A 287,043-nucleotide genomic window follows, 5' to 3' on the forward strand; every position below is an offset into this window, starting at 1 on the left:
ATATTATGAATTCTCTTTATTTTTGCCACCTGTCATATTTTGCCAGAAATAACAAGAGCTAAAGTGGGAAAAACACGTAATAAAGCAGACACCGAGCCAACATTTAATAATGCTACCTGAAAGCAGGACTAAAGCAATACCCACAACACTGCACCATTTGGCATCATCCATCAGTTCTTTGCAGGATGACAGACTGTGAAAGGATGCTGAGCACAGTTAGGGAGAAAATGAGAACAAGGCAGAGCTTTGACAGTTCACCTCTGACTAAGAGAGCATTTGAAATCTGAAATGGTTGAAATTTTTTTTCCTTAAAGGAACATTGTAAATGATACTAATTGACCTTTTTTGAACACTCCACATGAGGGGGGGGGAAGCACACAGAGGGCACAGGTTTTCTTCTGCACTCTGCTTGTGGGATACATCCTACTCATTTTAATGAAAACCCAACGTTCTAACCAGAACTTGGGGGAAGTCTGCAGATGTTCAGTAGCCTAAAGCAGTTGGGTAATAAATGATTTTTTTTCTTAGTAAAGAACTGACCTTGAATCGTGAAATGAGTCATTCTTCTCTTACAGCAACGGTCTTCTCCTGTCCAAAGTGAAAGAGAGCAACAAGCGCACACACGTGTGTGCTTCTGCGACTGAGCCAGCAAGAAAGGGAAGAGTGCTTAAGTTCATGCACATTTTTATTGAGTAGTAATATAAAATGCTTCTTTCATTGTTACAAGTGCATGCTTTGATTGCCAACATTTCGAAGTCAAATTACAAAGGCAAGGCTGTAGGCTGTAGTGAATTACTTGGGCACTTATACAATTGTTAAAAAATATCAATGGACTGTTTTGTTTTGTTTTGTTTCTTTTTCTTTTTTAGAATGAACCAGTTGAAACCCGTAACTGATATACAAAGGGAAAAAAGTGAAAAAATTACACATTTTGTGGCACATGACAGAACAGAACAAAATGACTAAACCATTATGACATTAACAGTTATCATGCAGTTAGAATTTCACATGTAACTACAAACTTATTTAAATTTCACAAGGTTTGCTAAACATGCTACCGATCTATATGTGCACTGACAAGCTTATGTTAAAAACTTTAAGAATACTCTCCCCTTAGATTTTTCAAAGCTTTTTTTTGATTACAAAATTTCAAAGGCATTAAGCATTTTTTTTTAGAGAATATAAAGTACGCCAGTATACATACATTTCCAGTATAAGTCAGACCACTAAGCGCATTACAGTCCCATACAGGCCTATACAGCCATTTTTTCTTAAAAAACATGCATAGGCAGATTTTTACAGAATATAGATGCTTTTCACTGCACTTAATATGGTGTCTTGTTCACTATACTTAAAAATGCACCACTCATAAATATTTAAATTCAGCAAGCCACAACCAAGACTTGATTTACCAAAAAAACCCAGAAAACCCCCCAAACCAAACCCCCCTAAATATAAACAGCAAAAAAAGATAAATGTTATCATTATTCCAGTTTTTTTTTTTAAACAAAGAAAAGGATAATTGCTGCCAAATTAGTAAGATAAGTGTTATATTTAAAGAAGGGCATTGAAGCACACTAAAGAAACCTGAGGTAAGCATAATCTGTACAAAATTAAACTGTCTCTCTCTCTCTCTCACTCTCTCTCTTTCTCTCTCTCTCTTTTTTTTTTTGGCATTTTAAACAAATTTCCAACATTCTTTTTTTTTCTTTTTTTTCTCTATATTTTTAAAGACTGCCTAATTTATTTCATAGCCATTGTCTGACAAGAGTAGCAAAACATTATCAATAAATAGTCCTTATTTAGTTTGTACATTTTGTTAAAAATGTTTTGATGTTGTCCATGTTTAGTGCTGCAACTGTAAACGTACAATAGTTAGTAAGAAATTAAACAAAGTTTTCATGTCCAGTAACATAATAAAAGGCCTTTCAGTAACATATCTAGACGTTCCCAATGCAGTAGGAAAACATGTTCATTCCCCTAACTTTGCAATATATACCAGCATGAGCTTTCATTTTTCTGCAAGCATTTTAAAGGCATATCCAAAGGAGGTGTCTCTCCCCCACCCCCCCTCCCACCAAATTAAAGTTGACGATCTCTTCGTAGATGATTTTTGTAAACTGAATCCAACACCTGGCCCCCAGAGCAAGTAAGCTATTATCAGAGGCAAGAACATCCCACTGCTGATGTGCAGCAACCCCATCGCGCCCTGCAGCTTAACCCCCCTCCCAGACAGTTGTCACTGAATATTGCTGCTATTACTGCCGTTGCTGTCCGTGCCATTAGTCTCTGTGGAGATTGCCTTGTTGATGGAGTTAAGGTTGGCATCGGATGGCACGTCTCTGCGTGGAGGCATTCGCTCATTAATTCGATCTAAGCCTTTGGCCTCTTCGAAGCTAGTGATCTTATGCTGGGGTGAAAATCCTTTGATAGCTAAATAAAGGATTATTAAAAAGTAAAATTAGCAAGGTAAAACTCTTGGCAGCATTTCCCCCAACTTAGCAATGAGTGCGAAAGTCCTTCTTTGTGAAGGCGGCAATGAGAAGATCTGACAACACGACCGACTCCTTACCGTACTCAGAAAGAGCTGGGGGTTAACCAACCACCACCGTCTCTTGCAACACAACTATTTTTTTCAACGAGATCAAATTCCGGTATTTTGCTGTCCACCGGGGTTCAGCTTCAAACGCTGAGAAGCTGACATGAAACTACAGTTTGCAATTAGGCACCATGCTTAGGGCAGAGCCGTGAGCCGGTGAGTTAGCATTTGTCGTCATCACTTACAGCCTTAAAGACATCGTGCCTCACCGGAACATCCTTAATCAGGCAAAACTCCCATTTGACTTTCAAAGACCGGGGTAAAAAGCGCTGCCCAGTTACAGGTGGCGATGACATGGTGAGGCCAGTTTGCGGTATATACATTAAAGCTATGGGAGATCTGGGGCGACCCTACAACAGGTTGTCTTATGTTCTCAACACAGGCAAGCTGCTTGTTGATCGCTCGGGGCAGTTAGCCTGCCCGACACATCCCTGGACTTCTAGAAAGCAGCTTGAGTCAAACAGCAGTAACGCCGTGCAACGCAGACCAGGGATATCGTAACCTTTGAACATTTGTACAATTTAACTTTGGAAACGCACTGACAAAGGACCAAAGTTCCAACTGAACCTGAGGACTTTTGATCTGGCCTTCAGTGGCAACATTGATGAGGCCACACCAACCTCAGAAGGCAGCCACAGGCTGGGGAATGTATTTGTAGAGTGTGATTTTTATTTTATTTGATTCTTTTTCTCTAATTGAAGAGTTGAAGATCGTTAGATTTAAAGCAAAAGAGAAAAAAGCACCGTAGGCAAACAGCAGGTCACAACTCTGTAGATAATTTGTCATAGCCTTCTGTGTGTTTTTCTCTTATCTGCACCAAATCAATGCACTGCACTTCCAGAACTGGTGCTTTTGCTATGTCTCTATCTTAACATGCCATAGAGCAGAAATGGTGTGTTAGTACCAGGAAGCTGCAAACTCCCTGAAGAGAAAATGGTAAGGGAGTTTCAAAGATCAAATTCGGTATTTCTTCCCTCCCTTTATGTTCTCTTTACCCTGAAGTACTCCTGCTTTCCTTCCAATATGCAGTCCCAATTCTGGACAAGCTGGTAACTTCTGTTAAAAAAAAAAACAGCGAACAAACCCCAACCCCAGAACATCCCTGGTACCAATCTACCAGTCCTTGCATTTTGGGGGGAGTGAGAAAAGCGTTTTCATGCTGATAGTTTTGCCAACCATTCCTGTGAAAATGGATAGATCCTGTTTGCCTCAGGATTTAGTTCCTTAGCCAGTTTCACAAACGTTATATTGGAACTTTGTGAAGTGCATGGGTTTTAACATGTATTATACTTCAAATCAGAAAAACAACAACAACATAATGGTGATTAGTCAAGTGAGCAGGGATGGAGCAGTGAAAACAGAACAGGCCCTACAGTGAGTTTTTTCATGGATTTTTTTTGTTTGTTTGTTTCTTTGTTTTTTTTACCTTTATCTTCTACCACAAAAATGAAGATGTCTAACAAGCACCCAGGCCAATCCCTTAAAGCAATAGTTTAATGGATGGCCGTGTTGAAGCTGAAACACTTGCTGTGTCCTGGAGCTTGCCAGTAGCACAGCCCAGTTGGTGTTATCGGGCCCTGAATCAAACTGCAGATGGACAATTGGTAAAGGGCAAAATATTTTCTCCATCGTTAGCTTCATCTACATAGACTAGTCATTACGACTACGGTTACAGTGTCTAACTAGCAAGAATGGCAAATCAAGAATTAACTTGAAGGGTGCATATTGCTGGAATGGGGGCATGTTCAATCGAATGTATTTCAAGCAGACAGGTTATTGTCTGTAATAATGAGGAAGGTGCTCTGCTGTAGTTGCTGGTCAGACAACGAGTATTAGCAGTTTACATTGAGAGTATACTAAAACACAACACATAGTCACAGAAAATCACAGAAAACAGCCAAACTGTCAACGAGAATGCACACTGCAGATTAGAGATTGCCGATAGGAATAGATAATTCCAACATAAATAGCAGCTTACTCACTGCTATTTAGAAAGCAGTTGTATTTTCTCTTACTCGTTTGTTCTGTAATTTTATTCACTGCTTTACAAAAATCAAAAACAAATTCAACTGGCCAAAAGGGCACATCTTACCAACGGACAGCAATCATCAGATTTTTTTTTTTTAATTAACTAAAAAAAAATACCCACAGAAAATTTGAGAGGGGCAAGAACAAAATACAACTGAATAATTTTGTTTTAAAGGGGAATTCTGACAATTCTTCTTCCAAAACTTTATAATGCTGAATATTGCGCATCTACATTGCAATATGTGATTACTTAGGTTTTAACTGTAGCGTTAAAAATTGCTTAAGGGTTAAATTAGAGGTCTGTCAATAAAGCACCATAGTTTTCAATACTAAACATTCAGAAATCTTCCGAGGCAGCCAGTCACTTTATATTTGTAGCTAAAATGGTGCTGGTGTTAATGGTTGCTCTAATGTAAATATCCAGTGTGTAAACTGCCACTACCAGAGGAAGCAGACATCTTGCAGACAAATGTCTCATGTTGTTTTACTTCTAAAGAGAAACAGAAACACGCTGAACTGTAACAAAAGACCAATAAATTTTTTTTACTAGTGACCTAAAAGAAAGGAAACAAACCGAAGCAAAAAAAAAGAAAAAGGGAAAAAAAAAACCAACCCAAAAGAAAAAGAGAGAATATTTCTAAAAAGCTGTGTGTTTTCCTCCACCAGAGATTGCTGAGGATGGTTTGAGGTGGAGACAAGACCCAGCCTCCAGCTCACAGCTTTTGAGCTATGTGTCACAGAGCATTTACGAGCTGCTGCCGACTTATGTCCCGTGAAATCCAAGTCCCCTGATCTCCTCCTGTGGCATTACTCAGTGCTTAGTTCGACATACAGCAATTCCAACGTGATTGTAACTTTCAGAACAAAAAACCCCACAAGAACAGCAACAGAAAAAAAACAAAAAACGTTTTCCCCTTTAAAGCAATTACATTTTGGTTAATACCGAGCCACAATTGTTAGCCCAACACCCACACAATCTGTACAAGCTACAGCAAAATGAATACACCCAGCAGAGCCCTTATCTGTTGTGGCACCAACAGAAAGGGGACTGGCCAATTTACCTTCATCAGCCTCAATAGCCTCAACAGTAGCTGAAGAGAAGAAAGGGGTAGCAAAACGAATGAGAAAAATGAGCAGAGGATTTTAACTCCAAGAACAAGTCAGTGAATAGCAAAGGAGCTACAACACTAATGTTACTGTAAGTGCTGGATTTTGGCAAAACAGACACACAGAGAAATGCTTACACAAAAACAATAATTTGCAGATTGAATTAAGCTACAGCTTGTTTTGAAGCAGAAGTTTCACAAACTAAAAGTTTTTAAAGACACATTTGAGTAGTTTTCTTTTGACTCAAAAGAACTACAAAATGAAAATGTCTTCCATATTGCACATCTGACCTGAAAAGGTCATTATATAATTCTCCCAGCTTTGAATAAGAGCAGTTTGATTTGCCCTGTCAAAAGAGACCGAAAAATGGCATAAAGCCATCACACAGAATTCGTACCACTTATGATGTCAGCTTGAAATGTATTAGCTGGCAGTACAAGGCAAAAGAGCCACATATACAACTTCTCAGAATGATTTTTTTCTCTCTTCTGACTAAAAGAAACTTCCCCACAGCATGGGACAGTTTGCTCAGAGAGCTTTGCTTTTGCTTGCAATCTTGCCCAGTCTGCTCCATCTGTAAGTGTCCTTCTTGTCAACCCCATCTCCGAAAATGGCATTCTTCTAGTATTTTATTTAAATCAATGGACATAGATACAAGACTGAAAGCTGTTGGACCTCCAAAATTGCAAAGCCTGGTCAGAGAGAGAAAAGTTTGTAACCGGGAGGTTGCTGCAGTGTTATAAATACCATGTTACCACTGTTTTGAAACCGTTGTTTCATTGTTCTTAAAGACAGAATTTTATTTGAATTCTACCCATCAGCTTTGGCATGAATTTGTTTCTACAGTCAGAGATTTAGAAGCTAGTGCAAATCAGCAAATGCAATTCAATATACCAATGGTACAGCTCAAATATTTTAAACAAATTTTGATTCTCAAGAACTTCTTTGGTTTAGAGAATAGCTCAAGAAGCCAAGTTTTTAGGAATTCCTCTCTTCTTTTTTGTCTTACTTTCCCCTACATAAAAGCTTTTTTCATCCTCCATAAAACTCAAACAATTTTTTTAAATTAGGATGTTAAATATGGATTGAGATCAATATTAAAATATGTATGCTATTATCTTGCTGCATGGGGAAATGAGAGGAGCTAACCTGCATGCACCAAGATAAGCCTATGCCTCTCAAGCTACAGAGCAAGAGAGATGGCAAAAATCAAGGAACGAAACCAATGCAAACTTAAAAGAAAAGGAAACACAATAAGTAGGATGAGAAATTAAAATGAATAACCAGATCCAAACCAGCACTGACACATTAGAAAAAAAATGAAGACTAAAATGTATACTTCCACAACAGAACATACCACTCATATTTTCTGTTAATACGTATGGTAATACGAATGTGTGCTTAACAGAAACTATGTAAACTTCAGATTATTTGGTGAATGGGGTACTACGTGTTAACTAATGCAGAAGCTTGTGTATAGTAATGTTTTACTAAGCCAGAATACTGCAGTATGAGGAGATTTTCCTTTCAGCCATTGTAACAAGAACTTTAGGCAATTTTCTCAAATTCATTTCAATTCCTAATATTTTGCCAGGGCAACAATAGCAGTTTTCTTGGACCAATTCTTCTGACAAATGTAAAGCAACTATATGGAGAAAAGCCTAGGTAAAGACCACAACCCCATTAAGAAAGGCATCCTGTGGAATCATATTGCAGCATTTTCAAAGCAGAACGTTACTATGTCTGTAACACACAAGTCATCAAAAAGAAAAAAGGGAAGGGAAAAAAGGGGAAAAGAAGGTTTACCACCATATACCTGAATCTTCTAGGTAAAAGAGACAGTAAAGGGAAAAATACAGAGAAAGAATGCTCCGGGAAGGAAACAGGAAAACAAGAGGCTGAGACTGTGTTAAGGTTATAAAGCATTTCTATTTCTTACATCTACTGCCAACAGAACCTCAATAAGCAAGAGACATTCTTGTGTGCCTGCAATATACTCTACAGCAATACACACAGAAAAAAAGGAGAGCTTACAGTAGTAAATTAAATACTTTGCAGCTCCTTATTCCAAAAGGAATATTTCATCAAAGGCAGCCCTACTATAGACTTACAGATTTCCTGTAACTAGAAGCACTTGGTATAAAAATGAACTGACAATCTGTATTATGTTTGTATACAAGGCAAATGCAGTGTTTGTAAGAGCCTCCCTTCACCTGGGCTTAAATCAGAGTGAAATTGTTATCATGCTGTCACCTAGAATTGCTAGGATAGAAAATCTAATTCTAGAGCTATTTTCCATTCGTGATTCTCTATGAAGAAGAACAAATCAGATAAAATAAGAATTTGAGTGTCATTATCCAAGCTGAACATTCAGTACTCTGTGTATCAAAGGCTGCTCTCAAAAAACCCCCCAAAGATGCTGTAAACTGTGGAAAGAGCGCACTTTACATGCAATGCTGAGCTACCATTCTGAACAGTTGATTTTCTGGGACTTTTTTTCCCCCTTCTTTCTTTGTAAATCAGTGGTACGCAATAAGTCTTGAGAAGTGGCCTTACATGAACTGCTCGCAAATGCTCCAGTACAACGAACCGCTTGTTTTATTCTGTCCTTTATTTTTTTCCGAGAAGACTGCGGTTATTTTTCTTGGGTTCTGCAGTTGAAAACCAATTGGTTTTTTTACACATAATGACACACACAGGCAAACATGCTTACCGCTTTGCAGTGTTTGTTTTCCTCCAGAGAGCACACCACTGGGCAGCATTCCTGTTGGAGTCAAACCTTTCAGCGTCAGCACACTTTCACTCTCTTCTCTGCAGAAGGAAAAAAACCCCAAAAGTAAATAATTGTCTTTTTTTTTTTAAACACAGAACACATTTTAGACACCTTAAGCTACACCTGCCCTGCAATGATTTGGTTATCTCCAATCTCCTTACCAAGATAGACTGAATCTGGTAATAACACCCACACCAGTACAGTTCCCCGCACTGCTATGTAAGTGGTTCACCTTTGCACCACACCATACACAGACTCCCGCTATAGTTAACACTATAACCTGCATCTATGAAACAAAGTATGACATACATTTGAATACATATACATAAAACCACAAACTTGATGGGAGGAGGACCAAAGGAGCAGTTATTGCCAACAACACATTTAAATGTCTTGCACCATGTGGTCCAAAATCAACTTAAATTGTTGTTTTGCTTTTGTCTACACTAGCAGTCAGGTGCATTATTTATTAATGATCACCATCCACTTAAAAAAAGGCAGCTCATTAAAATTAATAAGCACTTCCACCCTTACTAGGACTGTTCCTAATAGTTTTGTATACTAAAAATGGTACTGAATTAAAGAAAAATGTTTTCGGAAACCTAAATATGTTTTGTCAGTCTTTAAATACATACAGTTTTTAATATATGGCAACAGGAATACAACGGCTCTATCCAGACAAGCTGTTAAATACAGCTTTCTATGAGCACTGTAATGCTGTCTGTGATGACATACTTTCTCAGCAGCAAAATTGACCCCAATTCTTTAAGGGAAACCTATTTTGAAGTGCTTTACTTTGAAATATATAATGACAGTAAGCTGGAGGACGCAAACACAAAGACAGAATTTAGTTCCTTGTTCACTTGAGGATAATGTGGTTTTGTCTATCAAAACTGTCTCTCAACAATTCTACTACTTACAATTTTCTTTAGACCTACGTGCCCTGAATCACTCATGTATTTCAAACAACTCTTGTGTACCTACTACATATACTCTTCAAGCTCTATTTTTAGTTTCAAAATTATTCTCCTTGTACACGCTTTTCTTTGTGTAATAGTCAAAATCAAATTGTGACTGTTTTCCTTGCAAGTTTCCTAAGCAATCAGAACTAATGCAACAGCCAAATATTTCCAGAATTAATACAGTATTTTCAACATCGAGTTATACACCAAAGTTTTTGCTTTCTCTCGATTATTTGCCCCTGCAAGCAAATGCATAATCTGCATTTTCAATTCAGTGCGTTTAATCTCTCTTTTTTTTTAAATTAGACCGCTATGGCACTTTTAGCTTCACCTTCATAAGATAAGTTTATTCACTGTATTTTTATTATCTTCAAACTGCATATTCCCAAGAAACCTCTGTATCACAAATTGTGAGATTTTTTTAGCCTTCAGTGTTCCTTATTTTCTAGCTGATGTCCTTTAATTCCATTTAAAAAAAAAGGAAAATAAACTGACATTTTTATATATGTATAAATAAACTGGTAAATAATATTTTATTTACCTCTCTCTTGTCTAAATATATCCAAAGAAAAGTCAGACTTGAGAAAAAAAGTCACAGAGAGGCAATGACAGGGAATCGTGAGCTCTTCCACCGAGCTTAAGCCAATCTTTCTATGATGGCTATCCTCAGCAAAGCTCATTTATAACCTTTGAAACTCAGTACAACATTATTTTGATATCTAATTTTGAGACAAAAGTGGCTGAAATGATCTCAGTTTTACATTCAGGTTACATCCTCGAGGAAGCTGGCAACTCTGGCTCAGGGAAGAGATGTTCGACTGAGTCCTTTGAAGATGGTCACATCAGGTGCTGATTGTTTGGAAACGCTTTTCAAGAATTAGTGAAAAAAATGTCATAAACCAGCAATGACTCAAACAGGAACTTCAAAGGTTTCTGAAATAGGCTGGTTTAGATGATGGTGTCACTGCAGTCTTTACAGGGTTATACCAAGTTATCAGACACTTGTGTGTCAAATGGGGATTGTGCTGGCAAGACAGAAAAAATAACCCAGGCTGTTGTATAGGAACAGCATTTGCAAGACTAACCTCATGTAATCTTTGCTGTCTAGAAGCCTGGCACCTAGCTGAGGAGAATCAATCTTTCCCAGCTAAAGAGAAGGGGGGCAATCGTGGCTGGGATGAAATGTCACTCATCCCCCTGGAAGACTGGTCAGCAAAACTGCCCATTGGAGGTACCTGTTTATTTGCTGACTATGCCTCTGACGACAGTAAGGATGTATTTGCTGGTTAAAGCTAAAGGAGAACAAATAAACTCTTCATTTTCAGTCCTTCCTGCAATGTTTCAAGGCCCATCAGTAACCAAGAACTGTAAAAGGCTCAGCAGCTTCAGTGAGTGAACCGCTGGCTTCTCTTCTACCACATACAGTCAATTCTGGTCTTCTGGAGTTGTTGGGATGCATGGGGTAGGCATAAAAAAATGTCTCATGAACAACTCTGAGATGAATTTGACTTCTTTTCAGGGAAAGATCAAGTATGATTTCCATCAGTGCCTTAAAATGTTGATTTTCATGAAATAATTTAAGAGGGCTCAAAGTTTCAAATGGTGCTAAAACCCTAAGCTATGAGGCTTATGCATATCACTTTAGACAGGGCACGTGCAAGAATTATTCTTCCATCCCTGAAACCACAGAAAGCTTCTGCCCCATAGTTCCCTTTGAAAAAGTCTTTCACATATAGGCGATGTCAATTACCTGCAAGTTAACAAAACTCAAACATATCAGCTGAGCATCCAATTTCAGGCCCTTCTGCATATTAAAGTTCACATTTCTGTTGAATTAATCCTGTATTTCAAAAGGCGCTCCACAACAAAATACAGCAGATCCAGAAGCTGCAGTTCAAGGTTATAGGAGAAAGCCAGGTTTCCCAAACTTTGTTTGCTCAACTATCATCAGAGAAAAATAATCATGCTGTTTTATGAAGGTGGTGGCAATGTCGGCTCCCGGCTCTCTGCCAGACTTGGTACAGAGGAGCAGGTGGAAACATTTGATTGCTCCTCCATCTTGTTTAGGGAAAAGGCATGATGCCAACTTTTCTTTTTTTTTTTTTTGATAGGTACCACTTTGAAGTAGCTTGTGCATCACTAGTAATTCACATATAACATTTTGGGAACCCCAGGTACAAAGTCCTCCATCTCAGTATGCTATTTAAAGCTATGCTGCTGCAATATGCAACGTGTGGGCAAACTGCTGTGTCCATGTGAAGCCCCAGTGACAACCTGCCCACTGCTTGCATGCTGCAGAAGAGTCTCAAATCAAGCAAGTTTGAGAGTTTCATCTGAAATTAAGAGTATATTCTTCAAGGAACTATTTTTATTTTCTCTTTTTATATCAATCATACAATCATACCAATACATTTTTTAAAAATCCCTTGATTTTGCACTAACTGTTTTACAGCCATAAACTGACTACAGCAGAGCAACATACAATTTCCTGCAAAAAAAATCCCTCTGCTGAAAGGGGGGGAGAACTGTATTTTCTATATTTAGACCACAGCACAGTACAGCATGTTTTCTCTTCTGCTCAGAGACATCAAATGGAGAGTTCTAAACACTGGGTAGCAATTAGTTACTCATGTTCATGTGTTTGGAGGAGTGCAGCCCAAGGTAACGAGTTGCTGTCGTCTGCACAATGATTTCCTGGACTTTTAGTTAAATGACCCTAATGCTATCATCTTTAATCATCTTTACTCATGTCTGCAGCAACAACTACGGGTGATAAAGTGGGACACTTGGCTTCCTTTTTAATGAGACATGATGTGGAACGTGCCCTTTCTCCACATTTAACTCTTGCCTTGCAGTGGCTAAGACTTAATTAGTACACCTGGTGAGCAAAAGTCTTTTAAAAAAAGGGTAATTGCAATTTTCTTTGCTGATGTCTTTTGTTTGTTCGTCTGGTTTATGTTCAGCAAAAGCCCTGAGGAAGATTATTCAGAGCCATAATAAATAGCAGTATTGTATAAATAAAACAATTTTAAAAGGTTCCAGTAAAACTCAGTTGGGTGGTATACTAAAATATCAAATTTGCTGTTTGATTAACAGTAGAGTGCTCTAAGTAATCATTCAAAGATGTCCTTTAACATAAAAAAAGAATCTGAAACAGCACAAAACCTTACCTTAACACTGAGAAAACTCTAGCCATTTTTCCTATTGCTCTTATCTTGTTCCTTATAACCTCCTTTCGAGCAGCAGCTGTTGCTCCTATGGAAAACACATTAAAAACTGTTATAGGGATTTGTAAATGATACATCACTATTCTGAACTCTAAATACAAGAAACATCATATTAATGCCATAGTTTGCCAAACAAAGCCACATTTGTAGTCAAAACCAAAAATACTATTTTTTTTTGTTATTTACAGCCCAAGACTGATCACTTTTGAACAATCTAGTTATTAGTACCTTTAGACATGTGATCTTTTTCCTGCTACACATTAAAGCTGCATGTTTTTTCATCAATGTACCCTAATTTTCTATTTCAAAAACATTTTCAGAGACCATACTCTTTTGAAAATGAGTTTCTTAGAAAATAGTCAAAATGCCAAAAAGGTATTCAACATGAACAGTGCCCAAACCATAAAAAAAAAGAGTTCAAAGAAAAGTTAAACAACAATGGAGTTAAAATCTATTTCATAGTCTTACCATTTTAAGTGAAAACCAATCATGTTTCTCTTAATTTTCTAAAAAAAGCGAGTGGGTTAAGCCTAAGGCCAAGAGGGTCCAGTTAGGGTTTTCCCATCCCTAGTTAAAAAGTATTTAAATGGCTATAAAACCTAAAGGCAGAGTCCTGGAAACCAGCATGAAAAGGCAGGGATTGCATCAGCTGGCAGTGGTTAAGAGAGTTCCACAGAGCAACTTCCTTCTCATCACTGCTCAAAATTACAATTACTTTGAAATTTGTGAACTCACACAATAATCTGCCTTAAAAAAAACATATGCTGGAACGGAGACTACAGGTCAGCTAAGTTTGCACGTGTACTTGTTACTTGGCTATCATCAAAACCTAGAATAATGTCTGTGCATCCAAGAGAGAACCACCTGAATGGGAAAAGCAAATAGTCCTAAGTTACCAGAACGAGGAATTTCTTTTAATAAGGACCTCCCGTGTCCCCAAGAAACTGCCATGTTATACTAAGTAAACCAGTTTAATTGAATTATCACACTCATAACCACACACATCATGAAGATTTCTCCCAAAGGTTTCTGAATGATAGGTAACCTTGGCTCGTATGGATGCTGCCTGACAACTCCTGCCTCCAAGGTTCAAGAGGGCAACCTGAAAACCACTACGCATCATGATAACACTTCCTCCTTTGCTGCTCCAGAAGTCAAGGACAAAAATGAAAATTTCTATTTTCAATTCCTAGCAAATTGATCCATTTTATAAAGTGGAGTCTATCGCGGAAGCTAGAACAGCAGAAAGGGCTGAAGATGAGGGAGGCGGTTACGGCAGCAGAAGGGACAGCCCCAGGGAGCCGAGGCAGCGTCAGAGACAGCCGCCGGAGCGCAGCGGGCAGGGCAGCGAGGCACTGCCCGACGTGGGTGATGGCTGCAAGAGTGGGTGTACGTACTGGGATATGGTCGTACGTCTGCTGAGGAGTGTAAAGTAGACGTCTTACAATCATGCGTGCTGCTTTTGCACGCACCCATCTTTTGGGGCAGCTATTAAACGCATTACTTCCAGGCATTTCTAACTGTCCACTTAGGCTGTCTTGAAATTATGAGCCTGTATCTTGAAGTTCAAACTGAAAGAAACTATGTTCAGAATGATGGCTTTCAAATCTCCCACATACGAAGATAAGGTATAAAAAAATACAAAGATATAAATAGGCATAAGTGTCTAATTCTAGACAACAAAGAGTGGGAGCAACAGCTGTAATTCAGCTGTAACTGAATTATATATATTTGTAACAGCTTAATGGAAAATTTAAATTAAACAGCAATGATTCAGTTGGGTTCTTCAGGAAATAGAGGGGGTACATTCCTGCCTCAGGTACTACAATCTCACTGAATTGTACTCTCAAGATACACAAGGCATGGTTTTCATCCTTTTTTACTCTGAAAGCACTTAAACACAACTTGCCTCCCCCCCCCCCCCAAGTGTAACTATCCCTACTTGTTTATTACAAACGCACACTGTTCTAGTTGATCTTAGAAGTATATTCAACTTTTTTCAGTCACTGTTTAATTTCCAGAAAAGTTGAGCACTGAAAACTGGAATTATAATTTATGACCAAAGTGAAATACAATGCCCTACACTTAAATATAAAATGAGAATGGAAAAAAATACTTAATCATAAAACACAGCAGGCTCAAAGGCAGTATTTTGTTTCTCATCAATACACATAAAAGGTTACTAAATATACACTTAAAAGATTTCCTAATTTGTAACAGATCTGTGAAAATGACTTAAAATATTCTCTGCTTACTCAATATTACTAATGATTTTACTTATCCTATTTGGTTTTTTAAAACATTATTTGCTAAATAATGCACCTGATATTCACAATGTTTTGTTGCCCTGTTAGTTTTGACTGAATACTACTAACGTGATATAGTATTTGGATTCCCTAACTAGTTATATATAAAGCTTAGACTCACATTTCAAGTGTGACTACTCCAGTTTAGTATTCTGAAATTCACCACTACTGCAAATTCTTATGAATTACTTCAGATACACTTAAGCATGCACTTATGTGAAAGCAAATGGGTCATAACCTTAGAACTGGCTATGAGTAAAAGGGTTAATTTTAGCCTTTGCAAACGTTGCCTGATATCCTCCTAAGTTTTTACTTTTCTTTCAATATCTAAACAAACCTTATTTGCATGAAGGAACTTGAAAAAAAAAAATCATGAACACAGCCAAGTTTAAAATCAGAGTGGAAAAATTATTTGGCAGGTAGAATAAAAGCTTTGAATCTTAATTCAGTAATTTAACAAGTTCTATTGGATTTCGGATTTGTAGCATCCAAACACAGATCTTGCAAGTCAGATATGTAGGACTTAGGTGAAATGTAATTTAGGCCTTCAGATTAAGAAACAGATCAATGAAAAAAACCCCTATAAAGTCTGAAAATAATCTGAGATGTAGTATTGAACAGATAGAAAACAATATTGAGTAAAAAAGCCAACTCCAAATGTCTCACTGGTATCCTAATATATTATATATTATCTAATTAAGCACTAGGCAAATTAATTAAACTTAAGCCTTCCAACTTATTGAATACCTTTCTTCTGGGCATAAATGGGATCTTCTTATGAATTCCAAAGGGGGGGAAAGAAAAAGATCAGTGATGTTTGTAGAATGAAAATAAAAAATAATATAGAACATTTGACAACATCAATGGAAATGCAATGTTTAAGTAAAGTCTGAAAAACAGAAAAGAAACAAATTAGGCAGGAAACATCCAAAAGGAAAGAAACAGATTGAGAACGATGGGGAAAAAGATAAAAAACCTTTTCAGCTTAAAGCCTTGTTAGTAGGTTTTGCAGGAAACCAACATGCAGGCAGAAGATCAGCAGCAAAGATTAGCCTCGGTGGTACCACCCACCCCTTGAACGCATACTTTCTCCTACATTATTGCCGCTGCTTTGATAAGGCTTAATCACTTCTCAGAAACAGTCTCCCCAGTTTATGTGGGGGGTGCCTGCCTGATGACTCCTCTTTACTTAGTGGTATCAAGCCAAGTCTTCCAATTTACATCTGATATCTGAAAGAATAGCTTACTATCATAGACATGTCTGCTGCTTCTACCAAAATCTGTGCCATCTACCACGCACATGCATTTGTTCAAATGGTCCAGCAGATTACAGTTATCAAATCCAAATACCACCACGGTACAAGTGCAGCACTCGGTGCCCAGGCACAACTGCACCATGACACGTGTTTTGGGGGCACTGCTTATCTAGTGCACGCTGCTAGGTTGGCCCAGAGGCAGAGCACACCAATGTGCCGTACTATGGCTTACATGAAAAACGGTTTGGGCATGGAAATAACCATATGTGGCCAAATAAATAAATAAAAAGATCACATTAAAATGCCCCTCTGCCACCAACTCACAGAGAGTAGGTATACATTGCAGCCCAACCTTGCTAGTTTGGAGGACGAGCAAACATAAACCAGTGGGAAAACCCCTCCATTTCTCTCCTAGTTAAAAATTAACTCATTGAAAAGCTAAGACTTTCTCATCTGCCCAGGCAGTATCATGAACACCCTTACCAAGGCATTGGTAAGTAACTGAGACTATAATGATGAGGCCTTTGATTTTGCTCAGCCAGCCTCTGTGTTAGTTGGTGCAGAGCTTGCCCCAAGTGCAGTTTATTGCACTGAAGAGCTGTGGCAAATTTCGTATGCAGCTGTTCACAGCAGAACCAGGTTTTGATCGGCAGGAGGTGCTTGACTTGGTACTTCTCTTTAGGCTCGGACTACAGCACTGTACTGGGGAAGCTGTCTTCCAGCTGAGGAATACATGCTGCAGCTAGCACTGTGACAGTGGCTTTTCCATGAGAAGGCTGTGAGCTACAATGTTGAAGGCAATACAAAAATTAATGCAGGTAATTTAGGAGTGTCTTTATGCCAAATCATGATAGCGATGCATACAAAGCAAGCAGTGCATTTGTGTCAAGTTGTCTATTACATTATTGCACTGTTTTAATTAGCAGCTTAGTTTTTTCAATCAAATTCATGAGGCCAGAAATGTTGCTAATTCAGATAAAACAGGACTCTGACTATATGCTGGCTAGGTAGAAGTATTTGCAGCTCCTATTGCTAAGCGATATGTTTGATGCACAAACCATAGAGCACACGAGCTAATGTTCACCCACGACATTTTTTGCTGGATCAGATTATATTGCAACCACTATAGCAAACAGGAAAGAGAAAGTACTGCAAGAGGAAACTATCAGAGATAAGAAAATTTGACCTATCATATCCTCTCATTTTTAAAGCAAGTGAAACCAAAAGGCCAATACAGGCCAGCAGGGACATATGGGATAAAGGGCACTACGATTGCTATTTAGGTTTTCTCCCACTAAGCATACACAGAAACTGCCTACAACAAATTGATCAGATCCCCATGATGTGTTTCCTTAAGCAAAAAAAAAAAAAGAGAGAGAGAGAGAGAGAGAGAGAAAAAGGGACTGCATGCTGTTGAGCATCCTGCTCATGGCTAGATGCAACATGCATGACTCGGAACCAAAAAATAATAATTATAAAAAGGGGCTCACAAGAACACCGTGCAGTGAGGTCAGGCAATACCGATGGGGCTTTGTTTTGAAGAGAGAAGTGAGAGGGGAAGACAGAGGGCGAGAAAGTGTAAGAGAAGATAACAAATGAATGAAATGAATGATCAGTGCAAACCATAGTGATGGATCATTCTCATTACATGTGGGAACCCAGGTCAGGGCATGTTCAAACTGCAAGGAGAGAAAGGGAATCAGCAGCGAGCCCTGAAAACTACTGATGATATAAAAATAAGCAATGATTTTAAAGAATCATTCCATCAAACAAAATGCATCTGCTGTTGCAGATATCAGGCATTTCCTTCTATGAGAAATGCTGCTAAAGAAAAATGTCAGTGGGCAAATAGGACTGTACTGCTGCAGTCCTCCAAGGAAGCTGGACAGAAATTATTGAAGAAGAATAGCGGACATGTTGAACCACTACAAGAATGTCAATATACAGCCCTTAAAGAAACAGTTTTAAGCTGATAATCATTCCAGTCTCTTTCATCAAGAACACAAATGAAATACATCTTGTCTTTTCTCCCCCAAAAGGCAAGACTCTAAGGAAAAAAAAATAAGAGAGGGAACTCAACTATCTCTGAGAAAAAAAGGATTTTCCTTTGTTGTGCAGGTAATACATCAGAACCCACCATGAAATCATTAAAGACATCAGCCTCTATTTAAATTTAAATCAACCCTCAAATTTACTTTTATGCCTGAATCCTCCAGTCTCTTCCATGTGTACGATCCCCACGAGCCCACCACTTCCAGTGGGCTGAAGGTACAAGCGTGCACCCACAGCAAGCCGCAGCACCAGCGCCATGGATCCCATTTTACAACTCCAAGGGGATTATCCGGGAAAGCAGACATGAACATACACCAGCTCTGGTTTTAGCTACACATGCTAAAGAAGATGACTTTTCTAATATCTTCCTTAACATAATGTTTTACACAGAAAAATCATTCATACAGAAAAAACCTGAAAGCAGATTTAGACAACAGTATTAGCATTACAGTACCAGGAATGGTTTAATTATGCCTCATCTGGAAACTTTAATGCTGTTAGATATTGTTGTGCAGTACACACACATGCAAGCCCAGAGGATTTCAGCCTGTCTCCCTGCTTAGACACCTGCAATGCTGCAAACTCCACATCTGGAGGAGTGCTGTGGTAAAAACCCCAGGGAGACGCGGCGGGCTTCACCCTCCTCCCAGGAAAACCGCAGTAGATGCGGAGACCTCCTGCAGCCGGAGAGGGCTGCTGTCCCCAAAGACCCCTAATGCCTCGTTATTTCTGACTCTACTTTGGAAAACGTGCTCCTGAAACGTAGCTTAAGGCATGGGAACGCTGACGCACTAAAATTTTCAAAAAGGACTACAGGCATTGGCCTATCTGTGCTCAACGGAAGTTTATAGTACAACTTTAAAAGAAAGTATTAGGCCAGCGCTGAATTAATTTAAAAATCCTTCCCATAAAGCCTTTGCTTTGGCATTGCATTCAGTGGGATTTCAGCCTGCACTTAAGTGCTTTCTTGAGCCAAGGATTTTAAGCACCTGGTTTTGTTGCTACTGTATTTAATTTGACACAGTTTTTACTCATTGTGTGCCTCCGTACTGTTTCACATGCTGCTTTAATTACACAGTAGCTACTTATTTAAATTTCATGAGAAAAAAAATTGGGCACAATATGCAAACAGGTGTTTTCTTCTCTCCACTGATTACTGGTTTCAATAAATTCAGTCTTTGTCCCAAGTCCTGCAAGATAATTGTTCATGTCCACACTCCGTGGTGGATGCAGAACAGGGAATTCCATCTGGCTATTCACAGTAAAATCAAACTGCTATCATCCATACTCCTCTCCATCACGAAGGAAACATTTGTCAAAACCCATGATCTAGCTTCCCCTTCCAAAGATTAAAAATAAAGACCTTGAGAGAGAAGTTTAATTATTAATTACAACTTCATTAAATATTTGTCTAACTTGAAAGTTCTTCATTCTCCCTGTTCATTCATTCTACCTACAAACACCCGGAGAATATTTGGGTTTTTTCCAGGTTCTGTTTTTTTGAATTTTTTAATATTTCTGTTCTTTTCCTAAATATTTTGGTTTTTACACACTGTAAGCATTCCTAATAAGAATGTTAGGGATGCATGGGATTTTTTTTCAGTTTTGCTCAACTGAGAAGGGACATTTTGGAGAGCTGCAATTTACTCTTGCACAGCCTAACAGAAAATAATGTCTAATAATATAAATTGACTTCTAAGAATCCCCAAATTGCAAGACATAAAGTATCATTTACAGTCAAACCAACAGGTACAAGGCAACTTATCATCATATAAACTCCAACCCAAATAACAACAGAAGTGACCATTCCTCTCTTAGCAGAAATGTCAGGTCATAACATTTCTCTATCTGTTTGCACATTTATTCTTATTGATTCTACTGCTTCTTAAAGCCTTTTAGATACACAAGTGCATTAAAAGAGGTGACTAATGAAATATTTCAAGTCTTCCAAAGTTGTGGTACCGATATTTTGGAAGTAGCTCTGCAGGAAGCTTATTTCATTATAGGAAGATAATTTCACTGATACAATTAAACTTTCTATGGAAATCCCTGGGATCTTATGCATGAAATCAACATCTAACCTCTTCGTGACAACACAAACCAGATTTCATGGAGGGAAATACTTTTTTTTTTTAACCAAAAGAGTGAGACCAAGGAAAGGGTTAGAACAGGACAGAAGATCTCTTAATTCTTTCCAAAGCATGCAGTAAACAAATCCACTGGAGTCTAGCGCAACAGTTGCTTTCAGCGGCACAGAAATTAAATGGGACTCAGAAAATTATCCCACGGTTAGTAAATAAACTTTTAAAGTAGTTTCAAGGCAAACAATCTCAACCAAGGGCAGGAGGCTCTTACCATCAAACCCATCTTCCTCTGTCCCCAGTTCATCATCTGAGCAGATGTTCAGCACGTTCACCAGCATCTCTGTCACTAAAATGGAAAACAAAATGTTGATATTAAGCTTTTCTGGTCTGATAGAGAGTAAACTCTAGCTGTAGTAGTGTTAAGGAAAACTCAGTACAGAAATGGCACCCACTTTTTAAAAAACATGACCTTGTTTTATGCATGTAGTAATATAAGCTTGAAGTGTCTTATGTAGTTAATAAAAAGTACAGGTTTCCATAAAAATTGTTCCAAATATAACAAACACCACAACAAATAGACCTTAAAAAAAAATTAATGTGTTTATGATCTCTCTTTTTGCAATTGTCAATGAACTAGGTAACTTCTGTTTTCTCCTCCTGAATACATTTTTGCCTTTCACTCAACTTGGACAACAGACCTGACCACTCTCCTCCTGCTGCTACATTGCAGTAGGATTTGATTTCCCTGTTCAGCAAATGGAACGACATTGCAATTGAAAAAGTTACAGCAAGAGGGATCACAGAATATTTATTTATTTATCCAGGTATTGGCCACTATACTTTCAGTTCAACAAAACATTAACCCTTGTAAGAGGTCCACAAAGGGGCAGCGTCCCTTGAAATCCAGGACAAATAGACTGGATGATCATTGTAGGTCTCTTCCAGCCAGAACTATTCTATATTCAATAGAAATATCATTATTGGTGAATTAAGAATATATTCAGCTTGCTTATTTTGCAACCTGGGCACAGAAAGGTCAGCCTCAGGCTACCCCTAACCTGGTCCCAGCTCTTTCTGGAAAGGCAACAGTGAGACACTAACCAGAGAGCACACAGAATAAGAACAGCCAAAAAAACCCCAGGAAAAATCACAACCAAGGAAATGTAATTTAGAGATCAAAAAAGCCAAAGTTACAAGGTAAAATCATTAGCAGATTGAGAGAAACTCCACTACATCTACATGTAGTAAGCATCATTAAAAGGGTTACCAGGCATGTCTAGTCTTGCACTAGCTACACAGGTTGAAACTTTAATTTTTTTAATCAAGTGGTTATTAAAATCCTCTTCTGTGACAACTATGATGGCTTGGAACATTAGAAGTGTGGGACAAAGCTATATTTTTCCTACATTAGTGAAGGATTTAATATTTTCCTTTGACAGGATTAGTGGAAAGACTTTCCACATTAACAACAACAAGTGAAACTAACAGTTTCCTACCTTGGTTGGCTTTTGAGGGAAAAAAATATCTATAAAAGAAAGGAAATAAATAAAAAGCTGTGTAGAACATCAACTCTTACATCCTTGAGTTTTGTTTTGCAGAGAAAGGGAAAACACTAATTTCACTTCTAGGGCATCTAAAATTTCCAAGCAATTGGTAAAAGTGACCACTGGAAGACGTGAAGGAGAAAAAAAAAACCCAAGAAAAAAAGAAGGAGCAGCATCCATGGTCTCAGAATCTCAACAAATCTGTGCATCCTGCAGCCCCGCCTGAGGAGGCCACTGATAAGAAGCCTCTGAAAAAATGACGTCACAGAACATCTTACAGGACTGCAGTGTGGATGGAGAACAGGCCCATCCTAAAACCAGCCTAGCTGAGTTTACGGCCAAAGAAAATGAAAGCATTTTATCTGCTTCACAAGAGTCTGCAACACATGTCAGCGTGGATTATGTAATGTCTCCATTAGTGGAAACAGCTGTCTATTCTTTGTTAATCCCTATTTCATTGTCTATCGGCTTTGTTCACAGAGACCTCAGGCATCTCACCAGCAGCTCTCCTCATACAAAAGAGTAGCTGAAAACAAAGCCGATCATGACTGCAGGTAAGAGCCACAGCTGGCTGTATTTCCAGTTGCCTATTAAGAGAGAACTGTTATTCCAAGCAGCTTTTAGGAGTTTATTATAGTTTTCTGGCAGTAATTGCTGTTGCAGCAATATACTATAATGGATGGATCAAAGCAAGCTTCATCTCAGGCCCTGAATAAAATGACTTGGTGTTTAAGCAGTCTACATTATGTATTCATTTAGTATGTTAGACCAAAGTGTTTTCATGCCTTTTGTGTGCTTGCCATTCATAGCATGAAGTTGTCTTCAGGCAACATCAAGAGCATCGTGTTTCAATAAAACATCATTTATGTTCTTCAGAGCCTTCTCGCCAGCGCTGAGGCACTGTATGCCCTGGGTAGAGAAGGGGCTGAGGAGCAGGTTTTCCTTCTTCCTGCCATGTCTCTACTCTCTCCAGGAACAGTTAACCAGACTGGGACTAAGCAACACCAGCTCTGTGTTTCTTGGTGAAAAAGCAACCCATGGTCTTAATAGAAAGGTCAGCTGGGTAAGGATGTAACCATGATGTAGTGAAGTCTGTTGTGATGGCACTTGAGCAGTAAGCAATACCCAAGGGAACGCCCAAGAGCTTATAAAAGAAAAACTAATAGGAATTTTATTCAGTGAATGCACCTGCAATGCCATAAAATCTATTTCTACAGCAGAAACATAACAGTATCATAGCCTGGAAAGAGTGGAAATGATAAAAACATAAGAGAACTGTGATTAACAATTGGTAATTGCTTGCCTCTCTGAGGCCCATTTCTTCAAATTTGTCCTTGAAAGCAAGTCATCTGTCTTCAACTTATTCTTGCCATTTCAAATAAATGAGGCGACATGTACAGTGACTAAGAAACTGTTTTGCAGTTTCTACAAACAGAGCCAATTTACGTACCTTTCTCACCCACAAATGGCAAGGACCAGGTAAACACATCCATGAAGTTTGGAAGCCAGTACGGATGAGGAGAGCAGTTGAACTGTCTGATATTCATAACGTTGTTCTCATATTTCAATACTGCAGCTAGAAGGGAGAAAGGAAAGAAACAAGAGAGACATCAGCCACGTGCGTGTGCCTGGCTACCAGACCAGTAACACTCACAGCACACACAGCCTGCAGAGCTGCTCAGCAGCTTTCAACCACTTGACCCAGCAGCAGCAGCAGCACTTGACTGCTAGTTATGACAGAATACAGCCTCAAAGAAGCTGCAAGCCATTTCCAGTCTGAAAGCGGTGTCGCCAGCTTTCCCTGGCACTAAGGTGGGTTGGTAAGTGAATTAATAGCTCTGAATAGTCACAAACGTAGGCTCTGGGATCTGCCACCAGCAGGGAACGAGGCAGAGTATCCACAAGTACCCATTTCACACAGTTATCTGAGCTCCTCACAACCATACTTTGGAGATAACAGAGAAAAGCATTCATCACTCAGTTTGAATTCTGCTCTTCCAATGAGCATTTTCAACATATTTCATTCACAGTATTGTACAACAGATGATACTTTCTTCTCTTATTATTCAAACGCTAGGCACACGAGACTGTGCTCCCTATAGTATGAATGAATACTAATACGATTTGTCTTACGCCATTTAAAGTTCACATCATTCTTGTCAACACACACACACACACACAAAAGAAGACTATCTTTGCTAATGGGCAGAAATACAGATACTTATGCCATAGCCAATTTTTAAAGCACTACGCCAAGTATAGTGTTAACCTGTGTTAATGGACTTCAGGTTTGTACCTGAAACAGGATCTGATTAACCTGTTTTGCAATATTAATAGAATAAAGTAAATCAAAGTATTACAAAGCATATCAGTAAGAAACAGCTATTTATTTCTAGAAGAGACCATAGCTGTACATAGGCCCAGTGCAGTCAGAAGTCAGGTGAAAGAGGGAAAGGCTGAATGTGGCTTGGGTATAACTGAGATGGCAGAGAGTGCAGGCAGGAGAGAAAGGGACAATATCAGTTTGGCTAGGAAGGAGGAAAGTAATCATGTTGAAAATGTGGCACATAAAATACAGTGAACTCTACAATAAGCCTACATAACTGCCCTTATCAAAACTCATTTTCCAAAGCATGAAGTTTGCCCAACACTATGCTAACACTATGTTCCACACCAAATCTAGACTTTCATGCACTTTTAAATTTTTTGTATGGCAATAAGTGGTTATTAAGGTGCTGTAGATTACTCAAACCTCAGGCCATTCATTGAGACCACTTGGAATAACACAGAATGGGGGTGGGTTCAGCAGCTGTTTGTATTACAGGTCTATACGTTAAATTAATGTGTTGAGGGAGAGCTTTCAATAATATGGTCTTTCAATAAAAATCATCCAGTGCTGCTTTCTATTGTTCACTTTATGGGCCAACTGCCTCAGCTTGGGAAACACTAAAACTAAATCTCATTCCTTCCTTCTCCTTTTTTTCTTTTTTTTTTTCTTTTCTGTCTTCTTGCAAAGACACATGTAATGTAAAATCTTAATAATGCAGTTACTTAACCTGGTAACAGTATCTCTAACCTAATTAGGGTATATTTTAATTTTCAGAATCTGTTTCCTGAAATTCAGTAATTTCTAAATTGCACAGGCACAGAATACATCTGTTCTTGGATGTGAACAGAGCCATTTATGAAATAGAAGAGCAAGTATTTCTTTGCTCATGGAGAAAAAGGTAATTTTGACATGACCACGAAAACCAGAGGGACTCATAACTATGCTGAACACAAAGACATAGAAGTTTTTAAACAATACAGTTACAGGAGACTGCAGGCAGGATCTGTAATCAACATGGGACTAAACAGTCAGCACAAGCTGAAGCTTCCATCCATTCTAAAAGGTGCTGGCACTTTACATTTTTATTACCAGAAAAAGAAGGGTGGGGTTTCACTTCTAAAAAGACAGCTCAGTTAACTTTACATGAAATAAATCTCACCACTAGCATTTACATATAGTTCTGAATGCAATCGCCGCTCAGATGCTTACTCTCATGTAGACAGTGCTGACTTCACTGCGTGCGCTGGTCATCACCCAATCTTGTAACCATTCTAGTTCTGTAGCTGAAGATGAGCTGTCATCAAATACTTTTTATGCTAGAGACAATATACTGCACATACTGGAAGACATGTATGTAACTTTACATAAATCATCTTCAATTTGCCTTTTTAAGCTTGGAATTAAGCCATCCTGATGAGATCTAGTAACATGTGACCTTCAGAATGGTTCTCCTCAGCTTTAGTCAAAGAAAAATGAATCAAGAAAGCAACACGATAATGCCTTCATAAATGATGAAACACCATGAATCAAAAGTACGTCAGAAATAGACCACACCAAAGACATGTAGAGAAGGAGGTATATCATACTTTGTTTTCCCCTTTCCTCCAGCCTTCCCACCTGTGGCTCCCCCAGGAGGAACACAGTTCCAGGGGCTGGTTATCATTTAACAGCCAGCAATGAAGTTGCACGACTGCAATATGACACAGCACCATAGGAAATGCAGTGTATTGCAACATTGACTGAAGGGGGTGACAATTTCTTCTGATTATTCATCTCCTTCCATTGACTAAAGCGTGTGTCAATCAGAGAAGAAACTTTTTTTGATGCACTAGACTGTTGCTTCCCACAAAAACTGAATAGGTTGCTAAATGTCTTCCATTTTGTGCCCAATGACAGAGTCCAGAGTGACCTGGGATTTTCTTAAGCCTACTCACTGACAGACACAGAAAACGGCTCGCTAACATTTACGCAAACTTCTGCCAGGCAGACACCCTCCATTTAAATAAACCACATTTGACTCTTGCCCATCCTAGTCTGACAGTTGGCAGCCATTCTGCTGCTCAGTAAAATAAAAATGGCTTAATATTGCTATTAGCAAAAAATGAGAAAACTAGTGTCGATGCTTTTAATATTTCCATCACTTTTTGGCTTAAATTATATATGGCAGATCGAAATTCATTCTCCTATTACAGTGACACAATTGCATAATAAAAATAAATAGTTTGTGGCTTTACAGCAAAAATGAGTCAAAACCACAAAAAAGGACCACTTAATGGTTGTGAAGATTCATTTAGAAGGACTAAAACTTCAAATTCATCATCTCAGTGAGCTGAGGTAGTTTCCCTTCCCACTATTTCTTCTATTTATCCATTAAGTCTATTTCTAAATTCTGTGCAAGTTGAATAAATCATTTTTACAAGGAACTTTTAAAACTGGCCTCTAAAATAGCCTGAACCATAAGCAGAACAGTTGGAAAACATCAAATTAAATATAAATGGCTTTAGTTGGGTTTGGGTTTCTTTAAGGGAAGATAATTTATTTTGAGATTACTGTAAAAAAACCAAAACCAACAACTTCACACCACCTTAATTTATATACCTGAATATCTTACGAAAGCAAGTTCCAATAACAGTATTTAAAAACTATTCTCCTCTGTAAATGACCTGTACAGCTCCCCCACAAATGACTTCAAAAGCTACTTGAAGAAAAATAATACTATGCAATAGAGCAGGGTAATAACAGAGACAGAATTCCTCTAAAATAACACTATTCTTAAAAGAATAAAATAAAGTAGGGTAGTTACCAGTACCACAAATACTTTTCTGAATTTTTAATTTAAAATCTTCCATTTACAAGCACAAGGTAACTAATGAAGATGATATTTGACATTAAACAAACTGGCTCTTGTTATGATTGTGCAGTTCTGACTACTGCTTAGTAGTCAGAAGAAGAAAACATCACCCGGATCAAGAAGAAAATGCTTCTCAGATAACAGCAGGAGTGCCCCTGAACTATTCTGGCCCCTTGCTTTCTTTTGGTCATAGCTCTTTTTTTCCCTCTCTTTTGGCTCAGAAAAGGTTTGGGGGTTTCACCTCTGCTTCATTTCTTAGTCCATACTAACTTGATGCCTGAGTAGCTATAGGAGACCCCAGCTACCCTGAAAGAGGAGAAATCTTTTGAAGGCTATATGACTACAGGCCACACGGTTGCTGATGGAGGAGACAGAAGAAAGTGGGTTGGGTTCCTTTGGTTATGAAACCCGTAACTGAGGAAAACCTGACTCTCTTCAACGTTTACTTATTATTCTAGGCTGCAACCTCTGTACTTTTCTTTCCAAATGTATACTCAGACAGATGCTAGCAGAGCAAGCCACCAGCCACAGTTTTATCGTGTATAATCACCAACCAGAACAAGAATCTTATTTTATTATTCTTAACAGCCACACACATTTTAACCTAATTTTGGTACTCGCTGTTGTAAATGAGTTTTAGAAGCTAATGTTTTGTAAAGTGAAGATGTGCAGATATCCCAAATGACATTATACTTCTTCCCAGTGCTAGTAAACTGAGATATTGGATGCTGAAATCACATCAGAGTGAAATGAAACATTAAGGCAGCAGGCGAAGGGCATTCACACTGTTTAGCTTTAAGCACTTAACATAGGTACCTGAGGCTAGAAATACGGGTGGTGAAAAATGTGCAGGTAAGAAACCTCCTTCCTTCAGCTAGAAATGGGGACAGCTCTTCTAACCTTCTCAGGGTCAAATATAAGCACCTAGTGCCACCTGAGACTCCCTGGGATATCTCCTTGTTGAAGTTGAGCCTGGATTGCCCCTGTCTCCTGTGTCATACCTGTCAGATCTGAGTGGATGTCTCAGACCCCTCTGGCACCTCGAAGGGCGCTTTAAAAGCCTCTGTGTCGGGAGGTGGATTAAGGCCTTAAGCAACGTGAGCAACATCAAACTGTGAGACAGATAGTTCAGAATTACCCAAAGACATTACATATCCTGCTTCAAGATCTGCTGAATCATTTTTCAGTATAAATTAACTGATAACATTTCAATCGGAGGAAAAAAAAGAAAGAGCATGTAGAAGTACTAGCCCAGAATGAACTACATGTTTTTAGACAAACAATCTCAGAATAATTTTAGCAAACAAGTTAACTAATTTTCTTGTAGTTTTTTTTCAGAAAACTCACTCTGTATTTAGAAAATAAATGCAGTGAAAGTCTCTCAAATTCTTCATACCTAAGAAAGAATTTCAATTTCTGATTTAATGCTGAATTAACTTCAGCATTTACTGTGCAACTGGGAACAGTGCCTTCTCCTCCAGCAGAGTTGCTAAGTAACCACAGCGTTTTCTGCCCAAGACAGGTCAGGGATAAGGGTTAGTAAAATGCTTAAGGAGTTTAAACATTATCAAAGGAAAAAAATGATTTACTATACAAGGTAATGATGTAAATAATCTGGTACAGAAGTGGGGCTAATTGCAGTTGGGAAAATCTTCCCTTACAGAATTCTGAAGATTTTTATTTTGTATGTGCAATTGCATCTTCCAAAGAAAGAGCGCAATAGCGTTCCAGATTTTACCAATACACTGCAAAAATCACTTCTGGCAAACTTCTCCGCATCGGCAATGAGATGACCTAGATACCCTGACAGCTCCTCTTTAAAAGCTTTTGTTTCCATGACAAGGCATCATCACAACAGCAGAGATAAAGCATGAAAGAAAACTGATAGGGCAAACAGAAGGTTACACCACTTTTCTTTCTCCCAAAGTGCTATTATTTCTCAAAGATCATCCTTGTCTTCCAGGTATATTACTCTGCCTTTTTCCAATATGAAAATAATTTTCCTGTTAGATCCATTTGGATCAGGTACATTTCTTAACATGTATCTATGGTATGCCACATGCTGATACTTTATACATGCTTCATTGATATATTTCTTATCCGATACATTAACAAGCATACCGATGTACAGCTGGTTTTGATTTTTCTAGTATCCCAAACTCCCCTGCATACTTTCGTTGTTTCTTTCCTTCATCTGCTTTTCCTTTCAGCAACACCACATGTATGTTGAGGCATGCTAGGAGAGGCATCACGTTATTTTTTTCGATAGCTTCAGATTCTTGGGTGGTTAACTCACCACTACAAACCCTAATCATTTAAAAGTGTTCAAAAGACAATAGTCTGTCTTTAGACAGCTAGTTAAAATTGTTCACTCAGCCAAAAAGCATGCACTTACTGAAGTGACAGCCAGATACTAAAATACCAGACACTAAAATATGAAGTATTGCTAATGATTTACAAATAAATTGCCTGCCTCTGTTTAACTTCTGTAAAATCTTTCCCTTTTTCGGGGGGTGGGGTGGGGGCATGAACAGCATTACAGCAAACCCTAATTAAGGCATTAAGAAATATTAAATACAGGAATGAACGTTTAGACATGGTACAAGGCCAGCAGATCATACAATGCAGTAATTTTTGGCATCCTCTTATTCTGTTGCTATAAAGAATTTCTCCTGGTGGTGGGCACCCTTGAATCCAGGGGTAAACCTGTACTTACATAACTTTCTCAGAGTTTCTTATCAGTATAACCTTCCTCCAAGGCCCTGAAGTCACAGGTAACTATTACAATCCAATTAACATTTATCTTCTTGCATGAGGAGTTTTGATCCTCTCCAGAAGGCGTAGTCTTAGAAAATCATCAATGCACTGACATTTCTTGTAACAAGTTTTAATAATGATTTTAAAGTATCTTTTTCTTTATGCCTTTTAATAACATAAATGAAAGCAGAAATGTTTGAGAAAGCTATGAAGACGCTGAACAGAAGCTCAGAAGTTGCCAAAGAACTTATGTGTAAAGTCCTCCCCTTTGCCAATGCTCTTCATTAAAATGAATATGGAAGGCATTAATAACAATAATGAAGGATAGTCTTGGAAAGAGGAGGGAGACTAGGCTCCCCATATCTAGGCAGTTTCTGAGTCTCTGAATGACCCCCTGAAAGTGTACCTCTGTCTCCATTAACAACACAGGGAAGCCCTGACAGGAGCCTCCTAATTCAAAAACCTAACTTTGGCACCCGAAGTTGTGCATGTGTGTGGGCTGGGGTTGCGACAGGACCAGCAGGCCCATGATGGATGAATTACATACGCAGCCTTCATGAGGCAACGGCCAGTGACCAAAAGGATACAGAAAACTCCCTTCGGTGCCAGAATCCAGCTGAGCAAAACCAAAAGCGGTTCCTGTGGTGGGTCAGTACTGTGAGACAGCCCACGCAGAGGGTCTGCAGCAGCATTATTAACAGCAGATATGCTGAACGTGGTCTGGCCTGGGTAGCTTATCTTCAGCTACTCCTGCTGAACCTCGTTTTGCTCTGGGAATGTTGCTTCCCTACAGCTCTTTGAGGACATATCTGATCCCCGTGGCTGCTTTCCAGTGGTGTCTGAATAAGCCCTTGGATAATGTTGGCAACCAAGCCCACTCCTGAAGTGCTTTGAAGAACTACAAGAAACCATATCTGCTTTAATGGGTATGAGAACTATCAACCTGGGGTAGAAAATGAGCATTCCTAGCCCCTTGCAGCTTTAAAAAAAAATGTATTTATCTTAAACAACACTGCATCGAAAAATGACCCATTCATGTCAGTGGGAGATGGAACCTCTCAGGAATTTATCTAGGTTGACTTTATTAGCTACTAACCAGAAGCATACTAAGAATGCACACTAGAAAGGAAGGCACTTGCTAGTAGGAGAGTAACTCCTTTTCCAAGGCTTGACAGTAACCAAAAACCCAAATGATCTGTAAAAGTCAATCAGGTTCTGCACCAGTGCACAATGAGTCAGCCAGAGCAACTGTCCTGTAACACCTCTGGATGGAAAAGCCTTCCTTTGCCTCCTGAAATCAGTCAGTCAGAAGCTCTGTGTTCCTAGTTAATTCATCTGCTGCAAATCAAGGAAGCCAACAAGTAGCCATGTTTTGGACTGATTGAGGATGATGATGTTTTTCTTCCTTGAAGAGGGAAGCAAGCACCCAAACACTATCCAAATGAAGATGCATGAGCAATGCAGCAGGAAAAACTATGCATGATGTACTTTAAATGCCAAGAGCCAGTGCAATCAGTCACATGAAACAATGCGTCAAAACTTCTAATGAGAGAAAAGGAGGCAGTTAAATGCAACAGAAATTCATTACAAAGCTGCTAAAGGTCAGCCTCTAAATTTACAACAAGTCATAAATTAAAGAGTGGCACACCGGTGCCGATCTCACACGACTGCTGATTTGCCTGAGCTCACTCAGAGCAGATATCGCCAGCAGCGGACCCAAACTTCAGCTGTGACTGCAGATAACCAGTGCCTCTCAGCAGCTGGCCTACAGCCTTTCACCAGAAAAGGTTTTCCACCAGTTTTAAGACCTGCCTGCCGTAATGGAGCATCCTGGAACAAGGGAAATGACCCTCTCTTCTGAAACAGAGATAAGAGAGGCACTTCTCTTCGCCACCCAGCTCTGTGGGTTCAAATTGAAGATTTTGAATATTATAAATCATTGCTTCATATTCAACATTTGCCTTCATGACGAAAATCTCACATTGTTCACCCATTGCCTTCAATGTGCACAGAACTGCCTCCATGCGTTAAGAAACAAAAGGTGAACACTGTCTGTCACTGTACTTGTACAGACCTGTCACCAGTCTGTCTTCTACCCAAAGCAGCCAACTCAGAGTGTAAACACACTGTTTCACCAACAGCAACGATGCTGCCAAGAAAATTAACACATTTCCTGTTTCATCCTGTGCTTTTTGGGTTGGTAGCAGAGTCCCTATATTATTTAATTTTACAAAAGTCGCTACCGACAGGTCTGCTTGCATGTTTTTTGCAGAATGCTCTTATTAATTTTTCTACAAGTTAACACACATATTGAGAACACAGAAGTGTACAAACCCCATTATCTAACAATGAAGCGTTTCCTTGCTTTGCATACAGTTCATAGCATAATAGCTTTTAGATTATAAGTTTATAATATAAAATTATGCCTGAAGAAGCTTTCTTTTGCAAGTTTAAAAAAAAATAAATTAAAAATTGCCTACTTCTTTGCAGGCAAGCATCCAAATTAAAAACGTCTCTTCTCAAGAAAGACTGATCTCTTTGCAATGGAGCTACTTTCAAGAATATCGTTGAGAAAAAAATTATTTTGTTTTGTTCACAGAGGAACACAATTAACATTAACTTTACTGGGAATAGGAGAAAGTAAACAGTACTGCTCATTTCAAGATATAGGAGGATAGGCTTATTAGAATGCTTTATTTTTAGAAACATCATTTTTTTTCCCAGTTCATTAGAGGAGATTTCAGGGAATGCAATAAACTAATAAACTAAGAAAAGCTGCAAACACTTGTATTCAGCGGAGTCTTTACAGAGTGACCAGTGACTGCTTATTTGTGCAGTAACCTTTTTTTTTTCGCTAATGATATTTCATTTTGTACGTAATGGTTTTCAAGTGATTAAAAAACCCAAAACATAAAGGAACTTGGACAGTATCTATCCCATGCTTTATCCACTGATGATCTGTCAAAGTTTGTTAGCTGGCTAGAGTGTTTGCATATACAAACTCCATTAATTTTACTGGAAAGGAGCAAAGGGACAAATAATTAATTATAAGGAATGCTGGACTCTGAACATCTCACCCACGGCATTTCTTAATGTACTTCTCTTAGTTAATAGAGCTGTTTTCAGTTTTGCTTCCTGCATAACATTTACTTAATAACTTGCAGTCAAAATACAGAAATATCTTAAGGCATATTAAAATCTACACTTACATTGAGAGGCATACATCTGCCTGTAATAAATTTAATTAGATTTGTATTGTGTAATAAATGGAATGGGCATGAACTAATAAACAGAGGAAGAAATGGGCATGAACTGATAAATAGAGAAAGGAGTGAAAAAGAAAGCCAATGTAATATATTTGAGTAAAGAGGACTACAGTCTACTGTATAGTAACAGGAATTAAATTCTTACCTTTGTTATTGTATACATCTAGATAGTTTGGTGCTGAAAAAATTGTGATTAGTGAAGGGAAGCCTGTTGTTTGGCTTTTCCTGTACATACGATACCTAAAAGGAAAGAGAAGATACTAATTATTGCCCAGTGTTGTATGCATGTTTGTCACTGACCAAATATAGTGCAAAAAACTGTAGTACATTACTGCACTGGCTGTTAACAAATCCCAAGACAGAAAAACACGCATATGTGCTTTTTAAAGCCATGGAAAAAAAATATGTCCTGCAGACTTATTCATTCTATCCATTTGGGATGGCCAGGGATCCACACCGTGCTTGAAAGCTGTGTCTCCATCTGAAATTTCGTGAGCCAGAGGTGGTTTTATGTTACGAATTCGCTTGGCACCCGTCCCTGGAGCCAGGTGGCCTCTATGTGCGTGCACCCCAGGACGTTCCCAGACTTTCCCTGCGTGGGACTGCGGGTGAAGGCAAGCACCAGCACATGCCTTGGAGATGCATGGTACTGCCTTCAGAAGAGCATGTCCTCCATGACCCTCCAGCTGCCTGCCCTCTCTGGGCATGCAAGTGATGGCAAGGCCAGGGGAGATGGAAAGTATGAGAAGGGAAGGGGAAAGAGGAGGGTCCAATATTTTCAGTGCTGTGTCTAATCTCATCCAGTCTATTAGCCAGTTTATTGATGCCTGCATGTTTTCATTACCTAATCTTGCTGCCTTATGAAAAATAAAAGGCTTATTGGACCAACATATAATCTATCAAGCATTAAACCTGCAAGTAATTGGAAGCAAACCAACGAAACAGTACCTTTGTCTAAGACACAAGTAATGCCAAATACTGCTCTCTAGTCTTCAGCTACAAGAAACTGAAGAATTTGGCAAACATCCACAATAGTTGCACTGAAACCATTGTATAGTTTCAGTGCAATCCCTTCTACAAAATTTTATTTTTTACCCCTTATTGGAAAGCAATACAATAAAAATGAAATTTCATTACCCTTGGGTATTTCATGCCAGTTATTTTTGGCAGAGTAATAGCTTGCTTTTAATTGCATTGACTTTTTAAAGTATGTGATAATTCAAACATTCAGAATAGCTTTTTATATGCACAGTGAATATCGACCTCATTCCTACAATCTCGCTATTTTATCTTTTATCACTATTCAGGTTGAGTAAAATTTCTACCTCCAAATAAACACTTTAATAATTTATGCAAGTTATGCAAAGCTATTTATTCAGATACCAATCCTTCATTAAAGTGTCATAAGTATGGTACATTTCAATGAATAGATAATTTTTTACAATTTTTTAAAGTGGCATAAAAAATACTGTCTTTACACTGGCTATAGATTCATGAGGGAACCATCAACACCAGCCGGTGCTTGACCTGGATTGTGTTTGCACACAGTGTCTTAATAAACTCCTTAATTTCATTCATGATACTCCTGCATAAAATAATTTTTGGCTATTGAGTTCCACAAGTTTATTTTCTTGATAAAGTGTAAAACCAGTAGGCCCAGAAGTTTCAGGTAGGTGTGAAAGACTTAAGAGATGACAGTTCTGGCTTTCATGAGCCAAATCACTTCCCCAGGCATCGTGGCAATCGGTGTGTCAGAAGTCTCAGGCACATTTGCAAAACTTCTTTTTCTAAGCTGAATTTGTTTTCCTTCCCAAGTTTGGCATCCAAATAACTTTTGGTCATTTTATGCCACTTGAAATCATTAAGACAAAGTAAGTGGGATATATGAGGATTCATTAAATCCTGTAACTCAGTAATAATCGTGTAAAAGAGATTCTAATGCCAGTGTATGTTTTTATAGCATTAATAAAAAATGAGAGCTGTTGCAACTTAAAATTAAGTTTTCCAGTTCATCGTCAGTCTGTTGTTCTTTCTTTCCTTGCTCTGTTTGACAGCAGTAAGCCATTATTCATTTTTAGTGCCCCCTCTCCACACATACGTACCCAGCATCCTGGGCTTCATGAGCTCGGAGTATAGATAACAAGTTATTGTGCTGTAGGAATTCACATACAGCAGGGTAACTGTTGGAAGAAAATAATAGCACCTGTTATGGCATTATCAGAAGCACCACATTTAGCTCCAGCTTTTGAAAAACGTTTCATCCAACATGCGTCATTCATGAAATCAGCCCCTGCTCTGCAGGCAGATTTCAGTAGAGACAACGCTAGCAGCAGCAGCTTTTTTAATCCCACCCCATAACTGCGTGGAGAGGAACACTGGAAAGTTTCAGTTCATTACATAACAACAATCACCCTATTGCTTGTCAGAAAGAAAGTAATTTATTTTATTATACTTTAAGATTCAACGTACTCCAAAAAAGAAAAATGTGATACAATGGTTGTTTGCAACAGAACCTCCTCGCCCACTAACCACAGTATGCCCAGGCTGCTTACGGACACCAGATAGTAAGATGGTGTGCGGAAATAGAGGGAGAAAGACAGAAAGAAGGAGGGCAAATGAATCTCCAAACCAGAGATGCTTGGTCTTCTGAACTTTATCTCCTTGATAAACAAGAATTATCTTTCTGCTTGACAACTTAAAAAGTAAAATCTGTGACTTCTGAAACCCCCAAAATGTGCCCATTGAATACATCTTTCCCAGACATGTTCTACTGTCTGAGTGAACACAAAATCATTAGATGAAAATGGTGCTAGAGGAATACAGTAGAGGAAACTCTCATATTTTTCACTGCACATGGACAGTGTTGCTTTCAAGGAGAATGGAGGAGGCCTTTCTTACAACCTCCGCACCGTGAAAACCATTCTTGCTGTTTAAGACACTGAACACATATGGAAGTCACACACAAGGAAAACAAAACATAGTACAACGTGAATGCAGTTTTGACAGCACAAGTGTGAAATATTACATTTTCAGAGAAAAGCTATTTAAAATTATACCTAAATAAATGTTACAGAACTGAAAATGACTCCATTTTGTTGCTTTCAAAAATAAGTTTCGTTTTTTCTCTAATGACTGTTTTCTTCTTGCTTTTAAACCGCTGATGACTCTCCATGCCTGTATTGAAGGATAACAAGCACGATGGCCATCTATCACTTCAAGACAGAAAGCAAACCCTCTCTTCTCCTGTCATTAGTAATTTAATACAGAACCCAAGAAAGCCAAAACTTCCTGGCTTCCCCTCTCAAAAGCCAACTGTAGGAAGAGCAAAACAGAACAAAGAACATGCATGGAAGAGGGTTAAGGAGAAGTGGCATTGGAATAAAAAAGACTTCACAGGTTTCACAAAACCTTACCAGGCCCCTTAAAAACATCTAAGGGGTGGGAAAGAGTCTTTATTCGGATGACATCTAGAGCTCTTCCCTTTTCTCCCTCTGGGTCAGTCGTATACAACTTGTTTTGCCTCATGCAGATTTATTTCCCACCCTTGAAACCACGCAATCATTCAGCTGACTGCTTTGTGTTTCATGACCTTGCAGCAGGGTGGGAAGCGGGCAGCCCTGCGAGGTAGCAAGTGGCCTCACCCAGCTCCCTGCAGCCCGGTACCCTGTGTCTGAAAGGTACTTCTGAATTTAACATTGCTCACTGGCAAGGATGCAGCATGATATTGGCTCCGTTCTCACTAGCAGCTTAAAGAAGTTGCATTTAAAACTTTAAACCTGGGGAGAAACCAAGTGTTACCACCTCCTGCCACTATCTGGATTTACGTCCAGTACTGGAGGTTGCCTGCACATCAGCAGCAAGACAAGCTGGCCAGGCACAGGAGTTTGAGCTGTTACCCTCCTGTGCCCCTCTGACTGCAGCCTGACCAGCTCCGAGGGCCCCAGCTCTGAAGCCGACGTGGTGGAGAGGCAGGCTGGCGCGGGTGGAGGCTCGGGCTGCCTTCCGAGCGCAGCCTGCCCCAGAGCAGCCTCTGACCTGAGACCGGGACCAGGACACAGATTTTCCTGGATTTGAGGCCCAGGATGGGACATGTAGATGTTATAATTCCCTCTTCTAATTGCTGGGCAAGTTGGAGAGCAACAATCAAAACTGTTGCTCCAAAAAAAAAAAAAAAAAAATCAAAACTGATGGCAAAAGGTGTAAACCTCACATAGCAGCTCTGAAATGTCACCTGATGGCTGGAAAAAAAGCAAACTAGACCCTGCATTAACATCCATTCACCATGTTTATTTTCCACTATCGATTCAACTCTCCCACAGTTCAAATAATAAAACAGCCGGAAAGGTTTGAAGAAGGAAATACAAGGTGTTGGAGAAGACACTAAGGCATCTCCATGATCAATTCTGTGCTGGTTCTGCAGCACAATGGGCTTGCAGTGTGCCTGTGAATAACATAAACTTGCAGAGTCTCTGAATCTCCAAGCGTAACTCACATACAGGTATGTTACAGGGCTGTATGTATTATCAAAGACCATGGCAAGAGCAGCCTATTTTGCAGTACCTTAGGGGCAGGATGCAGTCACACAGTAACACTGTTAATGCAAAATACTTAAGTAAAAGCTGTTGCTAAACTTACTGAGCAAGTTAAAAAAAAAACAGAAAGAAAAAAACCCCCTCAACTAAACGTTATAGAAAAGACCTGCTGTCCGAGCCGTAATTTCATGAGCCACCTTCACAGCCCACTTGCAATCACTTAACAGCCCCATCAGTTTCCAACTTCATGCATGAAAAAGATGAAAACTCACACATACACAAAAATGCAAAATCTGATGCATCATCTTCCTTCAGTTTATCCAAGAGAAATGCTACTGCTTGCTTCCAACCTTCCTGAATATTTTGAAGCTGAAATGTCATTTGCAGCTAGAGGCTACAAACCCAGTAGAATGGTACATTGCTGGTTTTGGACTTGACCCATCTAGCATATAATCTCAGTCGCAGGTTTGGTATTTGGGATTGTCTAAAAAGATTGCCATTATAAAATAATTTCAATTCCCAAATTACGTGGGGTATCATTTTGGCAACTGCACTGATCTCAAATGCTGACAGGCTGCCATTCAAACCACTGGCAAATGAGAACTAATTTGCATACGTTTCTTTTTGTAATTAATTGTGACTAAATGTAGACTTATGGTGCATTTTGTTTAGAAATTTTTACACTAACTTCTGAAAACTGGGGTCTATAATGAAAAATCTGATAGACAGTTGATTATGTTCATTATCAGTGCAGCTGCTCAAAATGTCTAGCCTATTACTTTCTTTTTCCATAGTATTCTTTTCATCCAGTGTTAAGTACTGCTTTTAAAGAAGATATAATTAAGTGGTAAAAAATGCTCCTAAATAGACATGATAGGTTCTTCTTTCCATTTCAAAGTAAAAAAGTTTTCTTTTTTTATTTCTTAATTATCTTATTCTTCATAAATCTGTGGGAAATAGACTTCTACTAGCAGAATTTGGCTGATTCTACAGGGCTCACACCTAGAAAGGCAGAGATGCCACATAGTGCTCCATGAAAATACACAAAAAAATCTGGCTGCCATCTTTTCTTCTAAGTGAACAGCATGGTATCTGTAATGAGCAAGCACTCATATTACCCAGACCACTACAACCCATGAGCAGTCTATCTGGATATTTTATTTTTAAAAAGGCAAAGTAACTCTCAGGCATTTTTCTTCAGCTACTTGTTGAGGCAGGGGCTGGGGAGAAGCAAAGTTTTCACCATATGCAGCTATAACATACGCTATACCAGTTGTGACAATAAATACAGGGTATAAATTTCCAGCACTTTCTTAAACATCACTTTGCTCCTGCCCAAATGCAGTTTCCTATTAAACAATATTCCTCAACACAAAAATACATACCTTCCAGGTAAACAGCAGGAAGTCCTGCAAAATGCCAACAAAACAGAGATTATGGCAGAAGTTATCAGAAACAAGCTTTTACAGAAAAGACTTCTGCTTGGAAATTTTTTTTCTACTCTTTCTAATGAAAATTATTGTCTTGTAATCAAATTCCCTACCAATTTTTATGATCGCTACCCTTCCAGAAACACTCTCTTCCTTGCCCTGCTTTGCAGAGCCCAGACTGTAATTCAGATGAGCCAGAAATAAAGCAGTTGGCCAAGAGGGAAAACAAACAAACAGAACCCCCCCACGCAACAGGCTTTTCCAGAAAGACCCAGCCTTCTGCCTGCGCTTCATGTGTCATGCTGAATCACGGAAGAGCAGTGACTCACGGAGAAAACAAAATACCCCACTGCTAAGCTGGAGAGATGTTATTCTCCATGGAGTATGTGACTGTGATATTCCTTACTTCGGCACCGTTTTTCATTAAAATGCCTCATGCATAGTTTACTGGTTCTGAGGTCTCTTTTGCATGATCACTGATTACTTCTACACAGTTTTGGAAGAGAAGCAACACTTTGCTAAAATGAACCAAAATGGCAGATGTTTTCAGATTACTCTTCCACCAATAACTGGAAAAACTGGATGGATTTAATCTAATTTTTTTCATATCCTTCATCATACCATTAAAGTTAAAGCGTAAATATTTCTTTAAAAAGAGAACATTCAAATTTAGCCCAACAACTTCTCTAAGACTACATGCAGATATAAAAACAAGTTTTCAGCAAAGCCCATTGACCTCACACTTCAGTCTCCGAAGGCCAAAGGCAAATGCTTTTGCTGCTCTGCTGTCCTAGGCAGCTCCCCGCACATCTCTTTCCACCTGCTTTTTCTTGTCCTTAGCTGTGCTGTCTGCAGAGCTGCACTGAGAAGCGGAGCGGGGAACTACATGGGATTAGAAAAAATAAACACATATCTTTTTTGCAGAGTCATTCTTTTAAAATTGTTTTTTTCCCAGCTCTGATGGAGCACACAAGCGATTCTACCAAGACAGCTGGGCAGATAATGTGAGGGCAGAAAAAGCTTCTGGCCTGAGAGAAGGAGGAGTGGAAAAGTGGGCAAAAGAATCTGTTTAAAATGCTGCTACTGCAAAAAAAACCCCAAAACATTCATACAACTGTGCCTCACGCCCTGAGGTGAAACATGCTACAGTCTTCAAAAGCTTTTAGCAGACATTTCCCTAGTCCTCGCATACTCACAAACTTAACACGCATGTAAAGTAAACCACTGAAATGATGTGCTGGCAGGGCCGAAATCATTATTCTACCCCAGAGCATGTGTAAGGCCAAACCATTTCACTGCTATCCAAGGCTGGCAAATGAAGTTCTTAGAGGAGTCTGCAATGCTAGCCACTCTTGCCATTGCTAACCATTTCTGCCTTTGGTTTTTTGTTGCTTTTGAAAAATATAACAATGTAGTCAACAGCCAAGCAGCTTTACAAAGCTCAACATTCCTTAAGAACTGATATTAAACTCACTAAACTGATATTAAACTCATTAAACCCAAGAGGCTGGAGCACCATGCCTGCAGAAGACTTCTGAGTATCTGCTCTACTTCTGAGGCCATCCATTGACTTTGGGCAGGCTCATGCCACTCTGTCGTGGTTTAACCCCAGCCAGCAACTAAGTACCACGCAGCCACTCACTCACTCCCCCCCCGTCCAGTGGGATGGGGGAGAAAATCAGGAAAAGAAGTAAAACTCCTGGGTTGAGATAAGAACGGTTTAATAGAACAGAAAAGAAGAAACTAATAATGATAATGATAACACTAATAAAATGACAACAGTAGTAATAAAAGGATTGGAATGTACAAATGATGCGCAGGGCAATCGCTCACCACCCGCCGACCGACACCCAGCCAGTCCCCGAGCAGCAATTCCCTGCCCCCCCCTTCCCAGTTCCTAAACTAGATGGGACGTCCCATGGTATGGAATACACCGTTGGCCAGTTTGGGTCAGGTGCCCTGGCTGGGCATGAGAAGCTGAAAAATCCTTGACTATAGTCTAAACACTACTGAGCAACAACTGAAAACATCAGTGTGTTATCAACATTCTTCACATACTGAACTCAAAACATAGCACTGCACCAGCTACTAGGAAGACAGTTAACTCTATCCCAGCTGAAACCAGGACACACTCTCATGCCCTTGTTAACAGTCAGTAATTAACCAAGTCTTATACACATAAATGATCCCAGAAAGTGAGTGTTACACTTGCACATGTGCTTACCTCTGATAGGAAGCCCTTGATATTCTTTAAATAGGATAAGACACTGCTAATTAACTCAGTGGTGCAACCAAACTCCTGATGTTCTTTACCAGAGCTTTGACACAAAGGGAATGAAACAAGCTGGGCGTGGAGGCAATCACAATTTTTTGCAGTTAAGACCATGCATGCTCATAGTAAATTTGTCCGAATGCGATGAAAGATTTTAATTCTTCATCCACCCAGTAAATCTTATGGGAATGATGACATTCCCCATCCTAGTGTGGCTTAGAAAGGAGAGAGTTTTCCCCACGCCTCAACAGTTGCCTAGACCCACTTAGTGGCTGTCTCTCTGTAAGTTAATATTATTTTCAGAGAGAAAAATAGTCCAGCTGACTTCTTCAAGCTTTCCGATCACTGAAAGAAGCCATTCTCAAGATGATAAGTAGAAGCGTATCTTGCCAAGTCAGATACGTTTCTTACAGAAATGCCTGAGAGTTACTATACCACTAGTCCATGAAACAAGTGCAATGGGTCATTGGCAAGGTCAGTACAACCAGCTAAGTGCAAATAAATATTCACTAAATAAATTCAAGGCAAAACTAGATAACCTGATAAACAAAGAGGAAAACTTCTTTACCAGGTGGATCAGCTGAAAAATCAGGGGGGAAGGGAGGGGGAAATGTCACTCAGGGACAACTTAATTCCCTCTTGTTCATAACATTCCCTTAATACGACATTATTTTGGGTAAGAATGAAAGAAAAGCTTCACTTAACTCATAATTGAAAAATAATTTGCACAACTAGCACTCCATTAATTATTTCTACTTTTTAATGAAATTGCATCAAACATTACCATGACTGCGAAGGACATACAACCTTAAATTTGAGAAAGGGGAAATGAAATCTCATCACTATTGCTCTTTGTTCACTTTAAGGTACAGAGAACTATAATAAATTTCCAAGAATGACTTAAATTTCACAGTTACTTTTCACTGTGGCATTGTGCTATTGCTATTTCCAAGGGTCCATAAATTTTGACAATCCACACTGTGAAATGCTGCTGGATGCAAAACGTGTGCATTAAGCGTTGACTCTTAGCACTCTTGAAAATTAAGATGACTATTCTTTACATCTCTAAATGATAGGTTAGGCCTGTGGTTTCAAGATTGGACATTTTACAGTGCTAGCCAGAACAGTTTCAAGAACCCTTACACAACAGGAAATTTCTTGAAGAAACACTTGAACAGTTTGAAATTTAATAGGCTGTGAGTGATCACCTAAGAAATGCAGTGAGAAGCTTGTTAGACTACCAAAAGCTACAGTCTTTATATTTTCTCATGTGTTCTACATTTATACTTTCTCATGTCTCAGCATTTCACAAATGAGTTTTGGCTGAATGGAGAAGATTTCGTGTACTACTGAGCTGTGTATGTTGCATGTACACAGTTAGAAAGCCACATTACTCTTATTTTCCTCATAGCATTTTGTTACAGAAAATAACTTTAAATCAGAGAAAAGTCACTTGAAACTTGCCATTATAATGAATATGTCTGATAAAATTAAAGTTATTTATTACAGTTTGTCATGGTTTAACCCCAGCCAGCAACTAAGCACCACGCAGCCGCTCACTCACTCCCCCGCCGTCCAGTGGGATGGGGGAGAAAATCGGGAAAAAGAAGTAAAACTCCTGGGTTGAGATAAGAACGGTTTAATAGAACAGAAAAGAAGAAACTAATAATGATAATGATAACACTAATAAAATGACAACAGCAGTAATAAAAGGATTGGAATGTACAAATGATGCGCAGGGCAGTTGCTCACCACCCACCGACCGACACCCAGCCAGTCCCTGAGCGGTGATTCCCTGCCCCCACTTCCCAATTCCTATACTAGATGGGACGTCCCATGGTATGGAATATCCCTTTGGCCAGTTTGGGTCAGGTGCCCTGGCTGTGTCCTGTGCCAACTTCTTGTGCCCTGGCTGGGCATGAGAAGCTGAAAAATCCTTGACTATAGTCTAAACACTACTGAGCAACAACTGAAAACATCAGTGTTATCAACATTCTTCTCATACTGAACTCAAAACATAGCACTGTACCAGCTACTAGGAAGACAGTTAACTCTATCCCAGCTGAAACCAGGACACAGTTATTTCCTGCAATTGATTAAGAGATCTTAATCACCTAGAAATCATTTCCCTGGCTCACGTGAGTGCCTGAAATCTTCCTGACCTTCCTTTAAAATGCCCACTGCTATCTTTTAACTTTCCTTTCTGGAAATGACTGAAGAAACTAAGAAGTTTATTCACCGAAGAATAAACAAAATCCATCCTATCAACAGACATTCTTGAAGGAGGACTGCATAATTCAGTGCTTCCTTTATAAGCTGAGCTGGCTGTTTAGAGAAATTCGCTCCTTTTCTCAGGAAGTAACTAAAAATGGCAAGCAAAATTAGACATTACACACCGATGGATACTTTTTTTTGCCAGGGATTATCATTAGGTAAGCAATTAGTGATATTCCAGAACAACTAGGCACTTCTTTCAAGAGTAATGCTTGCCTTTATATAATCTCAGATAATGTGACTCCAAGCTTGTCCTCTGCTCATGTCATTAAGCAGTTATATGTCCCTCACGCATGACCTGAAAATTAGGTATCTTCCAAATATTTCCTCTTTTCCTGAAATATGTATTTTTCTGAATATGAGTCAGGACACAGACTAGATCTGATATATTTTCAGAAGGAAACATATATATTTTAGGGAAATTTTATGGTAATTGTAAGAAACACAGCTCTGAAAAAAAAGGCCTAAAATCTAAAAGTTGTTCCAGTATATAATAAGCCCTGTATCTAAGCACAAGGCATGTCTGCAAGGCTTTTCGCTTTTGTAAGAGAGGTGCATGAGGGGAAACTGCTATTACTCACTGTTTGCAGTGCCTGGGCATCCCAGGCATGCTCCAGCATTTGGTGCTGCTGAGAGGAAGAGGAATGATTTTAGACCTCAGTCTCATAAGCCCATTTCTGCACAGATCAATTATTTGCAACAGTTTGACGCCTTCTTTCATAATGAGACCAAACACATTTATCGAGCACCTTCCAGATGTTATTGATCTGAAGGCGGCGGTAGAACTTGCCCACAAAAGGTGCGTGCTGGCAGCCCAGGCTGCAGTGCAAACCGCTTTGTTCTCAGCCCATCCCCACGCTGCAGCAATTACGGGTCGAAGAAAGGACTAGGAAAAGTCATTTCTAAAAGTCAAACCATCTGTTACCTTCCTGCTAACGTTACCAACAAGGAGGTTGATTCTAGCAGCTCTGTCTCCTGGCTACTGGTAGAAGCCATTGATTTACTTTCAACATGTTACTAAAGAGCTACGGGTCAGCTACATTCACGGTGAGATTTTCTAAGATAACTAAAAGAGCTGGATACCTCACTTCTGCTGAGCTTGTTGGGAAAACTTAGACTTGCGTGTCACTAGCATGGACTGAAGCAGAACCGCTCCCTTCAAAAGGTTCAACAACCTCTTAACATTTCAATAGCATCTTCACATTTCTCCTGAACAAAACCTGATTTTTTAATTAAGATTTCACTGGATACATTGCTCATTTTGTCATTTAACCTCCTGCCTTGCCAGTTTTGTTACTCTGGTGTCCTTGTAAGTTGTTCTTAACCACTGCAACAAAAAAAAAAAAAAAAAAAGAAGAAAGCCAAAATCCCTCAAAATCCCCACACTCTCAGAGGTGGGTACAATGTAACCACCACCACTGTTCATGAGGTAGCACAGGCCCATCCTTTGATGAAGAGAGAATAGAAATAGTGCTTGAGAGGTTCTTCATCACCAGCTCAAGGACACCTAACAGGGTGTCTTCTGCCTGGTGTCCTCAGGACTTGGTCTACAAACCAAGCCACCTACCACTGGAAACCGAGAAAGGCAGAAGTCAGCACCTGGGCAGAACTGGGAAAAGGGAAACGTTCATTGCTTGCTTTGGTCTCCCTGTGCATTGCCAAAGAGGGGACAGTGGGACATTCCCCGGCACCCAAGGAAATCCACTCCTTTAATGTCCAGGAGAGAGAGTCTTCTGACTCTTTACACAGAGAGAGACACAACCCCCACCCTACTTAAAGGACAATTACGACTAAGCAGGAAAGAAACAGAGAAGAAAGTTCGTTTAGTCACAAACTAACACACAGAATTACTTTAGATGTCCTTCTATCCCCATTACTATTACTTTTTTCTGGAATATTCTCACAGTTACATTTTACTAATAAACATCAATAGAAAGAAATAATTTCAAAGATGAATTACAACTTGATGTCTTTGCATTTAAGTCCATACATGTTTCTGCAAGAATGTTACAGGCACTTGTCCACATTTCAGCTCTCAGCAAGTCCCATTTCACCAATGCTGTTCAAATCCTGAATTTCTTGGGAAGAACCATTCCCAAACATAAACAAAAGTTTGATAAAACTGAGAGAAAAAAAGTAACTGTGTGTGGGAAATCACAATTTTTACTTACCCTGCAGAGCAATAGGTAGTGAGCTTTCCAATGCTGGCATCTTTCATTCAAAATTAAGTTCTAATTTTCAAACTAGAAATGTAGTTACCTACCCCTTTTAAGAAGTGACATATTCATTCCCTAACTTACAAGAACAGAAATAAGCAAAATACACAGGCTTTGGTGAATAAAATTAAGTCATTTTAGGGTTTCCCAGCTGTGGGTGAAAGCAAGATCCAAATAAACCAAACATGAATTTACCTGAGAACAAGGCAAGCTGGCAGAAAAAAAGACCCAATTATCTAAGTAGTGTCACAAACTTCAAGCACATATTTTTACTGCAAAACCAGAACAAGTTTACGTAGAGAAACCCATTCGAGGTAGTAATATTCACCTGTAGAAGTACGAGCACCCCCTGACTGTGTTGTGAGTAAAGTGTTCCTGAGTCTTCTCATTTCCAAAGTCCTCCAATGGGTCTGACCACAGGATGTCACACATAGGTCCATATGCAGGTGGTTCCTTGAATCGATCTAACTAAGAAAAATAGGAGACAAAGAAATACTAACTTCTTTCAACTATGTATCACAGAAACACTGAAGCAAAGTTACTATTTTTCATTCCATGGGTTGGCAAACGAAGACCCAAAGCAATCTATTTTTCAGTTTGGGGCTGCTCTCAGCTTTAAAGCAATGGATTTTGAATAACGGTAAAACACTCCTTGCTAACACTGACAAAGAGGAGAAGAAACAGATATAACTGAAAATTAAGAGATACAGTGGATTCCCATTCTATGTGAATTTTTGTGTGTATTTTTCTTTTCCTTTTCTATTGTTTTTTTGCAAGCATTTCAGTGGACAAGAGAGAAGATAGTATTTCTGTATTTCATGATTTTTCAAACATCATGGCACTCGATTTATGTGAGTGAGGCACCTCAAGAAAAAAATATAACAGTTATTTCAAAGCAAGTTCCCATTTTGATTTAAATACATTTTCACAAAAAATTGTATTTAAATACCAAGACAATGTCTCTGCATTACAGCATCTGTCATGACATTCTTGCTGCTCTCATAACCTTAACCTTGATTAAGCAGCTAAAACCTCTTCTTTCTGCCTATGGGAATGAAAAAAATTCAAATTATATAGAATTATACTGCAAATAAGACAAAGTGCAGCAAAATAGAGAAATATTAAAAATCAGTATTCCTCTGCAAGAACTCTTTAATATAAAAACACTCCTTGTTAAGATGGGTGTATGAATCAGGCTTGCAGTCCAAAGCATTCTCCACTCTGACCATAAAGATCAAGTAATGATTTAGTAGCATACCTAACATACCATTTCCCCCCACCCCAAAGTGTTTCAAAGAGAAAGAATTGGTTTTATGTGTTTTCAACACTCAGTTAAAAAGTTTTAATAAGAGACCTCTGCAATTTTACCTTTGTATCCTTGTCATGAAATATTCATAGCATACCTACACTTCTAACTTATTTCAGCCCTCTACCAATTGATGTTTTTGTAAGTATAATTCATTTAAATTAAATAACAATTCATGAATATGCAAAACCAATTCCTGCTGATTGCCAAAGATTAATAAACCTGCTGAGGGGGGTTGGGGGGTGGAGAATTGAAGATGTAAATGATCCTAATCTAGAATCTGAAAGCTAAACAGCTTTACTCTGCCATTACATCGTTGCAAAGCCAGCCAGTTTTTAGGCAGAGAATATTTTTGCTTAATGAGACAGTGAACCTTTACCTCAGAAACAAAACTACATTCAGTAATTTTTAAAACTGCAGTTAATATCTTAATCTAATTGCTCTTAAACCAAAACATGTAATTACTGGCTCAAGTTTTTTTGTTTTCTTTTTTTAAAAACCATATTAAGCTCTTAGTAAGCTACAAATTAACCTCAGAATAGAATTTATCTTTTAATAACTTTAAAGCTCAGAAGTATATATCCATGTTTGCAAGTATCAAACTGCAAGCAAGAAATAAGGAAATTTTTTCTGCTGGAAACACTGAGAATGAATGGTTTAAGTACCTCCTTTTAGAAATATCATCCGAGATCTCTTTTACAAAACACTTGAAAAAAAATTAATCCTTGATAACATGCAATGACACTGGATTACATGAGGAAACTGTTTGACATTGTTCTCCCAACTTTCATGAGATATATAAGAAACTTCTCGGAGTACAAGAATACCACACAAGCATCAACTTACTAAGTCTTGCTTAAGCATCATCTTACTAAGACTTGCTTGGACAATTTGCTAGGCACTCAAGGGCAGTACTATTAAAAATGTGGCCAGACCTATAGAGAATGAAGCTCTTGACTCTTCTTAAAATAATAATGTTGTTTTGACTTTATTCATTGCAATCATACCATACTTTTTTATTATATGTTTTAAGAATTGTGAGTTTTTTCTAGAGCTATTTTTATCTCTTCTCCAAGAAAGCACAGAATGCCTAAGGCAGCACAAGGAATCATCAGATGGTGTGTTTACATTGTGCTAGTAAGTAATACTTAAAAGAAATTAATGCTCTGTATTCATTAGCTCCTAAATACTTATATAACTAATACCTTTTTTGTTTAACACAAAGATGCTAAATCCTTTGTTTTACTGGATGCTGGTGATTTCCTCACCTCAGTAAAATATGACTAATTGCAGCAATTCCTTTTATGTTCTATTTAAAAAGACCTTTAAAAGGTGATAATGTCAACATGAATGTCAAAATGACACACAAGCATCTTACAGAAATGAACGACAGTGAGAAAGGATTCAAGTTTTAGCTGCTGGCAATTAACTGTTCACTTATTAGACCTGAGCACTATTCAGACTTACTTTTCTGATGTCATCTAAAGTGTTGATCTCTGGAGACAAGCCACCGTGTACACACAGGAATTGTTGGTTCATCAGAGCAGCCAAGGGAAGGCAGTCAAAGGCATCCATGCAGGCATCATATACACGTTCTGAATATTTGATTTTACCTTTTAAAGATTAAGATGGTATCAGAAAGTGCCATCGACATTTAAGAGGAAAAAAGAAATATCTCAATCTTGCTCTCACTGCTCTCTTTTGCATTGACGACTGTACCAAAGCTTGCCTCAAGCAAAAAATTCTTTAGGATTATTGTTATTCACTGCTGGAAAAATTCTTCAGATTCTGAGGTGAAACTAATAAAAGTTCTGCTAAGTTTATTATATTTTTCTAAAAAACTGTAAATAAACAATTTAATAAACCATTATAGTCTGCCATGAAATCTATGCAACAAGCCTTAAAAAGTCTGCTGAATGGTTATCATCTACTGCATTATCACTCAATATACTCTCTATGAAGTAATCAGAAGTTTAGCCTGGTCCCTTATAATGAATTATCTACAGAAATGTCATTATGAAATGAACGAGGTGGTACAACAAAGCTGAAATGTTAATTTACCAATACGCATATTAAACTCAGTAAACCATGAAGCCTTTGAGCCAATTAACATTTCCTGTGTCCCCAACGCTAAAAAGGGAACACAGACTTATGACAATAGCTTCAGCTTACAGTGCAACAGAAAAAAAAGCTTCATTGTGCAGGTGAAGGTCTACATCTAATGAGCTTTTATGTGTCACAGTATCCTTTCTGGCAACACAGAAAGGAATTCCTATAAGAAGAGCAAACCAAAAGTTTAAGCCTACTTACAGGGTAAATGTGAAAATGCTATAGTTAAAGGAGGAAAAAAAAAACCCACATAAAAATTCCTTGCATTTTTCTCCTGCTGCAGATGAGACCCGGTGAGATGCCACCTACTCCACCAGCGATCGGGGACCTGTCGCAGAGGTGCTGGCGTGCCAGCAGGTTTCGACTGCCGGGCTGCTGCGTGGGCAGCAAACCGACAGCCGCTGCAAAAAGCAGTGGTAGCACGGGCTGGCCGAGAGCATCCAGGCCCAGATGGCCCTGCAGTAGCCCCGGGCTGCTTCCCAGGCCAGGCTGGCAAGCTGAAGTGCCTCAATACCTGCAGCACCAAGTGAGGACACCCCCGTGTTTGTACGGGTGGTCAGTCACTACCCGCTGCGGGGGGTCTAACCCCTTCCTTTCTCTACCACTGAGACACCCTCTCCAGCCCCTGCAAGATGACTGCCCTCTCGGGGAACAGCGATTACAAATTTAAAATGAATGATAGTTAACATGAAAAGTACATTTAAAATTACTGATGGTAAACCAGTATCAAATACTCACAAAATAACAAATTAAGTTGTTGAAAAAGAAGTTAAGAGGAGAAAGGTTAAGGCAGACTTACATTCTTGCTTAAATGTGAAATACTCTGTTAAATGTCTACATTCATGATTCCCACGAAGTAAAAACAGTGTTTTGGGGTAAAGGATTTTCAAGGCCCACAAGTACAGCACACACTGCGAATCAGAAACAAGAAAGAAAAACATAATTCATAATTAATGACGTAATTCAACCACTTATGTTCCCCTCCACCAAAAAAACTAGCAGAAGAAGAAGTATTCTGTGTGAAACACTTATTTTCAACAGGTGAACTTCACTCTTCAGACATTACATGCAAACATTTCTCTGCACTTCAACCTGGACTGGCTGAAACTAGTATCAGTGTGTTCTGATAAAGTTTTACACTTCTGCTAAGTGGATCTCCCTGTTCAGCCGTGCATTGCCTTCAGTGGCCCCCGCTACCAGAAGTAATTGCTGTGCATCTCTACAATGAAGTGTGCACTCTCCACCTGGCAGGTTAGGCAGAAACCTGCCATGGAAACAATTTCACCGGAAGATCTGCATTTCCTGGCTTAAGGAAAAGTTGCCCTAGAACAATTTAACCCACACTTCAGGAAATACCTCAGCTTCCAGTATTACACAGTTTTTACATGAATGCTTGTTCTTTTTTCACTTAACATTGTTCTGTACAAACAACCGAGAAAAAAAATCCACAAAGCTCTTGGATTAAATAAAGTTACTACAAAGCTTCTATATAGCCTTTTATGTTTCCAGAAGATTTCTATTTGAGATGACATTTCTTCTAGACATGTTTTTAAAGGTAAAAAACAGAAGACTCAGAGAAGTTAATCTCTGCTCAGACCTCTTGAAACCATCTGGTTAAAATAATTGTTTTGAAAACAAAATTGACACAGCAAGGATGCCAAAGCATTATGAGACTCTTGACAAATGAGTAAACTTCCAAACTTCATGGGAGACTTATCCTTTGTGCAGGGTGACCCTGCTCAGGTACCCGGCTGACAAACTCACAGCTCCAAGGAAGCCAATGGAAATAAGACCCATTTATCCCATGAGACGAGCTCACTGTCTGCAAGAATACTGTACAGACCACAACAGGGTCTCAAAACCCATGAGCTAGAAAACTGCCTGCACAGTTTCCCCTCCAACCCTTCCTTAAATATCCATGAAATGCAGAACTGTTGCACAAGAAATGAAAGGTTTTATTATTTACCTTAATAATCAATAGATTGGAAATTTGGAATGTACTCCTAACCAGTTTCTGCTTAGAGCAAAATCAGCATTTTTGTCAATGTAATGCCAGTATGATTCCCTTCTACAATTCAGAACGTCTTGATAAACAGAATAATTACGTTAATCATGTCTCAACATTTTGATTTCTCCTCCCTCATTTGCTATACAATCCTCATCTTAGAAAAAAGAAAAACAAAACGAAAAACAAAAAAGGATGCGATGTTTTTATGTTTGTGCTAAACCTCACTCTATCCACAGATAATTACATAGCAGCAGGGGTTTTATACTACTACTCTTTGTCTTGAATTTATTAACATGTAAACATCTGGATGCTCTGCCTGCACTCCTTAATTTCTGTTCTTCTACTCAGAGGGTCTAGAGCCAGGTAGAAAGAGCAGCAGGTACAGGCAGCATCCTCCAGGACTTGCAAAATTAATTCTCCTTGGAAACACATGGAAGGCCTCCCAGCTCTCACCACCTCTTCCACCTCCCAGGCGCTATTGCCACTGCAGGAAGCGAGAAGAGGCGTCAGAATGCTGGGTAGATCGTGCTGACGTAATCAATCATGAAATTATAGTATTAGGTCACAGGAACTATCTGTTGTGGCCCAAAACAACCACAAATGGTATGCCCAGGGAAGGTTTGCTGGAGTTTGCACAGAGAGAGAAGCTTTGGGTTTGAGGTTTTCACTTCAATGGGGAAGGAAGCCTGCACTTCTCCACATCACCAGCGCAATTCTCTGTCTCTTTGATGATGACTTACTTCTTCATTCCTCCAAAAATTCCTGGAACTTTCCACTTCTTTGAACTTACTGGTTAATGCAAAAATTTGATGAAAATGTTGTGAGACAAGAAGTTTAAAGTGACACCTCCATCCATGCAAGAAAAGTTCCAGCTTTTAAAGTTGTATCGAAGTTACCTTAGAGCATCTAATCCTGCCAAAGCACCTTATAATTTAGAAAATCACAATGATTAGTGCTTAGATGAAGTGTTTTATTAAAAAAAAAAAAAAAAAAGAAAAAGAGGAGTGGTTTACATTTCCCTTATAACTAAGTTTTTCATTTTCATAAAGCCTTGGCAGGATTGAAATGAGCACCAAGTACTTAAAATATCATCCAGATTTGGGAAGCAGGGAAAATGAGGAAAGCTGGAAGTTTTATCTTTTTGGCATTTGGAACTTGCTTATGGGTAGAACTCTTTAGAATTACTTATTATAGATTTATTTTTTTCTTTTTTTCTATGCTTCCTTTGAAGCACTCATGAGAACCAGACCAAGAAGATACAGAGAATCAATGCAGTCCAGGAAGTTCTGTGTTTCCCTGCCACTATTCAAGTACTGGAAGCCCACCATTCACATTTTGTGTTGTTTTCAGTGGTACCATATTAAAGGCTTATTTTGTTCAAATAATTTCTTTAATTTTCTCCCTTTTCTGTTCAATAGTCCAGTGATGCAATATCATAATAGTAAACAAGAACTAATTAGCAGATTTTTTTTCCCCATGCAAGTTAGACAGCAAATATGAGGGTGACAATTTTTCATAGCTTTTCAACTTACACAGTTATTTACATATAAAAAACTTATGTCCAAACAACATATCATGAGCAAACATTCTGGTTTTATTTTGTTTTTTAACTCCACTTTGCATATTGTAATTCTTACTGAAGTCACAATATTTATAATAATTTGCCCTTGCTGAAAATCTGAGCTTACAATCTTCAATAGTTTGGTAATACTGCTTCCCAATAGCAAAATTTTAAATTCTCTTTTTTTCCCCTCCAAATTTTTCATCAAGAACATACTATACATCAGCTCTGCTGCAACTCTATGTAAAATGTGCAGCAGTGACCTTGCGATCTGGACATCTCTAAGGTATTTTTGGCCTGTCTCATTTCATACTATGAAAAAAAAAAGGGGGGGTGGGGGGGGCTACATCTCTTAAATGCCAGCCCTCAAACTGCACCCCTGCTCACTTGCTTAGTGTCATTCAGCTGTTGAAATAGAAGATATGTTAAATTTATAACAAAGAGGTAATCTGCCCAGCTCCCAGCTCCTGTAGTCAAGCTGTTTTCCTGCTGAGGCTCTGGCAGCCTCAGCATCAGGAAAGAAAAAGGTCTGTGCAATTAAGTGCTGTGTAAGCCAAAGGCACATATTTTCAAAATGGACTTGGGATTTAACTCTATTGTTACATGCTGAATTTGAGTCTTTGCACAATTCGACATCTCAGCACCTCCTGAAAAGGAAAACCAAAAGCCCCAGACCTCTTGCAGGCATCCCAAGTTCTGTGCTCAAAACAAGGAACCTTGAAAAACCGCTACAGCTGCCACCAGATTGCAACCACAGCAACACCTGTAACACAGCGCACTCACTTCTGGGTGCTCTTGCACTGATCATGCCAGGAAGAATGAGATGCAGCTCACTCTTAGCTGTCTGGCTTTGTATGGGTAACAAAAGATGAACTCACCCTCCCTCCAAATGACTGATGGCATTGGGCACTCCCCCAGCAGGTGAAATTAAGTGTGAATAAACGCAAGGTAATTCATACTCAAAAGGATCATTTGAGCCATGCGTTGCTAAGGTCTCTACTGATGCTCTGTGAACTGTGGAACAGTATATTGGCATAGCTCCTTCACTCTGTAAATAACACACACCTTACCTAAATATAAAAATTGCATTACTTTAACTTCATTGAAATAATTATACCATCATAGTACCTAGTACAGGTACAGCTTTCTAAAACGGAATAACTATCCCAATGGAAACCACGTACCTTTTTACACACATAACTTCATTCACACTACTGGTATCACTATTTATTAGGGCTTTATTTCAGAGGCAAAGATACATTTCATCTGTAACCACAATACTCACAAGAAATGCAAGTTATTGCCATTTCTGAACTACCATCCCTTGAGCACCGGGGAAGAAAACTCTGAACACTACTAAAAATAAAGAAAAAATTGTATTGTCTTCACTACAACCATGATTCCATTCTTTTTTTTCCCAACTTTCAGGGATCATAAAAGATGATCTCTTCTCTTAAGGCTCTGCTGCAGAACAGGGACAACAAGGTAGCGTTACTTGCATCAACCAGATCGTCACTGACAACTTACAGTCTTTGCCACAACATTTTTGTGAATATGCTCTTATTTTACCTGGGTTTTGTGTTTCTAAAACCAGTGCTCATGTACATACAGGTTACACATTTAAAAACTAAAAAGGCTACTGCTGTGGAAATAGACTTCTCGTGGAGTAACAGTGAATCCATTCCTCGTGGTCAGGGTCTCAGCTGTTTCTAAAATGTTTAAGAATCTCATTCTGATCATTCAGCTTCTGGGTTTTGTTTTTTAGTCTGTGGAATATTCCCAAGCAGCTTTGGGATCTTGTTTTGACACCTGCACAGTACTTTAGCACCTCTAGACTTCAATTATTGCAAGACTCTCTTCTAGCTAGTCTCCCAGATGATTTTATTAGAAGTGATCACCTGCAAAATGTTGCTACTTGCCATATACTCTTTTCTAGTGTTTAGACCACATTACTCCCATTTCAGCCCTTGGAAGGACCTCAAAACGTCTCTAAAAGGAAGGACCTCTTTCTCAACCAAAAAGTGACTAGAAATTTCTTTTTCTTAAATGTTCCTCTAATTCTTATAGCTAATATTTTCTAAAGAGGTATCCAAGTGCTGGTTTCTAGCTCTCCTCTTCGGACCTCGTTTCTTGGTCCCAGCTTTTTTCTCTGGAGATGGGTCCCTCAGAGAGATGGAAGCAGTGCAGGGGAAATGGTGCAAGCGACCTCCAGGGCACCGTCCCATGTTCTCTCCCTGCAGCCAAAAAGGGTTCTTGGCATGTTGGGGACTCACTCCGGGAAGAGCTGGGACAGGACTAGGCAAGCTGCAAGGACGGCCCTGACACAAACAGATGTTCCAGTCTGGAAATCTAATATATACAAAAATAATCTGAATTTGCTGAACTGCTGAATATTCACAGCTCTGAGGAGCACTGCCCAGCAAAAATGAGATCTTACAAGACGCAAGTTTTTGCTCAGAGAACCATATTTGCTACTGTTACATAGTAACAAAAGAAAAGGGCAAGGAAATTTAGGATAATTAAGGTACGAGGATTTTCTTTGCTCTGAGAGAAGTGAAAAAAACAATTGACTTCACCAGTAAACTATTCCTGACGAGCCAAAACTATTTTAAATCAAGCTGTTTATTGGGAAACATTAACACACTAGACCAATGGAGGAAACTGAAAGGTATTTATTCTTCCAATAAAGTCCTAGAAGGTGCACGGAGACTTGAGAGATAACAAACACATGGCTTCACCAGCATTCACTTCACCCACAGTTTACAAACACAGATTTATTTATGTGTAATTCTTTTCTTGGGAGAGACCAGTTAATAATTTCAAACAGTTCACTGAGTTCAGAAGCATCTCAAGTGCCAGATGCTTTTTTAATTGATGCAAGGTCTGATGGTCAAATTCCAGACTCACTCTAAACACCTCACTTTGTTTTTGCTAGAAATACCACGAAACCAGTTTCTCCTTCTGGAATTCCAGTCTTTGCATTCAGGAAATGAAGATGTACAAATGTTTTGAACCTTAAAACACAAATCCAGTTTTGTTCATTTTGAATGTTGGTTTAATTCTCCATATCTAAACTATCTGTTCTGTCAAAAATGATCAGTATGTACCTTATGATATTCAATTGACATTTAAGCTTGTATGTTTTTATGTGGGATTGAGCAGGAGAACAATTCCAACAGTTCATTTACATAATATTATTAATTCATTATAGTCAGTATTTACACTGATTGTAATTTTTCCAAGACTGTGATGAGAAGCAGTCTATATGTATACTCCCCCCTACACCACATGGCATTTATGTCTGCCTTTCAAAAGAGAGTTTTCAGTCTCAGGTAGAGATTAGTCATTCTTCCTTACAGCCTGTTCCTGCAGAAGCACTTATGCTCTAACTATTCTTTGGATTTAAAAATAGCCCTCTGTTTTTACCATTTGGGTTTCTTTTCTCCATGACCATAAAACTTGTTTGAAAGCAAGAACTGAGGGGTTTCTACTCTGGAGTCAAAACCCTGGAACAGTACACAAGCACAACAGGGAAATGTTATCAGTTATGGAGCCGAGGAAACAAGTGCACCGTATCAGATATTGCAACTTGCAGAAATTTGTTATTCTAAGTGAAGAAATGCTCAGGGTCTGCCAAAAGATCAAATGGAAAAGAGAGTGCAACTACAGGATAAAGATTTGATCTGTGCCGAAAAATCTCGTCTCATCCTATCTACAATTTTGACATTTTTTGTTTTACCCGTTGTAATTCCTTTATTAGTCTCTTATCCTGTGACACCTTGCTTAGAACTAATTTTAAAGACACGCATCCACCCCACCACCCTTCAAACAGTGGAGCTAACTCTGGTAAAAATGGAGCACACACGTGAAGAATTGAGCCCCAAGATCAAAAGCTCCAAGGGGCAAGGACTGTCATTTCTGCTGAGTGCTTTATACGAATGCTTTTCTCTTTCCCTCTGCATTATCAAATGCCTTCCACCTACCTTATGCAATTTCTTCCTCTGTTCTTAATGATAATAGCTTACATTATATAGTACCTTTCATCCAGAAGAATCCCAAATGCTTTGCAGCCCACAGACAAGGATTATCTCGCCCACTACCAGAACTCATCTAAGTCTAGGCTCAATGGTGTCACTTTTACGCTAGATATCACACAGCAATCGAATGGATTTTTTTTTTAAAGCTTATATTACTCGTGATTAGTACCTTGGACCAGCTAGTTAATTCTTTTGGAAAGACCCCAGAACTGCAATAGTCTCATGTCTACATAGCAGAAAGAGGAGCCAAAAGATCGATGGAGTAAAGATCACAGTGTGACTGACGTGGTAGAAATATGCATTGAGATCAGGCTAGGACTGTTGACCATCACGACTTCTCCAGCACAAAGTACTGGCAAGAGCTGGTGCCTGCTAGACGTGCTCAGGGCCCCTTCTCCACCAAAAGCATCCGCCTCTTAACATGCCAAGTTGCATTCTTCCCCATTTTCCTTTCCTTGTCACTACTTATTGTGCTGAGGTCATGCTTGAATGCATAGCTCTTCACCCAAATACACTTATGAAACAGAAACCTGCCTTTCCTTTCAAAGATATTCTTTAATCAAGGTGACAGGTGGGGAGAATCAGTTATGTGACCAAAAAAGTAGTAATTTGAGAACCTTGCATACAGAAAAGAATAATATAAGCGACAGCTCAGATATTTCCTTGGCGCTAGCAGAAGCCAGTGCTGCTTCCAGTGAAAAAGTAGTGTTCCAGAATGGAAGAACTAAATTCAGAATATAATTTGCTAAATATGTATGTGCAGGTTGCTAAATGAGTAATTTTAAGGGGCTTATTCCCCACCCATAAGCTATTTTGCTTTGTGTTATATGGCCTGCTATTGTCTTTAATCAGTAATAGCCCTGGAGAAGAGTTTGGCAAACTATCAGACAAGCATTTGAAAGCTGAAGCAAATCCACTTGTTCTATTTCTTATATTAAAAACACATAGAAATGAAGACAAAACTCTCCTCTTCCAGATACAACTTGGCTTGGTCAAAGTCTACAGGAGATACAAACTAGGTTATCACAACTGAAAAATGGTGGTTCAAGATTGAGCTGCACAACAGTTTAAGCCTGTGAAGCCACCCCCCCACCCCCAACCTTCCCCAAGCGATCCAGCATGGTAATCCACACAGTGATGATTTAGGTCACAGCTCACCGTGGATCAGAGAAGGGAGGAAGCAGGCATACGTGGCTCAAAAAAATAATGATCAAAGTGCTGACTTCAGTATGAGACTAAATCCTAACTATATTGATTTTTGGAAGGTGGGCGAAAGAACCTTGCAATTCTTAAGTTCTTAGAGCATTTGCACTTGGAACAGCATATTTCTATTTGTAAAATGTGCCACCTCCCAAGGATTCCGTTAACATTTTAAATTAAGTTTTGAAGTGAACTAATAAAGCAAAAGTAGTTTTACAGAATTTTATTTTAAAGAAACTTCTCTTCATACTATAAATATAAAACTGGCAAGATGATCAATTTTACAAAAACATTATAAATAACTCAGCTGTTTGGGATTACATATTTTTATATCAACATGGCTACAGTGTACTAGAGTTGTGGTATGAAGAATGAAACGGCAGTATATGCATTCTCACATGCTGCCATCTTATCTAGTCACAGACACACAAGGTATTCTCCCTTGACTCAGAGGGTGTTAAAGTCTAAACGTTTCAGAGAAAGGAGTCAAGCTGTTGCTCAAAAGCTGCTGCAAGGGTTTCTGACTGACCATTCAGTGACTAGATCAACTATGACCTGGATGATCAAATCCAGATTAGGTTTTATTTGATAATTGGGCACCTCATCTGTCAGTTTGCATAACCACGCAGCAACAGAGAAAAGAAGGAAAAAGCCAGTTTGTTTTATGAGCACTGGACAAAGGATTTGTGCTTGGTATTTGACTCGCTTCTAGTCAAAGGTGGGCAGGCTGGACAGGACACCATTTCCTTCACTAGCCAGCTAAAGATGCTGTCATTTGACCTCCACATTCTACAACTTGATACTGGAGTCTGCACCAGGTCTCAGCACCTTCAACACAGCACATGTGCATCACTTCTCTGTGGATTCAAGTGCTGCATCAAAAGCCAGGAATCACACACTCCTGCATGCCATATCTAAACAGAACTCATTCATTCTCTCCAGCACAGCATGTTATCTGCTGGCTTTTTGTCCCATTTACTCCCTATCTAGTCTTTGCATTTTCAAAAATTTTGCATCCAAGAGACTCAGATCAGACAAGGCTAAAAGTCAAACTAAACTATGAGGTGTTCCTGTAGTTTTTCTGCTATGTCTCTTTTCTAATAGCTCATTTCTATTCATCCTATTTAGCTTGCGAAAGCTTCAGAGCAGACTGCCTTCTGTGCTATATTTGGATGGCCACTAGTTAGCACCAATGTCCATTCTCCATCAGCTTTCCAGCACAGATATGGTGGGATTTTCCTGGATACCAAGCAACCTCTATGAAAACACCAACAGTGACATTAATGTGGACTTCTTTTGCTCACAAGTGGTATCTTCAAAGAGCTTCAGTATTCCCAAACTGGTTAAATTACAATGCTAAATACACACAATGGGCTGCAAGCAGTTTTTCAGCCAAAAATAGAAATAAGAAACTTACTTCAATGCTGAAGTACCCTCTGTCCACGTAGTCCCCCAGGAAGAGATACCGCGTGTTGGCAGGAGAACCTCCCACTTCAAACAGTTTCATCAAGTCAAAGAACTGACCATGAATGTCTCCACAAACTGAAAGAGAAAAAGAGTAATATTCAGATTCACCATGCGAAGATCATCTTAGGCACATGCATTCTGAAGTCACTGTTATGACAATTTTGTGCATCATCCTCTAGTTAAACAACTAGTGAGAGCTGGCAGCTGCTCAGCAGAACCTGGTTTTTTATGATGTGCATCCCTATATGCGTGTGCAAAAGGCTACCAATTAATTAAAGGAGAGCCATGAGGCAAATTTGACCTATAATTATTTTCATAGGTATCTGTCCATTCCTCCTACTGCCCAGCAGAGCACATAATACTGGCAATAGTAGTAAGACAAACCAAAGTAATCCTGAAAAAGAGAACATGTTCAGGCAAGGGTATTCTTTCTTTCGACATCACTCTTCTATTTCTCCTAGTCTTAAACCCAGACAAATACCAGCAGGCTTTCCATAACATGCAAAGCATGCCTGTCCTGTGTATGCCACTGGTTAAACTGACAAATTTCTGACTTCTGGTTTCTGTATAGAAAAATGGCCTGCTTGCTTTCCCAAAGCATGTCTTACATGATAGGACACTGATTTTTCATGCTTTAACCTCTACTACTCTATTTAACCTCATACAATTATGATTCGTTTCACTTCATTGCAATGAAGTCAATCTAACAAGTGGCTTCTAAAAAGACCATCTCCCAATAAACACGACAGAGAGAGCACAAGTGATGTGCAGCCGGGGCTAAGTAGGGATGCCTCTTTTTGTGCCCTAGAGTTAGGAGATCAGCTCAGCTATCTTGTGAAATTGCAAACTCCGTGGTGCGTGATTTTAAGCATCTGCAGGAAGGCAGGCAACGCTTTTGGAGGCCCCCATGGAAGCTTAACTAACAGTGCTGTGCCAAAACTTGCTTCCTTTTGCCTTGCTTTGTTTGCTCTACCTAAGGGAGGGGGAGAAGCCCGCAGTTTGGGGCCAAGCCCAGACCTGTACTGGCAGTGATCCTTAAAGAAAATGTTAACGGCCTTGACTGTTACTGAGGTCAGTTTAGACTGGTTCTCCCTTCAATGACCAAAAAGAAAAAAAATAAAAATCCGATTTGCAAACTGGAAGGATGATTATGGAGAAACTGAATAAACCAAGGGCCCAAGATAGACCTTATCTTGCAACAGCAGCACAGCTTCTTATTTACTGCTAACACTAAATTCAGAAGACTTCAGATGCTCTCTCTGATGTCATGGTTCAAGCTTTTGTATTCAAGCAGTGCTCTCATTTGAGCTTTCATCTGGAAGTTTATACAGAGGTCTTGTTCTATCCGAGATAAACAAACCTTACATTTATTGCATGCCATGGAGAAGCTGAAGTCACGTCTCCACATAGATATAAAAGGACTACATAGAACAGCTGTAATGCCAAATCCAAAGTCGCAGTGCAAACGGTGTTCATATGTTATTGTCTTTCATCTCAGTCCAGTGTCACATTGTATTTTTTACTTGCATCACTTTGAACGTATACACTAACAATAGGATCAATATAATATTGTCATTCTATCAAAAAACTAAAAAAACCCCAACCCCCAAATCCCCACCCAAATCAAAACCAACCAAACAACCCCCGCTCGGGCAAAGAAAAAAACCACTGATGTCCCAGTTACTGCTGTCATGAATATTTATGTGAAATTGGTGACACAATTCATGAGCACTGGCTAGCTGAGCATCCTTCTGTGATAGTAACAGGGCATTTTCCACAAAAAATAGCATATAGTACTCTTATCACCACTGTGTTACACTGTATAATCTCTTTTTCCTAGTTGATTCCCTCTCCCCAAGAGTTTTAGAGGACAACATTCATGTTGAAAGACACCAACAGTTATAATTTCTATCTAAGAATAATATATCATTAATTATGCAAAATAAATATTATTTAAATCCTCAAGTGGTATAACACCACCCCTCTTTCTGTAAAAAAAAAAAAAAAAAAAAAAAGTACCCCAAATGAAATTTTTTGATAGCATTTTTATTTGAACACGCTGATCTACCAAACCAATATACACTGCTTGACTGTACTCCTCTGCATGGACACTGTGGGAAGATTAAGAACACGTGTCGCATATTGATGGCCAAGCAATCTGCTCTCCTAACTTCCAGCAGAAAAGCTTTTAGTTATATAACTGTACAGCTCTACCAATTATCACCCACCCCCATTTGCTTCAACTGCAAAAACTGAAGTTGAACAAGGCTGAAAGATTTTTAAATGGATTTAACTTTTGCTCTTTCACTAAAGCACAAAGAAACAAGATTTTTTTTTTAATTTCCTTTTTTGTTTTTTTGTTTGTTTGTTATGCAGACATGTGTGAACAGGAAAATACATTGAGGCCATTACAGAGAAACCAAGAAGGTTAGAGAGCTTTCTCCAAGTAGGTGTATGCCCATGAATTTGTCACAAGTCCGAAAAGCAGAGAGCAAACCAATGAAGAGGACAGAAATAAGAAGTGCAGAGCCCTACAATCCCATGACTTGCAAAATTCTGGACTTGAGAATCGATACTCAATGGATATTCCAGTCACTCTGCACACAGGAGCCTACTCTTTTCATACCGGACAACAGATGCAGAAACATATCCAGACCAAAAAAAAAAACCACAACCATAAAAAAAGGAAAGCTAAAAAGCCCTCAGACCCAACCCTACCAAGCAATTAAAGTGGTTCCAAAAGAGAAGCTTAAAATCAGCAGGTAAAAGCAGTGGGAGGAAGAGAAGACACTCAAAATTAAGCGTTAACATTGAGATTTAATTTATTATGGTCAGATCCCGAAATTCCTACTGAAAAACCACAATGTTGCATATGGTTAATCCAATTAGTATTTTCCTGGAATAGCTTGGAATAGCTTAAGGATCTTATACTTTCCAGGTTTGTGTGTATAAACCTGAAATGTCCTTACAACATAAAGCCTGTGTACTCACATTCTGATGGGTAGCCTTGTTTACAAATAAATTAAAGGACAATTTTGCATGTATACAGTACTATACTACATTTGTAGTTTGAAAGCAACTGCTTCTAAACCTATAGTTCTGCCACCCTTCTTTTCCAACCATTATGAATCTCTAAACTGGAAGATTTCCCAGGCAGCCAGATCAATGCTTTATCTTTCATTAGGTGGCAGCAGAAGAGATCCAGCATTATATTTCCATTCATAAAAGCAGAAACATCCATAAGCAAATAACTCTGCCATAACCTTCATGTCTTGTCTTGCAGCTTCCCATCACTAACAAAGAGCCTTGCAGCACTGTCCCACCAAAAGCCCACAGGAGAGGTTCCACGTCCACTCCATGCTGCCTCTATAAAACTCTTTTAAATTCACTACCTTCCCCCTTCATGTTTACAGAAAAAAATTTTGAAAGCACACTAATTATTATACATTCATGTTTACTCTTGTACAAGCATCACCATTGGATCTGTCATTTGTTTTAATTTTGCCAAAAATGTCCTTTTTTATACTTGAGCAGGCCCTCTTTTGGTACTGGAGCACTTGCTATTGACCAATGCATTCAATGACATATGAACATTTTTCCATCAAACAGCAGCAAAATACAACCCAGCACAGTGAAGCAGGAAATTCAATTCTTAATAAAGATCTTCAGGATCAACGTCCTTACGGATTTAAAGTATGAACACAGGAAACATAAAACACAGCTTGTATACATGTGGGATTAACATTAAAAGCAGCTGTGTTCACACTAAACAAATTTATCAAAAGAAGGAATGGTGGGTGGTACATCTTCTATTAGAAATTCACATATTTTCCTATATTACTGGTTTCCCAAAAGTGCCATCAAGTCATGGCCTTTTTAGACTCATCAATTTATGATAACTAAATAATCTGACAGCATATTTGTTTTACCTAAAAAGACTGCTTAATTTATCTAGTGCTTTTCAACTTCCTTTATATCCTTAAATTTCTACGTAAAGAATTTTTTTAAGCTGTTTTAAACTCATCTCCTACTGAATTCATTGCTGCAGTCAGAAGGTTTAAGAAACACTGGTTGTTTGTGGACTCCTTAGAAATTTATCTCTGTTGAGGAAGTTTTCAGGGAAGACATGGGCCCCTCCAAAAGATTCACGGGACTGCCCATGCAATTACTGAGAAATCATGTTTCTGAGCAGCTTTTCCTACTTGTTATGAAGGTGTGCTGGTTTAAGCTGGGACAGAGTTAATTTTCTTCGTAGTAGCTAATATGGGGCTATGCTTTGAATATGTCCTGGAAACAGTGTTGATATCACAGGGATGTTTTCATTACTGCTGAGCAGTACTCACGCAGAGCCAAGGCCTTTTCTGCCTCTCACCCCACCCCGCCAGGGAGGAGGCTGGGGGGGCACAAGAAGTTGGGAGGGGACACAGCTGGGACAGCTGACCCCAACTGACCACAGGGATATCCCAGACCATATGACATTGTGCTCAGCAGAAAAAGCTGGGGGAAGACGGAGGAAGGGGGGGATGTTCAGAGCGATGGCGTTTGTCTTCCCAAGTAACCGTTCCGCATGATGGAGCCCTGCTTTCCTGGAGATGGCTGAACACCTGCCTGCCCATGGGAAGTGGTGAATGAATTCCTTGTTTTGCTTTGCTTGCATGCACGGCTTTTGCTTTACCTATTAAACTGTCTTTATCTCAGCCCACGAGTTTTCTCACTTTTACTCTTCTAATTTTCTCCCCCATACTACACTAGAGGGGAGTGAGTGAGCGGCTGTATAGGTCTTAGTTGCCGGCTGGGGTTAAACTATCACAGATGGGTACTTTGATCCACTACACCATCTTACTCTATAGTACTAGAACTTTCCCCATGTGACTGTCTATAAAATACCATTTTATTATAAAAATAGAAATTGGACATGGGGGAGACAAGGCAGAATTTTTTTTCATTTTTTTTTATTTTTAGAAATTGTCATCCTAATACAAAATCAGTTATGTTTCTGATGGCTTCACTGCAAGGTTATCCCTCTGATTTATGTCAAAGGAACAAGCAATATTGAAACAGGAACCATTAAGTTCCAAGTTGTACTAGTAGTGAAGGAAACCCAAAGCTCAGCAGTGGTATTGCCAGCCTATTTACAGAAGACAAAGCAGTAGAACAATGATTTAGATTGCAATGATTATTGGCACAAACAAAAAGTCTGACAACGCTCTTCAGATACCTTCCTTCAGATAACTATATGCTCTTCACTACATACAAGCTCAGTCCAGAGATTATTCTGTATGGTTTCCCACTCCAGATGGATATTAAGAACAAAATTTATATTCCCAATACATTAAACACTGTCAATTCAAATTTTTTCTATCTGCAACAGTTTGGCTATGCTGCACTTATTTTCTCATTTAACATGTCTATAGTTAAATGGTGTAATATTACAGTCTGATAGTAAAACACCATCAATGTTTCAAGTGAATTTACATTCCATGTATTACAAGATTATATTCCCATCTTCAGATGTCATCAGGGATTAGGAGCAGATATGCAACACTCCAGCATCAGCTTCAGAAGCAACATCTGCAAACTCATACATGTATGACAATTAATAAGAATGAAGCAAAGACACCTTTTAAAGAAGAAACTAACACTGTGTAGGTAATATTATCCATCGCTTGACAACTTGTTCTTTACATTCACTGAGCTAGGGATGTCTTTGCTCTAAGCTCCAAGATATCGTGCTTCAGCAAAGCAGCATGCAATATTTCAAAACTTAAGGGAGAAAAACACCCTATTGAGTTACACTGCAGAATGCAGACTGCAAATAGCAAAGGGGTTTGCTTTGTACAATGTTTGGTAAGCGTTTAGCTGCTTACCATTCCACTAGTTATCCCATGCTTCCAAGAGCTTACTGTTTTCCAGGGACACCTGATACTTACAAAGCTTTACTGACAAAGGGACGAGTGCACCGTGTAAACCTGCATGTCTCTGAGCTGTGGATGCTCATTTGTCTAGGTCTACAGGATAAGATGCTAAAGAGGCTGCATATCCCAATGAGAATTATGTCCCAAACATTTCTCCAGGGAAGTAGTATGAAGCAATGAAAAGTTACCAAAGGCTGAATGAAGAAGCCAAGTGAGGAAGGAGTACTTACAAGCAACAGTGGACACACAAATGCGAAGCAGAAACTATACAAACTTCTCTAGCTGAGGAGTAAAAGACTGAGCTTCCTTAGCCAGCTGATAAATATGAGGGAAAACACCTGCAAGAGCTATATGCATGAAATTCTCAGGTGCTTTAAGAAAAACTACTGCATTGCTCCTGAAGGGCTCAACTATTAACCAGATGGCCCTCATTTTCCCCAAGATTTAAGAACCAAGTCCCATATAAGAGTCACAAGTCTTTGATTACACAATCTTTGAGCTTGAATGAGCTTTGTTTCCAAGTGTACGTGTTTCTGAGGAACATTATATATTGCCACAGCAATATGAAAAGTTAAAAATGCCACAGGTTTCTTCCATGTTTGGTGTTTTTTTTTGTTTGGGGTTTTTTGTTTTGTTTGTTGTTCTTTTTTTTTTAAATCACTAAAGATTGAGCAATTTTCTTCCTTACTTTTTGGAGAACAAGGAGGAAGGAGAAGTACCAAATAAAAGAAGAAACTCCAAATTTTTTTATTTGTAGCTGCTCACTAAAGCACTACTTGAGACAATGAACTCAGTGGTTAAGTTACATATATTGTTTTAGAGTCATACAGTTCTGTTTCTTTTTACAAGATGTTTAAAAAACTTGCAGACTTCATTACTTAGTCAGAATCATTTAGACAGCTCACTAGGTAACTTATCATCCTAAGAAAACATTTACTAGACTCAATGGGCTTTCATATGAATGTTTGTTATATTAAGTGTATTGAACAACACAACTCTATTTCCAAAAGAAGCATGATCTCATTCATATTCATATCTGGTTATCTAACATGATTACAATAGGCTTTCTTCTATCTTTTCCTTTCAATCACTGCATGCAAATTGATGAGTTTATACTACCAGAGTGAACTGGCATTAACAAAAAACTGTAATTACATATTTTCATAAAGAGGCCTGCTTCACTAAAGATAAAGCCAGAAACCATTAGCCATACAGGTACAGCAAAGGAAACTGCAAATGGACCATCAACACCACATTTGACAATGTTGTTCGGTTGCCACTTTCCCTCTTTGTACTGAGGGGGAAAAAAAAAAAAAAGAAGCAGCATTTTGGGAAAAGTTGTTTTCCGTGTAACACAGGAGGACACTATAATGTGTTCTGCTCTGCCAACACTTGAAACACTAGTGTCTGTAAAGATCAACCCACGCTCATTCCTTGTAATAGGAGTTAGTTTTCTCCCACCATCCCCTGAAGGCTAGAACAAATTAATGACACTTGATTTGAAGAGGTAGAGTGAAAACGAGTGGGGAATGGAATACATCACATCAGAAAAGACCTTCAGGACATCAGTCATTAATATTCTCTGGTGAAGGAGGAAGCAAAAAAACCCGTAAACCATGTGGCAGCAAATCCTTCAAGACGTTAAGGCTACAAAAATATCTTCAGCACAAAGTTTTTAAAAATAGCTCCACAAAATTACTTTTTTGTATCACAAAATTATTTGCAGTGTCTCAAAACAAAGTAAAACCCATGTACATAAGCCTGGCCAGCAGAGGAGCACCTTTGTATATGTAAGTGAGAGCAGAAACAACAGAGTCTCAGGAAACAGCCTCTACCAAGTACTGTAGAACCTACACAAGCAGGGAAAAATCCCTTACCTCCACGCTCCTACCCTAGCTGAATTTTTCAGGAGAGTAAGTAGGTATCACAGCAGTGGGGTGCCATATGAAAACTTTCAATTCCAGGTCAAAGTAACATAGCAGAGTTGTAGCAGAAAGGGCATGGTGATCTAGTGCACATTTTACAGAATTTTTCCAGGATCAACAGGGAAAGGTGCACTCATCACATATACCAGAAGATGCTGAATCAGGTCACGGGGAGAGAAAAAACCGGGATGGGATTAGAACAGCATTCACTCCCATGCACATCAAAGAAACAACTGGCTCTTCCCCTACCAGTTCAGCACTGCCCTTGAGCATCCTACACAGCAAATGGAAAAGCAGATGCACCATTATTATCTCCTGTTAATGCACCCTCAGTATCAGGAGCAATGCTTATTCTGCAAATAACCCCCATCAGAAGGTTTACTTGTGAGGAAAGTGCTTCACTGGTGTATGGGTCAGGATTTCCAGCTCATATCCTTAGATAAAGGCTATTTATAGCAATAGGGAAATCTTATCCTCAGTTTTACAGATGTAAAAAACAAAGGCCTGAGGAAGTTTAATAATTTATAAGGTCAAGAGTTTGGTCAGTGGGAAGGCAGGGATAGCCAGAGAAGGAACAACACATCCTGACATTGCTCCATCCAATTCAACACACCAGAAGAAGAGAGCCCTTTCAATGAGGAAGGAAGGTCCTGCACAAGAAGCAGGCACACCCTGGCTATACACACAGTGCTCCAAACGAAATGTAGGGAAGGTGAAACTAGGCAAAATGGGAAAAGGGCTTTTGAAGAGGAGAAGCTCAAATATGCTCAGCTCTGTAGAAAAAAGAAGCATAAAATTCAAAGCTGTGTTTTATTCTGGGAATAGCTTTTATTTGCATAGATTAGACCGTAATATTGTCCATCTATAACATACAGGTCCATTATTAAAATTACTCACATCTTTCTCACTAATCTGGTTGAAGAGAGTTCTCTTAGTTTTTTTGTATACAATATTTTTCCAGAGTCAGCAAGTTGCCATTAGAAGTAGTTTGTAGCTGGTCCTTCACAATTTAATGTGATAATTTTCATTGATGATTTAATTCAACTCTTAGGATCAGGTTTCTTTACAAATAGTATTTCTCTCAGCAGCGCAAATCCCAGCCCCAGTAAAGTTAAAACAAAGGCAGTGGTATTACACGGATATAGTGATAGTTATATAAAGCCCAAAGAAGCCCTCAGTATTTACAAGGGCTTGATGGATAGTATCCTTGTTTGCACTTCTTACTTTAGAATTTTAGAGCAGTATTACCCTAGCAGACTGCAATCCAATTACTTTCCATGCACCCAACAATGTACAAGATTTTATGGGTAGCAGCAGTAGCATGTCAAGCTTCAGTATATGAATGCCTAGCATCTAAAACCCCAACCACAAAAACCAGACGTTCATGTTGGCTTGTATTATGTTTTGTCCATTTTCACCTGAGGATAACATTTGTTGTCACAGTTTCCTCATTCTGTGCCATCGCAGACCTGCTTTATGTTCCATACCAACCCCACTCAGTGTTTTATTAAGACTCAGAAGCATTACTCTCTGACAAAAAGCATCCTCCTTCCTTCAGCACAAAAATTTGTCTTATCAGTGGAAAAGAAACATTTGCTTGACATAAACAAATGCATTTGTACATTGCCTTTGGATCTATAGCACTCTGCCTGTATTTCCCAGAACCAGATGTTAAGGGAAAATAAAAATACTATTTCTCAAATTCCTGGACTCTTAATTAAACAACTGGCAGTATCAACATGGATACTTGCATGCACACTAAGTGGAAGGAGCCAGCACAATTAGCTTCAAAGAAATTCTGTGAAGTTCAGCATTTGGGTTTAATGGCCTATATTCAGAGCTGTGAGCAAAAAGAACCAGGAGAGAAGACCTACTGAGCTTTAACCTCAGCTTTTGCACCCATGTCTTTAATGGGCTTGAGCTATTATTTCAATCTAACCTTTCTGTACTACAGATGTTCATGTGCTAGTATATGGGTATAGGGTTAAGGAAAGCAAATAACATGGAAGTTTCCCAATTCTAGCTCAAAGAATAGAAAATGACTTTTTAAAATTATGGAATCTAAATTCCATAACCAAAGTCTTATACAAATCTCATTCTGGTGAAAAATGATTAACCTCTGAAGAAAGTGCTTTTAAGAGAAAGCTCTCCATAGTAATGTATGTCCTGGTAAAAGCTCGTATGACAATTAGGGGAGCCAGTGCAAGGAGGAGTCAACCACATTAATTTCCTCTTGCTGAAAACATATACCTAAACATGATCTTGAGTAGGTAGTTAAATTCATATGCTGATCCTAAATCAACATTAAGCATAGAATCATAGAATGGTTTGGGTTGGAAGAGACCTTAAAGATCATCTAGTTCCAGAAAAAAACTACTATTACTTAATAACAATTATGAAAATGAACACAAAAGTCACACTGATCAACAGAATAGCCTTAATTATGTTTCTTTGTATAACCTTGTATTAGGCATGTAAGGAGTGCATGCAATTTAGGCAGTACTCTGGGTAGCATTAGGGGTGGCACCCAGGCAGATTTGGACTAGCTCCTGCACCATGCTCCTCAAGCAAACTAACCAGTCTCTCCCACCATATCGAGAATTGTTTTCCCAATGGCAGGCTAAGGAGGAAAAAACCCCAAAAACAAAACCAGAGAAGGGGAGGGACAGGGAAGAAATATTCTTTTGCAGACAGCCACCAACCACATCACATGCAGTAAGATGTTCTGGGAGGTAACAAGAGTACTGCTATTTGGAAACAGAGGTAGGAAGAAAAGGTGACCATCAAAAAATAGTTTGCAAAGAGAATATCAGGCTAAAAAAATGGGGGGGAATCTTATACTGAATTGGCATTTATGGCACTGTTCTGGTATGTAGTCTATCAGTAATCTCAAATATGACATCCTTTCAGGTTTCTAATATAGAATTATCAGATACATTTTTAATAATTACAGACCAAACATTCCAAGGGGAGATAAATAAATGTTTAATATCTTACCAATCAGCCAAACAGGATTTCATTACCATTTTATTAGGTTAAATTCAGTATGTGAATTAAGTGTATGTGAATTCAGTATCTCTGTCCATTTATCTCCACCACCTTACTTTTTGCACTTGCAGGATAAAGGCTTCCACTGCTTGAAACAGCCTCAGCCGAACAGATCATACAAATGCAAACCATACAATCAGAATGTACACAGCCTGCAAACACCCCCAGCTACAGTTCCAGATGAGAAAAATAATCTTACAAACTTGGGATTTTAATAAAATTTTTATGTACAGATATCAAATAAACTCCTGAGTCAGCTTTTTATATTGTAAGGACAAGATTTTCAGGAAGTTCAGAGGATCTAGCTACAGAGTTCATTAATCCTGGCGGGAGCTATGTGATTACTTCTTCCACAGCACTTCCCAGACTTTCTGGTTTCAAAGAATATAGAACACTATAATCCTGGACAAATACATAATCTAAATATGAAACAGTGTTTATGTGACCTTATAAAATTTTGTTTTAAAGTATAATGTACATCAACTTAAATGCAGCATGTATAATAAAGGAAGTATCTGAAAATACAATGCATTTCCTCTTAAAGCAACATCATTAATAAGGATGTGCTTTTAACAGAAAATACAAGAGGTGAGACCAGCAACTGATTCCCTCAAAGACCACATCTTTTCCGAGAGAACATTTCCAACCCTAAACATAAATGGAGCAAATCCCTTCAGCAGGACATAATGGTGCCACACACCAGAAGAAACAATTACCATCCTTTAATGCAAAACCACGCAAAGTTTCTGACAAAAAAATTTGCCTAAAACTCCTCAAATATAGGTTTTTCCAAAATACAATACTGCAGCTGTAGGTGTGCATTACTGATGGTGGAGTAGCCATACCTGTACGGCTATACCAAAAGAGTGCCATACCAGTATGAAATAAAGCTTTGTGTCTGACATGACTTTAAAGATAAGCACCTGGCTTTGCACACTACTGCTCTGCTGACTGCTGTAATACTCAAACCAGAATGTGTTTGGGCCAACTTATGGCTTCGTAATGTCCATTTTCTTCCTGCTTACTTAGCCCTTGACGTCAAAGAGCTGAAGATACACAGCTTCACTGGGTAACTACTGGTATTGACTTCAATCAGTTGCTCAGGCCAAATTTGGTTCTGCTCAACTCAGTTAACACAACCTTGTCTTCCATTGTTAGAGACCACCTGTTACAGGGATTTCCAAACTGCTATGAACTAGATAAACAAGCTACTTCCTAAATTTGCAATTTTTGAAGTCATACTGACCAACAAAAAGCTGTTTGATAAGTTGGTATTTCATCTGGGTTGCAAGTAAAGTTTCTTGGCTATTCTCAAAAGACTGGGAAATACCTATTGAACTCTCTTTCTCCAGATTTACCTGTCTGTATTAACATCAAAGCTCATACTCTTCTCTCAGCATTGGGACAGTATAAACAGTCTAAACTTCAAGTCCTCTTAGTTCAGGGACAAAGTCCAATCTCTTACATCTGTTAGTTTTAATAATGAGGTGACAGAAAACTCAAAAACGTGACAGACAAGAAAAAAATTCTTTGTTTGTTTGGTTTTTTAATTTTCTTTTATTTGAATAGCTTAAGTCACTTCTGAAACAATGTCCCCTTGTGCTTGGTCTTCTTGGTAGGTTGGTGTGTGAACTACTACTAGATATAAGCATAATACTCCAGCTCTGTAAGACATTACACATTTAAGGAGCAGAGTACTGCTAAATGACTATTACTCCAGTGCAAAAAGGCAAATCTGTATTTTAGCAGGAGATGCTTATTGTTCAGAACCTTACTGGGCTAGTATCAGTTGTACTTCCACAACACACTGGGATAACCAGAGCTGTGATCATTATTTCAGACCACAATGCACATAATCCTTTGAATATTATATGTGACACTATCCTGTCAGAGCATACAGCAAAATAATGCTTTAATGGGGCACTAAGAGATGACCATTTCCCTCTTTCTATTCCATGCAAGTTGGGTACTGGTGACACTTTTTTAACACAGCACTGTGTTCATGTAGTGACTGCAGAAGTTAAGAACTTTCCTCTTTAACTCTCGTGCTCTGCAGAATGACTCATTTTTTAGAAAGAACATTGTCTACTTTTGGCTAACATCAAACACATTAGCAGTTTAATTCATTCCAGAAAATGTTCTTTCCAACTACAACTACTACAATACTAACCCCAAATCAAAGTAAGTTTACTTTACTTTTGTCCTGCTCACGCACAAAAAAATCCTTTTCATGATATTAAAACAATTGCATTTATTTTTCTCATCTCTCCATTTCTTTAGTATGCACTTACTGCAGCTTTGAATTCAGCTCACAGCTGTAGAAAACAAGGACCACGATAATGTTTATGGTGAAAAATTATTTGGCAAAAGGAAATGTTTGGAAATGTTCATGGCCACAGAGTTTAACTTGAAACTACATATCTGGAGTGTTATTAATCTGTGGGGTGTTTGTGACTCCTCATTAACACTAAATTTCAGAGAGAAATACCAGTTTCTACCACCTTTTACAGGACCTATGAGGTCCTTCCCATGAGGGCTGGTGACAAGTTGACCTCCGCAGCACATGCTTCTGCTCAACGAAGCTGTGCAATCTCTGGTCAAAGTCAAGCAAAAAACCCAAGGAAGTGCTGAAAACCACAGGCCTTTATCAAGGCAACTACAGGAGTCACTCTGACCATAATCCTTCACTCTCACAATGAAATCATCGACTAAAACAGTGAATCATCATGGGAAGCTGAATATTCATTAAAACAAAATGAAACAAAACAGAGTACTAAAAAAAAAAAATCCAAATGCCAAATGAAAAGAGTCAACTTTCTCAGACATTCAGGGGAAAATGCACTAAACCCAGCATTTTTACAAATTTTCTTGGAATAAAATTGCTATCATTGGTGAGAGAATACAACCAACACACAAGACTGCATTGTCTTTTTTGAGCAACGATGGTTTTGTCTGCATCTACCCTGGGTTTATAAGCCTTTATAGGTCAATTGATACTTCCATATGTTTAAATTTTACATTGTTGCTAATAAAAAAAAAAAAATATTAAGAGAAGTTTTCAAGAGTCAAAATTCGTAGTTATTGTCTGAGAGAGCTTATACTACCTCCATTCACATGGTGTCAGCCAGAAAGTTTGGACCCTAGCACCTGGCAAGAAATCATAACTCCAACCTGAGTTCATAGACCTTCACTACAAAAAGTGGGTCCACTCAGCTTTCCTTTATTTGCTATTTCATTCATTCCTTTATTAATGTCTAATTACCTTTATTTTCTGTAATGTATAGGTAGTTTTACAGGAGAAGAATAGCTGATGTGCTATCTTCTACACTGAAGATATGTTTTCATGATGGAATTTATATTATTTCTTTCATGCATATTTCTGGCTATTCTATTTTTTGCTTGCTTGTTTATTTCCAACAACATGCCGCCTTGATTTTATGAAACAAAGTCTTTTGCCCTTGTTATAGATTCCTTTATGAAGCACAGATTGCTGCTGCTGCTTCTCCCCTGTACTGGTTAGTACAACTGATCAGTCAAATTTGTCTCTCAGCAGTCTGGCAATTCAAGGGAAACAGTTTTCTCATGGATTTGTTACCGTCAAGTGAAAAATGCGTGCTATGAAAAAAATGCACTATTTGCACTTCAGTGACTTTTCAGGCTTCTTGCTACTCCCTCTGGATTGCAGTAGCGTGGTTATTTGAAGTGATTGCAAGGCAGAAACCTTTCAGGCACATAAAAATAATAAAATTCTAATGTATTCATATGTTTGTTAAAGTTTGCTTGTGCTTAACTGAAACTGTAGAAATTGCTTGGCAGTTTCTTTTTTGGCCTCTTGTATCTGGCCAAGTAAATAAAAAAAAATACCTCTTGGATCATAAACCTATATTTATTACACCCAAAAATTTTCATGTACTCTAAAAATTTTATAATCTATATTTTTATTGAAACTATTGTATGATTTTCTTGTGTGTATATATTTCAAATTGAAATATTTATGTTGCTGAGGTTTGTACAGAAAATTCGTTAGACCTTCAACTGACAACGGTCTATCTACCGTAAATAGCCTACTAGAAAGCTGAAAAGCATGTGACCAAAAGAAAAAAAAAGCCAAATCAACAGAAGCTTCTTATAAAAAAGGAAGACACATCATCATCATGACTAAAAATATGAGTCAGTGCAGATAGGATCTTATCTTCAGAAAACATACGAGTAAGGTAATCAGGTTTCAGAAGATCATCACCCACAAAAGAAAGTAATTGTGGGTCTGTCTTTCTGGTGTCCAAGAGAAGCAGGGATATCTATGCATCACAGGAAGCAGAGCTGATGAATCTGATGAAAAAATGCAAGTCAACAAGAACAAGGTTTCAACCCATTTTTCTCCTTTTTCATGCAGTCTCAGAGAACACACAGTTCCAAAATATAATCCCCAAAATATTAATTCTCTCAACTCAAAAGAATGCATGTAGAGCTAGGAAATATTTGAGGGTTTCCACCAAAGAAAGTAAAAAGCTATATAACAAAAAGCTAGTTAGGTCAGAAAATACTGATATGGAGGATAAGTATACATTCTCTGGAACAGCATCTTATTGAGACTACAAAAGATGAAATTAATCTCTACAACTGTTGCTAAGAAGAACAGAGTGTCACCTTTCATAAATGTTATTACTTTGTTTAGGAATTATTGAAGTCTAAAAGACTATTTTAAGAACTAAATTCATAAAAAAAAGTCTTGGTTCATTTCAAACACCTGTTCAGCTTTGAATGAAGTCTTTTTTAAAAGACTCACTGAAATGGGACCGCATAAAAAAAGATCTAAAAAGCTGGAGCTGTTTTGACAGTTTCTCTTAGAGGACCAAGGATTAGAAGCTCTCCATGGACAACATTACTGTCATCTCTTCCATCAAGGATTGACAAACCATGTACACAGCTACAGGGGATCCCAGGATCTGGGTAGGGACTCAAAGATCCTGCTCCAATGTAGGGAGAGCCTGAGTTATCCCTCCCAAGCTGAGCAAGGAGCAGCTTCCAGTTCTGAGCTTCAACAAGGAAGGACTCAGGACTTTCTTTGAGCCCCTCTCGTTGATCTACCCTTGCAAACAAACAGCAGCAATAAGGCAATCGAACGAACAAAACTGCAACAGACTTCTGCAGTCTAGCAAGGCTTCTAGACCAGGCACAAAATCTTGCAGAAGTCAAGAAAGCTGTTTTCACTTTTTTTCCTGTAAAAATTTTTGCAATAAAGTTCTACTACAGGTACTCATATCTCTGGTAAAAACAAACTGTTTAAATTGTACATTCTTAGTGAGCCATCAGTAGCATAGGTTAATGATAAGAATCAGGTCTGACTTGCATTGGCTCAACAATTCTTAATATTCGCTGTACTCCTTGTCTCAGGATTGTTCCTTGGCTGGCTTGTTGTATATAAGTGAATACAAATAGCTATCTTATATAAAATTGTATCAACTAAAGAACATAAATTTTGCCATTTAAAGAAATTGGTGGGCAGTTTTTACCCAAGAAACTTACTAGCATTCAGCAGTCCCTTCACAATAAAATCTTTATCCACTTACAGACTAACTCACATAGATCTCATTTACAGACTATTGTCTCTCTTCAGAAAAAACACCTCCAGAAATACTGGTCCAGAAACACTTACTGCTTGTTTTCTGGGTGGGTTTGGTACTCAAAGCTAGTAAATATGATTGTTACTTGCCTTTCTTTAATTATGGTGTCCTCTCAGGCATAGAAGATGATGTTGTGAAACATCAAGAGAGTCTCACACCCCTGAAGAGGCATTACAAGATACAGTCATTAAGAACTGGACTAACCCTCTCTTCTTTGTGTAGATCATTCATATTAATGATTTATGGGATTATTTCACACCTGACTAGCCAAAATACTTTTTCAGATTGAGGTTCTGGCTCAGAGGTTTTTACTTGCCACCTCTAAGAACAGTATTTCTGGGAAGTTCCTTTTTAAGGGTAAAGAAATATCATTTAAGATAACTTTTCAGTGGACTGCAGGACTGCTGTGCTTTTCAAGGCAGCCCTTGAACATGGAAGCCTTAATGATCCAGGCTCATTAACTAGAAAGATATAAATCATTATTACAGCAGGAAACAGACTGCAACATTTAAAACTCAATTAGTGACAATGCAAGCAAGTGGTAGGCTGCAAACTTGGCTTTTCTGTTGAATCAAAATTTAGTAGAAGAATCAGCACCAGCCTCTTTTGCTACTTTAGTTTTCTGGGAAATCAGGAAATATTTCCCCATTGTAAACTGCAACAGTAAAAGAGTTTATTGGGTATCTTAAAAGGCCGTTTCTATTCCTTGTAGCCTCACTTTAGTTTTTCATCATTCTTATGTACAGTATTCTAATATTCATTATTGGTTGATGCAGTTTTTGAGTTGCTAACCAGCATGAAGTAATTTTGTTAGCATTTGAAAAAAACAGAAAGATATTTCATACAAGAGTGCATCTTGTTTTTTAAAACACATTTTAATTCAGTAAACCTCTAGAAACTGAAAATTCACATTTTGGAATTGCTGACAGATACATTCCTCAAACCAGAGAAATGGTGTAAGTGGTGGGAGAAGAGAAGAGAGTGCAAGGTGCAAGAGGAGCACCTTATGAGCTGGAGGAGGTCACTTTTACCTGTCCCCCAAACTTCTGTCACAAACAGAATGATCACTCTGCACACAGAACAGTAATCTTCTGCAATGAGGAGGGAAAAAAAAAAAAAAAAAAGACGACTATTTTTCTTCCAAGGCCATGTGTATCCTGAGTAAAATACATATAAAATAACACAAGCAAAAAGTTTTCTTTCTGCTACTTAGGTAATCATTACAGGAGGAAAAGGGCTGCCTAATACAAATGAAGGGAAAATATATTGATTTAATCACACAGTTGAGTTGTCTGTTGTTGACCTGACTGTTCAGGAATGGAGACAGTGAGGGGTTCAGTGTGGCAGATGCAGACTTTGCAAGAAATTACAAAAAGAGCAACACTAAGGAAAAAAAATATGATTATGCAAAAGTATCAATACACTTCTGAAATAAAGTACAGGCACACTGTTAAAATTGCTCTAAATATGTGATTTACAACTGTCTTAATTTCTACGTTTATTTTGCTCTTTCCCTTGTGCTTCATTTCACCCTATTTTTCAATACATCAGGACAAAGATGGCAGAACTACAGCAGGAAGGAAAGAAGGGAGCACAGGATTTCAAGGCTCCTGCTTGTCCTGAAACTTGGACTGCATCAAAACCTGGGACACCCAGAATCGATTCTGTCTCAAGGCAGGAACAGGTCCATACTTAAGTGACAGGCCAAGAATAAATGAAGATGCAAAAAAAATTAATACTTGAAGAGAATTCTGAGACAACAGCCATCATTTAATAATCCACTACCGTACTGTATTTTTTAAATTATGTAAGCCAGAAAACATCTGCCATTCTGAAAGGAATGAGTAAACAAAACCAGTGTATATTCAAAGTTAGAATCAAGTTTCATGCTTAATTCGATGCATTTTTTAAAGAAAATACATCCTCTGTAATCATCAGGCTAAAGCTACTCATAAGCATGAGTCACATACAGATTTTGCATCCCAGATAAAAAAAATTCTCCCTCATCGCTTTCTTCATATTATTAGAGAGAAGTTTATTTCAAGAGAAAACAAAACAAAAGAGAAGCATGCCATTGTTCCCATTGAAAACTATCAGGAAAACAAAGTGGAAAGTAGTAGCTTCACTAAAAAAATGCATATGAGGCTGCAAAACATCATTAAAGTTTAGTCATCTCTCCAAGCCTTTAAACTCTGCTGGGGTCCTCCACTTTTTTTACTTTACCTATCAAGAAGAGCTGCATCAGCTCGGACTCTGATTTGGTATGAACCAGGCATCCTGTGTCAGCGCGAAGGCCTCATCGTCATGAAGGCATCGTCCCCACTTTCCCTGGACTTATGCTGCAGCCTGCTTCTGCAAAGTTAGCATCACAGGTGATACATTAACGATGGCACTGCACCAACTGGTGTGGAGCCAGGTCCTCCTGCCTCACGCTGCCAGGCTGAGCAAGGACCAGAATGGACAGCCATTATATTCAGGTACTGGTGAAAAACGGCTGATGGCTTACAGTAGGTTGTATTCCTTGCCAATAACTAGCTGCACTGCCTTTATTTTTTGTTTAAAAAAAATAGAAGTACTTCTTTAATAAGATTTTGTGCCTTTCATTTCTCAATGCATAGTACTCACAATGCAGAACAGCTGTCAAACGTGAGGTGGATATTCTACAATAAAGTAAGGCAATATCTGCTGGCGGCGCTTCAAATTCATTTTTAAGGACTGTAAAGGACAGTGTCAATAGAGGGCAGGGGTAGGCACCATGCTATGCTGAGTAGCCACGGTTACATTAGTCACCAAATTAAGCAGTTTTACAGCCTACAATACAATACGCTCAACCCTCACCTCAGAAACTCATGCCAGGTCTTTCTCTCTCCTTCTCAATTCAGCTTTATTTGATTTTTCCATTCAAACCTAATTCTGTTTCTCTGCACCTTTGGGGCAAACAGTTCCTGCTATATTAGGTGTAGACAGGGTGTGCCTGATGTTAATACTACAGGCATGGGAACACATCTGATAGTCAGACACGCTATCTGGAAAAGATTTATACCATTCCCAGCTGAAAAGAAACAACGTAAACCAGAAATCACAAAATCTAAACAAAACCTGTTTTCAAGCTGCCTGGGCATGAACAAGAATTAAGGAAGACATCCAGAGTACAACCTATTTTTACAACTAATTTCCAACAAGTGTCATTAGATCTTTATCCTTCACTTCACCTGTTCATCTCAAGGGTTTACCTTTGGCAGGCTGACAGCAAGAGAGAACAAAATGAAGAGATAAAAATCCACCAAATCGAAGCCTATGGTCACTTAAGTCAACTTTTGTCTTGAAAGCAGAAGTCCACAGCTCAAAATAAAATCTACTACGTAGCATAATAAAGTAACTTGAGAACACCAATATTATTTTACTTGGAATAGTAATGATTACACTGGGGATGACTAAAATTCCCAGAAGGACCTGAGATACTATAAGAAACAACTTCTATAGATTTGAAATAAAATGAAAGACCCATAAAGTAAGACTTTATTTTCATAAAGTAAGGCCTTAACATCACCAGTGGCATAATCCACATAGGATTAAGGATGTGGATTAAGTACTGTCGTGGTTTAACCCCAGCCAGCAACTAAGAACCCTGTAGCTGCTCTCTCACTCACTCCCCCTCAACCAGTGGGATAGGGGAGAAAAGTGGGGAAAAATGTAAAACTTGTGGGTTGAGATAAACACAGTTTAATAGGATAGAAAGGAAGGAAAAAAAAAAAGAATTGGAACATACAAAACAAGTCATGCACAATGCAATTGCTCACCACTTGCCGACCAATGCCCAGTTAGGTCCCCAGAAGCGATCCGCCCCCAGGCCAAATCCCCCCCCCCTTTATATACTAAGCATGACGTCCCATGGTATGGAATACCCCTTTGGCCAGTTTGGGTCAGCTGCCCTGGCTGTGTCCCCTCCCAACTTCTTGCGCCCCTCCAGCCTTCTTGCTGGCTGGGCATAAGAAGCTGCAAAATCCTTGACACTACGTAGCAACAACTGAAAACATTAGTGTGCTATCAACATTATTCTCATACTAAATCCAAATCATAACACTCTACCAGCTACTAGAAAGAAAATTAACTCTATCCCAGCTGAACCAGGACAAGTACTAACCAAGATGAGCTGTTACAAAGCAAAGATGGACCAGAAGACTGTACAACTACATGGAGAACTCATAGGAAGTAACATCCTCCTCTTTAAATCTCCTTTGGCCATTTTTTGTGCCTCAGACACTCTAGTCCATGGATGGATATCCAAGCCATATTACAGATTAACAGCAGTTGACCTGCAGGAATAGGGAAACTCCCTGAAAAACAAGGTAAATTAGCCCATATGAAGCTCCAGGCTCTGCAATCAAGCTAATGCAGGTGTCCATGCTAATCTGTTTAGCAAATGACTTCTGGTTTCTCTACAGCAGATCACTGCAACTGCAGGTAGGAAGAAAAAGGTTTCCAGGTACGAGCTTTCACTCGGCAGGTGAGAGGGCCATGCTGAGGGAGGCATGTAGCTGGAGTGTTTGGTGAGGGGGGGGGATGTTTTGGTTTCATTCCTACCCCGTACTTTGGCTTTTAAAGAACAAACACAAGTTTAAGCACATGGTCCCGAGCAGGCTGCCAGCAAACTGACAAGCACTAAACAAGCATATAAGCAATGCCCGGAGAAGAATCCTTCCCCCAGTCTTATGAAATACTACCCCAGTAACATCAGCTTTATGGAAATCTGGATGGTATTACTGAATGGTATGTTGCCCTTTGCAGCTCATGTTGCTCTCACACAAAAATCTCTTATCGCACATTCTGCAAGATGGAGAAGAATCCCATTAGCATCTCTATTAAAAGGGTTTTGAAACCAAATTCTGGAGTTAACAAGCATGAAAGATCAACCACAAAACACATCTAAAAAGCTTTTGGTTTCCCAGGAGGGTTTTGGCTTTTTTTCCTTGCTATTTTTCTTAACAGCAAATGAAATAATAATAACAAATGGTTCTGATAATTAAATGCCTCCACATGTTTCTGGAGGCATTAACTTCCTTGCACCTACATACAAGTAAAATAACTGTATGGTATGCTGCAGCAGAGTTTATTCTTTAAGAGTACTCCTTATGTATTTCCTGAGGAAAGAAAATTATTAAGTCACCAGACGCAACAGATATTGACATTTCTCCATCATCAGGATCCTGCCAAAATATAAAGAATTCACACAATATGAATTATTATATACTAAACTAAACTCTCCTACATTAAAGGAAAAAAAGAACTGTAAATAAAAAGAGCTATTCCTCATCTGATGATATTCCCTAACTATAAATCCTCAGAAGCTTAAAGAAATTTCAGCAGTTCCTTGTTCACTTCTAAGACTTAACCCATGTCTTAATGCAACAACTCACTTCTGGATGGACTCGTAAAGAGGGCTGGGTAGGCTATGCTGGCTTTCCAAAACAAAAGCTAGAAGATTCTACAAAAGGTCACAAAAGACAGCATGTTGCCTTATGACTCCAAACAGATGACTAGGCAGGCCACCATAAGAGACAAGAAAAGTTAAAGTACCAAAGAAAACATTTCTTCTTCCCTAATATTAGTGCAAAAAAATAAGACTCTGTGGCCTTATGATGCTGAGAGTGACAAGAGGAGAAAGTAACTTAAACCTGTTTTCATTAACTTCCAGACAGAAACATGCATTGACTTTGGAAACCTTATAAAACTAATGAAAATGCTTCAGAAATATCAGTGTCCATCTTCCTACTACTCTTAATTAAAAGTAATTACTTTTAATTAAAAGTAAGCAATCTTATAATGGAATTTGTCCTCTATTTTCCATCTTACCGAACTCACTTATTAAATTAGCTACCGGAACTGTAATTGACTCTGTATATACTACTTCATGGATTGCAGAAAGCTGACTACCTTTCCAGCTATGACAACTGCATCTTTCTGGTTCATGACAGACATGCGCTAAAATAAAAAAAGAGCACAGCACACTTCTGCAGAAACGAATCTGTATCTCCTTCAAATCAGCTCCCTGCAATTCAGTCCTCCAATACATAATAGCAAAGTTTATATCCTCAGCAGGAGGTTATGTTAATAGCACTGCATTTCCACGTGAGAACAGTAGCTGTTCTCTGTGCATTAGCAGATCCGAAACATGCAACTATTGGTTTGAATAAGGTACCAAAGTGTTAAAAGATCTTAATGGCAAAAAAACAAAAATTGTTTCACACAGATGCTGAATGATCCACCAGAAAGACTTTTTTTTCTTTTTTTTTTAACTCCCAAATTGATAGCATCCTCTTCTGGCACAAGTTGTTGTTATTAGTCACAGAAGATTATTTATTTATTTACTCAAGTTTCTCCTGCCAAGAAATCACAGGCATGTAACCTCATCAGCAGGGAGAACAGATGGACATTCCCAACAGAGTCTCCTGTCCCCCCAGCCAGGCCTCCTCTTCCTAGCATACTCGATATTCTTAAGTGATGGGATAGAGGTTTGGCTGCCAGCACTACCACCCATGTGCTCAATTTGCAGAGTGCCCACTCCAGTTATCTGGCCCACTCAGCCATGTCACAGGTGCCAAATACTGGTGCCTTAATGATGTTCAGGCTGCTCTCCTTTTCTGCTGACAATGCACTACTATTCCTTCACTGCGTATGTATGGCCAAAAGATACAAGAGTAAATAAAAATAATGCAATTGACCTCATCTTTTAAAATTAGCTTTTCCCCTTCCCTTTGAAGTGAAGGTATAGAACTTCATGACTATTTTTTTTTCATCCCATTAAATTAAAAAAACCTGTGCTTATCTATGTGAACCCAAACAACAGTACTAAATTGTAGGGACGGTAAAAGAGTTAAAAGAACACCTGAAGGTTGCAAAGTCAAGTATTCCATACCAGAATTCAGCCTTCTTTCCATGTACGTTATCATCATCTTCAATTAGAAACCACAGGAATCTTGCCACACAGAGTGCAAAGGATGGACTGTAGAGATTTTCAAAGAGCAATGTTCTGGTTTTCTCCCACTTCAACATATGGTTCCATGCTGAAGCCTTGCACTCTTTCTGTCTCACGCCAGGATTCAAACACAAAGCTGCTTACTTTCCCTGGTGTTTCTTCAAAGGCATGCAACATTAGGCCCAGGGGGGCTTCAGGTGGGACATCATAACAATCTTTTCACAGGAGCTGGATTCCTGTTAAATACCTATCAACTCTGCATAACAATTTGAGATACACAAGGCTAATGCAAACTCTCAATGAAAAAAAAAAAAACAACAAACCATTCAGCATGTGATGAATTCAAGCACAGTCCCCAGCAACTTCATGTGCCGAACTACGTAATCAGCAATTCAGCAAAATCACAATGCAGGGTTTCAACTCAGAAGCTCCTATAATGAGACAAATCTAATGAAGAGCCAGCTGTAAAATGTCTGGGTTGCATTGACAAGCAGTCTATGCTGCTGGCTCTGCCAGGGGGAGAGGCCTGGACAGGCAGCAAGATTTCAGGAACAGCAGAGGAACTATAAATTCACACCTAGTTTGTGCGCTTGTGTGCTTTTTGGGGGCTATCTGACTTTAAATTGTAGTTCTTACAATTACAAGCTCAGGCATGGATGTGTACCTTGTCCACGCTATAATTACAACAGCATTAGTGGGGGCTCCCTAGTTTGTAGTACACAAGTGAAATTGGAATGAGATAATGAAGCCTAAAGATGACTCTACGGCTAAAGTTACCCCAGGTGCCATAAGTTAATGTCCCTGTCACTTGTACCAATGCTGTACTGCAGAGATTAAGTGTAGCGAGAGATGTCTGGTCTGATTGTTACAGCCTCCACGCTGCAAAATCTGACAAAATTAATTTCGGACTTCTGCTGTAATACCTCCAATGGCTTAAACTACAATTTACAATACCATAAAATTTCAAACCTCTAAGTATGCCAGCAGTATTTTGAAAAGGAAATACTATTTAATGAAATATATAGCTCTTTGACTCTTCTGTTTTTCTTCTTAATTCTGCTCCATGTCCAGTGAACCCCTCTAAATCAGGCAGAAGCACCAACTCCCACCAGCACCTACAACTGAAAGTGTTTACAAGAGCAGACTTGTGCTTCTAAATTTTCAAGATACTGAAGCAAATTTTCTTTGCTTTCAAGATTTGTTGTTGTTCTTCAATAGGTCCTTTCCTCACCCTACTCTAAAGCTATTTTAGAGCTATTTTAAAGATGGGCTTTTGAATTTATTTTTCATAATCTGTATACTACTCCATTTTTCTACTGCAATATGAAAGCTTAAAAGAAGCCACTAACTGAAATTCTGGTTCATGCGTTAATAAAAGAAACATGTGGCTACTTCTGCCCTAAGATTGCTTTCTGAAATGCTCAGAGGAAGAAAAACCTAAAGACCTTCCAGTGATACCATACTATGGGAACAATTCATCTGTGCACTGAGAAGAGTTCAGTTGATAATCTATGCCTTTCATCAGAATTCAGGTGCTTTTTCCTATAGCATTACCAGTTCAAGCCACAAGCACATATACAGATTAAACATTTTAAAATGAAAAAAATTCCCCACCTTTAATCAGTCAAGACATCATGTTAAACACACACATAAACACTCAATTACGATTTTTTAGAGGCACTGCAATATAGGATTGAAGGGGATCAAAGCCCACAGTCCTCACATCCTGATAATTCTATTTATGAATCCTTAAAAAAACCCAAACACACACACACACCCCAACATAAAAATCAGTTCAATTTGAAGCCAATTCATTCTTTGTCCTTACTAATTCTAGTGGAATCCTTCCAGAATATTTTTGCTCTGAAGATGAGGAACTTTTCTTCTAACACCTAGCTGACCTCTTATCTTTATTAATAGGTGATCATCCATTCTTGTATCAATGCTGACTTTTAAAGAAAATAGGTCATCGTCCCTCCAGCTTTTTCCCCTCAACCTTTTGTTTTCAGTCTGCCCCCTTTCCATCACTTCTGCATGCTTCATCTTTGGAGTATTTTCTCTATATCTGCTTCTGTTTAATTTCATCTTGAATACAAACAATCAGAAATACATGTGTTATTCCAAACAGTTTCACCAGGGCTTTGAAACACACACTGATGAAAATTAGCTCAACACTTCTTTGCGTTTATTAGAAATGCCTTTTCAGACAGGATGGAATTTTTCTTTTTCACACTTACAGCCATTCTGCAATTAACTATCAAAGCTAGGACTTTCTCCTCCACAGACAAGCTGATGAGCAACATGCTCACAACAGAAACTCTTGGCTTCACATAACAAAACTAAGGATTTAATCCCATTTCTATGACCACGACCTTTAATACATTCCAGTTCTTCCTTTATTTCCAATCCTTCTCTATTTGACAGTGCCTCTCACAGAGTGTCCTCAGCAAAATTTATTAGTACACACCCACTCTCTTTTGCCAAGATAATTAATGAAAATATTATATACAATTTGTCTCCTGATCAACCTCCAAGCCTTCTGGAAAGAGGCACTTCCTTCAGCAATGTTCAGGCCACCTCATCCTAGCATAACAGAGTTGACAGAGTTTTGGTGAGAATTGCAAGCCTGGTGACTTCAATGATGACCAGATTACCTAGATGCCCAGCCTACACCCAAGCTCTCATGTAGCCAGTCAGCCCTAGGACAAACTGACTGCAATATTACAAAGAGAATATATTTATCCTAAATTATGGTATACTGTGATATTCTCCTGGAATTGTTATCCTTCCTGCTAAGTTCCAGCTTGGAAGGATGTGACCTAGCAGCCTTTTCTATTGCTGTTGCCCTTCCTCAGAGCTATCTCCCATCTCCCCAACAACTGCACACACAAACCAACAGCTGCACTTGCAGCTGGAGAGAATGGCAGACAATTTTGCAAAATGTAATCTATCAGCCACTATGCCTGCTCACTTTTCTTGGATGGCTCCCCTATTCTTTCCGACCAATGTCCTTGCATCTCCCCTGCTACACGTTGAAAGGGCAATCATTTCATACCTAGCAGGAATGCTGTAGCCAGACTTGTAACGGACCAACCCGACAGCCAAACTCCCACTTACACACCTTTCCTCCCTAACTCTGCAATCTGTGACCAATGTTGCCTTCAGCATCCTGTCCTTGGCTGAGATGCCAACCGTGTCCAAACAACAAAAGAAAAATCAGATCACACAAATGTGTTCACTGAAAGCAGACAATACAATCAAGTAGTCAGTGCAAAATTGCTGGGTTATCCTCCCCTCAATACATGTCTTAATAAGGACTTATCACCAGGATAAAGCCTGTAAGGGGTAGCACTGCATCAATTCTGAAACTCTAGGTGAGAAACCTGTAATTCACACAGCTATTTACAAGGCACAAAAGCGGTTAACCTCCAGTACCTTATGTCACCATGAGAAAATATCTATGCACAGTAAGCTTTAATCATACTGCAGGGAACAGAAGACGGAATTGCAGATGCATAACTTACTTTTACAGGGCATTACAAGACAGGTTTGCTTTCTCCCTCACTCATTTTAGGTGCCAAGGCTGTCCTTGGCACAACACAACACAGCCGACTGTGTCCATGGCTATATGGCTGTGCATAACTTGGCTTTGTTTAGCTTTCTTCCATACATGCTGTTTGGTCCCCCAGGTCAGGACTGCAGGACTCAATGTCGCACTGCCTACAGAACTGCCAATACGTTTACTAATCAAACATTGGTCCTTAAGTTACAGCCTTAGATCTATAAATGTGAACAGAACCAGAAAGAACACCTACACATCATGACACAAATTAAACCTGCAAACAAACAATTTCTAAAATGGTAGAGGATTCAGTCACTCTCAGAGAGGTGGTCATAAGCCCTTGCTGCAACAAAAGCTAATGGTTCCCTGGTTGAGGGAGGTGATCCTACCCCTCTGCTCAGCACTGGTGAGGACACACCTGGAGTGCTGGGTCCAGTTCTGGGCTCTCCAGTACAAGAGAGACATGGACATACTGGAGACAGTCCAACAAAGGGCTGCAAAAGTCATTAAGGGGCTGAGCATTTCTCCTATGAGGAAAGGCTGAGAGAGCTGGGAGTCTTCAGCCTAGAGAAGAGAAGTCTCTTTTCAGTGGTGCCCAGCGACAGGACAAGAGGCAAGGGACACAAACTGAAACACAGGACATTCCCTCTGAACATCAGGGAACACATTTTCCCTGTGAGGGTGAACAAGCACTGGCACAGGCTGCCCAGGGAGGTTGTGGAGTCTCCAACCTTGCAGATATTCAAAAGCTGTCCAGACATGGTCCTGGGCAACTGGCTTTAGGTAGACCTGCTTGAGCAGAGGTGTTGGACCAGATAACCCTCAGAGGTCCCTTCCATCCTCAACCATTCTGTTGGTGAGTCAACACATCCTTGGTGAGTGTCATTTAAGAGAAAGCGTTTTTCACAGTATGCTCTAAACATCTTAGAAATACCTAAAATTCTGCCTCTCAAGCCCTTAGAAAAGCTCTCCTGCCATTTGCTCTAGAAAAGTCATGCAGCTGTAATCTCTTAGGTATATAACAACTGGCAGCCACAAGCCTTCTAATTACTGACCATCAGTTCCCTTTGTCTCTGAAAACAGCACGCTACTGTCATCACACCTTTGGCTCAATAAAAAGCTTTACTATCTATGGTACTACAGACTAAGTACCATACATTCAGGAAAAAAGAAAAATAAAAACCAAAGCAAACCTCAGGAAAATTTTAGCAGCATGTATTAATTCTAGTGAACCACAGCAGCTACACTGAAGCACAATAAAGAAGTTCCTCTTTTTTCTTGTATGCCTGCCATGAGTTATACATATACATGCTCCCAGAAAATACTAACAGCTTGCTTTACCTCAGTTTTACTGACAAAAAAACACATGCAAAATCATTGATTGTACCTTGAAGACTGGCAAGGTCTCAAATGTGCCCTGACAGCACCCTCTTAACAGCACGGCAAAGCTCCTACCCAAAGACTCAACATGCCTGCATCCAGTCGGCTGCTAATGGTTCATCAGCTAATGGTTCATTAGGATGGCCAAAGTTCAGCTGGCAAAAGTCCAGACGGACAGGAAAAACCACATACTTCTTCCAAACATCCTGCAAAGTGGTCTCCTGTTTGCACACTGCTGCAATGTCTTGGGGCGGGCTCTTTAAATATCTGCAGAGAAAAGTCCCTAGTCATCCCAAATGTTTGTAACCCACGTGCTCCAGATCATCCCAGGTTTGATGCATATTCTGATCCTGCCAGTCAGCACTTATCACGGGGAGACGCTTTGCCCACGAAAATGACTACAACTCTTGACAGCTGCTTGGCCCTTTTAACCTTATTTTCGTTTTGGTGCAACTTCAGACAAGAGACTTTGCTGCTGACGTTACTGCCAAAGCTGCAGGTCAAGTTCCCTAGCGGCACATCAGCTGTCTGGCATGACATGGCCACCACACAGAAACAGAGCAAATATCTGCACAACAGCCAAGTACTGCCCATGATTAGCCTGGTAAGGGAGAGTACCACTTTGCCAGCAACGATCCATTACCTATCTGACAAAAGCACCAGCTACACAACATGCATCAGACACTTCCACAGGCGACTCAAGAGAAGAATTATGGGTTGGTTTGCTTTTCTTGACTTCGACACCCAGGCAAGGAATTGCAGAGACTCTCTTTCACCTCCACTCCACAGGGAGAGCCACCCCGCAGCGCAGACAGTCTCTCAGCAGCAGTAAGCAGCATGGGCCAGCCACCCACACCGCTGAGCTCATGCCTTAAAAGAAGTTTAACCCTTCTAGAAACAAGCTCTCACTGAAATACAGAACTTGCAAGTGGCACCTGCTCCATACTTTTTAGTACAAAGACATTGCAATACTCTTGTTAAAAAAAAAGGATGCTTTCCATAGCTAACACAATGCTATTTTAAACCCCATTGTTTGATTAGGCTTGCTGGGGAACATCCAATTAGGCACACTGGCCCTTTGCCACAGGTAAAGTCATGGACAAGGGATTCTTCTCCTGGCATTTCAGTTACTGTTTTCAGTAAATATCATGCCTGTCTCTCAAAAACCCCTCACCTATAGCTGTACCAGCTAAAGGGGCATCCTGCCCTAGTGACAAGCTACTGATATTCTGGGGCATCACTGCAATCTCAACTAGACATCTAGGATCTAAATCGTACTCCTCAAAGCACGTATTAGCAATGGCCAATCAACCATTTGTATGCTGCTTAGACAGTTTTCCAAGAACAGCATGTTTTATTGTTTCCTTTTCAAGAGACTAGTCGTAAGTATTTGGTGTACATATCCTAATGCAATAAAACAGTGTATACTAGCAATTAGGATGAGAGAACTATGTAAACCAATACTCCAAGAAGAGCAAGCATGTTTTTTCCATCACGTTCAGAAATCCCTCAAGTCAATTTTAAATACATGCATTTTGTTGAGAGACATCATTGTTAGGTTCCCCACTCCTCCCTTTCTTAAAAAAAAAAAAAAAAAAAAAACAAAACAAAAAAATTAAAAGAACACTCTTACTTTATATTGGGAATCCCATTTCAGATAATGGAAACCTGAATGTAAAAAAACCACATCCTCATCCTTTTTTCTTCATATATACGTCATTTTATATGGCATTATATTTTATATAGAAATAAAGCTAAACTGGCTCTATTCTTTTGTTTCTCCTAACCTAGTTTTCAGATGCTCAATTTCCCTACAGAAATCTAACCTATTTGGATGCAAGTAAAAATCACCATTTTCAGTAATGGCCTCTTTAAAAAACCAAAAGTTTGTCTGAAGACACATATTAAAACTGGGAGGCTCAGTTATGCGCTGCCAGTCATTCCAGTAGCTTCCCACTGCAGTATGTGTCTGGGGATAAAAAGCTGGAACTAATTTCTCCTTTAATCCCATTTTTAAGATTTCTATAATCTCCATATATAGTTCTTTGACCTGGTCTCCCTTCACTTCCTTGGCTGTACCAGCCTACCTTGCAAAAATTGCCTCACATATCCTTAGAACCAAAATGGTCATAACATCCATGCTATAATCTTCACATCATCTTCAAGATACTGCCCATATTGCACCTCTAGGTCTAAAATCTGATTAAGACAGTGGAAACATTTGTAAATCGAAAAAAGTTGCAAAAATCATGGCAAAAGTGCTTAAAAAAGATTTTATAGAAAACATGAAATTAAATTGTCACATTGTATTGGTTTTATGTGGCAAGGTTTTGGTAGCGGGGTGGGGGGGGTTACAGGGGTGGCTTCTGTAAGAAGCTGCTGGAAGCTTCCCCTGTGTTCAAGAGAGCCCACACCAGCCGGCTCTGAGATGGACCTGCCGCCGGCCAAGGCCGAGCCAATCAGTGATAGTGGTAACGCCTCTGTGATAACATTTTTAAGAAGGAAAAAAAGTTGGGAGTGGGGAACAGCCGCCGGAGAGAGGAGTGAGAACATGTAAGAGAAACAACCCTGCAGACACCAAGGTCAGTGAAGAAGGAGGGGGAGGAGATGCTCCAGGCACCGGAGCGAAGATTCCCCTGCAGCCCGTGGTGAAGACCCTGGTGAGGCAGGCTGTCCCCCTGCAGTCCAGGGAGGTCCACGGTGGAGCAGATCTCCACCTGCAGCCCGTGGAGGACCCCACGCCGGAGCAGGTGGGTTCCCGAAGGAGGCTGTGACCCCGTGGGAACCCCGCGCTGGAGCAGGTTCCTGGCAGGACCTGCGGATCGAGAGGAGTCCGTGGAGCAGGTTTTCTGGCAGGACTTGTGACCCCGTGGGGGAACCGCGCTGGAGCAGCGTGCTCCTGAAGGACTGCACACCGTGGAGAGGACCCATGCTGGAGCAGTTCGTGAAGAGCTGCAGCCCGTGGGAATGGCCCACGTTGGAGAAGTTTGTGGAGGACTGACCCCGTGGGTGGGACCCCACGCTGGAGCGGGGGAAGAGTGTGATCAGCCCTCACCCTGAGGAGGTGAAGCGGCAGAAAATAACATGTGATGACCGTAAACCCCATCCCTGTCCCCCTTGTGCCGCTGGGGGGGCTTGGTGGAGAAATCCGGGAGTGAAGTTGTGCCCGGGAAGAAGGGAGGGGTGGTGGGAAGGTGTTCTGAGATTTCGTTTTATTTCTCTTTACCTTACTCTGGCTGATTTGTAATAAATTGAGCTAATTTTCCCTAAGCTGAGTCTGTTTTGCCCGTGACGGTAATTAGTGAATGATCTCTCCTGTCCTTATCTCGACCCTCAAGTTTTTGTTATATTTTTCTCTCCCCTGTCCAGCTGAGGATGGGGGAGTGATAGAATGGCTTCGGTGGGCACCTGGCATCTAGCCAGGGTCAACCCATCACACACATATATGCTAAATATTTGTCTTTTTGCTGGCTCCATGCTACTGCATGTTTATCCTTCTCTTTCATGTAATGATCTAAAAGCAGAGTTTCCTCTTCTGTGACATGGTCAGCACCACACATTATTACAGGCTCACAGCCGAACCCCCCAAAATTGCTTAACTATTACCCCTCTAGAAATATACTTAGCATGATACAAACCCAATACACCCAGCGGAAGCGAACAGCCCCTCACTGTTCTGTCTGAATGTCTGGGCATCAACATCTCAACTCAGGTAGAAACTCAAAGTTCATGGGGCTCCGCTGACACACAAGGGCCACTCTTTCAGAGGGGTGGGAGGCAAGGTCAAGGGTCTTCCTGAGACTGGACTCATTCAGTGACACATGGACTTTATTTTGTTATATGTGCAACCTCACCAGCAACTGTTATTTAATGCAAATGAAAGACACAGAAAACATGAAGGCTTGAACCCCCTTTTATTGTCCTTTGTGACTTTCAAAACACATTTTCTATTGCTTCTCAAGAAATGTTGACAGACTACCTCTTTCCGTCTTCCACTCTTCTCCTCTCTCCCTCTCTTTACACCCTGAGAAAAGATGTCAAGTCATATAAAATGACAAACACCCTTATTCTCCTTTGGAACGAGCAAAGCCAGACCTTACAACACTACTTCTCCAATGCTCACACAATCATAAGTTCAAGCAAAGGCCAAAGTCACTTTAAAAACACATTCAAGAGCAAGAGCAACACAAAGTAAAAGAGAAGACTTTATAATCCTCTCTTTAGGAGCATTAAGCATTGCTTGGATTAAAAAATGGGTATCTTCACTCTGGGCTGGTAATGAAAACTGCAATATATAAACACCGTCATTTCCTTTTATTCAATGTACATGCACCAAAATTTGATGGGTAGTACAAAAAGAATTTTGCCCCAAATGCTGTTTAGCTCAAATTCTTACATTGATTACTTAGCATCAGTTATTACACATAAGCAAAAAAACCCACCACCACCAAAAACCTACAACAACAGAGGGGACAAGAACCAGTGGGACAGTCTGAGTTGTGAAGCAGAAACTGTCTTTTACTAGATGACTGCAGAGAGCTTGGCATAATGGTACTGCAATCTGATTAGTATGGCTCACTACTACTTTTATTAAGTAATAATTTACAACAATGAATCCTCAGATAATAGAGATTAAAATAATTCAATATTACCGTAAATTCAGGTGGTACTAAATACATGACCAAATTTGATTCTTAGAAGAGATTCTAGCATATGTTAACTGATCATCAGGACTATCCTTTGAATTAACTGCTCCATGTCAGCTGTGTGTATACATCACATCAGGGACACTAACCCCTATCGCTTCATCTCCATTTCTGCTATCTCACTGACACAGTGACACATCCAAACACCTAACAACAACCTTCCTCTGAAGTGCCTATACAAATAAAATGAAGCCCACTCATCAGACCAAGCCTTCCTCTCCTTCACACACAGCCAGAGAGCCTGGGCAACACAGAGCCTCACGCAGTGCAGAAGTTAAAGGTCTTTTCAAAAGGAGAAACCAGTCATCTCAGTGCATGCACAAAAAGCCCCCAAGGAAGAGGATTGTGTTTCAGCATTGCGTTTAGCCCCACAAGCACCTGCCTTATGCCAAAGTCATCTACAGTCAGATAAACAGGATACCATCAGCAAAGCTTTGACAAGAGTCCCATGTAACACTGATGGATAGTGGAGAGAGTCCCAAGTTCAGCCCTGGAAGAAAAGACATTGGTACCTGCTCTCTCTCAGATGTTTCAGCATAGGAGCAAGGGAAAAGTCTTATTCTAAACAAGACAACAAAAACTTGGATTTCTTTTTGACGGTCTCAGACGTACATGAACAAAAGGAAGCATAAAAGCAAACCAGGAAAAAACATCCTAAGTAGAAAGAAGGCAACACATGCTTATAAATTAATTATATTCTTTCAACCATTGGCTGCTTTAAAAGGACAACTGCATAGATCAAAGCACTCTGTTACACACCAGAATTTTTATTGCTGGAAACAGAATTAATTCTAAAGAAAAAACACCTCACTCATCTTAAATTTTAGGATGGAATAACAGCCATTAATCATGTGAAGAACTGATGTAATACAGCCCTTCAAGAATCCTGTCCAGCCAGGGATGCTGTAAGACACATTCCTTCTAGCTTTCATTCCTAGTTGAGTTTCCATCTCCTGCCAGACTTTCATCAAACCTAGCTACTTGCTACAGAGATATTGAATTAACACTGGACTGCCTTTGTAGCCTATTCTCTGAGATGCAAGCCTATCCTTCCTCTCAGATAGGACATCGTAAGCCTTCCAAGGGTGAGCAAGATGCAGATGTGCTGAAGGACATGAGAGAAGCAGCTCACGGAAGCAAGCCCAAATATCCTATGTAGAGGCCTTTCAAGTTGTGCTTGTATGTCTGCTAAAGGGACAGGCAATTTCCTCAAAGGCCAAAGGAAAAGATGCTTCCACATTGAGAAGGGAACCACCACCATTTTGATACAAGGTACAGTAACATTATCTGCAAGAAATTCTGCAGTTTAAAGAGAACAAAGGAAGAGAGAGTAAAGAAATCCCTCAAATAAATGAATGTGTGACTGCAAAAATGACTTGAGGCTGCATTCAGAGAAGGAGAGAGAGCAGAGAACGCAAGATTTACAGGGTTTGTTGCAAGGCCAGGAACAGAAGTATTCCTTCTACATCTATTTGCATGCCAGGTGCTCAGCAAACCACGTATTTATGGGTTTATCACAGGAAAGAGGCCAAAGTGGTCATCTTTCCTCACTGTACTGTTTAGCAACTCAATAGGTAAAAGCAGAGAATTAACCTCAAGCACAATTATATATTTAAAATCCATTCCCACCTGCTGCTATTCAAGTATTTCTTTGTGTTCCCCAAGAAATAATCCAGTAAATTATGTTCTGCCTCACTTTGACCTGTGACTGTTTTTCATCTGTGAATTCTGGGTTGTTGTTCTGCTTTTAAGGCAAGCTCAGGCAGCAGATTGTCTTGCATGGCTTGGCACCATTACATTGCACTCTGCAATTCTGCATTTCACTCTCCTGGAGAGAACCATCTGCTCTACAGGTTTTAGATGCTGACCACCTGGGTGGAAGCAACTTCATTAAAAATAAAAAAAAAGTTTTTTTTAAAAAAGGTACTTTTACACAGTACTTCCACTTACTTAGGATGTACATGCATAACAAAAATATTCTCTATGGTTTTAAATATACATTACATACGCATTTTCTAGTTACTACAGTATCTAGTAATCAAGGAGTTCTTGGTTTTATTATTTTGTTTCAATTTAGTGTATTTTTCTGCAGTTCCTTAAACTTCTGCAGAAATTTGATTGATCCTTTCACATCAGCACCACTGATTTCTTGTTGGAGCAGATACGTAGAAAATATATATGAAGGCTCTAAATTAATTTAAAATTCATAAGGAATAGTCAATAGTGAAGTTTGAACAGGTAAACAGAATAGTTATAACAAAGAGGAGGAATTAAAAAGGCAACTACTATTTTTTTTAGTTGAAAAACATAAACACCATATAAAAATTATGCTCTGAGCTAGGAAGTGCCTCATTAATCCAGTCAGCATGTATGAACGAGTTGCTTTTCAAAACCTTTTAACATCTGCCTGATTCTGTCCCTTGGAAATCCTTTTCCATTTCAGTAGGATGAAACAAAGACCTAGGCAGCGTACTTTCTAAAAGCCTCTGGCTACAGACAGCCCACTGCATGTATCATTATACACAAATCTTTGGGGGGGCAAGTGGGGGGGTGGGTGGGAAGAGTACAAGGAAATTAACTCAGTCTTCAAATCCTACCATTTGCTTGGGTGTTGTTTCTTGGGAGTTCATAATCCATTCCAATTTACCTTTTTCACCCCTGAAATTTTCTGTTTTCTGGAACACTACCATTATTATTTGTATCACTTGTTTGACACTGTGCTCCTCTGAACAGTAAATAAGCAAACTACATGTTTCATCTGTGTCCTACTCCTGTTACACCTTTACAGAGTACTCCATGTGAGCCAGCTACTGCCAAAACCTTTCTGACAAACATCAAATTAATATACCTTTCCAAAGAATAAAGCATCAAACCTCCATACGCTCCAAGAGAATACAAAATGGCATACCACACAATTTTCAAGGTTTTTTAAAATATGGGGGGGGGGTTAAGTCTTTGGCACAAAGATTAGAGCAACATATCTAGTCACACTATAGAGCAAATACGTCCTGCTGTTCCCAGAAGTGTGCATTTCTTTCAAATTCGTTTACATCACAGCATCAGAATGAGGTTGTTCTTTAGCTCTTCCTCATCTCTGCTTATAAGAAACAGCAGCCCAAATGAACAGAACTAATAAAAGTATATATATATATGGAGAGAGATGCATATGTACTATAACAACCAATCAGAAATAGTGGTTAAATACCACTGAGGGTTCATCTGTTCTGAAGTGACTCTACCGAACATTGTAAAATAGAATTTGCAATCTCTGACTGTACTTGATCCCAATGTTAAGGAAGGATAATAGCAACACACTAAAGAGCAATACCACTAGGCATGTTTAGACTAAGGAATAAACACATTGACCTGTGTTCTTCCTGAGTCAACTGCACAAATAATATAATGTTTTGCTCTTTAGAAGTAGCTTTCCTTAGAGATCTTCCAATTAGTTTATTAACCAATAAATTAAGTTTCCCATCAATTACTACATACCCACCCTTTTGCCCTTCCCCAGGAACTGTTGTGATGCAGTGTCACCGGCACATTCACAACAGCGATCAGCCGTCGTATCCCCTACAACCTCTGGAGCTCATGGCTTACAGCTCAATCCAGCTACCACAGGCTTAACATAGCCTACCAGAAATAAATGTCTTCTTCTCCTTCTGGAGACAATCCAGTGACAAAAATATCATTACAAGCCAGATGTTCAGTACTACAGAACTACAGCCACCCTGAATTGTGTTGGGTACCAATACAAGTGGTCACTTCTAGAGTCAATATTGTTGCAAAGCAAAAAAAAAAAGTGGCTGCCTATGAGCTGCTTATGCTAAGAAGAGCAAACAGCTGCCAAGGGCTATCAGTCTGCCCAAGCAGTATATAATGAACTAACAAATAAAATAAAGAATGGAAAAGGCACATTAGATTCCAGGAAAAGTTGCTACTAACGTAAGAACCAAAACAGTGTTAATGCCTAGTTCTCTGTGATATTTATTGCTACATACTGTAGCTACCTTGTGGAATAAAAGACTAAACAGAACTCAGTATAACTTTATCTGACTTCTAGAAACACCAAAGCAGGAAAGCTGTACAGTACCTTGGGACAACAAGTAACCTAAAGAATACCTACTTCAACCTTACTTGCACATATGCTATTACAAAATTAGGAGACACCTAAAAGGTGCTTGCCAGACAAAATACTTGGAACAAAATGTTAATAAAAAAATAAAAGCACAGCTGAAAGCTCTGCAAGCATGAGCAGTGACACAGAGGAGAGAAGATTTGTGCTCTGCTCTGTCAGAGCGCACATGAGTACAGAGCCCTTAAGCTGTTCCTGAGATCAGAGCCCACTATATTAAAACTCCCTTCAGCAAACAGTCTGCCTAGTTAGGAAATATTAACTACAGCGAGAATCATCACTCAGGATTAACAGCAGTCATCCATTAAGCAGAGGGCCAAGCTTTACGTTTCCTTTGAGAATGGCAGCAAACAGCACTTGGTGCCATTTTTATTTCAAAAGCCACCCTCAGTAAATGAGTTAGAAGTTGAATCTTCCTAAGCTGGGAGCAGAGAACACACATGCCCAATTCCAGACCAAAAGAAGGTCTTTAAATATCCAGTTCTAGAGAAAAAAAGGCCATTTAATATCCCTTTAAATGAGGTGGTATACTAGGTACTTCAGTAGAGTCACATATGTTACTGCAGTCTACTCTGGATGTACTGTCTAAAAATCACTACATAGCAGTATTCCAGCATTTGCTGTAGTATTACTACTAGTGTTACCAAACAGAGAGAAGCTGTATTTCATACTATGGGATATAAGAAGCAAAAAAAGACCTAAAAGTTTCAAGTCCAACCAGGGGCTAATGTAGTTTATTGTTTAAATTCCAAAGCTGCACAACTCATAAGAAAATCTGAGATGAGAACTGTAATGAATTTAAGCTCCTTTGTGAACAGAAGTACTTTTTAATGAACTTAAAAAAAAAACAAAACCAACAAAAAAACAACCAAAAAACCCCCACAGTTAACCCCAACTCAGAGACATCTAAAGTAGACCCCGTTTTCCTTGAGGGAAGAGACAAACATTCTTCCTTACATTAAGATTTTGCCTTTTTTTTTAAGCAATGCTGCATCTTTCTTCAGATTTTATTAAAATCTTTTAACAAACATACTTGAGATTAACTAATGCATCTTCACATTTTCTCACACCCCAGGAGTCAATTTCAACAGCTTGTTTTCAAAGTGAAACTTTGCTTTTCCTTTACGCAGATGGATATTCAACAGGTGCTAAGGCAACTCTGTGAGATTCACTGTAAATGATCCTGTTGACGTAATCTGGATTAAAGCCAGAACTAAAAAGGGTTTTCTTCTTGCTTTTTAAAATGCAAGTCCTTTCAATTCTGTTTATAATGGGCCTTTAAAAAAAAAATAAATTGAATTTGCATTGCTGCAGGTATAACTAGCTGCCTTGCAAAAGAAGGGACAAGCCATTGGTGGTGGCAGGAACTTTTCTCCAGCAGTCGGAGGGGTGTCATATGCCTTGAGGCTTCACAAGGCGCCTGCCTACATCCAGAGAAAGGGTGTCTCAGCCATCTGGCCTCCATTCTGCCTCCAAGACATTCCCCAGACTTCAAAGGGAAACTAAAGGGCAAATGTGACTTGCCGGGGCTGGGCAGTGTTTACTGCCTTGCCCTCGACTTTGGACTTTTGAGCTTCCTTTGTAGGTGAAAGATCTCACCCTTCTGCATGGGGACCCTGGCATTTTAAATCTCACATATGAACCACGACACCCAATAAAGAACTGGCACACTGGTATCAAAAATCTGCAGCTCGGTTTCAACAATCTAAAAAATTTCAGAGGAAGTTCTGCATTATCCATGTATCAGTCCTTAGACACAGCATTTAAAGGACAGCCAAGATAAAGTGAAAACTTGCACTGATTCTATGTGTTTCTGAGGAAAAGAAGTGACCAAGAGAGGAAGGCAGCTCCAGATAGAGCAAAGAGAAACAATGGGAAGATCCAAGGCCAGATGCATTAAGAAAGCAGAGAGACGAGTGAACAGAAAGTCACGGATAGCTTTGAAAGCTGATGTGGGAGAGAGATACAGAGGAAAATGACTGGTTGAGAACTTGCACGGGGCTTTTGACAAGGCAAAGGTGCTGCTGTGCTGCCAATATGAGACAACTTAGCACAAAACAAATTGCTCCAAAAACATATTGCATGGTGCTTTAAGAAACATAAATTTCTGAGTGATTTAGATTTTCTTGCTTGAGAGTGACTGTTTTCTAATCTAAGAAGAGAATACCTGAGAGAAAGCGGTAAGTTCTCCCCAGAATGAGAAGTTTAACTTCCCCACCACCTGCCCCAGACTTTCAGCAAGAGGTTCTGGTGAAACAAAATGTGATCTAAAAGAAAAAAATTAAGCAGGCTTAAGTAGTTCTCAGCCCCAGTATTCAAGCAGTCTTCACCCAAACATGAAATAGAAACAGACGTAATGTTGGGTGCTTGTCCCAGGAAGGCTGGGAACACCATATCAACCACTTAAGATTCTGCAAAAAGAAAATACAGAGGGAAAAGGAGACATCAGAAAATCACCACTTCAGGTCTCCACACCGTAGACGAGGAATACAGCTAAAAGCTTCCCACCAGAACAAAATACAAAGTTAAATACACATTGGCTAGCTTCTTTAAGGATAGCACAAAGAAGATACAACAAAGAGCGAGCAGAAGATCATTTATCACCAGAGACAAAAAATCTTATAAACAGACTCAATAATTGAAAAGGAGAAAAAGTAGTAAATGAATGCTAAGGCAGCAGAAATTACCTTTTAACTGATACTCCCTGGCGTACAACAAAATGAAACTTACAAGGATAGAATTCAAGACCCTGGGAAGACTGTAGCAAAACAGTATGGGCATCCTTCATCAAGAGATACATCTAGTATATAATCAGCTAGTATTTAGTATACACAAGTAACAAACACGGTTGCAAAATAAGCCATCATTTTGAGCACTGGCACAAGCAATGTTGCTACTTTTGAAGAAGAATGTTAACTTATTTACTGTAAGCACCTCAAATATCTTCCAAATCTATGTCAAAGGTATACACTGTCTGATGCTTCACCAGGATAGAGTGAAGTATGTGTGCACATACACAAGTGCATGAAACTCAACTCAAAGTAAGCGTAAGCTTCGTACCTTGTGTGTTCATACACTCATATTGATTTCAGATTTTCTTTAAGTCTAGGAGCGAACAGTTGACCTGCCTTACACTGGTTCCACAGAGAATTATTTCAGTGAAAACAAATACAACCTTTTCAATCTTTTGAGCAAATTTCACAAGTATAATTTAGGCATACTTGCCAGATAGAAGTCATAGCGAAGAAGTGTCATGCTGTACTGAATTTCTTGATGACAAAAGCATCACAGCTCATTTGACACAGGATGACTCAAATATTGAGTCTAGGATTATTCTGCAATACTCAGGAAAATATCAGCAGATTTTCCACATAGTAGCAATATAAGGACTATAGCAAATTACTTTTCAAGAAATGTTGCATTTCTCCTATAATTGAAATATCATACCATAAGAAAATGAAAAAAGCATTACGTGCTTTGGCTATGCATATTAAACATGCCCAGATTATACATTTGACTTGACTTTACCAGGTACTGGTATTTATTCTTTCCCAAGCATTCAGGAAAATACTTTATTTCAAAGAAATGACAGAGTACCTTCAGCTTCCCTAACAAGCAAATGTAATTTCAGCCCGAAGGTTCATGGCAGTCTCAGCTAATCATGCTCCTGGCCACTGCAGTCCCCCTTGCTCTGGCTCCTGGTCTCGGACTTCCCTGAGCAAAATGAACTGCTTCAGCATACTAAACCAGCAAAAAGCCAAGCACTGTATTTAATTACGTAATTTTTGCCAGGTTAGATTTCAGTGAGCTTAGCATTCTGGAAGAGCTGAACACGGGTCCAGGGCAGCTCCCGAGCCCAGGAGGATGGGACAGCCAGCAGGCAGGGGCTGCTGCCACAGAAGAGCCCCCAGCCAGCCAAGCTGAGCACAAACCCCACTCGAGAGGTCAACAGCCACGCTGGAGGGAAAGGTCACTTGCACTGGCTCAGCATTTCAGGAGGTGAAAGGAAAATGGAAGACCTACATGCCCAGCTCTGCTCACCTGAGGAAACATCTTCTGCAGGACTTGTTTCACTCTCTTCAACCCACAATACACATAATGGTATTATTATAATAATTCAGTGATTGCGTCAGGCCAAAAGGATATTTGCAGTTATGTGGCTGGCAAACCAACAGCAGTGAGTACAAGAACATGGTCTAAATTCCTTATGTAATGAGCCAAATTCACTATTACAGCCAGTTTTACAAAACTGCCTTAGCATTTTAACTTTAAACCCCAAAGAAGCAACAGCACATATAAAAAAAAAAGAGCAGCAATCTCTTAATATATCTCAAAAAAGGAAGCAATTAAGACTCATACTTTTTCCAGTAACATCAAGGACACTGGAAAATTGCATAGAAAATAAGAAGATTGCCAGGAATTACACTATTTTTGTAGATGAAAGGATGGGCTAGAAGTGGGAGGAGAAGGAGCTATCTTCCATATTGTGTAGTTAATTTTCCAATTGAACTGTCATCGCAATGCTTTTACTTCAAAGTTTATCACACAACTGCAGAGACATGAACCACTATCATATCTTCCAAATGCAACCCAGATTTTCAGTCCAGAACTACATTATCATCTTTATACTAAACTTCACAAAATAAGCTGTTCTGAAAACTCACAGAAAGGTGAGGTTGCTCCAAACCCCAGTGTAACAAGAGTGGATTGGTCAGCTAGTTTCTCCAACTCTCTGCTTTTACTATCTAAAAATTGGGTTACACTACAATTTCTTGCTTTTCTGTATCTTAAATCAAGATACTCGCTATATCAGCCATAACCTTTGAAATATTGTACTTGTCAGGCTACAGATCATGTGTTATTGGGGGGGGGGGGGAAGTTCTCTCTCATGCAAGAAGTATCAAATGCTACTGAATTTGGACACAGAGATGCATTGCACAAATGGCTTCAAAAGTGTATTTATGCAATGGAGAAGAAGCAAGCAAGGAGAGAGAACCATGAAAGACCATCACGCATTGACATTGTCAAAAGCCTCCTCCACTAGGTATACTCACACAGCTTGACTGCATCTGCAGAATAAACTACTGAAAAATATACACCTGTGTGATATTTTAAAAATAAACCTGCTCCCTTCTGTTTGATCTGAGAATCTTCCCCAGACCACATCCCCCTCACAGTTTGGTTAGTGTATTGAAGTAATGTACACAGCAGGTACCATGGAGACCCAGATTAAGTAGTCACTGAAATGAAGATTTTCCACACATGGAATACAGTGATATTAATATACTAATTATATTAATTATAGGACAGGAGACAGCATTTTTTCTTTCAATGTAGCATAAGTTCTTCTGCATGATTAAGCTAAAAGGACCACCACCATTTGTCATAACGTCTATCAGAAGATTTAAAAGTCACTAGAAGTGTGTGATGATAATAGAGATTTAGGAATTTCTCATCTCTCAATCTTTCTCACACCACCTTACCCATTATTTTATCCTCAGGAAGAGGATAAAAGGCTCCTATCCTGGACAACATTTGATACGTAGACCGCTGGTTTCCCTTACATAATTTATTAATTAAGAATGTAAATATAATCTTAGTTTTAAACTTCATCATAGCCCAAAAGACTAGGCTTTTCCTTTTTCATGTGATTTTCACTATGTGGTTTTTTCTTCTCATTTCTTATTGATACTTTCAAAAGCAAACAACTGTTTTATTTGTGACATGAAATACATGGTGTTTCAGCAAAATAATAATAATAAAAAAATCCTATCCTTCCACCTAACTGCATCATAACAAAGGGTTTCCTTCTCTTCTGTTTGTTTTACAAGTCCTATTGCCACAGCAGTGCAGGAAAGGATGCACTCTTGGAACATGCAATGGATCAAAATAGGAGGGTGTTGGGCAGAAAGCGTCATATATTACTTCTTCAAGTAGTCTCATAAGATAAAGGGGTTTTTTTAAATTATATAAAACTATAAAACTTTACTCTCCAGTCAAAGTGTCAATGCACATCATATAGTTTAACTAAACTCTAGTACCCAAAATCTTGTGAGGATGCTTCCCCCTAATCCCCAGTTACTTAACCTCTAGCAGAAATTTCTCATTGGAGCGTAACTTAGCAATTCAAAGAATCAGGTTTTTAATTCCTATTCGTTAGGATTTCTAAATTATTCTCCTCCACTTTCTCCTTTCTAATATTTACCTTTATACTAGGCTTTCTGTACCTGTTTCTAAATGACATAGATATCATGTGAGTAATCTCTTCTGGCTGAAAATGTAATTTATTTTAATTGGAACTGAAAACTTGTTTGAGGGGTGGCAGGAGGAAACTGTTCCTATTTCCTGCTATAGTTCTCTCAGCATCTAATTACACCCATAAAGAGAAACAATGGGGAGGCTGTGTGTTATTCAGTTTAATGTGGTTAATTACATGATTCCTTGTATGCATGCAAATACACCAGAGCCTCACAACTGATACAGCACCCACACAGCACATTTATCAGCTTTAACAATTGTGCTTTGAGATCACATACAGTATACCCTCTAGATATAAAAACTGGAAAAGGTTTCTAGTACACAAGAAAAAAATTGAACATTTTTTCAGCAGCAAAACAGACACCCAATCAAAAAATTCTAACCATTAGCATCTGTATTTTCCACAAAATTCCTGTCAATATGAATTAATTTCTTGCAACTAGAAACATACCCTTCTTACTGAAATACCCTTCCCCATGCTTTCCCTGTAGACATTTACTTTGGGGAGGTCCTTTTTTATACTCCCATATGCCAAAATACTAACAGGAGTTGAACCAAACACTTCCAGAAGTTTGAAGATATTTGGGGCACCTCAGAACAGAATAAAGGTACCAGACAGATTTTTTTGCAAGTCAGATTCTGTGCCCAGGTACTCCTGAGGACACAAAAATCATATTTTAAATATTATCTATCACTGAGGCCAAGGTTTAGGTTTCAGGTGGGACAAGGACACATCAGGTAGATGGATCCTCTTCATTACTACTCTTTCTTCAAAGTCCTGCATAAGCAATACTTTGTGAGTCCAAAGGCAAACAGAGAGGGTAGGTGGTCAAGGAGGGTACAGAAGAGGCAGCTGCGGGCACTCAAAACACCATGCTCTCCTCCACACACTTCAGTAGCCTTAATGGGGAATAATTATCAGTCCAGCACTGCAGAGTAATAGCTCTTAATGATAGCTTAAATGTCAACACTGCCTGCCCCAGGAAGCACATGTGAAAGGACTTGGACTTGAGAAAAGACAAACAACTGAGTGCTCAGAGAACAACTCTTCCAAGGCCAGATTTTTCAAGAATAAAGTCACCAAGGTGGAAAAAAAAAAAGGGGTGGTGGTGGTGAAGGAACTGCATATGGGTCCTCTTTCGATGAAGAGTCAATGAAATGTTTCAGAGGCTTAGCATGACACAGCCTGAGCTCAGATGAGTCACTGGGGTTCTTGGAGCAAAACAGACGATGTGGATAATTGATAAAATAGGGGCAGACATTAAGAGGGATAGTCCTGATGCTTGAAGAATATGATGGCTTTTGTGAGGAGTTAACCTCCCTCTCCTCACTACACAGTTGGAACAGTAGGAGGTCTGTTCAGAAACATGGTGTTAAGAGGGAAGGAGGCATGTGTACAAGTTGGAAGGAAGAAGATGGATTGAGAAAAGAAGTGGCAGAATTTAGCCCTGATCTATCTTTGAAGCTGGCCCTGCTTTGAACAAGGGGCGGGACCATGTGACTTCCAAAGGTACCGGCCAACCTAAATTATTATGTAGTTTTGAGGAAAGGGCTTAATGTAGGAAGAACATAACAAACAAACAAACAAAACCCAACAAGCCCCCCCCCCCCAAACCCAACCAAAAAACCACATTATCTTCATTACTGAATGAAACCCTATGCTGAAAAAAGTGCTTTAGTTTGGAGAATAAGTCACTGATACCTAGGAAAAGCATGTGATGAAATACAAGAAAAAGAACCTGCAAAAGAGAAGATAGATGTCTTTTGGCAGACTAATGCTTTGCTTTTGTTTAAACTAGCTAAAGTGAGTAATTTAGCTTCAATAGCACAGTGAATAACTGCTATTGCTACAAAGTTTTAACCTTTACCCACTCAATTAATGTTAGACCTTAAAAGCTCTTCTCAAAGAAAAGCTTTACATAAAAACTAGGAAAGATGATATTCCCATTCCTGACATCCTTACAGATTAAAAAAAAAAAATAAATACAGCCCTTGAGGTTTTAGAACACACACAGAACAAGGTTTGATCAACTAATGGGAAAACTTAGAATTTTTGCTTACACAGTTGAAATGCATTTCCTTCTGCTGTAAAAATCCACTCCAAGCAAGGTGGCAGATCTTCATCATTTCATTGTCACCTCAATCCAACACAAATCCAGTTTATTTTTCCCTGCCTCCCCAAGTAACATAACCTAAAATTTTTCCTAAATGTTTATTTAGAAAAAGAAAATCAGACTTGGAAAACAAAAGGCTGACTTGCATTAATTGCTTATGCTCATCTGCTCTCCCACACTTGTGGTAGTCTTCTGGCTTGTGCCTATAGCAACAACTGGAAACCTTTCCATTCTGGTTTTACCATAATAGTTATTCTTTCTCTCTTGCACATTAAAGAATATATGGCCTTGATAGCAGGTACATCAGGAAGCAGCCAGACATACCAAACGCATACCACCAGATGGCATCTTCAACCAGTTACATTTTAAAGAGCTCATGCGTTCAGAAGGAGATCCTGCATTTGATATAGTCTTTGTATTCTGAAGACTCAAGCCTCTATACTACTAAAGCAGAAGCACCTTTGAACACTTAGATTGGTGCCAATGATCTGAAAGTCATTTTGTGTTGCTAAAATCATCAGTTTACTGAGGATACATTTGTTCCCTCAACAAGGATTCAGGGAGCCATAGAAATATTCTACACCATGCTTGGTGTCTTCTCCCCACACATCTCCTTAATGCTTCTCTAATTTTACAATAAAATCTAGGTGCAATGCCATTAAATTTCCATGGAGGAACTACTGGTTTACACAGGATTTAATTACAGTCAAAGCTGGCCCTCTGTATTAAGAGGTGGTTTTGGCTATAAATAACCTCTATATGTGTTTGGAAATTAAGTTTTTCCACTATAATGAGCAAGTCTATTTCCAGTACGAGATACCTTAATAAAGCAAAAGAAAACAAAAGAAAAATCCCCAAACCCCAAGTAATTCTAAGAGAATCAGTAGACTACAAACCTATTTTTAATCTGCTGCAATTAATCATGAAAATAACAAGTATAGCATACAAACCACCCTCAAATCCTTAGCAATGATTGCTTTATTGTATTTAGAGAGCAACCTAGCGTCATTTCAATACTGGCTTACCACACTAATCTCATTTCAAGTAAAATTTTGGTGAAATGGCCATCACCTGTCATAGGCTTTAATAATCAACTGCAGTTCAGAGACAACATATTTTCTTATTTGTTTAGAATCTAAAGATGATTTTCTCCTCAAAGGAGCTTTACCCTTTCAACTGGAGTTTTTGAGATTGTTTGGGGAAAAAATATAACCTGGTTTTAAGTATGTAGGCTGATCTCACAAACATCTCTTAGGTCTGCTTCTCTTTACTTTTAATTGTGTATCTGCACTGAGGCTAGCTTTTTCCCCTCTTAAAGTTTAGTAAGAGCCAAAGGAAATGAAGTGGAACAAAGAAGAAACATTAGCTTTCATAATTTATTACTCTAGACAACTCCGACTATTGCCCATGACAGAAAGCAAGTCAAGCAGAAAGAAAAATGGAAGTGTTCTTGCACTGCCACTTCGTCAAAGGCTGAAGTCACACAATTGATTTCTATGGCCACTGGCAATGCCCCCCACCCATGTTGCCACCCTACAGCTCTCAGGCTGTATGTACAGAGGGCACTGAACACAAATGAGAACATGCATAAAAGATGAGCTGAAATGTGGTGTGGGTTGTTTTCTTTGTTTTTTTAAGGTCACTGATTAAAAATTATGCTTTAAAGTATTCTTTATTAATACAGGTTAATAAAGAATAAATCTGACACAGTTCACTCAATTTGATCTCCTTGATTATTCAGAAAAAAAATTTTTTTGGTCTGGCTGGATAAACTCCTGCAGTGAACTTGACAAGCAGTTCATTTTGATTTCTGAATTCAACCTATTTTGATTGAAGCAATACTTTTGTGATGTTTTCCACTTGTAAAGGTAGAATATCTTGCAGGGGTAGATCTGGAGCAAGAAGGGGGAGTAAGAGTGACTGTCAAATATTCAACATGGCAACTTTCAAAAGTAACATCTGAAAGCAATGATGCTGATACACCTAATGAGCTCCAAGGATTCTCCGCAGCACCTTCCCTTTTGTGGAGCACCAAAAGGCTGGTTTTGATTCTTAGCCACAGGCTCTTAAGTTGGAGCTTAATCCATTGTCATTGTGTCCTTGGGTTGCCTGCTTTAAAGATGATGACATAGCTAGATTCAGAAAAACTCACAAAAAGGAACAACACTGACTTAAGCCAAGCGATCCACAAGGTTCAACACAACTGCTGAGCTCAAGGGATTATTTACGCAATAAAGAAAGGGAACGACAAAATGGTATACGACTGAGATTCCTCTTGAAAATTTAATTCTTGCTGAATCTTCATCAGAGGATGAGGAGCAAGATCATCCTCACTTATCAAGAATATTTTCTCAGGAAGTAATTAGCATCCTGAGTGGTATCAGTACATGAATTTCAACTAGATTTAGATGCCCAAACCTAAGAGAAGAGAGAAGCAGAAGCCAATACAGTAATTCTGGAGACAGCACCAAGGAACAAGTTTAAACTCACCATTTAACGATTTGATGCCCTAAAAAAGGCACATAATGACTCCTGGATTAGAAGAAAATGTTATGGCTTGACACACTACCAGTACAAATCACATACACTATTGCCACAATCCCCTGTGATGCCTCCCGAAATCAACTCCAGATTGAAAACATGCTCCTGTTCAGCACAATTAATCTTCACAATTGTTGCATTTATTTAGAGAGCATAGATTTTATAGAGTTTAAAGACAACTTTAAAATATGAAATTTTTTAAAACTAATTAAAATGTTTTGAACTGTAGCAGATTTTTTTTTTCATTTAAAAAGGCAATATCTTCACAGAGGATATTATATAAACCTGGAAATTATTCTATAAATGTTTTATCTAGATAAACTACAGAAAACCAAATAGAGAAAGTATCTGTCTCAGCTCCAGTAATATTTTTTAGAATAATTAAAATGCTAATGAAAAAGCATCTAAAGGCAGGAAGAAGTAGAAGAACCATCCATCCCAGAATAACATCCTTCTATAAGCATCATTTCCAACTTCTAATGCTGAGTTACGCTCTTCCTAAGTGATGACAGGTAATGTTTATAATATCTCCTAAGAAGGAACCTGCTAGTTATCTCCTTTGCACTTGCCAGTGCTTCACAGTCAGGTTTTGGTGGAAGGTTGGACACACAAACGTAAAGCACAGATAAAGGCAAGAGGTGAGTGGTGTTAGCTCCAAAAGCACAACCAGACTCTAAACAACAGGGGGACACATCAGTACAGCGATTCCCAAATTGGATGAATGTAGTGGTACCTCCAAAGTGGCAACAATCAGCTGACACAAAAAGCTGTTTGTCTCTGTCTTGCTATTAGTCTTCCCTCTCACTCACACTCCAGTTCCTTTTCTTCTCTCCCATAGCTGTTCCCGGCTTGATTTCTACACTACAGATGCTCTACAGCTGTTGCAGGTACAGTGTGATTAAGACAGAATCAATCCCCCTTCCAGCCTCATGCACATATAAATCATGATCCTCTATTATTTCACACACACACATAATGTGGGGTATGCTGGTTCATGCATGACTGGTAGATTGGGGGGAGGGGGGGAGGGGGGCAAACATATGCTGGAATTTCCATCTCCCCCCCTTCTAGGTCTTACTCATTTCAGTAGCTCCTCCATTCAAAATGGGGGAGGAAGGAACGTGGGTGGCTGCAATTTCAGCAATGATCCCACTGCATTCCCACACCCCTTGCCAATATAAACTACGACTGAAGATTGAGTTGAATTAACCTGAGGCCAGAATCAAAAGGAGGAATAACTAGGCAAAGCTAAGAGAACATGAAATGCAAGAACAAAGTATCTCTTTCTTTCTAATGAGGATTACACAGTGCAAACATCAAGGTGATTTTCAAAAAAGAATCCAAGTGTCAAAGACCGAGAACTACCCAGCTCTAACTCAAGTTGTGCCACGAACTACATAATTGCAGAGCAAATAAAAAACCTGATTCACAAGTTTCAGAAAAATCTCTGAGAAGCTACAATAAACACCACTGCTATGACGTACTATGTCTTCTCGGAATAGCCCTAGAAGAAACGCTAACATGCTATAGTGTGCCATCAGTATTTACATGATGAAGCAGCACCCACACGCTAAATAAAAGATGGTAAGAACAAAGTCCTAAAGACTTAAGTATTTGCAAGCAGTTGGTTTTGTATTTTTGCTGGTGGTTATTTTTTAATCAATGCAATTTCTGTGTAGACTTGAAGCCCAATGCAATTTCTGTGCTGACTTGAAGCCCAATACATATCTGGTTGTCCATTTCACACCATCAAATTAAGCTCCATATCTGAAGGGCATCTTAGACTCCATGATTTCACTTTGGCTTATTGATTATGATTTTTGCACCAAAGCAAGTTAACTATAGAGAGATTATTTATAAGAACAAGTGAGGTAGTTGTAAAAATACAGTCTGTAGTATCCACTGCCTTGGCAATAATGATAGATTTAAGCAGCTGCTACTAGAAAACATCAGCTCTGCCAAAATATCAGATGCTAATGTCTGAAGTAGCTCAGTTAAGCTACAAGACACAATCACTTTGTTCTACCAGGGGTGCAGGCAGGCATATTTCAATCCATATCTGGAACTGACAGAAGCATTTAGGGCAGGAACAGATCAAAAAAAGTTTGAATACATACAGCCTTACATCTTCACCTTCTTTTAGAAGTCACAGTTTTTAAGCCACAAGTGATTTGATGTATTATGAGTTCTTAATAAAGCACACAAAACAGCTGGACCAGTGTCAGTTTTAATCAGCAATCCAATTAAAGCATCCAATCAAGTTCACCTTAGCTGTTCAACAGTATGTTTATATCATAAATTATTTTTAACAGGAGTGTAACATGCAGGTTTGCTGTATTTTAATGACATATTCAACAGCAATATGTAAGGGGAAATAATTGTTGCAACAGCAAACTGCGCTCATGCATACATTGAGAAAAGAGTATAACTAGCACATTTTAAAAAATGATGGCAAATATTTCTTCATAAAGTCTAATTCATTTATTAAGTCAGAGAACACATCTGCCTTATACAGGCATGTAAACAGAATTGGACTATCATTTGTTTTCAAGAAGGATGCAAGAGTACATGATGCTGCTGATACTTTCCCCTTCCTCCTCTTCCATGGTGTCAACCTGTTCTGTTGAAATGTCATATTATTTATGCAATCAACATCATGAACGGATATTAAGAAAGAAACAAGTCAAAGTTTGTTTCAAATTAACATTTACCTCACTGCAGCCAATGTTAATTTTCCTACAATGAAGGAGAATTAACTCCAGGCAATTTATTCTGAGTGAGAATAATTTGCTGAAATGTGTCCGGTTCTCAGGTGTCACTGGTCCAGAGAGGGAAGGTGTACCAGTATAACATAGAAACTCAAACTGATGTAGTTATATCAGGAACATTTGGGGTTCTCATGCATTTTAAGACTAGAATGAACAAAATACCAGCATGTTTTCAGAATGACTAGCAATACAGTTAAAGCAGCTAAAGAAGTTACTCACGACTGAAAGATTCCACTATTTGGCTGAGATACAGAAAAAAGAGTTGTACTGTAACCAGCACCCTGATTCGGAGGGCAGACCCCATCACGTGCTTACTCTTAGTATCACAAACAATATTCAAGATGCTTTTTAAAGATAACTTTAATGAATGCATTATGGCAAAGATGGGAAAAGGATAATTCTTCTGTTCAACACTTACCCTCAGAAGCTACAGGGATCTAGACTTCAAACCAGCATTAAAGCTTTCAGACTTGGGAATCTGAAGACACTGGCCACTTAGGATGAAGTTTTACAATTTGATCATGTAAATGCTTTTTTCATGACATGTAAGTAAATATTTTAGTTATAACAGTGCCCTGGAAATTCAATAGTTTCCTCAACAATAATCACGGTACATTAGGTTTAGAGTATAAATTAAATTACTTAAGTGTGAAATAGAGAAGTTTTAACTAAAATTGCCTTTACTGAAATGTTAATTTCAGACAAACTTCAAAGTTGTGCTAATATGGATAGATCTTCCACTACTTGTAGGCCCCTAATAAGCAATCTTGTTTATTTTCCATGCTGGAATTCTAACTTAAACTGCTTCAAAGGTAAAAATCAGAAAGAACTGTTTTAGTTTGACTCTCCAATTGCATCAGATCATTTACATGTGTGCTACAGTTCAACGCAATTTTAAACATTATTGCCTTTTTACTACAATGTGGGCATAAATAGTTTTATTAGCTTGCCTTAGCATTGATCACTTTAGCTGGAAATTCTCGATGTTTACTTGCACAGCACTACCAACCTGCTAATATTACTTTATGCTACCAAATGAGAGAAATTGGGCAAAGGAAAAATGCATGTGAAACATGAGGAAATGTTCAGGCCCAGGAGACCCTACCATCCCATGGAATAATGTACCCACAGAATATCTGGAAGCCTCAAAGATCATACAGGCACAGGCTGGCAGGAAAAGGCTTTCCCTCTGTACTCTATAATGTACCAAAGGTTCTGAAGGTCACCAGAGCTGCTGCAGTTGTTCCCACACAGGCTATCCCCAGATGCCTACAACCTCTCCCCTCCCATCAACGTAGAGTTCAAATTGCAAAAACCCTCAGCGTGCTCACTACAATACAAACTTTACAAGCAATTCAAGTATTTAAGTTGTGTTTCCATACCGCTGCAAGAATCGACCAAGCCAATGGAATTTTTTACCCAAAGACACTACAATGAAACTGCAAGTGGGTGTATTCCCCCTTAGCACGCACAAGGTTAGTACTTACATACCTATTGGAAATAGATACACACCCTACCTTACATTATGCGATGCAAAGGGAATAGCAAGGAAGGCTCTGCAAGCACAGTGGTTTCCTTGCATCTACCACAACCGTAAATGTGGGAGCTGCAAAAAACAGGACTAGTAGAGGAAAACAATATGGCCAAGGAAAAGACCTGCAGAGAGTGAGATGTTTTCTATGCTGCAACAGTAAGCTTTTATTCTGTCTTCATCTGGTGCTCTCCTATCTTCACATACCAAGCTGCACACACCTGGCATTTCAGAAAGCTTGGAACACAGGATAGCACAAAGTCAGGGCTTTCTCAATGAAGCATGTGAATGTTTAGAACAAACGTATATGCTTATTTTACCTATTTCCCATTTTTTCTAAATGAGGGACTGACAGATGCTGCCCTCTGTGCCTGCACATGGCCTGGCTGTTATGACCAGGACAGCGACTGTTGTCTTTGCCACTGCTGGTGGTAGCACCCACACAAACAGAATTGAGAACATCTATACACAGGCAGCTGCCTTGGTAACGTTCATACGTTATATATAAGTACCATGTGCAAAAAAGCACAGGTTTATAAAGATGCATATGATTTAGGGTTTTGTGTTCTTAGTTTACTTAGAGGAAACTCTTGTTAATAACAATGGGCAGACTAACCAAAAGGAGTGCGCACTGATTATACAAAATATTCACTTGTGCAGTCATATGTGCAAGACGTATCATGCTATTTTCATTCAGTATCTCTAAATCTAATAATATCCTGAAGAAAAATAATCCAAAAGGTACAAAGACGCACAATGATAGATATTAGACAGACATACCACTTAGAGTTCTAGGTCTACCCTGTAGTTAGGTATGTCATTTAAGGAGGTATAAATTCAAATCACAGAAAAGTTAAGGTGGGAAGATCATCTAGTGCAACCTGCTCTGCTCAAAACAGGGCCAACTTCAAAATCAGATCTAGCCTCAAAGCTGGAATTGGCTGTTTTCATCAGCTACTTTGCTGTTGAAATCAAATTCTGCAATATGACCTTTGGGTTCTTGTATTTTAATCCCATCCCCTCCAGATTAATAACGCTATTTAACCTCTTGTAGCTGGTAATTTTTGCAGATGTTGGAAAACAACAATTTACCATGTTCCAAAAGTGCAGGTTTGGTTGCTTTGAAAAGGACCAGTGAACTGAGGCTCATTAATGTCAATAAATCACACACCTAGTAATTAAAGTGAACACCACAAATGTTGGCAAAAAAAGAACTCCATATTTAGGATGTGACAGAATTAAGGTTTCAAGTACAACCTCTCTTGCATATGCATTATGCTACAAATTCCTTAATTATATAGTCACTTTCTGCTCTTTTCCATGCAGTCGACAGAATCAACCATACTCATGCAGTGAGCAACTTTCAAGTTGTGCTCTCTTCACTTGTGTGAAATATGCTTTAGTTACAAAACTTCCACGAATCTTACTTACTCTGAGGACAGCACGATCAGCTTGCTCACATACTTTCAACAGCACTCAGTATAGCAGTATCTCATCACTTTGAAAGACGTGTGTGAATTACTATCTTTAAAACACAGGTGAGCTAAAGGGTCCATTTTACAGACTGGGAGCCAAGCAAGGCAACATTGCCATCAAAGGCTTTACCTAAATTTGTTTTTCTGACATAACACATTGAAAAACCCAAAGAACTTCTCATTTTATAGATAATTCTGTAATATACAGAGGTATACACATATACTCAGGCACAAAGTTACCCGTGCACTGAAGTCAAAGGGACACATGCTTGGCATGCAGTTAAGAGTGTTCAGTACTCAAGAACAGCAGGTTTTAGATCTGGAAGCGAGGGCCCATAAAAACAAGCAGGTAGTTAGTCATCATGCAAAGGGTAGTGTACATCAGTTGCCCAGAATTGCTCTGTATAGTAATGAACCTATATAATAAGGCCACATAAAGCTACCCAGGCAATTCAAAATCTGGCATTCCCAACTGTTTTTTGGAGTGTGACTTCAGTAAATATTGCCATCAGGGAGGTTCAGAGATATACTTCCTTAGCCTTCTTAGAAAAAAAAAAAACAATTAAAAATGAGCCTATTTCTCCATGTGTCATTATACTGTTATGAACATAAAACAGGACTAGAAATTCTAAGGCTGCCATAGAGACATCTTTCCTCTGAACACTGAACAGCTGTAGTCTAGTGGTAGATCAATTTCATTAAACCCACAAGCTTAAGACGAAGACCACAGGCCTCCAAGAGAAGAGGGTATTGATGAAGAGTCAGAAACGATCCACCTGTGGAAGGTGGCTTCCTGTGCCCTTGCTGTCTGCCCATTCCCCGGTGGGTGAAGGCTGGCATAGACATTCCCCAGGGTGCTGCAAGCAACTGGAAAGCATCCTGCTAGCCCAGGGTGCCTGGCTCACTTCCCCACACTGGAAATCCAGCTGACCCCACAACCCTTGTGCCAGCCATTCGCTGCTGCCAGATATGAGACACGTCTGTACTGGTAACTGCTTCTACCACAGCTGTTACTCTGCAACCAGGCCCACTCCACCATTTGCCTCTTCACCTCCCAGACCAGGTGCCTTGCCCAGCTAGTCCAAACACCCTGTCAGTCTCTTGCTCATCTTCCTACTTTGCCTGCCCAGCCATCTTCTGTCAACCTCTGACTCGCCTCTTGGCTATTGTCTCCCAAGCTTTGCACTTCTAACACATTTTCTTGTCTTCATGTCAAGTGGCCAGTCTCAGCCACCTCCTTGTTGTCTCCTGAGCACCCCATCACCACTTGTCATCCCTACTTTCAGTCTTCCCCTCAATACACTCACTTTTTTGGACCCAATTCTCTCCATCCTCCCCAACTCACATTCACAAGTCAAGACAAAAGTTGCCTCAACACTTCCCAGATGCAGGAACAGTCCTGACAGCAGAGGACTTGGAGTCTCTTTTTAGTTCAGGCTCTGTTCAGATTCACACCCAGCAAAAAGCAGCCCTGTGTAACAACTGCAGGAATAGTTCACCTTGGTTGTAAGGCAGAACTGTAGCAAACTATGCATGCATGTAGCAAACAATGAGAATTTGAGCTAAGATCGCAAATGAATTCATCAGCAATACTGCAAAAGGCTTATAACCTTGCCAAATTTGAAAACAAAATGTATTAACTCAAAATGACAATCACATTGGTGCTTGCAGCTAAACACAGATACAGTGTACGTTTTATACATAAATGCAAAATAATGGACTGTGCATTCCACATTAAGGGTCTTTGCATGCCTTCCCCCATTATACAAATCATCTTCTCCCTCAAATCCAGGTCTTCTATGTACCCACTTTATTTCACATGACTTTGCTTATAAACAGAACTCTGATATTTTTTCTGAGGACAATAATCTCACCCCTTAAAATAAACAAGAGAAATTTCAGATTGAGGGATGGCTGCACAAGGCTTGAACAACAAACTTTTCGTGTTCTTTAACATTTATCAAGTATATCACTGTACTAATCCACAGTGCTCTTACTTCAACAGTTATGCTCTTCTCTCTCTCTTCTTTTTGATGATCATAGTCTCATTAACCAGTTACAGAGATATGTTTCTAAAAGATGAATGTATCTCTCACAAAGGATCCCATATTAATGATTTATGACTGCCACTCTTCAACAAGACTGCTTGCCATGTCTAAAATCTAAAATTAATTTTCTTCTCCTATCAGTGGTTTTGTTTGTTCTTCATATGTTTGAAAAAAGCTTCCCTCTACTCCAAAGTTATTTCTCGATTACCTGTATACCTTGCACTTCCACCACATCATTGGTCAATTGGTATTCTCTTTATCCAGACACCTGCTGTCATACTACTCATACAAAGAAAATTGTCAGGCCCAGAGCAACATGCCTCACAAGCTTTCCCAACCTCCCCCTCACAATTTATTTTTTTCCTTCTTTTGATGATCACTTTCATAACTCCAGCTTTCATGTTTGTTCATACAGAACATTAGCACTTCTCAGCTACCCTGCTAACAAGCATTAGGAGCTGAGCTTTCCTATGCTAGCTTAAAAGAGAGTAGCTACCAGCCACCCTGAAGAATGCTGCAGTACCGCAATCACTGCATGAGAATAATTTCAAAAGCAGGAACAAAGCAAGATGTAGGCTCAACTGAAAAAAGAATCAAAGACTTAAATTATACCAGTGTTATACAATGGGGTAACCTTCAGGAGATTAATCTCCAAAATATAATTCAGAACAACTCTGATACCTTCAAAAGCATTTAAGAAATAATTTTTAAACAGAGAAATTAAAAAAAAGAGAGAGAGAACATTAAACATGGACTTATGGAAATCAGTCAGGACACAACACACCAGACCTGTCCTCCTACAGTCTATATCTCCCAATGGATTAATGTCCTGGTTTCAGCTGGGATAGAGTTAATTGTCTTCCTAGTAACTGGTACAGTGCTATGTTTTTGAGTTAGGTATGAGAAGAGTGTTGATAACACACTGATATTTTCAGTTGTTGCTAAGCAGTGTTTAGACTAAGCCAAGGATTTTCCAGCTTCTCATGCCCAGCCAGGGCACAAGAAGTTGGCACAGGACACAGCCAGGGCACCTGACCCAAACTGGCCAACAGGGTATTCCATACCATGGGACGTCATGTCTAGTATAGAAACTGGGGGGGAGTGGGAGCGGGGGAATTGCCACTCAGGGACTAACTGGGCATCGGTCAGCGAGTGGTGAGCAACTGCATTGTGCATCACTTGTATATTCCAATTCTTTTACCATTATTATTATTATTGTCATTTTATTAGTGTTATTATTATCATTCTTAGTTTCTTCCTTTCTGTCCTATTAAACTGTTCTTATCTCAAGCTACGAGTTTTACTTTTTTTTCCCCCAATTCTCTCCCCCATCCCACGGGGTGGGGGGGAAGTGAGTGAGCGGCTGCGCAGTGCTTAGTTGCTGGCTGGGGTTAAACCATGACAATTACAAAAAAAAAAATCACACTCAAAAAATAAAGAGAAAATCCACAGAAAGGTAGCATTTCTGCATGTCTGCTGCTCAGTTATGGACAATGGTATTGCATCTCTACGACTTCTTCCATTTATCCAGAAGTGTCAAAGAAAATGTCTGTAGAACTTTATTCCCGGTCTACTCGGGGAATCCTTTTATTCATCTGATTTCCTTTATTCATCCATGAGCTGCAACATGATTGACATCTTTTCCATCAGAATTGTATGGCAGCATGACAAGCTAATTATTACATAAAAGATGATACACATTACCTCTCCAGGTCAAGCTACAATCCCCTATTTGGATGTCATTTTTAAAATTACAAGCTTTAATTAGTCGTGAATCATCCTAGTCCAGACACTATGCTCTTCAGTTTCAAAGAAGGCTTCCTGAAAACGAAGGTTTTGCTACTTTGATGTAGGTTTTGGTGAATGCTACCAGTACTGATAACAAAGACTGGTAACCCTTCTGCAGCAGGTGAACCTACTTCTTTTACTTTTTCGGGGCTCTCCAGAAACGAAAGTGATAAAAGGACCTACCTTCTTAAACCAAGTTTTATAGTTTGGTTTCATAGTTTAAGCTGGCTGGAATTAGTCGTCTTTTGCCCCACAGCTAACTTTCTATGCCACAGATCGATTTCTTGCCAAAAACACATTCATATCCGATAACAACAACAAAACAAGGGAGGAGGCACATTAAAGCAAGCAAATGCATTCATACATTCAGAATGCAGTCGGAGGCAGGAGACAATTAGAGAAGGAAATTCAAAGTATAAGGCATTTCCTGAGGATTAATGAGTGGGTGGTAGCGTTTGATAGTCAAGGGCAGGATGGGTTCTGCAACCAACACAATTCATTAATCCCCCAGGCAACATAAACCGGGATTCTGCTATTTTTTTTTTCCTTTTTTCTGCACTCATTATTTTCCTTAGCATTTAATTAAAATTTCCATTTACTCTGACGCCATTGTTCCTTCAGAGCCCAATGCTGTCTTTATGTCTGAACAGTGCTACTATGGTAAATGACATCTATAAAATTATGGAATTAATACCTGGTGCAAAAAGGCCAGATAACTTTTCAAGTTTAAAAAAGTTCTTCTAATCTTCTCTTAAAGACTAAAAATGTTCTCTGCCTTAGGAACAGAAAGGGCTCAGCAGATGTGATCCTTTCCTCTAATTTACAAGCTGCTTGATGGCCTCCATTATCCTAGTGGTAGCAGACAAAGAAAGAATCAAGTATTGCAGAGAACAAATTATCTTTAAGCTGCCTTTCAGCTTCTTAGGAAGCCACATACACTAATGCATTACTTATCATGTCCCAAACAAGCAGCCATCCCCTTCATCATAACTCCATACTAACCTGTGACTGGTGCATCTATGTCCAGCAAGTTTTTTTCCTGGCGGAGAATTGAAGCTCCCTCAGTTATTATTCTCAAAGCAACACTCTCTTCCAGTCTCCCTTCTTTCATAAGGTGTGCCTTTAAGATATCCACACGAGGTTTTCCATCATTATCAAACACTTCCTTAGCTGTGAGCCGGTGACTTGGAGGAAATGGGACAGCTGAGTGGAAAAAAACAAAAATATCTCGTCACTTTTTTTACTGCAAAGCCTCTATTACTGATAATGACACATTTCAAAAGACATCTCTGCTGCAAAACAGTGTTAACATGAATTTTCTACTGCTTCTTATAATTTGTGGTTTAAATTCTACATAGATTATCAAAGATACCACTAAAGAGCATGTATTCCATGGGCTACATTATTCATGCGTGCAAGAACCACTAATTAATGCTTATAAAAAACTGAGAGGAAGATTTAGGCCATATTTACAGGTAGATATGTTCAAACAAGCCCCCCAAAAGGCATGGAAATATCAAGGGAAAAAAGGGAATGAAGCTTAAACTGCTCTAGTAGCACTAGAGAACATTGATATAATGCTCCCTTCCCTTAAGAGCATAAAATGCACAAACAAGTACAATATTTAACTTCCGTACATGGACATGCATAGGTACACTCCAATTAAAATGCTAAAATCCAAGACAGACCTCTCCCTGACGACTTGGGGTAGGGAGATGGCATATATCTTCCCAGCATAAGTAATAGTTAGCTACGCAAGATAGATTCAAAGCCCATCAAAGCATGCCTAAGTGCCAAACAGAGCACTCCAGCAAAGGCAGGGCAGAGGATGTATCAGACTGATGTTGGAAAATAGGTGGGTTGCCCTAGCAACATGGCAGTGACTAGCGAGCTGCGTACTGCCATCACGTAAGGTCTGAGGTGTATAGCAAACTTCAGACACTCCTGCTCTGGCTCTCCTAGAGCCAGCTGGAGCGAGAAGGCTCAGAGGTGATGCTCTCAGCTGCCAGGATGACGCTGGAGCGTTATCCCAGCTTAACCCCTTTTCCCTTGCAGTTCAATCAGAGTGGAATCAGGCACCGTCTGCCTCTCCAGCCACAGGGTAATTATACTGATCCCTGCCACAGCTGCAGGAGGGTCAGGTTATTTGGGAGCTCTGAGCAGGGAGAAGAGGTGGCCGCAGGGCTGGTCTCAGCTGGCCGCATCTGCAGTGCAACCCTGTCCCTGCCAAAGGGTCTTGTCTCCCACTAAGTGTCTTGCTGGCAGCTCTGCCACATCGTGAGACACAAAACCCTAATGCAGCAGATCAATGTTATCTGTTAGCTTCAATTTTCTTCTCATTTCACAACCAGTGTACATCAGAAACAGACCACAAATCACACACATCATTTAAAGCCCAAGCCAAGAACTCTTCACTTACACTACCAGAAGTAACAGAGCAGATAATAAACTATTTCACTTTGTGCAGTTATTTTCCACTGATATTTTAAACACAAACATCTTCAGAAAATTTGGGGGGGGGGGGGGGGCTCAATTTTTTTGTCCTTTTTGCTGCCCCAGCTCCAGCAGTCCATTCACTGAAATAGTCTGGTGGGGACTAATGAATGTGGGTCTTTGTAAAACACTGAAGCCCGACTGCTCTCAGACTTCAATGTGGGACAAGAAGAGGAGAAGGTGAAAGTTTATGACGTCCCTGACACCCCAGGATTCTCCTGACGCAATGACACCTACAACCAACAATGAAGTTAAAGTACAGCCCTCAGCTCTGGAAAACCCTGCCACAGATCCGTGATGATCTCACTCAATTGACAAGAACTCCTAGATTGCTATAGTTTATGTTTTGAATAGTACTTCTATGATAAGAGGTAGGCTGTTAAAGACCAAAACCCCACCCCACTTTTTGCAGCTACTGCAGTTAAGTCTATCTCATGAAACGCACAAAAATGAGGTTATACGCTTTGTCAATCTTTCACTTCTATCTGCAGCAGACCCTCAAAAGCAAGGCAACTGTATCACAGAAACATAGACTCAGAATTGTTTGGGTTGGAAGGGACCTTAAAGATCATCTAGTTCTGACCCCCCTTGCCATGGGCAGGGACACCTTCCACTAGACCAGGCTGCTCAAAGCCCCATCCAACCTGGCCTGGAACACTGCCAGGGAGGGGGGCATCCACACCTTCTCTGGGCAACCTGTTCCAGTGCCTCACAACCCTCACAGTGAAGAAATTCTTCCTTACATCTAATCTAAATCTACCCTCTTTCAGTTTAAAGCCATTAGTCCTTGTCCTATCACTACATGACCTTGTAAAAAGTCCCTCTCCAGCTTTCTTGTAGGCCCCCTTTAGGTACTGGAAGGCTGCTATATGGTCTGGAGCCTTCTCTTCTCCAGGCTGAACAACCCCAACTCTCTCAGCCTGTCTTCACAGGATAGGTGCTCCAGCCCTCTGATCATCTTCATGGCCATCCTCTGGACTCAATCCAACAGGTCCATGTCCTTCATATGTTGGGGGGCCTAGAGCTGAATGCAGTACTCCAGGTGGGGTCTCATGAGAGCGGAGTAGAGGGGGAAAATCACCTCCCTCGACCTGCTGGTCACGCTTCTTTTGATGCAGCCCAGGATATGGTTGGCTTTCTGGGCTGCAAATGCACATTGTCACGTCATGTTGAGCTTCTCATCAACCAACACCCCCAAGTCCTTCTCCACAGGGCTGCTCTCAATCCATTCTCCACCCAGCCTGTATTTGTGCTTGGGATTGCCCCGACCCATGTGCAGGACCTTGCACTTGGCCTTATTGAACTTCATGAGGTTCACACGGGCCCACCTCTCAAGCCTGTCAAGGTCCCTCTGGATAGCATCCCTTCCCTCCAGTGTGTCGACCGCAACACACAGGTTGGTGTCATTGGCAAACTTGCTGAGGGTGCACTCAACCCCACTGTCCATGCCGCCAACAAAGATGTTAAATAGTGCTGATCCCAATACTGATCTCGTGAGAAATGCCACTTGTCACTGGTCTCCACTTGGACATGGAGCCATTGACCACAACTCTTTGAGTGCAACCATTCAGCCAATTCCTTATCCAGCGAGTGTTCCATCCGTCAAATCCATGTCTCTCCAATTTAGAGACAAGGATGTCATGTGGGACAGTGTCAAATGCTTTGCACAAGTCCAGGTAGGCGACATCAGTTGCTCTTCCCTTACCCACCAACACTGTAACCCTGTTGTAGAAGGCCACCAAATTTGTCAGGCATGATTTGCCCTTAGTGAAGCCATGTTGGCTGTCACCAATCACCTCCTTATTTTCCATGTGCCTTAGCATAGTTTCCAGGAGGATCTGCTCCATGATCTTGCTGGGCACAGAGGTGACACTGAGTGGCCTGTAGTTCCCCAAGTCTTCCTTTTTTCCCTTTTTAAAAATGGGGGTTATGTTTCCCCTTTTCCAGCCCGTGGGAACTTCCCCAGACTTCCATGACTTCTCAAATATGATGGATAGTGGCTTAGCCACTTCAGCCACCAGTTCCCTCACGACCTGTGGATGCATCTCATCAGGTCCCATGGACTTGTGCACATTCAGGTTCCTTAGATCCTCAAACCTGATCTTCTCCTATGGTGGGCAGGTCTTCATTCTCCCATTCCCTGCCTTTGCCTGCTACAACCTGGGCGGTGTGGGTGCAGCACTTGCCAGTGAAGACTGAGGCAAAAACATCATTAAGTACCTCAGCCTTCTCCATGTCCCAGGTAACCAGGTCTCCCATTTCCTTCCAGAGAGGGCCCACATTTTCCCTAGCCTTCCTTTTATCACCAAGGTACCTGTAGAAGCTTTTCTTGTTGCCCTTGATGTCCCTGGCCAGGTTAAAGTCTACCAGGGCTTTAGCCTTCCTAACCTGATCCCTGGCTGCTCAGACAATTTCTCTGTATTCCTCCCAGGCTACCTGTCCTTGCTTCCACCCTCTGCAGGCTTCCTTTCTGTGTTTGAGTTTGTCCAGGAGCTTCTTGTTCATTCATGCAGGCCTCCTGGCATTTTTGCCTGACCTCCTCTTTGTTGGGATGCATTGCTCCTGAGCTTGGAAGAGGTGACCCTGGAATATTAACCAGCTTGCTTAGGCCCCCTCCCTCCAGGGCTTTATCCCATGGTACTCTACTAAGCAGAAGAGGCCAAAGTCTGCTCTCCTGAAATCCAGAGTAGTGAGCTTGCTATGCACCCTCCCCGCTGCCCTAAGGATCTTGAACTCCACCATTTCATGGTCACTGCAGCCCAGGCTGCCCTTGAGCTTCACATTCCCCACCAGCCCCTTCTTGTTGGTGAGAACAAGGTCCAGCATAGCACCTCTTCTATCACGTGGAGAGGGAAGTTATCATCAACGCATTCCAGCAACCTCCTAGATTGCTTATGCCCTGCTGGGTTGTCTCTCCAACAGATATTGGGGTGGTTGAACTCCTCCATGAGGTCCAGGGCTTGTGAACGTGAGGCTGCTCCTATCTGTCTAAAGAGGGCCTCATCCGCTCAATCTTCCTGGTGGCCTGTAGCAGACCTTCCCCTATAATGTCACCTGTCCCTGCCCTCCCTTTAATCCTGACCCATAAGCTCTTGGTCAGCTCCTCATCCCTCCCCAGGCAGATACATGAGCCATTAACAATTCATTATGCAACACAGAAAAAGAATAAACATTGCATGAAAAAGGGAGGTGAATGAGAACTCAGCAGTTCTCCAAGCTTCCATCCTCCTTCTGAAAAAAAACCAACCAAACAAAAAAAACAAACACCACCCCCCCCTAAGCCCCCCAACCAACCACCAAAAAAAACCCCATGAAAACAACCCAGAAGGCTAGCTAGTCCTAATGGTCCTGCATTTTCTGTGGGGACGAAGGAGGAGAGGGAAAAGTTGTTGTTACTAATCTCCAATGAGTTTGGCTGGAAGAAGCATGTACCATTAGTTTGCATTCCTTTGCAAGACAACCACCTCTGGTCTTCTGCAAAGCTATCACAGTATAACAACCCTTGCAGCATACTATTACTTTGAGGTAACTACCATATATGTATGTATGCTGAAAGGAAATTTTCACATTTATAAAGATAGAGCAAAACAGACAAGCAGTCAAGCAAACAAAAGCCATGAAATGTTATCTACTGATTAAGAGAAATATATGGCATAAACTGCAGCACTGTTGCTCTGCAGGCAGTTTTCTAAGAAACGTACCAGCAGCTAATTAAAGAAAAAAAGATACTGTTCCAATAGGAGATGATTAATGATTAATTAGCAAAAACATGAGCAACTGAATAGACCACAAATTGCATCTTCCATTATGAGAATATTAATTTTGTATGTACATATACACAGATCTTCCACAGAAGAATGTAAGAAATGGTCATGTTCGTGTGGAAGTCAGTTAAACATCATTCTTTACTGGTATCACCCACAAATGCCTGGATCAATCAAAATCCTTTTATAAACATAAACATTTAATTTCCATTGCTTTATATATAGCAATGTTACCATCTGAATACACAGGTATCCATCAGCTTCTCCATACCTGCTTTCTTTTCCCACTTTTTTTAAAACTATGCTATTAGCGCTTGCAACAAATGACTCTTTCTCTCCCAGTGGTTTTGCCTTTATCAGAAATAAAACCAAAAGGCTCATCAGACAGCAGCTGTGCACACAGCATACACAACAGGGAAGAGCACGGAGCTGGAAGAGGAGCCCACCAGGGAGAGGCAGGAGGAGGAAGGAGTGGCGGATTGAACTGCCAGCACTGAGCTCCTTGCCACGGCACAGGCTCAGGGGACCTTTTTGTAAAAAGAGGTGGGAATCTGTATTAAGCAAAGGTCATAAAAAAGGGAGAGGCAATAAAATTTGTGTGTACATACCAGGTGTATTTTTAGGAAGTTTAGTGACAAATCCCACTACAAGACCACCACAGAAGAAAATCATGCATGTTTATCCACACTCTATAAAACTTAAAACCTGGAGGGGTCTCCACCTCTGTTTACATTTATTTCTTTGTATTAGCATAAAAAAAAAAACCAAACCAACTATTCACTATGTGAAATACTACCCTGGTGGTTTGGTAATAAAACACAGACCACAACAAAAAGAAAAGAAACAAAGTTTTTAACCCTTTACCTCAGCCTGTCAGTAGCATCCTCCCGAGATCTGAAAACACAAGAAAATACTCTTTAACCACTTACTGGTTTGGGTTTTTTTCCCTCTTGTGCTTTCAGGTCTCTTGAGCATGTTCCAGCAAATGGAGAAAAAGATCAACCTGCTATTTTACTGTTCTTGCAGGTTCCTGCAAAACCCATCTTACCATTAACACAGCTACTGCAAAGGTCAGACACATCGTTACTGTTTCTCTCAAATATTAAGCAGCCTCTCTAGAACAAATAAATAAACCATAAAGAGCTGTGCTTAATTAGAGTGGACCATGTGTGCATACATAAAATACAAGCATGAAGCAAAGCAAGCATTATTTTGTTTATATATTATTAATTTTAAAATTAAGCTGTACACTGAATTAATACTGTCAGAGGAGGCTGCCCATAAGAAAAAATGCCTTTCATCAATATTCAAGTTCCTTGCAAATTATCTCCCTCTGTAATTCTTGTCCTGTAATTTCATATCACTTATGCTGCATGTCTGTATATAACTGTTTATAGCACACCATACTTTTATGAAAAATAAATGCTTTCCTCTTCATTTGTAGGGAAAACACAACATTAACTATCATTATTTCAATAACTCAATGCATTGCATTTGTCTGATGGCAATTTGCAATTCTGCATTTTGAGAAACATTTGCACTATAGCAGTGGCTAGAGCACAAGTTATTAAACCGGTCAACGCTTAGTCTACATGTGCAAAAAAAAAGTCAGGTCACTCTGCAGCTTTATTTTTTTACATCTACTTATTCATAACTTGCAGACTTGGTATACATAAAATTTTCCTGTCATCTTGGAAACTCCAACAAAACTGTGTTTTTGAAAGCCAGGAACATTTTTAATACCCAACTAACACTTCTTGCAGGCTGAGTTTGAAAATCTACCCCCATTTTACAATGTGGTTCAACACATGGCGTATTCTTGGGCATTCCTGCTGAACAAGAACAACATCCATACTGGAGTATTTACTATTTAATCAGAGTTCTGCATTTCTGTACCATGCCACGTCTGACCAAAGCTATCTATGGTCCAGTATATAAAGCAGCAGCCAAAGATCAACTTTTTTACCTAATGGCAACAGTTTAACACTACATAATTCTGAGCATGTTCCTGTACAGTTGCCTACAAATTTCCGGCTTACAGGGTTACTATGAACCAAAAGAGAAAGAACTGTGAATTTTTTTTTCAAGAATACTACTTACTTCAGGTGACAGACAGGAACAAGAGGATGAGTCACTGCCATCCACAGCTGCTAAGGGGAACAGAGCAAAACCTCCCAGGCAGCACAGCGCTCACCAAAGTGGTGGGAAAGGGAAAGAGCGCTGCAAAAAATGCTCAGCCACCCAGGACATCAAGTTCTCACGTGACAAACATCCCCCGCTGCAGATTTCCTCAGGCAGCACATGGACGATGCCTTCACATCCATGCACAAGTTATCTGGCAACAGATCCACCATTCAAACACACTGGATCACTGGGATCTTTTTTTAACCTACACATTTTTTTCTTAGCAGGTAATTTTTAGGAGTAGCATACAGATGGGTGACTTATTTAGAAGACAAGATTTCTTTTCAATATAAAAATTTGTACTATAGCATTCATAATATGTGCAAGTTCTTATTTTTTTGTCCAGTTGAATTTTAGACAGGAAAATATGTCTCCATCTGGTAAAAAAAAATCCAACTATTTATATGACAGCATAAGACTTAAACCAATATTTTCTCAGTGGAACTCATGTTCTGATGTTTTCTAACAAAAACTATCAGGTTTCATTTTACATTAGCTACTATCATTAGAGTAGGGACGTGTGATGTAAAGCCTGCCTGGAAGCTACTCCTGACTCTGAAACATCACTGGAATTCACAATCCCTTTCTAAACGATCAAGCTTTCACCTGCCATTTTAAGACATGATGTATTTGAGAACTTTTTTTTTACTAAATCTGCTCACTGAATGGTGAAAGTGTTGGAAATTAAAATCTGGAAAATAAATCTACAATATAATGAGAAACTATGAGGATTCCTATAGAAATTTAGCATTAATTTTTCCCCATGGCCAAGAAGTTCTTGCAGTGTAATCAGAAGTGCTCAAACCTGTATTTGTTTAAAGACATAATTAAATCAATGTCACTCAAGAAGAAGGTATGTTGCTTCACAGGAAGCTGAGGGTTCCACCGGGCGAGGTAGTCAATACTGCATAAAGAAACAGTCCATCAAAAAGAAGGTGCTGTTGCATGAAGTCATCTTAGAATAACAGCACCTGTAGACTAAATCAGGAGCAGACAAAAGGGTCATTCCTCAACAAAGCCCACATATACTAAATTTAGAGAGAAAATAGAAAGGAATTCCTTTGACAGATATCTCAGCTGGCAGCATGGAAAACAGGCCACTTGAGAAGAGGCAATAACATCCATGACCCAGAAATAACCATTATCAGTAGACTTGCCAGTCAGTTGTGGTAAAAATGGTCAGTATTTACCCAAGATCACTGACTCCTCTTCATGTAACGTGGGGGGAGGAGCATCTTTCTCAAAGAATGGTTGGGGGCAACAAAACCCACCACAACAGGGCTGTTTAATTGCTGTTGAAGCCATTAACTAATTCTAGTCCTTGGTGCATTACAGGTTGGCAAGGAAACTGCTTCACAGAAGACTGAGATGAGCCTTGCTACCATAATTTCTTGATATATAAAGGCTCAAAATAAAAAAATAAAAAAGAAAATAACAAAAGACACTTCACCGAATATCCCAGCTATTTTTGATATCTTCTGACATTTCAATCATAACTGGAGAACACAGCAGCAAAGACAGAATTGCATTAGAGAAGCTCACCTAACTTTGGACAGAAGCTATGCTAGGAAAGCGTTTGTAAAATGAAGGGCTATGTTAACCATGCAGCGTCCCCAACATATTGCCAAGTTGTTTCAGATGCTAAGGCACTTGATGCGGCCTTCTAATCAGTACACTTCTCACATGAAATGTCCCACCCTAAGCCAACCCATTCAAGCACACTGCAAGCAGTCCTCATGAAGCATAACTCTTGTGATACCTAAGGGAATCCAATTCTTTAGACAAAACACTTCTGCAGGATTTGAGCCTCAAACTTGCAAAGGAAAGATTAAATCTACCCCCCTTGCAGCACCTTGTTACTTCATAGGAGAAGACTGCAACCAACCAGTTGCGAAGCTGGCTCTGCACTTTGTGCCAGGAGCCATTTCATTACCTCTCAACAATGTGGATATGTTTTTGACAGATTATCTTGCCTAAACTATGAGTATACAGGGATCTTTGTGCAAACAGATGAGTTGCACAGCAGAGAGGAAGGGCACTGAAAGTGACCATTAACTTGGAACAACAGAATGAGGCTGAAATCCTGTCATTTCTGTTGAATTGCCCAGCTGAGGTGGACCGGGTTGACCCTAGCTGGACACCAGGTGCCCACCAAAGCTGCTCTATCACTCCCCCTCCTCAGCTGGACAGGGGAGAGAAAAATATAACAACAAAAGGCTCGTGGGTCGAGATAAGGACAGGGAGATCACTCAGCAATTACTGTCATGGGCAAAACAGACTCAACTTGGGGAAATTAGTTTAATTTATTACAAATCAAAATCAGAGTACAATAATGAGAAAATAAAATCTAAAACTTAAAACACCTTCCCCCCACCCCTCCCTTCTTCCAGGGCTTAACTTTACTCCCAATTTTCTCTACCTCCTCCCTCCTCAGCAGCACAGGGAATGGGAGTTGGGGTCAGTTCATCACACGTGGTCTCTGCTGCTCCTTCCTCCTCAGGGGCAGGACTTCTCACAGCCTTCCCCTGCTCCACCGTGGGGTCCCTCCCATGGGAGACAGTCCTCCACGAACTTCTCCAACACGGGTGCTTCCCACAGGCTGCAGTTCTTCACGAACTGCTCCAGCGTGGGTGCCTTCCATGGGTGCAGTCCTTCAGGCACAGACTGCTCCAGCACGGGCTTCCTACAGGGTCACAGTGTCCTTCAGGCATCCACCTGCTCTGGCGTGGGGTCCTCCATGGGCTGCACGTGGATATCTGCTCCACTGTTAACCTGCGTGGTTAACCTCCATGGGCTGCAGGGGGACAATCTGCCTCACCATGGTCTTCACCACGGGCTGCAGGGGAATCTCTGCTCTGGTGCTACCACCATCGCTGATGGGCTCGGCCTTGGCCAGCTGCAGGTCCGTTTGGAGTGGCTGGCATTGGCTTTATCAGACATGGGGGAAGCTTCTAGCACCTTCTTACAAAATCCATCCCTGTAGCCCCCCGGCTACCAAAACCTTGCCATGCAAACCCAATACATGAGGTAAGAGAGTATTTCAGTGTCCTCAAATCTGAATCCTAACAGTGGCTTTTCAACAAAGTTACCTGTTCTCAGAGGATTAAAGGTCACAGTATTACCCCTTCCCACCACTTCAGGAATTGCTATGGTCTTTTCATGACATTACTGGCCTTCTCCAGACTATATAGTACCTAACAATAAGAAAAGTATATAGCAACATCTTTCTTCAACTCTTTAAAAGAACATAACCAATCTCCTCATAAACTCAGGTCAAATTATACTTGAAAAGAACAACCATAAGTAGGTATGCCACCTTAAGTCACCACACACACACACAAAACAATGCATTAAAGAAACAAAAAACCACCCACCAATATAGGATTTGATGTTCTTTATATTCACCACAGGAAACCTTAAAAATCCTAAAGAAGAATTTACAAAAAGAAGTTCTTCAGAAGCATTAGAGCAGTGACACATTACTCTGGGCTCAAATGAAGAACGATAAAACACAGAAAGGCCTGGATAAACACACAATATTCCCTTGGTGGTTTGATTTTCGTCTGGTGAATTGATTGACATGTACCCATCCAAACCGCTCTGAACACTTTTATAATAAAGTGTTGATATCATTAACACACATAAATTTGGATTACTGTAACCTGCTAAATCTAACTCTAATCTTAAATCTTTATCAAACAATGAGCAATAAAAATGTTTTTCAGTTTCTCAAAAATATCTGAAAAAAATGATGACATCAAAACTTTTAGAGGAGAACATTTACAGGCAACAGACACATGAGAGAGCATACCCTGAGAACTTAGTAAGAGGTACAGGTTGGAAAGTGGAAGGGAAGGAGGTACACTTTAAAAGAGTTGCATGAAAGAAAAGCCTCATAATTCAAAGAAATGGGTCTGTCTGAAATACCAAATTGTAGGATATGTGGTTATTTACTAACAGCATTCCCAGAGTATCTTTTGGGCAACTACTGGAATATAAGCAAACAATTCCTTCCAGTCTTATAGAGCACAAAGCAACATGCATGTCTATAAAATATTACAAAAATATAACCTTTCCCTGTGTTTGAGGTCATATGCAAGTATCTTTGATATTTATTATCCTCACCTGTCCACGGTTTATGGATAAAAAAACAACTACAAAATAAAATAGAGAGGAAAAATTCAGTCTAACAAGAACATTCCCAGTTAGGACCAACACATACAGTTAAAACTGGAAAATGTGATTGTAGCTTCCTGGCCTCAACAGCAAAGTTTGTTTTTCTGCTTTGTGTGTTACACCCACGTTTTTCCATAGGCCTCCAACTGCATACTGTTGAGCTTTGTTTTTATTAGCTTTTGGAACACAGAACAATAATTATCCAGAGTTTAAATTCCTTTATAGGAACAATTCATTTGGTGAAAATAAAGTCAGGGAAAAAAAACCTTGTAACAATGGAAAATACCAAAGGTCTTCCAAGACTTAGATAAGGAATCAGGCGCATTCCTCCATCCCCCAAAATACTTGAGTGATGGATGATTTCTTTTCTACAGTAAGACTTCACTATTGTTCCTAATTGTAAGCGATTAGGAAGTGATCGCATGTGAAATTATTTCAATCTGTTGGGAAAAAAATAATCAATTCTAGGACCTGAATAACCTTCAGGTGTCAATCCAGATTTATGGCACCATTTTCTTCTGACTTCCTCGTTCAACCTACTTCAGTCTCAGTTGACACTACCAAATTTCAGTCTCTTATCTGGCAACATAGCTACAAGGGGCATTGCAGACAATTCCTCACCTAGAAACTGAAGTCTTAGTTAAGACCTTCTCACACCTTTTGAGCATAAGAGGGTACCATTACCAAGTTTAGTCAGAAATCAGCTTAGCTTTGAGGTCCACCTCAAAGTCATCAGTGACATGCAAAAGGGCAGAAAAGCAAACATCCTTTCCTTTCTAAAGCTGCTGCATCAGGACAAGGTTTAAATACAACGAAGATTTAGCTTCCAAAAATTTACCACTACGCACAGTCTGGCATTAGTCACACAAATTTGTTACAACAGTCCTAGAAGAAGAGATGAGGAAGTGCAGGTAAAGCAACCTTTATTTGCAGATACTCTATTTTCTAGCAGGACTTAAATGTTACATTATAGAAGTTGCTCTGCTTAAATGTCAGCCTGCAGAAGTTGCTTCCTGGAACAAGAAGCACCAGCTCACCTCTTGCTGCTACAAGAAAGTCAAGAAGCTATTCACCAGGCAGAGGAACTGGAAATTTCTGCTAGAGTTACAAAGCAATCCTTTTAAAAAAAAAAAAAAAAAAAATCTTACATTTCAAATTTAGGACATTTTGGCATCTAGCAATCAATACCTTGCCCAAAGAGCCTGCAGCCTACAGGGCAAAGACAAGGGGCTAGGGATGCTAACAGAGCTCAGTACTTTACTGCCTGTATCTTCTAGGCTCTAAGCTGCTAACACTGACCAAAGGACTTGCAAATAGCATCTTTGAATTGTCTAAGGTTTATTTAAATTTTTTTAAGAAAGCAAACCTTAGGGAAAACAAACAAAAAACCCAAACACCCTACCTAAGCCAATAAATATCAGGATGTGAAGAACATTTAAAACATTAATGTCTAAACTATTCCCTGTGAACTAAATCAAAAAATCAGGCTGATCTGTAAATGTTAACCTGGTTTATTATTTAGCTGGTCATGAGACATGCAGTAAGTAGTAGATCTACACCAGCACTTCATAAATCAGTCCAAAAAGACCAAGGCTGTAAAAATTAAAGAGTAAAGCCTTACAAATATAAATATGTGTATGGACTAAGTAGGAGGACTGCAGCAGGAGCCAAATTAACCTTAAAAAGTAGTTGGAAACAGCAGTTGATGGTTTGGGTTTTTTTGGTTTGGGTTTTGTTCAGGTTTGGGGTTTTTTTTACTCCCAAACAGCTTTGCTTGTTTTAGTAGCATTTTTGCCTTTGACAGAAGTTTTAAATCAGCATGCTTCTGCACAAGTGAATCTATACTGACTTATACTGGTTTATGTTGTATGAGAAACTGGCCAAGCTCTACACATATTAGTGTGAAAAACATCATTTCAGAATTACACGAAAACTGAATTCTGCTTCTTCAGCCATAATCAATAGACGGGAAACACAGGATAAGCATAAAAAAAATGCACCTGATTATGTAAGAAAACTAATTTGTGCCAGGCTACACCTATTACTGATCCAATAACAGCCCTTTCTTGTTTAGGGGTCAGGTCATATACCTGGAAAACCAGCAATATGAAAAGGCACTAGCCGCCTTTTTTTTTTTTTTTTTTCCTCTGCAGTTTAACAGCTAGATACCAACAGTCTTCACACAGCATGGTTTGGCTTTGTCTAGATTAGGATTTAGGGACATACACATCATGTTACACAGAGTCATATTAAAACAAAACAAAACAAAAACTATCACAGTCTTTACTAAATACCAAAAGACAGTTTAAATGACTGCCTTCTCCTGGAACTGAACTTTAATCAATTCAGCACATGCTCAGCACCATTTGTTTCGTCTTGCCTGATATCGGAGATACTGCTTGCCAGTTCAAACTAGAATATTTAATAGGAAATTCAGCCTTCCATTTCAGAAAGGCCGTGAGCAGAAGGCAAAGGGTACGTAAGCCCTCCGTGGGCCCAATAAGCAACGGTGCCTTTTGCTCCCCATGAAAAGAATTGAAACTCTTCCAGTACATTGTATGAACCGATTCCCAACAACGACTTGTTCTTCTTCCAACACGCTCAAAGAACTAATTTTCTTGTGATGTTATTACAGTTCGCATAGATCAATACTAAAGATTATTGACCACATTCACCACTGTGCCATGCTGCTGTAATGCCATTAAACAAATGTTCTTTCTAATCCAGCATTAACGGATCACACTGTGAGCTTTGAAACAGGGTTCAACCTGCTCTCGATGTCTAAATAAAACTTACCAAATCAAACTCAGTGATGCTGGCATTAATGTGAAGTAACGTGGCTGTGAATCAGCCCTGGTATTTTTGTTCCGTTTTCATGGCTCGCGCCTACCGGTGCTTACACCATGGAGCATCCACATGGAAATTCTGCCTTGGACTCATCTCCAAAACACATTTATTTCCATCAGCTAACCTGGACCGCTGTAGAAAGTTGTTTTTAATTTAAAAATAACACATGCATGATTGAAAAAAGAAAAAAAAAACAGGCAAGTTTTTGACAATTCCACCAGTATGTACTTTAAGAGCACTTTTTTTTTTTTTTTTTTTTAAACTGTTGTTCTGGGTTTTATCTGGGTATATGTGGCAGCAATAGAGTTTCAAAGCCCTCGGCATAAGCTTCTAGTCCTGTATTTAAAAGGATATTTAATCCAAATCCTCCCTTTATTTATTAAAGATGCTTTCATATTTTTGTAAACCATATCTTCCCTCAAATCTCAATTGCTGCGTAATAAATGTGTTGGATAAAAATAAATCTGTCTAAATTTACCATTTTGCTGATACGCTGTGAAACATCTTGTTCTTAAGCAGAACACTGGACTTTAAAAAAGCAGTTTTATGAGGCTATGAGAGAATCAGAGACCTGCGCTTTATTCCCAGGTCTGTTGTATGCAAGCAATTTAATCTTCACTTGCTGATGACTACACCCACAGAGAGACCTCAGCACTAGGGCACTAAGTTCTGTCATCCACCACCGTGTGTTTGGCACGGTGGTTCTGTGAAGGATGCCTGCGTGGAGACCAGCACAGCACAACAGGACTTGAAGCAGCCTTTCCAAAAAAAAACAGCAAATGAGCACAGTTACCAGAGAGAAACCAAGAACAGAGGACTCTTCCATTTGCTAACAGAGAGGTGGAGGGAGGCCCGTTTGGACACACCTCTTAGTGCAGAACAGGTCACTATTATTTCAAACCAAGATCAAAAGAGACTTCAGTCAGCCAGAGCTCACTTCACTCAGTGAAGTAAGCTGTGGCTGAGAGACCTTAGCTCAATACCATCTCCTCTTCTCTTGGTGAACATCTCAGCTATAGATCTGTCCAAGCTGAGGTTTGGAGGTCCTCTCCCCAACCCTGACCAAGCCCCAAATACTTTTCCAAAGATGACCCAAAAGCCCTGGATCAGATGGGGGGAAAGGAAATATGACACTGCAACCTAGGCAGATGCAGGCACCAGGGAAACTAAACTCATGCCTTCTGCTCCGAGGACAGCTTCCACATTTGACATTCGGTGGTCACTGGGAATAAAAAAAGGCCTTATCTGTCCTAGAGTCAGGAATTTTGGTGGCAGCATTCCTCTCCTGCATGAGCAATTTTTCTCTGGTCCTACGGAGTCTGAAAATTTTGTTATGCTAAGCAGCTCAGTTAAGTTTTCAAGAAAAGCTGAGAAAAATGTCTTTTCCTCCACGAAGGAATAACAGACTGTTAGTGGACCTCCACAAAAGGTGAGAAATTTTACTCCTCCTTGAACTGAAAAGTTTTAATTAGCCTGGGATGCAGGTATGGCTACAAGATTAAGGGGGGAGAAGAATGGGGCGACAACTGTGCAAGTTACTGCTGCAGCATGGCAAGACTACAGTGTGCATGCATTTATAGAAGTTACTATTAATAATGAATGTTAGGGCAAATAAAATTAAGATGTTTTCCACATAAGGAACAGTAAAAAACAAGAGTGGCAAAAAGGATTCAAGTGCTCTAGCAAAGATCTCAAGTCAGGTTTTCTGTGAGATTTATAGTTATACATAAAAGTAAGCACCATTAGTCATCGGACAAGCCACAAATGCTATTTCTCATGGAAACAGAAAAACAGATCTAGTCACCAATGGATTGCAAATGATAAAACTAGCTAACACATTTTCACTGGTTCTTAATCTCTCCAGACCATTCACTCACTATATTACCAAGAGATGAGCTTATCTGTAAGGTTCATCAGAATTTTTGATTAAATGACCTTAGCAAGAAACAGGAATTTATCTATCTGAAATATCATTATACTGATATTACTGATCTAACTAATGTAACTGGCCTGCTGCATTATTACCATAATGAAGCAAAGCAGCATAAGGCAAAGCAGGACCTAGAGAAGCAAGCTATAATCGCAACCTAGCGCCAAGAAGACATCCAGCATATGCAATCCATGAACATGCCACTTAGTTTTTCTCTCAGAGAGAGTGCTGAGCTGTTCTGTTTTCTTAGATGTATTACTTAATTTCTGCGTATCATCTTGACTCAAGAAAAACAACTCTGACTTAAGTAGAACATGGGGTTGTTAGTGCTTTTATTCAAATACCAAGGGGCTAGTTCCCGCTACTTGGAAATGAAAGATGCATCTTTCCAAGGCTGCAGTTAACTTCTCAACTGAACAATGGGTTTGCATTAAGCTTATTATAAAGACCCACAGATAAAAGGCATACTTCACAACTCAAATGAGGGGGCATAAAGGGGCACAAGGCCAGAGAATTCACTGGTTCTTGCTTCATGCAGATTTACCCACCAGTGCAAGAGAGGCAGCAGGAAGTTAGAGAAGCTCGAGGGGAAAGAAAACTTCACAGCCTGAACAAGCAGTGGGAAAACAAGCAGGGAGGGGAAAAAAAAAAAAAAGAAAAAAAAAAAGTAGAGAAAGGAGTTTGTGTGTTCAACATGTCCTGAAACAAATCTGTAGCCACACAGAGAAGACTTTCTCCTGTTTGATTCAGCTCTTTTTTATTTGCATGTACTCATGCAGTTTCAATAAAGCCTTAGAAAACAATAATCAACAAAATTATGCCTCACACACTTTTTATTCTCCTACACAAAACAATCTCCAAGACCTCTGGTGTACAGCTGGCTTCTAAAATCAAATGGAGTAAAAATACCAACATAAAACCTGGTAATTCCCAAGGCATCCAAAATTTAGAAATATTTAGGGTTTGGAATTGTCCCTTCTCTTACTCTGTTTTAATGGCAAACTTCTGATGTGCCACATACTCAAAACCCCTGGTGTGGCCTCACTGTGTTGTCAGCTCAACCTGTGATTTGATAATACACACGCAGCAAAAAATCTCTTGAGGCGATGCTGCATGCTGACTAACGCCCTGATGCAACCCCGACTAGGCTGAGTGAAAACATCACAGAAGGGGCAAAATACTTGCTACATCTCCCAGCTGAGTCTCCAGCAGGGATCCTGCAGATGCCTGGTATTTACTTGCAAGATGAGCACTTCAAACCATCTCCATCGAGGCTTGCTATGGTTCTCTCCTTGTTGAGAGGATGAACGTCTTTGCAAAGTGGTTTGCTGCTCAGAAAAAGGGCAAAGCTCACCTAGTTTTGACCATATGCAAGAACATTAAAAAAGGGTACATAATATCATTAACTGGAAGATGGAGTCAAAATATACGCCTTACTGACCTGAAAGGGGCGTGAAGATTTGCACAGCCAGTACCTCATCACCACTTCTTTGGATATGCTGTGACCAAGGCAACAGTTACTCCGGGAACAGTGTAACAAAAGAAAGCACCTTTAAAATGCACAAAGGTATCCCAAACCAAGCAATTTGCCCTACACATTTTCAAAATCAAGAGGTTTGGGGGTTGGGTTTTTTTTTAAATACCTTAAACTTTGCACAATTAAAAATAATTGAAAAAATTACCATTATGCTTTTTGAAGTGATTTTTAACTTCTGTTACCCTGCACCATCTGCAGCAAATGCAGAAGTACCTGTAAAGTGGACAGAGATTGCACACTGACATGAAGTATTTATAATACCTGTCTATGCACAATTATTCTAAACAAAACACTCTGAGATGTTTTGAGGAAATAATGCACACGATAGTGGTATCAGGACATACTTCTGACACCCTTGTTACACTCTTTTACATGTTTAATAATAAAGAAGTGAGTTGCGATTACAGAAATTGTAACGAACTTATATACCCGCGTGCCTGTGTTTGTGTGCATGTTCATCCACACAAGTAAAATCTATACAGGTTATGGATTTTATCTATTCAAGCTATACAGAACTAGAAAGAAGCACCAAAGTCTGTACTGACTTCTATTTCCTTTTCACACAGCCCCCCCCACCCCATATCACACACAGCTGAGAAATTAAAAATGCTACTCTAGGTTTGCTGATAGGTAACATTACATTGTGCAGATGTGAACAATTGGTCACTTCTGAGAGTCCCACCCTAAGAAATTAAATGAATTTTGTAAAAATTTGGGGGAAGTATACGTCTTAAAGTCTCACCACCTCAAATAAGAGATTCCAGCTGAATTCAAAGGGTAATGGACACTAATCCACATGCTCCCAAAGGCCTCAAGGATAGTATCTACCAAACCCACCAAATAGCTGCAAGGCTTCTAAACTATAGTAACTCTCAATCAATACAAATTCACGCACAAACCCCAAAAGCACATTACCTCTGGAAATATTTATTCCATTTGAAAAAGTTTTTGAGGGGGAATGGGTAAAAAGAAATATATCTTGGGGCTATGAGTACCCCAGCCAATTTGGATCCTTCAGATCCTTCTAAAATAATGTGTATTGTACCCGAAGTGCATAGAGAAAGAAACTCCTCAATACAGGCTACCTTCATTTTGACCCAAAATACAACAACCTTGCCTCTGTTCAAAGAGTATCTTCAGCAAACCCATTATCTCCAGAAGCAATATCACTCTGAGAGAACACAAGAGAGCCTCTCGTGTTTTACTGGCAGCCAGTGGGTAGCTCCAGGTTTGAAGTATTGAAGTACCCTCTTTTATCACCAGAAAACTCAAGGGAGAAGGTGAGCCTTTCAAAAGCCCTCCCCATTTCACAAAAAGTGCCTGTACAAACAAATTAAACCCAGGCAGACATTGCAGCTAAGTGCTCAACTGAGGGACAGATGCCTGTCTCCTCCTTACCCTACGGAGTAATTTTTGATCAGGTATAAAATGCTTGCCCTGTTATGAAGGTCTCCAAAACACAATCAAAAAGGTACAGAATACCTTTGTTTCCCATTTAATAATCTATTTTTTTAAATAAGTTTTCCAGCACAGAACAAATTATAAAGATGATAGCAGTTCCCAGCCCTCCCATTCTGCTAACTGTTTCTCTGGAATACCACTGGAGAGCTGAAACAATATTTAAACTTGCTTCCACACTTTTGTTATACTCTTTTCATATTTGTAATGCAATAGATACTAAAGCAGAGTGGAATGGCTGCTTTTCCTGACTTAACTACAGCTTTGCAGAATGGCCTACAGTATTTCCTTGTAAATGTACCTGAGAGTTGCGTTATTAATACATTGTATGCACATCACCAAAAAGACAAAACATTCTAGTATAAAAAGATAGCCTAAAGATAAATAAATTTCTAAATAGAGTCAATAGAGATCAATAACCACTTTTGCATTAGGAATAACTTTTTTTTTCCCCCAGAGCATGTTATGACTGGATACACAATAACATTTTTCTATACTTGTTAAAACCAGCTCCTTGTAGACTATGTTGTAGCTGTTAGGAAAAAAAAAAAAAAAAGGCTCTATTTCAGACCAGAATGCTCCAGTCCATTAATCTGCTTCCAGTTCTGACATGGAGAAAAGCATATCTTTTACCATTCACTTCACACTTTTCCAGTAGCATGTGTCTAAAAAGACTGCAGAATCTGCTTTCTTACTCTGCTTCTGCCCCCTCTCTCTCATACACTAAAACATACTAAAAATGTGATTAAACATATCACTTGTACTTCACCATAAAAGAAAGCTGTATTTTTCATGATTCTTATACTGTATTGCATAAGACTTAACATAACTAATTCCTGCCATGAAACGTGTGCAAAATCTCAATGGGAGCTGCAAAGGCCCCAGTGATTTGCATCCAATTTGTTTTTGAAAATGTGACACTGTGTATCTTCTGAACACTGAAGTTTAATTTACATCTTTTTATTACAATGCAATAAACTAATGAGGCTGGGAGGGGGTGGGGGTGTTTGGGGGGGGGGGCCATAGGAGTTATTGCTCTCCAAATTCCAGCTAGCACTCCAACTGTAACTAGTTCTATGCATTCTGCCTACCACCTATTGGTGGCCACCTAATCTGTTGGAGTCTATAAAAAAAAGTTGGTGGAGGGGGTTTGGTTTGTTTTTTTCCTATTTGGAGAAGCATATACAAGAATTAATCCATCTTTGAATACATAAGTATTACAATTCAGTTCAGTGTATATTCAAGCTCCAGAAAGTTTGGATTTTTTGCACTTCATTTCAGCACGGCTGATTTCCTTCTACCACAGCCTGCAGAACCAGTAAGGAGGTTTCCATCAAAGCAAACAAGGTACAGCACAGTGTACTTCAGCTCAAAGTAGCTCATTTAACCACACCACATGCACAGAGCCTTTGTTTATATGACCTCCCTGCTAGGAAAGGTTACTACGCTAAAAAGATGATCTTTTGGTACTACAAATCATGGCAAGAGCTTGTCCAACAGTCTTCCTCCAGCACAACTATACATGTTCATTTTCCAACGTGCTTCCCCTGCCACTCTCATTAAATACACTGCTTATGCTAGGTCATTGTCCTGGTTTCAGCTGGGATAAAGTTAATTTTTTTTCTAGTAGCTGGTATAGCGTTATGATTTGGGTTCAGTATGAGAAGAATGTTGATAACACTGATGTTTTCAGTTGTTGCTAAGTAGTGTTTAGGCTAAGTCAAGGATTTTCCAGCTTCTCATGCCCAGCCAGCGAGAAAGCTGGAGGGGCACAAGAAGTTGGCACAGGACACAGCCAGGGCACCTGACCCAAACTGGCCAACAGGGTATTCCATACCATGGGACATCATGTCTAGTATAGAAACTGGGGGGAGTGGGGGCAGGGGAATTGCCACTCAGGGACTAACTGGGCATCGGTCGGTGAGTGGTGAGCAACTGCATAGTGCATCACTTGTATATTCCAATTCTTTTACCACTATTATTATTGTCATTTTATTAGTGTTATTATTATCATTCTTAGTTTCTTCCTTTCTGTCCTATTAAACTGTTCTTATCTCAAGCTATGGGTTTTACTTTTTTTTCCCCCCAATTCTCTCCCCCATCCCATGGGGTGGGGGGGGAGTCAGTGAGCGGCTGTGTGGTGCTTAGTTGCTGGCTGGGGTTAAACCATGACGGTCATCTCCTGACTTGGTACATGAGGTGAAGAGAAGCTACTGTTGGAATAAGTTCAGCCCTACCTGAGCCACACAGTTGTTATTTGGTTTGCTGTGCCAGAGAGCTGCCAAGACCTGTGGAAACTCCTTGGCGCAGAAAGAAGCTCACTGGTATACTCCATCTCAAGTTCCTGACCAGAACTGGTAGGCATCAGCTTCTTGAACCATTTTCCAAATAATTTTATTGAATGCTTGAATTAACAATGGTTTATGCTGTGCAGCCACAGATTTTTAAGGTATGAAGTGAAACCCCACAATTATCTGCTATATTACTTCTTTGTTAATGCCCCCAGAAGTAATGCACAGCAGCAGCAATACCACACAGATTGTGGAAAGAATATCTTTCACTTCACAACTGGCAAGTTATTTTAGATTTTGTTTAAACTACAAAATAGTAGATTACAGTCATTATTTGCTTAAAAGTTTCTTCCTTCCCCTATCTCCTTCAAACTTTATTAATCTCTTTGAATGCTCTGCTCATAAACTATATCTGATCTTTCTCTTTTAAGAGGCATTTTGTTTTCCTGTATAGCTTTAAAGAACAGTCTTTAACAAAATTATCACCATTTTGTTAGACAAAAAGGAGACAACTTTATTTTCTAACAAAAAGGATGGTGAAAGCCAGGGAGGAAATTTGCTCTGTTGAAGATAGGGTAGTATTTCTAGCATTGTCTTCTGACAAAAAATGCAGAACACCCCACAGTGAACTAGAGAGTCAGTAAAAAACCACTGAGAACAAAAAAAAGAGACCATTTTTCCCTTTACCTGAAAAGAAAAACTTGGGACATGCAAGTGAGACAGAAAGAGTTGCCTTTTTTTACTCTTGTCATTATCAAGGTGATCGTAGTGACTGGGATGATAACTGGTAAGGAACTTGCCCTACAGAACCCAGCAGCCTGATCAGCCTTCCAGCAAAATACTGTCTGTGAAATAAGCAGCAAAACCTATCCCAATGTGTTCCCCTCACCCTTTCTGAGTTACTCTCACAAATGAACAAAGACACTTATTAGAATAATCTAGAACTTATCAGATATTGAATCAATTATTGGCCACCTCACAGCCAGCAATAACTTGCTTGGATTACTTATTCATCGTTCCCACTGTAGGACAGAGAACAATGCAACAACTACGTTTTAGATGCACATTTAACTGGCTGCTCCATCAGCTCTGGACTGTGTCCATAAATGGCTTACTTTCCAGCATAATTCACATTACAAATAAGATCCATTAACCTTTAAGAGAAAGCATTAAAAGAAGAGCAAACCAAAGTCTGGTTTAACTACAAGTGCAACTTTTAGAAGCACAAGTTGAGGCATTTTCAATTATCTTTTATCAAATACGTGGTGAAACAGAGGAGATTAAATTAAGTGCACTTCAACTGAATCATCTTCTGCAGAATCAAGCAGTCTCAAATTGCTTGGCAACTTGATAAAGAGTAGAAAATCCTGCCCTTCTGTCATGTAAGTGAAAGGCAAGTACAAATGTATTATATATTACATTCATATGACACAAAGGCTCTTCTGAGTTTAATATTTTTTTAGCATTAAGAACATAAAGATACTTTACTAAGTAGGATTTAGCACACAAGAAACAAAATCCTTTGTGCTTAATTTCTTGAACGTGTATTAACAAAGTCCAAGACCGCCTCTGGGAATTTCCCAAAGCAGCAAAGAATCCATTCCTTATCCAAATGCAGGCAAGTCAGCAAACTCAAACTCCAGTTTCTCAAGTTTTACTGTCGATGTGTTGTTGTCACAGAGTAACTTTCACATTTTTCTTTGTTTAAAGATTAGACTAACAATAACCTCAAAGATTTCTGGACTAATTGCACTGTCATCCAAAAAGCAGTAATGTGGGTCTAAAAGATTTGTCCCAACCTATCCCTTGCTTCCTTAGATGCAAATAACGCTATAGTTTCCACCATTCCTCATGCTAGTTCAGTGTAGCATGTTGGAATTAAACCTTATAAGCTAAATAATCATATTAATTTTTAGTAATACTAGGTTTTGACTCTTGCATTGTTGCCATTTTCTACCTGAGGCACCATCACACAATGTGCTTTGGCAAAACCTGCATCATCATCAGGCTCTTTCAGATCCCTGCTTTGATGTTACCTTTTATAGACTTAACCTTATAGAAAGCCTGTCAACCTGAAAAGCAAGAGACTCAGCTGCATGAGAGCAGTTATCACACTTTTAAGACCTTTGAGTTCAAACTCCAACCTGTTTTACGATTGTGCCCTGTGGGATGCATTAAAGAATCACAGTACATGGATATCCAGTCTTTTTTCATTATCTGAAGACCTTAAAACCTGTGTCACTGCCCTAATCATTTAAAGATATTTAAATATTAAAATGAATACTTAATGGAAAATTCAAAAGGATAAATTCTACATTTAAAGCTTTACAGTCAAACTTAATAGCTTCTGATTTAACTCCTCTGGGGGAAAAAAAAAAGCCTACTTACTAAATTCTCAGTCTTACAAAAATGCAATTTCTAAATTACTCAAGTCCTACGCTTACACTTCATATGTTGGTAGTATCACTGTCAGAATCTACCCTGCCTATAGTCAGGGGCAGATACACAGGGAGATCTGTTAAATCGAATCACAAACTCTTAATCAGTAATCATCACTTGAATTTGCAACCTCGGCTGACAGGACAAACAAAACAGTACTGAATTTATGGTTTTAGTATTTCCCTCTTCTGCAGGCAGCCAAAATGATCTGACACATTTACGCACATCAACTTTAGCAGCAGATGTCAAGCAAGTTAAGTTGTTTGCCTATTCCCCACCCCCCCTCATGCTTAAAACCTTCCAAATGGAATCCCAGAATGTTTCCTGGCTAGAAGCTATGTATGAAGCTATGTTTTCAAGAGGAAAGAAAATTAAAAATTGTTTGGGCTAATCCAGCAGGCAAGATGAAAATGTTGTTCCTCACAGCAAATGCAAGACAGAGGACGATGAATGGATTTTCTGAGGTTCGCAGAGTCCCAGAAAATGGAAAGAAAATATTGCATATCCATCTTTTCCATACAAGGGACTGCGCTTTATTTTATAATGTCACAACATAGATAAAACATATTATGCCTTCCTCCAAAAACAAAGGGCCTTAGCAGAGATTCTGCAAAATAGAACTGATCTAGTTTCCACAGCAGTCCCTCTTTCCTCAAACTTCACCCTGCAATTTTTGTGATGCACATTGGACTGCATCCAAATCCGCTCTTCTCTGTGGGATTCCCCAGTAACGAGATGAACATACTGAAATCACAACTCCAGCAATGCTCACATACAGCAACTTCAAAATGAGTTAGGTTTAATTGATTTGTGTTACAGATAGACATTTTAGCACTAGAGCAAAAGGCCTGCTTCCCAGTGCACCGGGTCTATAAACTAGTAATTACACATCACTTTCTCATAGCGTGCGGGAGAGCTGGATTGTGTGAAACACTAACAGTTCACTCAGTTGAACTAACTTCTTACATTTTCCAGCAAAACACAATAAAGAAGCATGCTGAAGATGTATTTATTGCAAAAATCTTGCCACAGGGAAAAAAACAACTCTCAAAAAGCAAAATGTATACTTTTATATACACATATGTTAACAGAGAGAGCTTAAAATCCTCTCCTCTGGAATTCAGAATGAACCAGGACATGCAATCACACTGCATTTCATTTTCTTTTTCCAGCACTAAGAAATGAAGTCTGCTATCCACACCATTTAACTATACCTGGTTACTTGAGAAATGACACTTCAAACAATACTTGAAACATGCTCTCCCTCATCTTCCAGTGTTCAGAAGCAGATACTGGAAAACCCCTAATGGCAAACCACAACCACAGAATAAACGCATCTATGACGCAAGGACAGAACAGGGGCACACATGTTTCTCTGGTATAGCTAATTCACAATACAAAAAGACAAAATAAAGCCACATCCAGAAACAACAAATAACCTTTCCTGCAGCAGGAACAGGCAACACACTATTTCCAAAGAGTTATTTTGTTGTAAACACTGAGCAGCTCTTTAAAGATAAGTTTATAAATAATAATAAACAAACCCTTCCTTCAAACAAGAGGTTGTATTGCCTTCTTTTGCCTCTATACTACTGATGTTTTTTCCTTCCCTTACTTCCTTTTTGTGAAGCCTTAGGCCCAAGGAAAGGCTTACTCTTTTTCCAGAATTGAAAAGAACCCCTGAACATCTGGTAGCTTGCATTAGCTCAACTCTCCAAGGTTTGCCACAGAAGTCAGGCAACATTTACCCTCAGAGACTATGCCAAGAAAATTCCTAACAACCTTTTCCCCCTATTATAAGGATTTCCAATTAGAATACTTCTCTTCCTCTTAGAAGGAAGTATTTGTAACATCACATGTCAGTTTGCAGGGCTTTATAGCTCTCATGGTATGGGGATACTTGGGGTTTGGGGGCAGGGGGTGTTGTTTGGGGGTTTTTTTTGTTTCTTTGTTGTTTTTTTTTTTGTCCTAACATATCAAAACAGATATCTAACATCTCACTATGTTTATATAAACAAGCAGCAGCATCATAATACAACCAAGCTTTTTGTTAGATTAGGATTAACTCCTACTTTTAAAAATAGAGTAATGGAAACACCTGGAGTTGAGGAACTTTCTGAGCCAGATTTTTTTTTGTACTTGTTCTCAGTGGATTTCTTCCTCTCAAATTTCTAATACACTTTTTGAATTTTTGCGAAGTTTCATCATAGCTTACCACAGCATTCAGAACAGCTTGTGGTAGACAGTCCTATAGCTTAACTACACTGCATGGTAGTCCATAACTGTTCCAAACATTTAAGATGTAGGCACACCACTCCACAATGATGTCTTATGACTTGTTCTTTGTCCTTCCTCTAGTGATACCTGCCACTCGATTTGTTGTGCACTACCTGGCCTTACTGAGCATCAAGCTTCTGCCTCCCCAGAGTTACCATGATCCTGGAGCAACAATAAAGTGACAAGAGCCAGGTCAGAGCCTAGCATGGTAGAACTGTAATTTTCTCATGTTTCCCATTCCCATGTGTGCACTCACATTTCTCTACATCAAACTTCATTTACAATTTTGTGGCTTAATTAAGCAGGATTGTAAGGTAGTTGCACAGTTCTTTAGAGCTAGCCCTTAACTACCCTGAATAAATTTAGTACTTCATTACCTCACTGTTCACCTGCTCTACCAGATCATTTATACAGCCAACACAACAGGGAGCAGAAATCTCATCTTATTTTTCCAATAAGCATTACAAGGTTTCCAGCTTTCCACAGTTGATACTGCCTATTCCAAAATGTATTTATACTTGGAAGTTACCCTTTAATTTGACATTTAGGGCTATGGAACACAGTGCTTTTCTGCAGGGGAAAAAAAAAAAACCCAACACTGTCTTACTCATACTCTTCATTTCTGGCAGTCTCTCTCAGAAACACTTTGTCTCATCACAGAGATCATTATCCTGAGATGATGCAGCCTGCATGCAGGAATGAGCTATGTGCCATTATGTCTCTCGCAGTAACAGACCTGATTCCAGTTCCACACTGTTACAACACATCACACTTCATCCTTATTGTATTGCTCTTGACTCCATTAAGAATGACAGTTTGATCTATTATCAGGGACTTGGCTCAAAGGGAATGCAAAATAAGGAACTCTAACTTCAGGATAAGTACTGAGCCACGCTACTTAGAAAACTAGAGTAAGATTGTTTAAATGTCATTTTAGCACAAGAAAAAGCTTTTTCCATGCTTACAATACACATTTTGGCTTTTGCCAACAGATTTTTCCATCCCATTTCATAAAATTTCAAGTTTACTAGTGTCCTGGGTTCAGCTGGGATAGAGTTAATTTTTACAGGAACCTGGGAGGTGGGGGGCATAGCCGGGACAGCTGACCTGAACTAGCCAAGGAGCTATTCCATACCATGTGCCATCATGCTCAGTATATAAATGGGGAGCGGACCGGGGGGGGGGCTCTCTCGGCTTTCGGTGGGGGAAGTGGCGGAGCGTCGGGTCCCGGGTGGTGAGCAGTTGCACTGTGCATCACTCGTTTTGTATACTCTTTCATTAGTACCGTTGTTGTTCTTGTAATGTTTTTGTGTTGTCCCAGTAAACTGCCTTTATCTCAACCCTCGAGGTTCCAGGTTTTTTTTTTCCTTTTCTCTGCTCCGTCTCCTCCCCATCCCACCGGAGGGGGGCGGGAGGAGTGAGCGAGCGGCTGCGCGGTCCTTTGCTACCGGCTGGGCTGAACCCTCGACAACCAGCTACTGCAGTCTCACTGCGAGGTGAACTAGTGATCTGGTGGGCCTCCTGCCCCGATGACCTCTAAGGCACAGGGATTTATTTTGAAGACTTAAGAAAACACAGATTGGCAGACCTGGTGAGACTTCACACGTTTGAGCAAAGTAGTAGGTAAAAGGAGAGAGGAAAAGCAGTGAAACAGTTGAGTGCTTACATTTGAAAAGAAATCTAACTTAGCAGCTTATGCCTAACAAGGAAGACCGTGCACGGCTAGCAATTAAGCTACTGAAGATTAATAAAGGAGAAATTTCTCATAAACTTGAAGTACATGGCTGAAGCTTAGATTAATGTCTAAGACCTAACAGATGGAAGTTGAAATCAACAGCCACAGAAGTCAGGAATAAAACTTCCAGTCAGCATATCTTGGTTTCATGACGTACATAGTTACAGTAAAAGATAATAATGGATTTATCTCTGTGCCCATCAGTTTCAGCAGCTGATACTTTTTTTACATAATAAAGAACATGTACAAACAAAGATCTGGGTCTAACTATCAAAATATTATGTGAAATGGCAATCCACATAGCAGTAAGAGGTCTTCCTGAAGCACGAAAGCAGAAGCTGTGTATTACATGCCGTAGCAACTAAGCCAGAAGAAAAGGAGGTCTCAGATCAACTGAAAAAAGGCAAATTTGGGGCATATAAGTAAATAACTTGCTAAGTGTCTGCATAAGTCTGGATGCTAGGATTATAAAGTTTAGGGGGTGGAGGTGGGGAAATCAAGGGAGTGATTATTCCCCTATACAGTGAAGTATCCTAACTGTTCCTGCTGTTAGACACATCTCTTTACACTACACATTATCAAACATTTCAGACGAAAATATAAGAGGCCAACATTGGAGGGCTGGGGTCCACCTCACCACTGCTTATCACATCTAGTAGCTAGAAACTGGCTTAAACACAGAAACATTAATTTCTATTCATAATACCATCTCTGTATTGTAGTCACATAGCATCATTCATTAGCATAGATTTCCTGAAATACTTAAACAGGAAGATAATGGTAATGTGGGATAGAAGGTAGAGGCAACAAAACATGAGCAACCAGTGTGAGTTACAAGTTAGTTAATATATTTTTTAATATTTCCTGAAAAATCTCTTCCTTCTGCGATTTTCTTAGTGGTTTTGTAGTTTCATCTGTCTTTTCTGACTTTAAGAGATATTACTGCTTGTAGCAGAATGCAAGAGATAGAGTGAAAGACCTCAATTAGAAATTCAAAGACTGGGTTTGAGGAAGACTTCTTTTTTCTCTTCTAACTCTTGTGAATTGTAGATTAGTTTTGTTCTGGCTTCTTCACACAGGTATCTTTTTTTTCCCTTTTGTCCCCTCCCTAATTAGAAAGAGAGGAGTGGTGCCATACATCTGTGTGCCCTTTTCCATTTGCCTAATCACTCTTTCCGTTCAGACTCCTACTTATGAGCATTTCAGAGGCCTGCGTAAAACATTTGGCTGCCAAAATGTTTATTTTAATGACTTTTCAACCCATTAAAACATGTTCATCATAGGATCATTAATAATCTCTTCACACATCACACTTCTACAGTCTTTCACTGATAGCGCATCCTCCTAGGTAGTATATTTTCCGCTCTTCAGTATTGGGCGGAAGGGAGAAGAAATTACCCGAGAACTGCAAGCACATGGCACGAAGGACACGAGCAGCACTGTGTATCTGGACCTTGGTTTGTTGGATGTGTAGTACTGCGCAGTTCTCTCCCTGTTCACTCTGAAAAGTACACAGCTTCTGACAGTCGCCCAGTGATGCCAGTTCGCTTGCACGGGGACTGTGACAGCCCTAACAACATGAATCTGTCACTTCAGTCAGGCAGCAAGGGGAAGATCAGCTAAGGGAGACTGCAGTGGAGGGTGCAGGGAGGCCAAACAGGAAAAAAGACAAAACCAGAAGAGGCAGTAGCCTGTGCTCCAGTCTTCTGTCACTCCAAATAAAGTAGCTGCAGAAAAGCCAATGCAACAGCATGAACTGAAAAATGTGACTAAACAACTTCATCTAAAGCAAAAACCTGTACTATAATAATTTTTAATCTTAGTCTCTTTACCATTTTCATTAATTCTGCATTATTTCTCACTTATATCTTTAGATTCTCACAGAAGGGAAAAGTGCTGAAGCTGAGGACTGTGCTCAGTTGGGTTTTGACCATCTCCAAGGATGGAGACTCTACAACCTCTCTGGGCAACCTATGCCAGCGTTTGACAACCCTGACAGTAAAATAATTTCTTCTTATGTTTAAACAAAGTCCTCTGTATTTTAGTTTGTGCCCACTGCCTCTTGTCCTGTCAGTGGGCACCACTAAGAAAAGCCTGGTTCTGTTGTCTTTATTCCCCCCGCATTGAGATATTTATACACGCTGGCAAGATCCTCCCTGAGCCTTCTCTTCTGTGGGCTGACCAGCCCCAGCTCTCTCAGCCCTTCCTCATGTGCAAGATGCTCTGGTCCCTTAATCATCTTCATAGTCCTTTGCTGGGTTCACTCCAGTATGTCCATGTCTCTCTTGTACTGGGGAACCCAGAATTGGACACAGCACGCCAGGTGTGGCCTCACCAGTGCTGTGTAGGGTTGATCCTGTAACTGGGTACTTCCTGCTTGTGCCAAGATATCCCAACACATGCTGAGATCCTGGTGGAGAACCATCAGTGTTTCATACCATGTACAAAGACATCAACTGATATTTAATAATGAGCACAGTTCTGGATTTTTATAGATTGTCCTACAGCACAGAGTGATCTGATGCATTACTAACTTATAGTAATTTAATATCACTCTAATGGAATAATGTTGTCACAAACTAAGATGACAAATGAACTAAGCTTTCAACTTGAAAGTTAGTAGAATTGGTCAAAAGCGACAAACCCACAAAAAAACTGAGTTACAAACACGGATTTAAATTTGAGTTAGCTATACTCTGGCTAACCAGAGCATCCATTTGCACTCTCATTTAACTATCTCAACACTTACTCTGACACATAGAAATACTGGCATTCTGACATTAAGAACTGCTCACCAAAGGAAATCAGGCAATAAGGAACATCTATATTTTCTTAAGAAGAGTAGCCACAAGAAGAAAGTCAACTCTACAAAACAGTTCCTTCCTTACTCAATGCATGGAACTCAATGCCACAGAAAGAGGAGCTAAAATACAGGGGCAAAAGGAAAGCATATCACAAAGGACATGAGAAACCAGGAGGCCAGGGCAGATTAAAAAGAAGCTCTTGGGGGAGACTTCATTTGTGATCACACAACTGACAGTGCTATCATGATGCATATGTAAACAACAGCTGAACAGGTATTCACACTCGAGGAAGACACTTTAGGTCTGTAAGCTCTAGTGTTTTGTACTGACTGTACATCATCTGCTTTGTGACAAGCCCGTGTCCCACTATCGATACTAACAATGCAGCACTAGCAGCTGAAACCTACAGGAGCAGGTGCTCGATTCTCATCTAACTTATGCATCATTAAAAGAGCTCTCTAAGTTTGATTGCAGAAACACCACATAACAGGAATAATGTATGTACAAAAAATACATATTCTAAGTATATTTTTTTATTTTTCATGCTCTAGGCTATGACTGAAAAGCTGACATTTACAAGCTGAGGAAAAAAAAAAATATCTTATTTTTACCTGCAGACTGAGCAAGTTTGTTCTGGAGAGTCTCTTAAAAGAAAGCGTAACTCAATCATGAGCAATCATGCTTTAACAAGCACCTGTTGATGTACTTTTGCAAATAAAGTTCTCTGATGTTAGTTAGAAAAAAAAAATCTTACCTCTAAGCACCAAAAATTCTCTTTTGTCACCAAAAACACTACTTAAAATCACTAAGGGCTAAACAAAGATATGGAATCCGTCTCCCAGTTGTCATTTTCACTCAGCATATAATCAAAACATTAAATACACACACAGTAATTTAAAAAACCTAGAACTGCTTTGTCCTCACTATATATTAGACCACAGGAAACAATCTCAAAAGAAGCAGGAAAAGCAATGCCAACACCTAAAAGTTAAAGTACTAACCTGTTAGTAACTGGAACAAAATGTACTGAAAGAGATTATCTACCCCATCACATAGTGCAACTACACAAAAGCTGCAGCATAGGCCTGATCCTATCAGAAGCTAACCAGGCAATTTTTTTATGGTACAACATGAGAAAATGTTGTATTTTATTAGGATTTAACCAACATAGGGCTACCTACCCCCTATATAAACCTTACCAAGAAGGAGGGCTTGGTTTTTGTGACTCTCAGTTGTGATAGTGCCATTATTTTTCCAATAGTTCTCAACAAAAAGAAACACCAGCAGATTTTGATTAAAGCTTACCATGCTCTCATTCCAAGGGGACCAAAAACCCTAGATTAATATCAACAGCCAAACTAGACAGGGTACATTCAGCACGTTGATCAGTTGGTTATCAATACCTACAATATCTTTTTACATTTAGCATATGATGGAGAGGGATAAATCAATTTGTAGGTTTCCCTAGAAACATGATAAACTGCCTTCACTCTTGTAAAAAGGAACAGGTTTTGATTTTAAAATACCTACAGAAGAATGGAGTGAGGGGAGTATTATTCCTAAAGTGTTTATATTTCTAAAATAAGAAACCCACAAGCCTCTTCTGGAAATTAAAACTAGCTACTGATAGGTTTCAGGTGTGATACTGCTACCTCCAGAATAAGGCCAGTCAGCATTTCTCATTCTCTGTTTTAACATATGTTTGCAATCAGTTACAGCAAGAACAAAAAGATGTACGAGACCTTTTCACTGAGCTGTATTCCTTACTGCCCTAATTTCCTAACATTTTGATTTCAGGGAGTTATCAAGACAATAAGACGTGGTCTTCCAAAACCTCTCTCTTCAACACTGTATTCACAAAATTGGAAGACACAAATGAACACACACACACGACAGAAGAGCTTTGCCACTTGAATACTTAGCCTTTACATACTTGGTCCCTCCGATATTCTTGTTCTTCAGAGGTTACCATCACTGGCCTTCCTATTCATATTTAATATTGCTATCCATATGCCGTGAACATCTCTCTAAATGGAATGGACAGCTGCGAGAAGCCATATCTTTGAGCACTGACATTACTGTCACTGGAAAAAGAAGCAAGAAGGAAGAACAAGTTCTAAGTAACTTGCTCGTTCATAATCAATAAAATAAATCCCTGCACATGCCCTTCATTTGGTCACCATTAGAAATCTGGGCAAGACTGAGGAACAGTGTGCCCTCTTCCCCTCTGAACACAGCAGCCAGGGAAGGGGAGAACATGCTGCCTGGAGGACTGCCATGCGATGGCAGCGCTAGTTCAGGCAGCAACTTCACATCTACATTAAAAATCTCCTGCAAGTGCCAGCTACGAGGATTATACAGCTTTTTATCTGCTTTACAGCAAACAAAGCAGTTGCCAAGATAAAGCCATTGTGCACAACCTTGCAGGGTTATAAACGCACAATGGCAAACTTAAAAGGTAACAGGAAAAGCAATAAACTACTACCTACCTCTCTCCTACCACTGTAAGACTATACTGGAGTCAAAGACACTCATACCGGTTTGAAGGCAAGGGATAAAGAGAAAAATAAGTGGATAATCTCTGGTTCTTTATGCAATTCTGCTGTGCACAGACCTGTCTGCTACCTCCTGCACCCTCACATCAGGGCTTGACTTTGCCAGGGGCTCTCTTCCCCTCTTATGTACTCCTGCAACACTCCTACATACAAGGGATTACAACAACCCACTTTGATCAGCAATTTTTGCTAAACATTATCATTCAAAATTAGCTTTATGTTATGTAACAAATCACAAAAGCACAAACAAACATATTTCAGCTACACAGTATTAATTCCAGCCATATTTTTTGTCACTTTTCCTTTTTCCTTGTCAGATTTTTTGGGACTGGGATGAAAGGCAGTCTAAGAGAAAATCAGGTTTTAGCCCAAACCCCAAATACGCCTGAATCTGCAACCAAGAAGTCTTCCTATCTCTTAAATCTCTTGTTATCCCCCATTAAGGATGGGGATTTACAAAGTAGAAATTAAATGTCAGGTTTTAAAAGTTACAGTTGTACGTTGGTTTCAAGATGCTTTCGTCACTGCAAATCCGTTTAGCTTGTTGCTGTCCCCATGATTTTCTTGCAAAAGCAGGTTTCCAGTTTTGGTTTATGTCTAACAGTTGCAAGAGTTGTCTGTTTTCTCTGCTGGGAGACAAAATATAGGACATTATGCATCTAATCTATAGATTAGCATAAGAAGCATAACCATCTTTTCACAGCACTCAGGAGAAAGCAGCTGAAACACAGATGACTATATCAGATACGTTCATTTCCAAGTAAAATACAAAACAGAGGAAGTCATGTTTTGGTCTGAGTTCTTTTACTTAGAAAAGAGGACTAGGGGGATGCAGTCAGGTTTTTTTCTCAAAATGTTGGACCTCCTTTATTTTACTGAAGACCTATTTACATTCAGTATACTAAAACCAGGATGAAAAAAAAAACTTCTCTAGCTCTGCCTGACCCAGTTATAAAATTATAGTCAGGTCATATTTAGACTTTCAGAGATTACTTAATATACTGAACATCAAAGCTAGCCCAGCCTATTTCTTTATGCTTTTGTTAGATGAACCTAAAAGTTAGTTCAGTCCAGAGGACAGGCTCTTATATGCTCTAAATATTTCTAGCTTTGCCAGGAACCTGCATAACTGCAAGCAAATTTCACCACTGCTTGCCTACTCTGCATGCTGTCTGAGAACCAAAACAAACCAGAACCCAGATCACAAAACCACCTCAGTGACCAGCCCAGATGGAACTACATTAAACACCTTTTCAAGTCCCCTTGAATTTTCCATCAACGTAACAAACGCCAAGACAGTATCCTAAAGTGGACCATGCTCCCAGAGCACAGACTTGAACTGCAAGATCATCCAGACAAAGCTCATCCCTAACATATGATTACCTACAGATGTGCATGACTAACCTAGTATCTTTAGACTCCCTTCACCAGTATTTTGACAGCATGATTGAGCTCGTTCTACAGTATGAATCTTAAATAGGTTGGATTTGTGCCCCACATGCATGTTGCTCTCCACTGCCAAGAAAAGGAGATGAAGGCAACTAGCTGAGGTAGAGACATAGGGCAAGAAAGTAGCCTCTCCTTTTCAGCTAAGGTCTCTAGCTGCTACCATCATGCAGTTTCAGCAATATATTTCATTTATTTTTTTATATTTATTTATATTAAATATAATTTCAGTTAAAATATTTGAGTCAGCAGAGCAAACCAAACCAAAACACCCACCAGTCACAGTCCATCCTCTGGTTATATACAACATGATAGGAGTACATGTAAAACTCTAAATGTGAAAAGCTATGCTGTCTGCCTATTTGGTTTGAACACTGTATTGGGTTTGTGTGGTGGGGTTTTGGTAGCGGGGAGGGGCTGCAGGGGTGGTTTCTGTAAGAAGCTGCCAGAAGCTTCCACAGCTCCAAGTCGGACCCACCTCTGGCCCAGGCCGAGCCCATCAGCGACGGTGGTAGCGCCTCTGGGAGAACAGATGTAAGAAGGGGAACCTGCAGCGCGTAGAGGGATTGGAATGTGAGAGGAACCCCTCTGCAGACCCCGAGGTCAGTGCAGAAGGAGGGGAGGAGGAGCGCCGGAGGAGGGGATGCCCCTGCAGCCCTGGTGAGACGGCAGGCTGTGTCCCCCAGCCCATGGAGGGGAGCGGGGGAGCAGATGCCCACCTGCAGCCCGGGGAGGACCCCACGCCGGAGCAGGGGGATGACCCCAGAGATGGCTGTGACTCCATGGGAAAGCCCACGCTGGAGCAGTCTGTGACTGAAGGACCGCAGCCCATGGAAGGACCCATGCCGGAGCAGTTCAAGAAGAACTGCAGGCCGTGGGAAGGACTCACATTGGAGACATTCGTGTGAAGGACTCTCTCCCGTGGAAGGGACCCCATGGTGGAGCAGGGGAAGAGTGAGGATTCCTGCCCCGAGGAGGAAGGAGCAGCAGAGACAACCTGTGGCAAACTGACCACAACTCCCATTCCCCCAGGGAGTGGAGTTAAGCCCCGGAAGAAAGGCGGGGGGGGGGGGGGGGAGGAAGGTGTTTTTAAGATTTGGTTTTATTTTTTATTATCCTACTCTGATTTGGCTGGTAATAAATTAATTTTTTTCTCCCAAGTCGAGCCTGTTTTGCCCGTGACAGTAATTGCCAAGTGATGTCTCCCTGTCCTTGTCTCGACCCATGAACCTTTTGTTGTATTTTCTCCTCCTCATCCTACTGGGGGTGAGGAGAGAGCAAGTAGCCGTGTGGTGCTTTGTTGCCAGCCGGGCTTAAACCACAACAAATGCTTACATGACAGTAATCAAAAATGAGAAGGTTTTTCTCCTATCTACAGCTCTTTCTATGAGTTTCTTTTGAAGAAGATGGCAACCACACTACCCACATGCATAATACCTACAGCAGGAGAAACTGTCAACTTCCACCAGCCTCCCACCAACACAACTGACACCATCTGAGCTCTGAGGTTTAATCAGATTCAAGTCAACCAACCTCCTGAACCACACTCAGCAAAACATATTTTACTTTTTCCCTTTCAGGAATCCCTGCTCCCCCCCACATTACAACAGGCACGTTCAAACATTGCTCAGAGTGACTAGCTCTTTTGGAAACAGATTTTTGTAAGTGACATGACAGACTGATCTGTGAAGAAGGCAAAATTAATGCCTTCATTTTCAACCCATATACTCAAGATGTAGCTTTCCACGTGTCTATTACTAGACAGCAAAAATAAGTATCAAATCCTGACAGTATGACAAATATCGCTTAAAGGTAATGGGTACACTCTAAATGCAAACTTAATTAGAATGGAATTGAAAAGTTAAGAAGCCATAAAAATCCATTAATAAAATATTGCCAAAGAGTACAGATAACGGATAAAAAACTCTACTCATTTTCTCCTCCCCCAACTCCTTCCCTGAAGTCTGTTGCTTCTATGGACATATTTTGCTCAGTTGTGCATTTGTTAAACTGTTTGAGTACTGTAAGGCTCTGCTCCTGGGATAAAAATCTGGGCTAATTTCTTCTTCTGGTATAAAAAGCCTCTATACACAAATAAATTCTTAAAGGACAGAAGCAATTTCCTCCCCCACCTTGCAGGTTTTCACATGTGCATTTCCCAGTTGTGGGACTCTAAATGACCCCTAAGTAAGAGGATGATGAGGCCATCTTTAGAAGCAATAAGGTCAAGCACACACTGTTAAGCTTCAAATACCGCCTTAAAAAGACCTGCTGATGTAACCCTACATTTGAATTACAGCAAGTGTAATATTAAAGTTGAGGACTGTACCATCTAGACTAATGCCTTGAAAACATAAAACAAAACCAGCCTTGCATATGAAATACCTTTAAATCAGGAGATAAGTGACTGAACAAGTTTTCTGAGTATTTCAATTTTACTTTTAAATTTGTGTTTATATTTTTTCTTTTAAAGGTAATAACAGATTTCAGTAATCAAGGAGACCTTTTATAGATGCTGTCAAGACAACAGTCTACATACAGTTCCAGCTTTCCTCAGAGCTGACAGGAAAAATTTTGTGTATTTCTACCAGGTAAAATTAGAGTCACCATGCTCCCCACCCAGACCCCAAAAGGGACTCTTGCATTTAATAAGCCCTTCTTCCCCTTTTTGTGCTTAACTACTACAACCCAGTCCCAGTTATCAGAAGCATCACTGCAAATAACAAAAGGCATCATTTATTAACACCTGAACTAAGCAAAATACTTCATCTGTAGGTCACTATCCATTTTATTTGAACATCATACAGTTAAAGATCAATCATTCATTTGGTTTAGTACAATGCAAAGTTTTGAAGTATCTGCACATTTGCTTGTTCTCAAAAATCGATCATGAAAGTGTTCTTTTGTGCGAATGCTTTATTTAATCTCCCGCTCACTGTTAAAGTTAATTGCCAAAAGAAAAATGAACACAACTCCCTGCTATCAGGGAATACTGTACTGAGGACTTTTGATATATTTTCTTTATACTTATATTCTTACAAATTATGTATGCGAGAAACAGATGATGAGCAGCAATTTGGCAACACTTCACCATCTGCTATTTGCAGATCTAGTCAAATTCAGTGAGTTAATTAAAGACAGGGACTGATTCTGTTGAAGCAAAGAGCCATCTTCTTTCCTGTTATGACCGTAAATAAATAACTTCGGTAGCTTGTTCCCACTCACTCCAATACAATCATAAATCTGCAACATCATAAGGGCAACACAACTTGCATTTGTAATATACCTGCACATCTTCTATTTTAATTGACAAAAAGATACTAAAATCACATCAGTATTATTAGAACGCCACAATCACAACACGCTACCCAAAGCCCTATTCAGGAAAAAAGTCTAACTTATCTACCACTCTCAGAAACAGAAATTGTAACTGAAAGCCTATTGTAGAAGGAGTTACAGAAAATTCTAGATAGAGAAAAAATTTTTAGTCAGCTTGCAACAACTTTCACTAACTATTACATACGTATTTAAGCAAGCAATATTTAATTAAGGGTGAATGAAGAAAGAGATGATCCTGACAGTTCCCTTCCGTTACCACCTTGACAGCAAGCTACCTCCTTGTCATCCAGTCTGTATCTCCTACACCGCTTCTGCAAGAACTGGCCCGTGTTAGAATACCACCCCCCTTCCCCTGGGCTCCCAGACCCTCTCCTCTGCAGCCCTACTTCAGTTGCCTCCCCCATCTACCGCACCTCTTCTGTCACGGCTGGGAAGGAGCAACAAAAAGATGCAAAACTGGAATGGGTGGAACAAGTCTTCCCAAGATGCTGAAGCAAAGGTTTCTGCTCAAATCTGAAGAGCCGTAACCTAAGTTTGCTCTTTCACAACGGGTCGGACAGCACTGCTCTGCTTCCTCAGCTACCTGAGACCTCAGCTGCGCCGTGCCAAGTCCGAAAGCTGCACGGGGCTGCTGCACAGCCGCTCACTGTGGCTGACTGCCAATTAGAGCAACACTGACGGAGCTGAGCTCCCTGAGTTGCCAGCTGCCCCAGCCTGCTGCTCAGGGCTCCTTGGTCAGCTGGAGAGCGATCGATAAAAACATTATGACCGCAAGGCTGCGGGACATGCAGGTACAGAAGTTATTCGAGGATGGGGAGCCAGCTCGGAGGATGTTGTGGGAGAGAGCAGGAGAGGGTTATGACCTGAAAAATGGCAAATTCTATCCTCCCCCCAAACAGAAGCTGGTGATGGGCTGAGAGATAATTACTGAAGAGTAATTATACTAGAAACAGATTACTTCTGTAGATTGCCAACCTTTTTTTTCTCTTTTTTTTTTTCTTTTTTTAATTAAATGCCAAACATCAGTCTTCTTGCTTTCTCCTGCTCATTTTCCCAGCAGTAGAAATTTTCAGAACTGGCTGAGAGAGCATCATGGCAGCAAACAAGCTCTGGTTCACCAGCACTTCATTGAAGCTTACCTCCTATGAGAGCATTACATAAGAAACAGGGCAAACAGGAATTTATGGACCCTGATTTGGGTTAAATAGTATTTTATTTAGACTAAGAGAACTTGAGCCAATGGCAATTTTATGTCAAAATATTTAATTTCTTTCTAAATGCCAACATTAAGTTCTCCTCAACTTTTGAAATATCATCTCTCCACAAGAGAAATCACTGCATAAAATCAAAATTAATCCAGAAATATTTTAGTGTTTCTAAAATTGCACTTTCTGCCACAAGCACCAACTGACAATTCTGTCCAGTTTGTATTAGGTGTTGAGCTTAGAGTTTCCAAGACAAAGAGGAAAAGTAAGGAAGTGGTTTTGACACATCTCACTGCAGGTTTAGACCAAACCCAAGATCTTCACTGGTCCTGTGGTGGGTAGGAGCCACACCACCAGAATGACTCGCTCATGACAAAAACCTGCAAGGAGCTGCAAGAATCTCTCAGATTTCTTTAAAAGTGATTCCCTAGATGAAGGGTATTACCTGTTGAAAGTAAACAATTACATGAGCAAATTGTGGACGTACAGGTCCTAACTGCAAAACTGAACTGAATTTACACACACAATACAATCTTTGGTCCTGTAGATTAGGTTTGGCTGCTACACCAGAGAAGTCTGTGTGAAGTATTCGTTGCGGGCAGAATATTCTGCAAAGAATCGAACTGTCTTATTGAGTCCCAGAGAAAAATAGCTAGATTAATTAAAAGGAGATTTGTCAGCATGTAAGAAGTAGAATTCCTGCCCCACTAAATTCTGTGTTGAAATCACAAGGTCAATGTGTGATAACTTAAATGAACAAAAAACATTAGGTATATGAACTAGAATATAACCTAAAGTGTTTCTTTAGAAATGGAGTAGGATATTATATTGCATTTTACCTTTTCACTGTAGAGAATTACTCAGCCCTCTGAGCTGCATGCCACAGCTCCCAACACACACAGTCCACAGAACCAGTGTGAGAGTCTTATGAGGTTCAAGATTGCCATTTCCAATCACGCAGTTTGCAGCAGGTTTTGAGAGTCCCATCCCCACGCAGGCATCTACAACGATCCATGAGCAATCCAGTGCCCCCACCCCAAGTTTCAGGATCAAGGGTTCAACATATTCCCATGCTAGGAATCCCTAACTGATTCCTACCTGTATAACTTTGGGTGTTAATTTTGCAAACATTTGCCTTGCTGTTAAATTTTCCCCCTCGCCTCTAAGACTGCATGCTATGTTCAAAAGATTTTTGTAAACAATGCTTATCGCTACCATTACTGCAGAGATCACATGGAGTTTTTGAGATAAACGGGGTAAAAAAAAAATCTTGTTTGATGTAAAAGTAAATGCATCACATCCACAGCAATAGCAATTACATAGAATCTAGAGGTAACATTTCTGTAGTCTTTGCTAGGCTAGGCATTCAGCAGGTAAGAAATACTTTGAATTTCATAATTTTTTGATCTCTCATGACAAACAGCAAGTATTAGAAATAAAGTTCTGTTTGTTTTCTAAATATACCCCCCTCTCTCCAAGAAAGAAGGGGGAAACAAAGGCTTGGCAAAAAAATTTGAGGTGTGTATTCCCACGGTACCAAAAGCAAGTACTCAAGGTCTCCAGTACTATATTCTGAACACCAAAATTGCAATACAGCCACTTTTGATGTGCAAAGAACCAGCTGATGATTCCCCTTAAGCTGGTTACTGCACTTAGAGACTTGGTGTATCATATCCAAGACCATTTTTAGGCTGTGTTTCCACTGCAGTCTATTTATTTCAAGCTGTCTCTGTACATGATTTCCTGAAGTGAATATCAATAGTATATTACAGAAATATTGAGGTTAAAAAAGGAAATGCTGATTGCATCACCCAGAGCATTCTCCTGACAGGGCAGGATTTTGTTCCTATTAGTAAATTTAGGATGTTTTGCACAGTTCAACTTGAACAATATCAAGCAATAACTTCTTAAACTATCCGTGTCACTGATATCTATTTACCAGCAAAGGTTTGAGGGTCTTTTGCTTCCTTCCTGAAAGACTCCACTAAAATTTTTCATTTCACTAGTCCCAGTTTTATATTTCTGTTTCTCAAAATTTGTAATTGCAAAACATGCCCTTGTTCCAGACCATCACCGTCAGTTTACTCCTTGCTTAAATTAGCTACATGCATTCAGTCTTTCTGTTTCTAAATACATTTAAGAGAGAGGAAAGAAAGGCAGTGAACAGCACAAGTTATTTAATATGTACAACCCTGGAACACACAAGGCAAGTTCAAGATGCAGTAATTGGGAAGGCTGTGGTGAGCGACCGCGAAACACCATATACAGCTCTGGCCACCTGCGATCAAGAAATAAATTCATACCCTAACAGGTGCAGAGCAGGGCTGTGAAGATGATCACAGCAACCCTGGGTCTGTTTTATAAGAAGCTAAAAAAGTTTGCCTCCTTCTGCTAGGCAAAATGAAAGTGGGAGGGAAGGGAGGGAGATGATTGCCTGCTGTAGGGACATCAGAGCAGTAAAGGGGAAAGATGGGCTGGAGAGAAACCAGTGGACAGTGCTCAGCAGAGAACAAGAGGGTATAAATTGGGTCATAAATAAGAAGCTTGCCAGACACGAGCACTGAAAAGGTCTCACACAATCTTTGAATCCAGCTAGAGAGAGACACAAATCTCAACAGTGTTAAAGTGGAGTTTGAACCATTTCTAGAGAAGGTTGAACGAGTGCTGGAAGTAACACGTGAGTAGATTCAGTGCTCCAGGAGAGGTCCTTCCTGGTCCTGTAATTCCTCCTTTTGCGGTTTTAAAATAATCCCTCGACTGCCAATCAGTTGCCATTACTGCTCTGCTAATTTTGTCTGTGGTGCCATGCATATGGTTCTCTGCTTTTGCAAACAAGCCATAGAGTTCATGTAAGCAGTTTGCCAGAGGACTAGCAACTGCTAGTTCATTATCAACCAAGTATTTACGTATACAGAGACACAGGGAAAAGCCCTAACAGCGGTAAGGCAGCACTGCTACGGCAGGGAGAGGACAGGCAAGGAGGGGACATCATCTCTTGACTTGGAAGCAGTAATTTCTTCAGAGATCAACATTTGCAGTTATGGTGTGGGTTTTGGTAATACTACCCAGCACAGGCAATTCTTACACAGCAGTCACTATCAGCATTACTCAGTGGCCAATATATAAAAAATATCTTTATATTTTACATAATTTTATTTTATAGGTATTCCATATATATGATTTTAATAATTTTCTAGTGTGCATATACACACACAGTGACTTTATGGGTTTTTTTATATATATATATACACACACACATATAGCATTCCTATCCAAAAGTTACTTCAGAAAAAATATTTAGGGATGTAGCATTGTACAGTAACATCTGTAGTAAATATAAAGCTGAAGACGGTTCACATACACTTTCACTGAAAAAAAAACCACATAAATCATCTTCTAATATTAGGTATAAATGTATTAATTAAAGTATGGATAATTTTACAATGTGGTTTAAATAACATTATGCCCTATGTACCTTTCCACACCACTTACCTTACAGTACTTCTTGTAAAGGAATCCATTTTGTTGATGAGGCTCTTGCTTTTTGAACCAGCAGGTCTCTTCTGGCTCAAAAAGCCAGAATAATTTTCCTAAATATTGTAAATTTTTTTTCTATTGATAATATATTATCCTCAGAGATACTCTTGCAACCGTTTCCACTATGAAACCCTGCCATGTACTAGGCACTTCCACTTCACAAAACTCATTTGGCTTAAGGGGAGGACAATTATTACTACTTTTATTTTATCATGCAGGTTATTTCTGAGATTTAACATGCAGATGCAGGGAGGGTTTATCATCTTAAGACCAGCATTTTTGTACAGCTATTTACCTATAAAACTAGACTGTTTCCAACTTGTATTTAAGTCTACATTTTGGAACTTCTCTTTTCTTCCACAGACACACTTTTTTGCCACATTTACACATCACCTTGGTTGATGCCCATATGTGGGATATTCTTCAGGCCTATATGAAACATAATGCATATAGACATGTCTCAAATGTCATTAAGACATCAAATGCTTGATGCATAAGGCTTTCTAAATTATTATTATTAGTAGTAATTAGTTAACTTCAATTAATTTGCCCAACAATTTGATTAACTAATACACAGGTCAACACATTTCTGAAAAGCAGTTCAGCAAGAAAAATTACCATACCATTCTACTCAACCTAATTTCTCCAAAATAAACTAATGGTAAAGGAACTAAGTACTAGTCAGAGGCTTACACATTTGCTTAGAAATGCACAATTAACTGTGAGTCTTGCTAATTCCCAGCTCAATTACTGAAAGAAATGTGATGATTTAAAACATTAAAAAAAAACCCTTCGCTATGAAAACAAAGAACATTTTAAGAGATGTGAGTATAAAAATCTTAATAAACAAAAAACAAATCCAATGTTCTACTATTTGACTGGAAAGGATAAAAAGCTTTGAGCTGAACAGAAAAATGTACAGTCGTGTTTCCGAGAGAGTGGTTGGTTTAGGGTTGTGGGGGTTGTTGGGTTTTTGCTTTGTTTTGTTGCAATCTTCCTTTTTTATCACTAAGATGCATTAAATAGTTTGAAGCATGCTGAACACCTTTGGTTTAGGAAACAGCAGTATTGGCATGTGAATGCCAATGGTTTTGTCCCATGCATAAGCATTTTAAGTTGCCAAACACATCCTATTTGAAAATACAGGCATCTTAAAACTCATTTCTTTTGCTGGGCTTTCCTACTGGGATTTTTTCTTAGCTACTGCAGTATCATCATAATAAATATCAGAATTAATTCTAAGCATAACTAAGTTTTAAATGGTGGCACATATTTGAATCTGCATCACAGACTTCTGAGAGTTCACTTTCTGAACTGAAATTCTGATGGACCTTTCAGTAAGACTGAGATCAGTCCCTTAAGACAGCAATACAGAAAACAAAAATCGCTCAAAATTGAGAAATTTTGTGGTTACAATTCACATATTCCTTTAATGCCTTTTTTTTCCTTCCCTTTGCAGTAGGAAGACTGCACACAGACTTTTAATAAAAGAATTTCTGTGCTTTGGGTTGAAGGTTAAAAGGTTGGTGGTTTACCAATTTAAGAAAGGAAAAAAACCCTGTACTTCTGCAGAACAAACTGCAGAACAGATTTCTTATATATTCTCATGTTTTGAACAGTCCTGTGAACCAAAAGAAATGACAGACCAAAATGATGGCCTGCACACAGCAGCAAACAGTAAGCAGATGTAGTTTTGGAGCCTATACACTGATCAAATCTCTTCCATGGGAGAAGCCTTTGCAAAACATACAATAATAATTAAACCCCACAATACAGTGAAATCATCCAGGTTTGTTTTTAAATGAGTAGGGAGAAGAACCCTCCCTTGTGAAATACTTTCCAGCAAAGCAGCACTGTGCTACATCTGACAAGGATTACAAAGGTCAAGCTATACAGCAGTCTGAAACTAACAGATGGCACCAGACTCCTTTCTTCAAACCCAACAGGAACAAGCAAATCTAAGCTAAGAAAGCAAATACTTAAATAGTGCTAACAATTATCTGAGTAAAGAACTAACACAGACCAAAACACCTACACATGCTCATGTCCTGGTACATACACAGCGTGCAGCATGTTACTGCAAATCTGACATTAAGAAACCAAGGGGGGGAAAAATTGGTTAACTTTAGCTATGGAACATATTAGAACAAATGCCAGAAGAAAGCTAAACTCCAGAATTCAGACAGCGAGACAAAGTAAAGTCTAAATATTTGATCCTGGAAAAGACTATTCTGAAAAAATTCTTTTTTGAGAGATCACCTGTATCTTTTTCCTTCCAGCAGAAAGAGCTATCATTTATGTGAGCTAGCATTTATGTGGGGAAATATTTTTAAATTTTAATACACCATCATGCACATTGCATTAAAAAAAGAAGAGAAGAACTGCCTTTACTGCAGAAAAGTTCTTGTTATGTTTGTACATCTACAGATTTTAATACTGGACTCCAGAAAGCATGGAGTAACAGCCTAGCTATGGAGAAACCAGTACTAGATCTTGACTGTCACACAGTAACAGTAGTTATAACACAGCCCTGAATGCAGATGGCTCAGTACATCTTCCTTTGCAAGCAACAGGTCCGAATATTTTGACATGAGAGAGGGGACTGCCAATTTGTTCTATATGGCACCTTTTTCAGACTTTACTAATGGAAAATGCCACAGAATATCCATACACCAAAGATTCAACATCGACTATCATTAGAAACAAATGTTTACACCAAGAGGAACCAGTGATGGTATAGAGGAGATCCCATCATCCCAAAAAGGCTCAGCAGTGAGTTTTTTGGAAGTTATCCATTTGGATTTCCAAGTAGTACAGAGCTTTAATGTTGTTCTTTCTCTTCCACCCTAACACAACTGCAGGTGAGAGAAGAGCACTAAATTAAAATTGACAATTTTTCCTTATTGGAGTGAGTACATGAAGGTTCACAGCAGCTCTCCGCAAGTCTAACAGTGCCAGTCTCCTCGCACACTTCCAGTAGATTAGGCAGCCTCGCATTCAGGCAGTGATTTGAACCCATTCGGCTGGGGAGTTTTCTCTCTGGTACCACTACTCCCTATGAACACAAGAGGAGTTCATGGACATGCACAACCCAACCCCGTTAGTGCTAGGGTAGGATAATAAAATTGCAGAGTGACACTCCACTTATCAATGGACTCAGCTAATTCCAAGTAGACAGCACAAAAGCCAAACTCAGCTTATACCTGCAGATTTTCAAAAGACAAGAGTAGGAAAGACAGAAATTCAAAAGGTGGGCAAGTTTAAAAAGGCCTACAAGCAATTTTTACCTTCACTCTGCATACCTTACAAAACAAGATTTAGTCCTGTTTTATAAAGAAGCATGTTTTGCAGACCAGGTGCCAGTGCCAACTTTTTTATTGGATGCAGAAAAGCCTGGTCTATGTAAAGGCACCTGACTTCAGACTCCAGTTGCCAAAGTTTTTAAAGAACTTGTATATCAAGCCCCTCCTCCCCAAAAATAAAAATAATAATAAAAAAATCACTCCCTTTTCCGAGAGTATTTATTTTATCTGTTTTAACATTATCAACACACAAACACTCAAAAAAATAAATCAAACATATTCTGAAACAGCACCACTAGTTTACATTCTTATTGGCAACTTTACCACTGACCTCTGGAGAAAGGTAAACATCTACTTTATCCCTCCTTTCCTCAAGGTATTTCTAGGAAGCATGATGCATGAACATTCAACTCCTAATTGTGATGTTAAAATGCATTTTAACCTTTTACAGTTTGAAGCAATAACACATTAATTTTATATTTTAAAGTATACAAAATAATAGAAGTTAGCCAATGATTTCATCAGTACTCAGAATGCTTTCTTCCATTTTTTCCAAAATGTTTTGAAGCCAGATGCTATTAAAAAGTGTAAACCATTAAAGAAGGCGGCTCATCTTCTATAGGCTTGCAGTGACTTTTATTGACTATATCTGGCTTGAAATTAAAGTGCTGAATAATAAAAAACCCCATCCTTTTTAGTCTCAGACCACAACCACACTGTTAAGTGTCTTTTTCTTTTAAATACACATTAATCTTTTATTTCATGTAATCTCCACTTATGTTTTTGAATACAGATGGTTTGTTTGTGAAAATGGTCTGATTTGCCTGTATTACCTTCCTATAAAATGCTGAGCCCACTCACTTTTCAACCTCTCCAGCTGGCTTTCAGAAGTTAAAAATTACAATTCTGCCTAATTCCAACCCTGGACTCAGCTCTTACAAGTTGAACTCTAACTTTCTAGATTTTGCTGTTCTCCAGCATCGCATCTGGGGAGACACAGCAGAAGACAGAGAAGGACTGATGCCAGTTAAAGATGAAATTATACAGTCTCTCATAACACTTCAAAAAATCACCTCTCTTTTTAAACATGAAAGATAAGCGTGCTTGCAAAAGACTGATTTGTAGTTTAGATCAGTAAGAAGTACTCAGTGGTGATTTGATTCAACAGCCCGGTTATGCATAATTACTGCCCCATTTGGCCACCAAACTCAGTCTCAAAATTATTGTGTTCTTGGAATCTATGGACTAGAAATGGGTCAAAGAGCTACACCGAGCTCTTACCGCACTTAGAGAAACACAACTGCACTGCCAGATTAGTGTTACCATATATGAACGAGGCATACTAAACTAAACGCATTTTGTACACTCCAAAAATCATCTCTCCTGAGACCTAGCTACAAAGTTTAATCCCCTATGTGCGTATTTAAATAAGATGCCCCCCCTCAAGCTGGAAGGAGATGCACCTTGTCAACAGGTACTGCGTGTGGCTTAGTGCTTCGTGTCCGGGGGCTTGGACCCCCCAGCCCGTCCCCCTTCCCACACACACACTGAGCTCCTTGCTCTCCCGTGCTGTTATGGCAGACATCACTGGGTGGCACTGTTAGACAATGTTCGTGTCCTTGTCAAGGTAAGCAATATCTTTTCCCCCACCCCTGTCAATTTTTACCTGCTGGTAGTTCAGCTGTGCAGGTTTCTCAGGGATGCCGTTGCAAGAAGCAGCAGCAGCATCGTTCTCCCACATCTCCCTTCCCACTACAACGCACTCTGAAACAGCCCTCGGTCCTCAGGGAAATGCAACCTGGTGCTTTGCAAAAATTCCAGAAAGTTGGGCTGGGGGGGGGGGGGGGGAAGGGGACGGGTGGGGTTTTTTCTCCTTCAATACTGTAGGTGTACGGTGTTATATTTATACAAATCTTGAAATACAAAATAGTTGCACCAAAATTCCAACATCATTCCCTATAGTTGTTTTTACTGTCACTGTCCTAATGATCCCAGAATCTGATCTCAGAAGAACTACATGCACTAGTACTGCTACAGAGGTGCTCCCAGCCTTGCCTCATCTGCACTCAAAAGTCCAATTTTGCCCAACTAGAGAGAAAATACTTAACTTGGATTGCTCTGCTCTTTAAGGCACTGTCAGCTGCTACTTATTGAACCTGACAAGATATTAAAATGAAAACAAAACTCATTATAGAATAATAAGCTTCTTAGAGGTAGCTTAGTTGCGATTAGAATACTACTTACTTATTTATTCTTTATTGGAATAATATTCTTTACAGATTAGTATACACTGAGCAACATGCTCAAAACCACAATAAGATACTGAAAGGTGGGAAGGCTACTCCTGATGACCCAAAATGTGTGGGCTATTACCAGAAATGTCATGCAAGTTCTTCACCTTCCAGCACAAATCGCAAGGTTGATGTAATATTACAGGATGCAATATTACAGGATGTGGAAGATTAGAAGCCAGTCCCTTGACAATGACTACAGGACTTCAAATATAGCTATTATTTGACTAAAAAAGCAGGCTTGAGTCACATACACTAAAAAAAAAAAAATTCCAACTCTTCAAATACATCTGAGGGTCAGAAGTTAGCTACCGCATTTCAGTATCACAGATGGTACAGTGACACTTAGGAATAATATTTAAAAGCTTACTTAGTACTATTAACTATTTGCATCCACATTATACAATTTCATAATCATAATCAACAGCTCTGCAGAAAAAACCTCCCTTACTTTTCAGTGAAATAGGATGGGAAGAAGGAGGTTGAAAAATTATGTTAAGATATAACAATTTTACAGCTTATAGGTTTTCAACGCTGCACTGTACACAAGGAATTTGGAGCTAACAGTGAATTCAGAGCCATACAGACCTCATGACATGATGCCACCGTGAAGAAGGATATTAGAGATGCAAACAATGGGGGTGCGACAGCCTGGGTCACCCAAGGATTCCCAGAAATATATTTATTGGATATTACACATGGCATTCAGCTTCCATGGAAGACAATGGCAGCTTCTGGGTGACTGAATGAGACAGGACTGGTTAAGGACTTTGTTCTTCACCACTTAAACCTCACAGGCTTAATTACTTTCTATTCCTGCATTTTGCTCTTGAGCTTGAGGCAAGCCAGAACTGCTGGGAAGAAAAACCTAGATGTAACCACTGACTCACCATCTTTAACTGATCTTGCACCAGGAGTATATGGCCTGTCACACCTACCACAATGTCACTGGCACCAGGAGGGCTCGAGGTCATGGAGTGCAGACCCACTGGGAACCCACTGCAGACAAACTCTTCCTCAAGGTTTGTTCTGTAGCGGGCCACCTTCTGATGCTTAAAAGCAAATTCTACTGCAGCTTTGTCTACACTGTGTTGGACATTTGAGCATCTCGGCATTCAGGAGACCAAACGCACTTACCAGAGTCATGGCAACCCAGGGAACCAGAGGACTGCCAGTGTTAAGTTAACCCGCGGCGTGAACATTTCTCAGTTCATTCCTATGTTGTCAGAGCCTGGCAGCTAAACAGGAAAGTCAACCAAAATAAAGGAAGCTGTACTACCAAAGAAGGATCACACTGGAGCTGTTGCCCGTGACGTACTTCTCATCCACAAAATATGATCCTGAAGTCCTGATACAACAGGCAGATGTTTGTTTTAAAATAAAAATGAAATATGAACTTTCACACCAAAACTGATATGTCAATGCAAAAGCAGCCTTAATTCTTAGGTAAGCTGACCATTACTATCTGTTTCTCTGTTTTATTCTGATTTCCCATCATCATTCAATCCCCAACATCATGTTAAAAAAAAAAAAAAAAACCCAACCACAAAAACCACAAATACCCACTCCCCCCACCATTACTTTAATAACTGAGAAATTTAAATCCTCCTATGTACTATCTCCAAACTTGGGATCTACCCTTTGAACAGTCAGAAATATGCCATATCAGGACTGAATTTGGAGGAGTCCAGACCAGCAGCTTGCACCTGCACACCAACACGAGCTGCTCTACGTGACACAGTGTCTTCACAGGGAAGAGCTGCCTTTAATGGGTGTTGAAAACATTTTGCCCTCTTTCTTTTCCTTTTCTGATTGACAAATACGTTTCTCTTCTACCTTATGTTAGTTTTGTTTTCAAGTTGGTCAAACCCACAAAATTTTGACTCCACAAAATTGCTACCAAGGACAAAAGGTCCTCCAGCAGAATTTTTTAACAAAGCAAAGATTTCAGATCTATTAGCATATTCACAGTGGGGTCTATTTTAAAAATAGAGAGAGAGACATACAGGGAGAGATCTTTGTTTTACCAGAAAGCAACATTACTTGGTTCCCACACATTCACAAGCCACAGCTAAGGAATGCTGGCCTTCATACTAGTAAAAGCTGTGCTTTGGGCAGTTGCATTTGTCTCTTCTGTCTTTGCTTCTTCACCTCTTCCCACAGAAATAAGATAAAAGCCTAACTGAAAAAATTCTAAGAAACTGCACTGTATGTGGCCATTATTCCCTTTATTTTAAGGTTCATAAAAACATCAGCTCTTCACAGAGAAAATGACTGGGCTGCACAATATGACTAATGGCCCCAGCTGAAGAAAGCACTCCAACGTGCACTCAGCCCCAAGCACACACTCACGGCCCAGTGATATGAAGAAAAACTAATTGTTTTAATTCCTCAGGATGGCTGCCAGAGAGAGTGCAAGGCATGCAATACATTTCCAATTTCGCTTGACTTAAACTACTGGAATACAAGTAGCAATAACAAAACTCCTACTGATGTGCTTACTTGGTCCTTCTCCCTCCCACTGCAATTCTGAAAACAAGTAAATTAGGATCCCAGAGTGATAGGTCTTCGCTAACATTTGATGGGAATTAATACATTCTTCGAAGCAATTAGCAAGGTAAGAGAGGAGAGTTAATCATGACTGGTAGTACACGAGTCTGAACACACACTTCACCTTAAGCAACTAAAATTTATTTTGAATAATTTAAAAAGGGTTGAAGCAAAGTGCGTTATTTTATTCTGACATTTAAAAAAATATGTATTTTAAAGGATATGCAAGTCACTGTGTTAAGTGGTATAATCTACACAGTAAGCTTTCCTTCCTTCTACAACCTCTCAGCCAGCAGACACCTTCCTTTTACACAAGCTTAAACCATGCAAGCATTTTGCAAACCGTGCCCCTTTTATCTCTCCTCCCTTAGGTACAGGCTTTTAATAAAAAGCGCCAAACCATAGGCGGTGTGCTGGTTTAAACACCGCCACTAATTGCACAGAGGAGACAGAAGATTTCTTGTAGGGCAGATGGCCAGGGCAGGGTCCCCATGGGGCAGCAGGGGCAGCCGCACGTCCCCGTCCCTCGCGGGCACCAGGGCTGGCCACCGCTCTTCACCCAGGCTTGAGTAAGTAGGTCAGCTGTCACCTGCAACAGGGTTCAAGCTTCTCGCAGAAGAGCACATTATCAGCGGTATCTCAGGATCAGTTTTCGACAGCTGAGGCTGAAATCTTTTTGCCTTTAAGAAAACCCCAGTATATTTTTTGGCCAAGAAATCTGCTTTCTCCCCCCCTGTGGGTTTTGTAAGGGAAAGACAGGAGCAGGAGGAGCCCTCCAGCTGGTGCGCTGGCTGCCTCTTCCCCTACACACCTTTAGCTGTCTGCTTTGGAGACTTGCACAAGAATCAAGATGCAGGAATCCATCATTTTAAAAACTAACATACCCAGTATTTTCAAGTTTGCAAACACATCCTGAATACAAACGTGTATTTTTTTTGCCTAGCTAAGCATATCACTTTGTGCCTCAAAATGGAACCAAGCTGGGGAGGGAAACAGGGAGTCACACTTGCCATTTTAAGTAGCTTCCTAAATACCTCCATTTGATACATATCTAAACTCTCCTGGTCCTGCCAGCAACAAGTGTCATAACATCAGTCATACTGATGAATAGTTTGTTTTTAAAAAGCACCTCTCCCAAACTACTTTCTTCTCATAGAAACATTTCTGAAATACACAGGTCACTGTAGGTATATTATTTTAAACAGGACTTGTTTGTTCTGCATTTCAGTTACAGCTTTATCCCTAACCTGATTCACCACGACTAAAATCTCTAGAGCAAGCACTACCTTAAACTTGAATTTGCTGGACCACTGGGGGACAACGAAGGGGAAGGTGGATTGGAATTCAAATGTCCTGGCACTCAGGCAAGAGAAGTGGGGATACAGTTGCTCAAGTTTCAACAGCTCATCAGCTGTTCCTCCAGCCCTGCTATGCTGCAAATCAAAAATCATTCTGGGGAGCCCGAGTGCTGCTTTTGCTACATGGTCACTGTCTCTCTACTTAACTCTGTTACCTGGGCTCAGGACTGCAGCAAAGGCAAACTGCAAATGCAGAAAGCTGGATCCCATGCCACTGGGGGTTTTAGAATTATTTAAAAAAAAAAAAATATAAAAAAATCCCATGTCCAAATCCTTATCTGCAAGATGGGACAAGAAGGTTTATCCTCCCTCCCCAGGTACTTGGACCTTCCCAGATGAGGTCCATACATACCTCTTGTCAAAAAATATTTTATTGCATACCATGAATAGGAGAAAATGTTGATTTCCTTTTTTTTCCCCCCTAGAAAGACTTTTTCTTCCTCATATAAAAAAATACAGGTGGCAAATAAGCTACATATGTGCATCATGTACATTCACTTCTCCTGATGATACTATCTAATCATTGGATATGTCAAAGAAAGGATGCTGAGCATCCAAGAGGATAAAGGGACAATAAAACACATATCCCCCTTAGCCCTACCTGCCACTGAATGCACATTTATTGTCAGAACGCAGCTTCTGAAATTCCATCCAATTCATGTTCCACCGCTTGGAAGACGAGTAAATTAAAATCTCTTCTCTCCTCTGTCTGCTTCAAAAAGCTTTTAAGTTCCACTTGAAAAGAAACACAAAGGAGTCTTCAGGACAGAAAAGAGTGGGTGGACAATTTAAAAATTCAAGACCAAGCCTGCAACAAGAGTTTTGAGACATCACTTCTTCAGGCAGTGAGAAGTAGGTAAGATACTACTACACGTATTCCCTATAAAAGGCATTTTGCAAGCTCTCTTATCTCATCTGTAGTAAAGGGTTTTCCCTCCTTGCCATGCCAGCAGGAGACTGCTGTGCAGACGAGATGATGTCACTTCCAGGAATCCCCCCCAAAGTCCTGCCAGCTGAGTCCTCCCAGTAACAGAGATACTGGCTATAAATAGTTATCTGAGGAAAACAAGGATAGTTAAGGAATTCTGAGGAAAACAAGAAACGAGGAAGATTTTTTTAAAAATTTTAAAAGATACTGTTTCTTCATCTTTGGACATCAATAGTTAAGATTCTTACAAAAAGGAGAGCGTCAGTGGAAGAGCACCTTTGCCACGTGGTAGCTCTACAAAGCCCATTATCCAAATTTGCCACTGTTCCTAAAATTATCTGAGAAGTAAAAAAGAACATGAACATATACAAGGTTATATTCATATAAATGTGCCTCTGTCATACAAATCTGCTATTCAGAACAATCTCCAGCAAATACAGATATTGCATGCTGAGTAACATCACTCCACGCTTCACAACCTCGCAACACAGAAAGCCGTTGACTGCAAAAGCCTCATTTTGGGGAGTGCTGTACTGTTTCCCCAGCATTGCATACATTTCAAACACTAGCTCTGCATGCCATAAAGAATATTTTGAAAGTTCTATAGAATTGCAAACATGGGGAAATGTCTCTCAAAATATGGGAAGTTTTCATAATTCAGAAAGCCTAGAATACATGCCGCAGAGAATTATTTAGCCTACATAGAACTACACATTTAAACACCCTCCTATGCAACTGCTTTGGTGACTACAAATTGTCATTAAGTATGTGATGTTCAAAGCCGGACTGACAGTAAATGCCACTCACAAAGAAGTTCAGCAAACCTCTATCAGGAGGTGCCTCAGATTTGTCTGACTCTAGGATGCGCAAAGATGTGCCAACTGAAAACACAAAGTGTGTCTCAAGTAAGTATTAATTTTAAATCAGTATATTAAAGCATGGGGCATATTTAAGTAGTATATTCACATCCTGCAAAAGTGGCAGGTACTGCTGGTGTGTAAAATCCTGTCAGATGATAAATAACAAATGCCTTTCAACTAACGTGGAAAGCATTCAGAGTGTTTTGGGGGAGATTTTCAGAAGTGCTTGTGTGCAGAAACTGATGCCGAGCTCTGCCTAGGCTGGTAAGAGAACACTAGTCTCAATTTAGCGCAACAAGCCTGTCAGATACATATAAAATATTTACAAAGCCTGAATTTACAGTCCTGAAAATTATTACTTCAGATTTTCAGGGAAGACTAGTCCTGTCGCCGATACCATTTGATATTACACATGCCAAATCCCTTGATGAAATACCTGCTGCGCCTTGTACAGTGAGAGCAGAAAGCACCACAGAGAAATAAGAGAACAGACTATCACAAACCAATTGTCTTAGCACAGAGAAGGCAAAACAACAAGCCAAATGAATTAATTAGTTAGTTTAAGAGCACAGTGTCAGGGTAGTAAAAATATCCTCTTTAGTGCTGTACTGAATAAAGGAAACAGCTGTCTAAATATTTGAGTTTTTCTGAAAAAACATTACTATACTATGGCAAACAGCAGAGCTAATACTTTCACACACAGAAGGAAAAAGAACTGACCAGAAGCAAAGGGAACCCTAACAGTGATGTTAGCCAATTAAAAAAAAGCTATTTTCACTTGAGAAAAACCGCATGAGAAACTTCTGTAGGTATTCTGTCAAGGAAGGAAATGAAATGAAAACTGACTAGGCTAATTCAAGCTGCTAAATGAAGGAGTCAGTTCAAGTGAAACCAGCCTCCCTGCTGACAAAGTGCACTGAAAAAGCTCATTAGAAGATGACTGTCACTTTATCATTTAATCTGCATCTCAATGACTGCCACAAAACAGATCTAGGGACTACCTGGGAATATCTTTACACTATTAATTTTACTCTGACCAAAAGATGGACTTGCAACATAATCCTTGAACCAGCTGAAGAGGCAACTGCATCAAGTGTTGTATCAGATCTGCTGCTGAGATACAGAGACCCCAATAAAGAGAAAAAGTAGGGATTAAGGTGAGTCTTCATTTCATGCCAGAAGTCACCACCAGGTGCAGTTGCCCAAAGAACAAGGTTTTCCAAATGAAATGCTCCCTTCTCCTCAAGAAGCATCTGAGTGAGGAATTAATAGCAGCAGCCTGGAAATTACACTATGCTAAATTATAACAGTGATCTCCTGTAAATTGTCTGGAACTTATGTCCTTTCTGCACGTGACATTTTAACTCAACTTCCCCGAGACTGATATAAATGGTCAATGGCCTCAATGTTGAAAGCCAGTGTATTGGTTTTGTATACTTTCACTTGACCAAAATAAAATCATATAGAAAGGCATGAATTTCATGTTTGTAGCACTTTGAAAATCAGGCCCTTGTAAAGTGACAAACTTACATGAACGTGAGTCCCAAAATTTTAGCCTCTGCAAATTATGTAAGAGTTAAAAAGCTAATTTGTTTTCTGAATGAGTATAAATATAATTTCACTTTTATGCACTTTCCTCCACCCTCAAGAATGAAATCATTTCACAGAAGGGTCAGATTAATCTTCCCCCTTTAACTTACCAAAATAAGCATTCTTCTCCTTCACAATAGCACCAAAATTAAAAGTGACTTCACTGAGCTCAAAATCCAACCTCCAGTAAAACCCAAACTAAAGCTCCACAACTTCTATAAAAACTGTTCATTTCCTTTTCCCTGAAAGTCTCATCCCCCTTTTGTGTGCAAGAGTTAAGACATTAATTTCAAAAATAGCAAGCATATTTTAAAAGCAAGAGTCATTAGGACTGTAATCAGGATTTTTTTTTCCCCATGATGTTCAAGCTTAACTAATTCTTTGATCTACTGTTCTGTTGTTTAAGGCCAGTGGGGGGTGGGGAAAAAAGAAAGAAAAAAAAAATCGCCTCTTATTCATCAGTGCAAGCAACTCCTACTACAAGTCACAGCAAAAGGCAAGTAAACAATTTATCTGAGTCCAGTGCTCTGTGCAGCTGGATAGATCCGGACAGGAAAAGAAAAACATCTTGACTCTAGCTACCACCTAATAATTCTCAAAACACAGTAGTTAACATAGCCAAGCTGGCTCAAAATCAGTAGTCCTGCCGAATACAGAGCAGAGGAAAGACTGCTTTTCCCGGTACCACAGCTACGGGGCTGGGGAACATGCCTGAGACTCGGGTAAGTCAGTGCTGCAGAGACTCCCAAGCCACTTCTCAACATGTTAGCTCAGGTACAAGAATCAATTTTGCCCTTGTAGCACAGAGTCTCTTGTAGGCAAATTGACCTGGCTGAAAAGCTAACTGCGTTGACTCAGATGTGTACACTACAGCCCACTCTGTTATTTTACCTGCTTCTGAGCCTGCTAAACTAAAGGCTTCTTATGAATCTGAGCCTTGTTTTACAAGTCACAAGCTAATCCTCATATATTCATTTTCCTAACTTTGACATGCACCTCTAGATAAAATTGAAAAACATCCAAGAAATAATCACTTGGTACTATTTAGAGAACATGAAAACTATCCAATTAAAGTATTCACACACACATACAGAGGGAATCCAGAAGTACATGCTGTACTTTTCAGAAATAAAAAGGGGAGCAATAAAACTACCACTTGCTACAGAACGTCAATTCATTGCATAGTTGCATGCAGCTTTGCCAAAGCTAAAAAGATGACACAAATCCCAAGAACCTGAAATCCCAAGACTAAAGAATCTGGATAATTAGAAATCAATAAAGCAGCATATTTTTGCCTGGGTAATTTCAATGCAAGATTGACTTCAGTGAGTATAGAGCTAAGTATGCAGCACATTAGCTTATCAAACACAGTTCAGAGGGTACAGGAGAGAAAAGTGAACATAATCTTTGTATACAAGAGTACAAGTAATTGTTAACATCATCTTAAAAGCAATGTTACTAGTGCTAATACTAGGTAGATGAAAGATGCTGTCCCGAAAGAAGCAAGTATACAGAGAAAAGAAACTGAATGAGATAGATGTAAGGTTTCTGGCTCAATCAATTGCAAAGTCTTGAATTACACAAAGCTGATCATTTTAACAGTGAATGACAGAAAACCAGAACTCAAAAAATAGCCCCTGGCCATCATCCATGCCCATTCTTCCCAACTTGCAAGGTGTAAATCACTGTTGAAACACTGCAGAAAATAAGTGAGGCATGAAGACCCTTCCCTACTTTAAGAACCACATACTATAATAAGACAAGAATCTTTAATAGGAAAAATTGGATATGGACTAGCTGAAAAGCTGAGAAGCCCTGATTAATACAAGTCCCTGCCTCCAGGACAGACTCTGGCATCTTTAGGCCATCTCTACCACACGGACAGTAATTTCTCTGCAGAAGCATCCCAGGCAGCTACATGAACAGAACCAGATATCCCTGGCTACGTCAGTGCAGCTCTAAGGCTGAGGTGACAGGATCTCGACGGGGTTAACTTGCTGCTCTGTTGCTTTCAGAGTCCAGCTACTATCTCCTTTACTATGCTGTACACCACAGCTAGGGACCTGAGGGAGTTACCTACTTAGGCCAGCTTTTATTTGTGCATCTTTGCAATGGTGTCAATGTTTCATCCATCTCTTGGAAGTCTCAAGAGAATTTGTTTCAGTCCTTAAAACATGTTCAGTACTGGAAAATTTCCATCTTGTGTAATCTAAAGCTCCACCACTGCAATTTAAAGTAATTGATTTTACCCTCAGTAGAAATGAAGAATAGTTGATCTCTATCTCCCTTACACCATCTTTTCCTATCATCGAAGATTTAGGCATTCCCCAATCTTTGTTTTCTGGGCTAAAGAAACTCAAAGCCTTCAGATTTTTTCCCCAAAGGCTGAGTTTTTCAAATCTCATTTGCTAGCCTTGTTGGTGCCACTGAGACCGTGTCCCCTTTACCTACCACATCCTTCTTTAATAAGAAGTCTAAAACAGAGGCTAAAACCAGTGCTAAACACAGAAGAATAATTACCTCCTTTGCTATTTATCTGCCATGTTTCATCACATATACAGCCCTAATGAAATCTCAGTGTTATGCACACCACTCCTGACAAATTCAGTTTGTGATCCACTGTGATTCCTGGGTCCTTCCTGACCAGCATGCTGCCTAGTCCATTTATATTTGTGCATTTGATTTCTCCTAAGTGTAACACTTTACGGTTGTCTTTATTAAGTTTCACCTGATCGATTTCAGACCATTTTTCCAATTCATCATCTGAAATTCTAAATCTGTCCTCCTAACTGTTTATAATCCCTTCCCGCTTTGTCTTCCAAAAAATGCTCAAATTATCCTCTTCGACAGTAACAAATGGATGATGAATACCGAGAATATCGACTGGTAAACAACTTCAGCCAGCCTCCTCCAGGAATTAACTTAATAGTCTGACAGCAAACAACTGAGCCTAGCTCAACATTTCAGCCTAATTTCTCAGTGGACTGCAGCATTGCCTGTCATCATCCAGGCAATGGAAAGAAATAATTTCTTCAGCATCTGCTTTAACCAAGCTAATCTCATCTCATCGCTGTGAATGCTGCTTTCCTCACCAAGTTTGTTGATAGACTTTAACACGCTAACATTTAGTTTGGTGGTCAGAGTTTGAACAGGGCCTGTTTTTATATGCATATACCCATTTACTGTCCTAAAAACATTCTCGTTGCCAAAAGTACATAATTAGCAGGAACCAAAAAGATATCTGGAAAAGAAGTCCTATTTAGGAATGGAACTAACTATATGAGCTGCCGACTCCTTGCCAAGTTTTCAGATGTAAGGCAACTCTCCCAAAAACATGTGCTCCCCTAAATGGGGAAAAAAAAACCCCAAACCAAAACAAAAACTACCCACCCTTCCCAAGAACATAAAAGACAGGTAATAAAACTATACTAAATGATCTGTGTACTTCAAATAAAGTAGGAACACATCTATGTAGGTTAGAAGACTATTTGCTTGACTGTGGAGCTATTTCATGTTTGCAAACTTATACAAAAAACCCAACTTATTAAGTCCCAAAATAGCAACTACTCTTCAGCCTGAACACCGTGCAAGTTTTGTAAAAAGAGATGAAAATAATTTTATTTAATTAAAAACTTGCATCTTCATTTGGAATTACAGAACCTTACGAGAAAAATCTATATAAACAAACTGCAGTTTAATCTATCAAAATTCTGTAGCGTCAGCAGTCTGCTGTAACATTATACAGACCTCTTCAGTAGGACAAGCGCCAGCCTTTTCAGGAGCTACACATATCTTCTGTTGCTCTGTACTGCATAGGAATGCTCAGCTCTTCTTTCCAGTGCCCATTATTGGTACCATTTCTTAACTCTACAACCCCCTAGATTTGCTTCTGGGTTTAAAACAAGAAGATAATAAATAACATCCCTTCCCTTAGCTCAGCACATTACCTGGAAACCCCCTCACACCCTTCATTTCCTGCATGGGACACACTTGGGCACCTCTTCTTCAATCAAGAGAGCTCATGAGGAAGCCCAGCTGCAGGTCCCTTCTGCAGCCCACTCAGGGTCCAGCACCCCCAGCCAGGGCAAGGCTGCAACGCACCCAGGCACCCTGCCAAATGCCGCTCACAAGCTTCCTTGTGTTGGAAAATACAACGGAAGAGAGCATGGGAAAGGGAGAAAGATGCTAGACATCATCTCTCATCCTGAGATGGAGTCATGGTGTCACTGGGACATGTATGCGGCCTTGGGAAGCTGCCTTGATCCCACTGCTTTGGAGGAGTCCCAGCACAATTCACCTCCTCCTCCTTCTACCTCACCACTAGACTTTCTCCATAGTTTTGGAAACTGCTCAATGAAAATGTTCTCAACAGAAAACATCAACTTACAAGTCACACTGGTGCTTTTGACAGCTTTTATACAGTGTAGCTATTTTGTAGTTTGAAGGAAAGCTTTGCATCTTTTTCCTGTTTCATGCAAGAGTGACCAAGGGAGAATAGCAATATTCCTGTTACATTCTAAAAGGAGGGATACATTTATAAAGTGAATCATACTCCTTAGGGTAGCAATTAAAACCTTGTTTATTCACTCAAAAAGAGAAATGTACATTTCTCGCACTCAGTTCATACATGTTTTTCTATAAATTAAAAACCAAAAAGTACAAGGACCACCTACTACTAACTAAATAACTTAAGGTCATCCATACCTCATTTCTGTAAGTGAAATAAAATAAAGCAGTATTTGATAATTCACAATATATAGTATCATAATGAAAGTAAGCTTCTTCATGAACGCACTCAGGATTTCTTCAAAATGCAGAACTTATAAGCAGTCATACAAGTTGGCAAATTTGCTTCAAAAGGATGTTTTAGGTCATGTGAATCTTGCCACCGACAAATTAAGTCACAAAATAATGATAAAACAGGAAACACATGAATATCATCTTCCTTTTCAATGGTTTCTATTTCTTATCACTATGCTTCTGTTTAACAAGGTTTGCAAGTCCACTTGCAAAAAAAGAAAAACTATCTTACAGTAGCATGCTTCCAGTTGAAATAATTTCTCTACTCTCAGTTTTTAGGAACTTCATTTTAATTCTTAACAAGTAGCCACCTCAGCAATCACAAAAATTGCAAGAGCACTGCTTCTTCTTCTTGTCAGCCACGAGTCAGAGTTGCATGAATTATTCAGGTTCTATTGAACATAGTAAATGTGAGATCTGATATTTATGCAGACTGAACAACAAAAGAGCCATCCCAAAAGAAATGCAAACCCCACCTTTTGGACCAAGCCAAGTTTTTCATTCATTACATGCTTTGTGCCAAGGCTCCCTCAGGCTGTCACTATCGGAGCCTGGTCTTTACACCCCAGTTGTGAAATGCACATAGTAAAAATTAATCAAGCGAAGGGTTTCACAACTCTGCAACTAACAATACCCATAACTGCTCTGAGAGCAGGTTAGCATCTGCATTAATCTGAGAGGCCGCAGATCAGGTAACTGGAAATATCCTCAAGAGCAGTAAGAGCCTCTGCTGTGCTGCCAGCAGAGCCACAAGCCCCTGTCACCATCCTGCACCCTCCCCTGGGGGCTGCAGTCTTCAGCTTGACATCTCCTGGCATAAATACCAACGGCAAAATGCACCTACCTTACTGGCACCACTGATGACCAGTATGCTAGGTTACCCTGCATGTGAGCACCAACTCTCCCTCCTTTACCCTTGCTTCCATATCATAATTAAAGCCACAGAGCCTCCACTCGAGAAGACATGGGGGCATGTAAAAGAGACCTGGTCTAGTTTCAACTCTGTGAGCTGGGCAAATATCTCCACATTTAAAAGAAAAAAAGAGCAAGGAGATCTACCGAGGCACCATCCACACACAGGTGTGGGAAAAGCCTCTGCCCTCTGACTTCATAAGCATGAAATGAACATCTGGCCAGGCACCAGAGCACATCCCAGTCTCCAAAGAAGGGTGGGAGATGCCAGGGAGCAGTTTGGCAATGCTCGATAGCTGATGTGCTGTCCCTGGAGGAGCTTCCCACCCCACTGCAGGACTGGCGGGGAGCTCTGGGATGCAGAGGAAGATGGCCACCATCCCATGCCTGCCGTGCATCCTCCAGCCTTTCAGGAGTTCTGCACTTTTCATGCTAGTCTGGAAGTTTACAATACATTGTATATTAGCCTGGGATAAACATATTTGTTTCTGGTTTGCTGTTAGCACACCCCAATGGATCTTTAAACAATTAAGAGAAATAAGTAAAGGAGTAAGACAGGCATTTTACGCATCAGATTCACATCTTCTAAGCTTTAGCGATCAACTCTCTTTGTATACAGTGTCAAAAAACCACACCTAACATGTTACCAGAGGAAACCTAGTAGATTTTAAAATATTATATGAAATGTATTCATACTGCACCTGTAGGCATGCAAGTACTGCTGTTATTTTTTCTGGACTTCAAAGGAAAGAGTCAGTGACTAAAAACAGAGACTATGAGAAGTTTTCCCAGCACTGTAATTCCAGTATAAAACAGTGTTGGTCAGCTGTTTTGTGAATAGCTAAATATTTTCGGGTTTGGTTCCTCCACTTAGGAGTTCTATAGTTTCCCTTGCTATATTTCCAACAAATTAATTACATATAGACTCTATATTTAAAAAAATGACAATTCTAATGGGGCACAAATCATAAGGCCTAATGTAACGTTTGTTCAGCCTGCATTATTTGGGTCCCAAAGAAGAGAGTTGGGTGCAAAAAAGCTGAGCCTGGAAGCCCAGGTCTATATTCTTCCACTCTTTAACCTCTAAGTCAGGACATTCAGGATTACAGAAGATTCCTACGAACAAAGGGACCAAATCCTTTACCCCTCAATGAGCAGGGCAGCCTTCTCCAGGGAAGGTGGAAATCACCACAGAAGGTCAACAGGCAATGGTCTGGCCAGTGGCTCAGCTTTCTCTGCTACAGAGAACAGCACTGGGATTTCCACCTGGGTGAAATTCAGCCATGGACAGCGGCAGGGTTGCCATTGGTTTCTAAATACCAGTAAAAGAAGCATGTCTGGTTAATTCAATTTTGCAGCCCTTTGAGCGATACTAGAGGCACTGCAGCTACTTTTCTCAAGACAACAGATTAAAAAAAAACACCATAAAACCTCACAAGATCCCACCCACAAATATGGATTTGGAGCTATTTCCAGAGGCCTCATTCTCACTGCTGCATTCATAAACAGTAAAAATTATTTTTAAAAGTCACAAGAGCTTATGCTCTGCACACAGCTAGAGAAAAGTTCTGCTAGAACACCACTGGTAAAGAAATTTGCAAGGAAATTTCCCTACCCAAGGACAAAAGTTCCTGTGCAAGAGTAGCTCTGCATCACCTCAGGACTTTCCAGCATAAGGGAGAGACTTCTGTATCAATACAAATAATACAGAATATTGGATTTAAAAGGCAAATTTAGGTTATAGGAAGTCTACTTACTCCTTTACTGATTTCAGAAAATGCTTATGACTTTTCTTACACCTCATCTTTGGAGAGTATCATAGTTCACATACTGCATCTGGTCATTTAAAAAGCTGAAATGTTCAACCCAAAGACACCTTTTAAAGAAGTTACTGCATTTATTCAAATATACAAAAGCCATTAAAAAGGGACAAGCACATCCACAGCTATGCTTTATAACCTTCAGATGTGATCTCAGATGTTATACAAAACAGTCTTATGATTATTCGTTTTAGAATAGATATTTAACAGTGACTTCAGTTAGTTATTGTGACTTTTGCCTTGCATCACAGATGAAACTGCTCTAAGTTTTAGCAATCAGCTAATGAGCTTTTTCACATTGGAAAGGAACACGGAGGATCAGAAGGCTCAGCTTCTTTTCTTACCTCCTTCTACAGAAAGGAAAACATTTTAAACTGGCACAGAGGCTTTGAAGAATCCTACACCATACAGAGGATCACAGGCCCTTCCCACCCTTAGGTGAGAAGTCCCCCAACCTGCATTATGTTACGGGGATTGTGGCAACAGCACAAGAAATGCTGAAGCTGCTCTGTCGGGATGGTGGGTGACTACAGAAGGAAGCAGGCCACCAGCAGCATCTCCTCCTCTCACATAGAGAGGACAACAGTAGCCAAGACATCCTTGGCAAGCAGAGGTGACTGGTATTGAGTAATCCAGAAACCGTGGGCAGTTGCCCTCCATCCCCTCCAGAAGGATAGGTGACAGTGGAATTTGTTTAAAACATACTTTTTCACAAATTATAAAATCAAAAGGATCTCACAGGTCAAGCAAAGCAAGAGAAAATATAGACTTCAAAGATGTTCCTAGTGTTTTATACCACAAAGGTAAAGCAAGAGGATGACAAAGTTTAAAAAGAACTGTAACTTTTGTATCAATCAGCAAGATATCATGAGCTGAGCAAGACCTGGCAACACTATCAAAAATACATCATTAAGTTACTGAGCAAGTGCTCCATACTTGGCTTTAGAGAAGACCCTGAGAAAACAGGTCAACTTCTAGCCTTTACAAGAAAATGTCAAGGGTTGTATCTCTCTCACAGCCAAGACACCATACCTCTTCATCATCCTTTCAGCTGACCATGGAGCAGCAAATGAGATCTCAGCAGGAAAAAGCCTTTTGATCCATCCCTGCTTCTACAAAATTACGAAGTAACAAACTCCAGCCTCTTGCAGATATTTGCAAAAGCACTACACTTAAATTGTTCTTCTAATCATTCTGAGAGGATGGTGAATTTTTCACAGTTTCTGGTAACAACTTCTGTAAGACACTGGATTGTATAATTCTGGAAAAAAAAAACAACCTAACTTTTACAAACAAAAAACTAAGGGAGAGAAATCTTGGTATTTCAATTTGAGTTTAAGATTCCCAATACATTTAATTAGCCTGTCTCACGACCACCCATACATGATTTTGTGATTTATTTGAAAAGTTACCATCACAGACAAGTAAACTCTGGCTGGCCTCTTGAACTAATTTAGAATTAAATACTTCATTTTCATAGAACTTAGTCAAGATCATTTACCACCAGCCATTTAGAGAAACTGTTTAGGTTAACAGAGATAAGGCAAACAGTATTTACCAGTCCTTAAGTGAATTTCCTCAGCCCTCTATAAACCGTTATGCTTATCTGATCCATTAAGACAGGACTGACTGCTGATACAGGGAGCACCACAGCTGACTAGCATGCTACACATTGTAAGGAACTGGCTCTTCAGCCATACTGCAAACCAGCATCAGAAAATAACGGGAGAAGAAAAAAAAAAAGAAAAAAATAATAATAAAAAAAAAAGGCTGGATTTAGCTCAATAACAAGCTTGTGAACTGAGAAGACACAACCGTAAGCTTGTCCTCCTTCCCTGAAGAGGCTTTCTTGCAAGAAGCATGGGTGAGCCACCAAGGCTGTGCTAAACCAACCCACCAAGCAACTGCTCTGCACACACAGCAGCCAGACCACTACTTCTTGCACAGATACCCATCCACCTGATAGCTTTCATTGGCTATTACATTAGTTGAATTAAAGGCAAAACATAGTCTCCATACAGCTAAAGCAAATACTTCATTACACAAGACTGAGGAGAGTAGTCTGTTTCCACTCAGGGTCAGTCCACTACGTGGAGGCTTAGGAATACACCTCCAGTATGAAATACTGAAAAACTTGTAACTAGGATAGATTTAGACAAATATCAACAAGTATCCCCTTCAGCTTACTTTCAGCTAATTGTGAGTTTAGATGGGAATTCAGTTTATGTATAAAAGTAACCATAATTTAAAAGTGATGTATATATAGGGAATCCCATCCTAGAACTACACAACCTGCCTTTTTTACTTTTGTAAGCAAACATCCCCAGGATGATACTCCTGACAGCCCACCTGAGCCAGAACACTGTTATAAGAATATAATTTGTTCCTCTTTTTTAGTGATCAAAATGAAAGCAGTCTCCCATATTTGATCTGGCTTTCTGCACGTGCTAGAACTACGTATTTTTCCAAAAGCCTTCTGTCACCAGTTCTCAAAGAATGCCAACCTGTCAACACACTTTGTTTTCATTGTCTTTTGGATCATGTCACAAATCAACACAGTTCAGTTAAAAAGAAAAAAAGAGAGGGAAGGGACAAAAGTGGAAGGAAAGATAAAATGGGACAGGGTTTCTTCTTCCCCAGACAACATCACCCCCCTGCAAGCCAGAATCTCTAACCCACAGAATGAGCTGTTCTGCAAACAGACAGGAAGAAACTTCATGATCCTTCTTTTCATTAAATGCACAAGTCACAAGCCATTATGAATAGAAATGTCAATTTTTGCTTGAATTGCAAACCCACTTTTTTGATTGTTGCCACCTGCTGCAGGTAAAAACATCAAAAGTTATTTCTTAGTTGCCCTCCCTAATACTGTAATTTTATTATGCTTTCAATTTGTAACAACGCTTTCTCCCTCTGAGAGCAATATATTCCTTATACACAGCTCTTCTATGAATTTCACATAGATTTTCTTGGGGGAGAAAAATCACCACAGGAGATTCAGATTTTAAGAATAACTGGAAAGTATGTATTAGAGAAAATAAGACCTTTTCTTTCTAAAATTTTAAAAGGCTGTTCAGAGGGTATTTGTCTTAGTTACTCATTGCTATATAAACATAAATTACTGCAAACTATACTGGGATCCAACCAGTTTTCAAGGGTAGTGATAATCTGTATTTGGCCAAGTGCCCAAGAACATCCTCAAGGCCCAAGGATATACCAGAGTGATGCACATACTGTTTTAAGATACAACAAAGCCTTTGGGAAGTTAAGTGACTGCACACCTGAGTCATTGTCCGAATGAGACATTTTGGCCTTTCGCATTTACTTCCCAGTGCCAGAGAGACTCTGGATTTTGATGAAGTTAGATCAGAGAGGGAAATCAAAACCAAAAGGTGCTGTGGAAGAAACAGACTCTTACTATACACTGTAAACCTTTAAATATTGTGCTGCAGGCAGCTCAACTACTTTCCATCCATAACGATTCAAGTAGAGTTATTAAAAGGTAGCAAATATTCCATTTAAAAACTGAGACAGAAAGGAGAAGCTGTGACCGCTCTGGAGAACATAGAGATTTGCTACTGAAAACACAAGGACAACTGACTGTATTTAAAAGTCCATGCTTCACAGTAACGATTCATATTCCTGTTTAAAGATTAATCCTTGGTTTTGTTCTGGAATCCCAGTTGCTGAGAGAAGGACCATGTACCTGGGAGTGGGGGGGGTGGGGAATATACATGCTCTAATTTAAGCAAAAGGCAAAGCAGTACAAGAACACAGCTGTGTATGCAAGACAAAACACTTTCATCACACAGGTAGCACCAGGTGGCACTATTTTGAGAGCAATATTGATATAACAGATTGGGACACCAGATTCCAAATCAGGAGACTAAAATGCCATTCCTGACTCTGCTGCTGGCTTCCTGCAAGACCATGGGTAAGTCACTGAGCAGCTGTGGACTCAGAGAGGCATGTTAAGTTCTCTCTCTCTCTCAAAGAATGGAAAAAAACCACAGCTTGCATGTTGAAAAGAGTACCAGCACAGCAAAATACCATTTTTATTGTCACTTACTTTGGTGTGCAATGTCATGCAACAAACTCCAGTAACTCACAGTGAATTTTCAGAGAGAATATTTGCTGTGGATCTCAGCACATGTGTTAACTCCCACTGGGGCCACCTGATCCATTTCTCCTTTTGATAACTCGTATTGAGAATGGAAGGAGGATGCTAACATAAAAGTAACAAGGAAGGAAAAAAAAAAACCACACAACAAAAACCAACATAACATTCCCCATTCTTGGCCTGGGCTCAGGTGAAAACCATCAGGAAATAAAAAAAGAAAATAAGTTGTAGAGAACAAAATATTGCATTGCCCCTGCTTTCCACTCTTCCCCCTTTCTGCAGATTATCCCTCCCTGCAGCACTTTTGCTAATGTCATGACATCTCCCCCCAGTAAAACCCTCCAACAGCTGCAAACCTGAATAATAGTCCACAGACAGATGTGAAGAAAGATGTTCATAACAGTCATTTAAATTTAAAATATAGGGGTTTTTTTTTAAACACAAGTCAAAATAACCAAAGGCTATACAGGCAAGGTGAACTCTAGTTATGCATCCCATGAATAAATAACCATAAACTACATGGGGATCAAACAAATGAGACACTGATAATGAAATGGTCTGACCGAAATTATGCCCAAGATATGTTTGTAATACCTGGGTGGGGGTTTGGGGTGGTTTTTTGGTTTGTATTTTGGCTTAAGGTTTTAAATAAAACTCAATTTCTGGTAGATTTGTTGTAAGAAAAATAAAAGTTCATATTGGATTATATTCTACACAAGAGGAAATTAAGCGTGATTCATGACAAATCTTGCTGGCTGTTTTACAAGGCATAGGAGTGAACAAAACCAAAAGGGAAGCAAAAGGAATACCACTGACCTCACTGCACTTTCCTCCTGGGAGAACTAGTGGGCTTGCTTCCACTATTCTTTAAGAAAACCTTGAGGTAGTTTATGTACATCAACATACAAGAGACAACCTTTGGGGGAGGGGTCCAGACTCCTAAAAAAAGCCTGCAAAATAGAAAATCCTCAGACAGAGGTGAAAAAAACCACTGTTAAAACCTGTTAGGGAAGACAGACTGCACAGCCCGGCAGTGCAGGCCACGTGAGTCAGCCAGGCACGAACAGAGAAGCCCTCAGCTCTGAAGGAAGACAAAAGCTACCTGGCCACATATGCAGGCATGATTTGTTTCTATCAATATTTGTTTTCTTTTCAGTTCTTGTTCTTACATTGCCTTTCTTGCCAGAGAACCTGAACCGAATTAAACAACAACAATCAACATCTGCAATATGAGGTCTAAACTCTTTGCCTTTCCACAGAGAGAGGGGTAAGCAAAAAAGAAAGCTTCACTTCGGTAGGAGTTACATCAAACCACCCAAATTTTAAACAGACAATAGATTGCACGAGAAAATAAAAGGTCAAAGATAAACACGGCTTACATAGGTGCACAGAGCATAAGATCTAGGACCACCCTTCATCCCAGTGGAAGGAGGACTTTATTCCACAATTTCAGCCTAGCGATAAAGCAAAATCCATAGCCTTTTGCAGTAGGTATTTCCCTTGTGCCAGAGGAGCAAAACCCCTTACAAAAGCCTCATTTTGGAACTCTAGGTTCCAGCATAAAAGATTCTACAAGATGCCCAGCAAGGAGCAATCCAAAAGGGAAATTTCTTTGCCTACCGCTGGGTGGGCACATTCTTTCACACTGCCTCCTCCTGGGCAGGCAACAGATGCCTGGCGATCCAGCTACAGGAGAACGTTGTCCATTAGTGCCACCAAATCCTCTGCAGTTTCATGCCCTGGACTCAATCCAAGATATGCCCAGTTTAAAATATGAGAAGCCATTAAACGAGTCTGTAGTCAGGGCTTAGAAGGTTTTCTGTGAACTCTGCCCATCAGACAGGAAATATTACGGCTGTAATAACTTGGGGCTACCTTATTATTTCCCATTGGACTGACTATCAGGGTCTGAAACAAGAAGAAGTTGCTTCTGCAATGCACTGGCTTTTTCAACCAAAGATAGCACCAACTCTTCACAGCTCTTGCACACAATCGAGAAGAAACATATCAGACTGCCAAGTCTTGCCCTGAAACTCCTCCGCACCTCATACCTACTGAAAGTAACTCGGGTGGGTGTTTATTCATAGGTTGGTCCTGGCCATTTGAGGTGGCCTTCCAAAAAGAGGGCTTTCCAGCAAATCCTTTCCAGATTTTACACCCCTGCTGCTCAACTCCATTAGCTGGATCCATGAAAAAGTTTGAGTTTCTTGATAGACAACCCCCTGATACAGAATTTGGCAGCTTCAGTAGACACTCAAGGGTTTGTTTTTAGCCTGTGAAAAGCTTCAAACTTTGCACGCTTGCTCCTTCCTCCTGCTTATTTCACTAGGATATTTTATAAGTGTCTACAAGGCAAACCTCAGATGGGAGATAAAGAAATATTTTATTCATTTTTGCCAAACATCTTTGGTTAAAAAACAAAAAACAAGAATAGGAGACAAACCAGGACGTAAACTTGAAAGGCAAAAATTATAAGGCAGCTACAGTGTGTGTGTATATAAGAAGCTTTACAGTAATCACAGTATTGTAAATATTTCAAGTATTCTGATTACAGAAGTTGACAACATGCATTCCAGTCATCACAATTTTCGTGGTATAGAAGAAAGGTATGATATTACACAGGCCATATTAACACAGGTTTTATAGCAGCTAGGTCACCAAAGCAAGAAAACATCTTCTTTTTCATGAAGACTCCAAATTTACATATAAAGAAGAAAAGAAAAAAGGTCATGTAAAGATGCATACATATTTCTAAGGTGTTTGTTGATTTTTTTTTTCTTTTTTTTAAAGAATTGAAAGGCATTCATTTGGGTTAACTCAGAAACAAATTCATTCATTTTCAGTAGTATCTAGTAATCTGGGACCCAAGAATTTTCTGAGGTGAAAAAAGGCAAAAAGTTTTCCAAAGCATCAAAATCTAGCCAATACATAGCACAAAATATTAACACTACCGCATCTGCAAGATCTACCTGGCCACACAACTACCCACAGTTATTTTCCCATCTAAATGAGAAGTTAAAGGCTGAAAAGGGAATTGGTGGGCTTTCAAGTAGAAAGTTTTTAATACTTAACTTTCCCTTATACACTGGTTCTGGTTTGAATACCACCTCTTCCACTGCAATGCCAGTGGACCAGAAATGGGTACACATACACAGACTGTATGTTCTGTTCTATCAGAAACAAACCAGTAACGTGCCCGCTATTTACCATTCAATAGCAAACATCTAAACTTTTTCTATTTCCAGTTCTGAAGTAAAGGTTGGAGGAACCTGTTGAGGTCAGTAAGAGATTTGTAGGATATTTACAGTCCTGCATTGTACAAAACACATCACCTATGTCGACCTGTTTTCTTCTGGTGGTTTCTTTCAAGAGAAAGTAGCCCCTTGATGGAGACTTCTACAGTGCAGCAGATACACAAATATGAATAAATAACTCTTTGGTCCATTTGTCATACTCTGCATTCCTCACTACTGAAGGTTAATACCAAATGAGAAGATTTCTCCTTTGAATTACTTAAATGTAAAATTTATGCTAAATAGCACAATTCCCAAGTAAAGTGTTCCAGGGCGAGCTAGTACAAAAGTCACTTTCTTCTTTAACTCAAAAATGCAGAATCAGGGTCTCCTAGGTTTGTAGAAAACATTTACATTATTAGTAGTATGGCAGCAAAGCAGACAGAAGGCATAAGAATCATAGAATCATTTAGGTTGGAAAAGCCCTTCAAGATCATTGAGTCCAACCATCATCCATGCCCACTAAACCATGCTCTGGAGTACCTTGTCTATGCGCTTTTTTAATACCTCCAGGGATGGTGACTCAACCACTTCCCTGGGCAGCCTACTCCAATATCTGACAACCCTCTCAGTAAAGAAATTTGTCCTAATATCCAACCTAAATCTCCCTTGCCGCAACTTGAGGCCATTTCCTCTCATCCTATCTCCAGCCACCTGACAGTAGAGACCAACACCCACCTCACTACAACCTCCTTTCAGGTAGTTGTAGAGAGCGATAAGGTCTCCCCTCAGCCTCCTCTCCTCCAGACTAAACAACCCCAGTTCCCTCAGCTGCTCCTCATAAGACTTGTGCTCCAGGCCCCTCACCAACTTGGTTGCCCTCCTCTGGACACGCTCCAGCAACTCAATGTCTTTCCTGTAGTGAGGGGCCCAAAACTGAACACAGTACTCGAGGTGCAGCCTCACCAGTGCTGAATGCAGGGGAACAATCACCTCCCTGCTCCTGCTGGCCACACTATTTCTGATATGTTTACATTGTTAGCAGTATGGCAGCAAAGCAGACACAAGGCATAAGGATAAGCTTCATACAGATGCTCATGCAGAAAAGGAAAGGTAATTCAAACTCCATTTGTGTTTTTCCCTAGCTCTGAGAAGCATCCTTTCTGACTGCTGTTGTGTACTGCACCGGTAATAAATTCAGCCTGTTACTTTCTCAGCCTCCTACAGCATGGAAAGTTTCAGAGCTAACCCAGCCTGCTCCTCCCTAGGTCCCTACTACCCTGAAACTTTCAGAAGACTCACCTTACTTAAAATAAATCTGACAAAGCTTGCCAGGTACTCATCAAGAAATATGATTTTGCATGTCCAGAATGTGAAGGGGGAAAAAAAAAAAAAAAAAAAGGCATTGCTTTCAATTCCAGCAATGAAATTGTTGCCATGTATTATTAGCATGTTTATAGACTACTGTTTATAAACACTTTGTTATGCTTTTTTTAAAAAGGGTAGCTTTTCTAAAAGGCTGATGCTCAGGAGGGAAGAGGAACAGTTTGAAAGGAATGGTTTTCACCAAAATAATCCATGGTACTGGATTAAGATAAACTCAGGCAAAGGTAATTCACTCTGTCATTAAAATACAGTTGTGAAAGGATTTTGTAGCATTCCCTGGCTAGACAGGCCATCTGATCTCACCAACTCTTGAAGTTCATTCAGCTGCTCTGTACATTAGAAAAAGTATTATTACTGCTACCAGTTATCTTTGAACAAAGATAAAACCTGCATTTTTGAAGCCAAAAATGTTTCTGCTAAACCTTTAGGAGGCAGTTAAAATTCTGGGCCTGCATCAAGGCATGGGAAGAATCCACTGCCCTCTCAAAACCCTTTATTTTCTGGGAATCACAACAGAACCAGGGTTTAGTTTTGCCAGTTTTGTTATATTGAGACTTCAAGCAAAAATTTTAGAAGCCCTATGAAACCACGGTAAGTTGTTAATATTTGCTGATAAAATTATTTATTAGAAGCAGCTTGCATCATCGGTTCAGATAAAACACGGCACAAACCGAAGTCAGCTTTTAATCTTGCCCGATATATCAAAGCATCAGGATACAGTAGATTCTCAACAACAAATCCCAGCATCATATACCTTCCCTCATAAATAAAGACAAATTTTAGCAGCTGTACAATAACTTTTCCTCCATGGTCAGTCTCAAGAAGTTTTTCATTAATATAATCCATAGAAACAATTTCCTCCGGTGACTTACTTGGGACTATGACAGGTACCCACTGTGCTAAAAAGCCTTCTCTTTGCATGGTCTGTACCTGAGCAGGAGATGACGACGTAACCATCGGATCTGCTTAAGAAGAAACGCCCTGCAGCATGGCTAGAAGAAATATTCCTGGAATAGCCATTCATGCTTCAGCTAGGTGAACATAGGCTACTAACAAGCATCTGCGGGTTGTTGGGCTTTCTCATTTGCTCTTCATTTCCATCTATTCAAAGCACTTCTTCAGCTCCTTTGGTGTGTTCACTTGCCAGGAGCATCCTTCCAGGTCATGATATCTATATTCAACCTGTCTTTTTCTTTCCTTTTTTCAATATCTTTAAGGCAACTCTTCAACACTTTACTTGCCTTTTTGCAACCAGAAGTTCTCCAGAACAAGGCATCTTTTGACATACACTTTTCCAATTACAAATAATTAGGCCAAAGATTTATTAGCTGCACTAGCAAGTCCTTTTCCTGGTTGTTGTTCAGTATGTTGCAAAGACAGTAAGTGGATTTAAACTTCTTTCATAGGGATGTATGTTGCCCCAGGTTTTTATTATACAGTATGATCTATATGAGCACTGAGGCAATTCATACTTTAAATTACAGTATCTGTCTATCATTTTCCTCAAATGTATCTAGTCAACTGAGCAACCCTGGAAGCTGCATTTTCACTACAAAAAAAATTATCTCCATTATCCAGTTTAATTATCCATGAAGGTGATCCCACCTAGAGAACTTGCTCAAAACTTCTAGTGTGGTAGCTCCACTAACTTTTCTGAAGCAGTCAGCATACTTTTGTCACACTCAAACTCTTCCAAATGCTTATTTTCATTCCCTGTCACCCACATCAAGAGATTCCCTTATCATGGGTTTGATTTTTACTTTTACACATGCAACATTCAGGTATTTCCTAGTCAGCTTTGCAGGGCAATGTGCATCTTCAGAGGGAAATAAAAAGGCATGAGAATGCAACAAAGAAAAAAATACGCCAGAGACTATTAGAGCTGAAAGACAATTGCTATCAATCCTCAGTTTTAATCATCATGCCACTATGGAAAAATCAGATGAACCAAGGACTAGTAAAAGATTACCACTTCCTTCCAGTAATTAGTAAACAGACCTTTCTGATGGTCATGTCAGAAGAGTTGCCCAAAGCAAAGTACAGTGGGCATACTACCTGTCCTTGCTTTCAAGGTACACCAAACTCCAGAGCTGTACATGCTCAGGAGATTCTAAAATTTTTCAAGAGTGATCTGTGCAAATGTTTTGCTAGCAACACTACCAGCTACATATGGATGCGTCAATTAAAAAATTATATAATTTCCCAATGCAACATATCTTGCTGCTATTTCAAAATAAGTATTTTTATGGCAGATCCTCATAATCACACAAAGCATTCTTCCTGTAGAATACCTCATTAGCAGACATAACCTTTCATTTTTAAAAGGAGATTTCTGTATTTCATGCTTGGTCAAAAGGTCTGTGAATTGATAAATAGCATTTTAATTATCCATCTAAAAGAGTTCAGTAAAAGATGATCACAGAATGATTGAGGTCGGAAGGGAACCTGTGGAGGTCATCTGGTCCAACACTCCTGCTCAAGCAAGGTCACCTACAGCCAACTGCCCAGGGCCACATCCAGACAGCTTTTGAACGTTTCCAAGGACAGAGACTCCACAACCACCCTGGGCAACCTGCGCCAGTGTTTGAAAACCAAAAAATTCACCTACTGTGAGTGCTGTCAATTTGTGCCCGTTACCTCTTGCTCTGTCAAAGGGCACTACTGAGAAGAGTCTGGCTCCCCCTTCTTAATTTCCTCCTACCAAGTATTTATACACATGGATGAGATCCCCCTGAGCCTTGTCTTCTCCCAGTTGAATGGGCCCAGCTCTCTCAGCCTCTCCTCATATGAATGCTCCAGTCCCATAGTCACCTTTGTGGCCCTGCACTGGACTCATTCCTGAATGTCCATGTCCCTCTTGTACTGGGGAGCCCAGAACTGGATCCAGCACTCCAGGTGTGGCCTCACCAGTGCTGAGGAGAGGGGAAGGATCATCTCCCTCCACCTGCTGGCAACACTCCTCTGAATGCAGATCAGGAGGCTGTTGGCAAATTCTCTAAGATGACCTATAAAAACCTCTGTCTCCTTCAACTCCCGTAAATCGGGTCCGGGGGGAAGAGCCTAACATGCATTCAGAAGCCACAGCAACTGGATTATAACCAAAAAGATATATCCAGAGTAACTTTCCGACTGGCAGCACTTCTAAGGTTAGCCTAGGTTATACAAACAATATCCTACAGTGAAGTATTGTCTGTGACAATAGGATACAAGATGTGAAGTTAATACTGTACAAAAAATTCACACTCATTTAAGACTTTTGTTAATGATAGCGACAACCCTCACCTTCTAGGTGGCAGACAGTATCTACATGCGAGGTAGGTGTCACCTGAGATTCAGAGCTCCAGGGAAGCAGCAGTACCTTGTTAAAAAGGATAAAAGTGTGCTACTCCCTAATGTGCAAGTTCTTTATATGTATAAATTAACTTTTATTTACATTTAGATTTCACACAGAAACTGAGAGATATGGAGCAACTGCAGAGAGTCCAGCAAAGGGCCACTAAGATGATTTAAGGGACTGAGGCATCTCTCCTATGATGAAAGTCTGAGAGAGATGGGGCTGGACCAGATGACCTCCAGAGGTCCTTTCCAGCCTCAACCATCCTGTGCTTCTGTGAAGGTGTCAGAGCTCATACTTTTTAGTTATGAGTGATTGAGAAAGGTACTTTGACACATCATTCATAAAAATTAAGGATAAACTATTTCTCCAGTGGAGTGGTGAGCAGAAGGTTAAATGATATAGGAAAAAAACCAAAACAACATCCCTGCTAAGGTAGTCAACATCCCAGAAGCTTAAGTTAATCTCTCAACTGAAATGAATGCAGGTTTTTCCCCTTTTGTAGTACAAATATGGGGTTTTTTTAGTTCACTCTTCCTTTCCTCTCTCTATCAAAAGTAACCTCATCTCAGTATATTCAAAAGATAGCATCTTAAAGTCATTTTCCCCTCCTTATTACTGATAATGTAAGGACAAACAGCTTAGAAATCGTTGCAGTTAACAGAAACTATAAGCACTTCATCACAGGAAACTTTTCTTAAAAGATGTAGAAAGATCATTCACTGATAATCTAGACCAAACTTAGGGTTATACACACAGAGTATGAGTAACTAAAAGTTTCACCAACTGCCTTCGCCAGTTCTCTGCTTCCTGATAGAGCCAAGCTCCCTAGTAGCTACCACATAGCTTCCCGCCCTGCTGCACAGACACCTTTAAGATATTCACCTGAGCCAATATAAGTCATTAGGCAAAGCAGTCCTTAAACAGATCTCCGCTTTTGATTTGTAAACTAGATAGGATTCCCTAAGTAACACTTTACTGCACTGAAAACACATACCCTTGCCACTGTGCTCTCTTCATTTCTTCCTCCCAAACTCCCCAGCTGAATGCCCAATATAACTTGTTATGCCATTAGGCTCTCTTCTACTAATCATAGATACCACCACTGTGTGACACAGAACAGCAGGTCTCTGAGGGAAGAAAATAATGCTCCTGCGCAGGTCTGGTATGTACATCTTTAGTACTACCACTGTGATTTTAATATTAAGACTTACTCTATTACGCCAGAAAAATAAGTTAAACAGTTTTTATTTAAGGCAACTCAGATGTGTACATTACTGAAGAAAACTTATTTGTAAGGGGACACAGAAAAAAAAAGTATACATAAGAAAGGCTCCTACCTGTTTTTCCAATGATAAAAAAATAACCATACATACATACACAGAAAACATTTTAGGCTACAATTCTGAAGACACAGCAACAGAACAGCAAACTATTTCTTGGGAAACCAGCCACCCACAAACAGACAAGTCCCTTTTCACTTGCTAAGTGAGAGCATTGCAAAGTAGAAGTGCACTTTGCTCAGTGTTACAATAAGAGCTAACACCGTCCTGTCCCAAGCTGCTTAAGATCAGATATAACAAAGCAGTTTAAACCAAAGAGAAATCATGCACTGAAAAGGAAGGCCAAAATTATAAGTCCTAGGATGACGACTTGATTCACAGTTTACTCAAGTTAATGAAAAGACTCCAACTCCCACAGATTTCAGCAGGTTATGAAACAGGTCCTGCAGAGGGAAATGTTCCAAGTCACAAAGAGCAAAGCCGAATTTTGATACCTAATTGCCACCACTGCCTATGAAGAAATCCCTGGTGTAAAATAGAGAACAAATACAATGATTTCACTTTCTCATTTTAAAAATGGCATGAAAGGAACAATAAAAGAAAGTTATTGAAGAGAACTAGATTGTTCCCAGCTGTTGTTGTAAAATACTACAGCTGTTCGTGTCATTGCAGCTAATGACCAGTTGCACTTTTTCAAAGATTGTAACACAGCATGACCATTGTAATCTACATCAAACCAAAACTTGGCAAGCATCATGGAAAAAGACTAAAAAATTATTTAAATATTCTGTTTGGTTGTTGTTTTTTGGTTTTTTTTTAAATTTCTGTTCATGGGTTGTTGTTTGGGGGGGGATAGGAAGGGATTTTGTATGAATGGTTCTGCATTCAAATTGTCAATTATGTTAAACTGCTTAAAAATGATGGTAAATAAAAGGTATTAAATTACTAAAACTGTCTTTTCCAGTAATAAAAGCAGAATTCAGCCAAGAAATCCCAAATTTGTTGTTGAAAAGAGGTGTGCTGAGTAAAACTATCTCAAGTCCAAAGTGGATTACAAAACATCTTTTCTCTGGAACCAACAACAGGGTGGGCTTCCCCATTTAGAAGTTTTTAATTGTTTTGTTAACTGTACTATATGTGAAGCAAACCATTTTTTTCATAAGATTTCAAATACACAAATGCAAAGAAAACATTAAAATAGGAAAAAACCCACATATATAGATGCAGAAAGAATTTTCAGATATAACTCTCTACTGGAGCATTACTCCTTGACAGATGGAGAAAAAGCTAGGGGAAGAGCATGTATTCCTACATAAAATCTCCACAGAACCTGGAACATACTATTTCAAGTAATTTCATGTCATTTCTAGAGAAAATACATGACTGTGTTCCACTCTAGCCATGTGCCTTCCCCTCCAAAATCACCCATATAGAACTATAGACCAGGAAGAAGTCACAAGTTCGTTCACTGTTTTGTTTTTTTTGGGTTTGGTTTGGTTTTTTCCTAGTTACCAAGAAAATAATTAATTTATTAAGAAAGCTAGCATTCATTTTACCAGTTTCTCCACTTCAGAACAGAAAAACACTTCCAGAGGAATTCCAAACACTTCAGAAAGAGTACCACCTAATTACACACAGCATACACCTGTTTTCATAGGAACCAATCTGGGACTTTGTAACAAATACAGCCACAGCAGAAGTACAATAAAAACAAAGCACCCCTATCCAAAGAAAGAGAGAAATCATTGTTAAACATGTACTTATAATGAAACACAGCAATGGAAAACATGTTAGAAGCTGAGCCTCTTTCTCTCACTTTGGGCCATCTATCTAGACTGCAAAGGATGACTTTCCAAGTGATGGTTACTCCAAAACATGAACAACTCAGGAACTTTGCTTTATGCGGCCACGCAACTACTGACTTGTCACTATCAGCAAGTAAAAAAAAAAAAAAAATTAGTCATACAACCTACCTTCAAAGACACTCACAAAAGCTTAAATTAAAAATTAAAATCTAATCACACACTACATTAGGCCAAAAACCTGTAGTTTGGATTCTATTAATTAAGCCTATTGAACAATGCCTAGAGTGAGTGTTAAAAGACCGTCTGCAGCATCACATCTGCGTAACCCATTATTAACACATGTTATTTTCAACATTCCAATCAGAAGTTCAAAGTGGACTTCCTTTCTTGTGGCAACACTGTGCAGGCATGATATTTTTATATAACTAGCAAGTATCAGAGCCAACATTAGAGCACAGTTTGCTCCATAGCAGGTTAGTTATACTTTTTTGCTCCACTCCATCAGTTCTACATTGTGCAACAGACAGGATGACTCAAGGAAAGTATTTTGGCCTACATGAATCTGACGCAATGAAATGGCTAAGCTGCATGCCTCTAAAAGATAGGATGGAGAAAAAGAATATGGTGTAGAATACTAACATTGTTATGCCGATACCTGTCTCCAGCAGTACCTGTTTAATCCCATTACAGTGCTTCTCAATTTTGAAAGCCCTGTAATGCATCAGACTTCAATTATTTTAGCAAGTCATATATGCCTATCTGAAATATGGAAAACCAGCTATTACTACATTTAATGCATTACTAGATTTAATGCAACCATATTTTAGCATAGTTTTTCCTTTCTTTACCACGAAGATTTTGTACAATCTATGCAGACTAGGTTCTGCACCTTTTATGCTTAGAGTTTAAGGTGGGGTTTTAAAGTTCACTCATCTATGGTGAACTTCGGGTTTTTTTCCAAGTATTACCTACTTCACCAAATCTTACCTTCCATTGCTAACTAACTTCTGCAGCTGGTTGCAAAGACACCAAAGCATGAGTGTTAATACCAGCTCTCAAGTTAACCAAAACATACCACTGTCTATGCTAGCTCTCAGACATTTTTGCATACTACATGAGTTAAAACTAACAGTCACACTGTGAGTTTTCAACATTACTGCTAAGCAACCTGCAAGCAGCAGCTGAACTGCAAAATAGAGACATCCTTCTGTGACAAGTTGGGTAGAGCTTGAGGAGCACACTGATCGTGGAACTATTCGCTGAAAAGAAAGCTAGAGAGTCAGCAGCTGGTTGCAGAATTACAACACAAGTCTGAGGGAGAGTCAGAATATACTTCCCCTATTCTCGTGTGCTTCCCCAGGCACCTACAGATGCCTATAAGATGCACCAAAGGAAAAACACTGTGTTCAGTGAACCTCTTGCATTAGGTACACACACCCAAATCACAACTACCAGGCAGCGCTTAGGCTGCTCAACATACTTAGCAGTAAGGATGAAAGCAATAAGGAGAGAAAAGTTTGCAGAAATGTAGGAAAGGAATAGACAGGAAAAGACAGGGCATATTGAAACACACAAGGGAGAAATTATTTAAAAAAACAAAACAAAACACAACACAACTACTCACCAAAAAGGAAGCTGCAACAGAAGTGCAGTACAGCACAGCTTTCTCTCTAAGTAGAAAGAATTTTGAGTGGTAGACAATTCTCAAACTAAATGTTTTCAAAAACTTCATGAAGTACACCCTAAAAGGAAAGAATGCCACCCACACCTTAAGCACATGCAACCCCCAGAGATGCAGGAATTAGCTTCTAATTAAACCCACCATCTTTGACCTCTGGTGCCTTTCCACTCAGCACCTTCCCCTCTGCAGCTCCAAACGTAAATGGTATTAGTTGGAAATTAGTTGGAGATTGTGTTGGCATCATAATTCAATCTTAAATAAGACAGTCATGGTCTCCTCATACAGCAGTGTTGCCATATCAACGCTAACATGTCTAACCTCACTTATAAATATAGATCTCATAGTCAGTTTAAAATGCACGTAAATGACTGTCAAGGAGGTACTACTCTGGAGGTGTTATTTCAACAGTAGCGGCTTTCTGGTGGAGGAGTAAGTAGGGTAGGAATAAGTAGTTCAGATTTTTATCTTTAAAAGAAAAATTTACCATCATAGCACTTATTGCCTCCCTGCTTCTCCACATACAATCTTCTGTCTGTTCTTTCGTTCAATAATTAAAGGAGAACAACAAGAACATACCTGGGGTACAATCTCCAGCAATAATACATCTGAATCTACAACCTGAGTGGCAGATCACTCAATGAGTCATGCACTTGCGTAAACTAGGCTGCACATATGCTGTAATATTTTTCAGACCTGGGATGATACTTTCCACCATTATTGATTAAGAAGCCATAAAATGATTTTTTATGGGGAAAGTCAAGGTAAATGACTGATTATCAGAACAGGAAATTATTTAAGTGTTCAGCTGAAGAACCATTATGCAATTGTAACTTGCATTTGACACGTGAAACCGCATACAAAAGAATACAAGAAGGCACCTTTCCATGAAGATGATTTGAAGTGGCTTTTACTTCAGAAACTTGTGGCTTCTTTTATGGCACGCTTGAGAAGAGTGTTAAGCAGTATCTTTGTATCTTAAAATACTCTTAAGGAAGTACTTTTCTCCACATTCTTTAAAGTTCTAAAGAGGGAACTATCCCCCACTACATGCTGCTTCAACATTATTGCGAAGCCTTGGATGAATTAATATTATATTTAAATGGAGTACCAAATTTAAATTATAGTCCTGCCTTTGTACTTTAAGGAGGAGCCACTCGGCAAAATAGAAGAAACTAAAAATTAAAAAAAAAAAAAAAAAGAAAAAAAAAGAAAATATTATGAGTTTGGAATATCTAAGCTACAGGTACTTATTTATTGACATTACCCAAAATTACTTTTGACAGAAAATTCCTTTAGAAATACTAGACAGGAAGGAATGCGATTACTTCTGGAAGTCATGGAACTACAAAAAAATAATTCAAAATATCAAGTTATGTAATCAAAGGTAAATATATTTCGCATTTGATCTTCCTGCCACAACCTGCACAGAAAAGCAAGCATAACCATGCAACATCTATCATCTCTAAGTGGGATGCATGCGATGGAAGTAGATACCATTCAATTTGGGAATAGATAGCAGAGAGGAAACGACTGTTCTCTACAACATCCCCCTATGGAAAATTACCTCAACTGGCTCATATTTTCCAATTAAGTTAAATGCTGATAACATCCAGCATGACTACTCTTTCAAGCTTCTCACCACCACTAGTGGTATCAAAAGCACCAGCTCTCTTGCTAGGCTCAGCCAAAAAGAGCAGGTAACGGAAGACAGCTTTAGCCAATATGGAATTCAGAAGCATACAAGAGGTTTTTAACACACAAGGCAATTTTGCCCCTCACCTCATATCAATCCTGAGACTCCGCAAACTTAGTGAGCCACTCTCATAATACAAAGCACAAGAAAAGCCTCCCACCTATGCAGTGCAGTGATAACTGCGTAAGAAAGGCACCCTTCAGTGTGAACACGATTTTTCCCCTATGTTTTTACAGCAAAAGACTTGTTTCGCTAAAGGGGTTATTTACGAAATGATCTTAATGACTAAGAGGCTCAGTGAGTTCACAAATCAAAATAAATCACCAGCTTTATTACATAAGCATAACTGTCAAGCACTGTACTTTGGTTTTGTTTCAGTTTCTCATTACTACATTCACAATCCTTTACAAGCATTATACACCCGTCACACATACATGCAGGTTTATGCAGCGTAAAACACACAAAGACTGCAATACCCAAGCAGGTTCCAGCTGACAGCATCCACTGGTCTCACAAGTAGTAACTAAGTTTTGACCACGAGATAAGAACAAAGTGGTTACACATACGAAAATAACAAGCCAACCTCATTTTCTTTCTTAAGTAACCATAAAGCCTATGCAAGCATATTCAGTTGTTTTCTGCTCTCAGCTGCATCTCATATGGCTTGCTTCACGAAGGTACCAGGGGATCTGCAATTACAGAGTTACCAAAGCTGAGGTGGAGGAACACCCATCCCTTCAAATGAAGGTAAAAGTGGATGGAGGAGAGCAGATAATCCCCAGCTGTACTGATGCCACCTTTCTGACACAGCTGAAGGTGGATTCTCTAGTTAATAACACTCCTCGAACCCAGATGCAGGCTTCCTCAGACCAAGCAAGTACATTCCTAAGTACTACAAGGATAAATTAATTAAAAGAAAAATGGAGTCAGCTTTCCTATGCCAATAGGAACAGCTACAAAGCAACTCCTTCCTTTCCCTCATAAGGATCAGGCAGATACCAAATCTTCAGCACGCTCAGAAGAGGGCCACATAACCATTTACTCTCCTGTCATTAGACAGCTATAACTATCCAAGTAACACTGGTCCTTATCATGCATTTCCTAACACTCAAATTTACACCAAAATAAATATCAAATTCACCAATGCTACTGACATTCAGGTCATCACACAATTACTCAAAAGCCACTGAAGGGCAGCCCAGCACTTGCAGGATACATCTATGCTAGAAAAACTGCACTTGATTCACAGAGAGACAGAGGCAGGCTTCTGCAATACACTAATGCTGGATTCCAGCCTGGAGCACAAGCCATTGGAGAGTACACACAAGTCTCCCTGGACTAATGGAAACTCTAAACTTCCATGCTAATTCCCATTATTGACAGCAATTTTACCTTTCATGAATCTGAAATTAACACTGATGGCTAACATATTGATCATGAGCTGGCATTCATATTATATTACAAACAACCAACAGCCTGAACTTTAGAAGACCATTAACAATGACACAGTTTGAAATTCAGAGACAGCAGGGACTGATGTCTAGTTTTTTGGGGTGTTGTCAATTGTCAGTATAACTGTGTACACCTCAGCACACAATCCACAAGAGGAAAGGAGATTGCCAGCACCAAGGTTCACAAGCCGTGGCAGCAGCCCATCTAAACAGCTGAGATGGAAGGATTTCATTAAAACTCCACTTTCCTTCAAAGCAAAAAAAAAGAAAAAGAAAACAGGGGGGAAAAAAAAACAACAAAAAAACCCCAACTACCAAACCACTCAAAAGCATATAACCATCTGACCTGCCCAGAAGAATCAAAACAATCACTGTACCTAGCTAACAGCAAGATTTCCAGGAAATCTTTGTGTAACTACACCAGCTCACTTTCAAAGTTTTTATTTAGGATTACTCTGCTTTAGAGCAGTATTTCTAGAAGGCAGTAATGCAACACTGAATATTTTGAGGAGGTCAAGTAACACGATACACAGCTTTTCCCTCCACGTCAGTGGGGTTCAAAACTTGCTAATGTCAGTAGTGACCAAAAGCTGTTGACATCAGACAGCTGTTATGTGACCCATGAGGAATGAGCTAGTATCCTCAGACCAGTTTTTCCCAGACAGGTATTCCTACCTTCACAAGAACAACCAAGCCCACACTCTGGCTGGCAAGTCTCAGGAGTTAAAAGCAGTGTGGACAAAGAGTAGCTTCCTCAGTCCTGAACGAGAACAAGAACTTAGACAGCTCTGTCCAGGTGAAGGCTGCATCACACCTCTAATGAAAAAGCAAGGAATTTCAATTCGTAAATATGTCAAGTCAGTATTTGCTGCAACAGTGCGTTGTCCTGAGCCTTGATCCCACAAACTTCTGAATGTACCCGAATGTACAGGTCACTGTATTTGCAGTCAACAGATCAAAGTGTTGCTCCTCTACAAGATCGCAAATCCAGAGAGTAAAGGTGAATTTGTCTAATTTGCATCATAACATACATACCACCTGAGTAAATCAAAAAAGTACTTCTCAAACCTTAACTGCATCCTCTGGATTCACATACTTTTCCTTTAGCTCAACAGAACGCAGTTTTATCAACTTTAATATGAATTAATTGGCTTCTGAAAACTTAATATTACACACAGACTTGTATTTCTTCTTCACACCGCTCATTACACAACAGTGTCAGATCCAAAAATTTCACTCCAACTGTAATTGTGCACAAGCTGCATAACAGAAGTGGGAGAAGACCAGGACCTTATAAGCATCAGGGGCTCCTAAACCTTTTTCCCCTTCTCCCAAAAGCATGTTTTATTTTTGATTCAAATCAGTTTAAGCACAGTTCAGACAATTCAATAAGCAAAGTAAAATCAGTATGAGATGAAGTCCTCACCTATGGAAATATCCCACTTCTCAGTATATTTGAGTTTTTTAAGCATGAGAAGACACACACAAAAAAAAATGCCAGCAGCAACCCCCTGAAGAGGCAGCTCTCAGCCACAAGCAATCTGCATGAAGCTGCTGGAACCGTAACCTCCCCAAACCCACCCCACCGTTACGTAACGGTGCCGAGCCAGGATTTTCACCAGCCAGCCCAGAATTGTTGTTAGAAAGAGACATCTCCTGTCATGCACCAGCAAATCGAAAGGGTTTTAAAAAAATGCCAATCGAACACAAAAACAAGCAAAAGAAACCCCACACATGCAAACAGAGGAGAGTTTAATCCAGACCCTACATCCATATGCTAAAAACATTTCCTTTCCAAGTAAGGTTTTATATGGTATTCTAACTTAAAAAAATAAAAAGTTGTTTTCACAGATTATATCTCACCAACGTAAGAATATCTGATTTTCCTCTCTAAAATACCAAGGTTCTCCAACTACTTACATAGCTACTTACAAGGTGCCTTTTTATTTTTTTAATTATTCCTTTAACATTGCAAGCCTGTTTCAGTTGTTCATGTCAAGAAGGTACAAATCATGTCCTATAGGAAAGAAACAACAAAGTAATCTTTTCCTACCTCTGTTATTATTGTTTTCTTACTTGATTTCCTTACAGTCTATATGAAGGCAGTGTGAAGTGCCTATGATACAGCAAATAATAATCCTATTAAGAATCAGTTTACTGTGTACTACTCTCTTCAGATGCTATTTTAAGACCTTAAAAGGATTTCAATATTTAATAAAGGACTGAACCAGTTAAACAAATCCTCACATCTCCAGTGAAACACTGACGTTATGAGACAAGAGTCAAAAGGTGAGATGGACACCTAAGCAGCACGTATGTTCTGTTCTTTTTGTTCAATGCTTTAACTCAGGTCAACAAAGTTGATTTCTGTTTTAGTTGTATTATAAAAATATCTAACTGGACATACTGCTAAGTTTTCTTAGAAATGGTGCTTTCAGATGTTTGAGACGTTAGATGTGAAAAATGCAAAAAGCAACTGCTGACAAAACACATTAAGATGCGCTGAAACCACTGAGGGTTTTGTAAATATAGAGGTAATTCCTACTGATGATGAACATCAAGCCAAAGGAAGTTCTGCCACAGCAAAGATGAGGACACTTGGTCATGTGTGAGGACCAAGGCAGATTTAGAGATAAAAAAAAAGTTAGGCATGGCCCATAATCATGACAAAGTCTTCCTAATAGGATGGTTTCTACAGAAGATAAGTGCCACCTAAACATAGCTGTTTCAGGCTTCTAAAGCCTACTCTCAGTGTGGTAAAAGAGACTGACTAGTTAAACAAGCAGTAAATATTCCAGATATTAGAAGGTAAAGGTGAATTCCCAAGTAATTTTTTAAATATTTTTATCATGCATGTAATTATGTTTCTTACAACATCTGAAGATCTACAATTTCACTTGGAGGGAAAAAAAAATAAAGGGGGGGGAAGGCATAAGAAGGTAAGTATGAATATAAATACAAAAATATAAATAATATGCCTTTCCGAATAATATTTATCTTGAGTGTTTAGTTTTGGTGTACACTCAAGTAAAATATCCAAGGCCATTTCAATTTCCAGCCTCCTGGGTTCTGAAAGGGTGCATACTGCATCTAGGATTTGTGCTTTCCACCATAACGCTCTGTATTGGTATAGGGGTTATAACGTAACTGGATGAAATACACCGTAACCAAGCGTATCCAGCTATATGGGCAGCGCAGAAGGGAAACGAAAAAACCAAACCAACCAAACCACTAAATACACACGCACCTCATACATACCGAGAAATGCACATGTGCAATTTAAATGAGGCACTACCCCAGTAAATAAGACCTCGGTCTGTACTGCAGGGCACAATGTGTTGTTGATCCAAACTCTAATTTGTTTATAGGGCCGAGGGTCGCAGCACACGCATACCTTCGAAACCGAGCAAACAATCATGGAGCCGATACGTGTTTGTGCCGAGCACCCCCACGCACATCTGCACGCTCACGCGGGTGCACGGCCACGGTACGCCTGCTGGATAACTTCACATCCACGCAGGCCGGGCCGTCAGTAAGAGACGGCGATGGAGGAGGAGGAGGAGGAGGAGGAGGAGGAGGAGGAGGAGGAAGCAGCCTTCGCCGCCTCCCACAGCGCCCGCGGCCCGCCGCCCCCCTGCGCCCACGGCCACGGCCGCCCCCCACCCCCGCCGCGGGGGCGACCCTGCAGGGAGCGGGGGGGGAGAAGCCGGGCAGCGCAGCCTCTGCAGGGGGGTTTGGGTTGGGGGGCGGGGAGGGGGGGGAGCAGAGCCCTGGCTGTCGGCGCGGGGAGGTTTCCAGGCATCCTTGCTGCATGCGGGGAGCCGAACGGCAGTGACAAGCGGCGGCGCAGCCTGCGGGGGGGCTCCGGGGAGCGCAGTCCGGAGGAGGAGGAGGAGGAGGAGGAGGAGGAGGAAGGGGGGATGCCCGGCGGAGCAGGCGGGCTGGGGGAGGGGGCCGAGCCCTGCCCCCCTCTCCCCCAGGCACCGGGGCGGCTGAGGAAGCTGGGGCTCCCCCTCTCTCTCACGCCAGCCCTGTGCAGCGCCTTCGAGGCGGAGAGGGGGAGGCGGCGGGGGGGAGGAAGGGGGGGAAATGCTGCAATGTAGCGCCGGGCGGGCAGGCGAGGGAAGCCGCAAACCCTCCACCGGGGCTCGGCGCAAGCCCCCGGGCCGAGCCCACCGCTTAGAGCGGCCGCGCCGCCGGCGGCCCCGCGGTACCTGCCCGGGGCGGGGAAGGGGAGGGGGGGACGGCCGCGACCCCAGCCGGGGCCACGGCGGGACGACCCGGCCGAAAGGGCGGCGAGGGCGCAGCACCCACCTTTCACCACCCTGTCCGTCGTCGATAACTTGGGATCAACGGCCTTATGCTCCGACATGTCCGGCGGCCGGGGAGGCGGCGGGGCTCTCCCCCCTCGGGCAGGGCAGGCGCGGGCTGAGGCGGCGGCCGCCGCTGCGGTCAGGGCTCCGGCTCCTCCGCCGCGGCCGAAGTTGCCGCGTCCCGCCGCCGCTCGCTGGCTCGGCTGGGCTCTGCCGCGCGGTGCCTTCCTCCTTCGTCTTCCTCCACCCCCGTCCTCCTCCTCCTCTTCCTCCTCCAGTTAATTATTGCTCGCTTTCAATCACGCCTCCGGGTCGTTTCGGACGGCTCGCTCTTCCCCCCCCCCCGCCAAAGACCCCGGCGACAACACCCGCGGCGGGCGGCTGTCAGGCAGCGCCGGCAGGAAAAGCCGCGAGTGGACGCGGGCAGCAGGAACAGCCAGGTTGCACACGCAGCGGCCAGCCCCGCGCTTCCTTCCTCCGCGGCGCGCCGACGGCTGCTCCGGCTCCTCCCGCCGCCGCCACCGGCCGCCGCCGCCGCCGCACCGGATCGGGATCCGGATTCGTCTCTTCCCCCCCGCCCCCCGCAGGGTCTCTCCCCTCACTCGCACCGACACCGGCCGCGGCCCCGCGGCGCTGCACACGCTCCGCGGCGCAGCGCCCCCCCCCCGCCCCGCCGCGCCGCCCGGCCCCGCCCTCCCGGCTCCCGCTCCCCCGCGTCGCCATTGGCTGCCGCCGAGCTGCCAATCACTGTCAGGTAGCGCCGCCCCGCCCGCGCCGCGCCGCCCAGGTGCACCGCCTGCGCCCACCCGCGCCGTGGGGACCGGCGGGACCGCACCACGCCGCGCAGAGCTCCGCCGCGGTTCCCCGCCGGGCCGCGGCTCGGCAGGCGCGCGGGTACGGCCGGGCCGCGGGCGGAGCGGGGGAGCCCGCGCGTGGCCGCGGGGGCGGCCGCCACTTGTCACTCACTGTGGCTGCGGCGGCCGCACGCCGGGGAACCGCGCCCGGTGGCCGCGCCTGCGTGGCGGGCCGGGCCGGGCCGGGCTGAGCCGGGCCGCCCCGCGCTGGTGCGGGGGGCGCGGGCAGCCGCCGAGCCCCGGCGGCTCCAGCCGCCTGCCCCGAGGGTGGGCGTCCCCGGCGCGGTCACACGCAGGCACAGGCACAGGCACAGCCGGGGCTGGCCTGCACGAAAGGGAAACTGCTTAAACAGCGTCCTCCCGTCTGGGGGTTTGCTAACGTATCCCCGGGTACGAGACTCTCCGTTACGGATAAAAGAAGAAATACATCCCTCTCCCCTCCCTGCGTCTCTTGCCCGGCGCACCTGGCGCAGGTCAGCTTGCCGAAAGGGCTGGCGCGGGTCGCGGCGCTCGGCCTTGCTGCTGGCGCCCGTCCACCCCCGGCGTCTCCTCCAACTGCCCAGCAAGGACAAATGCAATGGTCAGACGTGGGGTGTGAAGTGTTCGTTGTCCCCAGTAGGAAGACGACGCCTCTTACTTCATGTTTCTTTGGGGATTGGAAAGTAATTTACATCTGTGACGGTGTCCCCCATCGTTCCAGACAAGATAAATATTGTTTAGAGCTTGTTTATACATGTAGTTGTTCAGGAGGAGCTATTCCTGACTAATTTCGTTACTAATTTCCAGAATAAGGCTGAGCTGTTCCGGTTTAGTTCAACAGTGTGAGTTTTAATTAAAGAGGAAAACAGGACACACCTATTCTGGAAGAGGGATGTTTACAGAGTTGCTGCTGAATACCTTCTGTGTAGATGAGCCAAGAATCAACAGACACCTAACCCAGCTTCCCATTTCCCTCCAGGGTGATGTACAAGTTGCTTGCTTAGCAGATACTATTGCTTTAGAAAGCCACAAAGAAAATAAGATGGCAGTTACGACACATGTTCTCTGCTTTGATTTGCCTGACATTTTTAGGGGACATTTTGTTGGCTGTCCTTGTGGTATTTTCACTGAACATGGGAAGACATTGTATGCGACTGACATTCAGTACAACAGCGTGAGTTCTCAGCTTGTTCCGGCAACTGTGGTGAGCCCCATGTGGTGTGACCATCCTTTTGTCCTACAAGCACAAACTAGCTGGGTGACAAAGTTCCCATCTGAGATTCCTATCGCAATGGTAACACAAGAATAAGAAACAGACCTGGTGTTCAAGCAAGGGTATTTTATATACGCCCAAACAAATCCTGAAGCCCGTGACAAGTCTGCAGAAGGCTCCCCATATATTAGGCATACTTCATGAAGCGCCAAGCGCACAGAAGAATCTGGACAGAAAAAACCCAACATCTTCATCCCCAGTGCAGGGAAGCGCTGCTTAGCGGCACTCAGTGCTTGGACAGAGAAGGAGAAGCAGCATGTTAGGAATGCAGTATGGCCAGGAAATTCAGGTATTGCCTACACCTTGTGGGCCACAACTTCATGAGACACGGAGGACCAGTTTGGATCCGTTCTTCTGTGACTGCAGGCTGTTTGCATGAGTCATCTGGATTCTTCTTGATAGGCTGCAATAACAGAGACTCTGGGTCTCTCCAGCTTACACTTGCTCCCCCATTAGTCACAGGACAAGACTTCAGCTCTGATTTTTTAACAAGAAAGTATGATTATTGGTGCTGCTATATGGCATTCAGTGTCACAACTTCAGCATGTTTGTATTAATTCTGAAGCTATCTAGGACTTTTTTTTTTAACAGTTTTCCTTTGCTTCTAAGTTTTCAATTATAATATGCCATCCAGGATAGATAAAGTTCTTTCATTTAATCTTGTGGAAGGTCTTGATAATGCACCTGTTGAATGCATTTAGTCTTCCTTTCCAAGGTAGAATCCCCATTTCAGGTAATTTCTTCTTTAGGAGTTTTAGACAAGCTTTCATAAAACAAAGGTGAAGTACCACTGCAAAATACCATGTCTCATGCCACTTCTGCAAGGTATGATATGGCCAAGGTTCAGATCACAGGTATAAGACCTCATGACTACTCTGTCATGGTGTGGTGCAATCTTAAACCCATGACTTGTTTCAGGAGCATTTGCAAAATCCTTATGCTTGCAGTGAGGGAGGGAAAGGAAAAGAGAGAAATCACCAAACACCATCTTTGTTCTCTCATAATGGTAACAGACTAGAAAAATTCTGTATTTCAGATCTATGTTAGTAGTAAAGGTTGTATATCTATCCTTCTCACAAAGACCTCCTTGACCATAAAGCAATTCCTTTTTCATGGGATCTGAGTCCTGTTAGAGTCCTTTTCTCATTTAACAGTAGGAGGAGAACATGAAGATCACATCTTTGAATGGAAAGAGCACAATCCGTGGATTCTGGGGAAATTCTAACACACTTGACCTCTTGCATCACCAATCCCCAGTAGCATTGTTAGTCATTTCATCCCCTAGTAGAATAGAAACCCAGCATGATACATTGGAAGCTCTGATCTTCTGAAGAGCAGTCACTTCCCATCACAGATTTTGGAGACAAGGTCTGTGAAAGCTGGGGGAGAGAGAATTTTTTCAAGTCCGAAATAAGTCAGTCCTCACCTCTTTGCCTCAGATGAGCGATTCTTTTCCATTTTAGCTGAGACATGACAATTCTTTTAAGCACACAGCAGCTCCAGACAGCAGCAGCATCCAGCTGAAGTGGAAGGAGGAATAAATGCCCATACAATGAGAAGGCAGTAATTTTAAGCCAGAGTTTTATAAAGACATACAGACTAACAGATTCCAAACTTTGTCATAGGTCCCATGAAAAATTAGCAATGAAGTTGCCTGGACTTTATTTCAGCAGCAAGATGAAGATTATCTTCTAGAAATGCAACCATATGTTTGCACACTGACTCAACCAATTAAGATACTGTTTTAAAGTATTGATTGTAAGAGATAGTGTTTAAAATTTTAATCATCATTATTATTAGAAAAAACCTTTTCTAGCTACAGGGAGTCTGTCCTTCACGCATTAGCTTTTAGCTCCTGGAAGTTCTGGCTTCACATGTAATAAATGTAAGTTTGACAGTCTCTTGGAAGTAAAGGGGAGTTAGAGAGTGCTCTGGTGTATTATGATGGCTGCATGGAAAATACGTGCAATGAGGTTAGTCTGGATATTGGTGCTGCCTTAACTGATTATTTTCCTCATTTTTCTTTTAAGAGAGATTTGCAATTGTTTCAGTTTACTTCCCTTCAATATAAAAATTAATGGGGATTCTTAACATCTGCGTATCTATCGCCTAGGCCATAATCTGTATAACATAGTTGTCTACCAGATTAAAACCACTACTTACTAGTCTTTGTTGACAATGCATCTTCAGGAGATGCTCTGTAGTAGAATCAAGGTTCTGTTACAATGCACGCTTACAGCACTGACTACAAGCACCTAAAAATTCCAAAAGACCTACATCTGTCTACATCTGATGAAAATAAATTTGATAGCAAGGGCCTTGGAAAGCCAATATAATTTATCAGTACTCCACAGGCCATTTGGCTCCATCATATCCAAGAGAGGAAATTCACCCCAGTGTAGAGAGCCTAGACAAACGACCATATACCAATTTAGATCACCATCAAGGGGCACTGTCTGAGGATTTTCTTGACAAATGGTTTCCCACTCTTATTCTACATCAGTACACAAGAGGGAGCTAGATAAAGGGCCTGTAGCAGGTAACAATTCTTTGTATCATCCAAATGCTTTCTGGATATGTTTGCAAAGGAATGGAAAGTTCAGATGGCAAAATATAGTGACATAATCCATCACCGAATGTATCCTCTCCTTTCCCCACCTGTGGTCTTCATGCATCCACTGCGGGCACTTAACCTGTTGCATCCACAGCCTCTCTGGAGCTTTGCATGTTTTCCCCTTGCATACATCTGTTAGGCTTTTGGCTCAGCTATTTATACCTGTTCTGGATTTGGTCCTGAAGCTTTTAGCAGAATTTATACACACTGATAATGATACTGTGCCTGGTTTAGAAAGCAAAGCAAAACAGATAATTCTACAGAGAGCCATGGAACGGATGATACCAAAATGAATTGTGCTGGAATAAAATGCAAGCAATGGCATCCAGAATACTGGAGAGGGAAAGCAGGTTAGCTCCAAATTCCAAGATGCTGAATCAACATGGAAAACAGTAACAAATGGTGCCATGAGCAATTATACAGAGCTTGACTGACATTTGAAAAGTCAACAGACAGTAAAAGAAAAGAATATAAGTGAAAGAAAATAGTCTTGAACCCTGGAAATAGTTACACCCCCTGCCAAAACCGGCCTGCTTACAACAGGTTTCAATATAAAAGAAGCATAACTGTGGTCATCTAAGGCTGCAAATGAATACTTGCATTCAGATTAAGCCTCTGATGCAAAACTGATCCACAAGTCATGCCTGTAATCCCTAGCAGCATGCAGACTCAAGAGAAATCATGCAAGGGACTTCCATATCTGTCCCCTTTCCAATACTGCTGAGAAGTGAGCTAATGCAAGTTTCCTCCACTGCAGTTTCAGATTTCTTAAGAGGCACGTACTTTCATCAGACTACTCTAGTAAGCCCAAAGGTGAAGACCAGGTTAGAATTAAGTTTGGAGACAAGTACTGAAGCCAGCATAAGAATAAATCAAGACACCAGAGACACAAAGAGCCATACTAAAATGAAGAGCATAGTCACAAAGTCAGAGCCAGAAGACTGAAAACCAAAGAGTCTGTATTACAAGATAGGTCAGAGCTGGAACAAGGTGAGGTATAGGAGCATAACACAAAGGAGACAGGAACCAGGGATCAAGACTAAGCAAACAAGAATGAAAACCAAGAGAGTCAGAAGCAAAACTACAGCCAAATGGTACTGCAGACTGCCAAGAGCAACTGGTGGAGTTGCCTGACACATCTGCTATTAGAGGAAATTAGCCAAGCCTTAGCTCCTGCACAGCTGGGCCACAGTCCCACTTGCCCTATTGCATCCAGCTGCAGGGCCAGTAGCCCAGGCAGAGCCCAACAGTGTGGATAAATGTGCATTGGTTTAAAGCTCAACCTGTAGGGGTAGCTTGTCCCTATAAATTTACTGGTGCAAGCAGCAGATTTAACTCAACTTATGTATCTGGTAGAGCACTGCACTGATTTGTCTAAATGTGTTTAAAGTTATAGCTTTAATTAAGCACTGCAAGTTTGTGCAGTGGAAATGCCTTACTGTAAAAGAAGTAGATATATCTGAAGGCAGGCAACAGTGCCAAGGTTCCCAGAAGTGGAAAGATATCCCCTCATCTCCCCCTACTGGTGTGCCCATCCCCAAGCCTCTCTGCAGAGTGAGGAGGAGCATCTTCCTCGTCTGCTTCGCCTGTGCCAGTACTTTGTGAAACTGAAAGAAAGGACCCTTGGGAGCAGCTTCCAGCATCGAGCTCTTCTCAAGGTGCTGGCAACAGCTTAAAACCACAGTCCTGCTATCAAGAATTAGTCATTTGCTCCCAGAGAGTTCATCTTGCAGGCTTTGGTTCTTAATTAGACAGTGCTTTTAATGGAAGACTACAGAATACAGATTTTGCAATGAGCCTTGAGATGTTATCCCAGTGAATATTAAAATCTTCCAGAAAATATAAATTAAGAAAGATTCGAATGGAAGGAAAGCTTACTGCTTTTTTAAGATGTTCTTGCAGTAGCAAACGTCATGACAGACCAATGCCTCTTTAGAGAGAAAGGAATGATATTTGTAGGAAATGGGAACAGCAAAATAACAAGATACATGTTCATTTTGTATTATAAGTTTCTAATAGATAGCTAATTTAACTCTGAAGTGGTATTAAAAACTACTAGTGGCAGGAGCAGCTGAAAAGATCCTGAAATAAGGCATGGTACTCAATATGTTTAATACCTAGGATGCTTTTCTGCCTCCTTTTTCAGCAGCAATCCCATTGTCACAGACACAAGAACAAAGAGGAATGTGTGTAATTGCTTTTGCAAGAGTAGAGCCTTATTTGTTTTCATAAAGATGCCACAATTTATTATTTATTTTTTTGCTGCCTTTATGGCCAGAAAACAGTACAGATTAAATCCCTGCTACTTTAAAGGTAACATGCATGGAACACATCCTGGAGTAAATGATTTATCCAAGTGCCATCAGCGCCAACTGAAGGCTCAGTGGTAACAAACAGACCATAACTGGTGTTAGGGGTGAGATAATTAATCACAATAAGTTAATACCCAAGGAACAAACCCTGAAAACTTTAATTTGATTGCCAAAAACTCTCAGAATATAAAGTGTCTTGTGATGTGTTATTTAAAGAAGCATAGTGAATATGAAAAGGAACAATGGACTAGAATATGTTTTCCATAGTGACCTCCTGTGCTTTGTCTTTTCCTAGGAACTTGGAATGGGGAAAAAAGGACAGAACAACCTGATCTCTGAATGTGTGTCTGTAAAATTCCCAAATATTTACAAAGTAAACCACTGAAACCTGGAGATTACCATGCAGTTTAAGGAACTCTAATGAATAGAATTACTGTATTGAATTAAATGTAACTAACTTATTCAAGTTGGCTTAGAGGTAGCATTAGAAAACATAAAAATCTTCAATTAATTTTCAGTCAGACTGGCCATAATTTATACATTGGGAATCCAGATTCGCACTTACCCCTGGGCTTTAAACTGCTGTAAGATGCAAAGCTGCTTTATAATGGTTATAAGTTACACTTACACTCACTTAAAATCCATTTTATATTCCTGGGCTGATAAAGAGCAGCCCTAATGTAAGGCAGAACCAGGTTTCTAATTGACTACAATCTTTCTCAACCAAGGATGTGAATTCAGGCCTGCTGTCTTAACCAACTGCTGCAAAGGGACTCCTTCACTACAGCAGTGCCCTACTAGTCCCATAAGGCTTTACTGCAGGGCAGCTTGCAAGGTTAGGTTTTAATATCCTTAAAAAACCAGCAGGAATATCAACAACCAAACTCCCCCCTTCTCCCCCATGCACCTATGTCATTTAAAAACATCAGCCTCAGGCATGCTACAGAACATCCTTTCAATCATATTTTAATCAAATTGCTTTTCATCTTCTCAAGTTTTATGTAAGAAGCACATGAGCTACTTTAATCTTTCCTCCTCCTCCCTCACTCCTCAAAAGAAAGTTTCAGTGCTCTGTGCTTACTCAAAGAATGGCATTCAGCACAGCAACAGACACATAAATCTTCTGAATTGCTAAAAAAGTGCTACCCAGAGGATGGTATGGCTCTAGATTATGACAGTCAAGCGCACAGTACTGGAGAACGTAGCTGAAGAGCACTCAGATAATGTATTTTCCTTTTAAAAATCCTTATTGGTACAGGGCACGTCCATTCTATAAATAGATGTCCTCCACAGGATGGGACAATTTCATGATCTTGACTTTAATGGTTTGTGAAAATAATTTAAACCATAAGTAAGAAACAGACATTAATGTTAAACAAAACTACGAAGATGTTGCTAATTGAGCGTAAGAAAATATTTTTCAGTTAGTTAGTCTTGCTATCATAGCATTGCCAATAAGCCTAGCACTTGAGTTAGTTGCTTTATATGACACTGCTTTCTGCCTAAGAAGGAAATATTTCTCTAACTCTCCTGGAGTTCACAGCTATCCCAAGAGTAATGACTTCTTGCTGGTTGTCTTCCAAAGGATGTTGTCAGCCCATCAGTAGTTCATTTCGGGTGAAAATAACCCTTGTGCCGAGGCCAGGCCAAGATCATATACCAAATAAGTCCCATTAAAATCTTCAGATAAGGCTTAAGTGATATTTAAGTACTACAGTGCTGGCCTTCTGCTCAGTAGTGAATTCATCTAATATCTGCAAAAAAATGGGTTCACTTTGAGCTAAAAATTAACAAGGGCTTATCCTGACCTCAGAGTGGGATTGGTGAGACTTCCAAAATTGAGTAGCCCAGGATATGCATGCTCTGCCAGATTCTGAGGACATTTTCCACTTAAATACAGCAGCTGGCAGAGGGCTGATCACAACTATACCAGTGGAGGATCTGGATGCCGTTGCAATACATTGGTCCGTGGAGACTTGAAGGCCAGGAGCAGCCCTGACACTGTGACTGGTGCCAGACACAAGAGTCACAGAGAGTGTTAGCACCATGCACTTGCGTCATGTTCCCCCCAGCTGGGAAACAGGGTGCTAGAGGATGTAGTCATGTCATCTCATCTATGTATCCACCTATTTTAGTAAGGAAGCTTACATCAAAGAGAAAGGGGCAGCAGATAAGACAGAAGAAAGTGATTGCTGCTATGCAGATATACAATTAAATGTGGTCTACCAATACACCAAGATCCTACCAGATGGCAGATGACCTGACCTCTGTCACTTCACTAAAATGCTTTCCTTTTGCCTCTGTCTCGTCCAGACTTAACTTGAGCTGACACCTTTTATTCTTGCTCCAATTTCTTTTAGGCATTGGGTCAGCTGGAAAAAAGATCTTGTTCATATGGGAAAGAAACAAGACAAATGGATGTTTCCAGCACCATATAATTAGAGTGCAAAGCATGGCCACAGATAAAATACAGATACATGTAAAATATGGGAACCAGACCTTCTGCCTTACTAAAGCAATTATTCATACACATGGCAACACAAATATGCTGCGGAAGGGAATCTGTGTCAGTGATAATGTTTGCTCAGATATTCACTTGCATATTCATGGGCTTAGATGGAGAATAAGCAGTGGGGAATGATTGGTTCACCTCCTTCCATTTCTGTGTCCTCAAAATTTTCCTCCTTTGTTTTCCTTTCTTCTTTTCTCTCTTTTTATTCTGCATTTTTTATTCCCCCTACCCCCTCATTTCAGAAGTACCTGGAACAATATTTCAGAGAAATTTTATAACAACATGTTTCCTCTTAATGACGTAGATTGCACCTTGCAGTACCATACACATTCCCTTTCTCCTAGAAGAACCTTTGTAATACCCAATCAGAGCTACTGCCCCTGCCCCCTTCCTTCCTTCCTCTCTCCATCCCCTCCTCCCTCCCTTTTTCTCTTTCCCCTCATCTTCTTACCTCTTTTATAGCCCATGGCGGGCTGTGATAGGGAGGGATGGATAAGTCCCTTCTGTGACATTTTCCAGTGATTCTTTCCCAGGAAGGAGCCATTTCACAGCATTCCCAGAATATACTCTCAAAGTGTCCAGAAACACTTTCCAAAGTATTTTGGAGATTCTGAATCTTAAACTCCATTATTGCAAGTGGTCTCCAATTTCTCCCCATCAGAGTGTGTACTGTGAATGACTTCAAGCTCTCTCTGGCCACTGTCTTTGAAGGATCTACCTAAATACATTAGGGTAAAATCTGACTATTTCATTCACAAACAGAGGTGAGCTTAGTAAATCTATTGTTTTCCCATTAAAAAAAAAAAAAAAGAAATTGCTAATATGGCTCTAAATATATATTCACTGCCAACAGTAACACACATAGCAGCCAGCTTACATCTGCACTGAGATTTCCCAGACAAGCTGTACAATATCACTCCAGAAACTGCTAAGCCTTGGCAATAATCAAAAGATTGGTGGGGAGAACTGCAGAGATGTTGGATAAAGTTAATCAGGCAGGCCAATGAAATAAATATTAGCACAAAACTGAGGAAGAAGCTGCTGACCCACTAGGGATAGACACCAACTTTTTACTCTGAAGTTCTGCATATTTTGCATATCATTCATATATAATGTTCACATTATATGAAGATAATATAGGAAAACTCATATGAATTAATGCTAAAAAAATTATATTTACTTTCTCCTAAGGGTATGCTGAATTCCCAAATGAGGGAGGAAGAAGAGATGGTTTATAATTCATTGATATTTAGCAGTAAACAGATGCTTTCTAGCCTTCCACTTACTTTATGTTAGACTTAAAGTATATATTTATTTTAATTCAAGGCCTCACCTATTGCTTCTGCCACTTCTTGCTATGGCTTATCCTTCTAGGGCTTTAAAAGCCACCACTTGGCATCTTTTGTAATCGCTTGTGCAGAAGGGCAAGAATGCTAACACCTTTCTGACCAACCGCAGAGAATCGTTTCCTTTCCTTATGCAGATAAGCAATATAAGTAATCAACAACAAGAAACTTTCACATTTAACATTCCAAGACGTAGGGCCTGGAAGCTGAACTCAGCAAAATTCAAACTGAAGACAAGAGAAACATTTTTAACAGTGCAGGGAATTAACCATTGGAATTGCTTGCCCTGGAATACGCTGTGACACTTGGAGCTTTTAAATCAAGTCTGGATGTCTATTAAAAGATGCTGTCTGCTTCAGTTGCAAGATACTGAACTCGGTGGAGAAACCACTGTCCTTGTTATGCAGAAAGTTAGCCTAGATGGTCCTAAGGGCTTCAGTGGCTAGGAAATATACTCAGAAACACAGTCAAGCGTAAAACGCAATTTGCACAAATACTGGTAATGCACACTATTTATGAATTCAATTTTGCTGACAATATCAAACACTTGACCTTAAAATTAGCTTTCTGTGGGTGCACTAGTCATACTGGAATATACAATGTATACAACAGAATGTGTACAAGTGGAAGAAAGCTTCAAGTGCAAGCAAACCAAAATTCCCATAAAATGTGAATGCTGTGTTTGCACATTTTTGTTCATGTATTATTTTTTTTAAACAGTTCTTTTTAATAGCGTGAAAATGAAGAACTGTATTCCAGTAAAAATAACAGTGACTGGCTACAGCTAGCGAACAAACAGGTAGCAGCTCACCAAAGTCACACTGCTTAACCCTGCATTGACCAAGACGGAGCTGCTGAGACTCCCAAGGCACTGCAGTCTGGATTTCTTCTGATACACCTATATGTCTTCATTATTTAATTTGTATAAGCCACAATAAACATGAGCATAATTACAGTTCTGTCAGACAGTCTTAGCCCCCTGCAAAGCAAAACCCCTGTCAGAGAGAGTAAAGGAAAAACTCCATTTCGCTCTCACCAGCCATTGCCGGAAAGAAACTTCAGCCCCCACTGATGGAGTTGCCCTCTTTGAGCACTGGTCACCCAGACCAGGCAGTAAGAAAGCAGTGAAGCAGTTTCCACAGCTCATGCCTTGTTGGTTTGCATAAAAATTTGGCTTCTATCCAAAGAGCTAGAATTCATGGCAGCTTCTCATTCCTAGGAATTACATATTTGAATGCTGGATGCCCTCTGTCATCCTGCTACCTCCAATTAATTCAGAAAGTTCTTTATGGCATTTTATGCCAGCAAATTTATCAATCCAGCCTGCTGATTATGAGAGTTTCCTAAATACTCCACACTGAATACCTGTAGGCAAGTAAAATATGCCACGCATGAAAACACAGAACTGTTTTTCTTAGAAGCCCAGTGACAAAGTCTCTTACCTGACTGCTTCATGGCACTGATACAATGGGACATCTTTCTAGTGATACTAGTACAAGTTATTACTCATAGTCCATGATTACTTTGCTCAACTTTATCCAGTTATGCATTTGATTGCCAGATGAATTTCATCAATCAGACTAGCTAGATGGAACATTCTGGCCAGAACTGTGGTCTAAATTACCCCTTGTTTACGATTTTATAAAAAAAAAAAAGGAAGACAACACTCAGTCCATTCAGACTGTGCATGAAAACCACTAAAGCCAGTGGTTTTACCTTACTCCTCAATTAGTCCATTTATTTCAGTGAAGCTCCACAAGCTTCCACAAGAGCTAAATACGTCTCCCAGGATATTTTTACCGCCCAGAACAGGCCTTCTGCAATTCAGAGCCCCCTGCCCCCTGAGCCAGCACCGAAACGAGGTCTCAGAGAAACCAGGCCTTTTAGGGTGAGATGTCAAACTGAAGTCCCCAGGACTGCATTTCCAGACAGTAAGACTAAACTGAACCAGCTGGGGACATCACAATCCTGCCTGCATAGACCTCCTGTAGCCACAAATGAGCCAGTTGTTCATCATTTTGCAACACAAACTCTCCTCTAGTGTTTCTGCATTTTTGATTTCAAGAACTGAGAAGGAAAGCCTGGAGCTTAGTGCGTTTTCAAAATGTAATACATGCCAGACGCGTATTTGTCCACTGCATAGTTATGTAAGAGTGGATCAACAAGTCTCTCTGCTTCTCCTTTCCCATGACACAACAGACATGATTTAAATCCCAGTCTGCAATGTTTGCTGTGTGCTGATGGCTTTTCATGTGAAAGGTTTGAGATGTTATTGGCCACAGGACCACAGGTAGGCAGCTAGCTATCAGTGCTGCAAGTTTTTCCTAGTTTGTGGCTAGATATTAAATAGCTATAACAAACAAGAGACCCCAAATTGTCTTTCCTTAAAGCTGAACTCCTCAGGCCAGAAAATTGTATAGTAGGATTCTGCCAGAATTGATCCCCCCGCCAATTCAACAGAATTTTAGGAAATTTTGACCTGTGAATAAACAAAAGTTGCAGAAGAAGAAGAAGAGACATACATACTTTGATTTTACCATTTGCTTCTCTTTTTTTCTCTTTTCTCCCTCTTCCCTCTATTTACATGAGTTTTTAAATCTAGATGATCAAAGCAGTGCCTATTGTAGCAGTACAAGAAAAAGAAAGCCCTTCACTCCAGGTGGTTCAGGCCCAAACACTAATGCTGAGGTACCATTTTGATGTCCTGTTCTGGCAACTGTGTAACTGTATCTCAAGCAGCACAATTAGATTCACTGTGCACACTCACTGAAAGACAGATGAACAACTGCAATGGCTTTCAAGATAAGATTTTTATACTGATGCTCTTTCTGCCGCTGTACCAAAATTCTTGTGGTGAAGTCAGTGAATCACAGTAATATGTAAGTGTTGACAGCTATTTATGTTAGGTCCTTTTGAATTTGTAAACAGAATATGACAGAACTAAAGCAAACGCCAAGAGGTTATTTTACACTCTGCTGAACTACATAAAGTGATATAAAGACATTTCAGAAAAGTTTTACAGAGCTGGGGAAAAACTCTGCACTGTAGGACAAAAATTCAGATTGTGTTGGAGAAAAAACCCTGACATCGTTCCCACAGTGAAAGTTCATCCTTGTAACATCGCACTAGTTCACATTAGCTTCCTATCTGTATAAAGCAGATAATTAACAAACCAAGCCTGCACAGTATGTGCATACCGACAGTAAGGATGTGGTGCCAAGGCACAGACTGTCTTTGTATATTAGATACGTACACCATTGTGGCAAGCATCATCTAAGGACCTAGTGCACACACACAAAAAAAAAACCAAACAAAAAGGGTGTGCAAGTTCTGGCCTAGCCACAGGCAGGAAGTAGCCCACAGAGCATTTCAGCAGCCAGCCACATCCTCCTCCACTGTTTCTTTTTTAGATTTTATGGGAGTCCCCAGGATCTGCATGCAAGCAACACTCATTCATTCTTCATTCTGCTCTTTTCCTCAACCTCCCACTCTCATCCCACTAGAAATCACCTAAGAGAGAAAAATAAATGAGGACCTGGGTATAAGAATGTGAAGAACTTGCTTGGTGAAGCTATAGACAAAATAGATTTGGAGTTAAAATTCACAAGAAATCTCTGCTCTGTGTCCCAGTTCTAGTTTTCAAACAGCTGATTCTAAGGTATTCAGGCTTTTGGGGTCTCTCTTTTTTTTTCTTTTTTTTTTTTTCCCCTTGCCACATTTCTATTTCTGAACACGTTTCAAGGCAAAGGAAGAGAGTACTTTCATGCAATCAAGCCCAATTCCCATTTGATAATGCAATGACTTCTAGCAAGGCTCAGGCTGACCCAAGGTCTTGTGATATTGTAGAGCGGTAGAGATGATAGGCATAAATGGATTAACATGAGAACTAACCAGTCTGGCAGCGTGGATGTCTTCTCTGCTTCAATTCTCTATTTAATTGCACAGCATGCCCTTCCATCACCAAGAGCTTTTGTTTACTTGATTCTTAAAGAGAAATAATATGGAAACAGTAAGGAGGGGAAGTGATCATATAAGTCCTAACAGGTGAAAAAATACATATTTTTTTGTTGCATGCAGTCATTTTATAAGTTATTTATGCAGCATTCTCATTTACTTATGCTAGTATAAATCAAGAGTAACTCAGCCACTCAGCCAGCTTGAAAGAGTTCTCAAAAGTGAGATATCTGATGTTTTCTCAGCTCAGAGGGGGGTCACAATATTTTGTGTGAATATGTGCCGTCAGTTCTGCCTTCCCTGCAAGAAGGCACATTTCCTGCTAGCTACAGGGAAATGTTTGAAAGTGCAAGCACTCTGGGTTAAGAACTTCTAAATGTATTATTGCTTAAAGCATTATCGCTTTAAAGCCAGTTTCATGATTTTGAACACTTGGGGTTGGCAACAGTAAGCAAGTTAGAACAAATGAGGTGTAAATGCTAAGTAAGGCCAACAAAATATACACTGCATGAAGAGCATCATATATGAATCTGTTGTCCACAGTTCTGTTGGCTGACCTCTAGATAGTATCTGGAATGCTACTTACTGAACGTTGCTTCAGTAACCTCTGTCCTACTGCCAAAATCAATAACTCCTGTTTGTGGTAACATGCCCTGTTATGATACATGTTATTTAGAGATGAATTGATCATGAAGAACCTGATGAAAACTGGAAAGATTGAGGGTACAGATAATGTTTTCAGGAAAAAAAATATAATACATGGAAAATTTTACTTATTTGGGCAGCTGAGCACAGCAGATGGCAAGATCTTCAGGGAAATAAACACAAAGTTTGGGAAAGCAAGAGTGTGTTCTAGCACTTGCCAGTGATCTCATGCAGCAGGAAAATCAGTCAAAAATTAAATAGACACTCAGTAGCACCAGTGTTTTGTCAACATTTTGTAAAGAACAGGGACTTGGCAGCCAGAAAGGATAGGACAGAGGAGGCTGACTAGCTTCGAGGGCCAGTGTTTGCAAAAATAATTGTCAGGATCAGATGGTATTATAACTTTAGCAACCATGAGTTTTTAATGGAGATTCACCAATTGTATATATCAAAGAGTGTGCAGCTATAACACTAAGCTAAATGTGCATCTGCTACAGTCCACTCCCAGGCTAGTGACTGTCAACTGATCAAACAAACCATGAGTGAAAGCTGAACATACTACATGATGGAGTAAATAATATTGTCCCAAGGAAACATTTTTATCAATTAATATGGTCCATAAATATGCTAATTTATTAATATGGTTTATAAACATATTAATAAGTTTATAAATCCAAGTACAGAGTGTTCATAAATCCATATTATTCCACAGAAGGCCCATAACCATCTATTTCCAGTTGGACTGAAACACTATGCAATATTTCACCTAGAACTTATCCTTTCTCCATTCATTGCTACTCAGATTTCACATTTCACATCTATGCAATAAATAAGGAAGGTAAGAGTGGGCCTATTATGTCAAACTGAATTAGCAAGTGATTTCATTTTAAAGTAAGAAATTATAGATGGCCAGAATTATCCATCGTTCTGCTTGTGTTTCAGATTTAAATCTCTACTCAAGGTCTCTTTGTACATGGGATTCCTTCTTAGTCCTCATTTTAAATTACTACCAGCTACCCAGCTGCCAAAACTTGAAAGAAGCATAGCTATGGATGCAAGGAAAAGTGATTATGGAGAGAAATTATATATGATTTCTGTATCATCGTGGAACTGAGATGAGTTGATCATTATTTACAACCATACAACTTTCATAATATCTGCCTCATGATCAAGTATCAATTAAAAGAGAAAAGGCTAGGTATGCAAACAAATTAGACAAAACATTTTGCATGTATCTCTACCTACATTTGATACTTATGTCTGCACGTATCTGTCTAAGACTGGAAGGGAGCAGGGGCTCACTCTGGCAGTAGCACTGTAGAAGACCACAGCATCGATGCAGTTCCTCAACCCCAGAATTTTATCTGGGTACCAATTTCTTCCTTTTACCCTCAGGAAACTCAGCTTTCTGCCCATGAAGTTGAGCTGATAGTCCCAGTTTAAGTTTGCAGGTGAGATGAATGAAGTGCTCTCCATGGTAAAGTTAAGTAGGTTACTTATTTTTTAATAGAACTTACACATTCAGTAGCAATCCAGCACTAATGAACTGGGTAAATTCCTTGCCTACTGGTGTCAGAGGTTTTCCCCAGGCTTCAGAAAATGGGAAGAATTTCATGCAGCATTTGAAAAGGGCTGAATCAAGTAAAATGATGCACGATATTTGTATGGATATGGACACCTTAGGCTTAAATCTAGATAGAATAGGACCATGACCAAACAATAGTAATTTATAAGCTCTAGCAGGAATTGTGGCCAATTTATAGTATTTTGGTAATTTACATCAGCTTTTAATTTGGTTTTAGGTGTTCCCAGAGGCATAACATTAAGACCCGCAGAAAACAATCCCTTTTATTCTTGTTGATTTTGGTATTAATTGGATGCTCCAGCAGTTTAGAAAATCTCACTAGAATCTTAGACTCCCAAGTACTTAAAAACATTAAGGCACAGATCTACTTCGAAACATTGAGCCACGAGAAATCAAGACATACTGCTGTCCATCTAGTCTAGTATTTTGCTATTAATACAGGCAAAAAAGTACACAGTGGACAATTTCTGAGACATGACTCCAGAAAGAATTTCCTCCCAATGTTTAGTTATTTGGAATTTATTGGTTCTCTGAAACTTGAGAGTTGATTACGTACTTTCTGTGCATTTAATGTAACCCTGGATAGATTTGTTTTCTAGGTGTTTTAAAAGATTCTCTTCTGTATTCAGATAAAGAGGCTGACCCCAAACGTAGCTTCCACTTTCAGAATCCAATAGTCTAAATATTTACATGGAAAGAACAGTCTTTCCATCAGTTCTGCATTTACAATTGTTCAGTTACAATGAACCCTGCTTGCCTCTTGGCCAGGCAAATTAAGGTTTTTTTATCTGCCTTCTGTAGACCTTTTTTTTTTTTTTAATTATACATCCATGCACTTGTTTTCTTTCCAGTATAAGTAAGTGTTTCAAGTCTAAACATTCTACCTCTCCACTGGTTCTAGCAATGACAAGGCAAAGGCAGTACAAATGTCTTATTTCAATGCAATCAACATTTTCTTTGTTGCTTTTTATTTTTTCAATAAAAGAGCACTTCTAACCTCCCCCAAAATTATGTATAGTATACAGAATGTTCTTCCAAAAAAATTCTGTACCCAGTTCTCACTCAGCAGACTCAAATCTCCTTCAGAAATTAATGGTAATACTCCAGTCAACCATCTACCTTGCCTCACTAATGTCTATCACCAGACAAATAAAAAACAACATGTGCAAAGGTTTATTCCTCAGCCAGTGTGTCTACAGACTTAATACACCTGTGGAATAGAGTGAATCTTAATCCCTTTCCTATTAGGATCTGTAACATCCAGAGCAAATTGCAAGACAGGAAAAAAATTTCCCTCCCACTGATTCAATGGGAGGGACTTTGAGACACTCTTCATCTCTCCTGTGTATTCAAAACCTTGCAGGGTAAAACCTATGAGTCACTGAGCAGGAATCTCATGTTTATTTATGTACATCTTAGTGGCAATAAATAACTTTCATTCTTCATAAACAGATAAGTACGTACCTATAAACATACACACCTGCACGATTCTGGCATATAAAATAGGAGATAAATAAATAACCTGTACTGTCAAATGTATGGAAAGTAAGTCTGAAGTGTTTCAGGCTACAGGTATTTCTATCTTCTTAGCTTGGTGGCAATTTTCTTTGCATTTAGCAATGATTTTATAGTCGTTAATCATGTCACAATTGTCTTTTAAGTTACACACCTTATTTACAGGCTGAAGGAAATCACTTTTACAGCTGGATGTGTTCCTGATCGAATATCATGGTTCAGTCAGGACAGACAGAGTATATGCAGTGTGGAGAGGCTACCTCAACTTAATGATTAAATTCTGCATTATTTAACATTTGAACTCCTAGGAACACAGATCTGCTCTCTGGTTTGCATTCCAATGGCATTCAAAACAAGTACATGTATGAGTAAGTTTATAGCCTTCTTTTCCTCCCCCATTTCAAAATTTTGATTAAATGTCTATGCAATGTTTTTGATGAAACACCCATCAAAATATAATATTTTAACAAAGAAGTTCTATGTCATTTCCTGTCCCAAATCCACATAAAGGCCCAAAATCATGGGTCTAACGAGAGGGAGGTTTGAAGCAGAAAGTCTGCACTGTACCTTGCCTCCTGAGGGAAAAAGCAATAAACGTCGATGGCAGCGTAAGCCAACCATGGCAGGAAGCAAATGTAGCTTTTCAATGTGAAATGTCAAAATGACTTTTCATTGTCAGCTGAGAATGCCAAACATAAGCTCTGAAAATAAATCCATTTACAGTTTGGGTAGTAGTGCTTTCATATTCTCTATCACAAAAAGTACTGCATTTGCTTGCACTTAGATTTCATCTCAAGTTCATTTGTGGGTGTATCAAAAAGATGGGTTCTTTTCACATCTGCAACCCATTTGAACTTGTAATAAAGACAGCTTAAACTTCAGATGGATCCAGGAGTTCTGTCTGACTAAAGATGGTTGAAATCAATACTTCTGGCAGATCATACTCCTGGCAACCATGAGACCATGGTTATGAAAGATTCAACTTTTTATTTGTAAACCTATCTTACAAGTTAGTAATTTTTCCCTGGATCATATCTGAAACACAAATTCATAGCTATGTTTCCCAGTTCAAAGCTACTGTAGAAAAAAAAAAGTAGATTCTGAGAAATCATCATTATTACTAAAAAAATTAAATAATTTGCTATTTCAGTCGATATGTTAACCTGCCTTTAACTGTAAAGCACTTTGTAACCTGGCAGGCTGTTTCCCAAAGTAGGGAAGCAAACAGCATGAATGTGTCCTTTAAAAGTCTTTGCTTCACATAACAATTTATCATTTGAATACAAAGACAATACAAAACCAAAACTACTCAGCTGATAAGTATTGGCTTTAAGTGGTTTCCTTTCTTGCCTTCATGTAGAAAACAGAAAAACTCTGGCTTGTTTTGCTTCATGGGTTAGCTCAGACAGATAGCCACAAACCTCTCTGGACTGTTCCTTCACTCTTTCATATGCCTGGGTTCAGCTACTTGGTTCAGGCAGAAACTGGTTCAAATCCAAATACCACATGTGCAAACATGTCATGGACAAACAATTTTATCTTTTGCACAGTAAAGAACAATTTTTAGTGGCAAGACTAAAGCTAAACTGTTAGATCAATATAATAGGTATTCTTCTGCAGTAGCTATTTATAAATACATCTGTATCATAGCAAAGTAGTTATGCAATTTCTATTTCTCTAATATATTTTCACATGCTGGTGATTATTTAATGAAAGTAGAATGATAAGAAGAATTATCGCCCACTGATTGCTTCTAGTTTAAGCTTGGGGAGGAGGCTATATAAGCCTTCACTTTCACATTCTGTGCCTTCACTTAAACATACAAGGCTTGGTCTGTAGATCTGTATCATGTTAAATATATATATAGCTTGTGAGGTGGCCATAGTGCTGGGATAAGCAAATCCAGCTTTGAAGTCTACACCTCTTCCTGTTTATAAATAGAGTCCTGACTGTTAAATATTACATTGAAGCAGATGGTACCTTCCAAAGGAAGCCATTAAATAGCTTTAATTTTACTGTATCCATTATTGTACATGTAAGTAGAAAATGCATGCATGTTTATGTGGATGAACGTGCAAATTGTGTCTCATCCTCACACTTCTGACAAGTCCCTAATGTTGCAAAATCTGTGTTTTCCATAGCACAAAAGGGCCCTTCACCCTATTAGGAACAGCACATGCCCTTTAAGCCTTACACAGAGATACCCAGGTGCACATATGCACTGGTTACTGTGGCTGGGGACAGACCCAGGAGAATGCTGTGCTCCATGGCCACAAAGACCACCCCACCTCAGTTGCATACAGGCTCTGCAGCCTGCTGTCCTGACACAGCCCTGAGCTGCCCTGCACCATCTGCATGGCCCGATATTAGGACATTACAATTAAGACTTAAACAAACCAACAAAAGCTACCGGAACATAATCAGCAAGTATCTGAAGAGATCCTTCTACATCAGCTGCAAACTGACTCAGTAAAAACATTATAGGACCAATAAAATAATTGTTTTTAATGGGGTATGGCAAAGGTAATTCTGAAGTCCAGATTCTCCTTAGTGGCTGGAGACAGAAAGGCAAAAGGGCGGAGAGGCGGAGAGGGTCCTGAAGCCACAGCCTGACAAAACTGCAAAAGTAACGGCAAAGTCTATATAACCAAACTGACAGACACAAGCTCCAGGAATCAAACCACAGAGGGATGTTAACGGTGCTTGATCTCCAGAGAGCTATTGTAAATGAAGATGACTACTGCTAAGCTCGTTGTGTAATTTAAAAAGACAGAGCGCGCGAGAGGGGTATTTCTAGATCAGTCAGACTGGATCCTAAGAAGCTAGAGAGCTGCCTCACTTGTGAAGAGAGCTGGGTAAAACAATGTACCGTAATTAAAGTTTAACACCATATACTGGAACAATCTTGGGAAGCTAAATTCCCTTTCTTTTCCTGGGAGATTCCACAGTATGATTGTTTCTTTCTCACTTGAAGTCTGTTTGATGTATTCCACTTTCTCTCTTAGGAAATAACATTTTATTTATGCTGTTCCTTTCCCATATATTCAAGAATTTCTGGTTTTATGCACTCAGTTACACTGAGAGTAGTTTCTGGCACCTTCTGTGCTGCAGGTACAATTTGTTCTGAACTCTCTGTGTTGTCCTCAGACATCAGTGGGCAACACAGTAATGTTGTGATACCAGTGTCTGTCATGGGTCTGACTGACAACCCTAACCTCCCCCTAAAAGCACAAATCTAATCCTCAATTTGGTAATGCATTTTTAATAAAAGAATGTATTTTGTTTGGAGTAAGCAATGCAATAATTACTTATTCTGAATCATTCAAGCTACTTCTGGATGCTAATTAAATGCTTGTGACTATTAGCCTTCCCATAGTTACAGTAGCGTAATTATATCCCTATCTTTCACAGCAGAGCTCATTAGTGAAACCCTTGTGTAAAAAAGTGTCAGCTACCTAATCAGAAAATAAAAATAATCCCATGAGATTTAGGTAACTAGCTATAACAAATAAAAAAGCAGAGTGAAGGTGAGTGATTCCCAAACAAAGCATAGTTTTTTAGTGGGACTACCTGGGCAAGCATTACAAATAGTGAAAAAAATCAGAGGAAACTGAGACTAGGTCATGAATACTCGTTTAACCAAAACAGAGCTAATTAATTATTTAAAAAGAACCGTTTGACTTGGAAAACACTGTACAGAGTAATCATTACAGAAGCTCTATAAACTGGGAGATATTTTGGAGCTACAGTAGGTGTAGGATGTGTAAAGATAGAAGTGCTTGTACTTTATATGGAGGATGAGCAATGCACTGAAATTGCACAGGGATGTGCTGATAAAGAAAGTTCTTCAAATCAGAGATCTTGGTTCCACAATTATGGAAGACCTTCGTCAGAGAACACAGTTCTGGAAAGCTGCATTTCAAGCATTAAGGAACTGCATTTGCTTTGAGATGCATCATTTTCAGAGAGACATTACATATACAGAGCACCAAAGAGGAGTTACTTCTAATTGTGTTGGGATTGTAACAATAGATGACTGAAAGCATTTTAATTTGCCATAACAATCATTAACTAGATTTGTAGCAGTTGGTGTTTTCCATGCAATGAAGATGATTGGTTCAGTAATGAAGGGTTTGCCATGTGTTTGCAGCTGGGATTTTACTTGCTTTATCAGAATTTTCATGTTCTCACCATACGTGTTTTTCCTTAATGTAGTGACTCTGGCCACTCTGGCAGCTGAGCATTGGTTCAAAGGGACTGGACCTGGGAAAAGTCTTCAACTCTTCTTTTGTTTTTATTTTTTAAAAAAAGCTTCTAACCTCAAAAGTTTGCTATGTTAATTTTTAAAAAATTAAAAATAAAATATTACTGATCATTGGGCTACAATTCTGCAAGTAGTTTTGCCACATCTGAGCAACAAGATGGGAGTAGGACATTCCACATAGGGTGCAGAAGGAGAGATACTGTCCAAGGCAGAACCAAATCAATCCCTCTGTCACTTTTGGTACTACTTAATTAGCACTATTCTTCTAATTATCATAGGAAGTCATACAGACAAGTAATAATGCAGAACTTCCTCCAGCAGGCAAAGGTTCTCTCATAAGGAATCTGTGCATTGATAATAACGATTTATCATGATATAAATCTGGGGGCAAAAAAAATCCAAAATGTAATTGCAAATCTAGAGAAAATGACCAAACAAATGATGTGCCATTCCACATCAGAGCAGCACAGGGAACATTGAAGGTTTCACTCACATGCCCACAGTGTCACCAGTACCTTGTTAGATACAGACACTGAGAGAAATTTGAATACTCTCTGAAATTATGGGGGGAAAAAAAGCCTTGCCAATGCCATACAACATGACCTTCAACTCTGAGCACCCTTAGAGAAGTTTGCTTACAACTGTGTTTGCAATCAAACTTCATAAAGGATTGTGCTGGGCTTAATCTCTTGCCTCTGGCCTTAATTAATCTATAGTATATAGTTACTGATCACAGCATTGATTTTCTTCCATGTCTTTCTAATATAATGTGTCTTCAGACTCTCAGGCATAATGTCAGATAGAATTCCACCCTGGTCTGTTCTATTGGCATGTTGTTGAAATTGGTGAAATATAAGGATAAGCTTGGAGAAATACAGTGGTGATAGAAATGCAGTAAAAGACTTTGTATACAGGGTGTATAAGTTGGGCAGCAAATGAGTTATAGTCACTTGTATCCATTTAATGCTTAATGGCCATGCAAAATTGATGTAACTACATAGATTTGTCATTTGCTGCGTTCACGTTAAACCTTGAAGCTGGGGAAACGTGTACCTAATAAAGCTACCCAGAGCTGCTTTTGGAGCTTTGAGGAAGGTCAGCCACACATTAAAGTATATGATGCTGAGGAATTAACTTTCACATTTTCACAGGCATACTTACTAAAAATTGACCTTCCAGGAAGTAAGTACTTAACATATCTTCTGTCCAGCCTGCACCTGATATTTAGTTTGTACCACAGATTTTCATGGTCAGTCAACATTTCATTTTCTGTACCTAAATTAAGGAGCAGGAAGCAGAAGCCCTATAGGTGAAAACAAGTTTCCCTTCAGTTTTTCTGTCACTGCTCATTCTAAAAACTACTACCTACTACTACCTACTGCAAAGCTATTATTAATTATGAAGTGAATCAGTTCACTTTGAAAGAGTTCTTTAAGCTGCAAATGGAGCTGTCCTTAGAAGTGGGGAAATGCATTCCACCCACTCTAGCAACATAGTTATAGCACTAGAAAATGTATCCATCACTAGTGGTTCATCATCACAGGAAGGAATCCTGAAGTCCTTCCTGGATTAGAAGTGATGACAAAATGACTGCAGTTTATAGCACAAATTTAAAAATCATGGTGTCTGCAGAAAGTTTGGTATTTAAGCCCACTTCAAGTGGGCTTTTTTGATTTCAGTCAGTGTTTCCTGCTACTAAACACAGCTCTCACTCTATGAGAAGACTTACTCTAGAACTGCAAGTATCCAACAGTTGCTCAAGGTAAGAGTGACTTTGACAGGACAGTCCCTCTACTTCATCACAAATGCCAGTGCATAGGCAAAATGAGAACCCATGCGCTGGTCTAAATGAGAATCCCATCAGATGGTAAAAGCCAAGAAAATGCCATGAAAATTAATAGTTTTTCAGTGTTATGAACAGCTTATGTTATGGAAAACCACGAAGTTCAGGAAAAAGGGACATAAAAGCAGATACATTCATCTGCAAATCCCTCCAGCTCCACTATCCACTGTTTGCCAGTGGCCATTAACACTTACGTAGGGAAGGCATGCAAGAAGAACAGTTATGAAATGATCCATCCTTTTAAATACTCAACCACCTTCCTAACCAGTCATTTAAGAACTTCCCAAGCTGAAAACTGCACCTGAAAAATCTTTTAATAGCCACTGACTGACCTGTATCCCATAGGAATGTCTAGTCCTTTCTTTGGCACTCTTAGTTCTTTGTCTTCACAAAGTCATGAATTAACAAGCTGCACCAATTCACTCTGCATTGCCTGCACAACTACCTCCTTTTGTTTGTTTTGAAGTCACTTGATAGTGTGAGTGTAGAAGCCTTGTGCTGTAAGAAATAGTGAGTAATCACTGCTACCTGCTTTCTCTGTAGCATCTACCATTTTAGAGACTTGTGTCATACCTCCCTTAGTCACCTCCTTTTCATAATGAAGGCAGTTAATGAGGTCAGAGTTAGTGAGTTCAGGATGTTAATGAGGTCAGTTTTCCTCTTTTTTCCTTATCACATCAACATATTTCCAACTGAAAGAAAATTTCCAACAGAATAAAGATAATATTTGTAAATGCAAGCCAGGCCTCTGCCCTACCCTGTTCCTTGCAAAACAAGGTGATACTTCCATGCTACTTTTCCAGATCAATCATAACTTGCATAATACTTACTAAATAACCTCATTAATCTTTTAGATATGGGAACTGTAGCAGTATGCGTCTCTCTTTTCATCAGGGCCTCGAAAAGTCAAAGAAGATTGTGTGTGGTTCATGTGTCAGACAGGTTTGCACAGTCCCATTTTACAGCAGGGCAGTAATTACAGAAGTATCTGTGGCCAAGGAATTCTTCATGCAAAGCATCTGAGTGCATTGGTTTGTCTGATGACCTGTAGGCATCAAAAAGCAGTCAGTCACATTGCACTTGGGAGAGGGCTGACTGCTAAATTTTAACACTAAAATTACATAACAAGTTTTCTGTAGTATACATTTCTACACATATTTCAAGACAGACTGTAAAATACGGCTTCAAAGAGCTCTACACCCCAGAGTTCCTAACTTCTACTACAGTCAGTAAGATCTATGCAGCAAATCACCATCACACTGAGGAAAGATGTCTGTGAACATTTTTTTTTAATCTTTGTCTTTAGGCCATTATAATCTCTTAGTAATAGGAGATAATAATTGTCATCCTTTCTTAATTGCTTTTTGGTAATTCATTTAGTCCTTGACTCTAGTATCTCTGCATCCCTCTCCTTCCTAATTTGATGTTACTTTGTCCTAAAAATGTCAGCCTTTGTATAAATGGACTAAAATCTCCCCCTCTCCTGCAAGGCAAACAGTGTGCTGACCCAATACAATGTTCAGTCACACCCTCTTCCTGGCCTTTTTCACCCTGACTAGCTGTGGAGGAAACCCAGGTGGAAATGGCAGGCAGTAACCAAAAGGAGCTTGGTGATAGAGGCAGGACTGCAGGGTATCTCATGGAGCTAGCCTGCTCCAACACAGCCAAAGACAGGTAGCACTAGTAGAACTGAAAGTATGTGGTCAAATCTTAAGAGATACTGAGGGTGGGTTTTGCCATCACCTTCTCCAAATTGTGAATAATTATTTTCCTTGTTTCTTGGAAGATGCATAAGTATTAAAAACAAGCACAGAATAACAGTGTAATATCAAGTATCTTGGGTTTTTTTCTTTTCCCTTGTCTTATAAACAGTGTTAAACGCTTTGGGACAGTTTTGTGTGTCACTTCAAACTCAAAGGATGTGACTTCCATGATCAGCTGAGGAAGAAAAGGGTAAAAAATGAAATGATTCTATGCTTTGTCAAGAAGTAATTTCATAATAAATAAACTTTTGATTTATTTGTATATTCTTTTGATTTTAAGTTTAATATTGCAGAAGTGTAAGAGCATTACTAATGGCATTTAGCTGCCTCACCAGTATTCCAGAGAACACTGGAATTCCTGTTCTACTGCCTAACACCATTCTAAGAACTTGTCGTGAACATTTTGTTGAAAAAATAATTAGGAAACCAAACATTGACCTGACAAGAGCTAAACTTTGGTTCTGCAGATAAAACTTACAGTGACACATTTTCAGTTAGGCATAATCAAAATATGAATACTGGAGGTGTTTTATTTGGGTTTCTAATATTTTATGTGTAGATGCTTGGTTATGGATAGGAAGAGTTCAGGAAAGAGCTCCAGGGACCAGAGCCCCACTGTATTTTTTCATGATGACTTTAGCACCTAAACACTTCAGAGAATCTGAGTCTATTCTACAGAAAAGACACACAACTAAGTTGTTTGAGAGTGATGAGAGGAAAGACACTGGAAATTTTATTTGAAGATTTAAACTAAAGAATTGCTTTATTTTGTCAATGTTTTCTGCTCAATCAATACATTGTGTTGTCAGGCTGGGTGTCAGAATGGACTTTAGTATTGATCCATATTCTACTGGTGTTTTACACTGTGGCAATCCAAATGGGTAACTAAGGGAGTAATTGTTCAGTCAGATCTGTGTTGAATCTTGTTCTGTGCCAGAGTAAATCAAGCTAAACTTTTGAATAGCCAGTGGAGTTAATTATGAGGAAAAATAATTGTGCCAGGGAAATCAAAATGAAAGCCTTTTGATGTTGTGCACAACATTGTAGGCATTAGAATAAGAAATGTTGTGCCTGTCCTGCATGGACACTCTCTGCCTTCTGTTTTGCCAGGGGCAAGTGTATTTCATCAGGTTTTTGAATCTTACTAGCTTGTGAAGTACTTTACAGTTCTTTGGGATGTGTGACACTGTACTCAAGTACTGGCAGCTTAATCAGCTACCATGTTACAGGCCTCTGCCAACTATACCATGAACATTTTGTGCCCATGTAAAAATTGGATCATCCTACCTAAGATTTCTTATATACCTTTAACTCGCATTTATGCCTAATTTACAATTGCATTCCCATATATTTTTTATTGAAATTAAAATGTTTCACTCTATTTCATATGATAGAACTGAAGTCTGTAATTAGATTTTTCTTCCATGCATGGAAGGGATACATTAGGCCACTTTTATATTGAAAATATGTGTTTCCTGTGAATGCTACTGAAAGATGAAATCATGCATGGTCTGGACAGTGAAGCAGAAAAACTGTGTGGCTATTCTAGGGTGATTTCAACATAAATAGGTGATATACAACAGCAGTATAAGTGAGGTTATTTATAGATGCATATTATGCCATGCAGATAGGCTGTGGTGAGACACTAATAATTATTTCTCAGTTCTTCCTATTTGATAAAGTTGTTCATACTTTCTATTTTCAATGGAAAACTTTACACTCCCTTTTTGGAGCATATATTTATTGGATTTTCTTTTGTATTAGTATGTACTGATCCACATCTTTGGTAGCTTTTAAATTCACCAAAGACTAATAGTTGTATAGATTAGAAAGCTTTTTTTTTTTCTGTGTAGAGTGCCTTCTGTTTCTATACCTGTTTTTCCTGGAGGATGGAGATTCCCAAACAGAAATTATGGGGGGGAAAGAAACCCCTTTCCAGGTCCCAGGGTTGATATAACCCCAGCTATATGTTTCTGCTTTCCATTTTTTTAACAATTACTCATAGAGCTGCTCCTCTGATAACCTTTAATTTTTCTGAGTGCAGTACCACTAAATATGAACATTCAAAACATGAGTAAAAGGTGCCTAATATACAAAGGTTGGCTTAAAAACATGAGAATTCTTGAATGTTGGAATTTGTTTTTAATATTCTTTTTGGATCCAAAGCCTTTGGGTTTTATATTCTTAAGATGTTTTTGACAACCATAATGAGCAGAAACATTATTTTGTTTTCCTAAATGAAAAATGAGACTTCCAGCTCATTACATGGATATATGGGTCCAGGAGACTTGTAATAGAAATGCAGGTTTTGGGAAAAGGGAAAAAAAACCATGCATGTTATGATGACTGGATCATTTCTGAGAGCTGGTGGGGGAAGAACAAAAAAACTTCAAGAAAGGAAAGGTACATAATAGGGCATAGAAGACTGATGATCAGAAGTGTATAAAATGCATCTTTTAATATTCTGAATTGTTGATTCATGTCAGTGATGATAGAGTTATTGCTGACATCTCCAGATTTTTGGCATTGTAGGCAGTGAGAGTGTTTTCATAAATTTTTATCCTATTTTGCCTGATATTCTTCTTGTTATTCAAGGGAGAAAGTCCAGCCTTTTTAAAATGTAAGCTGGATAAAGGATCCACTTGGGGTTTTTTGTGAATGTCTGTGAGAAACATCTGTACTTAGCTACTCAGGGATATTTTAATACCATACAGGCAAGATGGCACATTAGTTCTAGTAGTGTTAGATGATCCTTGGTAAGAAAAGTTCCATATGACAAATAAGAATGAAAGCATGAACTTTTTTTAACAACATGACACAGTTCTTCAAGTTGTAGAAATAGTTCTGTCCTGTGGTTTGGGTTTTTTTTCCCTTACTGTTTGTTTAGTCTTAGATTATTTTTATGCTAAGAAGCCACAGAAGGCTATGGAGAATCTGTTGCATTCTTGGTGTTTGGTCTAAAAGCATTTCTCTAAAAATATCAGAGGATTATGGGTTACAGTAGGCAAGTTTCAGAGCTGCTTAAAGTTAAATAAACATTTTGCATTTGTTTTCTAAACTAACATAACAAACCAAACCATGTTAACTTTCTTGAAGTTATAGCCAATTAAAATCAAACTTTACATACATCTGGAACCATTTGGGTTATAACTGTGAGAGCGTATATTTTGTACAGTGCTGGAATTTGGTTGTATTTAATTCAATATAATTTTTAGACCTAAACATAGTGCTTTTCACAGAGGTTGGTTTGAAAGTATTGGAGAATGTCGTTCATCAGGTGGGCACAACACAAGCCACACAGACAACATCTGCAGAAGAACCGTGGTCAGACTGAGACTGTAGCTTTGCCGTTAGACCCTCTCAGTGAGGCTGTCAATAAGGCACCTACATTAGCAGCGCTGATGGGTTTTATGTATGCAGGTATTTTTCTGTGGAAGTGCACTCATTTTTCAAAAGCCAAAAAACAATTCTAAAAAAAATGACAACAGCTTCTTTGTGATTTGAACTGGAACAAATACAAAATTAACATGTTGAAGGTATTTCAGGACTTTTGTTCCCAGTCTCCTCATCCTTACTCCCACTGTCTGCATTTTTGTTTAATAGGGATTTTTTTAAAAAAAGCTGAGTGCAGAGTCCTCAATGGTAAGTCCGGCAAGATTTCCACATGGCAAGAGAGTCAAAGGAGCCCTCCTCCACAGGCAGGGAATGGGGTGAACTGGGGGCCCTTCCACGATGGCCTGGATCCAATGCACACTGATCACCTCAAGATTTCTGCAGTAGCAGCAGTAGTAGCTGCTTTGGCTTTTCCCCATGCTGACCTTTGCAGAGCCTGCTTCTGCTCTGTGCAGGCAGAACTCACCTCATAAAACTCCTCCTAAACTCACACTCAGGCTGTCTTTATAACTGAAAAGTTAAAGGCCTGTCTTCCTTCCTAGCAAGAGCTCCCAAAAGTTATGCACTAGTTCAGTAATACTCGTTCAGGCACATTCAGCACACATGTGCAAGCAAAAGAATGTAAACAAATTGTTTTTGCTGTGGATATGGAAAGGGAGAATGAGATTTATTTTTAATGAACATCTTTCTTAAAAGTCATCTAGCATCAGAATGGCAAATTGGACGTACAGAAGGAGGGTGGTTGCTCCACATGCTCCCTCTGTCTGCATGTGCCTCTCTCATATCACAATTTCTTTCATTTACTGCAGCCAGACACCTACATTGATATTTTTTAAAATATTTCTTCAAAGACCATCTTTGAAAAATTTGAGAGAAAACTCATGATTAAAATCTCCTTCTCGGATGTGGTGAGAATGTCATCATAGGGAAACCAGAAACCAAAATGCTTATGGGATGACTGAGAACTGAAAGGATGAAAGGAAATTCTAAAATCCATAAGTCCATGAGAAAAACAATCTACTCTGGAGCTTTCAGGTTATTTACAATGACACTTTCTCAGACTTTTTGCCAATTTCTGTGATAAAGGCTGAAGAATGATTTTTTTATCTCTCTCCCTTTCTAAATGTCTTCATTCTAGCAATTCGCTTGCCAGTTTCACCCATTCCCTCCCTATTAGAAAGAGAAATAGAAACTTCTAAATTGCTTATACAGCCATAACCCTTCATAAGTATGATCTATATCTCCTTCTCTTTTTAATTAATTCCCACCTAATCAGTTTATTTGAATTAATTTCAACTCCCGAGTACTATCCTCTTAGAAGACTGAACCTATCATCTCGATTTTCATTTCAGCCTCATTCCCCAAACTTAGTGTTAGTCACTTTTACTGTAGGGATTAGTTGTCCTATTATATCTCCATAGGGTTTTTAAACTCTTTTTCTTAGACCATCGCCTCAGCCCAGTTTAACTGCAGAGGAGTACTGGACTTCCTATTTGTGCCTTAGATGCACCAGATTATTTTTGTGACTTCTTCCCAAATAACACAAGTTAACATTTCCCAAATATTGCTAAAACAACCTTGCTTCTACAGAAAACAATAGAAGGAAAGTTAAAAGTAAGATTCTGGAACTTGTTTAAAACTACACACACACATGCTTATAACCCTTGTTGACATATGTGTATATGTGCTACAAAATGAGTAATTTCAGTGTTTCTATGCCTTGTCTGATGTCTGAACTGCCACATAATTTTGTTGTGTTATCCTTAACAATTTCTCTTATGTTTGTGAAGATGCCACATTGTAGGAGGTATAAAAAAGTAACTATGGCAAAAAGGCTCCAAAAAAAGGGTGTATCAACAAACAAACAAAAACGAATCAGCCAAACAAACTAAAAATCTACTTTATTACAACTTTTGTTTAGTTTCCCACTGCCCTCTTTCAAACCACAGGCTCTGCTCCAGTTTTGAGAGTGTTTCCAAAAGCTCTGAATTCTTAAAGCATCAGCACAATTTGAAACGGACCAGTACATAGGCTGCTCTAGGATAATAGTACAGTCCATCTCCAAGGCTAATTACCAGAACATAGCGGTGCGCAATATGGTTTTTTTATCCTTGTTTCTATGTGTGTGAGGTTTATCTGTTAACACTTGTCAGCTTTTCATTAGCATTACTGGCCTGCAAGCTTGTGCATATGAGATGCATGTTTAGGAATCTATGTTTGACTTACAACCTTGAGAGACATACACCCAGTTGGGGCTGAAAGGCAACCCCAGCCAACCCCGCGATGCATCTAGTGGCAAGAGCCCTACACAGCAGGCACTCTGGATGTTTGTGTCTGGCACACCTGGCCAGCCGCCCCCCGCATGATGGGGTGAGCTGGGGCCGGCTCCAGCATTTGTTCTTCACTGCCTGCTTTCAAACTCGACCTTTCACATTATTGCAATTCATTGCTTGGTGTGAGACTGTATCAAAGCTCCATCAGATCCTTGGGTGCCTAATACATATTTGTTGTCAGGCTTTTTAACAGGAAAAGAAAAAGATGAATCATCAGTCCCTAAAACAACCGTTTCTTTAAAACGTGCCAGAACTGGGTCCTTCTGCGTTGGTGGCTTCCATTTGCAAAAGCCTGTGACTTCCTGCCTCATTTTATGATCAATGCATGCAGCACTAAGTATCAGTGGTTTAGACACATTGAGAGCTTTCAGTATACATGGAAGAGGGACATCTTCCAGACAGAAACACGAAGTTCCATATTTCTAACCTCCCTTTGCCAAAAAGCACCACCAGGTGCAAAATATGTAGTAGGAGCAGAAAGCTTGCATGACCCCCTCATTTGGCATTCCTGCTGCAGTTACGGGCTGATTATCACCAATTCTGGTATTGACTATTCAAAGAGTATAATGAAAATGATGCAAAAAATGTAGAGAAGAGCCATAAGAATGCTTAAAGGATTACAAAATGTCCTGCATCAGTGAAAAACTACAAGCTTAGTCTATTTAGCTTACAATGAAAAGTTAAGAAGCAATTTAACCCCTCTCTGTGAGTAATAACATGAGGAGTAAAAGGCCATTTGGATCGGCAGACATGACTGTAACTGGCTGAAAGGTGCAGATAGACTCATCTAGATGGGGAATAAAGTGCTTTTTTTGTAAGTGGTAATAGTTAAGCACTGGAACAACTTGTCAAGGGCTGTGGTGAATTCTCCATGGCTGGTAGTTTTTGAAAAAGGAGCTGAGGTTTTCATAAAAATTATGCTTTGGTTCTAATAGCAATTATTTTGGGGAAATTCTAAGACCAGTGTTATGGAGGGAAGACAAGCTGGAGTCTCTGTGACTGCTTCTGATGTTGTAATCTACAGATCATTGTATTTACTTTAAAGAATCAACTAGACCTTTGTATGACTGACCCTGTGTTTAGATGCCTTCTATGGGTCAGGTCGTAGATAGTCATAGGTTTCCTGTCTTTAGATGGTATCACAACATTCAAAAAGGGGAGCATCGCTGTAGACTTGTATGGAGACTTTTCATGGTAGCTATTTAGGTCAATAAAGAGAACATACCTGGAGTATTGATCATAGGTCCCATATTTATTGAAGCGTTTCACAATGGCTATATGTATACACACAGCATTAGCGTGTGTAAGTCTAGCTTATTAATTAAATACAATGTTGTATTTTAAGAAGTGCTGCTGCAAGCATCTGTATTTCAGCATATACTTTACAGATAAAACAAGATAATTAACAGTATCTTGTCTGAACAAGAGCCAAAAAATCAATGCAAAAGTATAGCAGAACCCCGAAGTAAAAGAGGACCTCTGGTTTTGGCTTTCAGTTTGCACTTTTCGTAAGGAAGAAATTTAGTAATTTCCACACTGTTATGTAGGATGGCTATCCTAGCATTTCTAAGGGTTTTTTACTATGTGATCACTTCCTAGAAGTGCTTTATGACTGATAAAATTACTTTTTGTGGCTTTTAGGTCCATGATTTCTACATCAAGCCATTTGCTGATAGAAGGCTCTCAAACTGAGTCTTATAGTCCAATTTAGCAACGCTATATCTAAATAGATATATTTGAATTAAAGTGTACTGGCAGCATTTTAGTTAGTGCTATTAACCCATTTTCTAAGAACATTGGATATCTGAAGATACAAGCAGAGTTTCTTGTGGTCAGAAATGTCTACAAAAGAAAGGTTTTTCAGAGACATCTCAGCATAAAAACTGTAACTGAGGGGGAGGAGGGCCTTTTTCATCCAACCTCTTTCTCCAACAGTGTAAGTGTGGATAAAGCAGAGGGAATGCAGTCCCCTGCAAATGATTTAATGGGCCCACAAGTAGAACAGCAAAAGCATTACCTCAGAGTAGCCTCTGAATGCACTGGCCATTGTTGTCCTCATTAGGACATTGAGACACCGAACATTTGAAGTCCCTTCCTTACTTAGATCTTTTTGAATTTTTTATGTGCACTGCCAGAGTAGTCTTTTTAATAAAAAGAAAACTCCTCATAAAAGGCATTAAAGCCCAAAAGAAAGCAGCAGCAGCAAGCTCTGGCTTCATTCAGCCACATGAAACACCTGGTAGCTAGCTTTTACTGAGAGCTGCCAAGAAAAGGTTGATTGCCGTATCTGGCAGTGAGGATCCCATGCCTGACCTCACCAGGCAGAGAGCAATGGGGCATGGGGATTTCCAACAGGATGGGGCTGAAACTCAGCTGTAAAGCAATGATCCAAACATACAAAGCAGCTCTGATGTGAGTGTTTCAGTTTAAGTTCAAAGGCAGTTTAGAGCCCGGCTGGAGCCCTATTTGAACTTCCAAAAAGTTGAAAGGCATTTCAGTGTGGTGTTCATTTTCTTTTCAATAAAGATCTAGCTATTGATCTTCTCTATTACCTTACAAACTGTGTCTACTTCCACTCAAAAGGAAATGTGGAGGATCACATTACCCCTTATGGCTAGCTGATGCAAAAGAATCTACTAGACACCTGGAGTTATTAAAAAGGTCTTACTTACTGGAAAGCAAGCTGTAATTAACTCTTTTATGCTAGTCAGCAACTATTTAGTTTGTGGAGGGGTTACTTAAAGACTTTAAACCTTTCCTCCTCCATACACATTAGAATTTTCAGCTATATTCAACTAATATCTGTTTTTCTATATTCAGTGTTCCCTCATATTTCGTGAAACAAGAAAGTTTGACGCACTTGGCTCTGCTAAATTGAGATATTCTGAAAATCCACCCAAGTTTCCTCTGGAGTTCAAGATTGATTATATTTTAGCTTGGCAAGTCAGATCCAATTCTTTCCATGGCCAGCCAGAAATCACTCCTGAAGAACAAAACCAACTGAAACATGGTCGTTCTGGTCCAGCTGCCACAATACCTGGGAGAGTAGGATCTTGCCAACGAATCAGGTAGCAGAGCTGTTGCAAAAGAATCTTTTCAGAGGCCACATAAGGTAATTTTACACTACCCCAACCTTGTGTTGAGGACACAGAACATAACAGAATCCTAGTGGCACAGAACAAGTCACATTCCTTAAAAAGGGCAAATAACTCAGTACCAAATTATCCCTTGGTCCTTACTTGCTCTCTTGTTGACCAAATTTTCCACAGATGCTTCTGTCCATCTGTATATATATCTCAGTATAAATGACCTTTGCAACAGGCTCAGCTCATGTACATGTGTACATGAATCATCTCAGAGACACGTCAGTCCCTATCACTAGGGCCATGTCAGGAAGCATTGTAGACTTACACTGCTTGTATTGAATATCACGCTTAATAGAATTTTGTCCAAGGTTCAGGCACGTGTAAGAAAACATGCTTTTGTGTCACCATGTCAGTCCACACAAGCTCTTCTTTTCAGTCAGAACTAATCCCACATAAAATATATTCATACTAAATTGCACAGATCCCAACAACTATGCAGAATAAGTTGCATATACAGTCATGGGCGGGAATTTCCTAAAATTGCAGCATGTACTGCCATCTGTTAAGATTTACCCATGGTTTCTACTGGCAGACAACCTTTATTTTCAGAAATATAACTTTCTAGGCAGAAATTGCAGTTTCTAAGGTCAGAACTGCGTAAATTTGAACTCACTGAACGTAAACCCCTTTGCTAAAGAAAAAAAACCACTTCAATCAGATGCTGAAAAAAATGAAAAAAGGCTTTAAGAGTAACCAAAGTAGGTTACTTTGATTTAAAGAATAAATAATTCTGTTTATATGAGGAGATGAATGTCAAATTTTTATTTCTCTAGTAAACTTGTCTCTGATGCAAATCAGTAGCAACTGAAATTACTAAAACCTTCATGTCCAAAATTTGACACTGTTCTCATCTCTAAACAGGACTTCTTAGTGCTGGTCCAATTCTGAACCAGGCAACGATGCAAAAACCAACAAGACGCTTGCTTAACATCATGGGAAATTTTAATTCTTAAAAAAAACCCCAAACCCAACAGGTATGTTATCATATATTAAGAGGAATAAATACATAAAGAATTAAATGAGGAAGATCATTCCCCTTCAGTTAAAAAATGAGGTATAAATACATTATATATAACAGACACATATTGTCCAGAGTCTTGGAATCAAGACAGAGTAAACAACCGAAAAACCCCCAAGCCAAGCCTACTCAACAGAACATATTATAAAAAACTTTGGCTTCTGAATGAGGACCTTTTTTGTTTATTTCAATAATTTGCTTTCTTCTGGTATTCAACTTCATGTCCCCTCTTTGAAGCTATCTTCTTTTTCCTACTGAAATGAAAGCATTATTTTCTTTAGCAAAGGATTTGTGATAAGAGGTAAGTGAAATATGAGGAAAAATAAATACTTTTGCATTTTCTTCATCCAGAATCCATAGGTTTATTATAGGAGGGCCACTTCTGTCTCATTAGAAATCAAAACTAGAATGGGATGAAGAGAAAAACGAATTTAGCTGTTATAGGTTAATTTGAAATGCTACCAATAAACTTTTCAAAGGAAGGTTAATTGAATCATTGCTTATGATCCTCAGAGCAGTCATATCTGAACAACTGATTTGGCTACAGAGATGGATCTAACAAGAAAGACAGTTTCCTCTAATTTAGTTACTGTGGGGTAAAACAGAAGAAAACACAGGAAAATATTTTGATGAGCTCTCTACTGTAGTCACATTTTGTCAAGGACCAAAGGGCATTGTAAATTATACTAGTCACATGCTTCCTCTTAAAATTTTGTGTAGGACTCAGTGACTATCAGAATTTCTAGAAGAATCAAACCTAACAATCCTGAATTAATTTCAAGGAAAGTGGGATACTTTCTGTTTACCACAGTACCCTGAGAGTGTCTGGGACTTCATGGAGTACTTACTTATGAAAGGTGGTGCTTAAACTCCAAAAAGAAGCAGAAGGAATCTGAAAATAATTGTCACGTAGTATGGTCCACAGAGTTGTGTCTGATGGAATGGAGATAATATTTGGTACAAAGAGTCTTTAATGAAAATCTCTCCTAGAACTGTTCTTTGACCAGAAGGCAACACAAATTAAATTAGGATAGGCTTCTGATACTGAGATGGAAAATACATTTGTAAACTGAATTGACTAAAGATGGTTCTGCATGGGAACTCCTAAGTGAGGAGAGCAGTGGATCTTCTATACAGATGTTCTCATATAAACATGATGATGAAAACATTAGCACAGACTCTGATGTGGAGGGAAAGTGAATTATTCAGGGTTTGAATCCTTCTGTAGAGGTCAGGCTGAGATGGATGATTATTCAGAAAGTAATACGGTAGGGCTCCCAGGGTGAGTATGTATACTGGGATGCCGGTTGAACATAATTATAGATTTCAAGTATATATTCAAAAGTTGACTGCCTCTCTTTTGCTGTTCAACTTTCTTAGTACTTTTCTGCTATTTGGGACTGTTAAAGATTTTCCCACAAAGACGAAAGGGAGCATGAACATTCAGCCCACACTCTGCATCATCTGTCCCTGTTGTATCTGTGCTATTAAGTTTTATTATATTTGTCTACCTACTCCTACGAAGTTCTACTCAGGTTTCTTAGATGAAACAGGATGGCAAAAGAGCACCAAAGGGGATGATCCAGAGTTGTCTTCCTGGTTTTTTTTCCCTAGTGGCCAGTAAACCAGGGTAAGAATTGGACATACTGAAGAGTTGTCCTAGTCGTTTTATTGATGGGAATATTGCTTGTCTCTGAAAGAATTTGCTCTTTCGTCGCAGAAGACATGGGACAAAGTAAGAGAAGATGGGAGCCATTAAGCTGTATACTAGTTCTAGACAACAGTAGCTCGATAGAGTGCCTAAAAAGAAAACATTATATGGATGTATATATACACACATATACAGCAATGTTCTTTCATTTTATGACTGCTATCTTTGTCTTAGCTCTATCTGAAATAACATAGGAAAAATACAAGTCACAAAGACCTTCTTCCATGGAATATACAGGCAGAAGTATGCAAAAGTAAGCAGCAGCTGGGGTAAAAGAGGAGAAGGCAGCAGCACTGCAATTATTGTGTAAGAGGCCAGGGAGTCACTGACTTACTTAGGAAATGACTGTACCATCACACTTGGTGTGATGGCTTAAAGGCCTTTTTCTTGGAAAGCTTTACCAAATGTGCACTCACAAGAAGCCTTCCAACTCTGAGGTACTTGCTGATGCTGAGGATGTCACTGCTCTGCTCATGTGTAATTTGGGGTGGATGTCTGTTTGTACTATGGCCTTTTACTGAGAGTCACATCTTCACATGGAATAGCTGTTAATATAACCCTTGATGGCTATTAGAATGATATAACTAGGCTTCAGAAATTTGAAGGCTCTTCATTAATGCTTCTGTCTAGCCATGGAAATACACTCTTTAAAGCAGGGTTGGGAAATATTTGCCTTAATGGAAACCAAACAGGAATTTCAAGTACCTTTCTACAAAGCAACCATAAGGCTACATCTCAGTCTTATTTCTCCATTCCCTGCAGCTCTTCACATTACACTGTGATCTTGCACGGCCCACAGCCCTGCTGTGCCCTGGCCTTCCAGCCTTCTGTCTCCAGAATCCAGCCAGTGCACAGCACTAGCTCAGAGTCCCCACCAGCACCCTGCCTGGGGTTTTGCCACTGCACCAGGATCCTTCCACATCCCACAACAAGCAGCCCCATACCACTGCCACTGAACTCACCAACGCTGTCACACTCCCCCCAGTACTCAAACTTCCCTAAGGGCTGCCCACAGCATCTCTCAAATATTGCTCAAGTCCTGCACAGGACACAGGAATGGTTTGGAAGGTCATCTTCACAAATAAAATAGAAAAAAAAAATTAGAGATTCATGAGCAGTGTGGCTGTATGGCATGCTAGCAATAAAAGCTCTGACTGACTCACAAACCAATTTCATCAGTAAATACCTGCTGGAATTTGTTTCCCCAGACAATTACTGCTATCTTTCTTTTTCATGCACATGCACAGTGCAGTATTCCAGCCTATTATTCCTTATTTAACTCATTTACCTTTTCCCAGTACACTGTACAGTTTTTTGCCATTTTCTATCTGTGAATTTCACACCAGAATGGAGAAACAGGCCAGACATATCTGATGCATGAAACTTGTATGTCTTCCAAAATGGCTGTTCAAACTTAATCCATAACAATTCCAAACAGCAGAAGGTATCATTAAACTATGTATTACTTGTTTATAGTATGTACAGATGTTAACAACACCTGGAATTATGTACTCTGAATTGTGAGATAATTTCTGATGAACAAACATTGAATACAGTTGTGATATATTGTCCCTCTAAGCCTATTTATAAGAAAAGTATGGACATCTGTTTGAATAAATCTCACTTTCCTCCTGACCTTTTTTCTACTGCTACAGAAGTTAAGCTTGTTGGTTTTTAATTTGTCTCTCAAACATGAACTCAGTTTATTAGAGACAGAAGTAAATTTGGTGTTACAGAGATTATGTTTAGCTTTGCAATTCTGGTATTAATTCATTCTTACAACTAATCACAGGGTGACATATTTTTATTTTCTGAAAAAGCTTGATCTCTTATTAGCATATACAGTTACTTTATGAGTTGTTGCCTGAAGCTAAACTGATGCCTTGGTAGCAAAAAAATGAAGTACAGATGCCCTCTAGGCCAGAAGAATTAAAACTCTTAATAGTGCTGCATCCTGAACACTTAAGTTTTGCTGTTAAATGTTAACGCATACAGTCCAAAGCAGAGAATAACAAATGCTGACCTCTGCACTCAGGCATTTGATTTTAACATCTACACCTCAAGAAGATTCAAACTGCCAGCAGTAACCTTAACATGAAAAACAGAATATGTGAAATAGACATGAAAGATGAGATCAAATACAAACATGAAATAAAAGTGCAACATACAACTTGGTGCAATTTCTGAGTATTTATAGTTCAAAGGAGACTAAAACACACAGCTTCTGTACCTGTGGCAAAGGATGGTTTCCGTTAGCAACCTCTGCTGTGAATACTAATTTGTGCTGTGCCATATGCCTGTATGGTGATGCACAGCCTTACCCTTCATTGTCTTGATTAATGCACAGTATTCAAAAACAGTATTTACTATTATGTTAAATAACGTCTCATGTATCTATCTTGACTCTGATCCTGGATGCAGAAGTCTTTTCAAAGTTTTCCTCTGTGGCCTACTGAGATCACTCTTTGGCTTGAGAGGTTAGGGTGACTCTGGGATGTCGTCACTTTCCACATTACCAACATATAATGTATCACATACACTGGCCCTTGGCATCAGTGTGAAATTCAAATTAGCACATGGCACAGGACATAACCCTTTTGTATTTTTGGACACTAGCCCTGGATATTTCACTGTGCCATGTCACCAAAGAGCCAAACTCTATGCAATAGTGACAGGATTTCCATGTGTGTGCCCTATATATATGGCATTGAAGGTGTTACTGAATTGCAAAGAATAAAAGCATATACACATAGACTTTCATAGCCATCCTGTTTGTACCATTTGTGCTTCAGCTATTTTGTTCCTATTTCTTTATTTCAGTGAATTAAGTAGTTGTCTTTATGTATGTTTCTAGAGAAGTGTATTCATTTATGCTCAGCTCATCTTTACATCTTAGACCAAATACATGGTGACCTAAATATACAAATTTACACAAGAGTTTATGGAGATCACAGTATGATACACAACCCTGAAAGCATTCATTCAATACATAAGAAAGATTTTCATTTAATCTACTTTGGGGCAGGGTGGGGAGAGACACAATGTGCCTCTTCCATAAAGTAAATTAAATTGCTTTTCATTGACTCTGGTTACCCTGGGCACTGCTTATTCTAACGCAGCCTTATTAAATTCAGGGAAGGCTGCTACAGTGAAGTCTGGGGTAAACTAAACAGTGCTCAGATGCTACACTTCAGATATGTATTTCAGATGCTGTGTTTGAAGAATGACATGTAACGGAAACAGTGCTTAACTTGCTCCAGGAACACGTCTTTAAAAAGTCTTCTGCTGTCTAATTACAGCAACTCAAAGACATTTAAGCTAGAAAGGTCATTAACATTTTAAGCATACACTATGCCACAACTACTGCATATTTCCTGACATTCCTATAAAACCTAACGCTCTTGGGAAACTGATGGCTCACAGGGTTGTTAATGAGTGAGAGACCCTTTGCCTCTTGATCACTGGTCTGAATTCTGTTTAATCTGGAAGCAGCAAAGAACTGTCGGTGGCTGGTGGTGTTTATGAATTAATTTGATAACTATTCTTGGTTTAGACTGTAGCAGGAAAATGTCCCAGTTTAAAAACCTTTCCTTACCTTCCTCGCCCCCTTATTCATGAAATCATCTCTGATGTGTCTGGAGCAGCAAGGCACAGAAAACTACCGACTCCTACAAGAGATTGGACAGACAGAATGTAAGTGGTCACACAGCTTCATCATGGCTTGCCGAGGTGACCGTATAGCTCACTGAGTACACAAAAGGTGCAGTATAGACCTACTGACTCCAGGTCAGATTACAAACTCTTCTTTCTTCCCAAGGATACTACTGTGTGCTGGGAAGAAAAATTCTCTTTTATGAATGAGTAAGATCAAGTTACGGGATTTGCTTTAAGGACTGTGCTGGATGCTTCTGGAAAACATGAGGGCATTTCCTCCTCATTACCTCATTTGCTTGTAATGAAGGTTTCCTCTAAAACATGTTTTTGGCAGAGCTGGATATAAAATCCCCTTTCTTCAACTTGGCAGATACACAACCCAGATATGGCCCCAACAGTGGTCTATTTCCCTGGCATATGGGACTTTTAAATGCATTAGGGAAAAAACATCCTGGAGGGTTAAGTAACAGAGGTGGGACTCCTCTTACCTGGCAGACTGAGGCAAAGACTTTCCTCCCTTTCTGTTTCCCCTTCTCTTTCCCCTTTTTCCTTTTTATGCTGGACCTGTGTTAATTTAATGAAAAAATAGTATGAATTACAAAGGCAGAATGGTCTGAATCAGACAACGTATCACCAGATGCTTCCCAGTATCTTTTTACTGCACGTCATTCTACTAGTCACGCTTCAGCCTGGTTAAAGCACTTTCCTAATGTGTTGAATGAATGAATACCACCCTGTGACATCTAAAGCAATGGGCATTATTACAACATTTAGGAAACAGCAGTATCTCCAGGTAAAAAGACTGAATTGTTACTGGAAGTACATGGGCTTCTCCATGTATTGGTATCTACCTCTTTCATTCTGAAGACAGAGATTTTCTTAGGCTGCATCTGAAGTGATGTGTGGATATGTGTCATGATGTTCTTGGGTGTCCTGTGATCATCCAGACTAGAGACAAGCTCAGAGCAGACCAGGATTTCTATCCATTCCATGTGTCAAGATTCCCACTTAGTAGAAATCAAGGCACCAAGGAGTGGAGAACCTAATGAATGCTTGGGTCTTACCCAATATGCAACCGGGATGTGGCAAAGTGGGATACACCAACTATATATATCTAGTCTCCAAATGTCCAGCAAGTGATTTTTTTGCAACTTTTCCTGTTAACCTGGTAGAGTTTTAAGTACTGAGAAGGAAATTCTGACTCCACTGGAGACTATGATGAATTTCCCATTGACTTAAGTAAGGATAGCACATTAATTCGGTAACAGCATAGTTTAGCTTCTCACTCTTCTAAAAGTTCTTCCTGGTTCATCTCTGATCTACAAGGAGGGCACAGTTTACACCACCCACAGCTCTGCAGTCCCCAGATCAAAATATTTTGCTTCTGTTTTCTGACATTATCTTATGGTAGTTAAGTCTAGCAGCTGCCTGCTCAGAGAGACAGAATGGGAATAAGTGTGATAGAATGTAAAACATTGCTAAGTCTATATGACAACTTTGGTGATATTTACTGCTTCTCACCTTTTCTTAATTACAGGATCAGTAGAGAGAATCATTCCTCACCTAATTTTCCTGCCCCTTCATTTGCTGTATGCAACTGGTTACAAATATCAGCTCACTAAGTAACTATCTGTGGCCCAGCATCAAGACTAATTCCACAGGGGTCTGAGATTAATATTAATGACTATTTTTAATTAATTTGGTATAGGATGGAGATTGCTGAGAACAAACTCAAGATGCTATAACCTGGGAAAGGATGTCAAATTATTCAAGGATAAGATTAAAGTGCATCACAGTGAATGAATGAGAGAACCAGACACAATCAGTGGGGCAAAATATGGGTAGTAGCTGACATCCCAATAGGAGATGGAGTATTCTAGCCTGCTCAGTGGCTCCTATTCCTCAGATACAGTTTGTGAGAAACCAGAGAAATTCAGGTGTGTTAGGGAGGCTTCCTGGTCATTATCTGCTGTCTAAAAATTGTTCTGAATTAGCTAGATGCTGTTGTTATGTCTGTACAAGTGTACCATACCTCTAAACAGGATATGAATTTCAGCACTAGATCATGACCATTTATATTGTTTAATTGTTAGCATGCTGCCTGGCATGAATTTGGTTCATACCAATTAGTGCTCTCCCAGACAATACCACAGCATGGCTCAGCAGTAGGACATAGTCCATTTTCTGTAAGTAGCAAGGACAGAGTATACCAAGAGAAGACATTAGTCATATAGTTGTAAGCTCTGACATGCCTCTGCCAGAGGATAGGCCATGGCATTATAAAGTTTATTAGCATAAAGAGATGCAGCCCATGTGTTTGCATTGTGGCAAGCCTTTGGAGGAAAACTGCATATGCAACAAATCTATCCATTTCTCCTCTTTTTAAAATAAAGTTGTTGTTGTGTCTTGGAAGGAGGGCCAGATATTGTACAGAAATACTGATAGACAAGATGGCTTTTGTTACTTCAGACTATACAGACAACAGCCTCACTGTATGTGTCATAAGAGCTGTAGAAACTAGTTCTGCAGAAAATAACAAGTGCATGAAGCAGTATGGATGTTCCCCTAGCCAGGAGACATTATCCCAAACATAGATGTCTTTTCATATTTAATGATCCCTTATTAATGCATATTTGTAGTTTCAACAATAATGGTAGAGCTGTCTCTGCTGGATCTTGAAACAGTGAATTTCTGAAGTCTCAATAAAAAAGACAATATCGCTAAGGTGTGTCATTCCCAGTCATCACTGGGCATATGTGAAGGACCACAGTGAAAAATGTGGACAATCCCTGGTTTAACTATAAGATGGCCAGAGTCTGGCACCCATTGTGTTATCCCCAGCTGAGGAACAAGCCTCCTGCCTTCCTGCCTCATGACCTTCCTGTCCAAGTTGTTGACCTCCAGGACCTTCTTCAGACTGGGTTGTTTTGTCTGGTGTCTAGTGGAGGAGAGATGCAGTTTATCATGAGTTTATGAGGTTTTGGAGAGCTTCTGGTTCTAAGACGTGCATTATTTTGGTGACAGAGTTACTTTTGTAATGTACAGTATGTCTAGAACATGCAATGGGCAGGGGTTTTATGTTTCTTTTTACGCTACTGTGTTTAAAAGGTTTATTTTTCCTGTCAAATTTAGCTATGCTTTCAAAAGCGCAAACACTTCTTGATAGGACAGCAGACATACTTGTAAGAAACTCCAAATTGTTTCCTTCGCCCACTCCCCATTTTAGATCATCTTTCACATGGGAACAGCTTCCCTCCTCCTCACTCACCTCCTCCTCCAAAAAATTTCTGACATCTGTTCCTTTACCTCTCTAGCAGCCACTCTCCTCTCATCATTTGCCTTTTATTTTATGGTACCCACTTGTGCACTTCAACTCCATGCTCTTTGGGGTAGGAGCTGTAATTTGTGTTGCACTTCTAACCCTTTGTAAAGCATCTTAAATGTTATAGACATTTACAGCACAATATAAATGATAATGTAGTTAGACTGGAAAGGCAATTCCCTAGTTAACACCTCCCACATGTGGTGATTAAGTACTAGGCTCAAAAGCGTACAGCAAACCCAGTGCAGATAGATACATTTCTAGAAAGAGACTGCAAATTCCTAACTCCAGATGGTCTGCAGTTTGTGAATAATTACATGGATTGTTTGGTGCTTCACTAATCAATCATGACAGCAACAAGGAGAAAAAGCATGTCTGGGTAGAGGAAAATGTCCTTTGGATAAACCCCAAGTTAGCACTTCATGCATTTGATCTGCTCATCAAACATCTTTTTTTCCCTTTTCTGGTCTTATGCTGTTCTTAATTGTTTAAGAATAAATCCAGAAAAAGCACTTGGGGTTTTTCCCTATAAAATACACAAGAGGGGAGGCTGAACAGCATCAGGATGACTGCAAGGCTGCATTCTATTTCACAGACTGCAAAAATTATAAATAGGAGAGAAAGGAGCAGAGAATTAATCTGCATTAGGTTCTGGAGACCATGAAGGCTTCTTCAACTATTTCTTTAAAATCAGCACAAACCCTGCAATTTAGTATGTAGAAAACAAAGATTGGAAGGGAGAATGCCCATCTCCAAATTTCTTCCTCACAGCATGAAAACAGTTTTATTTTTTTAAAAAAAGTAATTATCTGAATCAGACCATACATGATGAAACTTCACCTTTAACTGAACAAAGTCCAACATTATCTTAATTACATACATTTTAAATTGATCGCTCCATGCACCAAAAGGAGGGAAACAGTACAATAAATACATTAAAGACAGAAAAGGTGGAGGGAGATACTGCAGGAGTCAGAAGTAGAATAGGCAGTTTGGAGGTTTTATTTGGGGGGTGGGCAGGAGGGGGAAAAGTACTAAGAAGGCCAGTTATCCTATTGAATCTGTTGTTCTGAGTGCAACCTAGCATTTGCAAATGGTCCAGGAAACTATCACATAACCTACATTTTCTTCTAAAGTAATAAGTCTTGAAGAAATTAACTGTATGGTAGTAGACACAATAAAATGTAATGAGCATGATAAACTATGTGGCTGTTGTTCAAAGTTTGGACATAAGAGCAGCAGAGAGCTGTATTTCAATCTGTCCAGATTTTCCATCAAATAAGCAAAACTAGTTTTCAATTACTGTAGGCATGACTCAGAAAAATACAAGTGGGCAATATAGAAAGGCTGTGAAAGCAGTGAGGTAAAAAGTACAGAATAGCTGGATTTCAGAGATCTAAAATTACAGAAGATTTATCCATATTAAGGCGTCATGGTGTAACTCCAGCCAGCAGCTAAGCCCCACACAGCCGCTCACTCACCTCCCTCACAGTGGGATGGGGGAGAGAATCAGAAGAGTAAAAGTGAGAAAACTCGTGGGCTGAGATAAAGACAGTTTAATAGGTAAAGCAAAAGCCGTGCATGCAAGCAAAGCAAAACAAGGAATTCATTCACCACTTCCCATCGGCAGGCAGGTGTTCAGCCATCTCCAGGAAAGCCGGGCTCCATCACGCGGAACGGTTACTTGGGAAGACAAACGCCATTGCTCCGAACGTCCCCCCCTTCCTTCTTCTTCCCCCAGCTTTATCTGCTGAGCACAATGTCATATGGTCTGGAATATCAGCTTTGGTCAGTTGGGGTCAGCTGTCCCAGCTGTGTCCCCTGCCAACCTCTTGTGCCCCCCCAGCCTCCTCGCTGGCGGGGTGGGGTGAGAAGCAGAAAAGGCCTTGGCTCTGTGTAAGCCCTGCTCAGCAGTAACGAAAACATCCCTGTGTTATCAACACTGTTTCCAGCACATATTCAAAGCATAGCCCCATATTAGCTACTACGAAGAAAATTAACTTTATCCCAGCCAAAACCAGCACATAAGGCTAACTACTGTTTATCTCTCAGTACTACTTCTTTAGAAGTCATGTAGCATATAACTAATTTGATCTTCTTAGGGAGGATAGTTGCCAAAAGGTGGATACTGCACACTGATGACATTAATACTTCCTTCTAGTACTAGCCTAAGTAATTTGGAATGAGATCTACATAAATTATGTGCAGATACTGCTGGTGGCGGTGCTTTTGCTGATGTTTCAGAAGATATGCCTGAGCACAGGCTAAGCTAGCAAAGTATTGATCCATGTACAATGGGAAGAAAATTAGGTGAAGAATAAGTTTTTATCTGCTTTTCTTTTCTTCATTACCTTGGACTTAAAATGTGTTGAAAAAAGTCTTAAATGGTAACTATCTTTTATTGTTCGAAATGACCAAAGTTTCAATAAGTTGCTTTTCTTACATTCATTTGCTTACAGACCACTATATGATCTATTTCACTATGTGTCTTGCTCAAAGAAGACTCACCTGTAAACAGCAGTTTTTAAGGTGGTATTTAAAGTAAGCCACTGAGGGGCTCACAAGAAATGCAAGAGAATTCAGGACTGGTCAACTCTGTTTGAACAGTAGAAGAAAAAGCAATGGATTTTGCTGGAAACATTTCTGACAGAATTTTTAGAAGCCTTCTTGAGAGAATGCATTGTTGAAATGCAGAGTACAGTACAGTAGACCCCACCATTCCCTATCATTCTAGTTTTTCCCATCTGGTACAAAGCACAGTCATTCCCTCCTTTGTAAATTTCTCATTCTGTCTTCTTTGTGTCTTAAGCACCAAGATACCAAAGCTGATCCTGCCGATTTCTTACAGGAGACCTCTTCTATCTTTCAATATTTCTAACAAGTATTTTTATTCTTTTCTATTTACAATATGCATAAAGCTTACACATCTCAGCTCTCTTTCTGTGATCAGGCTTAGTTCCCTACAGTTTGCTTCTCCAATCCAGTATTGAAAAAAAATTAAGCTTTTCAACCTGTTGAACCTTTGTACTTTTATAAATGTTTCTAGGGTTTCTCATGCTTTTCTCTTTGAGAAGATACAGCTGAATTGGAATTCTGCCTCCACTTCCCTTTGAATATCTTTGTGGTTGGATATAAAAGTTTCCAGATAACTGAACTTATCTATTGCTTCTGCAGTTGATCACTAGGTAATGTTTGCTTGCATTCTATATCTGTGGTAACTGAGTCAGTATACAGGCATTTCATTCCCTCCCACATTGAGGTCCTTGATGTGATTTTTCACTCTTGGTTTTCACTAACTTTAGCATTTGCTGCCTATTATCTAGGACTGCAGCTTGCGTTGTTATCTCATCAGCACATCTGACGTGTTCTCCAGGGAGGGGTGGGGACTGGGACATGCCATTCCTTTTTAGTTTGCAGATCCTTTCAGAGCTTCTCTCAAAGCAAATTCTCTATACACGTTGAAAAATTCTGGGCAGCATATGTTACTGTTTCACACACTGCCTAATGAAATGGTTGCTTGCTGCTGTTCACAGAAGTTCAGAGCCCAGTACTGACTTATCAAGATGTGTTTATTGATATCTTGCACTTGGCAGTTTTATTCCATAGCCCATTTGGGTTAACTGACTACTCCTCCATGCCAATACCACCAACGTCTTCTGGGTAGATACCACACAGAATTTTCTGCCTCTGGACAAGAAGCAATGGGCTGCTGAGTATCTATCTTCTGACATTCTAAAAGCCAACAATTGATCTTCCAGCTCAGGGTATTCTTTGCTTGCTACATGCTCATCCTTCAGCATCACTTGGCTCTTAGTCATGATGCCACACCCACCTGTGCAAATATCTTGGACATTCAATTTAGGTGTTAAATGAAGAATGAATGAACATGAGAGCAACAAAGGTCAGCCAGATGCCTCTTTCATTCAGTAAACCAAGACAAGTAGTCATTTCCCATTACTTCTTTTGGAGAGCTTATACATCCAACAACCAAACGTTCTCAGTTAGGTCCCCAGTTGCAAGGGTGATAGCTTTGCTACATTTTTAATGAATGTCTCTTCAAGCTGTTGATAGAACACATCAACTGCATCTTTGTCATCTGCTATCGTAGGAGTGTTAATCTGTATGATCGACATATTGACTGGATTTGCTAGAAAAAGAACTGTAATGATTTTATTGCTGATTGGATTACATCCAAGCATATACTTTGATCTCCTCTTGGATATGACAAACACAGTGCAAGTTTCATCTAATTTTTCTGAGCTTAAGTAGCACCCCGAGAAGCTGTTCATCATCCTAGAATGACACTTATTATTCCACTGCAGCACTGATTCTATATTTATCTACTTCAGATTTTTCCAATTCTTTTGCCACAATAATGTGCTTTTTTTCACCACACATTTCATGTTCTTACACTAACACTTGGTCTGCAGAAGACTGGTGGTATAACCATCAGGAATTATCTTCCTAGAGGCCTGGTAGAGCCACAAATACTCTATATGACCAATGACTCTATATGACCAAATATTCTCTATAAAACTCTTCTGAGATGTAGAGTCTTGCATTCCATCATGGGAGAAAGATAAGAGGATGAATCTGTTGGCCATTGCTCTGCCATGCTCTTTGTCTAACCCAACACACTCTCCAATTGTCATCTACCCAGTCATGCACATCTCCTGAAGTTTTTCACTTTACCTGTACCATGGTCAGCATTTGGAGTTTGCATACTCTGCTGATCCTACAAGTAATGAACTCCTCATCTGACAAGACTTGATGTGTATCTGATCCACAAAAAAGAGTGATGAAAGTGGAAGTACAAAAGGGATGGTAACTGATGGAGGGGCCATAGAAGCTGGAGGAAGTACAGAGCATTTGAAAACCAAAAGGAGAGTTTGAATATTGAACAAGCTACTTTAAGGAATGCATGTAGTAAGTGTTGCTCAGCTGTAAGTGGGAGTTGGGTGAGCACTGTAAAACCTCCAAAAAGTAGCAGATCTGGTTGACACACCTATGGTCACTCTTCTTTTGCATCTCATAACATTTTATATTTATATTTGATCTGGAAACACAGCAAATATCAAATTACTTTAAATCAGGACCCTATTAAAACTGAAGCTATGACTCAAGTTCATTTTCAAACTGATTCCATGCTTGTTAGAGCATGTTTCTCTTTTGAGGGCAGTCCTTTGCTACAGAGAACAAAATAGCAGCTTAAGTAAAAAGGAAAAAAAACAGAACAACTTCTTATTCTTTCTTGAACACTTAAATAAAATTTTAAATGTGTTTTTCAGAACTGAAATAAATTTTACTTCTAGGGACAAATCTGCCACTCACATTCCACTAAATAATTTTGCTTTTCTGTGGTGCATGTCAAAGCAGAATTTGAGATATTTCTGTGTTCTTCTCAAAGTTTCCCATTATATTCCTCAGTGGCTTTCCTAGCTTCATCTTCAGGACTTCGCTCATATTCATTGTTTTTATCAACTTTTTTCTTGCTTCAGTTACCTGTGGATATCACCTTGCAGAAAAAACATAGTGGTGTCAATACTTTCAGTCCAGTCTTTAATTTCTTCCATCAATCCCTCTTCATGAGAAAGAGAGATGAATGGCAGGGTCAAAGGCTGCCTTTTATTGATCATTATGAGATGTCATTAAGACAGATAGTCTGCTTTTTTTTCTGTTTACCTGAACACATTAGAATTTCTCTCTTAAGAATTTGTTGACTCTAAGCTGTGATGCAGATATTTTAGGAAACTATATATCACCAGAAGAAGATTCTTCTGAGTCCACCCACTGGTCTAACTGTCACACATCTCAGGTTCAACAGCTGTCTAGAGGCTCTCCATGTGATCATAGAAGCCTTTAGATAGTGACAAAACCATTACAATGTGAATTTGGATGTGGTGCTGGCAATCAAAGTAGTGTTTGTTTAGTCTGTTCTCCTCAGGTTCTTCATGTACTTCTCTCCAGAGCAATCCTGCAATGCAAGAAGTCCCATTGATTTAAAAAGAATCTTTTGCTTGGCAAGGCTACACATGAGATCTGAAAAGTAAAAAATCATTACCTCTAATCTTCTCAGAAGAATTTCACAGATCTATGTAGCCACATGTTTAAACTCCTTAGAGTAATATCCTGGTAACCTGGAAAAATCTTTTCAATATGTACAACATAAATCCACAACCTTTACCTCAGATTTATGAAATGTAGAAAAGAAGAACTATTTTTTTCCTTCTAATTTTTGCATTATAGTTGGCAATTATGATCTTTTATAGACAGATACTCACCCACAGTTACAACAAACCATTGTAATTTTTATTGCCAGCAATTAAAATACAACAGAAATGTATTTCATTTCAGATGCACTTCATTGTTCTCAGGGTCTACGTGCTTGTAGCTGCAGTATCATAAAAATCAATATGAAGTAAACACAAATGCAAAAATATGACTGACAATCAGTGAAGAACTCTGAGAAACCCCTTGGCTGGATGCTATCTCAGGAAAGTTTGATTGCAGCTGCAGCATTGTCAAATCTTATAGAACTAATTTTGTATAGCCATGTTATTATGCGCTTTATTATTTTTGTTAAATTGTGGGTTTGGGTTTTTTTATTACTCATGAGAATACAGAAAAGAGTCAGCTAGAGAAAGGAAGACAGGATAACCATTTTATTTAGAATCTAAAGATTTTTTAAGTTGGCCTGTTGACAACTCATGTGTCCTCATTGTTTGGGAAGCCTGTATAAAAGATACAGTGACCAAACCCATACTACCAGCACAAAGTATGGTGCTGACTGTATTGGCTTTGTGTGGCAAGGTTTTGGTAGTGGGGGGGGGTTACAGGGGTGGCTTCTGGAAGAAGCTGCTGGAAGCTTCCCCTGTGTCCGGCAGAGCCAATACCAGCTGGCTCTGAGACGGACCTGCCGCCGGCCAAGGCTGAGCCAATCAGCGATAGTGGTAACACCTCTGTGATAACATTTTTAAGAAGGGGAAAAAAAAGTTGCAGGACACACAGAAACGGCAGCTGGAGAGAGGAGTGAGAACATGTAAGAGAAACAACCCTGCAGACACCAAGGTCAGTGAAGAAGGAGGGGGAGGAGATGCTCCAGGCGCCAGAGCAGAGATTGCCCCACAGCCCCTGGGGAAGACCATGGTGAGGCAGGTTGTCCCCCTGCAGCCAATGGAGGTCCACGGTGGAGCAGATATCCACCTGCAGCCCATGGAGGACCCCACGCTGGAGCAGGTGGATGCCCAAAGGAGGCTGTGACCCTGTGGGAAGCCTGCGCTGGAGCAGGCTCCTGGCAGGACCTGCAGATCTGTGGAGAGAGGAGCTCACAGAGCAGGTTTTCTGGCAGGACTTGTGACCCCGTGGGGGACCTACGCTGGAGCAGTGTGCTCCTGAAGGACTGCACACCGTGGAAAGGACCCATGCTGGAGCAGTTCGTGAAGAACTGCAGCCCGTGGGAAGGACCCATGTTGGAGAAGTTCGTGGAGGACTGTCTCCCATGGGAGGGACCCCACGCTGGAGCAGAGGAAGAGTGTGATGAGTCCTGCCCCTGAGGAGGATGAAGCGGCAGAAAATAATGTGTGATGAAACGATCGTAAACCCCATTCCCCATCCCCCTGCACCACTGGGGAGGGTAGGTAGGGAATCCAGGAGTGAGGTTGTGCCCGGGAAGATGGGAGGGGTGGAGGGAAGATGTTTTGAGATATGGTTTTATTTCTCATTACCCTACTCTGGTTGATTGGTAATAAATTGAGTTAATTTTCCCCTAGCTGAGTCTGTTTTGCCCGTGACGGTAATTCGTGAGTGATCTCTCCTGTCCTTACCTCGACCCACAAGCCCTTTGTTATATTTTCTCTCCCCTGTCCAGCTGAGGAGGGGGGAGTGATAGAATGGCTTTGGTGGGCACCTGGCATCCAGCCAGAGTCAACCCACCACACTGACCTACATAGCCCCTTGGCTGTTATTTCATTTCTGGTGTGGACAACTGACTACAATCCATACTTGTATGAAATATTAGAGCTGCTGTATCTGCAGAAGCAGAGATGATAACTTTTTCTTTGCCTATTGCTATTGCAGCTCAGGACCCTGGTGCACCAGTAAGCAAAGATCTTTGTCTACTTTTACCCATGCAGATGTACTATTCCTGACTCCCAGCTGCACAGACCTTATGCAGGATATAAGTAACACATTATGCTGGCCTTTTGACGAAAAGTCACTTTCTGCCAAAGGGAAATGCAAACACTAGGAAAGTAAGCAATAACACAGTATATTGATCAAAGTAAATAAGCACATTTGGGCTTTTCAAGCCATTCCTAAGAAAGCAAGGATGATTTAGCTGTAATGATTGGAGTTGGTGCAGAAGGTGTGGTCCCCTGTTTTGCCACAGAGTTCAGGTGTGACTTTGGGCAGTGATGGAATTAGAGCGCTTAGGCTAGGAAAGAGCTGATGAGGTTATTAATTCCATCTATCTGCCCTGAGGCAGTATCAGCTGCATCTCTGTTAAGGTTTGTCTAACTGCTCTTAAAAAACATTCAGTAACTGGGGCTCTAAAACCTCTAGGCAGTCTGTTTCTGTGATTAATTCATCCTTATCTTTAGGAAGACTTTTTTTTCTCCTGATGTCTAGCTTGAACCTCCTTTACTACAATTTAAGCCTGTTACTTTTGTCTTATCCACCATGGACTCAGAAATATTTTCCTTCCTGCAGCAAGTTACTAAGGATTTGAAGAATGTCAGTGAGTCTCCACTCTTCTCATCTCAAGTCTAAGTAGTATGTAAACAGTTTAGGTGCGTAAACCCATGCTTCAGAAATTACTTAACTGGGTGGTATACTGCACATATCCCTTTGCCAAAGGGAGTACTCAGACCTACAAAGCCATTGTTAATGTCAGACATTGTACTTCTAGGAACAGGACTGTTGCAACTGCCAACTTCCACCAACAGTCTTTTCAGAAGTCTTTTCATTAACAGCTTCAGCTAGAACACAATGTTTTTGTATTTAAAAGTCAGCCAACTCAGCTGTTTACCACTGATATGCAACAGGGACAAATGGCCAAGTGCCAAAAGAACTATTTAAATGTGACATGATGGTTATAAGATTTACCAAAGCAACGGAGTTCCAGAAAAAACATCCAGAGACTCCTAAGTACCAGTTTGTGGAAGCCCTTCAGGAAATCTGCATATTGAAGTATTTTAAGAAACATGAAGAGCTTGTGGGGGTAGCAAGTTCAGAACAAGGCTTCTCTGTATTCAAGTGGGCTGGAGAATAAGAAAACTGAAACATGCTAACTGCTTTCTAAATACTGACAAAAGAGATTTATTCTAATGGATTTTCCAATGAACGATCTTGAAGTTCTTACCCAGAATTTACATTTACCCAGTCTCCAAATTTCAATGAGATCTCTACAGAAGAAATAAGAAATTTGATGTACAATTTATGCTTGCATGCATGAAACATACCTCATGTCAGGAGGACACAAACTGTTAAGAGGAAAGTATGGTCCAATGTAAAACAGTAAATAGAGGCACTGATAACCAGAAGGCTGCCTGATAAACCAGAAGGCTGCCTGATAACTGCATGGAGTTGTGTTCCTCTGTGCTTTGTACAGGTAAGGATCCTTCCCCTCTTGACCTCCAGGGACAACTGTTCTTTCAAGAAGAGAATTCTGCATAATAAGAAATCTATTCAAGTAGAAGTGAAGGGAGGAGTACAAGAGGGAAATGATTCACTACCATAACTGAAGTAGAAGAATAACCCATTCATATGCAAGGTCATCTGTTGTTCTCTGTCATTGGGCTAATGAATCATCGTTTGTTTATACACTGGGAGTAGTACCCTACCAGTATGGATGGAAAACAGAGACTATTTGCAGCAGGGATTATGCCAGTAATTTTAATGAAAACTTCTAATTCCAAAATACCTGGATCAAGAAAGGGCTGTTCATACCTAAACGTGCAGAGACTTCCCCACTCTTTGGTCTGTGTGACATTTAAACATATTTTTCTTAGTGCCAGATCTATGGCCATCTGATCTGAAGCAGAATCTGACAGTGAAGACACTGATATATTATGAACTGCCAAAAGTACAAACTAAGGAGCACAATATTTGTGCTTCTTCTATGGCTAGAGTGTTCATTAGTGGTTTAGAGGAGAAGAGAAACAGAAAGGCTGTGACAGGGAATAACTTTACTGGCAATATGACTAATTTATGCTTTAATTTTCCATCTAAAGGTCTTCAGAAATAAGTTACCTCAACGATGAGCCATTTATTCCAATAACTCTTAATTTGGATATTTAGGAATTTTTCAGTATGTTCAAATGTTGCCAAAGAATCTGAACAGAGAGAATAAATTCCCAAGAGGTGATCTCTTGATTTGACTAGACCAGTTTGAGGGGCTGCTCTCTGAAGAGGACTGTTTTCTGAGTCAATTTGTGGATAAGAAAACCTAAAGGTCATACGAAATCCTATGATTTGACTAAACAAGTGCTGAATTCCAGTTAAAGCCTAAGTGACAAAAGAAAAAGCAATGAAGTTTAGGAATATTTTTCTGATAAAACCAATTTTTCTTCCCCAACATGGTAGATTTCTCAAATTAAAAAAAAATATTTCCCTTGATTCACATGATTTGAGAATTCCTCAGGGCCAAATTCTGAGGTCTGAATGCAGTTATTTTAGCTGAGCACGTTCTTGAGAATCACTGTGAGATTGGGATGCTACATGTCTTAGATAAGCTGGCTGCAATGTTCAATCATAACCATCACAGGCCAGATTTTGTCAGCCTTCCTCAACTGAGAGCTCTTGCATTAAATTCCTGACTGGGTTGGAACTACATAGGTAAAGGTGGCAGAATTTCAACCTTTGCTTTAGGAACCCATTTTCAATCATGGTCAGTGTATTTGGGAACCCCTTGCCTAAAAGGACACAATGGCATCCTTTAGGGGCTTGACATTTCTGAGATTCTCAGATTCTTGCAGCATTTAAAGATCAAAAAAAAAAAGTATGATTTAAACACATTTTTTAAGGTTTGGAAGGAAAAGCCTTCTTTACTAAACTGATATATAAAGCACAAAGTAATCCCACGCCCAGACATAAATTGTAGAAACTCTAAATGTTGGTAAGATTAATAATTACACATTTACAGGAGAATTACAATCAATGGCATTGCAAAATGCCTTTTTTTTCCCACTCTGTCACAGGAGCCCACTACGTGGATGCTTATCCTAACCTAATCTGAAAATCTATAAAACAGAACCGGCAAAAACAGGAGACTGGATTCATTCAAGGACTTTCATGTACTTCTCCTTAGTTACTGTTTAAATACCAAGTGATGGATGAGGAGTATGTGCAAAGTGCTGCTTGTATTTTTAACAATTGTTCTGAAACCTGCAGGGGGTCACTTACATGCTTCATGCAGCACAACCACGGACCTCCCACTGTATTTCATTTCCTGATGTGCAGAAGTAATGCAAGATTCAATAATACATTCCTTCAGACCTCTACTGATTTTCAGAGGGGAAAAAAAACCACCTAGGAAATAACTTGTGTACAGATTCTCATACCCTTGTGAAAAGAGAACACCACAGGTGGTGTTCAAAGCCAGATCTATGAGCAATGGGCAAATAACTACCCTAGAAGGAACAGAGTAGAGACAGGAATGAGACAGATACTTCATTTCCTACTCTGCAGAGACATGTACCTCTGGAAAGAGACTGGCACTATCCAACTGTATGTACCTGATGAATGTTCCACAGCCCTTCAAATCTGCTAGTTCTTACAGTGGATCAAACTCATGTTATTGCCCCATTTCCATGTGAGCCATAAGCCCTAGATTTGCTTCATTATTCCTCCCTCTAAATCTCTGGGAAACAAGGAAAGAACTCCCAGGCTCCTGGTGATCAAGTCAAACATCCTGTTAGAAGAAAAAGCATGGAAGATATTGTACCAAATTAGACACAAAAGAGCCAACCAACAAAAACCAAAAATGGTACCCAGGATTGATACCCAGGGCAAGTTTTAGATATATCATCAGTACATCCATAAAACTATAGTTCTTGTTACAAATTAAACAGAGAAAGAGTATGGTTTAGCGAATGATAGGAATAGAGAGAATGAGGGAGCTAAAACAGAAGAGAAACATTTTAATGTTACCTTCAGGGGAGAAACTAAACAGAATTTTTAATAGTTCTACAGTAGGCAAATGATTAAATTGTTACTACTAGACCCTTTCTCTAGTTGTACATTTACTCAAATAGAATAACATTTTCTTTTTTTTTCCCTAAAATTATAGGGCAAGTTATTTGGTATACACTTCGCAAATAAATAAAAGACAAGTAGTTGTGCTTGTTGCTTAAGGTTTTGATACTTAAATATATTAACTACTTCCTAATTTTATAATCTTACAGAGTTTCACCTAAGTTTAAACACCTGTTTTACTTTGTTATAGCTGTGGACTAATAACTTCTATAAATAGCTCGAAGAAGCTTTGCCTTCCTTTTCTTTTGTTTGTTTGTTTCCCTGTTAGACCGTCCACCCTATAAGATGATTGCAAAAATCAAGTCAGAATGTAAAGGAAGAAACCCACTATAATATCTTCATCTTCTGATTCATGGAAAGTTGGGGAAGAAAAAAGAAAAGACGGTATAACACAAATGACCTTATCTGGATAAAAACTATCTTCTGAGTTGCTGATAAAGATTTGGAACAATGTGGCTAAACTCTATGGGCTTGATATGTCAGCTCTGCACAATACCATTAGAAAATTTAAGAGGAAGAACAGGTTATGCTCAAACATTAATACTCTACAGGGCAGAAGGAGTCTTCCCCTCTTTGCAGAAATTCCAAGGGACTATTCAAAACCTCAAGTATTTAGTCTTCTGCTTCTTCCCAGGATCTACTTAATCATAAATATACCAAGTCCTATCATCAGCATGGCTTGGGCTAGCCACAAAAAATAAGCCCTAATTAATGTCTTGAATACTAGAAGATATCACTAACTCTTGTAACTGTAGATGAACCTTATATTGTCACATTAGCTAGCCACTAAACTGCATATGTTACACACACTTAAGCAGTTCATTAAATAAGTCAATCAAACAAGGTAATCAAAAAAGCTAAAGAAGAATGAGAAAAATAAGGGGACCATCTTCCCTCTACTGTCTGAACCCACCCATAAGCTGGTGGAGAAGACTGGATTTCTTTTGGGGTAGAACAATTCCCTAATCTTCCTGTCAGGCCAATGAGAAAGTTAATTAAGTCTATACTAATAAATTAAGCAGTGCCAAAGTATGTTTTCAAGCTTGACACCCTTTCATCTCTACAGCTGAATTACTAAAACTGTCCCTGGCACGGCTTGTCCTGTACGAACTTGTGCTCTTCTAAGCATTTCCAGGAATTTTAACACAGCCCCAAAGCCACCTCCAGTAGCAAATTAGGCAGAATGCCAAATATAGATATGGCCTATACAGGGCATACACACCAGCATGCATCTTATGGCTCTCTTCAGGCTACAGGCACAAGCAGCTAGCAAAGCATGTAGAAAGATTAGGGCATCAGCACGAACATAAAATGGCCATCCCATCATATATTGGGCCACAGACACCTAAGTATTGATTATAGACATGTTAATTTCACTTGGCCATTCTTGCAGAACACCATGGGCGTACATAATATCCATTCCAGGCAACGGTGTTCCACCTTCCGTTGACATGTGCAATGTAAGGCAGTTATTAGGACACGTATGCAAGTTTTATAAGGGAGTGTGCCAGAGTTCACTGAACAAAACTCTACCATTAAGTGTTGTAGAGTAATGCACATCTGAAAGTCACTGAACTGCAAGATAATAATGCTTAGTAGGCCAGTGAAGCATAAATACATGCATTGCTAAAATTAGTTTCTTTTAAATGGGACAAATAAATATGCAGTTCTTATAAAGAACTCACCTACTGATATGGAGAAAAAGATCTGTTCAAATGTTACTTGATTGAAAGGAATTATCTTGAAGTTCAGTGTATCACAAAGCAATTCTATTAAAGAGCTGAATTCCTCATTTTTCCCCCTACCAGGGATGTTAATCACTTCCTTGATGTGGTATTACTTGCATTTAACCTGAAAAGAGATGGATTCAGTCATGCATACATGACTAACTCTGTTAAAACTTCAACAACAGAACAGAAAATCTACCATCTAGATTTTAACTGGACTACACAGCTAACAAAGGCCATGCTTTGAGATTTAGAGCCTAAAATGTCAATAATCACGTTAAGTCTACAACAAACAAAAAACAGTAACTGCAAAGAATGACACTCTTAATGTGTACTTAATTGAAAAGGAAAAAAGAATATACAGAATATCCTTTCTTACAATTTAGCCTATACTGTAAAGGTTTTCAGAGACACAGCTCTCTATTCCAAGCAAATCACATGGCATTTAAATAACCTGAACTTTATATAATCAGAGCCCTGAACATTCCAGAAATTAACAGAAGTTAATTTTACCGGGTATTTACTCCTTGGTACAGACTTACACTTTGGAGTTAGACCTCTGTCTTGACAAAGCCTTTGATTTGCTTTGACACAAGAGAGTAACTTGTGTCTAGCAGTCTAGCAGTAACTCTCTAGCAGGGAGACTATGAGAAGGGGTTAACTGTACCCTGATGTGTTAAAGATTCAGAGGACAACTCTGACTTCACTGACTGACAGAATACAGTTGATACCATCGGGGACTAGTGAACTCAATCCCACCATTTCCTTCCACCCTGCTGTATTCTTGATTATGCAGGGCAGAAAATGTTTTTCAAAGGAAGCAGAGCAGCGTGCATTTCTCATAGAGGTCCAGTATTTCCCATGTAATTCTGGTTTATATGCACTAGGTGGAAAGAGGTTCAGAAATTATCATCTGCAGAGAGTGATAAACTGTCTTTGAGAAGGAAGAGCTTGCCACCTCTCATTCTAACAATAAGTCAAGGAGTGGAAAGCACTTCCAAACAGCCAGTTTTCCCTGGCAGCTCTGCAAATACAATTTGTTGCTGCTAACTCTAAAACAAACCACCCCAAAAAACATATTTGGGAGTGGGAGGGCATCAGAAAAAGATATTATCCAAAATAAGTGACAAACAATTCTGTATTCTTCTATTTTTTTGATTTAGTCATGTTTCCCAATCACTAGAGTGAGGTTTGAGGATCAATATAAAGATATCTTTTGCTATGTTAGATGCTTTAGGACATCCATTCCCCCCTAGCCTCTAGCTGTCATTCTAGAAGGGTATAGAGCCCTTGTAGGGTTTGTGACATAACTGTCATCCATCCAAATGTATAAAATGGCACTAGATGCCTTGGTTTAAGTATCTGCACATAGATGAATTACCTAAACTTTAAGGTATTTGAAGTGGTATTTTGTGATGGCAAACTGGATTTGTTACAATTCAGGTCAAATTAGGTGCACCACACAGGCACTCTTCCCTTTTTCAGTGATGAATAGGCAGCTGAACCAGAACGTTTTCCCCAAGAATTCTTCTTTTTCCTCTCTCTTCATTACAGCTCATTATTACAAGAAGGTTGTTACAGAGGCCAAACATTTGTCCTGAAGGCATTACAGAAGTCTGTCATATCTTTTGCAGAAAACACCCTGATACACACATACACACACTTCACTCCATCAATGAGTTTTGTCCTTCTTCATGTCATGGCTAGAAGCACCTTGGGACACCCTGGACACAGAGTCAGGTTTTGGTTGTTTGTTTTGGGTTTTTTTAAAGATCAACAGTAAGATTTTAGATTTCATTGTCTTCAGGTACACTGGAAACCAGAACCCCAAATCAACATGCCAGGCAATCTGCTTGGTGATAAATAATGCATCTTCTGGATGTGGCATTAATTACTGAGGTTTCATAGTTTAATTGCTATGATAGTATAAACATATAACTAGAAATCAATGCCCCAGCCTAGGAATTAAAAATATATTGATTGGAACTGTGTTTGAAAGAACTACCTTAACAGATTGAAGAAAGTTTTATTTGCTATTACTAATAGGTCCCTACCAACTCTGTATATCCAAAGTCACAACCTTTGAAAACGCAGCCCCTCACCTAACTAGTCAAGCAGCTCAACAGACCTGCAATCTGTTTGCAATAGCCTGCCCTTAGTCAATTTATAATTACAGAACTTGTAGTTTGTTTCATAGTACTTTAGCATTTTAATCTAGAAATACACCAAAACTTTAAAGTCAGAGAATTCTGCCCGGGCTATTAAATCAGTAGCCTAGATGAATAAAACTAAAAATGGGTAATACATCCCTTATTTAAATAATCCCAAGTTCTCTCTTTCTTTGGCTGAATAGATATTCAATATTTCAGTGTACAATCATGTGTACCCCAAATACTTAACTGAAAATGCAAATGCTTTAGGATTTCTGAAGTGGTGAGACACTGGAACAGGCTGCCCAGAGAAGGTGTGGATGCCCCATCCCTGTAATTGTTCCAGGCCAGGTTGGATGGGGCTTTGAGCAACCTGGTCTAGTGGAAGGTGTCCCTGCCCATGGTGGGGGGGTTGGAACTAGATGATCTTTAAGGTCCCTTCCAACCCAAATCATTCTATGATTCTATCTCCTAGATTGTATCACAGTGCTACTGTAAGACAGTTTTCCTTAGTTACAACAAAAAACTAAAACTGACTTACACTGCTATGGAAAAAAACCAATGCATTAGGGCTTGCATTTCCTTCCCCTTAAACTCTGACCATGGTTCTTGGTAAGAAATACTGGGCCCTTTTGAGCACCAAGAGCGGTGTTATCTGAGGTTTAAAGGAAATGGAAAATCAGTCCTCCTGGCACACTTTTTGGCTCTGCAGTCAGCTTGCACCAAGCTGAGCTGAGCTGGAATCACTGCTTCCAAAGGGACTTTTGGTTTCGCCTCCTGAACTCCCACAGCTGCTAACGCCAACAGGACCCACACTGGAGATCACTAGGCTAGGTATCTGTTTCCTACTAGTGATATCATTTGGTTACACGCTGTAAAACACGCAAGCAAGAGAACAAGCCAAAACCTTTTTCTGGAGGCCCAGTTGCTGGGGAAACCATCTTCTCTCTGTATTCAGTACTTCAATAACCCTTTAGCTCCAATAAAACAAACAAACAAACAAACCACAGTCAATTTGCCTAGGAGCATGCATAGCATCAATGCTATTCTTTTTTGTCTTGCACCTCCAAGGAAACTGCTTTTCTTTCACAGGTTGTACTGGTTGATATGCCTATTTTCTATCTGTCATTGCATCCCCACACTTATTTTTGAACACAGACATAAAACAAATATATACAGTCTAATGCCATATGTCCACACATTCATACTAGTTTGCTTCAGAAAGGGTAAGCTGTGGAGTTTGTTTTAGCCATTACAAAAGAAAAGTCTGTGTACCTGTAAAAGCTGGTGAAGTGAACAAGGAGGCAGCAGAAAGAACTTGACAGATGAAAATGAAAATGGAAATAGCCTCCTTGAGAAACCTCTTGCAGCCTGATCACCCCTGTGTTAGGGGTCTGCTTTTTACTCTTGGTCTCAGCAACTCTGGAGATATTATCATTTAAGAAACACTAACCTTTCCTCTAGCCTCAGCCAGTCTCAATTTCTTCAAATTGCAGTGAACAAAATAGGTCAGGTTCAAGCCTGCAAGAAACTGTCACACCTTTGAAAATTTTTCAGAGGTCCACATGCTTATATCTGTAAAGGTTGTTTGGCCTGTCTGAATCCTCTGCAAGATCACAGCTCTGCTTTGCATCTCGTTACTTCATGAGCTTAACTGTATCTTCATATGAATCTAAATTTTATCTTCATATTATAATAGAATTTCTTCAAATTGCAGTGAACAAAATAGGTCAGGTTCAAGCCTGCAAGAAACTGTCACACCTTTGAAAATTTTTCAGAGGTCCACATGCTTATATCTGTAAAGGTTGTTTGGCCTGTCTGAATCCTCTGCAAGATCACAGCTCTGCTTTGCATCTCGTTACTTCATGAGCTTAACTGTATCTTCATATGAATCTAAATTTTATCTTCATATTATAATAGAATTGGGGTATTTATTGGAATTTTTTTCTTACTCTTTAACACTGCATAAGCACTACTGTTTTTCTTTACAACAGCTACTGTTATTAGGTTCTTGAAAGCCACAGAACATAAAAAAGAAATCTTCCTAATACTGCAGATTTTGAGTAACCTCTGTCAGCAAACATCATGACCCCAGAGTAGGATGGACTTATAAACTTACAGTAGTGAATGAAGACTTTTATAAACATGCTTAAGAATTTTTGTCCTGATTTTGCAAACTGCAATTATTGCTCAGCTTAAATGCACGTGAATTCCTCCGTTAGGTTTAACACCAATACTTCTTTGTAATTGTAAACGATTGGGTTAATATTTCATGCCCTCCCCCAAACATATCTTTTGGAAATTATTTTGCAAAAAAAAAGCACAACAAAACCTCATTCCAAATACAGATATCAAGAACAAGAGGAGTGAAAGCTGAAATAATTTGATTTACAGTGATAACAGACTGGAGCTACTTGTTTTAACTACAAATCATTATACAGAACAACCATCAGTTATGCAACTTGAGATGAAGCCCATTTTTCCTGATACAGACATAAATGACCAAAATGTATGATGAGTTTGTTAATTAAAACAGTGGCAGAATTCCAGGAGGACTACTTTATGAAGTATATTACAATACAAGTTGTTTAGAGCCTAATAATGAATGGTAAATTACCATATAATTTTACCAGTTTGCAGAAAGGATGCTTTTTAATTTTTCCCTTTTAATAACAGAACATGAAAAAGTTCTTCCTAGTTCAATTTAGTCTTACTTACTTCATTTCTTTCCTCTCTTTTTGTGAAACATTAACCAAAACATTTAAAGTTATATACAAGGAACTATTCTTTTCTGTTCCTTCCACGGTGAAATTGTGCATTGCATACTAGTCTCAAACATTATGCAAGAATTTGTGTGAAGGATTACTGCAGTGCATGGAAAGAATACAGCAACAAGACCTAATGGGCTGCCTGTTACCCAGCTGTCTCTTTACATTTTGCGTGTACTGCAGTGAGGGCTCAGTGCCTTCAGCCATTCAGGAACTGCCCAGCTGTGCAAAAAACAAAGCACATTTAGCATGTTCGGAGCAAATTAGTATTACAAATCTCATTTTGCCAAACAGAGCAAGAAGACAGGGAACCAAGGCCTAGCTAGGCTGCAGTTTTAATTAACTTCTCAAACCTGGAGTTATAACCACTAATTCTGACTGAAAAATTATCCTGGATGACTAACTGTAATGAATGTAATTATTCTCCCATAATCTGAACCCTTTATAATGTTTCTGCCTATCTCAGAGGCTGTTCTTTGTGTAAGTGCTTGGGAAATGGTAGGAACACCTTCATGCCAGCCATGAGGAGTGCAGATTCCCATTCCACGACTCCCTGAGGCAAGGGGAGGTCCTCTCCCATACTTCATCTAGCAGGAAAATGGCACCTCTCCGCAACCTTCTGTACAATGCACCTTCCAGTTTGCATCATCACCTCCTCAACATAGCTTGACACAAAACTCCTTGCCAGGGCCTGGGTTACTGAAAGAAAAACCACTAAAGCCTTCCAAAAACTTGAGCTAACGAAAACATCTCATTCCTTGCTCTAAAGCATTTCCAGCAAGAACTCAAGGAGAAAACCCCATAGTCAATCCCACCCCAGCCAAACAAGAGCTAAGAAAAGGCTGCCATTGCAAAACAACACTTAGATATCCAGGCTTACAAACCCCCTCCTCACATGCAGGAGGCTACAGCATTACTAGCTGGCAATATTCCCCCTTAGTGCTCCCAGATTCATGAGGTGGTTGAGCATATTCAGGAAGGCATCCTTTTTACACAAAGGCTTCTTTTTCTTGCTAGTTCATGCTGCTGTCTCTTGCATAAGCTGTGAGCAGTCTTACAGATTTATATATCAACCTGAGGTGTTGTCAGATCTTTGGTTTTATTTCTTCATTAGAAAACTGTTTTATACCCCTTCAGAAACTCTGTTTTGTCCTTAATGTCTCAGTTGTTCTCTGGAGTAAAGTATCTGCTCCCTGTGGGATTTTTCTCTTTATGCAATTTATTTGGCCTGCAAGGTGAGCATGCTCCACAGACTACCCCTTGCAGGCTAACACACCTTTAGTATTTTGTCTAAAAGCAATATAACACCCCCATTTTACCTTGTTTTGTTTTTCTCTCCTGATCTAAGGCTCGTCTAAGTGTTTTCTTAACCCTTTTTTAGTACTCTTGCTAAATTACTTATGCTTATCGAGTGATCTAACTGCTGACAGAGAATGAAGTGATCTCCAAGCTAGCCTACCAAATGCTGATCTTGCACATATACTACAACTTCCAATTGGGAGCCAAGACATCTGTTGACAGGTGGTAACTCCTCCAGGATCTGCTCTCCTGTGACCTGCTGAGTTGTTTTCTTGGCTTATTCATTTGTTTCCTAAAGAAAGAAACAGGATCCTTCATAACTTTTGCTTGTTAAGCCTGGCTCGTGCTCTCTGTGGCTTTGGCCAGGAACCATGTGGTTGGAGGATTTGTATGAAGTGAAAAGGTTGTGATTCTAGTAAGAAATCCACATGACCCATCAGCTGTGATTTATTGGTCCCTACAATGACCTAAAAATATGTTGAATGGTTATGTTCTTTCAGTCAGGCTTAGCACTTGAAAACAACGCTTTTTCAGGTGGTGCAAGAATGCCTTCACATCAGTGTAGTAGGGAAAAAGATTTTCAATAATGATTATTATTTTCTGTAAGACGTGCATTGTAAGGCTATTATGATGAATCTTGACAAAGTATTGTCTGCCTGATACTTCTGCTCAAATTTTTATGTTTTTATTGACATTACTGCAAGTGCGTTGCTTAAAATAATACACTCCCAGGGCACATCATTCATAAATTTATGCTGCCTACTGTGGGCATATAGCTGTCATAATCAGGCAGCTTTTATGATACATTCCTTTACAACTACCTCGATATTTACTGTCCCTGCTGCCATGTCCAAGTGTTTTCCTGGCAGTATGCAATGTCTCAGGATGGAAGGAGAGGCTAGACATCACAGAAAGATGAAATAGAAAAAGGGTTATGTACCAAATGAAAGAGAAACAGGTGTCTAAGGTGCATAAGCAGAATTTAGGAGGATGTGGCCAAAACCACAGTCCTGAAACCTAGCTGTCTGTCAACAAACTCCAGAGCTTTTGACCTTTCAGTGCTGTCAGTGCCAAAAGCTGTCTTTTATGAACATGCCAAAGCCTGTCATCAGTGCATGGTACATACTTCCTCAGCCTTCTCTCCCACCTTTGTCTCAGTGTGTGTTGGAAATCTGGTGGTTGTCTCCTATATTCTTGAGTATGCCTGGTATGCTGGTCAGATGCCCCCTTCTCCTAAAAGTGCCCTGACCACCATGCTGTTGACAGCTCCTGGCACTTGCACAGTTGACAGCTTTCTGCATAGCGCCACATCTTCAAAATACAGAGAAAGACAATACAGAACAAACACAATCCTGCAGCAGTTACAGGCCCAGTCCTTGCTCAAAGGACCAATTCTTCAGTTTTCCATTAAACATTAATTAAACAATACAGAATTCTGAGTAGAGGGACTAGAGCCCAGGTCAGCCTCTCTTTTCCCTATAATAAACAGTGCTCTACCTATTAGGTGGCGTCTTTTCCTTCCTGTCATAAAATGTTAATTTAGGGACGGATGAGTCCTGGATATAGTAGAGGGCAGAGCAAACAAGCAGTAAAATACTCTGACAGCAATTATTTTTGGTAAATCATGTAAGTCTGGAGCTGCCACACAGCAACTCAGTTCCTCCTCAGAAATACTCTCAACCGAGCTGCTTAACCAAGCGTTCTGCCATGCCACTCCAGAGGTTGTGCAGCAATCAGGAGTACTTCTTCCCGTGCCAGTTACAGTGACCAACTGATGCTGTTATGTTACTAGAAAAATACTATTGGACCAGCACAGCATAACATTTCTATTCCTTTCTCATCCCTGTTCTTATATCCCCAAACAGCCCACATTCCTAACCAATCAGAACATTAGTCAGGACAATAATCTTCCACAAGGCAGCATAAAACACAAAATCTAATGTTCTAATAAAAATATATTAACTTCCACTTTTTCATGCTCTTCTGTTAATAAAGTCCACACAAAAAAACATGCTTACCTATTTCAGCTCCAGTACAGTTGCTAATTTCATGCAGTAATGTAATGTGAGTGCTCTGTCTTCCAGTTTTTCTGTGCATAACATGGATTTTTCAAAAGATCAAAGCAATTAAAAAAGAAATGATTGTATGAAACTAGCTCCAAAACTGTCTCAGTTCTCCTGCTGTTCCTGATGTTTTTGATGTGACTTCCCCCACTTTTTTCTTTCTACATCTCTGTTCACAGAGTGAAGAGCTATGGCCGCACACAGGGTTTCCTTAAGAAAGATTTCCTCATAGTATAGATAAGAGGAGAGTTTTCCTTCTGTATAAATTGAATACAGGTTTTTTAATCTCCACTGAGAATTACTTTTGTATTAGATTATCAAAGAAGACATGCCCACTCTACCTGGACTCTGATTTGTGTTGCAAGAGCAGTAAAGCGAGTTACTGCACCTAGCTGAGCTGGAGCTGACAGCATTCACTCCCATAAACAGTATGAATTAGATACAATCCTTCACAGAGATCTCTTTCTTTCTGCTAGCATGCAGAAGAGACTTTAAAATTTACTGGAAATGTTCACTTTTGAATTGATTAAGATCTGTGGACCATATTCAGATTCCTATCATTTGGTTGTGGCAAATGAGCTTATTTTTCTACAAGATGAGATTTTGTGGACATAGGAGCTACAAACAGAACTACAGGTGATCCCTAGCTGAATACTTTTCTGGAGTTCACAGCCAGTTTCTTTGAACCTTTTGAATAGTGAAGTAAATATATTAGATTTTACTTTTTCCAACAGGCTTTTAAATGTCAGGAGATCTGTTACTGTGAAAAAGTAAATCTCACTGAGGAAGTTTGGGATCTGCTGAAATTGGTGGAAGTCATCTGAATGATTTTGCCATGCAGATCAGACTTCAAGTGGATATAGGAACATGTTGATGTATGTCACAGAAGATGATCCTTTGCCACACAGAATTGTTGCCTCCTTCGTTTTAAGGAAAGGAGGAGATCAAAAGTTTTTCCTTTATTTTTGACACAGCTGGTCACACTGGAGTCTTATTGGCTTCATAGAGTCATCTTTTGCAAAATAGTCACAGAACCAACCAGAGACCTTTTAACATGCTTGGAAACAAAAATTTCTCAGCCAACATGCTCTAAAATCTTTGGCCATATTCATATCTCATCCTTGTACACCAAAGAGTTATTTCCCATGCTTAAATATGAATCAAGAGTTTTAAAACAGTATATTTCTAGGTCCATTTGTTTAATTCTCTCTGCTTAATTCAAAGTAGAGTTTAGGAACTAAGCAGAATTCTCATAAACCAAACATAGAAACATTACAGAAACACTACAGCATTTACAGACTCAAAGAAAATGTCATATATACTCTGGCAGGTTTTTTTTCCCTAGGATTTCTCTTAAAGAATGTTCCATAAAACCTCAGGATTGCTCAGTCTGGTTCATGGTCGGTTCTTACCTCAATTTCATTAACCACAATCAGAATTTTGGCATCATTTCACCAATGAACTCCCTGAAGTTGTATCAGTGCACAGCAAAGCAAAACGTGCTTTCAGATCACTCATGTGATACAAGATAAATTAAGAGTTGTATGCCCTATACTAGATAATTGCGAAAAGAATTGCCAAATTGCAATTGGCACTTTTTTTTTGCGTTTTGCCTTTTGCTTTTCCAGATGACAGAAAGAAGATGGAAAGATGGTTATAATGGCAAAGGTAGCTGAGTTGTCCCCACACTCACAAAAGCGTAGGCATGCACTGTGCAGTGCAGTGCCAACTTGTAGTCTCAGGGCTGCTGATCCTGGGTGGCAGGTAACCACTGGGGTGAATTCCATTGAATATGTGCAAAAGTTATAAATCTTGTGCTGCTCTGAAAGAGCTGAAGCCAGTGCAGTGCCTAAGTGCAGTTGTCCACTCACAGTTGTGTTATGCCCTTGAGTCTGTTCCCCTCATCTCCCTCCCATGGCAGGCTGAGCATCTCTTCCCAGCAGTACACTATTACAGACTTCCTTCCACTGGCTGTGCTGGTTACAGCAAAGGCAACAAAAGTATGTGCTTAGTAGGAGACTGGAGTAACATCATCAGTTTTACAGATTTTTTTTTTTTTTTTTTTTAAAGCAACTACAAAATATCTTTCACTAGGTTAAATTGCTTTTCTTGGACCTTGGACTCCTGGCATTTTTTTGGAACAACAGGTACTTCTTGCTGTTAAGACTGAATTTCCTTCCTGTTACAATTGCTAACACAGCATTTATAGTTATTAAGAAAGTATCCATTGATACAATTCAATACGGTAGAGGGTCTGAAACATTGTTGACTTTTATCCTACTACCTACAAAGAGTGAAAGTAAATTACAATAAGAAAAAATAACAACCTATTTTGTAATTCTAAAAACACGAAGAGAGGCAATCTTTTATCTTTTCTGTTCTGAATATAAGTTAAATAAGAGCATGATTTACCTCTGATGAAGACCATGGCTGCCACTGATGTTAGTAGACACTGGATTAGTCTAAAAAGATAACAAAATAAGTTGTTCATAGTGCACATTCAGTCTTTGAACTCTGCGGTTAAAACTCACATAACACAAGATACAAATGACAAAATATTAGAAAATGCCTTGTAGAAATGCAAGAATTTAAGATGCGCTGATATCTTTATCCTGGTAAATGGTCAATACTGCCATGCTCTGCTTTACAAAGCATGTCTTATCTGTACAGCAAACTGTGAACAAGTGAGTGGTCATCCTGGTTCCCACTCACATCCCACCCCAAGTAGGAAAGAAGAAAAAGGGTTGCATGTAGTATGCACAGCTGCCATGCACAGGAAAAGACAAAAGGTCAAATCTGCTAATATGAAGTCTAAATTACTAAAATCACTAAACTTCCCTGCTTTGCAAGGCATAATAGCAAATGTAAAAGAAGCGAGAACAGCATCTGGAAAGATGGAAACGTGAAACAGTGGCAAGATGGTTGTTTCCTTTTCAGCCCTGTTATCAGTGCCTGATGGTAGAGACTGCTAAAATGAACTTTCCCGGTCTTGCAATCTTTGAAAGGAAGAAACCATGCTTGGTTTGCTGGATAACAACTAAGATAACAAAATATTTTCAAATTACATAGGAGTCTTCACTTAGAGACCATTAGAATATCACAACAAATTTAAATTTACATTTCTATATTTATGTATATATATATTTAATACTTAATTTTATTATATTTCTATGATTATATAAATTTAGATTGTTAATGATAACCCATGTAAATAAAAAGCCAAATATAAGAACTAATCTCTCTATCAAATTCCTATGCTCTACTTCTCTATTACTAAAAAATTCTAGACTGGCCAGTGATAGTTGGCCACCAGAGGGAGCCTGCACAACTTCAAAAATTGCGGAAAGTAAGATTGACAATAGGGAAAATGGCTATGTTATTCGTATAAAGACTGAAGAGGACAAGTGAAGGCTTTTTCCAGCCTTTCAGCGTTTCCACAGAAACGTTTCATATAGAACCCAGGCTTCATGTGACATTGTTTTGCTGCTTCAGTGTGGAAAACATAGGAAGCTGTTCAAAGTGAATGAAGACATTGAAAAAAGTGCAGTAATGACACAAGAAAAGAGACAATAAACAGCTAACTAGTTCAGCTTCATATAAAACAAGTAAAATAGGAGAAGAATAATTTATAACGTTAATTCCATCATATTCCTGTTTCTGTTCTGTCTGTGTGGGGCCTAATCTGCCTACAGTGGAAGTAATTTCAGAAAAGGAATTCTCTCATTTTGTACAGGTCTAAGTATGGACAATATGGGTATAATGAATAAGAAACAAAGCAACAGACTTTCTGTACTTGTACTTCTCCAAATATTTGATATTGTTTCAGCAAATGTCTTTATGAATGAGAAAAAATACTTCTGATTACTCTAAAAATAAGAAAACTGAACATGCTTTGAGAATAAATTTACAACTTTTTCCATCCACTGGTCAGATTTGCTTCTCTGAAGAAAATCGCTGTCCTTTTGGGTACCTTATATTTATAGTCATAGCATTCTAAATGCATTCAGTGATTCCTTCTCAAGCAACCCTGTGAAATGCCAAGTTAATGTTTATGAAAGTGGTAAGATTTATTGAATGCTCTTTCAGAACAAATTAGAAATTTCCTGTGATGACTTTATTGGAAAAAGATCAAAGAAATACCTCTCTAATAATATTGATGTTGCTGTGCTGGTAACTCTGTATTTTCCTGCAGGACATGGGAATGAAGAAACATCAAAACGCAAGTGGGGAAAGGGTACAAGAGACAAAGGATGGAAGGGAAATGAAGGCAAATGGTGTGTGTGTGGGGTCACTCTAGGTTATCAAACTGACCAGAAACTATGTGCAGTGGTAAAAGAGGAAACAAAAAGGACAACGTGTGAGATGTCCGCATCTTGAATTCGACCTATTACACAACATCCACCAGTGAAACTATTAGTAACTTCTGACACCTCACCAGAGAGGACTGCCGGCCCCTTGAATTACAACTTCAGTGCCAATATGACTGTTCTTGCTGACTGCAACAGATGCAATATGAATAGATGACCACATACTCCCTCCCTGCTTGTCACAGAGGGCAATTAAGCTCATTAGAGGCCTACATCCATGCTCTGATTTCTGCTCAATCCAGTAACTGCTGGATGTCTGGCAAAAATAAAAAGATATATGTCTTGGGCTTCACAATTAATGGGAACAAATGTACTGGGGTATCCTACAGTCAAGTGTCTTCACTCACACCTTTGACTCCATCTACTGGTAGGCTATCATAAAATTGTTCTTGCTTACACTATTTTCTTAAGTCCTTATGTCCTTTATATATCTTTCCCAATGTCATCCCACACTATAAATGTCTCAGGTGATAGGAAAAATTGCCACAGGTGATAAAAAATTGACAGGTTTGATTTCTCATTTCTACACTTCTGAAGAAATAGCCAGTATGATTGGGCTGGTTTGCTAGTTATAAGTTTCAATCTGTTGGGAAACTATAATTTCAAGCATATTTCTTCCATTTCTCACCACCTACAACAGCATAGATTGGTGGAATGAGCAGTACAGAGAACTAAGAAGCTTCTGTTAAAAAAAAAGGTCTGATATTACCTCATCCTAACTATGGGACATCCCTTGTGCAGTGACTAGAACAGCCTCAGTTTAATTGCTTCTGCAACTTTGCCAGTTTGCTGTGTTACTGGAAAATCCTATAGTATTTGATATTTTTTTTCTTATGGGTCAAGTACTGCAGTCAGGAGAGTCCATGAGAATCTCAGTCTTCACTTCTAAAGAAACCGAAGCTTCTGCGTGGTGCAGTTCTGACTTACCTCTAAGAGCATCCAGGATTAAAAAGTAATTAGAAAGAATCAAACAGCTCTTGTACATTTTAAGTTTCATGTGATTCTTTGGGGCCAGGCACATGCTGTGGGTTTCCTCTCTGCCTGTTTGATTTTCTGATGATTTTCATTGTTGGAGGTGGTGATGCAGGACTGATACAGCACTGACAGCCACATGAACCATATTTTACCCAAAGCACTGCAGGGTTCGGAGCCTCAGAGGGGTGACAAACACCACACAGAGGACTTCTTAGACTTTTGCCTTCTGACTCTTCTGATGGACATTTCAAGTGGCCAAGTTACAAATGAAAGAAAAGCACTCAAAAACTTTACAGAAAACAAAAGAATGCAGGCATGGGTTTTGCACTGAGCATTTTAGTTGTTGCATTGGAAGACCTTAAATTGTTCAGATCAAACAAAAGATTTGAGTCAGTCAGCGGTATCTTCAGTTCCTACTTTCCTAATCGAAGTAATAAAAGAACTCAGAAGGCATTAAAAGAGGTATTTTAAGGGCCCTAAATCACCTGAATACAAGACTTTGCATCTGGGATCTGACATCATGGCCACTCTGCAGTGAGACATTCATCTCTCTTCACCCAGATGCTTCTTTGCATATTTAGTATGTTTTACAGGGTTCTTTTGTTCTCTCCCCTGCACTAAGACAGACACTGAAATGTTGTGTCACAGTGTCCCACATAACATACAATGTAAGTGATGTTCTCTACCTGCATGCCTTGCTACAGCCATGCAACCCACTTAAATAAAAAGCAGCATTTTTCAAATAGGAAAAAACAGCAAGAAGTTAATTTTAAAACTTACTAACTTGGAGCTTCAATTTAATATTCTTTGTTACCTGCAATGTTTGGATAATCAGATTATCTCCTGAGGCCTGCAGTAGTTTCACATTACAAATTGTACTGGTAGCTCAGGACTTAGGTTGGAGTTTCTAACTCTTTAAGTTAGAGATAAACTATTTAAGTTCAAATCCTTCATACCAGTTGTGACCTAAGTATTTCAATGTGTTGCTATGTTTTGATATCAAATTGTATTTGCAGGTGTTTTTAGTATTTATACAAGAATGTCCAACTGAAATGCAATGTTTCGTTGATAGGAACATCTGCTGGGTTCCATTACAACATCCTAATAATGGGAACATGCCTGCTGTATTTAAAAAATATAGGAGTTTTTCCCTACCATCTAATTGGAATGGAAAGTGGAGAGAATATGGTCTTCACTAAATAAGGAGGTAACTCAGCAAAGGAGATGCATGTCCGTGCTTCATAAAGGTATCAATTTTCTTTCCAAATATAAAGTGGCAGCTTTGGATGTGGGAAGAAGTGCTATGTCTATTCATTTAAAAACATGGCCAATATTTATAGCATTCATGTATTCTCTTTCTTAGATCTCTACTCAAACATAATCGTCTACCATATACATAATTCTAACTGCTTAACCCAAAATTATTTTCTTCTTCAATTTTTAGAGAATAAACAGGACAGACATATAAAATCAGTATGTGTAACCGAAAATCCTGTGTGCATATATGTACACCACATCTATGCAGTATCCACAGATATACATAAACCTATGTACAACATTTTACAAGGAACAAAAAAAAATGTAAAACTACTTAGAAGAGGTCAGTTAAAAAAACCCAAACAACCCACCTCTAATGTATTTCAATTCTGAACTGCCCTGATTTTATTTAATCAAAGATATAGGAGGAAAACAATCCATTAGAAGGGTCCACAATACTTTCAAGGCATTGCCTGAACACATGTGAACTGGATATGAAATAGGTAGTATGTGTGGTGTGACATGAGTTTAGCTGGCAAGAAATGCACCAAATTATTCACGAACAGCACAGCAACTAAAGCATAACAAATGACTGCCACTAAAACCATTATTCTGCAAACACCATTTATTCTACACAATTGTTTTGGAAATGTTTTAAGGAAGTTTTTATATATATGTATATATGTGTGTGTATAAGCATTTTTAATACATACATATACATATATTTTTATATTTCAACATTTAATTTTTGCATCCTTCTGCATCTAAAGCCAGCTACAGGTCTAAAGGACTGATCCAATATCCGCTAATGCCGACAAGAATCTTTCCACAGTTTTCAGTGGACTTGGTTAACTACATTGGTTTCAAAAGGAGAAAAAAAAAGAATAATCAATAAAGCACACCAAAATTCCAGAAAGAACAGTTGTCTGGAACACAAGCATGTCATTGTTTTTAGGTTTACTATTGCCTGGCTTTTTAAGAGAAATCTTTTGTTTCTAGTTGCTTTAGTCAAACACTAGGAAACAGACAATGCACCGTAACTTCCACCTAGGCTTTCTGCCTGAACAATAATTATTACTCTGTCTCCTAAAGTAGCACTAGCCATAACCAGAGACAAAAACCATACGACTAAATGCCTCCTCAGTGTGCACCATAAACCTGGCTTTAGCTTTGAGGATTTCAAATATACAATACTGCATACAGTTGCTGTGCACCATGCCTCTCTTCCCTGTTCTGCACAAACATAATGGTTGAAAGGTCTCAGAGGAACAATTGTTTGTTTTCTACACTATAAAAGTCAGCAACTGACTGCCTTCACTTTGTAGCTTTTACTGCATTACTTGCTTGGTGTCCAATAATCCCTATGAGCCATGATGCTGGAGTTTCACATCTCTGAGCCACTTTCACACAGCCCACACACCACTCGGCATCCTGCTGCCACAATAGTTATTTCCAAAAACCTGTTTTGAAACAGTATATTTAAAAGGCAAGCCCCACAGAACTGCACTGTACTAACAGAAAGCACAGCACAATTTATTCTGAAGCATAGGAACATGACAGGAAAGTCAGTACCACCTGAATCCTTTGATTTTGTAGTGGCACATGGACCATAAAACTCTGCACATGAGACTGAAAATTGCTTATAGGATACTAAAGTAGGTGGGTGAGAAATATGGCTCCATTACAGGACTTTTACTTGCAAGAATACATGTATGTATTCTTGCATATATGAACTGATGGAAGAAGGTATGATGTATTACTGGTAAGGGAGAAAAGCTAACTTCTGTTCTCCCCTGGAGTGCAGAGAAGCAGGAAAGAAAGCTACTATGATTCTGCATTTGACTTTTTGTACATTCAGTCCAGAACACTGTCCCTGATAGTAGTTAGCATCAGAATTTTGAAATAAAGGTGACAGATACCTTCCATCTATATCTAAGGTCTTGTCCTAAACTCAATATCCCAGATTCAATCTCACTTCCAAAGTTTTTATTTCTAAGTACTGTAACTTCGGATGTGTTTCCATCAGTCCTCAGATCTGCATAATTTCTGACCTTGATAGCACCCTGTTCAGCTAGAAGCTGCATGAGAAGTATGTAATGAAAGTCACTTTTGGTGAACTATGACTCAGTGGTGTAGCTCTGAATCACTGTGCCCCTGAGGGTTACTCGCAGGGTATGACAAGAACAGCTTCTGGCAACGTGGGCTTTCCAGAGCCTGGAAATAGAAAAATGTCAGTGGCTTCCTTTCTCCTACAACGCCACATCCTTTTTCACTTTGGCATAGCCCATACCATGCCCTCTTCCCTGAGCCGTTCATATACTTATGCCCTGGTCCATTAGAGCTTGCTCCAACTCTGCAGGCTGCAATGCACCTCAACACTCAGGGTAGGTCAACACTGGTAGGCCATGACCTGCCAGCTCCTATAAAAGGCATGGGAAGGAGGCAGCAGTAAAGAAGGTGATGCAAAGGGGAGGAGAGTAGTGAGGGATAGAGACAACTATTGTGCTTGGTATGTGGAGGCCTTGGAAATCCTGGGAGTTTGCCTAGTTAGGGCCCTCCTGTTGTCAACCGCTGCAAGGCAGCCAAACATCGGTATATTGCAGATCAAAGTTAAAAGTCAATTGAAGTAGCATTACAGGGTGATTACATTGCTCTGACTGTGCTGATTGCATGGGCAGACCGCCATCGGCATAAACCACAACACCAACTGCTGAATCAGCTCCTTCTCTAAGGGAAATGAAGCTAGGCAACCTATAAATCCCAGCAGCTACGCCACTACAGTCCAACAGAATCATATCTCCCCCAAACCCTTCCTTTCATTTTCATTTAGTCAGCAATGAAATGCAGGGAGATTATTCATTGGAAAAGAACTCATTCAGATACTCACAGGAGGGCTGTTTGGTAGCTGGACTCCAATTCATACACAAGATGCCTGCATATAATGAGGAGCTCAGTAAGGCAGCTACTTCCAAGCACAAGAGTGCTAGATGATGGGGGAAAAATTGTCTGTTTGGATCATCAGCAGATGGCACCTATTTTACCTTCTTGTCACTAAAAGAAAATAAATGGTTGTTACTCTCATTGCCTGAGACGAGTTTCCCTAGGTAAAATCCTTAAAGACATCAATTTTTATTTTAGTTTGTCATGTATGCACTTCGGAGAGTTGAGTCTTGCTGTGATAATTCCCCTGGAGTCTTTGGAAACTTTGCTTAAGGAAGCTGTGACAAGATCTGGTTTGTGAGACAATAAACAGCTCAGATCTGTACAGCTTTTGAAGGAGGTCCATTCCTCAAAGAATGATTTCTCTGTTTCCAGTGCAGAAGTTAAAGGATGTGTGAAGCTCTTATTCTAGTCTGGTTTTTGTACCTTGCATTTATCTTCATTTATATTGTCTGTCTTTTGCATGAGATTCCTAGCTCTTCTGTATGACGGTCTCAGCATGAACAATTCTGCCAGCCAAAATTGAAAACTACAAAAACATGTATTACTGTAGAAGTTAGAATTGATTCATAGAATGTAAACAAACACAAAACCATCTGTAGATCTCCATGTAAAACTAGTAAAAAAAAAAGTTAAGTGCAGAATTGGGCAGACATATTCTGATTGTTGTTAAATTGGTGATTGTAGACATGTGCCAGATATTAGCTTTTATTGTATTTTGCCTTAGACAATGAATTCAAGGCTTTGTCAATCATGGCACATCCTCCTCAGATTACAAGAAACAAGCAATGGACATTCCCTGAGTACATTCTTCAGTATGAATCTACAATCACTAACCAACATCTCAGCCATCTATGATAGGCTGTTTCCATTTTAACGTAAAAGGAATTGCTGCTGACTGTGGCTTGCTGGTATTATGTGCTTTGTTATGTAATCTCTTTGATTTTACTTTAGAAGTTCTGCTATTAAGAATATCAGGCGATTTTGATTGTCTTCATTATTTGCCCTCCAAACCCATAATTGAGAAAGAATCTAACAGGCAACTACAGCACCCATCAAACAACATTAAAATCTATTGTAAAGAGAGGGTATAGGAAGAGGGAGCGAGGGACAGAGAGATCTCCTAGAGCACACTGTGCCATGTGAGAAATTACATAATCTAGGCATAGCATGATACAAATATTTCTTCTTTTGTGTGTGTGTGTGTGTGTGTGTGTGTGTGTGTGTGTGTGAAGGAAAATAGAACATCAGCTTCATTCTTGCTCACGCCTCCTCTTCATAAAGCAAAAAAGCTGCCGTCCACTGTAATAGGAGAAGGTTCTGGGCATTTCGTGTACTGAAATGCTACCCATAAACAACAAAAAGGCAGCATTTTGTTGCATTCTGCCTGGGTTATATAGTCCCCAACACTATAAAATGTTCTCCAGTGGCCTAGATATCAGGGTGTAACTTGGATGTAGATGAAGATCTTTAGTTTTTAATTAATTATACATAGCGCAGAATCTGAAAGGCTATGTATAATTTATGTATCAGTGTCTCAAAAGCAGTCATTCATACATTATATATTCAGACAGAAAATTATCTTGCTTTTATTTTCCCATAAAAAGTATATTAGGATGTTACTGTGTACCCTCCAAAATGGATCAGTGCTTCGTAGCTCTCAAAAATGCCACGTTCCACTGGGTTCTGTTTGCTACCAGAGGCTGAACGTGCAAAAGCATTACTGACTGAGCATCATTCCCTCTCTTCTGATGGGCTTTTAAAAATGATCAGGCCACTTCTTGGATATGTGCTAATTTACCCATAGAGAGACAGATAATGTGAGAAAAATAAGTTTATAAAAAGGGAAGGAAATGATTTAACAATAAGGGGTTTCCAAACTGGGCTTAAGAAAAACTGATTATGGCAATATACCACAACACTCCTATAAAATAGAGGAAGAAAAATGTCATTTTTGAAGTACAAGTTTATGCAAAATTATTGTAGATAAAGCATGTTTAATATTAACAGTCATTCTCATCATGCTTTCCTATTTTCCAAGCACGCATCTACTTACGGGCACTTTAAAAAGTAAAAATAAAAAAATGCATACTGTATATGCCGAACATGCAACTCTTGGAAGTTGCTTTCAATGCTCTATTTTCTCCCCCTCTCACTCAAGCCACAAAGCCTAAAATAGTGATACCAAGCTACATAGTGCAAAGAAAGTCAGTCTCTGTTACACCTCAGTCTTTGTTACACCACTTTCATGTGTAAAACAATGTAGACAAGATGCCAGCAGGATCAAACAAGCCCTCCCTCCTGCCTCAGGTGCTGGGGAGGTCATTTCTGGGTGGCTGGGAAGTCCTGGCTATCTAAGAGTCAACTCATTCACTCCGGGACAGAGGGAATGAGTCACAACTACACTTGCTTTGCTGCAGCTTCACCACAGAGGATGTGGGACCAACCAAAGTACGAGTTGTGGTTTTTTCAGACTTGACCCTCTTCTATGTTCTACACTCCTAAAAAGCTGTTTCTTTTTTTCCCTAAGGTACTGAAATAATCCAGCCTCAACAGAGACTTAGTGCAACTGAGATAAGAAATATTTTCCCATCCATAAGGTCAAGGAGATTATAAACTAATTAATATTTCTGATGCATCTGGATGTATGACAATTTGTATGTAGTGAGACAGTGAGGTAGGAGATCAGAATTCACAAGACAACTTTCAGCAAAATGAGAAAAGGAGTATCAACCCACACAGAAAGAAGGTATAAAAATTATCATTTTTTTAATGTGGATCCAAAGTTGCCACCTGAATTTAATTTCCTCAGTACAATAATATTTTGGAGAAAACAAAACAAAACCAAAACAAAACAAAACAGTCAACATGACCTACAAGGAAACAATCTAGAAGAGAAACATAATTCCTTGAGATGCATATACTTTCCTTTCCTTTATGAGTGGAGCCAAGCATTAAGCTGCTCCTGCAGGTATGTCATGGGAGAAAAGACTGGTCATAAATATTTTTGGGTTAAGCTTACTTCTCTCTCTCTCCCTAGTACACCACAAAACCAGTTTGTGCAGTATGTATAACTAAAATTATCACCTCTCAGAATTGAAATTTGGGGATGGAAGGGCTTTTGAGAGACATTATTAGTAGACTGAGGTGTTATCAAACAGAACATTTAACTTGGCTAGTCTAAAATCATAGCATATTTTTCCTTCACAATTTGTAGCTCAATAACTAGGATTACCAACTGGCTCTTGGCAGTTATTCTGAAGATTACAGTAATTACATTTCAATGAATTTCTCCATAATCATCTTCTTCTTGGTATAATAAAATTTTAGAATACTAATGTATGAATTAGCAGGTAGTTATCACAGAACTCTGAAATACAGCAATTCAAATCCAGCTCTGAGTTTTGAACTATTCTTTCTTAATCTTGTAAATTGTCCATCTAGTAGTGAACAGATTCCAATTTTTTTTTTTAATCTCTGCTGCTAATATTTTGTTTCTGCTCTGCAAATTTGCATCACTAGGTATTTTAAATAATCTCATAGGTTTTTCCTCATGGGACTCTAATGACAGTTTTTGCATGATGGTCTATGTTATAAAAGTTATATTTCTTTGATATGAAATCAGTAAAAGAAAAAAAGACTCTGAGGAAAAAATGATTATTTTATCACATTTATCAGCCATTCTAAAAAAAGCTTAAAAAAGCCCTGTGAAACCTCAAGCTGAGGCAAATATGAAAAAGAACTGTACCTTTGTAAGTAGTTAACTGCAGGCAAATGGCAATGTAATATATGCTGAAATTGCTTCTGCAACAGGAACTGTTAGATTTTCTCATTAGTTGAAAAGTAAAATATTGGCAAATTAGACTATAATTTCAGCAAAAACTCTTAGATCACATGATCTATTTATTCTGTTCTGACAGGACTGAGCTGTTAATTTTGAAGTGTTTTGTACAACCTGGTTTTGAGTAACTCCAATTAAAAAGTGAATAAGATCATTCCAGTGAAAGGTTCTTTATAATTCATTTGCCACCTGACAAGTTGTCTTTGAAAACTACCACAAAGTACTTAAACTTCATGCTATTAGAAAATATTCCTTAATAGACATGTTATTGGTTTCTTCATACTGCTTCAGTTG

The 287,043-nt window shown here is 39.7% G+C and overlaps 1 protein-coding gene across 5 annotated transcripts; it reads right to left on the reverse strand.

Annotated features, from left to right (window-relative positions):
* Positions 1-668: 668 nt before the first annotated feature.
* On the reverse strand, positions 669-206,653 carry PPP3CA (protein phosphatase 3 catalytic subunit alpha). Of its 5 annotated transcripts, none has more exons than XM_075031837.1 (15): positions 206,076-206,653; positions 118,350-118,550; positions 59,504-59,628; positions 50,080-50,191; positions 48,639-48,784; positions 46,194-46,333; positions 35,244-35,321; positions 33,287-33,381; positions 23,389-23,514; positions 20,666-20,740; positions 15,750-15,773; positions 12,640-12,724; positions 8,448-8,545; positions 5,689-5,718; positions 669-2,433 (listed from the first exon to the last, which is right to left on the reverse strand). In XM_075031837.1, the coding sequence occupies exons 1-15, from the start codon at positions 206,131-206,133 to the stop codon at positions 2,240-2,242; spliced, it is 1,587 nt and encodes a 528-aa protein (XP_074887938.1). In that variant the 5' UTR covers positions 206,134-206,653; the 3' UTR covers positions 669-2,239. The 5 variants fall into 5 exon arrangements, with proteins under 5 accessions (XP_074887938.1, XP_074887929.1, XP_074887942.1 ...); XM_075031828.1 differs by having other exon boundaries at positions 15,750-15,776; XM_075031841.1 differs by lacking the exon at positions 15,750-15,773 and having other exon boundaries at positions 206,076-206,652.
* Positions 206,654-287,043: the final 80,390 nt, after the last annotated feature.

The sequence above is a fragment of the Buteo buteo genome, chromosome 1, assembly GCF_964188355.1.
Source record: "Buteo buteo chromosome 1, bButBut1.hap1.1, whole genome shotgun sequence".
Lineage (NCBI taxonomy): Eukaryota > Metazoa > Chordata > Aves > Accipitriformes > Accipitridae > Buteo > Buteo buteo.

What these genes read in the sequence shown, in the direction of transcription:
- PPP3CA (XM_075031828.1), bottom strand. Translation starts at nt 206,133, where the DNA reads ATGTCGGAGCATAAGGCCGTTGATCCCAAGTTATCGACGACGGACAGG. An exon ending in TTTCACATTTAAGCAAGAAT is followed by an intron (nt 48,785 to 50,079) that starts GTAAGTCTGCCT and finishes AATCTTTAAAAG; the next exon opens with GTAAAATCAAATATTCAGAA. An exon ending in AAAACAAACACTGCAAAGCG is followed by an intron (nt 5,719 to 8,447) that starts GTAAGCATGTTT and finishes TCTTCTCTTCAG; the next exon opens with CTACTGTTGAGGCTATTGAG.